This window comes from Ranitomeya imitator, chromosome 2, assembly GCF_032444005.1.
Source record: "Ranitomeya imitator isolate aRanImi1 chromosome 2, aRanImi1.pri, whole genome shotgun sequence".
Taxonomy (NCBI): Eukaryota; Metazoa; Chordata; class Amphibia; order Anura; family Dendrobatidae; genus Ranitomeya; species Ranitomeya imitator.
In genome coordinates this window covers 97,984,353-98,272,710 of record NC_091283.1, presented here as the reverse complement: position 1 = coordinate 98,272,710, position 288,358 = coordinate 97,984,353, and the positions used below count along the sequence as shown (strand labels likewise).

The 288,358-nt window shown below is 44.5% G+C and overlaps 1 protein-coding gene and 1 long non-coding RNA gene across 5 annotated transcripts; one reads left to right on the top strand and one right to left on the bottom strand.

Moving 5' to 3' along the window:
• The first annotated feature begins 126,182 nt into the window (after window positions 1-126,182).
• Window positions 126,183-280,048, top strand: CD99L2 (CD99 molecule like 2). 4 transcript variants are annotated; one of them, XM_069747060.1, is made up of 13 exons: window positions 126,404-126,805; window positions 213,887-213,946; window positions 218,527-218,571; window positions 221,904-221,951; window positions 227,070-227,114; window positions 232,271-232,336; window positions 233,828-233,887; window positions 249,430-249,489; window positions 252,862-252,909; window positions 254,770-254,886; window positions 266,377-266,496; window positions 268,730-268,795; window positions 275,646-280,048. In XM_069747060.1, exons 1-13 carry the CDS (start codon window positions 126,754-126,756, stop codon window positions 275,708-275,710), a joined length of 852 nt encoding a protein of 283 aa, XP_069603161.1. In that variant the 5' UTR covers window positions 126,404-126,753; the 3' UTR covers window positions 275,711-280,048. The 4 variants fall into 4 exon arrangements, with proteins under 4 accessions (XP_069603162.1, XP_069603161.1, XP_069603163.1 ...); XM_069747061.1 differs by lacking the exon at window positions 252,862-252,909 and having other exon boundaries at window positions 126,183-126,805; XM_069747062.1 differs by lacking the exon at window positions 233,828-233,887 and having other exon boundaries at window positions 126,444-126,805.
• On the bottom strand, window positions 189,173-195,368 carry LOC138661987 (uncharacterized). Its single transcript, XR_011317992.1, has 2 exons — window positions 195,096-195,368; window positions 189,173-190,690 (listed from the first exon to the last, which is right to left on the bottom strand). It is a non-coding gene; the product is annotated as an uncharacterized lncRNA (long non-coding RNA).
• Window positions 280,049-288,358: the final 8,310 nt, after the last annotated feature.

The window sequence follows — 288,358 nt, the reverse complement described above, 5'->3', positions numbered from 1 at the left end:
AGAGGTTAGATTATACTCACCCAGGGGCGGTCACGATCCAGTCCCTCCCATCTTCATAGGATGACGTCCTCCTCTTGTAGCAGCTCTGGCGCAGACGTACTGATTTGCCCTGTTGAGGGCAGAGCAAAGTACTGCACTGTGCAGGGAAAGGTCAGAGAGGCCCTGCGCACTGCAGTACTTTGCTCTGCCCTCAACAGGGCAAATCAGTACGTCTGCGCCATAGCAAGATGATAAGAAGGGGACGTGATCATAAGAGAATGGGAGGCCCCGGACCGGACCGCGACGCCCATTGGACCCAGACCGCAGCGGGACCGCCCCAGGGCGAGTATAATCTAACCTTTATTTCTCATCTTTCAGGGATACATCGGGGGCTTATCTACAGCATTACAGAATATTGTTGATAAGCCCCTGATGGCGGTGGGCTTAGCTCACCTTCGATTTTGGGGGTGACAGACTCCCTTTAAAGCTTTGAAAAGTCCCAAAATGTAGGCTGAACTTTGATACTTTGTGTCTTTTGTCGTTCTCACCCCAGTTTCTCCCAGCTCTGCCAAGATAGGTGCAGCAGGGACGAGGGCTTGGCGACCACCACTTGTCAAATTCATGAGGCCTTTACTACGCCACAAATCTTACTCCAGCCAGGATTTGTGTCAGGCCACTCCTGCAGTGCAAAAAAACCCACCAGTACACAGGCAGAGATGCTTACCTGTCCAGGGCCTCCAAACAATTGCACTAGCCAACCACTAACTTTTATTTGTTTGCACAGGTGCACCAAGCGGCCAATTCCTGATTGTAGGCTGGCTGCCTTATCGGTATTATTGCACTTGTGTATTTGCCATCTTTATCCCCTTTCTGCCATCTGACGTACTATTGCGTCCATGTGGGGTGGGCCCTACTTCCCAAGGACGCAATAGTACGTCATGCCCTTTAATGCGACACTGCGACTTAAGTCGCAGTGATCGCATTAAAATTCCGACGCCATCTTACCTGCAGGAAGATGGTGTCGGCATCCTAGGGCCTGTCGCCGCCCCCCCGGCCTCCCGATCGCTGTGATTGGCTGCTCAATTCTGAGCAGCCAATCGCAGCCTTTCTCATTGTTTCAGCCAATCAATTTGGCTGAAACAGTGAGGTCCCAGCCTAGGATCGAGTACCGATGTACTCGATCCTAGGCCAGTGCCTGGCAATGCCAGGCATGGGCCCAAACCCCCCCGGGATTGGCGCGATCGCGATAGATCGATCGCGCCAATCGCAGGGCACAGCGGCGGTGTTACCGCTCTGTGCCCTGCCCCTATCTGCGCACTCTGCAGCCCCGGGCCATGGCTCCGGATCTCCTGCCATGGCTCCGGAGCATTCAACTCTGATTGGCGCGATCGACGATCACATCGATCGCGCCAATCGCAGGACACAGCGACGGTGTTACCGCCGCTGCTGTGTCCTGCCTACCTGCACGCTCTGCAGCCCCGTGTTCCCAGTCTGATTGGCGCGATCGATGTGATCGTCGATCGCGCCAATCACAGGGCACAGCAGCGGTGTGACCGCGCTGTGCCCTGCCGGTGACCTGCCGGTCACCTGCCTGTCACCTGCCTGTCACCTGCCTGTCACCTGCCGGTGACCTGCCTATGATCGGAGCTGTGAGCTCCGATCATAGGCTGGTGCATAGCAACACCAGCGTCACCAGGGCCTTCTTTGATTGGTGGGATCGATGTGATCATCGATCCCACCAATCACAGGTCACAGCAGCGGTGTGACCGTTCTGTGACCTGTCTCACCTGCCCCTGACCTGTGTAACTGCTCTGAAGGAATCCTCACACTTGGTGAGGATTCCTTCAGAGCGGTCACGCTTTGAGATCCCCTCCTGTGCTGAGACTTGTGGTGCCACAGTAGCCTGTGACACCACAATTCTAGCTAAAGAAAGAAGAGAGAAGAAAGAAGAGAGACTACAAACCGTAAGTGTTGATACCCCGATCCCGGCCCGATCTCTATTCATCCCCCCTTCTCCCGTCCCCCCTTCTCCCATCCCCCCTTCTTCCATCCCCCCTTCTCCCATCCCCCCTTCTCCCATCCCCCCTCCTTGCGCCGTATCCGTGCCCAAATTTAGCAGCCGCCGAGCGTTGATTGGTGACGCAGTTCACCTATCAACACTCGTGCTCGCTTTTTTTTCCCCATCCCCGTGCGCTCCCCCAGCCGCCGCGTCTAATCTGTGCCTTCCCTTTTCTTTTTTTTTTTTCTTTCCCCATCTCCGTGCGCTCCTCCAGCCGCTGCGTCTAATCCGTGCCTTTTCTTTTTTTTTTTCCCCCATCCCCTTGCGCTCCCCCAGCTGCCGCGTCTAATCTGTGCCTTCCCTTTTCTTTTTTTTTTCTTTCCCCATCTCCGTGCGCTCCTCCAGCCGCTGCGTCTAATCCGTGCCTTTTCTTTTTTTTTCCCCCCATCCCCTTGCGCTCCCCCAGCCGCCGCATCTAATCTGTGCCTTCCCTTTTCTTTTTTTTTTCCCCCATCCCCTTGCGCTCCCCCAGCCGCCGCATCTAATCTGTGCCTTCCCTTTTCTTTTTTTTTCTTTCCCCATCTCCGTGCGCTCCTCCAGCCGCTGCGTCTAATCCGTGCCTTTTCTTTTTTTTTCCCCCATCCCCTTGCGCTCCCCCAGCCGCCGCATCTAATCTGTGCCTTCCCTTTTCTTTTTTTTTCTTTCCCCATCTCCGTGCGCTCCTCCAGCCGCTGCGTCTAATCCGTGCCTTTTCTTTTTTTTTTCCCCCATCCCCTTGCGCTCCCCCAGCCGCCGCATCTAATCTGTGCCTTCCCTTTTCTTTTTTTTTCTTTCCCCATCTCCGTGCGCTCCTCCAGCCGCTGCGTCTAATCCGTGCCTTTTCTTTTTTTTTTTCCCCCATCCCCTTGCGCTCCCCCAGCCGCCGCGTCTAATCTGTGCCTTCCCTTTTCACATCCCCGTTCGCACACCCAGCAGCCACCGAACTCTGATAAGTGAACCGTGTCACTTAGAGCTCTCGTGCCTGGCGTTTTTTCCACATCCCCGTTCGTACACCCAGCAGGCGCCGAAATTTGACGCGGTTCACTTATCAGAGCTAGGGCCTGCTGTTTTAGACTTTTCCTTTCACAGGTATTTTTTTCTCCCCTTTACTTTTTCTTTCCCTTTAGCTTTTTCTTTTAAGAATAGTTTGCACCAAACACTATCCCCCCACACGTACACATAGTTCCCAATAAATTACACCCAAGCACCATACTCATAAAAAAAATGTCCCGCTCGTCCCGTTCGTCCCAACAGCGCTATTCAGCGGAGGAGGCATATGCTTTCCTTGCCTCCGACACTGATAGCGAGGGAGAGGATCCCACTTTTCATTATTTTTCTGATTCTTCCTCATCCTCTTCCTCCTCCTCATCTTCCTCCTCCGGCCCTGCGGAACCGCCACGCAGACGCCGCAGGACAGAAGAAGTGCCCATCATTCATGAAGATGAAGATGAGGCAGGGCCCACTCCTGAAGATGAACCAGCGCGCCCCTCTTCGGACCCCGTATGGACCTCGCCCCCCGAAAATTACGAGCCACTGATTCCTGATTTTGTGGCAGAATCAGGAATCAGGTTTGACACCACCGGCCTCACAGAAATAGACTTTTTCAAAGTCTTTTTCTCTGAGGATTTTGTTAACCTCATGGTGGAGCAAACTAATTTGTATGCTCGTCAATTTTTGGAGCAAAACACCAGTTCATCATATTCTAACTGGTCTCCTGTAGACGCAGTTGAAATGATGCAGTTTTGGGGCTTGATGCTTCATATGGGGCTCCTGAAGAAGCCAGAAGTTCGGCAATATTGGAGTGTTGATATTTTATTCAACACTCCAGTGTTCCGAATGGTCATGGTCCGAACGCGTTTTGAGGCCATCCATAAATTCCTGCATTATTCCGATAATGCACAGTGTCCCGCACGAGATGACCCCAACTTTGACCGTCTGTTCAAAGTTCGGCCTGTCATCGAACACTTCAACAAAAAGTTCGGTGAAGTGTACGTGCCCAAAAGGGACATCTGCGTGGATGAGTCCTTGGTTCATTTTAAGGGGCGGCTCAGATTCCGTCAATACCTGCCCAGCAAGAGGGCCAGGTACGGAATCAAACTCTACAAGCTGTGTGAGAGTACCTCAGGGTACACCTACAGCTTTAGAGTCTACGAGGGGAAGGACAGCAGGATTGAACCGCCTGAGTGTCCCCCTGTCCTGGGAGTGAGTGGGAAAATAGTGTGGGATTTGGTGCACCCACTGCTGGATAAAGGTTATCACCTCTATACTGATAACTTTTATACCAGCATCCCACTCTACAAATCCCTCTCTGCGCGAGGTACCGCAGCCTGCGGTACTGTCCGCAAAAATCAGAGAGGCCTCCCAAAGACGCTACTTGGGCAGATGCTCAGAAAAGGTGAGAGCAGAGCCCAATGTAGCGACCACCTGCTGGTGGTCAGTACAAGGACAAGAGGGATGTCCTTCTCTTGACCACCATACACGGTGATGGCAGTGCCCTCAGCACTGTACGGGGTACCTCTACACAGGTCTGCAAACCGGACTGTGTACTGGGGTACAACAAAAGCATGGGGGGCGTTGATCTCTCCGATCAGCTCCTCCAACCGTACAGTGCTTTGAGGAAGGCCAAGGTGTGGTACAAAAAGCTGTCCGTGTACATCGTACAAATGGCAATGCTCAACGCTTTCCTGCTGTCACAATGTGCACGCCACAGCGATACGTCGTACCTTCAGTTCCAGGAGGTAGTGGTTAAGGCCCTGTTATTTGGCACGAGGGAAGGAGCGGGCCCCAGTACTTCCGGAACTGAAGGTGCTCGTATCGTACCAGGTCAGCATTTCCCGGGGGAGGTCCCGCAAACTGCAAAAAGAGGTAGGTCGCAAAAAAGGTGCCGAGTGTGTTACAAAAGGGGAATACGCAAGGACACCACTTATCAATGCGACACCTGCCCCGAAAAACCTGGCCTGTGTATGAAGGATTGCTTCAGATTGTACCACACCTCCATGCACTACTAATTTACTTTACAGGAAACAGTAGATTAGTTCCAAAAAGGGGGCACATCTATGTAAGTTCATTGGGGGTCTAGTTTACAAAATGTCACTTGTGGTTTTTTTTTTTACTGTTTGGGCACATCAGGGGCTGTGCAAACGGAACATGATGTCCGCGTACCATTCCATCAAAGTCTGCTTTTCAAAGCGTCACTACTTCCCTTCCGAGCCCCGAAGTGTACCCAAACAGTAGTTTTCTCCCACATGTGGGGTATCAGCGTACTCAGGACAAATTGGACAACAACTTTTGGGGTCCAATTTCTCCTGTTACACTTGGGAAAATTAAAAATTGGGGACTAAATGATCATTTTTGTAGGAAAAAATAGGATATTTTATTTTCACGCCCGGGCGTTATAAATTTAAGTGAAACACTTGGGGGTTCAAAATTCTCACCACACACCTAGATAAGTTCCCAATTAGGTCTAGTTTCCAAAATGGGGTCACTTGTGGGGGATTTCTACTGTTCAGGCACATCAGGGGCTGTGCAAACGGAACATGATGTCCGCGTACCATTCCATCAAAGTCTGCTTTTCAAAGCGTCACTACTTCCCTTCCGAGCCCCGAAGTGTACCCAAACAGTAGTTTTCTCCCACATGTGGGGTATCAGCGTACTCAGGACAAATTGGACAACAACTTTTGGGGTCCAATTTCTCCTGTTACACTTGGGAAAATTAAAAATTGGGGACTAAATGATCATTTTTGTAGGAAAAAATAGGATATTTTATTTTCACGCCCGGGCGTTATAAATTTAAGTGAAACACTTGGGGGTTCAAAATTCTCACCACACACCTAGATAAGTTCCCAATTAGGTCTAGTTTCCAAAATGGGGTCACTTGTGGGGGATTTCTACTGTTCAGGCACATCAGGGGCTCTGCAAACGGAACATGATGTCCGCGTACCATTCCATCAAAGTCTGCTTTTCAAAGCGTCACTACTTCCCTTCCGAACCCCGAAGTGTACCCAAACAGTAGTTTTCTCCCACATGTGGGGTATCAGCGTACTCAGGACAAATTGGACAACAACTTTTGGGGTCCAATTTCTCCTGTTACACTTGGGAAAATTAAAAATTGGGGACTAAATGATCATTTTTGTAGGAAAAAATAGGATATTTTATTTTCACGCCCGGGCGTTATAAATTTAAGTGAAACACTTGGGGGTTCAAAATTCTCACCACACACCTAGATAAGTTCCCAGTTAGGTCTAGTTTCCAAAATAGGGTCACTTGTGGGGGATTTCTACTGTTCAGGCACATCAGGGGCTCTGCAAACGGAACATGATGTCCGCGTACCATTCCATCAAAGTCTGCTTTTCAAAGCGTCACTACTTCCCTTCCGAACCCCGAAGTGTACCCAAACAGTAGTTTTCTCCCACATGTGGGGTATCAGCGTACTCAGGACAAATTGGACAACAACAATTGGACAAAATGGGGTCACTTGTGGGGGTTTTCCACTGTTTAGGCACATCAGGGGCTCGCCAAATGTGACATGGCGTCCGATCTCAATTCCAGCCAATTTTAGATTGAAAATGTCAAACGGTACTCCTTTCCTTCTGAGCCCTGCCATGCGCCCAAACAGTGGTTCCCCCCCACATATGGGGTATTAGCGTACTCAGGACAAATTGGACAACAACTTTTGGGGTCCAATTTCTCCTTTCACCCTTGAGAAAATAAAAAATTGGGGACTAAACGATCATGTTTGTGGAAAAAATAGGATTTTTTATTTTCACGCCCAGGCATTATAAACTTTCGTGAAGCACTTGGGGGATAAAAGTGCTCACGACACATCTAGATAAGTTCCTTAGGGGGTCTAGTTTCCAAAATGGGGTCACTTGTGGGGGTTTTCCACTGTTTAGGCACATCAGGGGCTCGCCAAATGTGACATGGCGTCCGATCTCAATTCCAGCCAATTTTAGATTGAAAATGTCAAACGGTACTCCTTTCCTTCTGAGCCCTGCCATGCGCCCAAACAGTGGTTCCCCCCCACATATGGGGTATCAGCGTACTCAGGACAAATTCGACAACAACTTTTGGGGTCCAATTTCTCCTTTTACCCTTGAGAAAATAAAAAATTGGGGACTAAACGATCATGTTTGTGGAAAAAATAGGATTTTTTATTTTCACGTCCAAGCATTATAAACTTTTGTGAAGCACTTGGGGGATAAAAGTGCTCATGACACATCTAGATAAGTTCCTTAGGGGGTCTAGTTTCCAAAATGGGGTCACTTGTGGGGGGTTTCCACTGTTTAGGCACATCAGGGGCTCGCCAAACGCGACATGGCGTCCGATCTCAATTCCAGCCAATTTTAGATTGAAAATGTCAAACGGCGCTCCTTTCCTTCTGAGCCCTGCCGTGCGCCCAAAAAGTGGTTCCCCCTCACATGTGGGGTATCAGCGTACTCATGACAAATTGGACAACAACTTTTGAGGTCCATTTCATCTTTTTACCCTTGGGAAATTAAAAAAATTATTGCTGAAAGATCATTTTTGTGACTAAAAAGTAAAATGTTAATTTTTTCCTTCCATGTTGCTTCTGCTGCTGTGAAACACCTGAAGGGTTAATCAACTTCTTGAATTTGGTTTTGCGCACCTTGAGGGGTGCAGTTTTTAGAATGGTGTCACTTTTGGGTATTTTCTGCCATATAGACCCCTCAAAATGACTTCAAATGTGAGGTGGTCCCTAAAAAAAATGGTTTTCTAAATTTTGTTGTAAAAATGAGAAATTGCTGGTCAAATTTTAACCCTTATAACTTTGTAGAAAAAAAAAATGTTGTCTCCAAAATTGTGCTGATGTAAAGTAGACATGTGGGAAATGTTATTCATTAACTATATTGTGTCACATATCTCTCTGGCTTAACAGAATAAAAATTCAAAGTTGGAAAATTGCGAAATTTTCAAAATTTTCGCCAAATTTCCGTTTTTTTCACAAATAAACGCAAGTTATATCGAAGAAATTTTACCACTATCATGAAGTACAATATGTTACAAGAAAACAATGTCAGAATCACCGGGATCCGTTGAAGCGTTCCAGAGTTATAACCTCATAAAGGGAGAGTGGTCAGAATTGTAAAAATTGGCCCGGTCCATAACGTGCAAACCACCCTTGGGGGTAAAGGGGTTATTTGGGTCCGCTGCACCTTGGTTAGTGCAATTGTTTGGAGGCCCTGGACAGGTAAGGCTACTTTCACAGTAGCGTCGTACGACGCACGTCGCAATGCGTCGTTTTGGTGAAAAAACATCCTGCAAAGTTGGCTGCAGGATGCGTTTTTTCCCCATAGACTAAAATTAGCGAGGCATTGCCACACATCGCAACCGTCGTGCGACGGTTGCGTCATGTTGTGGCGGACCGTCGGAACAAAAAAACGTTGCATGTAACTTTTTTTTGTGCGTCGTGTCCGCCATTTCCGACCATGCATGTGCGGCCGGAACTCCGCCCCCTCCTCCCTGCAACTCACAATGGGGCAGCGGATGCGTTGTAATAATGCATCCGCTGCCCCCGTTGTGCTGAGTTGTCACAGGTTGCGTCGGTACGTCGGCTAGTGTAAAAGTAGCCTAAGCATCTCTGCCTGTGTACTGGTGTTTTTTTTGTCTAGAATAGTGGAGGTTTTTCCGCTCCTGATTTATAAGGCTTCTTTCACACTTGCGTCATCTGGCACAATGCGTCGGCGCGACGTATCGACGGATGCATCAAAAATAGTGAAAAACGGATGCAACTCATACAGTATTTCGACGGATCCGCTAGACGGTTCCATCGAAAAACTGGATCCGTTGCATCCGTCTTGTCCATTTTTACAATCCGTTTTCCATGCCTAAAAATGGGAGTCTCCCAAATGTGATTGGCTACTGGAAGATAAGGGAAACCAATATATTGACTGTTTTTACACCCCATCTTTGACAGGGTTTAGAGAAAGTGGCAGAGATGGAAGGAGTGCTTGTGAAGATTGCGACCATATGTTCTGATGTTATTTTTGAGACCAATAGGTTGTCAATAATAGTTCGGGAAAAGGAGGCAGCAGCAAGAGAGAGGATTCTTCAACAGGTTTATATAGATTTGGGGCTGTCTGGTGAATTGGCTACTAAATCCTGATTCTGAGCATGCTCAGTGTAAAAAAAAAAAAACGTATTCCAGCGCTGGATTCCATCATACGACGTGTCACAACGGATCTTGCGACCATAGGCTTCCATTATAGCCAATGACGTATGCTGCAGGATCCATCACAACACATTTTTCTGACGCAGACAAAAAACGTTACATTGAACGTTTTTTCCAGACGACGGTCTGCCAAATTCTGACGGATCCAGTTCACGATGGACGAAACGTGTGGCCATACGTCGCGATCCGTCGCTAATACAAGTCTATGGGGAAAAAAAACGTATCCCAAAACAACGCATTGCAACAGAGGCCAGATGATGCAAGTGTGAAAGTAGCCTTAGCCTACACGGGAATGGGAAGAGAGTGGCCAAGTGCCAGAATAGGTGCATCTTCCAGATGTGCCTTTTCTGGGGTGGCTGGGGGCAGGTGTTTTTAGCCAGGGGGGGGCAATAACAATGGACCCTCTCCAGGCTATTAATATCTGCCCTCAGTCACTGGCTTTACTACTCTGGCGGAGAAAATTGCGCGGGAGCCCACGCCAATTTTTTCCGCCATTTAACCCTTTAATTTAATAGCTAGAACGGCCAAATTTTGCATATACACACTACTAACATTAGTAGTGTGGAATATGCAAAAAAATGGGGATATGAGATGGTTTACTGTATGTAAACCATGTCTCATATCATGTCGGGTTCAGGAAGGAGAAAGCAAAAGCCGGTAATTGAATTACCGGCCTTTAAGCTATCTAGCGCTGGATGAAGTAATAATATATATACATATGTGACTACTGATTATATATATATATATATATATACAGTATATATGTTTTTTTTTTTTTTACACATGGATCCCTTGTATAGCCGTATGTCGGTTTTGCAAGCCTGCGAGAAAAACACGCAGTACGGCTGCCATACGGATTACATACGGAGGATGCCATGCGCAAAAAACAGTGACACACCCTGCCTACGGAGGAGCTACGGACCACTATTTTCGGGACTTTTCAGCGTATTACGGCCGTAATATACGGTCCGTATTGTCTTACGCTGAGTGTGACGCCGGCCTAAGGCTGCCGTCACACTAGCAGTATTTGGTCAGTATTTTACATCAGTATTTGTAGCCAAAACCGGGAGTGGAACAATTAGAGGAAAAGTATAATAGAAACATATTCACCACTTCTGCATTTATCACCCACTCCTGGTTTTGGCTACACATACTGATGTAAAATACTGACCAAATACTGATAGTGTGACGGCAGCCTAAGGGTAAGTTCACACAGGACGTTTTTGCTGCGTTTTTTTAATGCTAATTTTCAGCTGCTTTTTACAGTACCAGCAAAGCCTATGAGATTTCAGAAAACTCATGCACACATTGGTTTTTTGTTTGATCAGTATTTTGCACTTTGCTGCGTTTTTTTGACAGAGCATGTCACTTCTTTCAGCATTTTTGCTGCGTTTTTTCACCCATTGACTTGAATGGGTGTTGAAAAAATGCAGCAAAAACGCAGGTATCATTTGCTGCTGAAAATCCAAGGACATTAGCCTGGACAAAAAAAAAAACGCACATAAACCTGTGTTTTGACGCAGCTTCTTTCCTGCCAAGATGATCAGGTTTTGCTGCAGAAAAAAAAAGCAAAAACGCCCTGTGTGAACTTACCCTAATAGGAACACGTCACCACTTCTGTATTTATCACCCACTCCTAGTTTTGTCTTAGGCTACGTTCACATTTGCGTTGTTGTGTGCTGCGTCGGTGACGCAACGCACAACGCATGCAAAACGCAGCAAAATGCTGCGTTTTGTGACGCATGCATTCATTTTTATAGCGCAAAAAAATGCAACAAGCAGCGTCCTCTGCGCCCTGACGCTTGCGCCCAAAAAAACGCATGCGTCACAAAACGCAACACAGCGCATGTCCATGCGCCCCCCATGTTAAATATAGGGGTGCATGGAGCATGCATTGCCGCGGTTGCGCCCGACGCACCGCAAATGTGAACGTAGCCTTAGACCGGCTTCACACTCAGCGTATGAAAATACGGTCCGTATATTACGGCCGTAATACGCTGAAATGTCCCGGAAATAGTGGTCCGTAGCTCCTCCGTAGGCAGGGTGTGTCAGCGTTTTTTGCGCATGGCATCCTCCGTATGGCATCCGTACTGCGTGGTTTTCTCGCAGGCTTGCAAAACCAACATACCGCTATAGAAATGATCCATGTGTCCCAAAAAGAAAAAAAATATATATATACTGTCTATATATGTCAGTAGACACATATATGTATATATATTACTATTTTTTCCAGCGCTATACAGCTTCAAAGCCGGTAATTCAATTACCGGCTTTTTCTTTCTCCTTCCTAAAACCCGACATGATTTGAGACATGGTTTACATACAGTAAACCATGTCTTCTCTCCATTTTTTTTGCAGATTCCACACTACTAATGTCAGTAGAGTGTATCTGCAAAATTTGGCCGTTCTAGCTCTTAAAATAAAGGGTTAAATGGCGGAAAAAATTGGCGTGGGCTCCCGCACAATTTTCTCCGCCAGAGTAGTAAAGCCAGTGACTGAGGGCAGATATTAGTAGCCTGGAGAGGGTCCATGGTTATTGGCCCCCCCCTGGCTAAAAATATCTGCCCCCAGCCACCCCAGAACAGGCACATCTGGAAGATGCGCCTATTCTGGCACTTGGCCACTCTCTTCCCATTCCCGTGTAGCGGTGGGATATGGGGTAATGAAGGGTTAATGCCACCTTGCTATTGTAAGGTGACATTAAGCCTAATTAATAATGGAGAGGCGTCAATTATGACACCTATCCATTATTAATCCAATTGTAGTAAAGGGTTAAATAAAACACAAACACATTATTTAAAATTATTTTAATGAAATAAAAACAATGGTTGTTGGAGTATTTTAATCTACGCCCAATCCAGTCACTGAAGACCCTCGTTCTGTGAAAGAAAAAACATAATAAACCAACAATATACTTACCCTCCGCAGATCTGTAACGTCCAACGATGTAAATCCTTCTGAAGGGGTTAAAACATTTTGCAGCAAGGAGCTTTGCTAATGCAATGCTACTCCTCGCTGCAAAACCCTGGGGAATGAGTCTAAATATAGATCAATGAGCTATATTTAGCTTCATTTGCGGTGAGGCGCCCTCTGCTGGCTGTTCATAGATCGTGGGAACTTTCCTAGAAAGCCTGGGAGCTTACTTTCTAGGTAAGTTCCCACGATCTATGAACAGCCAGCAGAGGGCGCCTCACCGCAAATGAAGCTAAATATAGCTCATTGATCTATATTTAGACTCATTCCCCGGGGTTTTGCAGCGAGGAGTAGCATTGCATTAGCAAAGCTCCTTGCTGCAAAATGTTTTAACCCCTTCAGAAGGATTTACATCGTTGGACGTTACAGATCTGCGGAGGGTAAGTATATTGTTGGTTTATTATGTTTTTTCTTTCACAGAACGAGGGTCTTCAGTGACTGGATTGGGCGTAGATTAAAATACTCCAACAACCATTGTTTTTATTTCATTAAAATAATTTTAAATAATGTGTTTGTGTTTTATTTAACCCTTTACTACAATTGGATTAATAATGGATAGGTGTCATAATTGACGCCTCTCCATTATTAATTAGGCTTAATGTCACCTTACAATAGCAAGGTGGCATTAACCCTTCATTACCCCATATCCCACCGCTACACGGGAATGGGAAGAGAGTGGCCAAGTGCCAGAATAGGCGCATCTTCCAGATGTGCCTGTTCTGGGGTGGCTGGGGGCAGATATTTTTAGCCGGGGGGGGCCAATAACCATGGACCCTCTCCAGGCTATTAATATCTGCCCTCAGTCACTGGCTTTACTACTCTAGCGGAGAAAATTGCGCGGGAGCCCACGCCAATTTTTTCCGCCATTTAACCCTTTATTTTAAGAGCTAGAACGGCCAAATTTTGCAGATACACTCTACTGACATTAGTAGTGTGGAATCTGCAAAAAAAATGGAGAGAAGACATGGTTTACTGTATGTAAACCATGTCTCAAATCATGTCGGGTTTTAGGAAGGAGAAAGAAAAAGCCGGTAATTGAATTACCGGCTTTCAAGCTGTCTAGTGCTGGAATAAATATTAATATATATACATATATGTGTCTCACTGACATATATATATATATATACATATATATATATATATATATATATATATACCTATTCTATGTGTACACATTTATTCTACCTATTCTACTGTAAGCTGTCAGTGTGATTTTACTGTACACTGCACTGAATTGCCGGCTTTTCTCTCTAACAGCGCTGCGTATTTCTCGCAAGTCACACTGCTTGTCCGTGTGTAATCCGTATTTTTCACGCTTCCATAGACTTTCATTGGCGTATTTCTTGCGCAGTACGGTGACAAACGCAGCATGCTGCGATTTTGTATGGCCGTAGAAAGCCGTATAATACTGATCAGTAAAATACGGCAGATAGGAGCAGAGGCATAGAGAATAATTGTGCCGTATTTTTTGCGAGTTTTACGGACGTAGTTTCTGCGCTCTTACGTCCGTAAAACTCGCAAGTGTGAAGCCGGCCTTACAATTACGGAGGTAAAAAAACTCACCAAATACTGCACGTGTGAACATGGCCTGAAGGGTACATGTTGTAGCCATGAAATCACTGATGGACGTCAGTGAGGCCTATAAAGACTTTTTTTTACACGAGATCTCCACAAAAATATGAAAATATCACACAAGCTCATACCAGGAGCGAACACAGACAGAAGGGGCCCCTGTTCACAAGTAGGATATGGGCCCTTTGGAGTCCAATAACGTGTTTGTGCCAGAAGTGGATCGCTGCTTTGGAGGTGTCAGTAGCCCCCTTACCTCCTGGCTCATACATTTCCAGCATGACCCTCCAGAATTCACTTGTTGCCATTGGATGAATCTTTCATGACAGCCAAAAATGATTATTTGTCAGCAGCACACCCTCTAGTAACAGACAGGTGGAAAGATGAGTGATCTCAAAATTAGAGAAAAATACCATACATACAGTTATGGCCGAAAGTTTTGGCACCATCGAAATGGTTTCAGAAAATGAAGTATCTCTCCCAGAAAATTATTGGAGTTACACGTTTTGTTATACACATTTATTTCCTTTGTGTGAATTGGAACAACACAACAAAATCTGAGGGAAAAAAAAGGTAAATTGGACATAATTTCACACAAAACCCTAAAAATGGGCCATACAAAATCGTGGGTAAACAACTTTGTTTCAAGCATGTGATGCTCATTCAAACTCACCTGTGGCAAGTAACAAGTGTAGGCAATATATAAATTGCACCGTAAACCAGATAAAAAGGGGAGAAGTTAATTCAATTTTTTTGTTTCATTGTGGGTCTTGTGTGCCACCCTAAGGGTGGAGAACAGAAATAGAAGAGAACTGAGGACTTGAGAACCAAAATTGTTGAAAATTATCAACAATCTCAAGGTTACAAGTCCATCTCCAGAGATCTTGATGTTCCTTTTTCTTCAGCGTGCAACATAATTGGTAAGCTTACAACCCATGGCGCTGTAGTTAATCTCTCTGGACGTAGATGGCAGAGAAAAATTGATGAAAGGTTGCAACGCAGGATAGTCCAGATGGTGGATAAGCAGTCCAATCAACTTCCAAAGAAATTCAAGCTGTCCTTGCATGCTCAGGGTGCATCAGTGTTAGTGCAAACTATCCATCGACATTACATTGAAATGAAACACTATGGCAGGAGACCCAGGAAGACCTAGTGCTGACACAGAGACATTAAAAAGCTAGACTGCAGTTTGCTAAAATGTACATGAGTAAGCGTAAATCCTACTGGAAAAGCGACTTGTGCACAGATGAGACCAAGATAGAGCTTTATGGTAAATCCCATCATTCTACTGTTTACCAAAAATAGAATGAGACCTACAAAGAAAAGAATACTGTACCTACAGTCAAATATGGTGGAAGATCAAAGATGTTTTGGGGTTGTTTTGCTGTCTCTGGGTGCCTTGACTGTGGGCAAGGAATCGTGAAATCTGAAGATTAGCAAAGGATTTTGGGTTACAATGTAGTGCCCAGTGTCAGTGACCTTGACTGTGGTAAGTGAGGTCTGCAGTTCTTTGGATGTTGTTGTGGGGTCTTTTGTGACCTCTTGGATAAGTTGTCACTGCTCTTGGGGTAACTTTGGTCAGACGGCTATTCCTGGGAAGGTTCACCACTGTTCCATGTTTTCGACACTTGTGGATAATGGCTCTCAATATGGTTTCCTGGAGTAAAAAAGCTTGAGTAATGGCTTTATAACCTTTTCCAGACTGATAGATCTCAATTACTTTGTTTCTCCTTTGTTCCACAATTTCTTTGGACAATGTCTAGCTTTTGAGGATTTATGGTCTACAATCACTTTGTCAGGCAGGTCCTATTTAAGTGATTTCTTGATTGAGAACATGTGTGCAGTAATCAGGCGGCCTGTGTATTTCTAGGGAATTTGAACTTGGCTTCCCAAAGATGTAAACCGCAGTTAATTTATGTTTAAAGGGGGGAGGGGGGGCAATCACTCTTCACACGTGCCCTGTAGGTTTGTATTTCTTTTTACGTTAACCCCTTAATCCCATATGACGTACTGTCCCGTCCAGGTGACCTGGGACTTAATTCCCAGTGACGGGATAGTACGTCATATGTGATCGGCCGCGCTCACGGGCGGAGCGCGGCCGATCGCGGCCGGGTGTCAGCTGCCTATCGCAGCTGACATCCGGCACTATGTGCCAGGAGCGGTCACGGACCGCTCCCGGCACATTAACCCCCGGCGATGATCGCGGTGTGCCGGCGGTGCAGGGAAGCATCGCGCAGGGAGGGGGCTCCCTGCGGGCTTCCCTGACACGATCGGTACACGGTGATGTACTCACCGTGTACCGAGCGTCTTCTCCCTGCAGTCCCCGGATCCAAAATGGCCGCCGGGCTGCATCCGGGTCCTGCAGGGAGCACTTCCGGGTCAGGATCAGGCTGCAGCTGCAGCTCTAATCCTGCCCGGCTGTATGTCAGATCACCGATCTAACAGAGTGCTGTGCACACTGTCAGATCGGTGATCTGTGATGTCCCCCCCTGGGACAAAGTGAAAAAGTAAAAAAAAAAATTTCCACACTTGTAAAAAAAAAAAAAAAATTCCTAAATAAAGCAGAAAAAAAAAAATATTATTCCCATAAATACATTTCTTTATCTAAAAAAAAAACAAAAAAACAATAAAAGTACACATATTTAGTATCGCCGCGTCCGTAACGACCCGACCTATAAAACTGGCCCACTAGTTAACCCCTTCAGTGAACACCGTAAGAAAAAAAAAAAAAACGAGCCAAAAAACAACGCTTTATTATCATAACGCTGAACAAAAAGTGGAATAACACGCAATCAAAAAGACGGATATAAATAACCATGATACCTCTGAAAACGTCATCTTGTCTCGCAAAAAACGAGCCACCATATAGCATTATAACCAAAAAAATAAAAAAGTTATAGTCCTCAGAATAAAGCGATGCCAAAATAATTATTTTTTCTATAAAATAGCTTTTATCGTATAAAAGCGCCAAAACATAAAAAAATGATATAAATGAGGTATCGCTGTAATCGTACTGACCCGAAGAATAAAACTGCTTCATCAATTTTACCAAACGCGGTACGGTATAAACGCCTCCCCCAAAAGAAATTCATGAATAGCTGGTTTTTGGTCATTCTGCCTCACAAAAAATCGGAATAAAAAGCGATCAAAAACTGTCACATGTCCGAAAATGTAACCGATAAAAACGTCAACTCGTCCCGCAAAAAACAAGACCTCACATGACTCTGTGGACCAAAATATGGAAAAATTATGGGTCTCAAAATGTGGAGACGCAAAAACTTTTTTGCTATAAAAAGCGTCTTTTAGTGTGTGACGGCTGCCAATCATAAAAATCTGAAATAAAAAAACGCTATAAAAGTAAATCAAACCCCCCTTCATCACTCCCTTAGTTAGGCTAGGTTCACATTGTGTTAATGGGTTAACGCTAACGGACAGCGTTGCACGGCGAAAATGTCACAATTAACGCCGTGCAACGGGTCCGTTAGCACAACCATTGACAGCAATGTGATTTTCGGGTGTAGCGCATCGCTAGAGCGTGCCATTTTCGGCTCGCGCTAGCAAGGTGCCGTTCTTTTGTGGCGCGCCTCAGACGCTGCTTGCAGCGTCCGCGGCGCGCCCGAGGTCCGATCCCCGATCTTCCAGAGCGGGGACGTTAACGCGACCACTAAACACGACACCTAAAAAGACATTGCGTTAGCGCAATCCGCTAGTGCTAAACGGATTTCCCTAACGCAATGTGAACCTAGCCTTAGGGAAAAATAATAAAATTAAAAAAAATGTATTTATTTCCATTTTCCCATTAGGGTTAGGGCTAGGGTTAGGGTTAGGGCTAGGGTTAGGGCTAGGGTTAGGGCTAGGGTTAGGGTTTGGATTACATTTACGGTTGGGATTAGGGGTGGGATTAGAATTAGGGGTGTGTCAGGGTTAGGTGTGTGGTTAGGGTTACAGTTGGAATTAGGGTTAGGGGTGCGTTTGGATTAGGGTTTCATTTATAATTGGGGGGTTTCCACTGTTTAGGCACATCAGAGGCTCTCCAAACGCGACATGGCGTCCGATCTCAATTCCAGCCAATTCTGCATTGAAAAAGTAAAACAGTGCTCCTTCACTTCCGAGCTCTCCCGTGCGCCCAAACAGGGGTTTACCCCAACATATGGGGTATCATCGTACTCGAGACAAATTGGACAACAACTTTTTGGGTCCAAGTTCTCTTGTTATCCTTGGGAAAATAAAAATTTGGGGGGCTAAAAATCATTTTTGTGGGAAAAAAAAAGGATTTTTTATTTTCACGGCTCTGCGTTGTAAACTGTAGTGAAACACTTGGGGGTTCAAAGTTTCATCTAGATAAGTTCCGTGGGAGGTCTAGTTTCCAATATGAGGTCACTTGTGGGGGGTTTGTACTGTTTGGATACATCAGGGGCTCTGCAAATGCAACTTGACGCCTGCAGACCAATCCATCTAAGTTTGCATTCCAAATGGCGCTCCTTCCCTTCCGAGCTCTGCCATGCGCCCAAACAGTGGTTCCCCCCACATATGGGGTATCCGCGTACTCAGGACAAATTGAACAACAAATTTTGGGGTCCAATTTATTCTGTTACCCTTGTAAAAATACAAAGCTGGGGGCTAAAAAATAATTTTTGCGAAAAAAAAAAAAATTATTTTAACGGCTCTGCGTTATAAACTGTAGTGAAACACTTGGGGGTTCAAAGCTCTCAAAACACATCTAGATAAGTTCCTTAGGGGGTCTAGTTTCCAAAATGGTGTCACTTGTGGGGGGTTTTAATGTTTAGGCACATCAGGGGCTCTCCAAACCAACATGGCGTCCCATCTTAATTCCAGTCAATTTACATTGAAAAGTCAAATGGCGCTCCTTCCCTTCCGAGCTCTGCTATGCACCCAAAAAGTGGTTTACCCCCACATATGGGGTATCGTCGCACTCAGGACAAATTGCACAACAACTTTTGTGGTCTAATTTCTTCTCTTACCCTTGGGAAAATAAAAAATTGGGGGCGAAAAGATCATTTTTGTGAAAAAATAAGATTTTTTATTTTTACGGCTCTGCATTATAAACTTCTGTGAAGCAATTGGTGGGTCAAAGTGGTCACCACACATCTAGATTAGTTCCTTAGGGTGTCTACTTTCCAAAATGGTGTCACTTGTGGGGGGTTTCAATGTTTAGGCACATGAGGGGCTCTCCAAACGCAACATGGCGTCCCATCTCAATTCCTGTCAATTTTGCATTGAAAAGTCAAATGGCGCTCCTTTCCTTCCGAGCTCTGCCATGCGCCCAAACAGTGGTTTACCCCCACATATGGGGTATCAGCGTACTCAGTACAGATTGTACAACAATGTTTGGCATCCATTTTATCCTGTTACCCTTGGTAAAATAAAACAAATTGGAGCTGAAATAAATTTTGTGTGAAAAAAAGTTAAATATTCATTTTTATTTAAACATTCCAAAAATTCCTGTGAAACCCCTGAAGGGTTAATAAACTTCTTGAATGTGGTTTTGAGCACCTTGAGGGGTGCAGTTTTTAGAATGGTGTCACACTTGGGTATTTTCTATCATATAGACCCCTCAAAATGACATCAAATGAGATGTGGTCCCTAAAAAAAAAATGGTGTTGTAAAAATGAGAAATTGCTGGTCAAATTTTAACCCTTATAACTCCCTAACAAAAAAAAATTTTGGTTCCAAAATTGTGCTGATGTAAAGTAGACATGTGGGAAATGTTACTTATTAAGTATTTTGCGTGACATATCTATGTGATTTAAGGGCATAAAAATGTAAAGTTGGAAAATTGCGAAATTTTCTAAATTTTCGCCAAATTTCCGTTTTTTTCACAAATAAACGCAAGTTATATCGAATAAATGTTACCACTAAAATGAAGTACAATATGTCACGAGAAAACAAAGTCAGAATCGCCAAGATCCGTTGAAGCGTTCCAGAGTTATAACCTCATAAAGGGACAGTGGTCAGAATTGTAAAAATTGGCCCGGTCATTAACGTGCAAACCACCCTCGGGGCTTAAGGGGTTAATAATAAAGATCTTCATTTAAAAACTGCATTTTGTGTTTACTTGTGTTATCTTTGTCTAATATTTAAATTTGGTGATCTGAAACATTTAACGGGAACCTGTCAGCAGTTTTGGCCGATATAAGATGCGACCACTGCCTTTCAGGGCTTATCTACAGCATTCTACAATGCTGTAGATAAGCCCCTGGTCCGACCTGAAAGATAAGGAAAATAAGTTTTATTATACTGTCCCCGGCGCTGTGCTTTCCTGCACTGGCTGTGAGCACAGCGGCCGGAAAGCAGAGCGGTGACGTCACCGCTGTGCTTTCCGGCTGGCCGGCGCTCACAGCCAGTGCAGAGAAGCACAGCGCCGGGGACAGACAGCGGAAGGTAAGTATGTAGTGTTTGTTTTTTTTTACTTTTACGCTGGTAACCAGGTTAAACATCGGGTTACTAAGCGCGGCCCTGCGCTTAGTAACCCGATGTTTACCCTGGTTACCAGTGAAGATATCGCTGAATCGGCGTGTGTGACGCCGATTCAGCGATGTCTGCAGGGAGTCCAGCGACGAAATAAAGTTCTGGACTTTCTGCAGAGACATCACAGCAGGATCCTGATCGCTGCTGCGTGTCAAACTGAACGATATCGCTAGCCAGGGCGCTGGAACGTCACGGATCGCTAACGATATCGTTCAGTATGACGGTACCTTTACACTAGTAAAGCATGTTGCGATTATATGATTATATGTCTGTCAGGAGACAACCCCTTTAAGATATTCTAATGTTCACAATTGAATCTAGATCTTCATTCCCTGTGGCCTGTGTGTCTTCTCCCTTTCTATGGCCGACAAGAATTCTCAAAATAATACAAATCATAAAAATTACACCAATCACAGTTCCTTAAGGTACCGTCACACTAAAGGTACCGTCACACTAAGCGACACTGCAGCGATACCAACAATGATGTCGATCGTTGCAGCGTCGCTGGAGAGCTGTCAGACAGACAGCTCTCCAGCGACCAACGATCCCGAAGTCCCCGGGTAACCAGGGTAAACATCGGGTTACTAAGCGCAGGGCCGCGCTTAGTAACCCGATGTTTACCCTGGTTACTGTTGTAAATGTAAAACAACAAACAGTACATACTTACATTCCCGGTGTCTGGTCAGGTCCCTCGCCTTCAGCTTCCAGCACTGACTGAGCGCCGGCCGTAAAGTACAGCGGTGACGTCACCGCTGTGCTGTGCTTTACGGCTGGCCGGCGCTCACCAGTCAGTGCGGGAAGCTGAAGGCGAGGGACCTGACCAGACACCGGGAATGTAAGTATGTAGTGTTTGTTTTTTTACATTTACAACGGTAACCAGGGTAAACATCGGGTTACTAAGCGCGGCCCTGCGCTTAGTAACCCGATGTTTACCCTGGTTACCAGTGACGACATCGCTGAATCTGCGTCACACACGCCGATCCAGCGATGACAGCGGGTGATCAGCGACCAAAAAAAGGTCCTGATTATTCCCAGCGACCAACGATCTCCCAGCAGGGGCCTGATCGTTGGTTGCTGTCACACATAACGATTTAGTTAACTATATCGTTGCTACGTCACAAAAAGCAACGATATCGTTATGTGTGACGGTACCTTTACAGATTTCCACTTTGACATATCACTTCCTGCGCCCCAATCTAGTATCTTGGTGTGCCAATCAAAGCGAAGCCCACTGACACCTATACCAAAAATTGCAGAAGGTTAATGGCAGTCCTTTCACCATTTCCTTAAGGGTATGTGCACACGTCCGGAATGCATGCAGAATTTTTCTGAGATAAACCTGAGGTTTTCCGCAGGAATTCTGCATGCGTTTTTTTTGTGGCTTTTGCGCGTTTTTTGTGTGTTGGTTTTTTTTTTTTTTTTGGTGGATTTTATGCGTTTTTTTCCGGACACTCCAAAACAATGGGAAATCCGCAAAAATAATGAATGTGATGCTTCTTTTTCCGGAATGCGTTTTTTTTTGCGGAAAAAAACGCATCATGCGCACAAAAAATGCGGAATGCATTCTAAATGATAGGATGCATGTTTATGCGTTTTTTATGCGTTTTTATCGCGAAAAAAACGCAAAAATTCCTGAACGTGTGCACATACCCTGAAACTTCTTTTATCCAAAAATTCACTAAAAAGTTAATTGAAAAAAATTGCATTCCATACGGAATAAAGCCTAATGAATTGTGGAATGAAAGGAGAAGTTTTTTTTTTTTTTAAAGTAGTGGAAGCGCCGTGCTTCCCCTTCTGCCATTTTCCCTATAAAAACTACAGTCAGATGAATTTTCTATTAAAGGCCCAAAAACATTTTCTTGGGGACAGCTCCAGCAGGGGGCAGTGGTTATTTATTTCTGACTTATCCATGTAGGGGCTATATATGTCATTATAGGCCAGGAGGAATGCATCCAGAACCACAACTGGTGCCTATTCGGACATCATATGAACCTTTCAGAAAAAGCAGAAATAAATACCATAAAAAGGAAAGAAAAAAAAATGCCTAGGGCACCGTGGGCAATGGAATTCATGATTAACATGTATCTTCTGACTGTTACCACATGAATAAAACAATGTAGTTGACAATGCAACACAAGTACTATGGCTTGAGCCACTGCTGCACCAGGAGGTGTGTTTTTGTCTTCTTACTTCAATGGAATCAACCAACAAACTCAAGTCTAAGGCTATGTGCACACGTTCAGTATTTAGTCAGTATTTTACCTCAGTATTTGTAAGCCAAAACCAGGAGAGGAACAAACAGAGGAAAAGTATAATAGAAACATATGCACCACTTCTGTATTTATCACCCACTCCTGGTTTTGGCTTACAAATACTGAGGTAAAATACTGACCAAATACTGAACGTGTGAATGTGGCCTAAAGGTACCGTCTCACAGTGGCACTTTGGTCGCTACGACGGCACGATCCGTGACGCTCCAGCGTTGCTCCATTATCGCTCCAGTGTCGTAGACTGCGGTCACACTTCGCAATGCACGGCGCTGGAGCGATAATTTCATGATTTGCGATGTAAAATCAGCAGAGGAGGTGGAGAATATCGTGCACACCTTTGTTACACGATGCGATCATGCCGCCACTGCGGGACACTTGACAACGAAAGAAAGTTTCAAACGATCTGCTACGACGTACGATTCTCAGCGGGGTCCCTAATCGCAGGAGCGTGTCAGACACAGCGAGATCGTAAGTATATCGCTGGAACGTCACGAATCGTGCCGTCGTAGCGACCAAAGTGCCACTGTGAGACAGTACCCTAAAGAAAGTCCAGCTGCCTGATAAAAAAAACAAACAAACAGGAATTGGACCAAATAAAATAGTTGAATCCTACTAGGTTCTAAATGTCAAGCAGCAGCTGCAAAAGCAAACAAGATTTTAGCGTGTATAAAAAGAAAGATAAAATCCCAACGTATTGTTACCTCTCTATAAATCACTTGTGAGGCCACATTTAGAATATGGGATCCAGTTTTGGGCTTCACATTTCAAAAGGATATTCAGACGTTAGAGTCAGTTTAAGGCTGTGTGCACATGTTCCGTATTTTTCACGTTTTTTTACGTTTTTTCGCTATAGAAACGCGATAAAACCGCGAAAAAAATGCTCACACTAAGCATCCTATTAATAGAATGCAATTCGCATTTTGTATGCACATGCTGCGTTTTTTTCCGGAGCGGAAACGCATTCTGGAAAAAACGCAGCATGTTCATTAATTTGCGGAATCACTGGGATTCCGCACACATAGGAATTCATTGATCCGCTTACTTCCCGCATGGGGCTATGCCCACCATGCCTGAAGTAAGCGGATCATGTGCGGTTGGTACCCAGTGTGGAGGAGAGGAGACTCTCCTTCACGGACTGGGCACCATATCCTTGTTAAAAAAAAAGAATTAAAATAAAAAATAGTGATATACTCACCTTCCGATGGCCCCTAGAGTCCTCCTGCCTCTCAGTGTTGTACGCCACGTAGCGTCTTCCGTTCCCAAGGATGCTGTGTGCGAAGGACCTGGGATGACGTCGCGGTCACGTGACCGTGATGTCATCCCAGGTCCTTCGCACAAAGCATCTCTGGGAACGGAAGCTGCCGCGTGCACCGCTGAGGAGATCGGGTGACGTCGGAAGGTGAGAATAACCATTTTTTAAAAAAAATTTTTTAGCATTTTTAACATTCGATCTTTTTACTATTAATGCTGCATAGGCAGCATCAATAGTAAAAAGTTGGTTACACTTGTCAAGCACTATGCTTGACAAGTTTGACCAACCTGTCAATCAGTTTTCCAAGTGATACTACTGATCGCTTGGAAGACGCTAGCATTCTGCAAGCTAATTACGCTTGCAAAACGCCAGTGTTTCGCGGGAATATGCATGCAAATTCCCCATGCGATATACACGCGCCAGGAGTTCCAGAATTGCCGCGGAAATTTCCGTGGCAATTCTGCAATGTGTGCACTTAGCCTAAAGATGGGCAACTAGATTATTACAAGGGATGGAAGGCCTCTCATATGAGGAGAGGTTGGGAAAGTTGGGCTTGTTTAGTTTAGAAAAAAGATGGTAAATACAAAGGATTGGCACATGACTTATTCCGCCCACAGCCCTTACAAAGGACAATCATTACGTGTGGAGGAAAGGTGACCAGAAGCTATGCAGGAAAGGGTTCTTAACAGTTAGAGCAGTTAGGAAAGAGTCAGATGGACGTATAACTCGGACTCAAAAAGGTTGAACGTGATGAACCTGTGTCTTTTTTCAACCCACGTAACTACATAAATTGGGGAAAAAAAGATGTAAGCCACTTTTGTAAGCCATATATTTTCACAAATCTGGTACCTTACACCAGGGGTGTCAAACTGCATTCCTTGAGACCGCAAACCATGCGTGTTTTCAAGATTTCCTTAGCATTGCACAAGCTGCTGCAATCATTATGTGTGTAGGTGATTAAATTATCACCTGTGCAGTACAAGGAAATCCTGAAAACATGACCTGGTTGCAGCCCTCGAGGAATGCAGTTTGACACCCCTGCCTTACACAATTAAAATGCAGACATAGCCACCTACTAGTGAACAGCGTATATACTCGTTACTCGAGATTTCCCGAGCACGCTCCGGTGTCCTCCAAGTATTTTTTAGTGCTCGGAGATTTAATTTTCCTTGCAGCAGCTGAATGATTTACATCTGTTAGCCAGCTTGATTACATGTGGGGATTCCCTACCAAACAGGCAACCCCCACATGTACTTATACTGGCTAACAGATGTAAATCATTCAGCTGCGGCGATGAAAACTAAATCTCCGCGTAATTACAAATACTCAGAGGACACCCGAGCATGCTCTGGAAATCTCGAGTAACGAGTATATTCGCTCATCATCACTACCACCTACACTTCCCTAGGTAACTGGCAAGCTGGAATTAAGTCCTTCACTACCTGAAACCACTTCAGAAAACGCACTTTTTTTGGGGGGGAGGGTGCATTTTAAGAAAAATGCAACATGTGAACTAAAGGTACCGTCACACTAAGCGACGCTGCAGCGATACCGACAATGATCCGGATCGCTGCAGCGTCGCTGTTTGGTCGCTGGAGAGCTGTCACACAGACAGCTCTCCAGAGACCAACGATGCCGGTAACCAGGGTAAACATCGGGTTACTAAGCGCAGGGCCACGCATAGTAACCCGATGTTTACCATCGTTAAAGTAAAAAAACAAACACTACATACTTACCTACCGCTGTCTGTCCTCGGCGCTCTGCTTCTCTGGTCTGGCTGTGAGCACAGCGGCCGGAAAGCAGAGCGGTGACGTCACCGCTCTGCTTTCCGGCTGCCCGGCGCTCACAGCCAGAGCAGAGAAGCAGAGCGCTGAGGACAGACAGCGGTAGGTAAGTATGTAGTGTTTGTTTTTTTACTTTAACGATGGTAACCAGGGTAAGCATCGGGTTACTAAGCGCGGCCCTGCGCTTAGTAACCCGATGTTTACCCTGGTTACCAGCGAAGACATCGCTGAATCAGTGTCACACACACCGATTCAGCGATGTCAGCGGGAGAGGCAGCGACGAAACAAAGTTCTGGCCTTTCTTCCCCGACCAGCGACATCACAGCAGGGGCCTGATCGCTGCTGCGTGTCACACTGGACGATATCGCTAGCCAGGACGCTGCAACGTCACGGATCGCTAGCGATATCGTCTAGTGTGACGGTACCTTTACCCTTAGAAGGGATTTGATTTGATCTTGTATTTTCAGACATCAGTTTCTCTTGGACGAGTTCAATCTGTGTTTTTCAGGGATAGAACTTGTACTTATTGTAATCAGACAGTGTGGTCTGTACCACGACACAGAGACATGTCTGATTTTTATCTGAGTCACAGCTCAAACTCCCCAATTCAAGTCTATGGGTCAGTAAAAAAAAATCATGCACGTGCTGTTCCTTTTTTACGGACTGTTTCGTAGGAAAAGCTTGAGAAACCTCCATTAGTTTTTTGGGGGTAAATATTGACAATGACCAAACTCTGATGAAAATCTGATCCCTCACACCAATGGAAATTTGCCAGTTTTTTTTTAATTAAAAATAATTTAAAAAAATACACCATAAGGATACGGCCTTCCTAAACCCTGTCTGATGACAAATGCACTCGTAGCAGGATGTAGCAGACCCCCACTAATAAAGGCAGGGGCAGCACAGGTGCAAACTACTGATCAAAACAGCCACCGCCACCTACCAGATTATGGAGGGGTTGGCTGCCTGGTAGAAGAAATTGCACACCAATAGGGCTTGTGTAAAACGCCGGTCACACAGGTATGTGCGGTGCAAAGTGTCTGGCTTACAGCCTTCTGATGACGCCCATATTATCAGGTGGGCTGCCCAGCACTATATAAATGCACCCCACAGGGACTTACGCCCTAATACAGCAAGCCAACAAAAAGAGGCCAAAATATTAACCAAAACCTCATTTAATGTATTTATCATATGCATTAATTTTTTCACACTTTTTATAATTTTTTCAGGATGCAGCTAGGCCACTTTGCATCACACATACCTGTGTGAGGCCGGTTTCACACGTCAGTGGCTCCGGTACGTGAGGTGACAGTTTCCTCACGTACCGGAGCCACTGACACACGTAGACACATTCAAATCCATGCATCTGCGCTAAACTTTAGCACTGTCTCCTGCACGGTGCGTGTGGTACCCAGTGGGCACACGGGCGGCACACATGTGCCGCACGTGTGCCACAGAAACGCAGGGGCACACGGACACGGATAATTCCGGTACCGATTTTTCCTGTACCGGAATTATCTGGACGTGTGGGACTGCCCTGACTGGCATTCTACACAAGCCCTGTTGGTGTGCAAGTTCTTCTACTATGCAGCCAACCCCTCCATAATCTGTTAGGTATCTGGGTGGATGTTTTTATCAGTAGTTTGCACCTGTGCTGCCCCTGCCTTTATTCTTGGGGGCCTGCTGCATCCTGCTAGTGCATTTGTCATCAGACAGGTTTTGGGAAGGCTGTAGCCTTATGGTATGTGGTTCTTTGAAATTTTCTATGTTAGCCGTTTTTATTTAAAAAAAAATCACAAATGAGGCCTAATGGTGCGTGCATGTCTGAACTGCTCAAACTATGGGCTGGGTTGCACATCCGCACCTGCAGTGCGAACCATTACAATTTGTAGCACCCAGAGCATTGAGATTTCTCAACAAGAATCTGGTTTCCATATTTTGCACTTGACGTGGATGAACTTTTCAAGTCTTCATCTCAAGTCCAGAAGGATAATACAGATGAAGTGGAGAATTGTTTTATTGTTCTCCGCTGTCGAGGTGTATCTGTAGGATTAATCGAGTATACTCTACTTTATAAAGTGTTCTCTGTGTATCTGTAGGATTAATCGAGTATACTCTACTTTATAAAGTGTTTTCTGTGTATCTGTAGGATTAATCGAGTATACTCTACTTTATAAAGTGTTCGCTGTGTATCTGTAGGATTAATCGAGTATACTCTACATTATAAAGTGTTCACTGTGTATCTGTAGGATTGATAGAGTATAGTCTACATTATAAAGTGTTCACTGTGTATCTGTAGGATTTATCGAGTATACTCTACTTTATAAAGTGTTCGCTGTGCATCTGTAGGATTAATCGAGTATAGTCTACATTATAAAGTGTTCACTGTGTATCTGTAGGATTGATAGAGTATACACTACGTTAGGCCTCTTTCACACATCAGTGTTTCCGGTACGTGTACTGACAGTTTTCTCACGTACCGTAGACACTGACACATGTAGACTCATTCAAATGAATGGGTCTATGCACATGTCTCCATGTTTTCACGGACCATGTCCGTGTGCAAAACACGGAGACATGTCCGCTTTTCTCCGGCAGCACGTACCGCAATACGTCCCGCACATGGAGAACAGTGTGCACTCTCCTCCGTGTGCACGTACCGCCCGCAGGAGAGACAGCGTTACAGTAAGCGCTGTCCCCACTGCGTGTGGTGCTGAAGCCGGCAATCATTCCTTCTCCCCAGCAGCGTTCGCTGGAGAGAAGGAATGAAAAATCAAGGTTTTGGTTTTTTTTTTGTTTGTGTTAAAAATAAAGTTTGGGGTCACCTCCCGCCTCCCATCCCCTGTGCGCCCACCCGCTTGCCGAGAAATACTCACCCAGCTCCTGCGATGTATGCTCTCAGCGCCGGCAGCCTGTCCTGTGTGAGCGGTCACGTGGTACCGCTCATTACAGTGATGAATATGCGCATATTAATCGAGTATACATAGCGATCACTAACGTAGAGTATCTGTAGGACTAATCGAGTATACTCTACGTTATAAAGTGTTCGTTGTGTAGCCCACCAATTTCATCCCACGACACAGACATATATGATGAAATATTGCTCCCACACGCTCAGGCTGCTAGCTCAGCACTTTCCCGCTATTTGTAAATTAATTTCCAGACAAGAGAGAAGAGCAGATCTGATTTCGGTCTCATTGCTCTACAATGTACTGCAGAGAGGTGGCAACTTTGAAGGGATGATGAAGAGCTGGAATCTCGTTTTGCTTCACGATGCAGAGAACAAGCGTGGTGACAGCATCCATCTCAGCGGTGCAGTACAAGCTGAGCCTGGTAAAGGGTATTGCTGAGTCAGGCTGCAGTGTAATATATGACATCTCATTTATCTCTCCTTGTAATTCCCTGCCCATCCAGTTCCAATACTCTGGTGATCATGAAAGTCTTGGTTTACACATGCTATAACAGTGGCGTCACATACATCCATGTGACCACTGCAGTCAATCACTGGCCTCAGCCAGTGCGCAACATGCAAATACAGACAGCACACATATCAATCATGGCCAATGTTCTAATGAAGCATGTGGTAAAATCACAGCATAGTCTGTTTTACAGACCTGAATTGTGTATGCAGTAGGAGGCTGCTCTTTCGCTCCTCCACAATACGGACATGACTGAATCCGGCCTTAATCTCAAAAAACACTATTGGGTTTTACAATGAGCCACTATATGTTGTATACATAAAAGTGCACTTTTATTATTTTTTCTATACATTGTGTAATAATGTACATTTGTATGAGCAACCCCCTTTTTTAGCAACAAAGCTTTAGGTAGTTATTAACTGTGCTCACATGATGCCCCTGCCGGATGTTGATTAAAGAAGGATGAAACTCTAAGTAAGGCGACCTGTGACTGTATGTTGTATACATAAAAGTGGAATTTTTTTATTGTTTTATTTTTCTGTCACATACCTATTTTTACCTATATATCTTTAGCACACATTTAAATGTTTACCCCCTCACCCACTTTTTGTTAATAACAAACTCTAGTTAAGTATTAAAAACGTTTTAAGGGGTTTTCAGCGCTAAATGCGGAGGAGCAGCGTCACTCTGAGAGATATCAGGGGTGGTTTTCTATATATTTTTTTTTCTTTCATCTCCTTTGGCCTTATTAGTAGTGCACAACCCCGTCAATGTAAATCATAGAATGTTAGAGTTGGAAGGGACCACCAGGGTCCAGACCTCCTGCTCAATGCAGGATTCACCAAACCATCTCAGACAGACATCTGTCCAGCCTCTGCGTGAAGACTTCCATTGAAGGAGAACTCGCCACCTCTCGTGGCAGCCTGTTCCACTCATTGATCACCCTCACTGTCAAAGTTTTTTCTAACATCTAACCTGTATCTAAAATAACGGATCACATAGAGCAATAGTGATAACGATTTCTGTAATTAAATGGAAATATTACATTTGTTTATCTTTGAGCAAGTCATGGAGAAATGGCGTAGTCATGAGGTTGAATAATTACACGAATCATCAAAAAATGCCTTAAAGGTAACCTTATAGCTGACACATGCTGCCCAATCTATAGGCGTTGTGTATCACACCATGGCTGCTTGACTCCAGCCGTATATATTTAACACATGGTTTAATAGCTACAGGGGACCAAGCTTCATGGGAGAGTAGCCAGACAGGAGGGTACCAGGCGGCTTCTCCCTGCCCTCTACCCTTGAGTGATAGGTCTCTCCCTATACACATATGCATGGAGAGACATGTCACTCCAGGGCAGTCGGGAGAGAGACGCTGTGATGGAACCGGCCTGTCCGACTAGTCTCCCATGCGGCTTGGTTCCTGGCGGCTATAAGGCTGCCGTCACACTAGCCGTATTTGGTCAGTATTTTACATCAGTATTTGTAAGCCAAAACCAGTAGTGGAATAAATAGAGGAAAAGTATAATAGAAACATATGCACCACTTCTGCATTTATCACCCACTCCTGGTTTTGGCTTACAAATACTGATGTAAAATACTGACCAAATACTGCTAGTGTGACGGCAGCCTTAAACCGCAGCATGTCAGAGCCAAACATACCAGGCAGAGATCATACAGCCAGCGTCTGATACATGCTGGTCAAGGATCGAACACCATGTATCAGCTGTCAGATTAGCTTTAAAAAGTAACTAAACCTTTTGTAAACTATCTTCATATTTCATTGCAACTTCCAAAGAAATTCAAGCTGTCCTTGCATGCTCAGGGTGCATCAGTGTTAGTGCAAACTATCCATCGACATTACATTGAAATGAAACACTATGGCAGGAGACCCAGGAAGACCTACTGCTGACACAGAGACATTAAAAAGCTAGACTGCAGTTTGCTAAAATGTACATGAGTAAGCGTAATCCTACTGGAAAAGCGTCTTGTGCACAGATGAGACCAAGATAGAGCTTTATGGTAAATCCCATCATTCTACTGTTTACCAAAAACGAAATGAGACCTACAAAGAAAAGAATACTGTACCTACAGTCAAATATGGTGGAAGGTCAAAGATATTTTGGGGTTGTTTTGCTGCCTCTGGGTGCTTTGACTGTGGGCAAGGAATCATGAAATCTGAAGATTAGCAAAGGATTTTGGGTTGCAATGTAGTGCCCAGTGTCAGTGACCTTGACTGTGGCAAGTGAGGTCTGCAGTTCTTTGGATGTTGTTGTGGGGTCTTTTGTGACCTCTTGGATAAGTTGTCGCTGTGCTCTTGGGGTAATTTTGGTCAGATGGCTATTCCTGGGAAGGTTCACCACTGTTAAATGTTTTCGACATTTGTGGATAATGGCTCTCAATATGGTTTTCTGGAGTCCCAAAGCTTGAGTAATGGCTTTATAACCTTTTCCAGACTGATAGATCTCAATTACTTTGTTTCTCCTTTGTTCCACAATTTCTTTGGACAATGTCTAGCTTTTGAGGATTTATGGTCGACAATCACTTTGTCAGGCAGGTCCTATTTAAGTGATTTCTTGATTGAGAACATGTGTGCAGTAATCAGGCGGCCTGTGTATTTCTAGGGAATTTGATCTTGGCTTCCCAAAGATGTAAACCGCAGTTAATTTATGTTTAAAGGGGGGAGGGGGGGCAATCACTCCACACGGGCCCTGTAGATTTGTATATCTTTTTACGTTAATAATAAAGATCTTCATTTAAAAACTGTATTTTGTGTTATCTTTGTCTAATATTTAAATTTGGTGATCTGAAACATTTAAAGGGAACCTGTCAGCAGTTTTGGCCAATATAAGATGCGACCACTGCCTTTCAGGGCTTATGTACAGCATTCTATAATGCTGTAGATAAGCCCCTGGTCCGACCTGAAAGATAAGAAAAATAAGTTTTATTATACTCGCCCGGTGGGGGCGGTCCGGTCCGACGGGTGTCGCTGCCCGGGTCCGGCACCTCCCATCTTCTTGCGATGCCACCCTCCTGTTGCTTCATCGCTCCCCGGCATTGTGCTCCTGCGCAGGTGTACTTCTCTGCTCTGTTGAGGGCAGAGTAAAGTACTGCAGTGCACAGGGGCCGGGACAGGTCAGAGAGCCCCAGCACCTCTACGATTTTCTGGAATATCACAGACGTGACTGGCACAGGTAGGAGTTCTATCAGTGAAAACCAGGGATAATACTCGTACTTGAAAATTAGACATCTAAATGAGACCGAAGATAGAAAACGTGTCACTGAAATAAATGTGTCACTGTGAAGGAACCCCATTTAAGACAGGCCCAAGTAGCTGGTTTTGCCTCACTGTGGCCTTCATTGACCTGGTACTACAAGCCTGGTCTCACATGTTTGATCTGTTCTTACAAGAGGCGTCTCTGAAGGGCTCTAGCGTTCCACCTTTCTGTATGGACACGACATGAGCTTTATGACTTTGTATTTGGGTGGTGTGTATGTAACTCTCCATACGATGCCACGTGGCTCCAGCATTGTGTCTGGTGTAGATTTGGGTTTTTGCTTTTTATTCCTTTGGCTTTAGTATATTTTCTGTGTGTGGTTTTCTCAGTCTGTAGTAGGACAGGGCCTTTCCTGTACAGAAAGTGACTGAGGGAGATAAGAAAAGTCTACAAGGAACCTCTGTGTAGGCTGGGTATATCTCAGACAGAAACAATGCGCATACCTTGAGTAGTGTGGCTTTATCTTATTATTACTGCTGTCTCAGACACTGTCTAGCAAATTGCCACTGGAGTTCCCTGTGTGATGCTTCACACACCATTGTATCAGAAAGTGGTTTTATATGATATCATTATTTCTAATTAAAGGAGTTTTCTAATGGCAGGCATTTATGGCATATGATTAGGATACCCCTGTAGTGTCCGATCTGTAGGGGCTCCATTGCTAGGATCTGTGGCGGTTACACTAGTAAAACATGTTGCGATTATATGATTATATGTCTGTCAGGAGACAACCCCTAAAACTTCTTCTTTTATCCAAAAATTCACTAAAAAGTTAATTGAAAAAAATTGCATTCCACACGGAATAAAGCCTAATGAATTGTGGAATGAAAGAATTTTTTTTTTTTTTTTTAATAAGTAGTGGAAGCGCCGTGCTTCCCCTTCTGCCATTTTCCATATAAAAACTACAGTCAGATGGATGAATTTTCTATTAAAGGCCCAAAAACATTTTCTTGGGGACAGCTCCAGCAGGGGGCAGTGGTTATTTATTTCTGACTTATCCATGTAGGGGCTATATATGTCATTATAGGCCAGGAGGAATGCATCCAGAACCACAACTGGTGCCTATTCGGACATCATATGAACCTTTCAGAAAAAGCAGAAATAAATACCATAAAACGGAAAGAAAAATAATGCCTAGGGCACCGTGGGCAATGGAATTCATGATTAACATGTATCTTCTGACTGTTACCACATGAATAAAACAATGTAGTTGACAATGCAACACAAGTACTATGGCTGAGCCACTGCTGCACCAGGAGGTGTGTTTTTGTCTTCTTACTTCAATGGAATCAACTAACAAACTCAAGTCTAAAGAAAGTCCAGCTGCCTGATAAAAAAAACAAACAGGAATTGGACCAAATAAAATAGTTGAATCCTACTAGGTTCTCAAAGTCAGGCAGCAGCTGCAAAAGCAAATAAGATTTTAGGGTGTATAAAAAGAAAGAGAAAATCCCAACATATTGTTACCTCTCTATAAATCACTTGTGAGGCCACATTTAGAATATGGGATCCAGTTTTGGGCTTCACATTTCAAAAGGATATTCAGACGTTAGAGTCAGTTTAAGGCTGTGTGCACATGTTCCGTATTTTTCACGTTTTTTTACGTTTTTTCGCTATAGAAACGCGATAAAACCGCGAAAAAAAATGCTCACACTAACCATCCTATTAATAGAATGCAATTCGCATTTTGTATGCACATGCTGCATTTTTTTCCGGAGCGGAAATGCATTCCGGAAAAAACGCAGCATGTTCATTAATTTGCGGAATCGCGGGGATTCCGCACACATAGGAATGCATTGATCCGCTTGCTTCCCGCATGGGGCTATGCCCACCATGCCTGAAGTAAGCAGATCATGTGCAGTTGGTACCCGGGGTGGAGGAGAGGAGACTCTCCTTCACGGACTGCGCACCATATCCTTGTTAAAAAAAAGAATTAAAATCAAAAATAGTGATATACTCACCTTCCGATGGCCCCCGGAGTCCTCCTGCCTCTCAGCGGTGCACGCGGCAGCTTCGGTTCCCAAGGATGCTGTGTGCGAAGGACCTGGGATGACGTCGCGGTCACGTGACCGTGATGTCATCCCAGGTCCTTCGCACAAAGCATCTCTGGGAACGGAAGCTGCCGCGTGCACCGCTGAGGAGATCGGGTGACGTCGGAAGGTGAGAATAACCATTTTTTTTATTTTTTTTAGCATTTTTAACATTAGATCTTTTTACTATTAATGCTGCATAGGCAGCATCAATAGTAAAAAGTTGGTCACACTTGTCAAGCACTACGCTTGACAAGTGTGACCATCCTGTCAATCAGTTTTCCAAGTGATACTACTGATCGCTTGGAAGACGCTAGCATTCTGCAAGCTAATTACGCTTGCAAAACGCTAGTGTTTCGCAGGAATATGCATGCCAATTCCTCATGCGATATACCTGTGGCAGGAGTTGCAGAATTGCCACGGAAATTTCCGTGGCAATTCTGCAATGTGTGCACTTAGCCTAAAGATGGGCAACTAGATTATTACAAGGGATGGAAGGCCTCTCATATGAGGAGAGGTTGGGAAAGTTGGGCTGGTTTAGTTTAGAAAAAAGATGGTAAATACAAAGGATTGGCACATGACTTATTTCTCCCACAGCCCTTACAAAGGACAATCATTACGTGTGGAGGAAAGGTGACCAGAAGCTATGCAGGAAAGGGTTCTTGACAGTTAGAGCAGTTAGGAAAGAGTCAGATGGACGTATAACTCGGACTCGAAAAGGTTGAACGTGATGAACCTCTGTCTTTTTTTCAACCCACGTAACTACATAAATTGGAGAAAAAAAGATGTAAGCCACTTAAGCATCTCAGGATGCCATATATTTTCACCCATCTGGTACCTGGTACCCATCTGGTAGAAAAACATTAGACTCGAACAAAGAAGAACCAGGAAAACATACTCAGAAGGGAGGTAAGAACATTTCTAAAACAATCCACAGCAAGGAGATTGGAACAAAACAAAATCCTCTAAACTGCATGCTCGCAAACGCCAGAAGCCTGACAAACAAGATGGAAGAACTAGAAGCAGAAATATCTACAGGTAACTTTGACATAGTGGGAATAACCGAGACATGGTTAGATGAAAGCTATGACTGGGCAGTTAACTTACAGGGTTACAGTCTGTTTAGAAAGGATCGTAAAAATCGGAGAGGAGGAGGGGTTTGTCTTTATGTAAAGTCTTGTCTAAAGTCCACTTTAAGGGAGGATATTAGCAAAGGGAATGAGGATGTCGAGTCCATATGGGTCGAAATTCATGGAGGGAAAAATGGTAACAAAATTCTCATTGGGGTCTGTTACAAACCCCCAAATATAACAGAAATCATGGAAAGTCTACTTCTAAAGCAGATAGATGAAGCTGCAACCCATAATGAGGTCCTGGTTATGGGAGACTTTAACTACCCGGATATTAACTGGGAAACAGAAACCTGTGAAACCCATAAAGGCAACAGGTTTCTGCTAATAACCAAGAAAAATTATCTTTCACAATTGGTGCAGAATCCAACCAGAGGAGCAGCACTTTTAGACCTAATACTATCTAATAGACCTGACAGAATAACAAATCTGCAGGTGGTCGGGCATCTAGGAAATAGCGACCACAATATTGTACAGTTTCACCTGTCTTTCACTAGGGGGACTTGTCAGGGAGTCACAAAAACACTGAACTTTAGGAAGGCAAAGTTTGACCAGCTTAGAGATGCCCTTAATCTGGTAGACTGGGACAATATCCTCAGAAATAAGAATACAGATAATAAATGGAAAATGTTTAAGAACATCCTAAATAGGCACTGTTAGGCTATGTGCACACTTTGCAGATTCCACTGCGGATTTTTCCGCAGTGGAATTGCAAAATCCGCAGTGAAAACCCATCGCGGTTTTTACTGCGGATTTATCGCGGTTTTTACTGCGTTTTCTTCTGCGGATTTTCAACTGCAGTTTTCTATTGGAGCAGCTGAAAATCCGCAGAAAAGAAGTGACATGCTGCGGAATGTAATCCGCAGCGTTTCCGCGTGGATTTTTCTGCAGCATGTGCACAGCGTTTTTTGTTTCCCATAGGTTTACATTGAAATGTAAACTCATGGGAAACTGCTGCGGATCCGCAGCGGTCAAATCCGCTGCGGATCCGCAGCAAAATCCGCAAAGTGTGAATATAGCCTAAGCGGTTTATACCTTGTGGAAATAAAAGGACTAGAAATAGGAAAAACCCAATGTGGCTAAACAAAGAAGTAAGACAGGTAATTAACAGTAAAAAGAAAGCATTTGCACTACTAAAGCAGGATGGCACCATTGAAGCTCTAAAAAACTATAGGGAGAAAAATACTTTATCTAAAAAACTAACTAAAGCTGCCAAAAAGGAAACAGAGAAGCACATTGCTAAGGAGAGTAAAACTAATCCCAAACTGTTCTTCAACTATATCAATAGTAAAAGAATAAAAACTGAAAATGTAGGCCCCTTAAAAAATAGGAAAGAATGGTTGTAGATGACGAGGAAAAAGCTAACATATTAAACACCTTCTTCTCCACGGTATTCACGGTGGAAAATGAAATGCTAGGTGAAATCCCAAGAAACAATGAAAACCCTATATTAAGGGTCACCAATCTAACCCAAGAAGAGGTGCGAAACCGGCTAAATAAGATTAAAATAGATAAATCTCCGGGTCCGGATGGCATACACCCACGAGTACTAAGAGAACTAAGTAATGTAATAGATAAACCATTATTTCTTATTTTTAGGGACTCTATAGCGACGGGGTCTGTTCCGCAGGACTGGCGCATAGCAAATGTGGTGCCAATATTCAAAAAGGGCTCTAAAAGTGAACCTGGAAATTATAGGCCAGTAAGTCTAACCTCTATTGTTGGTAAAATATTTGAAGGGTTTCTGAGGGATGTTATTCTGGATTATCTCAATGAGAATAACTGTTTAACTCCATATCAGCATGGGTTTATGAGAAATCGCTCCTGTCAAACCAATCTAATCAGTTTTTATGAAGAGGTAAGCTATACGCTGGACCACGGTGAGTCATTGGACGTGGTATATCTCGATTTTTCCAAAGCGTTTGATACCGTGCCGCACAAGAGGTTGGTACACAAAATGAGAATGCTTGGTCTGGGGGAAAATGTGTGTAAATGGGTTAGTAACTGGCTTAGTGATAGAAAGCAGAGGGTGGTTATAAATGGTATAGTCTCTAACTGGGTCACTGTGACCAGTGGGGTACCGCAGGGGTCGGTATTGGGACCTGTTCTCTTCAACATATTCATTAATGATCTGGTAGAAGGTTTACACAGTAAAATATCGATATTTGCAGATGATACAAAACTATGTAAAGCAGTTAATACAAGAGAAGATAGTATTCTGCTACAGATGGATCTGGATAAGTTGGAAACTTGGGCTGAAAGGTGGCAGATGAGGTTTAACAATGATAAATGTAAGGTTATACACATGGGAAGAAGGAATCAATATCACCATTACACACTGAACGGGAAACCACTGGGTAAATCTGACAGGGAGAAGGACTTGGGGATCCTAGTTAATGATAAACTTACCTGGAGCAGCCAGTGCCAGGCAGCAGCTGCCAGGGCAAACAGGATCATGGGGTGCATTAAAAGAGGTCTGGATACACATGATGAGAGCATTATACTGCCTCTGTACAAATCCCTAGTTAGACCGCACATGGAGTACTGTGTCCAGTTTTGGGCACCGGTGCTCAGGAAGGATATAATGGAACTAGAGAGAGTACAAAGGAGGGCAACAAAATTAATAAAGGGGATGGGAGAACTACAATACCCAGATAGATTAGCGAAATTAGGATTATTTAGTCTAGAAAAAAGACCACTGAGGGGCGATCTAATAACCATGTATAAGTATATAAGGGGACAATACAAATATCTCGCTGAGGATCTGTTTATACCAAGGAAGGTGACGGGCACAAGAGGGCATTCTTTGCGTCTGGAGGAGAGAAGGTTTTTCCACCAACATAGAAGAGGATTCTTTACTGTTAGGGCGGTAAGAATCTGGAATTGCTTGCCTGAGGAGGTAGTGATGGCGAACTCAGTCGAGGGGTTCAAGAGAGGCCTGGATGTCTTCCTGGAGCAGAACAATATTGTATCATACAATTATTAGGTTCTGTAGAAGGACGTAGATCTGGGGATTTATTATGATGGAATATAGGCTGAACTGGATGGACAAATGTCTTTTTTCGGCCTTACTAACTATGTTACTATGTTACCTTACACCATTAAGATGCAGACATAGCCACCGACTAGTGATGAGCGAATATACTCGTTACTCAAGATTTCCCGAGCAGGCTCCGGTGTCCTCCGAGTATTTGCTAGTGCTCGGAGATTTAATTTTCCTTGCAGCAGCTGAATGATTTACAGCTATTAGCCAGCTTGATTACATGTGGGGATTCCCTAGCAACCACCAGGCAACCCCCACATGTACTTATGCTGGCTAACAGATGTAATTCATTCAGCTGCGGCGCTGAAAACGAAATCTCCGAGCTATTACAAATACTCGGAGGACACCCGAGCGTGCTTGGGAAATCTCGAGTAACGAGCATATTCGCTCATCACTACCACCTACACTTCCCTAGGTAACTGGCAAGCTGGAATTAAGTCCTTCACTACCTGAAACCACTTCAGAAAATGCACTTTTTTTGGGGGGGGAGGGGGCGTTTTGACAAAAATGCAACATGTGAACATACCCTTAGAAGGGATTTGATTTGATCTTGTATTTTCAGACATCAGTTTCTCTTGGATGAGTTCAATCTGTGTATTTTAGGGATAGAACTTGTACTTATTAAAATCGGACATTGTGGTCTGTACCACGACAGAGAGACATGTCTGATTTTTATCTGAGTCACGGCTCAAACTCCCCAATTCAAGTCTATGGGTCAGTAAAAAAAAAAATTATGCACGTGCTGTTCCTTTTTTACGGACTGTTTCGTAGGAAAAACTTGAGAAACCTCCATTAGTTTTTTGGGGTTAAATATTGACAATGACCAAACTCTGATGAAAATCTGATCCCTAACTACAATGGAAATTCGCCAGTTTTTTAAAAAAAATTAAAAATAATAAAAAGAAAAAAACACCATAAGGATACAACCTTCCTAAACCCTGTCTGATGACAAGTGCACTCGTAGCAGGATGTAGCAGACCCCCACTAATAAAGGCAGGGGCAGAACAGGTGCAAACTACTGATCAAAACAGCCACCGCCACCTACCAGATTATGGAGGGGTTGGCTGCCTGGTAGAAGAAATTGCACACCAATAGGGCTTGTGTAGAACGCCAGTCACACAGGTATGTGCGGTACAAAGTGTCTGGCTTACAGCCTTCTGATGACGCCCATATTATCAGGTGGGCTGCCCAGCACTAAATACATGCACACCACAGGGATTTACGCCCTAATACAGCAAGCCAACAAAAAGAGGCCAAAATATTAACCAAAACCTCATTTAATGTATTTATCATATGCATTAATTTTTTCGCACTTTTTATAATTTTTTCAGGATGCAGCTAGGCCACTTTGCATCACACATACCTGTGTGAGGCTGGTTTCACACGTCAGTGGCTCCGGTACGTGAGGTGACAGTTTCCTCATGTACCGGAGCCACTGACACACGTAGACACATTCAAATCAATGCATCTGCGCTAAACTTTAGCGCTGTTTCCTGCACGGTGCGTGTGGTACCCAGTGGGCACACGGGCGGCACACATGTGCCGCACGTGTGCCACACTGATGTGCCACAGAAACGCAGGGGCACACGGACACGGATAATTCCGGTACCGATTTTTTTCCGGTACCGGAATTATCTGGACGTGTGAGACTGCCCTGACTGGCATTCTACACAAGCCCTGTTGGTGTGCAAGTTCTTCTACTATGCAGCCAACCCCTCCATAATCTGTGAGATATCTGGGTGGATGTTTTTATCAGTAGTTTGCACCTGTGCTGCCCCTGCCTTTATTCTTGGGGGCCTGCTGCATCCTGCTAGTGCATTTGTCATCAGACAGGTTTTGGGAAGGCTGTAGCCTTATGGTATGTGGTTCTTTGAAATTTTCTATGTTAGCTGTTTTTATTTAAAAAAAAATTACAAATGAGTCCTAATGGTGCGTGCATGTCTGAACTGCTCAAACTATGGGCTGGGTTGCACATCAGCACCTGCAGTGCGAACCATTACAATTTGTAGCACCCAGAGCATTGAGATTTCTCAACAAGAATCTGGTTTCCGTATTTTGCACTTGACGTGGATGCGCTTTTCAAGTCTTCATCTCAAGTGCAGAAGGATAATACAGATGAAGTGGAGAATTGTTTTGTTGTTCTCCGCTGTCGAGGTTTATCTGTAGGATTAATCGAGTATACTCTACGTTATAAAGTGTTCTCTGTGTATCTGTAGGATTAATCGAGTATACTCTACGTTATAAAGTGTTCTCTGTGTATCTGTAGGATTAATCGAGTATACTCTACGTTATAAAGTGTTCTCTGTGTATCTGTAGGATTAATCGAGTATACTCTACGTTATAAAGTGTTCTCTGTGTATCTGTAGGATTAATCGAGTATACTCTACGTTATAAAGTGTTCTCTGTGTATCTGTAGGATTAATCGAGTATACTCTACGTTATAAAGTGTTCTCTGTGTATCTGTAGGATTAATCGAGTATACTCTACGTTATAAAGTGTTCTCTGTATATCTGTAGGATTAATCGAGTATACTCTACGTTATAAAGTGTTCTCTGTGTATCTGTAGGATTAATCGAGTATACTCTACGTTATAAAGTGTTCGCTGTGTATCTGTAGGATTAATCGAGTATACTCTACTTTATAAAGTGTTCGCTGTGTATCTGTAGGATTAATCGAGTATACTCTACATTATAAAGTGTTCACTGTGTATCTGTAGGATTGATAGAGTATAGTCTACATTATAAAGTGTTCACTGTGTATCTGTAGGATTTATCGAGTATACTCTACTTTATAAAGTGTTCGCTGTGCATCTGTAGGATTAATCGAGTATAGTCTACATTATAAAGTGTTCACTGTGTATCTGTAGGATTGATAGAGTATACACTACGTTAGGCCTCTTTCACACATCAGTGTTTCCGGTACGTGTACTGACAGTTTTCTCACGTACCGTAGACACTGACACATGTAGACTCATTCAAATGAATGGGTCTATGCACATGTCTCCATGTTTTCACGGACCATGTCCGTGTGCAAAACACGGAGACATGTCCGCTTTTCTCCGGCAGCACGTACCGCAATACGTCCCGCACATGGAGAACAGTGTGCACTCTCCTCCGTGTGCACGTACCGCCCGCAGGAGAGACAGCGTTACAGTAAGCGCTGTCCCCACTGCGTGTGGTGCTGAAGCCGGCAATCATTCCTTCTCCCCAGCAGCGTTCGCTGGAGAGAAGGAATGAAAAATCAAGGTTTTGGGTTTTTTTTTGTTTGTGTTAAAAATAAAGTTTGGGGTCACCTCCCGCCTCCCATCCCCAGTGCGCCCACCCGCTTGCCGAGAAATACTCACCCAGCTCCTGCGATGTATGCTCTCAGCGCCGGCAGCCTGTCCTGTGTGAGCGGTCACGTGGTACCGCTCATTACAGTGATGAATATGCGCATATTAATCGAGTATACATAGCGATCACTAACGTAGAGTATCTGTAGGACTAATCGAGTATACTCTACGTTATAAAGTGTTCGTTGTGTAGCCCACCAATTTCATCCCACGACACAGACATATATGATGAAATATTGCTCCCACACGCTCAGGCTGCTAGCTCAGCACTTTCCCGCTATTTGTAAATTTATTTCCAGACAAGAGAGAAGAGCAGATCTGATTTCGGTCTCATTGCTCTACAATGTACTGCAGAGAGGTGGCAACTTTGAAGGGATGATGAAGAGCTGGAATCTCGTTTTGTTTCACGATGCAGAGAACAAGCGTGGTGACAGCATCCATCTCAGCGGTGCAGTACAAGCTGAGCCTGGTAAAGGGTATTGCTGAGTCAGGCTGCAGTGTAATATATGACATCTCATTTATCTCTCCTTGTAATTCCCTGCCCATCCAGTTCCAATACTCTGGTGATCATGAAAGTCTTGGTTTACACATGCTATAACAGTGGCGTCACATACATCCATGTGACCACTGCAGTCAATCACTGGCCTCAGCCAGTGCGCAACATGCAAATACAGACAGCACACATATCAATCATGGCCAATGTTCTAATGAAGCATGTGGTAAAATCACAGCATAGTCTGTTTTACAGACCTGAATTGTGTATGCAGTAGGAGGCTGCTCTTTCGCCCCTCCACAATACGGACATGACTGAATCCGGCCTTAATCTCAAAAAACACTATTGGGTTTTACAATGAGCCACTATATGTTGTATACATAAAAGTGCACTTTTATTATTTTTTCTATACATTGTGTAATAATGTACATTTGTATGAGCAACCCCCTTTTTTAGCAACAAAGCTTTAGGTAGTTATTAACTGTGCTCACATGATGCCCCTGCCGGATGTTGATTAAAGAAGGATGAAACTCTAAGTAAGGCGACCTGTGACTGTATGTTGTATACATAAAAGTGGAATTTTTTTTATTGTTTTATTTTTCTGTCACATACCTATTTTTACCTATATATCTTTAGCACACATTTAAATGTTTACCCCCTCACCCACTTTTTGTTAATAACAAACTCTAGTTAAGTATTAAAAACGTTTTAAGGGGTTTTCAGCGCTAAATGCGGAGGAGCAGCGTCACTCTGAGAGATATCAGGGGTGGTTTTCTATATATTTTTTTTTCTTTCATCTCCTTTGGCCTTATTAGTAGTGCACAACCCCGTCAATGTAAATCATAGAATGTTAGAGTTGGAAGGGACCACCAGGGTCCAGACCTCCTGCTCAATGCAGGATTCACCAAACCATCTCAGACTGACATCTGTCCAGCCTCTGCGTGAAGACTTCCATTGAAGGAGAACTCGCCACCTCTCGTGGCAGCCTGTTCCACTCATTGATCACCCTCACTGTCAAAGTTTTTTCTAACATCTAACCTGTATCTAAAATAACGGATCACATAGAGCAATAGTGATAACGATTTCTGTAATTAAATGGAAATATTACATTTGTTTATCTTTGAGCAAGTCATGGAGAAATGGCGTAGTCATGAAGTTGAATAATTACACGAATCATCAAAAAATGCCTTAAAGGTAACCTTATAGCTGACACATGCTGCCCAATCTATAGGCGTTGTGTATCACACCATGGCTGCTTGACTCCAGCCGTATATATTTAACACATGGTTTAATAGCTACAGGGGACCAAGCTTCATGGGAGAGTAGCCAGACAGGAGGGTACCAGGCGGCTTCTCCCTGCCCTCTACCCTTGAGTGATAGGTCTCTCCCTATACACATATGCATGGAGAGACATGTCACTCCAGGGCAGTCGGGAGAGAGACGCTGTGATGGAACCGGCCTGTCCGACTAGTCTCCCATGCGGCTTGGTTCCTGGCGGCTATAAGGCTGCCGTCACACTAGCCGTATTTGGTCAGTATTTTACATCAGTATTTGTAAGCCAAAACCAGTAGTGGAATAAATAGAGGAAAAGTATAATAGAAACATATGCACCACTTCTGCATTTATCACCCACTCCTGGTTTTGGCTTACAAATACTGATGTAAAATACTGACCAAATACTGCTAGTGTGACGGCAGCCTTAAACCGCAGCATGTCAGAGCCAAACATACCAGGCAGAGATCATACAGCCAGCGTCTGATACATGCTGGTCAAGGATCGAACACCATGTATCAGCTGTCAGATTAGCTTTAAAAAGTAACTAAACCTTTTGTAAACTATCTTCATATTTCATTGCAATTATAATCACAAGCATGGAGGGTCCTGGTTAACAAATTGCTTAAAAATATCCCCCGCGAGGTGCACAGTTCTGGAGGCGACAGACAGCTCCAGCCTGTAAAAAAGGGGCAAACAATTAAAAAAATATTGGGAGATGCATAATATAAAATGTAAAACGAGAGACTATAGGAAACACTAAATTAAAACAAAAGCAATGCCAATCACATGATATCCAACCCCATGGACCGCCCCACTGCCCAAGATGTAATACAATGATGGTTAAGAGGCAGACAAAATAGAGCGCTATCACTTAGCAAAGAATGTAACCAAAAGACATGTCACTAAATAAGCGCTGCAGTAGCCATTAATTAGACATAAATCAATTAATCAAAGACATGTGAATATTAGAACAATAATTACCTAAGTGGTGCTACCGCAAAAGCCAGAGCCCAAGTGTTTCCTCACCCTGACGTGCGTTTCGCCACCAGCTTCTTCCGGGGGCTATCTACTATACATTTTATCTATCCATCTAATATCTATCTATTAGCTATCTCATATCTAGTATCTATCTATCTCATATCAATGTATGTATCTCTATCTATCTAACTATTATACATCTACCTACTGTATCTACTATACATTTCATCTATACATCTAATAGCTATCTATCTATTATCTATCCATCAGTCTAATCTATCACTGTCTCTATATATTCTCTGGTGCTATATACCATGTATTGTCATATCTTTCTCGATCTTGCTATCTCTGTCTATCTAGTTTTGCAGATTTCCAGGCTAGTACAGCCAGGAATACATTGTAGAATTACCATTTTCCTCACATTTTGCTTGAATTTAGGAGCTTGAATAGAAAAAGTTTTCAAAACATTGTCCTCAATGGCAAGCATTAAGGCCCCTTCACATTTAGCGACGCTGCAGCGATACAGACAACGATCCGAATCGCTGCAGCGTCGCTGTTTGGTCGCTGGAGAGCTGTCACACAGACCGCTCTCCAGCGACCAACGATGCCGGTAACCAGGGTAAACATCGGGTAACTAAGCGCAGGGCCGCGCTTAGTAACCCGATGTTTACCCTGGTTACCATGCTAAAAGTAAAAAAAAACAAACAGTACATACTTACCTACAGCCGTCTGTCCTCCAGCGCTGCGCTCTGCTTCTCTGCTCTCCTCCTGTACTGTCTGGGAGCCGGAAAGCAGAGCGGTGACGTCACCGCTCTGCTTTCCGGCTCACAGCCAGTACAGGAGGAGTGCAGAGCGCAGCGCTGGAGGACAGACAGCTGTAGGTAAGTATGTAGTGTTTGTTTTTTTTTACTTTTAGCATGGTAACCAGGGTAAACATCGGGTTACTAAGCGCGGCCCTGCGCTTAGTTACCCGATGTTTACCCTGGTTACCAGTGAAGACATCGCTGGATCGGTGTCACACACGCCGATCCAGCGATGTCTCCAGGGAGTCCAGCGACAAAATAAAGTTCTGGACTTTATTCAGCGACCAACGATCTCCCAGCAGGGGCCTGATCGTTGGTCGCTGTCACACATAACGATTTCATTAACGATATCGTTGCTACGTCACAAATAGCAACGATATCGTTAACAATATCGTAAAGGTACTGTCACACTAGACGATATCGCTAGCGATCCGTGACGTTGCAGCGTCCTCGCTAGCGATATCGTCCAGTGTGACAGGCAGCAGCGATCAGGCCCCTGCTGGGAGATCGCTGGTCGGGGAAGAAAGTCCAGAACTTTATTTCGTCGCTGGACTCCCCGTAGACATCGCTGAATCGGCGTGTGTGACACCGATTCAGCGATGTCTTTGCTGGTAACCAGGGTAAACATCGGGTAACTAAGCGCAGGGCCGCGCTTAGTAACCCGATGTTTACCCTGGTTACCATCCTAAAAGTAAAAAAACAAACACTACATACTTACCTACAGCCGTCTGTCCTCCAGCGCTGTGCTCTGCTCTCCTCCTGCTCTGGCTGTGAGCGTCGGTCAGCCGGAAAGCAGAGCGGTGACGTCACCGCTCTGCTTTCTGGCTGCCCGGCGCTCACAGCCAGACCAGAGAAGCAGAGCGCCGAGGACAGACAGCGGTAGGTAAGTATGTAGCGTTTGTTTTTTTACTTTTTAGGATGGTAACCAGGGTAAACATCGGGTTACTAAGCGCGGCCCTGCGCTTAGTTACCCGATGTTTACCCTGGTTACCGGGGACCTCGGGATCGTTGGTCGCTGGAGAGCTGTCTGTGTGACAGCTCTCCAGCGACCAAACAGCGACGCTGCAGCGATCCGGATCGTTGTCGGTATCGCTGCAGCGTCGCTATGTGTGACGGTACCTTTATGTGTGAAGGTACCTTTACCTATTCACTATTTGCAGCCTACTTTCCCTTTATATCCTCTGCTATTGAAGAGCCACACATTTCAGTGGGGAAGGTTGATGCATTGTTATGCTATGTAGGCTAACTTACATATAGAAGAAGTGTTCAAGGTGTGAAAAGGGAACAGAGCGGCTGGACAATAGATGCATTCATCTGCAGATTGCTGCCAGACAAAACATGCTTTCCACTCCCAGACAATGAATAGAAGTGTAAATACAAAATACATGGAGGGTTACAGGCTGTACTTGAGAAAAACCAAGCTGTGCTAAATAAGTTAAGACATTGCAATATTCTGTATAAATATCTGTATAAAAATATCAGCCTTTGTTACAAATCAGGCACATAAAATTGTAAATTAAAAGCTCATTCACATTTTCGGATTATGTCACTGTATTTATTCCCTCTCTATTTTCAATTGAAAACTAAATGTTGCCAATACATTTGAATGGTTTTATTCACACTTTTTAGGCATACCATGATTTAATGCACAGTATCAGTACCATTTGTAGTTACTTCATCTTTTGGACTTAAGGCCCCTTCACATTAAGCGACGCTGCAGCGATACCGACAACGATCCGGATCGCTGCAGCATCGCTGTTTGGTCGCTGGAGAGCGGTCACACAGACAGCTCTCCAGCGACCAACGATTCCGAAGTCCCCGGGTAACCAGGGTAAACATCGGGTAACTAAGCGCAGGGCCGCGCTTAGTAACCCGATGTTTACCCTGGTTACCATCCTAAAAGTAAAAAAAAACAAACACTACATACTTACCTACCGCTGTCTGTCCCCGGCGCTGTGCTTCTCTGCACTCCTCCTGTACTGGCTGTGAGCACAGCGGCCGGAAAGCAGAGCGGTGACGTCACCGCTCTGCTTTCCGGCTGACCGACGCTCACAGCCAGTACAGGAGGAGTGCAGAGCACAGCGCCGGGGACAGACAGCGGTAGGTAAGTATGTAGTGTTTGTTTTTTTTACTTTTAGGATGGTAACCAGGGTAAACATCGGGTTACTAAGCGCGGCCCTGCGCTTAGTTACCCGATGTTTACCCTGGTTACCAGTGAAGACATCGCTGGATCGGTGTCACACACGCCGATCCAGCGATGTCCACGGGAGATCCAGCGACAAAATAAAGTTCTGGACTTTGTTCAGCGACCAACGATCTCCCAGCAGGGGCCTGATCGTTGGTCGCTGTCACACATAACGATTTCCTTAACGATATCGTTGCTACGTCACAAAAAGCAACGATATCGTTAACGATATCGTTATGTGTGAAGGTACCTTTACTCAGTGGTCCTCCTCAGCCACCCACACAGACGGACATACACTAGACCTGGTCTTCACCCGTCTCTGGTCTCTATCTAACTTCACCACCTCCCCTCTCGCTCTCTGACCACCATCTGCCCACTTTCTCATCTCTGTCCTTTGCACCGGTCACCGATGTCCAGCAACATGCGCACCCCTGCAGAAACCTTGCACACCTAGACACCCACACACTCTCTGACTCTATCCTACCACTGGCATCCTTATCCTCACTCCATGACACAGACACTGCCACTGCTTTCTACAATGCCACTCTCGCATCAGCTATTGACACGGTTCATGGCAGAGTGCGACGTATCAATAGACAATCCTGGCACAATAACACCACTAAAAAGCTGTGGCAAGTGTCCAGGGTTGCAGAGCGGCAATGGAAGAAAACACATTTGCAAGATGACTTCACTGCATTCAAACAGGCAACACTCGCTTTTAAATCTGCTCTCACCCCGGCTAAGCAGGCCTACTTCACAACCCTCGTATCTTCCCTATCCTACAACCCCAAACAGTTATTCAAAACCTTTAACTCCCTAAACCACACCCACTGCCCCCTCCAACCTCCCTCATCTCTGCTGAGGACTTTGCCACACACTTTAAAAATAAGATTGACCAAACAAGGCAAGTCTTCATTGTTCAACCACCACAACCCCTTTGTATACCAGACCAATATCCAAACCCCATAACCCCCCTATCCAACATCACTGAAGGGGGGCTTAATTGTCTCCTCTCCAAATCACCCCTCACCACCTGTGCGCTCAACTCCATCCCATCCCACCTCCTCCCCAACCTCACCACCACACTTATCCCATCCCTAACCCACCTCTTCAACCTATCACTAACTTCTGGCACCTTCCCTTCTGCTTTCAAACATGCCACAATAACGCCTATCCTTAAAAAGCCACTCCTCGATCCAACAGCTATGTCCAGCTATCGCCCAATATCGCTGCTCCCATTCGCTTCCAAACTCCTGGAGCAGCACGTCCACGCTGAACTTTCCTCCCACCTCTCATCTAACTAAGGGTACCGTCACACAGTGCCATTTCGATCGCTACGACGGTACGATTCGTGACGTTCCAGCGATATCCATACGATATCGCTGTTTCTGACACGAAGCAGCGATCAGGGATCCTGCTGCGAATCGTACGTCGTAGCAGATCGTTTGGAACTTTCTTTCGTCGCTGGATCTCCCGCTGGCATCGCTAGATCGGTGTGTGTGACACCGATCTAGCGATGCGTTCGCTTGTAACCAGGGTAAACATCGGGTTACTAAGCACAGGGCCACGCTTAGTAACCCGATGTTTACCCTGGTTACCAGCGTAAATGTAAAAAAAACAAACAGCACATACTTACATTCCGGTATCCATCAGGTCCCTTGCCGTCTGCTTCCCGCACTCAGTGACTGCCGGCCGTAAAGTGAAAGCAGAGCACAGCGGTGACGTCACCGCTGTGCTGTGCTTTCACTTTACGGCCGGCAGTCAGTGAGTGCGGGAAGCAGACTGCAAGGGACAGACACCGGAATGTAAGTATGTGCTGTTTGTTTTTTTTACGCTGGTAACCAGGGTAAACATCGGGTTACTAAGCGCGGTCCTGTGCTTAGTAACCCGATGTTTACCCTGGTTACCCAGGGACCTAGGCATCGTTGGTCGCTGGAGAGCTGTCTGTGTGACAGCTCCCCAGCGACCACACTACGATTTACCTACGATCACGGCCAGGTCGTATCGCTGGTCGTGATCGTAGGTAAATCGTATAGTGTGACGGTACCCTTACTCTTCGACAATCTGCAATCTGGTTTCCGCCCCATCACTCAACTGAGACAACCCTGACCAAAATTACTAACAACCTGCTTACAGCCAAAGCTAACTGACAATACTCTGTACTCCCCCTTCTAGACCTGTCCTCTGCTTTCAACACAGTTGACCACTGCCTCCTACTACAGATCCTCTCCTCCTTTGGCATCAAAGACCTCGCCCAATCCTGGATCACCTCATACCTTTCCAACCGCACATTCAGCATCTCCCACTCCCACACTACCTCCTCATCCCACCCTCTCTCTGTTGGAGTCCCCCAAGGCTCTGTTCTAGGACTCTTACTCTTCTCAATCTATACACTTGGCCTGGGACAACTCATAAAGTCTCATGGATTCCAGTACCACCTTTATGCTGATGACACTCAGATCTACCGTTCTGGCCCAGATGTCACCACTCTGCTGTCCAGAATCCCGGAGTGTCTATCAGCCATATCCTCCTCCTCCTCCTCTCGCTTCCTCAAACTCAATGTGGACAAATCTGAACTCATCATCTTTCCTCCATCTCATAGATCTTCCTTACCTGACCTATCTATTGCAATTAACGACATCACGCTTTTCCCCGTACCAGAACTTCACTGCCTCAGAGTAAGCCTTGACTCTGCCCTGTTCTTCAAACTGCACATCCAAGCTCTTTCCACCTCCTGTCGCCTCCAGCTCAAAAATATCTCCAGAATCCGTCCTTTCCTCAACCCTCAATCCACTAAAATGCTTGTGCATGCCCTCATCATCTCCCGCCTCGACTACTGCAACATCCTTTTCTGCGGCCTCCCTGCTAACATCCTTGCACCTCTCCAGTCCATCCTTAACTCTGCTGCCCGACTAATTCATCTCTCTCCTCGCTACTCCTCCGCTTCCCCCCTCTGTAAATCTCTTCACTGGCTCCCCTTCCCTCAGCGTATCCAGTTCAAATTACTAATACTGACCTACAAAGCCATCCATAACCTGTCTCCTCCATATATCTCTGAACTAATCTCCCAATATCTTCCCTCACATAATCTCTGGTCCTCCCAAGAACTCCTTCTCTCCTCCACACTTAAGCTTTAGTCACACTAAATGACTTACCAACGACCACGACCAGCGATACGACCTGGCCGTGATCGTTGGTAAGTCGTTGTGTGGTCGCTGGGGAGCTGTCACACAGACAGCTCTCTCCAGCGACCAACAATCAGGGGAACGACTTCGGCATCGTTGAAACTGTCTTCAACGATGCCGAAGTCCCCCTGCAGCACCCGGGCAACCAGGGTAAACATCGGGTTACTAAGTGCAGGGCCACGCTTAGTAACCCGATATTTACCCTGGTTACCATTGTAAAAGTAAAAAAAAAACACTACATACTCACATTCTGATGTCTGTCACATCCCCCGCCGGCGTCCACAGGGTTAAAACTGCTTTCGGCAAGAGCGCTGCTAATGCACGCGCTGCTGCCGAGAGCTTCCCTGCACTGACTGTGTCAGCGCCGGCAGTAACAGCGGTGACGTCCCCGCTGTGCTTTGCTTTACGGCCGGCGTTGACACAGTCAGTGCAGGGAAGCTCTCGGCCAGAGCGCGTGCATTAGCAGTGCTCCTGCCGAAAGCAGTTTTAACCCTGTGGACGTCCGGGGACGTGACAGACATCAGAATGTGAGTATGTACTGTTTTTTTTTTTTTTTTACTTTTACAATGGTAACCAGGGTAGATATCGGGTTACTAAGCGCGGCCCTGCGCTTAGTAACCCGATATTTACCCTGGTTACAAGTGAACACATCGCTGGATCGGCATCACACACACCGATCCAGCGATGACAGCCGGTGATCAGCGACCAAAAAATGGTCCTGATCATTCCCCAATGACCAATGATCTCCCAGCAGGGGCCTGCTCGTTGGTCGCTGTCACACATAACGAGATCGTTAGCGGGATCGTTGCTACTTCACCAAAAGCGTGACGTTGCAACGATATCGTTAACGATATCGTTATGTGTGACTCCAGCTTTATTCGCTCCTCACCCAACCGCCTCCAAGACTTCTCCCAAATATCCCCCATACTCTGGAATTCTTTGCCCCAACACGTCCGACTATCAACTACATTCGGATCCTTCAGACGGAACCTGAAAACCCACCTCTTCAGGTAAGCCTACAGCCTGCACTGACCCCGCTGCCTCCTCACCAACACCGGAGCTCCTGCAACCCTCAACCTATTGTCTCCGTCCCCACCATCCTGTAGAATGTAAGCCCGCAAGGGCAGGGTCCTCACCCCTCTGTATCAGTCTGTCATTGTTAGTTTGCTTACTGTAAGTGATATCTGTAACTTGTATGTAACCCCTTCTCATGTACAGCACCATGAAATCAATGGTGCTATATAAATAAATTAATAATAATAATAATTTGTAGCCCATAGTAGTCAGTCACGTGAATTTAGAAAGCACATTCCTATTTCCATAGTCCGCTTATGAATATTTGTGCATTATTTTTTATCTTCCGTATTACTTCAGCATTACAAAAACAGCAAAAAAATAAAGATTAAACCTTTAAAAACAAACTGAAAAACTATGGAGGAAACCTAAACAATTCAGGAGGATATATATAGAAACAAAAGTGGATGATATACTATAATAACAAAAATGGAGAAAATTGTAAAAAAAATAACCCTTAAAGGGAACTTGTCACGTTGGATAACAGTATTAACCTGAAGATATAGGGTTAATCTGCAGATTAATAGCATTAGGCCGGGACCACACATGCGAGAAATACGGCCGAGTCTAGTATGTTAACAGCTGGCATTGCCGCCGTCACTCAGGAGCGGACCGTGCAGCCGCATAGCAATACATGCAGCTGCACGCTCCAGTCCTGAGTGACGGCGGCAATGCCGGGTATTAACATGCGAGACACGGACGTATTTCTCGCATGTGTGAGCCCGGCCTTAGGCCTCTTTCCCACATCAGTGTCTCCGGTACGTGTAGTGACAGTTTTCTCACGTACCGGAGACACTGACACACGTAGACCCATTCAAATGAATGGGTCTATGCACATGTCTCCATTTTTTCACGGACCGTGTGTCCGTGTGCAAAACATGGAGACATGTCCGATTTTTCTCCGGCAGCACGTACCGCAATATGTTCCACACACGTGCACACGGAGAACAGTGTGCACTCTCCTCCGTGTGCACGTACCACCCGCAGTAGAGACAGCGCTACAGTACGCGCTGTCCCCTGCTTTTGGTGCTGAAGTCGGCATTCATTCCTTCTCCCCAGCAGCGTTCGCTGGAGATAAGGAATGAAAAATCAAGTTTTTTTTAAATTTTTTTAGGTAAAAATAAAGTTTGTGGGTCACCTCCCACCTCCCATCCCCTGCGCTGGAATCCGTTTTTTTACACTGAGCATGCTCAGAATCAGGATTTTGTAGCCATTTGGCCAGACACCCCCAACCCCCAAATCTATATAAACCTGGCCTGGGGCTTCAACCCCAAATGTGCCAGCAAGAAGATAGAAGACAGCAGCCAGCCAGCGTCAAGTCAGCCAGCGTCCAGAGGCCTGCCTGCTATAAAACCTATGCAGCCAGAGGCCTGACTGTGCGGCCAGAAGCCAGCGTCAAGCTAGAGGCCTGCCAGCCAGTGTGAGTACTGCCATTTTTGCATGCGTCTGTGTGCATGTGTGTGTGCGTGTGTGTGTCTGCCTGTGTGCTTTTGTGCATGTGCATCTGTGTGTGTTGGCGTGCGCCTGTGTGCTTTTGTGCGTGTGCATGCATTGTGTGTGTGCCTGTTTGCTTTTGTGTGTGCATGCGTTTGTGTGCTTTTGTGCGTGCGCAAGTGTTTTGCGTGCTCCTGTGTGCTTTCGGGCGCGTGCGTGCGTCTGGGTGAGTGCGCGTGCATGTTTTTTTACTGTGATGTAGTTAATTAAAAGTAGTGTGGTGTGTGCAGCATGTGGTTTCAGTGTGTGTGTGTAATGGTGGTGTGAGTGTTTTTTTTTTGTTTTTGTATTGTTGAAAACATTTACACGTTATGTGCTTGTATTTAAAAGAAAGAGCATTGTAACTCCTAATTGTGATGGTAAAAAAAAAAAAAAAAAAATTATTCAAAATGTCCGCAGCATCATTTCATAAGGTAAACTTTAAAATGGTGTATGTACAAATGTCCACACATGCAATACACAGTTGGTTGAGTGTTTATTTTTTAATATAAAAGGTTATAGCAAATTTTTAACGGTGTATTATTTTTTTTTTAAGTTAGTTTTAGGGATCTTTTCAAATCACATATGTGGTCAATACATTTTCAACTGGTGTGTAGGCATTTCAATTTTACATGAGGGTATTTTTTTTTGGGGGGTGGGGGAAATGGTTTTACAACTGGCACATTATTAAACTAGGTAAACCAGCTCAGACAGGTCTTCCTTGGGTATATTTTTGGGGGGTTGTTTCTCAAAATGTTTGTTGGCCTGCTTGAACATTGCTCAGATCATTTGAGCAGGGTGGTTTTTAAATTCTTTATACTTACAGATCCATCAGGTAACACTCAGGCAGCAGGGACAACCCGGACACCAGGGACCACTGAGCCATCAAGACAGTTTCCTGATGTAAGTATTACAAACCACAAACCTTGGAATATCATTTGTATAGTAGCTTACAAGTGTCTTTATACTTGCATAAAGTATTTTTTTTTTTTTTGCTCTTTTCACAGGATTCACAGCGTGCTCCCGATTCAGATGGTGAGGACGGCGGACTCGATGTGGACCGCCTCAACGAGGAGGAATATGGCTGACCGCAGGCATGCATACCAGTTAGTCACACGTCGGCTCTGGTTGGAAGGCAACTGGGAGGACCTTGATCCAAGGCAGCAGACTCAAGAACGTAAGTAGTCAAATTTCAGTAATTTCTGGAGCAGGTCGGAATGTGTTGTACTTAACCCATTTTTTATGTCATTCTTCTCTTTACAGGTGAAAGGGTTATGAAGCGGTGGCGGTCACTCAGGGATCGCTTCAAGAGGGAGTTTAACAAGGAGATGCAGGCCCCGAGTGGCTCAATAGGATGCAGGCCACAGTACAAGTACAGCCGTGCCCTGTCTTTCCTCCGGGCAACGATGCTGAGAAGAAGGTAAATATTCAACAGCCCATTGAATAATTCACCATGTTTACCTGTCTAACTTTTTTGGTTTCAGGCAGGGCTTTTTCCTATCAATATATTGTTTTTTTTTCTATTTCACAGCACCTTCTGTAGCCAACGGGAGCCTGCATCTACCTTGGACCCCTCTGGAGCGATCTCTCAGGAGTCCGCCACCGTTGGCCACATCGTTAGACCCCACCCCTCTGACCCCTCGTCTGGCCCTTCCGGTACCTCTGCCCCATCCACTTCAACCGCTGCCAGCACTGGAGCATCATTGCAGCCTTCGTTCCCTTTACCCCACCCCTTTGATCCTGCCGCCTCTAGACCACCATTAGGTTTGTGGCAGCAGCGACAGAGGGGTCCGGAAAGGAGCTATGCTCCTGAGTTCTTGCATCTGATTTCATCCCTCCAGAGCTCTTTCAAAATTTTGGGAGAGCAAGTGGCTGCTGGGTTCAACATGGTGCAAACACGCATCAGTGAACACAGCAGTCGCTTGGATAGGATGCATTCAGATGCAAGGGATTCTCCAAGCAACCTGTTTTTCCAATGAATGCTCAGGAGCATGGAAAAGCTGACTCTTGACCAGCAGATGCAGGTAATGCAATGCTGCCATGCTGCTCTTGTGCAGGTCATCACCCAAGCCACTCCATCTCCCACACCTCCCCACAAAGCCACTGTCTCTCCTACCATCCCTTTCCAAGCCACTTGCTGTTTCCCAACCCAGGCCCAATTCCCAACCCAGGCCCAATATCAAACGTCCTCCCCAGCGTTTTCTTCCCTGTAAAACTTTCCTTCCCCGTTTACTTTGCCACCTACACCAACACCACCCCCTGTCCAACCTGACCTTCCTGCTCAGCCTCATGTTCCCCCCCTTCCATTTCACATCAACCCCAACCCAGTAGGCTTTCCCCCACTATCGATGTGGTCCAAACCTCCAGCCCCTCCAGTAGTATCTCCACCCCACATTTTACAAACTTATAAAAATTTTAAATGTTTTTGTCTAAAAATAAACATGTTGACTCTTTTATAAAAAATTCTTTAAAAAAAAGTGTTTACCCCAAAAAGGGGTAAAAAAAAAATTTGGTTTTACACAAAAAGTTTTAAAAAAATGATAATAAAAATATGTTAAATAAAATTTTGTTTTGTTTAAAAACTATTTTATTGTTAAGCAAGTGTTAAACACTGTGGAATGGGCACAAACAATCAAATAATTGACATGCTGCAGAAAATGCAACGCAGTGTTTCAGCGCAGTATTTTCTGCAGCATGTTCACTGCTGATGTGGTTTTCCATTGGTTAAAACATGTTTACATGGCATTAAATATGAACAATGGTAAAAAAATTAAAATAACAAGTAGGCTTACCGCAGTGTCACCATCAGCCGCTCCGCCGGTGAGATGGAATATATGTGTCCTTCCTTCGGATGACATCCCCAACAAGTTCCACCAAAGCATCAGTGTTCCTGCCTCATCCGAACATAATTAAAAAATTTATCCGGGTTCTGCCGCAACTCCATGTAGAGAGTTGAATACACGCCCCGGGTCATCCGCTGTGCGTTTATGGGATGTATCCATAGGCGTTGCCAGCGACGTCGCTGTTGAAGAATCATCCGTCTTGCTGCTGCCTCCTTCTCCCGAACTATTATTTCCAGCCTATTGGTCTCAAAAATAACATCAGTAACTACATTCGCAATCTTCACAAGCACTCCTTCAATCTCTGCCACTTTCTCTAAACCCTGTCAAAGATGGGGCGTAAAAACAGTCAATATATGTTTCCCTATTTTCCAGTAGCCAATCACATTTGGGAGACTCCCATTTTTAGGCATGGAAAACAGATCCGTCAAAAAAAGGATGAAACGGATGATAAAAACGGACAAAGCGGATCTGTCGAAATACTGGATGCGTTGCATCCGTTTTTCACTATTTTTGACGCATCCGTCGATACGTCGCACCGACGCATTGCGACGCATCTGAAAAGACGGAAGTGTGAAAGAGGCCTTAGACAGATGGGTACTCGGCCGATTTTCCTTGGGCATTGCCTTTGATTGACAGGTCTGTGCCTATACTCACACTCAGGCTATGTGTTCACGTTGCAGAATGTTTGCAGAATTTTCCTGATAAAAACCGGACTCCTATTGCAGGAAATCTGCTCGCATTTTTTGCGCGTTTTTCTCGCGTTTTTTTTTCCGGAGCTTCCCAATACAATAATGTAGCTGCAAATCCGCCGAAATTCCGCAAAATGAATGAACATGCTGTGTTTTTTTCACGGAAAAAAACGCAACATGGGCACAACAATGCGGAATTCCATTAACAATAATGGGAAGCGTTTTGTAAGCGTCTTGTAAGCGGTTTTTCCCCGCGAAAAAAACAACGTGTGCACATAGCCTCAGGCAGAGCAGCGAGCGGGAGATGCCGCTAGGCACTCAACTGTCCGACTTGTCTACAGTGTGCCACGTTCCCCAGTGGCTTTTCAAGTATGTTTCCTTTGAAATGCGGCAGTGTTTCAGAGTCCACCATCCCTAGCATTGTTCATACAACCAGTGCCTCGAGTGGGTGATAAATGCATTTAAAATGTATAAATGTAAAGTTTTATAGGGACCACATCACATTTGAAGTGACTTTCAGTGGCTTATGAGACAGATAATACCCAAAAGTTACACCATTTTAAAAGCTGCACCCCTTAAAGTGCTCAAAATCACATTCAATAAGTTTATTATCCCTAAAGATGCTTCACAAGAATTAATGTGGATGGAAAAAATGAAAAATTGACTTTTTCCCACAAAATTTTTACTTTATCTCCAAATTTTTAATTTTCAGAATGGTAACATGAGAAAATGGACCACACAATTTGTTGTGCAATTTCTCCTTAACACTCAGATACCCCATATGTGGTGCAAAACTACTGTTTGGGCGCAAGGCAGAGCTCAGAAGGGAAGGAGCACCATTTGACTTTTGAAACACAAAATTGGCTGGAATTGACAGTGCACGCCACATAAGGTTTGGAGATCCCCTGATGTGCCTAAACTGTGGCATCTCCCCACAAGTGATCCTAATTTGGAAACCACATCCCTCAAGGAATTTATCTAGAGGTGTGGAGAGTACATTGAACACACAGGTGCGTCATAGAATTTTATTAAGTTGAGATTGTGAAAAGTAAAAAAAAACAATTTTTTCCCATAAAAATGTTGCTTTAACCCCAAATTGCTCATTTTCACAAGGGTAACAAGAGAAAATGAAATTAACCATATAATTTGTTGTGCAATTTCTCCTGAGTTTTCACTGGCCCATATGTGGGGGAAAACAACTGTTTGGGCACATGGCAGGGCTCGAAAGGGAAGGAGCTCTATTTGACTTTCCAAGCGCAGATTTGCTGTAATAGACTGCAGGCGCCATGTGGCATTTGAAAAGCCTCTATGGTACCAAAACAGCAGAAACCACCCATATATGATCCATTTTGGAAACTACGCCTCTTGAGGAATTCGTCTAGGGGTGTAGTGAGCATTGTAAACCCACAGAAATGTGTAACACTGGGCTGTGGAAATTAAAAAATATTTTTTTCCATTAAAATGTTGTTTTAACCACAAGTTTTTAATTTTCAAAAGGGCTATTAGGAGGAAATGGACCACATAATTTGTTACGCAATTTATCCTGAGTTTTCCAATATCCTACATGAGGTCAGAAATTGGTCAGTGCAAAGCTCACAAGGGAATGCAGATTTTGCTGGAATGCTTTGCAGGTGTTATCTCACATTGGCAGAGCCCCTGAGGTGCCAAAACAGCAGAACTCTCTATAAGTGACCCCATTTTACAATCTGTACCCTTCAGTGAATATATCTACTCATGCAGTGAGGATATTGACACCACAGGTGTATCACAGAATTTAATACCATTGTGTGGTTAAGAACTAATAATTACATTTTCCAGGACGTCCCCCTGGCAGCACCCTGGAGGACGTCCTCCTCCTCCTTGCAGGGACAGGAAAAACACATGAGAGGTTAAAAGGTCCCACTCTGCCCCCTTTCCTTCAGAAAATACGGTCCTTTCAATAACAGTGGTGCACTTGGAAGGGTCACAAAATAATTTGGCCGACTACCTGAGCAGGAGGAAGGTCTGTTCGACAGAGTGGGAACTAAACCAATAAGTTTTCCAGTTATTGTGCCACCGGTGGGGAACTCCCATAATAGATTTGTTTGCCACAAGAAAAAAATCAAAGGTGCCCAGTAGTGATGAGCGAATATACTCGTTACTCGAGATTTCTCGAGCATGCTCGGGGGTCCTCCGAGTATTTTTTAGTGCTTGGAGATTTAGTTTTTCTTGCCACAGCTGAATGATTTACATCTGTTAGCCAGCATAAGTACATGTGGGGATTCCCTAGCAACCAGGCAACCCCCACATGTACTTATGCTGGCTAACAGATGTAATTCATTCAGCTGCGGCAAGAAAAACTAAATCTCCGAGCACTAAAAAATACTCGGAGGACCCCCGGGCATGCTCGAGAAATCTCGAGTAACGAGTATATTCGCTCATCACTAGTGCTCAGATTCTATTCTCTGAATCCTTCAGACATGCCACAAGCAGTCGACGCCCTAAGCCAGACATGGGACGAACCACTCTCCTATGCTTTTGCCCCGTTGGCACTCATTCCGGTGGTGCTCAGAAAAATCCAGGAAGACCAGACAAGAGTTCTATTGATTGTTCTGTTCTGGCCGAAGAGAAGCTGGTTCCCGTTACTGGGGTCCATGGCTATAGAAAATCCAATCAAACTTCCTCTGTGGAAGGACATCATCCATCAGGGTCTTGTCTTACATCAGAACCTGGAAAGGCTGCACCTTTCAGCATGGATCCTGAAAGGGACATTTTGAAAGCCTGGGGTTTATCGGATGAAGTCCACAATACAAACTAGTAGAAAACCAGTAACTTCGGCGATCTACTACAAGATCTGGAAAAAATTCTGTATGGAGGGTGGCAGGTCCGACGTTGTAGCAGAGATCCCTGATGTCCCTAGAGTCCTGGATTTTCTTCAGGCAGGGTTCAACATGGGTCTTAGGCCTAGTACTCTTAAGGTACAGATTTCGGCCCTCAGCACTTACTTGGACTACCCTTTGGCCTCTCACCCGTGGGTAATTAGATTTGTTAAAGCCATCCAGAGATTGCGCCCCACTAGGCAGCTAACTCCCCCCTGGGACTTAAACCTGGTCTTCAGGGCTCTTTGTAAAGAACCTTATGCCCTTAATGAAAATATAATAATAATAATAATAATAATTTTATTTATATAGCGCCAACATATTCCGCAGCGCTTTACAAATTATAGAGGGGACTTGTACAGACAATAAACATTACAGCATAACAGAAATACAGTTCAAAACAGATACCAGGAGGAGTGAGGGCCCTGCTCGCAAGCTTACAAACTATGAGGAAAAGGGGAGACACGAAAGGTGGATGGTAACAATTGCTTTAGTTATTCGGACCGGCCATAGTGTAAGGCTCAGGTGTTCATGTAAAGCTGCATGAACCAGTTACCTGTTATATGCCTATCTCAGTTCGCACATGGAAAACAGCTTTTCTAGTGGCCATTACGACAGCTAAAAGAGTGGGGGAGATTCAGGCTCTATCTGTTAGAGACCCGTATCTACAGATTCTCGATGACCACATAATTCTAAAACTAGACCCATCTTTTATCCCCAAGTTAGCATCAGTACAAAATCGGAACCAAGAAATAATTTTACCCTCCTTTTGCGAAAATGCCTCAAATGCAAAGGAGCAGTCTTTACACTCCCTGGATGTTAGACAAACAGTAATAGACTATCTAGAGGCCACTAGTACCTGGAGGAGGGACCCTAACCTATTTATCCTATTTGGGGGTAAAAATAGAGGTAAAAAAGCTTCCAAAACATCAATAGCTAGATGGATCACAACTGTAATTTCTAAAGCCTATTCATCAGAAGGGGTAGACTGCCCAGTAGGGATAAAAGCTCATTCTACTAGGGCCATTTCAGCATCATGGGCTGAACGAGCAGGAGCATCCTTAGAACAGATATGCAAGGCCACGACCTGGGTCAAGGTAAATACATTCTGTAAACATTATAAGCTTGACGTGTTAGCAGGTCAGCAGACGTCATTTATGGAGAAAAGTTCTCCAAGCAGTAATCCCACCCTAAATGAGTTTTCTTTGGTATTCTCCAGAGTGCTGTCAAGGGGATGTCCCCTGGAAAATGGGTATTAGACCTACGGGTAATTCGGTTTCCAGGAGTTCATCCTGACAGCACCGTTACTTCTCCCCCCCCCGTGTATACTATTTCATATGCTGTAATATGATTTGGTTAATAAAAATTTTAAATTGCATCTATCCATGGTGTGGTACTTGTCAAAACACTGAAGGAAAGGGGGCAGAGTGGGACCTTTTAACCTCTCGTGTGTTTTTTCTGTCCCTGCAAGGAGGAGGAGGACGTCCTCCAGGGTGCTGTCAGGATGGACTCCTGGAAACCGAATTACCGGTAAGTCTAATACCCATTTTTATCACTAAAATATTGTTTTAACCACTGATTTTCAAAAGAGGAAGTGGGTAACAAATGGATAAAAAAGGCCCCATAATTTGTTACACAATTTCTCCTGAATGTGACAATACCCCTCATAAGGCTGCTCAGTACTGTTTGGCCACACAACAGGGCTCGGGAAGGAAGAAGCGGTATTTGACTTTTGCGGTGCTAGAATAGTATGCATACTCAATTTGCAGAGCCCCTGATGTGCCTAAACAACTCTCCTCAAGTAACCCTTATTAGATGTACACTCCTCTGGGCAGAATAACCATGACAGGTGACACAGCTGAGAACACAGAATCCACCAATCAGTAGATTGTGAGCCCTCGCGGGCAGGGTCCTCTCTCCTCCTGTACCAGTTGTGACTTGTATTGTTCAAGATTATTGTACTTGTTTTATTATGTATACCCCTCCTCACATGTAAAGCGCCATGGAATAAATGGCGCTATAATAATAAATAATAATAATAATAATAGGTGATGTCACAGCTCCCCTGCTCCCCCTCCCTGCACAATTACCTTTGCACATGCTCAATAGATGCCTCAGATACAAGATTTCTGTTTATTTTTTAATAAGGATTGCGGTATACAAAAAAATAATTGACAAATATTAATAAAAAAATACATTTTACACGAAAACCTGATTTTTAACAATAGTCCATTTTCTGATGACACATTCTCTTTTATTTTTAGAGGATAAAATCTCTTTGGGCTGAATCAATATCGGTTTTAGGTGAACTGACCTCTCCAGATCTATTACAGGGAATCCAAGGAAAAAGCAGGAAAATGAGGCACAATGGAAACTACTGCACCGCGGGTAAGGATGGCTCGAAATGTAAGATGTAGGGGAATTTTTATTTTAAATAGGATATTGGTAACATATGCTCCATTATAGATGGCTTACCATGCTAATGAGGCTGGTATGGAGAAGGAACCTCAATTCACACATTGCAACCCAGCGGTACCCTGCGATGCCGGGAACCAGGAGATGTTCGAGAAATCACTTGTGAGCCTGTGTGATTTGTGTTGTCAGCATTGTCCCACGGTCACCCATTATTACTGCTAGATATAAAGAAATGTGCACTCTATTCATTGTATCAGATGGAGATGTAAAATAAACTCATCAAGCCATCAGGAGCAGAATTAGAGCAGAGAATGTCATGAATTCACACTTTATATATCTGATGCTGCAGCTGTAAACCATCTCCTTTTCTATTAGCATGCTGCAGACATTCTTCAGCAGTCATAATGAATTAGCCAAGGGGCAGATAAACAATATATTCCAGTTGTCTAATTGCAATCCTGTCTGCCCATGCTTTATGGATGCAATCTTAGAAATGCATGTTTACAAATTCCTCTTCTAAAATCCTCTTTCTTCATGCCCCTGGTTGGAAAAATATGTGTATTTCACAGAAATGTCCTCTTGTAAATTACCGAGGAGAAAAAAAAAATGAATTGTTTCATCTGTAAACCTGTTAACCGCCAGCAGTGAACGTACATATTCTTGATTTGCCATTTACGTATCAGTATTGACTTAGACTTTACTATTCTTTCTAATGAAGTTTATTGCAGACAGAAACAATGCATCATGGCAGATCTGCACTGTGAGGAAGACACAATGGGGAGATGATGTCAGCATTATGGCTGCATACAATGGGGAGATTTACTAAGCCAATTGTACCAAAAAACGTAGCAAACATGGTCGATTTATTATGTGCCTAAAACAGCCTATACTCATTAGACTAATATCGTCTGAAAACGCCGATATCGATGGGTTCAGACATCAGTCTAACATGTATAGGGGATCTGCATAGTTAAGGATCTGAAGTGCGGCCCTTTTGTTCTCTAGATATAAACCTCTACCAGGGAGCGGCTCTCTCTTTGAAAACGTAGGAAGCCGTGGCAGAGTAAGGCTTCTTTCACACTTCCATCGGTACGGGGCCGTCACGAAGCGTCAGTGTCGGTGCGACGTACCGACGGAAGTGTTTGCTTTCACATTTCCGTCTGCGTTGCCGAGCAGGAAAGATCGTGAGAGCGATATTTCCTGCTGGGCATGCGCAGTGTGAAACACTGGATGCGACGTACGGAAAAACGTTCCCTTGAATGGTTTTCCGAGATGATGGTCCGCCAAAACCCGACGCATCCAGTGGACGACGCATGCAACAACGTATGGCCATATGTCGCAATGCGTCGCTAATGCAAGTCTATGGAGAAAAAACGCATCCTGCGGGCAACTTTTCGGGATGTGTTCTTTCTCCAAAACGACGCATTGCGACGTTGGCCAAACAACGGACATGTGAAAGAAGCCTAAGCAACAAGCAAGAGTGCTGCCGGCCGAACCATCAACTAAACGTTTGTTTGGCCGAAAGCCACCTAAGGTGTATGGTGGGAATATGTGTGAGACCACACAGATTGGCTGAAACTCTGCCTGCCATGATGGCCATAATGTGAAACTGGAGCGTTTGGCCATCAGCCACTGCCGGTGGAGCGGAGTTTCGGCATCGCAGTCAGCCACACCATCTGATCTCATTCTTAGCAGTTGTGGACAAGCAGATTAATTCTGCATGGTTTGCAACGTAATAGCAAGGCACAGTCAGTCTGTTGAGGATTAGCGCCATACTATTATAGCTCTTTGATCAGCAACAGCACCATGGCGGCAATATACAGCTAAGTTACTGAGGCAAATATAAGATCAGAGATAACTCAAAAGCACCTTATGATAGAAAGGTCAAAACCAATAGAGCCATCTATGTTTGACTAAGGAAAGGAATTCTCTGTCAAAATCTCGGGGCATTAATGGGTTACTTCTGCAGATGGGGACCTCAGTAATGGGAACATTGGTCTTCACTCAATACAGATTTTACCTGTTCATTAAGGGGTAACGTTTCTCCTTGTGGAGAGTGACATGTCAAGCATGACATCTCCCCAAGGAGATGCGTTACCCCTTGGGTCCAGGTCAGGCACCTCTCACCCAGCCAAACCAGATCTCACTATTTGCACTGATGAGGGGCAATATCCTGAAACAGTGTCTGCAAATTGAGGTTCTGGTTTTGTCATTTATTCTAACACGTGACGAGGCTTCTTGGTCAATATTGACTTCCAGGATTTCTACTTCCTATAGGTGGCACTAGAGTTCTAGTCCTCTTCCTCTCTGAAGAGACAATTTACACCAGTGAGTTGAGAATTTTGAGAATGAACGATCAGTCCAAGAGGGAAAAAAAGCAGATTTTTCTGATATGTTACACAGTTTCTTATTTTCATGTATTTCATGTTTTCATTTAAGATTTTAAGAAATTGTCAGGAAATCCCAGCACAATATAGTATGCAAGATTATTGCAATGATTAGGGTGATTATTTGTTCAGGCAGTAGACTGACAAATCATACTACAACATCTCAACCTTGTTGGTAATTATGAAGTGTAGAATGCCGCTAGTTAGGTATCAAGATAAAATTCTCCATTATAAACCCCTCTAAAAAAACAAAAAAACTTTTTTATTAAAAATTATTATTTTTTAAATATTTAACTTAAAATTGTGTGAAAATTGCAAGATTTGTATTTTTTACTTTTAATACAAAATTATATGAAAAAATACACCAATTATTTAAAATGATATATTTAACAAAAAAATCTTACTTAAACAATAAGTCGGTTTTATAGCTTCTTTTTAAATGGATTTTAGGTTTATTTAAAAAAATTTACCCAAAAAGGGAAGTTATATAAAATAATCACAGACACAACCATTCAGCACTACAGCTTCGGTGCTCTGCACATATGTGGCCTGCAACGATAACACCCCTAAATTTATTGAGATATCTTGCTTGAAGTTTAATTTAATTTAGAAGCATTTATCACCTTTCCACTGAATAAGTAATAAATACTAGATCTGTCTTCCGGCTGCTAATATTTCCCACTGATTTCCAGTATCCTTCTAGGTGGAGCATGAATGAAGTGGCCATCAAGCATATGACCTGCTGCATTCAAGCCTCACTTAGCCACAGGCTTTTTGGAAAGAATTTGTTTTCAACAGCGTATGACATCTACGTGATTTGAACTCCTCCTAATCGTGTTTTGGGAGTGGAAATGGGAGACTGACATCCTGTATTCTAGGAATCATGAGGAATACAGTAGTTGACCATCTCCTGATCTTACATTTATTATTAAGTGAAGAGATGATAATTGCTTTTTAAAGGAATACCCCATTAATGGCAGCGAAGAGGCCTTCTTGTTGCCTCTCCCAGTGCCCAGATTGAATAGCGGCCTGCGTTTTGTGCCCTGCTTATGGTTCCCGTTATTGTGTACCATATGCCTTATCCATTATAATGTGCCATGTAGTACCCATATAAGTCAACAATAAATTACTCGAACACTGCCCAGTGAATACTGGAGGAATTAAAATTGCACCCTGTACAATGGCTTTTTGGGCACAAGTGAAAGTTGGAGGAATTCAGTCCAGGTTCCCAGGCCATCAGATTACTTTCAGTGAAGATGATGTACCTTGTGGATGACACATCCCGATTTCCACAAGAGCATGGAACTGCACGTTACTGTCAGATCCTGCCAGTGTCGCTGTAAAAAAAAAGTGATGGGAAGCCTGAAAGTAGCAGTGTATCATTATCCATTGTTGCCAATGGACTGCAGGTTGGCTGAAGACAGAGCAGGAGATAAAGGATGTTTGACTGGTGCTTCATAGTTAGGATGAATGCTGCCAGTAAGCTTGTTGGGGGCCAAAACTGGGTCAGTGCGGGCTGTATAAGCACCAGCCCACAGTTGGAGACATCAATGAGAAACTAGCTGCTCAGTGGCTTAGTGAGTACTTGTTCATCCAAGTACGTCCAGTAGGGATAGGAGGATCTATAATAGAGCAGTCTGTTCTTGGGAGAGGTGTTCTGGTTTGTGGAAGATTAGCCATTGTGTGGCCCAGAACCATACTCCTATTACTGAGAGTGCTATTCTAAGAACTTGGTGCTGTAGGTTGGATATCCATGAAAAGTTATAGTGTACCTGCCACGAGGACCAATGGAGATTCCATATTAAGTAACTGGAACAACTCTGTGAGTGGTGTATGAGTGACCCCTAGCAGTGCTATAGGATGATGGAGAGGTAACAGTGACTTGTGTACAACACACCTTGGAGACATCTGACAACCATGTAAAGACGGCTCAGAATTAGTTATGCTAATGTTACTTCTTCCAACATGTCACAATTCTGCGTTGAACCCTTCTTACGCATTGTTTCACTCTGCACAAAGTTTTAACAACCTCAGGAAATGATATCAGCCCAAGAACTGTGCAATAGGAGCTTCATAGTCATGCAGCAGCACATAACATTTCCATGTCGGCTGGGGAGGTGTTTAGGACACCAGCAATGGAGGCTAAAGCAGTAAAAACAAGTTCTCTTAAATCCTCAAACATGGTTTACTATCTGGCAGTCTAATGGATGAATCGGGGTTTGGCAGATGCCCTGGGAACGTCATGTACCTGAATGAATCGGCTCTATTGTGACATTGGGTTGAAGTCAGATAATGGCATGAGGCTGCTTACAAAGTTTGGGTAAGGCTCCATGTTGCTAGTATAGTGATCTTCAATGGGCTGCAGGGTAATAAGAGAGCAGCCCCAACCACGGATCTCCGCGCTGACGATCTGGCCAATTACTTCAAAGAAAAAATTGACCACATTCGACAGGAAATCATCTCCCAATCTCTTCATACCATGCACTGTCCTCCCTCCCCCACTGCATCTAGTTCACTCTCTGACTTTGAACCAGTTACAGAAGAACTAAGCAAGCTCCTTGCATCCTCTCGCCCAACCACTTGCACCAGTGACCCCATTCCGTCACATCTCCTCCAGTCCCTTTCCCCGGCTGTCACCTCTCACCTAACAAAAATATTCAACCTTTCCCTCACTTCCGGTATTTTTCCCTCCTCATTTAAGCATGCCATCATACATCCATTACTTAAAAAACCATCCCTCGACCAAAACTGTGCCGCTAATTATAGACCTGTCTCTAATCTTCCCTTCATCTCTAAACTCCTCGAACGCCTGGTCCACTCCCGTCTTACCCGCTATCTCTCAGATAACTCTCTTCTAGACCCTCTTCAATCTGGCTTCCGCTCTTTACACTCTACTGAAACTGCCCTCACTAAAGTCTCGACCTACTAACAGCTAAATCTAATGGTCACTACTCCATGCTTATTCTCTTGGATCTCTCTGCAGCATTCGATACTGTGGATCATCAGCTCCTCCTCACTATGCTCCGCTCCATCAGCCTCAAGGACACCGTTCTCTCCTGGTTCTCCTCCTATCTCTCTGACCGATCCTTCACTGTATGTTTTGCTGGTTCCTCCTCCTCTCACCTTCCCCTTACTGTTGGGGTTCCTCAAGGATCAGTCCTAGGCCCCCTTCTCTTCTCTTTGTATACTGCCCCTATTGGACAAACAATCAGTAGATTTGGTTTCCAGTACCATCTCTATGCTGATGACACCCAATTATACACTTCTGCTCCTGATATCTCGCTAGCCTTATTAGAAAACACCAGTGATTGTCTTACCGCTGTCTCTAATATCATGTCCTCCCTCTATCTGAAACTAAACCTGTCAAAAACTGAACTCCTCGTGTTCTCTCCTTCTACTAACCTACCTTTGCCTGACATTGCCATCTCCGTGTGCGGTTCCACCATTACTCCAAAGCAACATGCCCGCTGCCTTGGGGTCATCCTTGATTCTGACCTTTCTTTCACCCCCCACATCCGATCACTGGCTCGCTCTTCTTATCTGCATCTCAAAAACATTTCTAGAATTCGCCCTTTTCTTACTTTCAACTCTGCAAAAACTCTTACTCTTTCACTTATTCATTCTCGTCTGGACTATTGTAACTCTCTACTAATCGGCCTCCCTCTTACCAAACTCTCCCCGCTCCAATCTGTCCTGAATGCTGCTGCCAGGATCATATTCCTCACCAATCGGTACACCGATGCCTCTACCTTGTGCCAGTCATTACACTGGTTACCCATCCACTCCAGAATCCAGTACAAAACTACTACCCTCATCCACAAAGCACTCCATGGCTCAGCACCACCCTATATCTCCTCTCTGGTCTCGGTCTACCACCCTACCCGTGCCCTCCGCTCCGCTAATGACCTCAGGTTAGCATCCTCAATAATCAGAACCTCCCACTCCCGTCTCCAAGACTTTACACGTGCTGCGCCGATTCTTTGGAATGCACTACCTAGGTTAATGCGATTAATCCCCAATCCCCACAGTTTTAAGCGTGCCCTAAAAACTCATTTGTTCAGACTGGCCTACCGCCTCAATACATTAATGTAAGGATCCCTGTGTGGCCTATTTAAAAAAAAAAAAAAAAATTGTTCTCATTCACTTTATGCAGTTAATAGCCCTCTGTGTCTGTACTGCTACATACTTAGGCAGTTAACTGGTTCATGCAGCTTTACATGAACACCCGATCCTTACACTATAGCTGGTCCGAATAACTAAAGCAATTGTTACCATCCACCTCTCGTGTCTCCCCTTTTCCTCATAGTTTGTAAGCTTGCGAGCAGGGCCCTCATTCCTCCTGGTATCTGTTTTGAACTGTATTCCTGTTATGCTGTAATGTCTATTGTCTGTGCAAGTCCCCTCTATAATTTGTAAAGCGCTGCGGAATATGTTGGCGCTATATAAATAAAAATTATTATTATTATTATTATTATTATAGTGTGGAGGTTGGACCTGAAATGTCTATGTCTAGACCTGGTCAACCTTTATCTGCGCTTGCCCTTTCTGGCACCATGGGAGTGATTCAGAAACGCTTCAGGTACAGTTTGCATTTAATGTCGTCTTGCTTTTAATACATTTAGGAGGCCGTAATGGCACAGCGTATATAAAAAACGTAGGACTGCCCCAGTATGAGAATGCCTTGGCGTGGTAGCTCAAAGAATTGATCAATTGTTTGCTAAATGTCTCATTTTGAAATCCAGTTAGAAATCAATATGTGCAATTGCGCTTTATGTATTGCGTTCTGACCATAAGCAGCGCTGGTTTCTCCCCTTTGCAGGGTAATAATGCAGAGCAGCCTGAAGAAAAGCCCCAAGAGAGTCCCGTGAGACACTTGACCTGGAGACAGGTCCTTTTTAACCTTTTCAAACTACTTTGGGATGAACTGGAAGATCAAGTGGCCAAAATCGGTGTCTGATCTTACAAATGCGGTTATAGTTGGCCACAAATATTCACAAATACAGTCCAAAATCTTTGCAAAAGTCTTCCAGTAAGAGCAGGGATTGTTATAGCCATAAAAGGGAGCAGAATTTAATATTAGCATAAAAGGAATTGTATAGGTGTGGTAGTACAAATGCCTCACTTAGGCTGGGTTCACACTAGGTTTTAACTCTAAGTCCAAGACTCCAACATGGGATTCAGACAAAACCTCAGACAGAGCCATTATGATTTGAAAAACAGAGGCTAAAATCTGCCACTTTGGACTCCTTTTCACATCTTTTAATGCAGTGTCCATCTTTTCAGAAAGGACACAATATTGTAGTTGACAACGCCTAGGTCATTCAGCTAAATAGACACTGCTGGAAAGAATGACAAAAGGACTTTGGACTTAGTTTGCCTTATTTGTTGAAGTCTGATGTTCTATCTGAATTCCGTTTTTTTGGGATTTAGACAGAACCCGTGACAGAGTTATAGAAGTATAGCAGAAACCTAACGTGAACCCAGCCTTCTATGCACATTTTTCTTGGACCCCCTTTGGAGTCTGTCTACTGTTGAGCATAAAGTGCTGAGATTCTTTCTTTTATTTTCACATGTGGCAAACCACTAATTACTAAGATGTGCCAGTCACAGCAATCTGCCGAAGCCATTATTACTGACACAGTTATACAAACATCTGACACATTGAAGCGTAAGAGAGCGAGAATCCTGTCCTTAAATTATATGATAAGGAATTAGAACAGATCTATCAGCTTGCTTTTTCTCTTGAATTGTAGCTTGTTAAAAAAAAAATCATTAGCATGATAACACAATGTCTTTGTACATAAAAACGATGACACTAAATGAGCTGCTTACTTTCCAAGCAGACTCGCATGAAAAAAACGTAAAGACATGACAAATACATCAATCATGGCTGTTGTTACTTCTGACAGGGGTGACATTGCTTAATGAGCTCTTGGTGTTCCAAGAAAAAAAATATGTACAGTACTCCCAATCCAGAGAGATGCCGGTCATCTATAACCTCTACTGTGTCCCCTTCTCTCTGGTCCAAAATGATAAGTCTGCAGTTGCTCTGTGCGACTACCGACTTATGAATCCATGCGTGAATGAGTGCGTGCGCTGCAGGGATTTGCCGGTTCCTGAGCCAGGACCAGCAGGTACTTATGCGTTATACATACTCCTGGCCAGACTACTGGGCACGGCCTCGCTCCATGCACTTGCATGGAGAGAGGCCGCGCTCACTAGTCAGGCTCTCGCGGGGAGTTTCTATAACTCAGAGTGACTGCAGACTTATCATTTTGGATCTGACAGCAACTAAAAAGGCAGAGAATGTTTATCTAGTGTTTGTTTTTATTAAGTGGAAAGAACTATGAGATATTTGGTTAGTTTTTCACAGTTGTGTAAATTTACTGTTTTTATAATACAGCTTTTCTTTTCTTCATTGATTGTACATAAATAGTACTTGTTCCACAGTGTAAATTTGCTGTAGGTTTTTTTTTTACTATTACGGTACATAGAATTATTATTTTTTTTTTTTTACTGAAGTCTATTTAGTAATTTTTATTAACATTACTTGTTTTATAGTTGTTAATATATTTTAAAATTTTTATTTTCCAGCAAATTATAATTCACTAGATGGTGGCCCGATTCTAACGCATTGGGTATTCTAGAATATGCATGTCCACGTAGTATATAGCACAGCCACGTAGTATATTGCCCAGCCACGTAGTATATTGCCCAGTGATGTAGTATATTGCCCAGCCACGTAGTATATTGCCCAGCCACGTAGTATATTGCCCAGCCACGTAGCATATTGCCCAGTTACGTAGTATATTGCCCAGTCACGTAGTATATTGCCCAGCCACGTAGCATATTGCCCAGCCACGTACTATATTGCCCAGCCACGTACTATATTGCCCAGCCACGTACTATATTGCCCAGCTACGTAGTATATTGCCCAGTCACGTAATATATTGCCCAGCCACGTAGTATATTGCCCAGCCACGTAGTATATTGCACAGCAATGTAGTATACAGCACAGAGCCACGTAGTATACAGCACAGACACGTAGTATATTGGTCAGTCACGTAGTATATTGCCCAGACACGTATGTAACAAATTCTGGACATTCTGTCTGACCATAAGCAAATTGTCTCTTCAGAAAGGAAGAGGACTAGAACTCTAGTGCCACCTATTGGAAGTAGCAAACCTAACAGTCAATGTCGACCCTTTAACGAGCCTTGTCTCATGACTTAGGATAGAAGCCAAACCAGAATCTCAATTTGCAGACACTGTGTTTCGGGGTCCTGCCCCTCATCAGTGCAAAGTGGAGATCTGGTTTGGCTGAGTGAAAGGCGTCTGGCAGTAGCCCGAAACAGTGTCTGCAAATTGAGATTCTAGTTTGGCTGAGCGAAACGATACTTCTTGGATCCCGGTCAGACGCCTCTCAATCAGCCAAACCAGATCTCCACTTTGCACTGATGAGGGGAAGTACCCTGAAACACAGTGACTGCAAATTAAGATTCTGGTTTGGCTATTATCCTAAGTCATGTGACAAGGCTCGTTAAAGGGTTGACATTGACTTTTAGGATTGCTACTTTCAATAGGTGGCACTGGAGTTCTAGTCCTCTTCCTCTCTGAAGAGACAATTTGCACATTTCCCAGAGGAGCATTGCGGCTTTAAGTCTCCCCACCTCGACATGCTTAACATGTCACTCTCCGCAAGGAGAAACAATACTTCTTGGATCTTAATTAGTGGAACAAAGTAATACAGCAATAAAACATTGCATTTCAACTTACATGTTGCAATGTCAAAGAAGAAACAGAATAAACAGCATGTGCAGCAATAAAGGCACCCCTAGTTAATACTTGGCTGCACACCCTTTGGCATTGATGACAGCCTCCAAACGTTTCTTGTAGCCATCTATAAGCTTCTTGCACTTCTCAGCTGGTATTTTCTGTAACTCTTCATTTGCAGTTTGTTCAAGCTCTTTAATGTGTGCAGGGTTCTTTTTCCCAATGACAGATTTTAGCTCATCCCAAAGATTTTTTAACGGAATTAAGGTCAGGACTCATTGCTGGTCATTTAAAAACAGGCCATTTTTTCTTTTTCAACTATTGCTGTGTACTTTTGGATGTGTGCCTTAAGCTATTGTCTTGCTGGAGGACCGATGGTCTTCGACTAAAACCATGTTTTCTTATACTGGAGAGAACATTTCGCTCTAAAATTTCTTGATAATTCTCTGATTTAATGATTCCTGTGATATGGTCAAGGCCTCCAGTACCAGACGCAGCAAAGCAACCCCACAGCATTATGGATCCTCCACCATGCTTAACTGTTGGTAGAGTGTTCTTTTCCTTATAAACTTCATTGTGCCATCTGTAAACAAACTGTTGCTTTGCATTGCCAAAAAGCTTTACTTTTGTTTCAACTGTCCATAGAACATTTCTCCAGAAGGATTGTTGTTTGTCAACATACCCTATAGGCCAAGTGAATAACAAAGATTGCCACTAGTATTGAAAATAAACAAGAGTCTATATGTATTGCCCCTGTGGAGGGCAATGAATCAAGAATTGCAATAATTAATATACTGATAAATACATAACCATAGTGCCCCCAACAAAGTGACTCTGACAGGTGATGCACAATTGAATCTGATGTAGCAGTATCAATATGTCAATTGGTTTATCATAATATTAAATGCATCAACCACTTAGTAACCAATAGAAATGCCTAAATAGGTAAATATAAAGCAGCCATTACCAGAAAATACGTGTTGGTAGCAAAAATTATCCCCTTAACCCTCAAGGGTTGTTTGCATGTTAATGACTGGGCCAATTTTTACAATTCTGACCACTGTCCTTTTATGAGGTTATAACTCTGGAACGCTTCAACGGATCCTGGTGATTCTGACGCTGTTTTCTCGTGACATATTGTTCTTCATGTTAATGGTAAAAATTTCCTTGACATTACTTGAGTTTATTTGTGAAACAAAAATGGAAATTTGGCAAAAATTTTGAAAATTGTGCAATTTTCCAACTTTGAATTTTCATGCCCTTAAATCACAGAGATATGTCACAGAAAATACTTAATCAATAACATTTCCCACATGTCTACTTTACACCAGCACAATATTGGAACCAAAATTTTTTTTTGCTAGGGAGTTATAAGGGTTAATAGTTGACCAGCAATTTCTCATTTTTACAACACCATTTTTTTTTTTAGGGACCACATCACATTTGAAGTCATTTTGAGGGGTCTATATGATAGAAAATACCCAAGTGTGACACCATTCTAAAAACTGCACCCCTCAAGGAGCTCAAAATCACATTCAAGAAGTTTATTAACCCTTCAGGTTTTTCACAGGAATTTTTGGAATGTTTAAACAAAAATGAACATTTTACTTTTTTCACAAAAAAAATTATTTCAGATCCAATATGTTTTATTTTACCAAGGGTAACAGGAGAAATTGGACCACAAAAGTTGTTGTACAATTTGTCCAGAGTACGCAGATACCCCATATGTGGGGGTAAACCACTGTTTGAGCGCATGGGAGAGCTCGGAAGGGAAAGAGCGCTATTTGACTTTTTAATGCAAAATTGACTGGAATTGAGATGGGACGCCATGTTGCGTTTGGAAGCTGATGTGCCTAAACATTGAAACACCCCACAAGTGACACCATTTTGGAAAGTAGACCCCCTATGGATCTTATCTAGATGTGTGGTGAGCACTTTGACCCACCAAGTGCTTCACAGAAGTTTATAATGCAGAGCCGTAAAAATAAACAATCATATTTTTTCACAAAAATGATCTTTTTGCCCCCAATTTTTTATTTTCCCAAGGGTAAGAGAAGAAATTGGACCCCCAAAATTGTTGTGCAATTTGTCCTGAGTACGCTGATACCCTATATGTGGGGGTAAACCACTGTTTGGGCGCATGGCAGAGCTCGGAAGGGAAGGAGTGCCATGTTGCGTTTGAAAAGCCACTGATGTGCCTAAACATTGAAACCCCCCAAAAGTGACACAATTTTGGAAAGTAGACCCCCTAAGGAACGTATCTAGATGTGTTGTGAGAGCTTTGAGCCACCAAGTGTTTCACTACAGTTTATAACGCAGAGCCGTGAAAATAAAAATTATTTTTTTCCCACAAAAATTATTTTTTAGCCCCCAGTTTTGTATTTTCCCAAGGGTAACAGGAGAAATTGGACCCCAAAAGTTGGTGTCCAATTTGTCCTGAGTACGCTGATACCCCACATGTTGGGTAAACCCCTGTTTGTGCGCACCGGAGAGCTCGGAAGGGAAGGAGCACTGTTTTACTTTTTCAACGCAGAATTGGCTCGAATTGAGATCGGACGCCGTGTCGCGTTTGGAGAGCCCCTGATGTGCCTAAAGAGTGGAAACCCCCAATCCTAACTGAAACCATAGCCCCAACCCTAACCCTAGCCTTAACCCTAGCCCTAATGGGAAAATGGAAATAAATACATTTTTTTAATTTTATTATTTTTCCCTAACTAAGGGGGTAATGAAGGGGGATTTGATTTACTATTTATAGTCTTTTTTTTAGCGGATTTTTATGATTGGCAGCCGTCACACACTAAAAGACGCTTTTTATTGCAAAAAATAGTTTTTGCGTCTCCACACTTTGAGAGCTATAATTTTTCCAAATTTTGGTCCACAGAGTCGTGTGTGGTCTTGTTTTTTGTGGGATTTGTCGTTTTTATTGGTAACATTTTCGTGCACGTGACATTTTTTGATCGCTTTTTATTCTGATTTTTGTGAGGCAGAATGACCAAAAACCAGCTATTCATGAAATTCTTTTTTTTTTTTTTTTCGGCGGGGGGGGTCGTTTATACCATTCCTCGTTTGGTAAACTTGATAAAACAGTTTTATTCTTCGGGTCAGTACGATTACAGCGATACCTCATTTATACCATTTTTTTATGTTTTAGCGCTTTTATACGATAAAAACTATTTTATAGAAAAAATTATTATTTTTGCATCGCTTTATTCTGAGGACTATAACTTTTTTATTTTTTCGCTGATGATGTTGTATGGCAGCTTGCTTTTTTGCGGAACAAGATGATGTTTTCAGCGGTACCATGGTTATTTATATCCGTCTTTTTGATCACGTGTTATTCCACTTTTTATTCGGTGGTATGATAATAAAGTGTTTTTTTACCTTGTTTCTTTTACAGCGTTCACTGAAGGGGTTAAGTAGTGGGAGAGTTTTATAGGTGGGGTCGTTACGGACGTGGCGATGCTAAATATTTGTACTTTTATTGTTTTTTATTATTTAGATAAAGAAATGTATATATGGGAACAATATATATATTTTTTTCTTTATTTAGGAATTTTTTTTTTTTTTAACTCATGTGAATATTTTTTTTCACTTTACAACATTGGGGGGGGGTAGGCGCATCATGTTGTTATGGGTTCAGATCGCTGATGTGACACTTTGCAGAGCATTGTGTCAGATCAGCTATCTGACATGCAGGGCTGCAGGCTTACCAGCGCTTGCTCTGAGAAGGCACTGGTAAGCCACCTCCCTGCGGGACCCGGGTGTAGCTCTGCGGCCATTTTGGATCTGAGGCCTGCAGGGAGGAGATGCTCGGTACAAGTTGAGCACATCGCCTTGTACCGAGGGTCTCGGGGAAGCCCACAGGGAGCCCCCTCCCTGCGCGATGCTTCCCTATGCCCCCTGAAAGCTGCGATCATGTTTGATCGCAGTGTTCCGGGGGTTAATGTGCCAGGAGCGGTCCGTGACCGCTCCTGGCACATAGTGCCAGATGTCAGCGTGGCCGTGAGCGTGGCCGATAGCATATGACGTACTATCCCGTCGGTGGTCATACGGACCCACCCCACCTCGATGGGATAGTACGTCATATGGGATTAAGGGGTTAAATCAAAGAGATACGTCACACAAAATATTTAATAAATAACATTTCCCACATGTCTAATTTACATCAGTACAATTTTGGAAACATTTTTTTTGTTAGCAAGCTACAAAAGTTAAAAGTTGATTTCTCATTTTTCCAACAAAATTTACAAAACCATTTTTTTAGGGACGACCTCACATTTGAAGTGACATTGAGGAGCCTATATGACAGAAAGTACACAAAAGTGTCACCATGCTAAAAACTGAACCCCTCAAGGCACGCAAAACCACATTCAAGAAGTTTATTCACCCTTCACGTGCTTCACAGAAACAAAAGCAATGTGGAAAGAAAAAATTTACATTTATTTCGCTAAAAATTTACTTTAGACCCAAACTTTTTATTTTCACAAGGGTAACAGCAGAAAATGGACCTCAAAATTTGTTGTGCAATTTTTCCTGAGTACGCTGATACCTTATTTCTGGGGGAAATCTATTGTTTGGACGAACAAAATGACTCAGAAGGGAAGGAGTGCCATTTAACTTCTTGAATGTAAAATTTGCTGTAATAATTTGCACACGCCATGTCGCGTTTGGAGAGCCCCTGATGTGCCTAAGCATTGGAAACTCCCCCACAAGTGACCCCATTTTGGAGACCACACCCCCCCTCAAGGCTTTTATCCAGTGGTATAGTGAGTATCTTGAACCCACAGATACGACACAGAATTTGATAACATTATGTCGTCATGCTGAATATGTCGTCATTAGTGTTGAGCGCAAGTGCTTGCTACTCCTGTTTGCATTGGGTGCTTGGGTAGGCCCCAAATATCGCGGGTATACAAGTGACATGCTCGCGTACTTGCCCTGCATGTTTCGCAACTGTTCGACACTCGGTGCACACCTGAAAAAAATCCCCAATTCTAATCCCAACCCTAACACACCCGTAACCCTAACAAAGCCATAACCCCGACCCTAACACAACCCAAACATACCCCTAACCCTAAGCCCAACTGCAAAGAATGGGAAAAATATATATTTTATAACTTTTATCTAACAAAGAGGATGACAAAAGGGGGGGGTGATTTACTATTTTTTTTATTTTGATTACTGTGATAGGGTCTATCACAGTGATCAAAAGGAACCAATAGGAAAAATGTCCTATTGTTGTCTGGTACCGGCCGGTCAGTCTTGGCGGGCTCACTGCTCCTGTCATTTTTTTTTTCCCAGGAAAATTATTCCGAGGCGGGGGACTGATCAGGAGGAACCGGGGGGATGGCGGAGGTACCAGGGTGTCTCTCTCCTCTAACATGTATATCGCGTGATCGAACTTTGGAAAATCTGGCCCTGATCATTTTCTGACTCTGGAGGGCGCTACAGCCTTATTCCTGGTCACCGTTTTAAAACGGCAAAGAGGGAATAAGCACCCTTAGTGGCCGCTGTTTTCATGCGTATTGCCGGTCGCTAAGGGAGTAAATCAACACCTTTTTCACAAAATGTACGGTAAACAGCGAATTGGGAAAAATAAAAAAGTGACATATTTGGTATCGCTGCATACCTAATTATCAATGCAATTATCTGATCTAATAAGATACCCACACATTTATCCCATGAAGTAGATAGTGAAATGTGAAAAAATAGCAGGATTGGTTTTTTTGGTCACATCACCTTCCTAAAAAAATGTAATAAAAAGACAAGTCACATGGACTCCAAAATAGTACCAATAAAATCTATAGCTCACCATGCAAAAACTAAACCCTCAAACCAAAAAGCATAAAAGCGATTGCTCTCAGCAATCAGACTGCAGCCAGAATTATTATTTTTTGCAAACATTTTTATATAAATTTTGTGTCTTTAAACTCTATTAACCCATAAAACTAAGTTAGAGGGTCATTTTAGATTAAAAAAAAAGTGAACTGGAAAGTGAGAAGCAAAAAAAATAAAAAAATTAAATGGCTGCATATCCAAGGGCTTACATTTTATGCATATAGTGACATGCAAAAATTTAGGCACCCCAGGTCAAAATTACTGTTATTGTGAACAGTTAAGCAAGTTGAAGATGAAATGATCTCTAAAAGGCTTAAAGTTACAGATGACAGATTTCCTTTGTATTTTAGGCAAAAAAAAAACTGGGAAAACGTATTGACTCGAATATATGCCTGGTATGCATGGCCCCTTCATCCCTATCCTGGTATGCATGGCCCCTTCATCCCTATCCTGGTCTGCATGGTCCCTTCATCCCTATCCTGGTCTGCATGGTCCCTTCATCCCTATCCTGGTCTGCATGGTCCCTTCATCCCTATCCTGGTCTGCATGGCTCCTCATCCCTATCCTGGTATGCATGGACTCAATCAGAAAAACATAAAAAATAAATAAAACCATCCTACTTACCCCATCCCTGCTCTCCCTTGCAGTGTCTTGTTCTGATGCCAGGCGCTGCAGTGGCAGGGCGATAACGTGTGCCCGCTACTAAAGGGAATAAATATTCACCTGGCCACTGCAGGAAGCTGCGACTACTGTGCCCACTATTAAAGGGGCGCAGTGAATATTCATTTCTCTTTAGTAGCGGGCACAGGCTTTAGCTGTAGCAGCTGGCTCCTGCCTCCTGTGACCCGCTGCTGCTCCCCCTCAATTTTCTGGGACCCTCACTCGAGTATAAGTCGAGGGGGGCTTTTTCAGCACATTGTGTATACAGTATATTATATATATATTTTTTCATCTTTTACTTTTTAAAAATTATATAAAGGAAAGTGGGCCGATGCAAACGTTTGGTCACCCTTGGAGATTTGTGTGCTCCGATAACTTTGACCAAGGTTTCAGATCTTAATATGCCTGTTAAGTGGTACATTGTTCTACTGTTCAGAGGCACCTGCACAAAAATGGCCTTCATGTAATAGTCCTCAGAAGAAAACCTCTCCTGTGTCCTCAACATAAAATTCAGGGTCCGAAGTATGCAAAAGAACATCTTAACAAGCCTGATGCATTTTGGAAACAAGTCCCGTGGGCCGATGAGGTTAAAATAGAGCTCTTTGGCCACAGTGATCAAAAGGTATGTGTCACGTGACTGTAGTTTGATATCCTAGGGTCTCCTTCCCTATTCCTAAAGCTAGGGGCACCCTAGTTATCCCAGCTCCCAGGATTACTTCTAATGGTGAAGATGCCAGGGCCATGTAACTTGCTGAGCTATTTGATCAGCCCTTATCTGCAAACCCCACCCAGGGAAGTTGAGAGTAGTTCTATATAAGAATACACAAACCAGACTAACAAGGGAAGATGTACAGGGATAAAACAGAATACCAATCATACAAATATGCACTCACAAACAGAGTAGAACACCAGGAAGTAAAAGGAAGGAACACCCAAACAGGAAAGGATGAGGATATGCACACAGACAAATCACCAAGCGACAGCCTTTCAGTCTTTAGAACACTTCAAACGCCTCCTCAACAAACACCTTCAACTTGATACCAGCCAGTATAAATCTAAGGCTGCGGTCACACTAGCAGTATTTGTTCAGTATTTGTAAGCCAAAACCAGGAGTGGAACAAATAGAGGAGTAGTATAATAGAAACATATGCACCACTTCTGCATTTATCACCCACTCCTGGTTTTGGTTTACAAATATTGATGTAAAATACTGACCAAATATTGCTGGTGTGACGGCAGCCTAAGGCTGGCAATTCTGATTGCCAGAGGCCAGTATATCTAGCAGAGGGGAGTGGCCAACACTGGACAGCTGAGATCATCAAAGCAGGAATGCTTCATAGACTCTCAACTGAACAGGTTTAACCCCTGCACTGCTGGAAGAAACCATCACTGTTTAATATGATGGTGAAGTGCTTCTAACTACAGTAGTATAGGAGTACGTGAAATCAGACACCATGGTGTTCTGGCCCCTCTCTGTTACGGTAGACCTGTGACAGTATGTGTGGGATAAAAAGGGCACAGAATTTCAGGAAAAGAACATCTCGCCAACCACTGAGTATGAGGGTCGATCAACCAATTGTTGCTTTGGGACAGTGTTGCATCCAATGTCACGGGGAACATTTCACAGGTACAGGGAATAATAGATTCAATGAAATTTCAAAAAATTCTTGATGCAAACGTAACACCAGCTGTAAGAAAAGCTGAAGTTGAAAAGAGGATGGCCTCTACAAATAGATGATTCTAAACACATGTCAAAATCCACTATAGATAACCTCACAATGCACAAGCTGAAGGTTTTACAATGGTCCTCACAGTCCCGTGATCTGAACATCATTGAAAATCTGTGGCTAGACCTCAAAATAGTAGTGCATGCAAGACGACCCAGGAATCTTACAGAACTAGGAGAATTTTTCAAGGAAAAATGGATGAAAATCCCTCAAACAAGAGTTGAAAGACTCAAAAAGCATTTACAAGCTGTGATACTTTCAAAAGGCGGTGCTACTAGGTACTAATCATGCAGGGTACCCAAACTTTTGCATCACCCCATTTTCCTTTTTGTAATTTTTAAAATGTAAAAGATGAAAAGTATAATTTTTGCCTAAAATGCAAAGGAAATGCGTCATCTTTAACTTTAGGCCTTTTTAGAGATCATTTCCTCTTCAACTTGCTTAACGGTTCACAATAACAGTAATTTTGACCAGGGGCTCCCAAAGTTTTACATGCCACTGTGTGAACAAAATTATGTAGAATTCTTTTATATCATGTTTTTAATGGAATTGCTGTTTTTATAAGACACTAATGTAGCACAATGAGGAATATGTCAGTTTAATACAAGTGATCTGGTGCTGAATGTAAGATTTCCCACAGCCTCACAATATTGTGTATGTGTTCTGGTTAGAGGGAGCTATTCTGATAGCAGCATTTTATGACAATTATAACAGTGTACTCCACCGACTATGCATCATGCAGCGCTCCTGGTTGCCCTCTGCTGGGCTCGCCTCCACTTGGCAGTGTCTTATTTAATGAAATATTACATCATACACAGCCCCATGGTTTCATGCATCTCATGATATCTTGGGAATCCGTCAGTGTGAGAAATTGTATTGTGCTGCAGATTTGTTGCTGATCAACATTGTCATTACACCGCATAATCCTGTATCAGAAGTAACAACTAGAACACAATAATAAACAGAATATTGGTAACATAGACATTTACTGAGTCAGGCACGAACAAACAATGAATCTCTCGAGGCCTGGGATTTTTGGGGGATACGGAGTCTACATTAATTTAGGTGTCCATTCTACAGTCTGTATTAATTTGGTGGTCTGTGTTCTGTATTATTATAGGGGGTCTTAATTACTGTTAGGGGTCTGTCTGGGATCGGAGTTGTGGTCAATGGGACAGTTCACATAATTTTTTTTAAAGCACCACTCCAGCTTTTTTTATTGCACGGTTGGAGTGGTGCTCTAAATATAGTTCACCTGCCCTGTCTGATACTCACCTGCCACCGCCTTCATTGTTTTTCAGCGTCGCTCACATGGGTCTCCAGGGAAAGTCGGCTGTTCCAGTGTTTCCACTATGTGTGCACCGCTGCCCACAGCTCACCTGCGGAGACGCAGGTGAGACTGCAGCGTGTCTATTTATCTTGCGGAAAACAGTTGCACTCTATCATGTTAAAGCATGTCAATGTGAAATATATGAAATATGAATAACAATACGGCTTTTGAATATTAGAAAAAAATGAATGAGACACTTTGCATAAAATTTGGCCAAATAGTGTCTGCCCGTCAACCAACGTCAAGGTGGTTCCATTAGACTGATGGGTCCCTAACCAGTGTGAATACCTCTCCTAGGCTGATGTCTGAATTCCTGCCCAGTGAAATGTATTGGTCGTAGTGAATCTACACAGTTCTATTAACACATGCGGAATCACTTGCGTTCAAAAGTCAGCAGCACTTTGGACGCAGCGGACGTGTGCTGCGTCCAAAGCGCTGCCTGATACTGAAAGTCTGCAAATAAGCTAACAGGTCAAAAAATCTGCAGCATATGTTCATTTGTTACATATACACTGTGGATTTTCTGACCTTTAGTGTATGATCATATGTTGTATATACGTTGCAGATTTTCTGACCTTTAGTTGGGGCCAGACTGGCCATCTGGCAAATACCAGATGGGCTGGTCCACGTGTGGACTGCATGAATTGCAACTTAGTTAACAGTACTGGCCTGTTAGCAGCTGTGGCGGAGCACAGAGTCGCTGGTTCCATTCTCCATCACTTACTCCAGAAGGCCTCAAGTTGCTTCCAGGCCTGCCCCACACAAGTGTCATCGTGTGGCACCATGATGTCACTGCATCGCACATCTGACATCTACTACAAAACCAGATTGAAGAAGAGACAGCGGCTGCAGTGTAAGCAAAGGCTGGATTAGGCGAGTATTAGTTTTTATTATGTTTTGCTTTTTTGTGGGCTGGGGTGCCAATAATACTGTGTGGTACATCATTATACTCTATAAGGGACTGTGGGGGAACCAGCATATTATATGGAAAGCTGTGGGGGGCCATCATAATATATAGAGTCCTATGTAGTATGTGTGGGGGATGATCATACTATATAGGGACCTATGTATGGGACAATCATACAATGTGAAAAGCTGTGGGGGATCATTATACTATATAGGGGCTTGTAGAGGGCCATCATACTATATGGAAAGCTGTGGGGGACCATAATACTATATAGGGGCCCGTGGGGACCATCGTACTATATGGAAAGCTGTGGGGGACCATAATACCATATAGGGATCTGTGGGGGGGAACCATCATACTATATAGGGGCCAGTGTGGGAAAGATCATACTGTATGGAAAGCTGTGGGAGACCTTCATACTATGTAGGGGTCTCAGGGGGACCAGCATATTATATGGAAAGCTGGGGGCACCATCATACTATATAGGGTCCTATATAGTACGTGTGGGGGACCATCATACTATATAGGGGCCTATGGGTGGGACAATCATACCAAATGAAAAGCTGTGGGGGATCGTTATACTATATAGGGGCCATCATACTATATGGAAAGTTGTAGGGGACCATCACACTATATAGGGGTCTGTGGGGGACCATTATACTATATAGGGGCCTGTGTGTGAAAGATCATACTGTATGGAAAGCTGTGGGTGACCATCATACTATATAGGGTCCTGTTAGAGGACCATCATACTATATAGGGGGTTGGTGGGGTACATCACACTGTCTTGGGGCTGTGGGGGACCATCATATTATATGGGAGCCTGAGAAGGGACTATAATAATATATGGGTAGCTGTGATCTTCATATTATTTTGGGGTTATGGGGCACCATCATTCTTGTGGGGGCCCATCTTACTATATGGTGGACACTGGAGGGACCATCATACCATATTGAAGGCTATAGGGGGACCCTCATACTGTATCTGGGCTGTGGTGGACATACTGTATATACTATGTAGAAGGATGTGGTGAGACCATCATACTGTATTGGGGTTGTGTGGGGGAACTATCATACTATATGGGAGGCTGTAGAGGACCATCATACTATATGGGAGGCTGTAGAGGACCATCATACTATATGGAAGGCTGTGGGGTGACCATCAAATTGTATTGGGGCTGTGGGGGACCAATATACTATATGGCAAGATTTGAGGGAACTATTAAACAGTACTGAGGCTGTGAGCACACATAACTATGTGTGTGGGGGGTCCATCACACAGTATTGGGGTTGTGGGGAGACTATCATATTATATAAGCACTAGATGTTGGCCCGATTCTAACGCATCGGGTATTCTAGAATATGCATGTCCCCGTAGTATATGGACAATGATGATTCCAGAATTCGCGTCAGACTGTGCCCGTCGCTGATTGGTCGAGGCAACCTTTATGACATCATCGTTGCCATGGCAACCATTATGACATCTACGTCGATACTGTGCCCGTCGCTGATTGGTCGAGACGAATTCGCAGCAGACTGTGCCCGTCGCTGATTGGTCGAGGCAACCTTTATGACATCATCGTCGCCATGCTGTGCCCGTCGCTGATTGGTCGAGGCCGCCATATGCATGTCCCCGTAGTATATGGACAATGATAATTCCAGAATTTGCGGCAGACTGTGCCCGTCGCTGATTGGTCGAGGCAACCTTTATGACATCATCGTCGCCATGGCAACCATTATAACATCTACGTCGATACTGTGCCCGTCGCTGAATCAGAGACGCGGGATATCTACGTCCTTTATGACATCATCGTCGCGGCCTCGACCAATCAGAAACGTGGGATTTCTACGTCCTTTATGACATCATCGTCGCTGTGCCCGTTGCTGATTGGTCGAGGCCTGGCGGCCTCGACCAATCAGAGAGGCGGGATTTCCAGGACAGACAGACAGACGGAAAAACCCTTAGGCAATTATATATATAGAAGATTATATAAGCATGTGGGGGGACCATCATACTACATGGGGATTTTGGGGAGCCATTATACTGTATTGGGGCTGTGGAGAACCATCATACTAAGTGGGGAACTGTGTTGGGACTATTTTACTGTGTGAGGCTCATCATACTATAAGGCTGTTGAGGGGACCATCATACTGTATGTAGTGACCATAAAACTGTAGGGGGATGTGGGTTAACCATTATAATGGAACCATCACACTGTGGTGGGAGTTGTGTAGACCATCATGCTATGTAGGGACCATCATACTGTGTGAGGTGACTATCATACAGTGGGGCAGGGGGGGGGGGGCAGGGGTGACCATTCTACTGTGTGGTGTATATGGAGGAAAGTGGGAACATTATTCTGTATTGGGGCATTTTTTGGGGCATCATACTTCATGGCAATAATGGAGAGGGTAATAGTGGGCAATAACACTTTGGGGCTTCAGTAGGGGCAAAATAACTGTAAGTGCTGCAATTCATATGTCTCTCCTAAAGTTGGGAAGTTGTCCCTTCTGTGACTGAGCCTATGTTCGGTGATATGACTTTTTCAAAGTGATCCTGTGATTTTTATACGCACCTCTACTCAGGGGCATTATTTTAGGGAGGCACACTGGGAAATCATTATCATTATAGAGAGAGCATAGAAGGTATTATTATCATTATAAAAATGCACAGTGGGGTTTGTACTATAAGGAGTCAATGGCAATTATTATAAGGAGGCACACGGGGACATTATTGCTATAGGGTGCTGTATAACTGTAAGGAGGCACAGGGGGGTCATTGTTACTATGAGGGACTCCAGGGGTAATATTATTACTCATTTCAAAAGGAGAAGAGGAAAAAATATGCGGCACTCACCCAGCTTGCATGAAATGGATGTCTTTAATGTACCATCAATCCGGTTACAGACATTTCATAGAACAACGGCAGGTAACGGTGAGGGTGCGGGGAGTGGCGGCCTCGACCAATCAGAGACGCGGGATTTCCAGGACAGACAGACAGACAGACAGAAAGACAGACAGACGGAAAAACCCTTAGACAATTATATATATATATATATATATATATAGATATATATATACAGTACAGACCAAAAGTTTGGACACAGCTACTCATTTAAAGATTTTTCTGTATTTTCATGACCATGAAAATTGTACATTCACACTGAAGGCATCAAAACTATGAATTAACACATGTGGAATTATATAGTTAACAAAAAAGAGTGAAACAACTGAAAATATGTCTTATATTGTAGGTTCTTCAAAGTCGCCACCTTTTGCTTTGATGACTGCTTTGCACACCCTTGGCATTCTCTTGATGAGCTTCAAGAGGTAGTCTCCGGGAATGATTTTCACTTCACAGGTGTGCCCTGTCAGGTTTAATAAGTGGGATTTCTTGCCTTATAAATGGGGTTGGGACCATCAGTTGTGTTGTGCAGAAGTCTGGTGGATACATAGCTGATAGTCCTACAGAATAGACTGTTAGAATTTGTATTATGGCAAGAAAAAAGCAGTGGCCATCATTACTTTAAGAAATGAAGGTCAGTCAGTCCGAAAAATTGGGCAAACTTAGAAAGTGTCCGCAATTGCAGTGGCAAAAACCATCAAGCGCTACAAAGAAACTGGCTCACATGAGGACCGCCCCAGGAAAGGAAGACCAAGAGTCACCTCTGCTTCTGAGGATAACTTTATCTGAGTCACCAGCCTCAGAAATCGCAGGTTAACATCAGCTCAGATTAGAGACCAGGTCAATGCCACACAGAGTTTTTGCAGCATACACATCTCTACTGTTAAGAGAAGACTTTGTGCAGCAGGCCTTCATGGTAAAATAGCTGCTAGGAAACCACTGCTAAGGACAGGCAACAAGCAGAGGAGACTTGTTTGGGCTTAAGAACACAAGGAATGGACATTAGACCAGTGGAAATCTGTGCTTTGGTCTGATGAGTCCAAATTTGAGATCTTTGGTTCCAACTACCGTATCTTTGTGCGATGCAGAAAAGGTGAACGGATGGACTCTACATGCCTGGTTCCCACCGTGAACCATGGAGGAGGAGGTGTGATGGTGTGGGGGTGCTTTGCTGGTGACACTGTTGAGGATTTATTCAAAATTGAAGGCATACTGAACCAGCATGGCTACCACAGCATCTTGCAGCGGCATGCTATTTCATCCGGTTCGCGTTTAGTTGGACCATCATTTATTTTTCAACACGACAATGACCCCAAACACACCTCCAGGCTGTGTAAGGGCTATTTGACCAAGAAGGAGAGTGATGGGGTGCTACCCCAGATAACCTGGCCTCCACAGTCACCAGACCTGAACCCGATCGAGATGGTTTGGGGTGAGCTGGACTGCAGAGTGAAGGCAAAAGGGCCAATAAGTGCTAAGCATCTCTGGGAATGCCTTCAAGATTATTGGAAGAATATTCCCGGTGACTACCTCTTGAAGCTCATGAAGAGAATGCCAAGAGTGTGCAAAGCAGTCATCAAAATAAAAAAGTTGGCTACTTTGAAGAACCTAGTGTTAGGTGTCGAGTTCCCGCCGCTGCACAGGGGGAATCTCGAACCAGTTCTGCTGCGGTCTCACATTCTTCTCCAGCCGCAGTGGAGCCTGCTCAGCGGAGACGTCGGTCCCAGCGTCTGGCTCAGGCAGATACTGTGCGCTTGGTTACTTCTGATCTTCCAGACTCAGCCATTGTAACCAGCACTGTTCTGCGGCAAGCAGATGCTCCTGCTTTTCCTCTACTGGGCATGCTCAAGGGATGACCTCTCATTGGAGGTTGGGGGTCAGATGCTCAGGTCCTGAAGCAGTTCCTATTGGACCACTAGGAAGGTCCTGGAGAGCTTCCTCTATAAAAGGTTTTCATGGTCGCACGGCCTTGCGCTAGTATCAACTTAAGTTCATGTGTGTATGAGCTTAGCTACTTTTGTGGTCGCTGTCAGCATGTGCTCAGGCCCTAGAATTCCAGCACCTCTGGAGAGGAGTTTGTGTAGATGAATTTAGGGCTGGCGTATAGCCCCTAGAATTCCTACACCTCCAGAGAGGAGTTTGTGTGTATGAACTCAGGGCTGGCGTATAGCCACTAGAATTCCAGCACCTCCAGACAGGAGTTGTTTGAGTGCTGTTGCTGACTGTGTGACCACTATATGCTACCTGCTCCGTTAGAGAGCTGTGACCCTCTGTGAGATTAACAGGGCACAGCGTTATCTTTTATCCTGGCAACTCTGTGAAGCAACAGAGTTCACTCCTATACAGACCAGGTGACGGAACCCATGTCTGTTCAGGCGTAATACCTCCATATAGTGCCGCCATTAACTAGCAGCAGGTTCCACTCCTGCACGGTGGACCCCAAACTGCGAACGCACCAATATTATCTCCATATTTACTTGGTGCGTTCCGCCAGCCCTAACATTATACTAGCGCCAGGGTCTGGCTAGTAATGTCGGACAAATAGCGACTGCAGCGGATCTGGTGGCTCTCGAGTGTGCAACCTCAGCTGTGGATGTTACCGCAGTAGCTGTTCAGGCTGCTAGCGTGGCTGCAGCAAGTTTGTCCACTGCCACCCCTGTTCCGACCTTATCCCGCCTTCCGCTCTCTGATACTATGGTGATTGCAAGTCATGTAGAAGATTTGTGAGCCAGTGCGCAATACACCTCGAGCTCCTGGCAGCACGCTTTCCCACAGAGCGAGCAAAGGTGGGATCTATAATATAACGCTGGGAGCGTCACTGTCCGAAGCCTTTATAGACTGCGCAAGTGCCGGCGTAGTCTGGGCCTCACAGAGTGACGCTCCCGGGAGATCGCGGTATGCATTAACACTGAACGCACACTGCGATCTCCAACTAAGAAACAGGGACCGCCAGGAGGGTGAGTATCGGCTATATTCACCTGTCCTCCGTTCCACCGCTGCGCGCTGCCATCTTCCCGGTCCTCGGCCTGTGACCTTCAGTTCAGAGGGCGCGATGACGCGCTTAATGTGCGCCGGCGCCGACCTCTGACTGACCAGTCACAGCTACAGGACCGGGAAGATGGCGGCGCGCAGCGGTGGAACGGGGCCAGGTGAATATAACAAGTGCTGGGGGGCCTGAGCTGGCGGCGATACCGGCACCTGACCTCCACAGCGCGTCGGTGTCCCCGCCTGCTCAGGTCCCCCAGCACTCGGCGCCCAGCGACGATAGGTGAGTATGTTTTTTTTTTAATATATATATATATATATATATATACAGTGGGGCAAAAAAGTATTTAGTCAGTCAGCAATAGTGCAAGTTCCACCACTTAAAAAGATGAGAGGCGTCTGTAATTTACATCATAGGTAGACCTCAACTATGGGAGACAAACTGAGAAAAAAAAATCCAGAAAATCACATTGTCTGTTTTTTTTAACAATTTATTTGCATATTATGGTGGAAAATAAGTATTTGGTCAGAAACAAACAATCAAGATTTCTGGTTCTCACAGACCTGTAACTTCTTCTTTAAGAGTCTCCTCTTTCCTCCACTCATTACCTGTAGTAATGGCACCTGTTTAAACTTGTTATCAGTATAAAAAGACACCTGTGCACACCCTCAAACAGTCTGACTCCAAACTCCACTATGGTGAAGACCAAAGAGCTGTCAAAGGACACCAGAAACAAAATTGTAGCCCTGCACCAGGCTGGGAAGACTGAATCTGCAATAGCCAACCTGCTTGGAGTGAAGAAATCAACAGTGGGAGCAATAATTAGAAAATGGAAGACATACAAGACCACTGATAATCTCCCTCGATCTGGGGCTCCACGCAAAATCCCACCCCGTGGGGTCAGAATGATCACAAGAACGGTGAGCAAAAATCCCAGAACCACGCGGGGGGACCTAGTGAATGAACTGCAGAGAGCTGGGACCAATGTAACAAGGCCTACCATAAGTAACACACTATGCCACCATGGACTCAGATCCTGCAGTGCCAGACGTGTCCCACTGCTTAAGCCAGTACATGTCCGGGCCCGTCTGAAGTTTGCTAGAGAGCATTTGGATGATCCAGAGGAGTTTTGGGAGAATGTCCTATGGTCTGATGAAACCAAACTGGAACTGTTTGGTAGAAACACAACTTGTCGTGTTTCGAGGAAAAAGAATACTGAGTTGCATCCATCAAACACCATACCTACTGTAAAGCATGGTGGTGGAAACATCATGCTTTGGGGCTGTTTCTCTGCAAAGGGGCCAGGACGACTGATCTGGGTACATGAAAGAATGAATGGGGCCATGTATCGTGAGATTTTGAGTGCAAACCTCCTTCCATCAGCAAGGGCATTGAAGATGAAACGTGGCTGGGTCTTTCAACATGACAATGATCCAAAGCACACCGCCAGGGCAACGAAGGAGTGGCTTCGTAAGAAGCATTTCAAGGTCCTGGAGTGGCCTAGCCAGTCTCCAGATCTCAACCCTATAGAAAACCTTTGGAGGGAGTTGAAAGTCCGTGTTGCCAAGCGAAAAGCCAAAAACATCACTGCTCTAGAGGAGATCTGCATGGAGGAATGGGCCAACATACCAACAACAGTGTGTGGCAACCTTGTGAAGACTTACAGAAAACGTTTGACCTCTGTCATTGCCAACAAAGGATATATTACAAAGTATTGAGATGAAATTTTGTTTCTGACCAAATACTTATTTTCCACCATAATATGCAAATAAATTGTTAAAAAAACAGACAATGTGATTTTCTGGATTTTTTTTTCTCAGTTTGTCTCCCATAGTTGAGGTCTACCTATGATGTAAATTACAGACGCCTCTCATCTTTTTAAGTGGTGGAACTTGCACTATTGCTGACTGACTAAATACTTTTTTGCCCCACTGTATATTGCAGCAGCATACGGGGGCATATAGAATGGAGCATGTTAAGGGGGCCATCAACCATAATGGAGCAGTGTACGGGGGCATATAGAATGGAGCATGTTAAGGGGGCCATCAACCATAATGGAGCAGTGTACGGGGGCATATAGAATGGAGCATGTTAAGGGGGCCATCAACCATAATGGAGCAGTGTATGGGGGCATATAGAATGGAGCATGTTAAGGGGGCCATCAACCATAATGGAGCAGTGTACGGGGGCATATAGAATGGAGCATGTTAAGGGGGCCATCAACCATAATGGAGCAGTGTACGGGGGCATAGAGTATGGAGCATCTTATGAGGCCATAAACCATAATGGAGCAGTGTACGGGGGCATAGAGTATGGAGCATCTTATGGGGGCCATAAACCTTTATGTAACAGCGTACGGGGCATACACTATGGAGCATCTTATGGGGGCCATAAACCATAATGGAGCAGTGTACGGGGGCATATACAATGGAGCATCTTATGGGGCCATAAACCATAATGGAGCAGTGTACGGGGGCATATACCATGGAGCATCTTATGGGGGCCATAAACCTTTATGGAACAGCGTACGGAGCATACACTATGGAGCATCTTATGGGGGCCATAAACCATAATGGAGCAGTGTACGGGGCATATACTATGGAGCATCTTATGGGGGCCATAAACCATAATGGAGCAGTGTACGGGGGCAGAGTATGGAGCATCTTATGAGGCCATCAACCATAATGGAGCAGTGTACGGGGGCATAGAGTATGGAGCATCTTATGGGGCCATAAACCATAATGGAGCAGTGTACGAGGGCATATAGTATGGAGCATCTTATGGGGGCCATAAACCTTTATGGAACAGCGTACGGGGCATACACTATGGAGCATCTTATGGGGGCCATAAACCATAATGGAGCAGTGTACGAGGGCATATACAATGGATCATCTTATAGGGACTGTTGTGAATTCTGTGGCAGAGCTCCCTCCTGTGGTCACAAGTGGTACTTCGGCTGATTCTCTCTGTGAGCTTCTGTTGGTGGAGGGAAGTGGTACTGCGGCTTCTGAGTTTCCTCCCTCAGGTGATCTGGTGAGGTCGTTAGGTGCTTCTCTACTTAACTCCACCTAATGCTTTGATCCTGGCTTCCTGTCAATGTTCCAGTGTTGGACTTGCTTTTCCCTGGATCATTCCTCTGGCCTGCTGCTCTGCATAGCTAAGTTCTTCTTTGCTATTTCTTTGCTATTTTTTCTGTCCAGCTTGTCTAATTTGTTGCTGGAAGCTCTGGGACGCAAAGGGTGTACCTCCGTGCCATTAGTTCGGTACGGAGGGTCTTTTTGCCCCCTTTGCGTGGTTTTCTTTAGGGTTTTGTGTAGACCGCAAAGTTACCTTTTCTATCCTCGCTCTGTTAAGAAAGTCGGGCCTCACTTTGCTGAATCTATTTCATCTCTACGTTTGTCTTTTCATCTTAACTCACAGTCATTATATGTGGGGGGCTGCCTTTTCCTTTGGGGTATTTCTCTGAGGCAAGGTAGGCTTATTTTCTATCTTCAGGCTAGTAAGTTTCTCAGGCTGTGCCGAGTTGCATAGGCAGAGTTAGGCGCAATCCACGGCTGCCTCTAGTGTTGTTTGGAGAGGATTAGGGATTGCGGTCTGCAGAGTTCCCACGTCTCAGAGCTCGTTCTATGATTTTGGGTTATTGTCAGATCACTGTATGTGCTCTGACCGCTATGTCCATTGTGGTACTGAATTGCCTTTCATAACAGTACAGGAAGCCCAAAGTACTAATGATTCTCAATAGAGGGAAAAAAGAAGTTCTGAGACCATTTTTTTTTCTTTGCACTGTGTTTTGCCTTTTTTTTCCCCTAGACATTTGGGTGGTTCAGTACACAGGTGTAGCGATGGACATTGGTAGTCTGTCTTCATTTGTGGATCAGCTCTCGGCAAGAGTACAAAAGATTCAAGACACTATTGATCAGAAATCTATGTTAGAACCAAGAATTCCTATTCCTGATTTGTTTTTTGGAGATAGAACTAAGTTTCTGAGTTTCAAAAATAATTGTAAATTATTTCTGGCCTTGAAACCTCGCTCCTCTGGTGATCCAGTTCAACAGGTTTTGATTGTTATTTCTTTTTTGCGCGGCGACCCTCAGGACTGGGCATTTTCTCTTGCGCCAGGAGATCCTGCATTGAGTAATATCGATGCGTTTTTCCTGGCGCTCGGATTGCTGTACGATGAACCTAATTCAGTGGATCAGGCAGAGAAAAATTTGCTGGCTCTTTGTCAGGGTCAGGATGAGATAGAGGTATATTGTCAGAAATTTAGAAAGTGGTCCGTGCTCACTCAATGGAATGAATCTGCGCTGGCAGCTATGTTCAGAAAGGGTCTCTCTGAAGCCCTTAAGGATGTCATGGTGGGATTTCCTATGCCTGCTGGTTTGAATGAGTCTTTGAATGGTCTTTGGCCATTCAGATCGGTCGACGCTTGCGTGAGCGTAAATCTGTGCACCATTTGGCGGTATTACCTGAGCTTAAACCTGAGCCTATGCAGTGCGATAGGACTTTGACCAGAGTTGAACGGCAAGAACACAGACGTCTGAATGGGCTGTGTTTCTACTGTGGTGATTCCACTCATGCTATCTCTGATTGTCCTAAGCGCACTAAGCGGTTCGCTAGGTCTGCCACCATTGGTACGGTACAGTCAAAATTTCTTCTGTCCGTTACCTTGATCTGTTCTTTGTCATCGTATTCTGTCATGGCATTTGTGGATTCAGGCGCTGCCCTGAATTTGATGGACTTGGAGTATGCTAAGCGTTGTGGGTTTCTCTTAGAGCCCTTGCAGTGTCCTATTCCATTGAGAGGAATTGATGCCACGCCTTTAGCCAAGAATAAGCCTCAATACTGGACCCAGCTGACCATGTGCATGGCTCCTGCACATCAGGAGGTTATTCGCTTTCTGGTGTTGCATAATCTGCATGATGTGGTCGTGTTGGGGTTGCCATGGCTACAAGCCCATAATCCAGTATTAGATTGGAAATCCATGTCGGTGTCCAGCTGGGGTTGTCAGGGGGTACATGGTGATGTTCCATTTCTGTCAATTTCGTCATCCACCCCTTCTGAGGTTCCAGAGTTCTTGTCTGATTACCGGGATGTATTTGATGAGCCCAAGTCCGATGCTCTACCTCCGCATAGGGATTGTGATTGTGCTATTAATTTGATTCCTGGTAGTAAATTCCCAAAAGGTCGACTGTTTAATTTATCCGTGCCTGAGCACGCCGCTATGCGCAGTTATGTGAAGGAATCCCTGGAAAAGGGGCATATTCACCCGTCGTCGTCACCATTGGGAGCAGGGTTCTTTTTTGTGGCCAAGAAGGATGGTTCGCTGAGACCTTGTATAGATTACCGCCTTCTAAATAAGATCTCGGTTAAATTTCAGTACCCCTTGCCATTGTTATCTGATTTGTTTGCTTGGATTAAGGGGGCTAGTTGGTTCAAAGAGTTTGTATGTTCTCTCCGTGTTTGCGTGGGTTTCCTCCGGGCACTCCGGTTTCCTCCCACATTCCAAAGACATACTGATAGGGATTCTAGATTGTGAGCCCCATTGGGGACAGTGATGATAATGTGTGCAAAATTGTAAAGCGCTGCGGAATATGTTAGCGCTATATAAAAATAAAGATTATTTTATTTATTTATTTATTTCACCAAGATAGATCTCCGTGGTGCGTATAATCTGGTGCGAATCAGGCGAGGAGATGAATGGAAAACTGCATTTAATACGCCCGAGGGTCATTTTGAGTATCTAGTGATGCCATTCGGACTTGCCAATGCTCCATCAGTGTTTCAGTCCTTTTATGCATGACATCTTCCGAGAGTACCTGGATAAATTCCTGATTGTGTACTTGGATGACATTTTGATCTTCTCGGATGATTGGGAGTCTCATGTGAAGCAGGTCAGAACAGTTTTTCAGGTCCTGCATGCTAATTCTTTGTTTGTGAAGGGATCAAAGTGTCTCTTTGGTGTGCAGAAGGTTTCATTTTTGGGGTTCATCTTTTCCCCTTTTACTATCGAGATGGATCCTGTTAAGGTCCAAGCCATCCATGATTGGACTCAGCCGACATCTCTGAAAAGTCTGCAAAAGTTCCTGGGCTTTGCTAATTTTTATCGTCGCTTAATCTGCAATTTTTCTAGTATTGCCAAACCATTGACCGATTTGACCAAGAAAGGTGCTGATTTGGTCAATTGGTCTTCTGCTGCTGTGGAAGCTTTTCAAGAGTTGAAGCGTCGTTTTTCTTCTGCCCCTGTGTTGTGTCAACCAGATGTTTCTCTTCCGTTCCAGGTCGAGGTTGATGCTTCTGAGATTGGAGCAGGGGCTGTTTTGTCGCAGAGAGGTTCTGATTGTTCAGTGATGAAACCATGCGCTTTTTTTTCCAGGAAGTTTTCGCCTGCTGAGCGAAATTATGATGTGGGCAACCGAGAGTTGCTGGCCATGAAGTGGGCATTCGAGGAGTGGCGTCATTGGCTTGAAGGAGCTAAGCATCGCGTGGTGGTATTGACTGATCATAAGAACTTGACTTATCTTGAGTCTGCTAATCGGTTGAATCCTAGACAGGCTCGTTGGTCGCTGTTTTTTGCCCGTTTTGACTTTATGATTTCGTACCTTCCGGGCTCTAAAAATGTGAAGGCGGATGCTCTGTCTAGGAGTTTTGTGCCCGACTCTCCGGGTTTGTCTGAGCCGGCGGGTATCCTCAAGGAAGGAGTAATTGTGTCTGCCATCTCCCCTGATTTGCGGCGGGTGCTGCAAAAATTTCAGGCTAATAAACCTGATCGTTGTCCAGCGGAGAGACTGTTTGTCCCTGATAGGTGGACCAATAAAGTTATCTCTGAGGTTCATTGTTCGGTGTTGGCTGGTCATCCTGGAATTTTTGGTACCAGAGAGTTAGTGGCTAGATCCTTTTGGTGGCCGTCTCTGTCGCGGGATGTGCGTGCTTTTGTGCAGTCCTGTGGGATTTGTGCTCGGGCTAAGCCCTGCTGTTCTCGTGCCAGTGGGTTGCTTTTGCCCTTGCCGGTCCCGAAGAGGCCTTGGACACATATCTCTATGGATTTTATTTCTGATCTTCCCGTTTCTCAAAAGATGTCAGTCATTTGGGTGGTCTGTGATCGCTTTTCTAAGATGGTCCATCTGGTACCCTTGTCTAAATTGCCTTCCTCCTCTGATTTGGTGCCATTGTTCTTCCAGCATGTGGTTCATTTACATGGCATTCCAGAGAATATCGTTTCTGACAGAGGTTCCCAGTTTGTTTCAAGGTTTTGGCGAGCTTTTTGTGGTAGGATGGGCATTGACTTGTCTTTTTCCTCGGCTTTTCCTCGGCTTTCCATCCTCAGACTAATGGCCAGACCGAACGAACCAATCAGACCTTGGAAACATATCTGAGATGCTTTGTTTCTGCCGATCAGGATGACTGGGTGTCCTTTTTGCCTTTGGCTGAGTTCGCCCTTAATAATCGGGCCAGCTCGGCTACCTTGGTTTCGCCATTTTTCTTCAATTCTGCGTTCCATCCTCGTTTCTCTTCAGGACAGGTTGAGTCTTCAGACTGTCCTGGTGTGGATACTGTGGTGGACAGGTTGCAGCAGATTTGGACTCATGTAGTGGACAATTTGACCTTGTCCCAGGAGAAGGCTCAATGTTTCGCTAATCGCAGACGCCGTGTGGGTCCCCGACTTCGTGTTGGGGATCTGGTTTGGTTATCTTCTCGTCATATTCCTATGAAAGTTTCCTCTCCTAAGTTTAAACCTCGTTTCATTGGTCCGTATAGGATTTCTGAGGTTCTTAATCCTGTGTCTTTTCGTCTGACCCTTCCAGATTCTTTTTCCATACATAACGTATTCCATAGGTCATTGTTGCGGAGATACGTGGCACCTATGGTTCCATCTGTTGATCCTCCTGCCCCGGTTTTGGTGGAGGGGGAATTGGAGTATATTGTGGAGAAGATTTTGGATTCTCGTGTTTCTAGACGGAAACTCCAGTATCTGGTTAAATGGAAGGGTTATGCTCAGGAAGATAATTCCTGGGTTTTTGCCTCTGATGTCCATGCTCCCGATCTTGTTCGTGCCTTTCATGTGGCTCATCCTGGTCGGCCTGGGGGCTCTGGTGAGGGTTCGGTGACCCCTCCTCAAGGGGGGGGTACTGTTGTGAATTCTGTGGCAGAGCTCCCTCCTGTGGTCACAAGTGGTACTTCGGCTGATTCTCTCTGTGAGCTTCTGTTGGTGGAGGGAAGTGGTACTGCGGCTTCTGAGTTTGCTCCCTCAGGTGATCTGGTGAGGTCGTTAGGTGCTTCTCTACTTAACTCCACCTAATGCTTTGATCCTGGCTTCCTGTCAATGTTCCAGTGTTGGACTTGCTTTTCCCTGGATCATTCCTCTGGCCTGCTGCTCTGCATAGCTAAATTCTTCTTTGCTATTTTTTCTGTCCAGCTTGTCTAATTTGTTGCTGGAAGCTCTGGGACGCAAAGGGTGTACCTCCGTGCCATTAGTTCGGTACGGAGGGTCTTTTTGCCCCCTTTGCGTGGTTTTCTTTAGGGTTTTGTGTAGACCGCAAAGTTACCTTTTCTATCCTCGCTCTGTTAAGAAAGTCGGGCCTCACTTTGCTGAATCTATTTCATCTCTACGTTTGTCTTTTCATCTTAACTCACAGTCATTATATGTGGGGGGCTGCCTTTTCCTTTGGGATATTTCTCTGAGGCAAGGTAGGCTTATTTTCTATCTTCAGGCTAGTTAGTTTCTCAGGCTGTGCCGAGTTGCATAGGCAGAGTTAGGCGCAATCCACGGCTGCCCCTAGTGTTGTTTGGAGAGGATTAGGGATTGCGGTCTGCAGAGTTCCCACGTCTCAGAGCTCGTTCTATGATTTGGGGTTATTGTCAGATCACTGTATGTGCTCTGACCGCTATGTCCATTGTGGTACTGAATTGCCTTTCATAACAGGGGCCATAAACCATAATGGAGCAGTGTACGCGGGCATATACCATGGAGCATCTTATGGGGGCCATAAAACTTTATGGAGCAGTGTACGGGGGCATATACTATGGAGCATCTTATGGGGGCCATCAACCTTTATGGAGCAGTGTACGGGGCATATACTATGGAGCATTTTATGGGGGCCATAAACCTTTATGGAGCAACGTATGGGGCATATGGATGGGAGCAGCAAATTAAAGAACGGTGGCGCAGGATGGGAGCAGCACATGACAGAACGGGGGCGCAGGATGGGAGCAGAGCATGACAGAATAGGGCAGCACATGACAGAACGGGGGTGCAGGATGGGAGCAGCACATGACAGAATGGGGGCGCAGGATGGGAGCAGCCAGAGGCGTAGCTAGAGCTTTTGCCGCCCGGGGCTGTTCCCGAGTTTGGCGCCCCCCCCCATCCCCCCCCGCCAGCTCAATACACACAAAGGTTACCAAAAATGGTTTTCCTGTTTTGTAGAACTTAAACTGGGCCTAATGGTGTCACCCCCACATGCCACACCTGTGACTTAATACCACCACACCATGACCAGGCCACATAGTGACCGAATAATACTACATACAAGGGACAAATACCACCGCACCATTTCCAGACCACATATTACCACCACATAGTGACTGAATACTACAATACTGATCAGTAATAAAAAAAAAACCACAATACTATCACCATAAGTGCCAGTATTCACAGGAGATCTGTACTTAGTATGCAGTGTCTGTGTAGAGGTAATACAGAGATCACTGGTGACATTATACACAGGACCTCTATATAGTATACAGTGTATAGTGTCAGTGTATAGGTAACACTGACTCACCAGTGACGTCTCTAGGTGAAGTCCTTCATCTTTCATCCAGCACAGACCGCCATCATTCCTTCCAGCCAGGACTCGTTTCTGCAGGAAATAACACAGTTATCTCGAGCTCCGCTTGCAGAACACATTACTTAATTTTTCACAACTTCTACATTACACCACATGAAGAAAAAAAGGTGATATAGTGTCACTCTGCACAGTAACAGGACCGCCCCCCCATTTAAAACAGTATACTCAAAAAATAAAATAAATACATCACTGCAGTAACAATATCCCTTAATTATCCCCTATGGTAATAATATTCCCCACCCTGGCCCCGTTTATCTCATTCCTGGCTCCAGCCATATGTTCTTGCATCCTGCCCTCATGAGTATCCATTCTACCCCATATGATCTCCCCATCCTGCCCCACCAGCCTCCATCGTATCCGTCCTGCCCCATGATCCAATCCTGCCCCGTGTCTCCAATCATGCCCCGTATCTACATTCTGCCCATGCCTCAAGTCCTGCCCCCAGTGTGTCCAGCATATTACCCCCATGTTGTCCAGCAATCTGCCCCAGTGTGTCCAGCATATTACCCCCATGTTGTCCAGCAATCTGCCCCAGTGTGTCCAGCATATTACCCCCAGTGTGTCCAGCAATCTGCCCCAGTATGTCCAGCATATTACCCCCAGTGTGTCCAGCAATCTGCCCTCAGTGTGTCCAGCAATCTGCCCCAGTGTCCAGCCTTTCCCCAGTGTGTCCAGCAGTCTGCCCCAGTGTGTCCAGCATATTACCCCCAGTGTCCAGCATTGCCCCAGTGTGTCCAGTATATTACCCCCAGTGTGTCCAGCAATCTGCCCCAGTGTCCAGCATTGCCCCAGTGTGTCCAGAAGTCTGCCCCAGGGTCTCCAGCATTGCCTCAATGTGTCCAGAAATCTGCCCCAGGGTCTCCAGTATTGCCCCAGTGTGTCCAGCAATCTGCCCCAGGGTCTCCAGTATTGCCCCAGTGTGTCCAGCAATCTGCCCCATGGTCTCCTGTATTGCCCCAGTGTGTCCAGCATTCTGCCCCATGGTCTCCAGTATTGCCCCGGTGTGTCCAGCAATCTGCCCCATGGTCTCCAGTATTGCCCCAGTATGTCCAGAAGTCTGCCCCAGGGTCTCCAGCATTGCCTCAATGTGTCCTGAAATCTGCCCCATGGTCTCCAGTATTCAGTGTGTCCAGCATTCTGCCCCATAGTCTCCTGTACTGCCCCATGGTCTCCAGTATTGCCCCAGTGTGTCCAGCAATCTGCCCCATGGTCTCCTGTATTGCCCCAGTGTGTCCAGCATTCTGCCCCATGGTCTCCAGTATTGCCCCGGTGTGTCCAGCAATCTGCCCCATGGTCTCCAGTATTGCCCCAGTATGTCCAGAAGTCTGCCCCAGGGTCTCCAGCATTGCCTCAATGTGTCCTGAGATCTGCCCCATGGTCTCCAGTATTCAGTGTGTCCAGCATTCTGCCCCATAGTCTCCTGTACTGCCCCAGTGTGTCCAGCATTCTGCCCCATGGTCTCCAGTATTGCCCCAGTGTGTCCAGCATTCTGCCCCATGGTCTCCAGTATTGCCCCAGTGTGTCCAGCATTCTGCCCCATGGTCTCCAGTATTGCCCCAGTGTGTCCAGCATTCTGCCCCATGGTCTCCAGTATTGCCCCAGTGTGTCCAGCAATCTGCCCCATAGTCTCCTGTATTGCCCCAGTGTGTCCAGCAATCTGCCCCATGGTCTCCTGTATTGCCCCAGTGTGTCCAGCAATCTGCCCCATGGTCTCCTGTATTGCCCCAGTGTGTCCAGCAATCTGCCCCATAGTCTCCTGTATTGCCCCAGTGTGTCCAGCAATCTGCCCCATGGTCTCCTGTATTGCCCCAGTGTGTCCAGCATTCTGCCCCATGGTCTCCAGTACTGCCCCAGTGTGTCCAGCAATCTGCCCCATGGTCTCCAGCATTGCCCCAGCCCCAGACAGTCAGACATAAAGAAAAAAAAAAAAAAGTAAAATCCTCACCTCTCCCGTTCCCAGCGCAGGTCCGGTGCAGTCAGCGTCTCTCCGGCTCTGCGACGCTCAGGACAGAGAGGCAGAGCGGCGCGCACAGTAGTGACGTCATCGCGCCCTCTGCTCTGAGATGTCGCAGAGTCAGAGGACGCTGAAGCCGCAGGAACCAGGAGAGGTGAGTATTAGAGCGGGGGGCGGGGGCGGGGGCGGGACCCGGGGGTGGGGGGAGCTGGCCCTGGTCGTGGCGGCGGACGGCGCCGCCCGAAGATTTAAAGGGGCGTCTTTTTTTTTTTTTTATCTTCTTCTCCTGCAGCGCCGGCCGCCCCCAGCATTGTGCCGCCCGGGGCGGACCGCCCCCCCCGCACCCCCCTTCCTACGCCACTGGGAGCAGCACATGACAGAACGGGGGCGCAGGATGGGAGCAGCACATGACAGAACGGGGGCGCAGGATGGCAGCAGCACATGACAGAACGGGGGCGCAGGATGGAAGCAGCACATGACAGAACGGGGGCGCAGGATGGGAGCAACACATGACAGGATGGGGGCGCAGGATGGGCGCAGCAAATGACAGGATGGGGACGCAGGATGGGTGCAGCACATGACAGGATGGGGACGCAGGATGGGTGCAGCACATGACAGGATGGGGACGCAGGATGGGTGCAGCACATGACAGGATGGGACGCAGGATGGGTGCAGCACATGACAGGATGGGGACGCAGGATGGGTGCAGCACATGACAGGATGGGGACGCAGGATGGAGCAGCACATGACAGGATGGGGACGCAGGATGGAGCAGCACATACCAGGATGGAGACCATATACCAATATAAATGCTCGCCACCCGGGCGTAGAACGGGTTCAATAGCTAGTTCATTATATTCAGTCTGTCAAGTAGGGTGCTGGAGTGGGCTACGCCGTTGTGGGAGCGCGACGATCATGTGGTGCAGAGTGCTCCGTTGTTTCTGAGCACTCTGAAACAGGTGTTTTTAGGACCTCGAGTCACCCATGATATGGCGCTCCAACTGCTGGCATTGACCCAGGGCTCATCCATGGTCAGCCATTTTGCCGTCCACTTCCAGACTTTAGCATCTGAGCTGGAGTGGCCGGATAAAGCCCTCATCCCTATATTTTGGAGGGGGCTGGCTGACCATGTGAAGGACGCTTTGGCCACCAGGGAGATTCCCGCCACACTGGAGGAGCTAATAACTGTATCAACTTGCATTGACCTCTGTTTTAGCGAGTGTAGGTTAGAGCGAGCCCAGTGTAGGCAGAGGTTTCGGCTGGCTCCCACCTTCCCCAAACCTTCGGAATCTCCGGTCCGGGCGTCCGAGTCACATGAGGCCATGGAGGTGCCACGAGCGGGATCTAAGTCCCGGACCGCTCATGCACTCAAGGTCTGTCATGTTTGCCGGCAGTCAGGACATCTCGCCTCCAGATGTTCCCAACGGTCGGGAAAACGTCAGTGTCTAGAGGTTGTTGGAGGAGGTACATTAGACGCGGCAACGTTTTCCTCCAAACTGTCCTTCAAGGGGACAATTACCATAGGCCCATCCACTCTTACAGTCAAACTTTGCGTGGATTCTGGGGCAGAGGGAGATTTTTATGTCCCCTGCCTTCACCCAACGCCACGCAATACCCCTGGTGATGCTCGCCAAGCCGCTGACTGTACGAGTGGTGAATGGGTCGACACTGCCCTCACAAATAACACACCAGACCCAGTGGCGTAGGAAGGGGGGTGCGGGGGGGTACGGGCCGCCCCGGGCGGCACAATGCGGGGGGCGGGCATCTAGCCGTGCTGGCACAAGCATCTTTTCAGTCAGTGCAGAGCCAGGCAGTGCAGGCACATAGGGGTTAAGAACGCAGCCAGCGTGACATTGTTTGTGGGCGGAGAGAGCACGTTCTCCTGCTCTGCTCTCCCGCCCGCCCCTCGCTGGCTGCTGAACTTATCAGGACAGGCAGATTCCGGAGGAGCTCCCTGCCGCCCTGAGTGAGTGCGATGTATCTTTGTATTCTGACAGTCCACAGCTGATATACTGTATATTATATACTTCAGCAGCCGCCCAGGCCCCCAGCACGTCCTGTATATGTATATACTGTATCTGTACAGCCTGCATGACAGTATATATAATATATATACAGGACAGGTGCTGGGGGCCTGGGCTGGGCGGCTGTTGAAATATATACACTGCACAGTACCACTCCTCCTGTATATATACACTGCACAGTACCACTCCTTCTGTCCTGTATATATACACTGCACAGTACCACTTCCCTGTATATATACACTGCACAGTATTATTGCCCTGTATATATACACTGCACAGTACCTCTCCCCTGTATATATACCCTGCACAGTACCACTCCTCCTGTATATATACACTGCACAGCACCACTGCCCTGTATATATACACTGCACAGTACCACTCCTCCTGTATATATACACTGCACAGTACCACTCCTCCTGTCCTGTATATATACACTGCACAGTACCATTTCCCTGTATATATACCCTGCACAGTACCACTCCTCCTGTATATATACACTGCACAGCACCACTGCCATGTATATATACACTGCACAGTACCACTGCCCTGTATATATACAGTGCACAGTACCACTCCCCTGTATATATACACTGCACAGCACCACTGCCCTGTATATATACACTGCACTGTACCACTGCCCTGTATATATACACTGCACAGCACCACTGCCCTGTATATATACACTGCACAGTACCACTGCCCTGTATATATACACTGCACAGCACCACTGCCCTGTATATATACACTGCACTGTACCACTGCCCTGTATATATACACTGCACAGTACCACTGCCCTGTATATATACACTGCACAGTACCACTCCTCCTGTATATATACACTGCACAGTACCACTCCTCCTGTATATATACACTGCACAGTACCACTGCCCTGTATATATACACTGCACTGTACCACTCCTCCTGTATATATACACTGCACAGTACCACTGCCCTGTATATATACACTGCACAGTACCACTCCTGTATATATACACTGCACAGTACCACTGCCCTGTATATATACACTGCACTGTACCACTCCTCCTGTATATATACACTGCACAGTACCACTGCCCTGTATATATATACACTGCACTGTACCACTCCCCTGTATATATACACTGCACTGTACCACTGCCCTGTATATATACACTGCACTGTACCACTCCTCCTGTATATATACACTGCACAGGACCACTGCCCTGTATATATATACACTGCACTGTACCACTCCCCTGTATATATATACACTGCACTGTACCACTGCCCTGTATATATACACTGCACTGTACCACTCCTCCTGTATATATACACTGCACAGTACCACTCCTCCTGTATATATACACTGCACAGTACCACTGCCCTGTATATATACACTGCACTATATATACACTATAGCCCCCACCCTGGATCTGCCCCATCCACCTCCCCTATGCCATGGACTATAGCCCCCACAATGGACCTGCCCCATCCACCTCCCCTATGCCATGGACTATAGCCCCCACCCTGGATCTGCCCCATCCACCTCCCCTATGCCATGGACTATAGCCCCCACCCTGGATCTGCCCCATCCACCTCCCCTATGCCATGGACTATAGCCCCCAACCTGAACCTGCCCCATCCACCTCCCCTATGCCATGGACTATAGCCCCCAACCTGGATCTGCCCCATCCACCTCCCCTATGCCATGGACTATAACCCCCACAATGGACCTGCCCCATCCACCTCCCCTATGCCATGGACTATAGCCCCCAACCTGAACCTGCCCCATCCACCTCCCCTATGCCATGGACTATAGCCCCCAACCTGGATCTGCCCCATCCACCTCCCCTATGCCATGGACTATAGCCCCCAACCTGGATCTGCCCCATCCACCTCCCCTATGCCATGGACTATAGCCCCCACAATGGACCTGCCCCATCCACCTCCCCTATGCCATGGACTATAGCCCCCAACCTGAACCTGCCCCATCCACCTCCCCTATGCCATGGACTATAGCCCCCAACCTGGATCTGCCCCATCCACCTTCCCTATGCCATGGACTATAGCCCCCAACCTGGATCTGCCCCATCCACCTCCCCAACAGCTCCTACTCAACATCCCCACAGTCCCTATCCCTATTGCCTCTATACACTTGCTTTGGCAAAACTGATGTGTATTTGGTCCTGCCAATAAAGCTTCTTTGAATCTTGAATCTATATACACTGCACAGTACCTCTCCCCTGTATATATACACTGCACAGTACCTCTCCCCTGTATATATACACTGCACAGTACCACTGCCCTGTATATATACACTGCACAGTACCTCTCCCCTGTATATTTACACTGCACAGTACCACTCCTCCTGTATATATACACTGCACTGTACCACTCCCCTGTATATATACACTGCACTGTACCACTGCCCTGTATATATACACTGCACTGTACCACTGCCCTGTATATATACACTGCACTGTACCACTCCTCCTGTATATATACACTGCACAGTACCACTGCCCTGTATATATACACTGCACAGTACCACTCCTCCTGTATATATACACTGTACAGTACCACTGCCCCTGTATATATACACTGCACAGTACCACTCCTCCTGTATATATACACTGCACTGTACCACTCCCCTGTATATATACACTGTACAGTACCACTGCCCTGTATATATACACTGCACAGTACCACTGCCCTGTATATATACACTGCACAGTACCACTCCTCCTGCATATATACACTGCACAGTACCACTTCCCTGTATATATACACTGCACAGGACCACTGCCCTGTATATATACACTGCACAGTACCACTTCCCTGTATATATACACTGCACAGGACCAGTGCCCTGTATATATACACTGCACAGTACCACTTCCCTGTATATATACACTGTACAGTACCACTGCCCTGTATATATACACTGCACAGTACCACTCCTCCTGCATATATACACTGCACAGTACCACTTCCCTGTATATATACACTGCACAGGACCACTGCCCTGTATATATACACTGCACAGTACCACTTCCCTGTATACAGTTAGGGCCAGAAATATTTGGACAGTGACACAATTTTCGCGAGTTGGGCTCTGCATGCCACCACATTGGATTTGAAATGAAACCTCTACAACAGAATTCAAGTGCAGATTGTAACGTTTAATTTGAAGGGTTGAACAAAAATATCTGATAGAAAATGTAGGAATTGTACACATTTCTTTACAAACACTCCACATTTTAGGAGGTCAAAAGTAATTGGACAAATAAACATAACCCAAACAAAATATTTTTATTTTCAATATTTTGTTGCAAATCCTTTGGAGGCAATCACTGCCTTAAGTCTGGAACCCATGGACATCACCAAACGCTGGGTTTCCTCCTTCTTAATGCTTTGCCAGGCCTTTACAGCCGCAGCCTTCAGGTCTTGCTTGTTTGTGGGTCTTTCCGTCTTAAGTCTGGATTTGAGCAAGTGAAATGCATGCTCAATTGGGTTTAGATCTGGAGATTGACTTGGCCATTGCAGAATGTTCCACTTTTTGGCACTCATGAACTCCTGGGTAGCTTTGGATGTATGCTTGGGGTCATTGTCCATCTGTACTATGAAGCGCCGTCCAATCAACTTTGCAGCATTTGGCTGAATCTGGGCTGAAAGTATATCCCGGTACACTTCAGAATTCATCCGGCTACTCTTGTCTGCTCTTATGTCATCAATAAACACAAGTGACCCAGTGCCATTGAAAGCCATGCATGCCCATGCCATCACGTTGCCTCCACCATGTTTTACAGAGGATGTGGTGTGCCTTGGATCATGTGCCGTTCCCTTTCTTCTCCAAACTTTTTTCTTCCCATCATTCTGGTACAGGTTGATCTTTGTCTCATCTGTCCATAGAATACTTTTCCAGAACTGAGCTGGCTTCTTGAGGTGTTTTTCTGCAAATTTAACTCTGGCCTGTCTATTTTTGGTATTGATGAATGGTTTGCATCTAGATGTGAACCCTTTGTATTTACTGTCATGGAGTCTTCTCTTTACTGTTGACTTAGAGACAGATACACCTACTTCACTGAGAGTGTTCTGGACTTCAGTTGATGTTGTGAACGGGTTCTTCTTCACCAAATTAAGTATGCGGCGATCATCCACCACTCTTGTCATCCGTGGACGCCAGGCCTTTTTGAGTTCCCAAGCTCACCAGTCAATTCCTTTTTTCTCAGAATGTACCCAACTGTTGATTTTGCTACTCCAAGCATGTCTGCTATCTCTCTGATGGATTTTTTCTTTTTTTTCAGCCTCAGGATGTTCTGCTTCACCTCAATTGAGAGTTCCTTTGACCGCATGTTGTCTGCTCACAGCAACAGCTTCCAAATGCAAAACCACACACCTGGAATCCACCCCTGACCTTTTAACTACTTCATTGATTACAGGTTAACGAGGGAGACGCCTTCAGAGTTAATTTCAGCCCTTAGAGTCCATTGTCCAATTACTTTTGGTCCCTTGAAAAAGAGGACGCTATGCATTACAGAGCTATGATTCCTAAACCCTTTCTCCGATTTGGATGTGGAAACTATCATATTGCAGCTGGGAGTGTGCACTTTCAGCCCATATTATGTATATAATTGTATTTCTGAACATGTTTTTGTAAACAGCTAAAATAACAAAACTTGTGTCACTGTCCAAATATTTCTGGCCCTAACTGTATATACACTGCACAGTACCACTGCCCTGTATATATATACACTGCACAGTACCACTGCCCTGTATATATACACTGCACAGTACCACTGCCCTGTATATATACACTGCACAGTACCTCTCCCCTGTATATATATACACTGAACAGTACCACTCCCCTGTATATATACACTGTACAGTACCACTGCCCTGTATATATACACTGCACAGTACCACTGCCCTGTATATATACACTGCACAGTACCACTGCCCTGTATATATACACTGCACAGTACCACTCCTCCTGTATATATACACTGCACAGTACCTCTCTTCCTGTCCTGTATATATACACTGCACAGTACCACTGCCCTGTATATATACACTGCACAGTACCACTGCCCTGTATATATACACTGCACAGTACCTCTCCCCTGTATATATACACTGCACAGTACCACTGCCCTGTATATATACACTGCACAGTACCACTCCTCCTGTATATATACTGCACAGTACCACTCCTCCTGTATATATACACTGCACAGTACCACTGCCCTGTATATATACACTGCACAGTACCACTGCCCTGTATATATACACTGCACAGTACCACTGCCCTGTATATATACACTGCACAGTACCTCTCCTCCTATCCTGTATATATACACTGCACAGTACCACTCCTCCTGTCCTGTATATATACACTGCACAGTACCACTGCCCTGTATATATACACTGCACTGTACCACTGCCCTGTATATATACACTGCACAGTACCACTCCTCCTGTATATATACGCTGCACAGTACCACTGCCCTGTATATATACGCTGCACTGTACCACTGCCCTGTATATATACACTGCACAGTACCACTGCCCTGTATATACAGGTCCTTCTCAAAAAATTAGCATATAGTGTTAAATTTCATTATTTACCATAATGTAATGATTACAATTAAACTTTCATATATTATAGATTCATTATCCACCAACTGAAATTTGTCAGGTCTTTTATTGTTTTAATACTGATGATTTTGGCATACAACTCCTGATAACCCAAAAAACCTGTCTCAATAAATTAGCATATTTCACCCATCCAATCAAATAAAAGTGTTTTTTAATAACAAACAAAAAAACCAACAAATAATAATGTTCAGTTATGCACTCAATACTTGGTCGGGAATCCTTTGGCAGAAATGACTGCTTCAATGCGGTGTGGCATGGAGGCAATCAGCCTGTGACACTGCTGAGATGTTATGGAGGCCCAGGATGCTTCAATAGCGGCCTTAAGCTCAGCCAGAGTGTTGGGTCTTGCGTCTCTCAACTTTCTCTTCACAATATCCCACAGATTCTCTATGGGGTTCAGGTCAGGAGAGTTGGCAGGCCAATTGAGCACAGTAATACCATGGTCAGTAAACCATTTACCAGTGGTTTTGGCACTGTGAGCAGGTGCCAGGTCGTGCTGAAAAATGAAATCTTCATCTCCATAAAGCATTTCAGCCGATGGAAGCATGAAGTGCTCCAAAATCTCCTGATAGCTAGCTGCATTGACCCTGCCCTTGATGAAACACAGTGGACCAACACCAGCAGCTGACATGGCACCCCACACCATCACTGACTGTGGGTACTTGACACTGGACTTCAGACATTTTGGCATTTCCTTCTCCCCAGTCTTCCTCCAGACTCTGGCACCTTGATTTCCGAATGACATGCAAAATTTACTTTCATCAGAAAAAAGTACTTGGGACCACTTAGCAACAGTCCAGTGCTGCTTCTCTGTAGCTCAAAAGTGGCTTTACCTGGGGAATGCGGCACCTGTAGCCCATTTCCTGCACACGCCTGTGCACGGTGGCTCTGGATGTTTCCACACCAGACTCAGTCCACTGCTTCCTCAGGTTCCCCAAGGTCTGGAATCGGTCCTTCTCCACAATCTTCCTCAGGGTCCGGTCTCCTCTTCTCGTTGTACAGCATTTTCTGCCACATTGTTTCCTTCCAACAGACTTACCATTGAGGTGCCTTGATACAGCACTCTGGGAACAGCCTATTTGTTGAGAAATTTCTTTCTGGGTCTTACCCTCTTGCTTGAGGGTGTCAATGATGGCCTTCTTGACATCTGTCAGGTCGCTAGTCTTACCCATGATGGGGGTTTTGAGTAATGAACCAGGCAGGGAGTTTATAAAAGCCGCAGGTATCTTTTGCATGTGTTTAGAGTTAATTAGTTGATTCAGAAGATTAGGGTAATAGGTCGTTTAGAGAACCTTTTCTTGATATGCTAATTTATTGAGACAGGTTTTTTGGGTTATCAGGAGTTGTATGCCAAAATCATCAGTATTAAAACAATAAAAGACCTGACAAATTTCAGTTGGTGGATAATGAATCTATAATACATGAAAGTTTAATTGTAATCATTACATTATGGTAAATAATGAAATTTAACACTATATGCTAATTTTTTGAGAAGGACCTGTATACACTGCACAGTACCACTCCTCCTGTATATATACGCTGCACAGTACCACTGCCCTGTATATATACGCTGCACTGTACCACTGCCCTGTATATATACACTGCACAGTATTGCTCCTCCTGTCCTGTATATATACACGGCACAGTACTGCTCCTCCTGTCCTGTATATATACACGGCACAGTACTGCTCCTCCTGTCCTGTATATATACACTGCACAGTACCATCACTCCCCTGTATATATACAATGCACAGTACCACTCCTCCTATCCTGTATATATACACTGCACAGTACCATCACTCCCCTGTATATATACAATGCACAGCACCACTCCTCCTATCCTGTATGTGGAGACCAGACTGAACCAAAGGATCCATTTTGTCTCCCAGATGAAATCTGCTTCTGCACAGCAAACTTGACATTTCCTTTTATAGAAGTAATCACGCGCGCATTTCTCCTTGATATTGTAGCCTTTCACCCACATACCAGATATTGTAACTTTTCACTAGTATAGATTTGCTTTGTAAGTGATTATGAAATATGAGCGCTTGTGCGCATGTCTGTAAATGCCTAACTTCTTACTATATAAAGAAGGGGCAGCGCCCAGTGAGGCAGGCGTGCTCCGGGGCTACCCCTGTTTATGAACACACAACCTTTGTGCTGCGTGTCATTTACTTGGATTCCTCAATCCAGGAAGCCAGGGACGGAAGAGGACTCAACATTTCTTGGCGCCCGAAACAGGGACCCGAGGCGAGAGTATCTGCTCGAGATTCACCTGCGGATACGGACAACGGAGATCTGGGATAATGGACGGCAAATGAATTGAAAAACCTGGCCAGGTAAGAGACATTATTAGTTCTCTTTTATCTGCCCTGTATTATCCGAAAGATCTCTACGAGCCGTGTCACGCTGGGTTAGTCTAGTAGTGAGTAGATACCTATAAAACTCGGGTTGCCATATTGTATAGATTTATGAGTCCTGTCCCTGGCAGTGTGTGAACAAGTGTGAAGGTTGTGGCATGTTATGAAAGAAGGATAAAAGTACGTAGAACAATAAGCCGAAATTGTTAGGACAAGTCTTATTAGTGAAGTCAGCCTAACTGGGTCATGTGGTTGCGTCCTTTCGGGGAGACCTCCGCCCATGCTTGACTCTCTTTGAGAAACTTGTTCCTTCATTTTTGGATAAGAGTTTGATAGAATGAGCCCAGGACACGAGTCCATGAGCCTGGGACAAGTATGATAACAGAGACGGAAAGTTTGGTGATCTGTTTGGTGTTGCTGATCCTGTTTGCGTGCATTGTAGGAATCAAGTTTATTCTGCACATTAGAAAGAACGGAGCAAATCAGCCCTTCAATATCTTAGCTCCCTAGGAAAGAAGACAACGAGACATCACTCTAGTGAGGTGATTGTCCAAACGTCACCTAGGATAAGTGTAGCTATTATTGAAAAGAAAAATGGGAAATAAACAGACAAAATCAGTCTTAGGACAAGTAGAAGCAAAAGATATCATACAGGAAAGATGTGGAAAGACAGTCAGAAGGCAGATCAGAAGGGTAAGAGAAAAATTGGGAATTTCAGAAGCACTTATGTTTAGCATTGAATGGGAAAGACTGAGTAAAGAACGAGGTGGAATTATCAAAGACAATGGGTGGGAAGAAATCATACACTGTATGATAAAGGTCTCAAAAACAGCTAAAGAGGAGAATTGGAAGTATGATCCAGACACTTCCAAATGGAGTATGGGTACGGGAAAATGTTGTGCCACGACTCATTCAGTTCCTCCTCCTTACCTAGATCCGAATGTTCAACCATTTGTACCTTCTGAAGGAGGACAAACCAAACCAAATTTATATCCTGGGTTAAATGGGGTGGAAGGATGGGTGTGCAAAAATTGTGGCCAGCAGAATCCAGACTGGAGAACTGAATGTTCTGCCTGTGGGGCCCCCAGAGGTCATCAATTGTTAGCTCCTGTTAGGATAGTACCGAAACCCTTCAGAGAAACTGGTGTAGATGGAGCAATGGCAACTAGATATCACCAAACCCGACAATACTTCCCTTGGTCCCCCGCTGAAGGAATGTCTCTTCTACATAATGCACCAGATCCTACCCAGTACCCAGTTAGATTCGCACAGTATATACAGCAAATTATGCAGACTCATGCAGGAGTCTGGGCAGATGGAGAGGAATTATGTAGAATGAAAATGACTCCTGGTCTCTTCCAGGAACTGCTAACACATCTACAGGGACACAGGCCACAGGTGGGACAGGAGCTACAAGAGGGACAAGCGGGACAAGGTGCCTTACAAACGATAGAATCAGGAACACAATTTGTAGACCATTTAATAGTTTTCATGAGGCAGAAACAGAGGCAGAGAGGAACAACGGGAGTGGTGGCTCAGAGACCTGGACAATCGGTAGATGAATATTATCTAGGGGTAGAGAATAATTTTAGAGATGAAGGAATAGATCTAACCGCTCCAGGAATGATGAGGTTAATTACAAAAACCTTTATAGATGGATTGTCTCCAAAAGTAAAGGAAAAACTTAAGGCTGCAACTCCTGATTGGAGAACCTTGGAAGACCCACACATGGCCAGGCAAAAAGCCGTAGGGATAGAGTTGGATCTAAGAGAAAATCATAAGCCTGTCAGAATAGCGCAAGCAAACACAACAGGTGGAAGGGCAAGACATAATTTTCCCTGTCATTACTGCAAGAAACCAGGACATTTCCAGAAAGAATGTAGAAAGAAGCAGGCAGACATAAAATCAGGAAAATTTGTACCAAAGAATAAGCCCTCAGACATCCAACAGACATCCATAGTGGATGGTCCCATACCAGACTCAGATTGACTCAATGTGTTACAAACTTCCCTACCAGCTAGAAGACCTATAATACAGGTGAATGTGGGGGGAAGAGAGATTCCATTTTTAATAGATACAGGTGCAACTTCCTCAATTTTGAATCAAGATTTTCTTCCAAACCCGGAAGATATTTCACAACAAACAACTTTTGCTGAGGGTTATGATGGGGTAATTCAAACACTACCATACACTGTGCCCCTAGAGGTCTCCTTAGGACCTAAATGTTTTGCATCCAGATTTTTGTATGCCAGAGGTGCCCCAACATGTTTGTTGGGAACTGATGTCTTGAAGAAATTAGAAGCTAACATCAATTTTAGGGAAGATGGCACAGTCATGCTGACTATCCCTGATGATGCGGAAACATTAGAACAATATGTCAGAATTCAGGCTTTTGAGGATTATACCGAAGAAAAAGAGTACACCACAGATCTAGACCTCTCAACAGTCCCAGAAACACTGTGGGCACAGGGTGACACTGATGTGGGATTATTGCATATCTCTCCTGTAAAACTATCTGTGCAACCAGGAACTGTTCTCCCACAGCTCAGACAATACCCTGTGAGTGCCCAGCAGGAACTAGCGATTACAAAACAGATAGAGGGATATAGAGAGAAAGGGGTTTTGGTAGAGATACAATCACCTGCTAACACTCCTCTGTATCCAGTCAAGAAGAGAACTCTTGATAAGGGTTCTATGCCCAAATATCGTATGGTACATGATCTAAAGGCCCCTTCACATTTAGCGACGCTGCAGCGATACCGACAACGATCCGGATCGCTGCAGCGTCGCTGTTTGGTCGCTGGAGAGCTGTCACACAGACCGCTCTCCAGCGACCAACGATGCCGGTAACCAGGGTAAACATCGGGTAACTAAGTGCAGGGCCGCGCTTAGTAACCCGATGTTTACCCTGGTTACCATGCTAAAAATAAAAAAAAACAAACACTACATACTTACCTACCGCTGTCTGTCCTCCAGCGCTGCGCTCTGCTTCTCTGCTCTCCTCTTGTACTGTCTGGGAGCCGGAAAGCAGAGCGGTGACGTCACCGCTCTGCTTTCCGGCTCACAGACAGTACAGGAGGAGTGCAGAGCACAGCGCTGGAGGACAGACAGCGGTAGGTAAGTATGTAGTGTTTGTTTTTTTTTTCTTTTAGCATGGTAACCAGGGTAAACATCGGGTTACTAAGCGCGGCCCTGCGCTTAGTTACCCGATGTTTACCCTGGTTACCAGTGAAGACATCGCTGGATCGGTGTCACACACGCCGATCCAGCGATGTCTCCAGGGAGTCCAGCGACGAAATAAAGTTCTGGACTTTCTTCAGTGACCAACGAATCTCCCAGCAGGGGCCTGATCGTTGGTCGCTGTCACACATAACGATTTCATTAACGATATCGTTGCTACGTCACAAATAGCAACGATATCGTTAACAATATCGTTATGTGTGAAGGTACCTTAAGAGAAATAAACAAAGTTCTAGATCCAATCACCCCAGTTGTACCCAATCCTCATACGTTACTATCACAGATACCAGCCAGTTCTCAAGTGTTTACTGTAATAGATCTTTCAAATGCATTTTTCTCGGTTCCTTTACACCAAGACAGTTGGCATTTGTTTGCATTTACATTTAAGGGCAAACAGTTGGCGTGGACACGCCTTCCACAGGGAATGATACACTCCCCTACTCTTTATTCAAATGCCCTACAAACAGTCCTTCAGAGGTTTGAACCCGAACCACAGGTAGTAATTTTGCAGTATGTGGATGACCTACTACTTTGCTGCCCAGATCTAGAAACTGCAGAAAGGTCCACTGTGAGTTTACTATGTTTCCTAGAAAAAGAAGGGTGTAAAGTGAATAGACAAAAGCTACAAGTTTGTCAGACCAAAGTGGTCTTTCTAGGTCATTGCATTTCTCAAGGTAAAAAGCATCTTACACCACAAAGAACTGAAGCAATAAGACAGATGAATGAGCCTAGAAATCATAAACAGCTACGAGCATTTTTAGGAATAGTGTCTCATTGTAGACAATGGATTATACATGCCAGTCAACTAATGCAACCACTGTATGACTGTGTAAAAAGTGAACCTTATTTGTTGACAAAAGAAGGTCAGATTTCGTTCCAACAATTAAAAGATGCCCTTGTTTCAGCTCCAGCGTTAGGGCTACCAGACTACACCAAACCGTTTCAGCTTATGGCTGCAGAAGTTGATTCCCATGCTACAGGAGTTCTTACCCAGAAGCATGCAGGGAAACAAAGACCAATTGCATATCTTTCAGCAAGGTTAGATCCCGTAGCTAGAGCAGCGCCAACCTGTGTACGTGTAGTTGTTGCTGTCTCACTATTGTTGGACAAAGCATCAGAAATTGTCCTAGAGCATCCACTCACAGTTCAAACTACACATGATGTTTATGGGATATTAAACCAGGTCCAACCAAAACACATTTCCATGGCCAGACATTTGCGGCTTCAGTGTTCTTTGCTGCTACCCTCCACTATCACATTTGCAAGGCTTCAGACTCTCAATTTAGCTACACTGCTACCTCTCGAGTCTGAAGGGGGGAATAAGGACACTGATACACACACAAATTTTTTCCCTACAGACACACATGATTGTACAGAGCTCATTTTACAAGAAACGGTAGGCTTACCCAATGTATCCGAAACACCACTTCAAAATCCAGATTTAGAGCTGTTTATAGATGGTAGTAGGTTTGCAGATGACACAGGTAACTTCCATACAGGGTATGCAGTTGTGTCAGGATCTGAAACTCTCAAAGCAGAACCGCTTCCACCGAAACAATCTGCACAAGAAGCAGAACTAACAGCATTGATTGAAGCTCTAAAAATAGCTGAGAATCAGACAGCTAATATATACACTGATTCTAGGTATGCACATGGTATTGTGTTTGATTTTGGAGTAATCTGGAGAGCTAGAGGTTACATGACAGCGTCAGGACAACCTGTAAAACATGCTTCTCTGATCAAACAGATCTTAGAGGCTGCACAAGAAACAAAAGAAGTAGCAGTAATCAAGGTAGCTGCACATGTGAGACTCGACACTAGGGAATCTAGGGGAAATGATAGGGCTGATAAAGCAGCCAAAGCAGCAGCAGTCAAACCCTTACAACAGGTCCATACTGTAAACCTCACAGAAAATACTGAAGATAGACTGAGACAAGCACAGGAAGATGCAGGAGAAGAGGAGAGGGACAGGTGGAAAAAGGAAGGGGCAGAAGAACAAGAGGGAATTTGGAAGAAAAATGGACTAATATGTCTACCTAGAGCCTGGTACCCGATAGTAGTTGGTGGATTACATCACCCTACGCATGTGTCTGCAAATGCAATGACACTACTGGCAAAGCAAGTCTGGTTGGCTCCAGGTTTTGGCAACTACGCAAGAGACTATTGTGCTGCATGCGCTATATGCCTGACACATAATCCCGGACAGACAGCAAAGACCCCTATGAAGCACCACGTCCGACCTCTCTACCCATTTCAACGGTTGCAGATAGACTTTATCCAGCTGCGAAAGAGTAATGGGTATGAGTATGTGTTGGTGTGTGTGGACATGTTCTCGGGGTGGCCAGAGGCCTATCCAGTTCGGAAGGCTTCAGCTAAAAACACTGCTGTAAAGCTAGTTACCGAACTGGTGCCCCGTTATGGTCTCCCTGAAGTGATCGAGTCAGATAGGGGTACTCATTTCACTGGAGAAATATTTCAAAATGTACTGAAAATGTTGGGTGTTGAAAGTCAGTTACACACTCCGTATCATCCTCAAAGTTCTGGTAAGGTGGAACGCATGAATGGAACTTTAAAATTAAAAATACAGAAAGCCATGGCTGAAACAGGAAAGCCTTGGACAGAATGCCTTCCACTGGCCCTTTACTCAATACGCAATACCCCAAGGGGTAAGACTAAACTGTCTCCATATGAAATTTTGTTTGGCAGGACTGCCAATTTAGGATGTTACTTTCCACAGCAACTTGTGTTAAATATTGAATCACTGACTTCCTATGTGCAAAATCTTCAGAAACAATTAACTAAGGTGCATGCACAAGTTTTTGCTTCCCTTCCAGATCCTGATAACACTGAAGGAAGTCACAAGTTGGAACCAGGTGATCAAGTCTATATAAAAAGGCACACCAGAAAGGCTCTTGAACCAAGATTTGACGGACCCTTCCAAGTCCTGTTGACAACACCTACATCAGTCAAGCTTGAAGGAAAGGCATCATGGATACATGCAAGCCATTGCAAAAAAGCAGTATAAAACTCATGATATTGATGTTAATAATGTTAACCACAACGAAGGCATGGGAAAGACTAAATTCTTTAGCCCCTTTGAACAATAGATTCGTACAACATCATAGAAAATTAGTGCACGACTTGTTAAACAATACACAAACCCTGACAGATTGTTGGATCTGTACCCATTCGCCGGTATCAGCCACAAGTATACCTTTTCTAGCAGTTCCCGTATCAGCAGAAGAAATATTCGCTTGGCCTAATTGTTCAGACAACCTGGCCAACAACCAAACTGGTAATACTAGGCTATGGAATATTACAACCGCCCCTCCCTCTGATGCTTTCAAACCTGTAGTATTGGAAAGATACATACATAATAGAAAATGGGAACATTCTGAGTTGTTCCCCCAAGGTGATGATAACAGTTGTACAAGTAAGCCGGGGAACCTGGTTTGTAATGAATCCAATGAGTATGTCAACGGAATGCATGTATGTGGTAATCCCGCAGCCGGGTACTGTAGCCCCTTGGGACAAAAACCCTCTTGGTGTATGCTTCAAAATGTATCTAGTTTTGTGGATTTGGCTCACAGATTGGTATTGCAGCACTCAGCTCTATGGGATCTGCCTGAGGGTACATTTTGGATATGCGGAGAAGGAGCATATAAATGGCTTCCCGTAGGTATAAAGGGTACTTGTACATTAGGACGCCTAACCCCAGCTACTTTCATAACTTCAAATAAACAAGTGAATATGCAAGCCGTGCCCAAGCACACACTGTATAAAAGAGCTGCAGATAACTCACCACGTCCCTCGGGGAGGCCACATATAGTACAAATGGGAATTCCCAACAAAATTGCTAGTACCATTTTTATTTATCCTATGTTAACACAAATGTGGGATAAATTAGTTAGAGCCACGGATTATCTAGATGATCAGATCTGGGATATATTGGATATACTAAACACTAGTGTAGCTGTACAGAATCAGCTTATAATAGTCGTCAACCAACATACCCTGGTATTGGATTACCTAACTGCCTCACAAGGGGGTATGTGTCAAATCATCGGACCCACCTGCTGTCATTATATAGACCCGAATAGTACTATGAGTATGACATTTAAATTAAAGGACGTACAACGACTCAGAGATCAGTATGACAAAGACAATGACCAGAATAAGGATAGCTGGTGGTCAGATACCTTTTCTTTTCTTAACCCAGCCAACTGGTTCAGAGGGATCGGTGGGTGGGTTGCCGGGATTATGCAGAGCATAATACATATAGTTATGATTATTGTAATCATATATGTGTTATTCAAGATTGTACTCAAGGGTATCTCAGTATGCACAAATAAATTTTGTGTAATAGATGCAAGAGTATAAAGTTTATTATTGCCGTACTAATTTTCTTTTATATTTTAGTATACTGCCGCATAAAGAAGAAAATGCACAAGCTTCATGCAAAAATGTATGACAAATAATAAAAGAATATGTCAAAGGGGGGAATTGTGGAGACCAGACTGAACCAAAGGATCCATTTTGTCTCCCAGATGAAATCTGCTTCTGCACAGCAAACTTGACATTTCCTTTTATAGAAGTAATCACGCACGCATTTCTCCTTGATATTGTAGCCTTTCACCCACATACCAGATATTGTAACTTTTCACTAGTATAGATTTGCTTTGTAAGTGATTATGAAATATGAGCGCTTGTGCGCATGTCTGTAAATGCCTAACTTCTTACTGTATAAAGAAGGGGCAGCGCCCAGTGAGGCAGGCGTGCTCCGGGGCTACCCCTGTTTATGAACACACAACCTTTGTGCTGCGTGTCATTTACTTGGATTCCTCAATCCAGGAAGCCAGGGACGGAAGAGGACTCAACACTGTATATATACACTGCACAGTACCATCACTCCCCTGTATATATACAATGCACAGCACCACTCCTCCTATCCTGTATATATACACTGTACAGTACCATCACTCCCCTGTATATATACAATGCACAGCACCACTCCTCCTATCCTGTATATATACACTGCACAGTACCATCACTCCCCTGTATATATACAATGCACAGTACCACTCCTCCTGTCCTGTATATATACACTGCACAGTACCACTCCTCCTGTCCTGTATATATACACTGCACAGTACCGCTCCTCCTGTATATATACACTGCACAGTACCACTGCCCTGTATATATACACTGCACAGTATTGCTCCTCCTGTCCTGTATATATACACGGCACAGTACTGCTCATCCTGTCCTGTATATATACACTGCACAGTACCACTCCTCCTGTCCTGTATATATACACTGCACAGTACCATCACTCCCCTGTATATATACAATGCACAGTACCTCTCCTCCTATCCTGTATATATACACTGTACAGTACCATCACTCCCCTGTATATATACAATGCACAGTACCACTCCTCCTATCCTGTATATATACACTGCACAGTACCATCACTCCCCTGTATATATACAATGCACAGCACCACTCCTCCTGTCCTGTATATATACACTGCACAGTACCACTCCTCCTGTCCTGTATATATACACTGCACAGTACCATCACTCCCCTGTATATATACACTGCACAGTACCATCACTCCCCTGTATATATACAATGCACAGTACCACTCCTCCTGTCCTGTATATATACACTGCACAGTACCATCACTCCCCTGTATATATACACTGCACAGTACCATCACTCCCCTGTATATATACAATGCACAGTACCACTCCTCCTGTCCTGTATATATACACTGCACAGTACCACTCCTCCTGTCCTGTATATATACAATGCACAGTACCACTCCTCCTGTCCTGTATATATACACTGCACAGTACCATCACTCCCCTCTATATATACAATGCACAGCACCACTCCTCCTATCCTGTATATATACACTGCACAGTACCATCACTCCCTTGTATATATACAATGCACAGTACCACTCCTCCTATCCTGTATATATACACTGCACAGTACCATCACTCCCCTGTATATATACACTGCACAGTACCATCACTCCCCTGTATATATACAATGCACAGTACCACTCCTCCTGTCCTGTATATATACACTGCACAGTACCTCTCCTCCTATCCTGTATATATACACTGTAGAATTTATCAAAAAGGAGAAAAGGAGGAGCATACAATCTAGGTATTATTTTATAAACACATATCTTTAAATACAAAAAGATAAAATACAGGAACAATTCCATATAAAGTGCAATCCAGTCAAGCACAGGGGGGAAAACCATCCCCTGCAAATCCCATGCTGCATATAACGGTAGTAATCAGGGGGTAAAAAAAGGACCCCTTATAAACAAGTACTAGGAAGCCTCAACACACATATATCTGAAGCGGTATTATGGCAGATAGTGGCACTAAGCTAAAGGTAATATATGGTGCATAATAAGGTAACAAGCACTGTGGCTAAGCCTATCTACAGGCATTATGACAGCCAGTGACACTTTGCCATAGATAATATATATAGCGCATAGTACACCATGGGTAACAGGTACTGTGGTCAAGCTCACCTACAAGGGATGCAGAGGAAGGGTCCCGCCGGAAAAGAAGAGTGCCCCGACGCGCGTTTCGCGGCTCCAAAGCGCCGCTTTCTCAAGATTACTACCGTTATATGCAGCATGGGATTTGCAGGGGATGGTTCTCCCCCTATGACTATCCTATTGACCTCTTGCCTGGTGCAGAGCCTCCCCGGGGTCGAGTCTATCCCCTGTCTCTCCCGTAGACGGAGGCGATGTCTCAATACATCCAGGATAATCTGGCAAGAGGATTCATTAGGAAGTCAGTGTCACCTGCAGGAGCTGGGTTCTTCTTTGTGCAGAAGAACGGAGAACTACGTCCATGCATTGATTACAGGGGTCTTATCGCCATCACTGTTAAGAACAAATACCCTCTGCCTCTGATATCAGAGCTATTCGATAGGTTGCGGGGAGCAAGGGTATTTACAAAATTTGATCTGCGGGGTGCTTACAACCTGATTCGCATCTGTGAGGGGGACGAATGGAAGACGGCATTTAACACCAGTAACGGGCACTATGAATATCTGGTGATGCCCTTCAGGCTCTGTAATGCTCCTGCCGTTTTCCAAGACTTTGTGAATGATATCTTCTGGGATATGCTCTCCACCTCGGTTCTAGTCTATCTGGATGATATTCTCATCTACTCTCCAGATATAGACTCGCACCGGAGAGATGTTTGCAAAGTCTTCTACCTCCTACGGGCAAACTTCCTCTACGCCAAGTTGGAGAATTGTGTGTTTGAGCAGAGTCCTTGCCTTTCCTTGGCTATATCATCTCCGCACAGGTATTAGCTATGGATCCTGCCAAGCTACAGGCTGTGATAGACTGGCAGGAGCCCCATTCTCTCAAAGCGGTGCAGCGCTTTATGGGGTTCATTAATTACTATCGCCAGTTCATTCCTCACTTCTCAACTTTGGTAGCTCCCTTGGTTGCCCTCACCAAAAAGGGAGCAAATCCCAAATTGTGGTCGGAGGAGGTCTCCAAGGCCTTCCTCTCTATTAAGTCCCACTTTGCTAGCGCTCCCATTCTACATCGCCCTGATGTAGATAAGCCTTTCATAACGGAGGTGGATGCCTCATCTGTCGGTGCTGGAACAGTCATATTCCAAAGGATGCTCAAGGTTGGAAGCATCCTCGCTTCTTTTTCTCTAAGACCTTCACACCGGCGGAGAGGAATTATTCCATCGGGGACAGGGAGTTGCTCGCTATGAAGTTGGCCTTCTCGGAGTGGAGACACCTCCTGGAGGAGGCTCGTTTTCCCTTCCAAGTCTATACCGACCACAAAAATTTGGTTTACTTGCAGACTGCCCAGCGGCTAAATTCTCGCCAGGCTAGATGGTCCTTATTCTTCTCCCGTTTCCACTTCACTCTCTATTATCTGTCCGGGGAGAAGAACATCCGTGCCGACGCTCTCTCTCCCATTCTGTAGTATCATCAGTGGAGGAGGAGCCTTGGTTAATTGTCCCTTCACAGAGCCTGAGGACCGTGGCTCCGGTTTCGCTAGAGTCTGTGCCCCCGGGCAAGACTTTTGTGCCATCAAATTTGCGACCGGAGGTTCTCTCTTGGGCTCACTCATCCAGGGAGGGTGGACACTTTTGGACCAAAAGGACATCTGAGCTTTTGGTGAGGACGTACTGGTGGCCACATATGGCCCATGACGTTGGAGACTATATTCGGGCATGTGTCTCCTGCGCCAAGAATAAGTCTCCTCGACAACGGCCAGCTGGGTTACTTTACCCCCCTGCCAGTGGCAGACAGGCCCTGGGAGATGGTCGGGATGGACTTTATGGTGGGCTTACCCAAGTCCCGTGGCTGCACCATTATTTGGGTAATCACCGACCATTTTTCCAAAATGGTGCACTTGGTGCCTCTTCCACGGCTACCTTCTGCACGGGTCTTGGCAGCGTTATTTATCAAACACATTTTCTGCCTACACGGTACGCCGGACAAAATTGTCAGTGACCGGGGTCCCCAGTTTGCGTCTCGGTTCTGGGAGAGCTTTGTCGTATACTCAGCATCGAGCTGAATCTCTCTTCAGCATACTATCCCGAGACGAATGGGTTGGTAGAGAGGGCCAACCAGACTCTGGTCACATATCTGCAACATTTTGTTTCTGCCAGGCAAGATGACTGTGCATCCTTGCTACCGTGGGCGGAGTTTGCGCTGAACGCTGTAGCCGACTACACTGGGCAGACCCCATTTCTTCTTAACTATGGCCAGCATCCGTGGGTTCCTGTGCCTATGTCTTACGCCGACTCCAGGGTGGCAGACTGGGCTGTGGAGACACGTGACATTTGGAACCGCACACAGGATGCTATCCGGGCCTCAAAGGAGAGAATGAGGGTCTCCACCGATGCACATCGGCGCCCTGCTCCGACCTTTGCTCCTAGCGACTTAGTGTGGTTCTTCGCCCGTAATATCAGGCTGCGAGTTGAGTCCACTAAGTTTGCACCTCGCTACTTGGTTCCCTTCAAGGTCTTGGAGCTGGTTAACCCTGTGGTCTACTGTCTGGCTCTTCCTCCACGCCTAGGTATCACCGACACCTTTCATGTGTCCCTCCTAAAGCCCATTCACATGTCCCGGTTTTCTAAGCCATCTGCCGGGACATCGGGTTCATCTAGGGATGATAGAGGTGAACGCTATCTTGGGGTGTAAGGTGGCACGTGGCAAAAAAATGTATTTGGTGGATTGGAAGGATTATGGCCCAGAGAACATTCGGGCACCACAGCTCATTGCTACCTTCTAACGTAGCGATGTCCAAGGAGGAGGGGTAATGTTAGGTGTCGAGTTCCCGCCGCTGCAGAGGGGGAATCTCGAACTGCCTCCACTGGGTCTCCCATTCTTTTCCAGCCGCAGTGGAGCCTACTCAGCGGAGACGTTGGTCCCAGCGTCTGGCTCAGACAGATACTGTGCACTTGGTTACTGCTGATCTTCCAGACTCAGCCATTGTAACCAGCACTGTTCTGCGGCGAGCAGATGCTCCTGGGACTAAGTCCTGCTTTTCCTCTACTGGGCATGCCCAAAGGACAACCTCTCATTGGAGGTTGGGGGTCACATGCTCTGGTCCTGAAGCAGTTCCTATTGGACCACTAGGAAGTGTAACAACTCTGCTGGCATCACGGCATGGCCTCACATCTCTCACACAATCTTACCCACTGCTCCAGGCCATGATGTGGTTTCTGTTTCATGCCAGCTCCATGTTCTGTGTCTCTGCTCTGTGCATGCTTCATGGCTATGTGTATAGGGGGCCGGCGCCTGAACTCTCTGGTTCCTATAGGAATCAGGTGCATCTGTCTAACCAGTTCCTGACCAATTACCAAGAGGTCTCCTGTATATAATGCAGCTCCACCCTGTGGTCTGTGCCTGTGCAACTTACTCCCTCAGTCAGTTCTTAGCAGTTCTTGTCTGCCACCCAGGGGGCGTTGTACCCTGGTCTGTGTCCTGTGTAGCCACCCAGTGGGACTTAGTACCCTGGTCTCTGTCTTGTGTAGCCACCCAGCGGGGCTTCGTACCCTGGCCTATGACTGCCACTCAGAGGGGCATCATACCCTGGCTTGTGTCTATGTCTCTGTGTCTTGTCTCATTCCTGACTCTGTCTTAGTCTAGTCCTATTCCACTGTCTGTTTATATCTGTCTTGGTTTGCCTTTTCTGCTCTGTTTGCCACTGTCTGTGGCTCTGCTTCTCTTTGCTCAGTTCTACCACAACCTGTGCTTCTGTGTCTCTCAGCTTTTCCCTCAGCTCTGCTCTCTGTAACTTTGCTCTGCACTCTGACCTTGCTTTACACTCTGTGGCTTTGCTCTCAGCTCTGCACTCAGACCTTGCTCCGCACTCTGTGGCTTTGCTCTGTGGCTCCGCTCTTTGCGGTTCTACCTGGCTCCGCTCTTTGCAGTTCTACGTGGCTCCGCCTCCTGCGTTTCTGCACTTGGCTCCGTCTCCAGCGTCTCCGCTATTGGCGTTACCTCCAGCGTCTCCGCTCTTGGCGTTACCTCCAGCGTCTCCGCTCTTGGCTCCGCCTCCAGCGTCTCCTCTCTTGGCTCCGCCTCCAGCGTCTCCTCTCTTGGCTCCGTCTCCGCTCTTGGCTCCGCCTCCAGCGTCTCCGCTCTGCATCCGCTCTTGCGGTCTGTCTCTACTTGTTACTTAGTCCTCCTGTCTGAACAGGTTCCTACCTTTTTCACATACCTGCCTGCAGACCGGTCCCTACCGGTTCTTCCTATGTTCCAGCCGTACCCGCCTGTCAGCCAGAGTGCCAGCCGTGCCCGCTCCGTTCCTTAGTGGGATCAGCAGCCACAGCCAGACATCACCCTGGAGTGGCACCTGGTAGCTTCCTATTGCACAAGTCTGACCTCACCATCAGAGGCTCCAGCGAACACCTAGGAAGCTACTTAGTTACGCCCCTTCCAGGGAAGTTTGGTCTGTGGTCCAGTGAGGCCACACCCCCGTATGCCCGCGCCAACCAGTCTGGGCGCGTGCGTGACAGGAAGGTCCTGGAGAGCTTCCTCTATAAAAGGTTTGCATGGTGGCACGCCCATGCGCTAGTATCAACTTAAGTTCATGTGTGTATGAGCTTAGCTATGTTTGTGGACACTGTCAGCATGTGCTCAGGGTCGGCTGTATAGCCACTAGAATTCCAGCACCTCCGGAAGGGAAGTTTGTGTGTATGAATTCAGGGCTGGCGTATAGCCTCTAGAATTCCGGCACCTTCTGAGAGGAGTTTGTGTGTATGAATTCAGGGCCGGCGTATAGCCTCTAGAATTCCGGCACCTCCGGAGAGGAGTTGTTTGAGTGCTGTTGCTGACTGTGTGACCACTATATGCTACCTGCTCCGTTACAGAGCTGTGACCCTCTGTGAGGTTAACAGGGCACAGCGTTATCTTTTATCCTGGCGACTGTGAAGCAACAGAGTTCGCTCCTATACAAACCGGGTGACAGAACCCGTGTCTGTTCAGGCGTAATACAGTCATATAGTGCCGCCATTTACTAGCAGCAGGTTCCACTCCTGCACGGTGGACCCTGTGCTGCAAACGCACCAATATTATCTCCATATTTACTCGGTGCGTTCCGCCAGCCCTAACATCTAGAATATAAGACATAATTTCAGTTGTTTCACACTTTTTTGTTAAGTATATAATTGCACGTGTTAATTCATAGTTTTGATGCCTTCAGTATGAATGTACAATTTTCACAGTCATGAAAATACAGAAAAATCTTTAAATGAGGTGTGTCCAAAGTTTTGGTCTGTACTGTATGCATGTTTGTGTGTGTATGTATATATATATATGATACAGAACGACAGATAAATATGTGAGTGAGATGTATAATCAGTGCTTTGTGTGTGTAGCTTACTTATATGTACTTTATTAAATTAATTTCTGAAAAAAAAAAAATGATGTGGGGTCCCTTGACATTTTATTGACCAGCAGAGGGATAGCAGACAGCTGGGGGCAGATGTTTACAGCCTGGGAAGGGGGTAATCCCTATGGAGCTTCCCGGGCTATTAATATCAGCTCACAGCTGTATACTTGGGCTTTAAAAAGATTTTCTGACCCTCATTATATGTGCATACATTGCATATACGCTGCAGATTTCCTGAAGTTTAGGGTGTTCAGTGTCGGACTGGGGTACCAAGAGCCCACCAGTAACCAGCTTCAGGGCCCCACTTTTCAGCTACATGCAGATGTGACATTATCCTCCATCACAAATGTATATAATGAGCGGGGTAGATTGTTGCATGAATAAGATGCCGGTATATAGTGTGCCATGTACTGACTGTCCCCGGTGGCACAGGGGCTCACCGAGGATTCTCCTGCTCTCCCGTGGGACAGTCCGAGCCTGGGTTGCTCTCCATGCAGAACATCTGCAGTTCTTTGTGTGGACTCCATCGTGGCTTTGCTTTGCAAAGGGTAAAATCTGCAGCAAATCAGAGCATAAAAATCCGCAGCTAACACCTAGAAATCCGCAGCTAACACCTAGAAATCCGCAGCAAGTCTCGCAAGCCAGTGTTGGATTTGGGAGATGCTCCTTATCTGGAATCTGCAGCGTTATTTCCCCTCCGCCCTGTGGAATTACAGCACGGGAACCCTGGGGCAATAATGCCCGGTTATACAGCGTGCAACTGCAACAAAGGGAGGCCATTACTGAGAGCGGCTCCTGCTGCGGTGCCCTGACACACTGATGTCACGCCGTGACTGTAGGGGAATCCCTGTGCCGCCCTGTCCGTGCTCCCTGCTATTTATAGACGACCCGCGGCCGGTATGTGCGTGTGACCGGCAGGCGCCCTCTGCGGCCGCACTCTGCACGCCTGCCAGGGGAGGGTGGTCTGCGGAGCCCTCACTCGCGGTGCACGCTCGGTATTATTGCGGTGCGGCTGTTTCTCGTCGTTACCGTGATCAGCAGCATCCTGTGAGACTGTAGCGCTGGGCGGGGACTGAGAGCTCCCCCTCCCGCCGCCAGAGAGAATCACACCGCTGCTGACTGTCTGCCCTACGGCCGCGGCTCCGTGCACCCTCTGCATGCTGCGCCCAGATCCCCGGCCTCTCCTCCGCTGACCGTCCTACAGGAGCGCGCTCAGGATGCCACGACTTGGCTTCACCCTGGTGCTGGTGGTGGCTGTGGTGTGGAGGGGTAAGTGGCACTCCGTGTGCGCGCTCATACACGGGCACAATGGCCCTATACAGATGCTGCGGTCCGCACAGCTGCCGGCTTTATCTACAGCTCATCTCCTAGGGCGTGCCAGGGATTCTCCAGCACATCTGCCATAGGTCCTGCCTGCTATAAGTGCTGCCATTCTCCGTCCTGCCTGCTATAGGTCCTGCCATTCTCCGTCCTGCCTGCTATAGGTCCTGCCATTCTCCGTCCTGCCTGCTATAGGTCCTGTGTGCCATAGCTCCTGTGTGCCATAGGTCCTGTCTGCCATAGGTCCTGCCTGCCATAGCTCCTGTGTGCCATAGGTCCTGCCTGCTATAGGTCCTGTGTGCCATAGGTCCTGCCATTCTCCGTCCTGCCTGCTATAGGTCCTGCCATTCTCCAGCACGTCTGAAATAGGTCCTGCCATTCTCCGTCCTGCCTGCTATAGGTCCTGTCTGCTATAAGTGCTGCCATTCTCCGTCCTGCCTGCTATAGGTCCTGTCTGCTATAAGTGCTGCCATTCTCCGTCCTGCCTGCTACAGGTCCTGTCTGCTATAGGTCCTGCCATTCTCCAGCACGTCTGAAATAGGTCCTGCCATTCTCCAGCACGTCTGAAATAGGTCCTGCCATTCTCCGTCCTGCCTGCTACAGGTCCTGTCTGCTATAGGTCCTGCCATTCTCCGTCCTGCCTGCTATAGGTCCTGTCTGCTATAAGTGCTGCCATTCTCCGTCCTGCCTGCTATAGGTCCTGTCTGCTATAAGTGCTGCCATTCTCCGTCCTGCCTGCTATAGGTCCTGTCTGCTATAGGTCCTGCCGTTCTCTGGTACCACTGCTATAGGTCCTGCCATTCTCCAGCACGTCTGAAATAGGTCCTGGCATTCTCCGTCCTGTCTGCTATAGGTCCTGCCATTCTCCAGCACGTCTGAAATAGGTCCTGGCATTCTCCGTCCTGCCAGCTATAGGTCCTGTCTGCTATAGGTCCTGCCATTCTCCGTCCTGCCTGCTACAGGTCCTGTCTGCTATAGGTCCTGCCATTCTCCATCCTGCCTGCTATAGGTCCTGTCTGCTATAAGTGCTGCCATTCACCGTCCTGCCAGCTATAGGTCCTGCCATTCTCCGTCCTGCCTGCTATAGGTCCTGTCTGCCATAAGTGCTGCCATTCTCCGTCCTGCCTGTTATAGGTCCTGTCTGCTATAGGTCCTGCCGTTCTCTGGTACCACTGCTATAGGTCCTGCCATTCTCCAGCACGTCTGAAATAGGTCCTGGCATTCTCCGTCCTGCCAGCTATAGGTCCTGCCATTCTCTGGCACCACTGCTATAGGCTTTGCCTTCTATAGGTCCTGCCGTTCTCCAACACCTCTGCTATAGGTCCTGCCTGCTATAGATGCTGCCATTCTCTGTCCTTCCTGCTGTAGGTCCTGCCATTCTCCGACACCTCTGCTATGGGTTGTGCCTTTTTCCAGATCATGATGTGGGGATGTGGGTTGCACAGATGATCTGGAGGGTATATGGGTGTATGTATTCTATCATGGCTTTGTGTATTCAGGTGCACCATGTATTCTGTTTATAAAAAACAGAACACCCCAGCTTGGCCAATAGGGGTGAACCTGTATGCCCTTGTGTGGCAGATGGGTGCATATATTGTCCTTCATGGCTGGTAGGGCTGTGTGCATTGCCTGACCTGACTGGTAGGGTCAATGGCGTAAGGCTAGGTTCACACTGCGTTGTGTGAACCCGTTAAACGGACTACGTTACACTGCGTCATAGTCCGTTAACGCCGCCATTGCTTGCAATGGCGAACGCATCGCTAGCGCACGCCCACAATGGGCGTGCACTAGCGATGTGCCGTCATTTGAGTGACGGACCTCGAACGCTGCTTGCAGCGTTCGAGGTCCATTCCTCGTTAGCGCAGATCGGGCATCTGCGCTAGCGGGATCGGCAAACGCGATCCCTTTTGGGACCAGCAAACGCGATCCCTTTTGGGACATTGCATTAGCACAGTCCGTTAGCCTATGCGCTAAACGGATTGTCCTAACGCAATGTGAACCTAGCCTAAGGCTTCTTTCACACTTCAGTTGTTTGGCGTCAGTCTGCTCCGACATCGTGACGGATCCGTCAAAATTGTTGAGAAAACGGTTCTAACAGATCCGTTTTTTTGACGGATCTGTTACACGGATGCGTAAAAAAAACGGATCCGTTAGAACCGTTGTGACCGTTTTTACATCCGTTGGAACCGTTTTTTGACGGATCCGTTTTTTTAAAAACCGAGGATCTCAATGTGATTGGCTAACACAAAGTACTGGGAAATGTGACTGGCTACTGGAAACTACTGGCAAACTATATATACAGTGTATTTACACCACATCTTTGAAAGGTTGTAGAGAAAGTGGCAGAGATGGAAGGAGTACTGGCAAATATTGTGAAGATATGTGCGGATTTCACTTTTGAGGCTAATCGGTTGGCAGTCATCGTTCGGGCAGGGTCTGTCTTGCTGGCTGGCACTGTGTTCTCTCTCTGCTTCTTCTCTGCTTGATGGCACATTGAGGAATGAAGCCCAGCTGTCCTGTTTATATAGTTTTGGGGTTGTCTGGGGAAAAGTATCAACTTTTTGGAGCATGCTCAATTGAAAAAACGGATTGGGGCGACGGATCCATCGCCTATAGGTGGCCATTCTAGGAAATGGCGGACGTGACGGATCCGTCGCGAACCGCCATTTCGGCGCAGACAAAAAAATGTAACGATGTCCATCAGTGTCTAGACGACGTCCGCCAAATTTTGACGGATCCGTCACATGGCTGATGGAACGGACGACCATCCGCCACAATCCGTCGCTAATGCAAGTCTATGGGAAAATAGCGGATCCGCCCCAAAAAAAGGCGGATCCGGTATTTGACGAAAACGGCGGATTCAAACTGACGCCAAAAGACTGAAGTGTGAAAGAGGCCTAACTTGAATGCAACATCTCCAGCAGTGAACCTTAACCCCTTCATGACCCAGCCTATTTTGACCTTAAAGACCTTGCCGTTTTTTGCAATTCTGACCAGTGTCCCTTTATGAGGTAATAACTCAGGAACGCTTCAACGGATCCTAGCGGTTCTGAGATTGTTTTTTCATGACATATTGGGCTTCATGTTAGTGGTAAATTTAGGTCAATAAATTATGCGTTTATTTGTGATAAAAACGGAAATTTGGCGAAAATGTTGAAAATTTCGCAATTTTCACATTTTGAATTTTTATTCTGTTAAACCAGAGAGTTATGTGACACAAAACAGTTAATAAATAACATTTCCCACATGTATACTTTACATCAGCACAATTTTGGAAACAAAATTTTTTTTTGCTAGGAAGTTATAAGGGTTAAAATTTGACCAGCGATTTCTCATTTTTACAACGGAATTTACAAAACCATTTTTTTTAGGGACCACCTCACATTTGAAGTCAGTTTACAGGGTCTATATGGCTGAAAATACCCAAAAGTGACACCATTCTAAAAACTGCACCCCTCAAGGTGCACAAAACCACATTCAAGAAGTTTATTAACCCTTCAGGTGCTTCACAGCAGCAGAAGCAACATGGAAGGAAAAAATGAACATTTAACTTTTTAGTCACAAAAATTATCTTTTAGCAACAATTTTTTTGATTTCACAATGGTAAAAGGAGAAACTGAACCACGAAAGTTGTTGTCCAATTTGTCCTGAGTACGCTGATACCTCATATGTGGGGGTAAACCACTGTTTGGGCGCACGGCAGGGCTTGGAAGGGAAGGAGCGCCATTTGACTTTTTGAATGAAAAATTGGCTCCACTCTTTAGCGGACACCATGTCACGTTTGGAGAGCCCCCGTGTGCCTAAAAATTGGAGCTCCCCCACAAGTGACCCCATTTTGGAAACTAGACACCCCAACGAAACTTATCTAGATGCATAGTGAGCACTTTGAACCCCCAGGTGCTTCACAAATTGATCCGTAAAAATGAAAAAGTACTTTTTTTTCACAAAAAAATTCTTTTAGCCTCATTTTTTTCATTTTCACATGGGCAACAGGATAAAATGGATCCTAAAATTTGTTGGGCAATTTCTCCTGAGTACACCGATACCTCACATGTGGGGGTAAACCACTGTTTGGGCACATGGTAAGGCTCGGAAGGGAAGGAGCGCCATTTGACTTTTTGAATGAAAAATTATCTCCATCGTTAGCGGACACCATGTCGCGTTTGGAGAGCCTCTGTGTGCCTAAATATTGGAGCTCCCCCACAAGTGACCCCATTTTGGAAACTAGACCCCCCAAGGAACTTATCTAGATGCCTAGTGAGCACTTTAAACCCTCAGGTGCTTCACAAATTGATCTGTAAAAATGAAAAAGTACTTTTTTTTCACAAAAAATATCTTTTCGCCTCAATTTTTTCATTTTTACATGGGCAATAGGATAAAATGGATCCTACAATTTGTTGGGCAATTTCTCCCGAGTATGCCGATACTTTATATGTGGGGGTAAACCACTGTTTGGGCACACGGCAGGGCTCGGAAGGGAAGGCGCGCCATTTGACTTTTTGAATGGAAAATTAGCTCCAATTGTTAGCGGACACCATGTCGCGTTTGGAGAGCCCCTGTGTGCCTAAACATTGGAGCTCCCCCACAAGTGACCCCATTTTGGACACTAGACCCCCCAAGGAACTTATCTAGATGCATATTGAGCACTTTAAACCCCCAGCTGCTTCACAGAAGTTTATAACGCAGAGCCAAGAAAATAAAAAATAACTTTTCTTTCCTCAAAAATGATTTTTAGCCTGGAATTTCCTATTTTGGCAAGGGTATTAGGAGAAATTGGACCCCAAATGTTATTGTCCAGTTTGTCCTGAGTACGCTGATACCCCATATGTGGGGGTAAACCACTGTTTGGGCGCACGGCAGGGCTCGGAAGGGAAGGCACGCCATTTGGCTTTTTAAATGGAAAATTAGCTCCAATCATTAGCGGACACCATGTCTCGTTTGGAGAGCCCTTGTGTGCCTAAACATTGGAGATCCCCCACAAATGACCCCATTTTGGAAACTAGACCCCCAAAGGAACTAATCTAGATGTGTGGTGAGGACTTTGAACCCCCAAGTGCTTCACAGAAGTTTATAACGCAGAGCCATGAAAATAAAATAAAAAATTATTTTATCAAAAATGATCTTTTAGCCTGCAATTTTTTATTTTCCCAAGGGTAACAGGAGAAATTTGACCCCAAAAGTTGTTGTCCAGTTTCTCCTGAGTACGGTGATACCCCATATGTGGGGGTAAACTACTGTTTGGGCACATGCTGGGGCTCGGAAGTGAAGTAGTGACGTTTTGAAATGCAGACTTTAATGGAATGCTCTGCGGGCGTCACGTTGCGTTTGCAGAGCCCTTGATGTGGCTAAACAGTAGAAACCCCCAACAAGTGACCCCATTTTGGAAACTAGACCCCGAAAGGAACTTATCTAGATGTGTGGTGAGCACTTTGAACCCCCAAGTGCTTCACAGAAGTTTATAACGCAGAGCCGTGAAAATAATAAATACGTTTTCTTTCCTCAAAAATAATTATTTAGCCCAGAATTTTTTATTTTCCCAAGGGTTACAGGAGAAATTGGACCCCAATATTTGTTGTCCAGTTTCTCCTGAGTACGCTGATACCCCATGTGTGGGGGTAAACCACTGTTTGGGCACACGTCGGGGCTCAGAAGTGAAGTAGTGACTTTTGAAATGCAGACTTTGATGGAATGGTCTGCGGGTGTCACGTTGCGTTTGCAGAGCCCCTGGTGTGCCTAAACAATAGAAACCCCCCCGCAAGTGACCCATTTTAGAAACTAGACCCCCCAAGGAACTTATCTAGATATGTGTTGAGCACTTTGAACCCCCAAGTGCTTCACAGACGTTTACAACGCAGAGCCGTGAAAATAAAAAATCATTTTTCTTTCCTCAAAAATGATGTTTTAGCAAGCATTTTTTTATTTTCACAAGGGTAACAGGAGAAATTGGACCCCAGTAATTGTTGCGCAGTTTGTCCTGAGTATGCTGGTACCCCATATGTGGGGGTAAACCACTGTTTGGGCACACGTCGGGGCTCGGAAGTGAGGGAGCACCATTTGACAAGATTGGCTGGAATCAATGGTGGCGCCATGTTGCGTTTGGAGACCCCTGATGTGCCTAAACAGTGGAAACCCCTCAATTCTACCTCCAACACTAACCCCAAAACACCCCTAACCCTAATCCCAACTGTAGCCATAACCCTAATCACAACCCTAACCACAACCCTAACCCCAACACACCCCTAACCCTAACCACAACCCTAATTCCAACCCTAACCCTAAGGCTATGTGCCCACATTGCGGATTCGTGAGATATTTTCGCACCATTTTTGAAAAATCCGCTGGTAAAAGGCACTACGTTTTACCTGCGGATTTACCGTGGATTTCCAGTGTTTTTTGTGCGGATTTCACCTGCGGATTCCTATTGAGGAACAGGTGTAAAACGCCGCGGAATCCGCACAAAGAATTGACATGCTGCGGAAAATACAACGCAGCGTTTCCGCGCGGTATTTTCCGCACCATGGGCACAGCGGATTTGGTTTTCCATAGGTATACTTGGTACTGTAAACCTGATGGAACACTGCTGCGGATCCGCAGCCAAATCCGCACCGTGTGCACATAGCCTAATTCTAAAGGTATGTGCACACGCTGCGGAAAACGCTGCGGATCCGCAGCAGCTTCCCATGAGTTTACAGTTCAATGTAAACCTATGGAAAACAAAAATCGCTGTACACATGCTGCAGAAAAACTGCACGGAAACGCAGCGGTTTACATTCCGCAGCATGTCGCTTCTTTCTGCGGATTCCGCAGCGGTTTTACAACTGCTACAATAGAAAATCGCAGTTGTAAAACCGCAGTGAAATGCGCAGAAAAACCGCGGTAAATCTGCCATAAATCTGCAGCGGTTTAGCACTGCGGATTTATCAAATCCGCAGCAGAAAAATCCGCAGAGGACCAGAATACGTGTGCACATACCGAAACCCTAACCCTACCCCTAACCCTACCCCTAACCCTACCCCTACCCCTAACCCTAACCCTAATTCTTACCCCAACCTTAGTGGAAGAAAAAAAAAAAATCTTTATTTTATTATTGTCCCTACCTTCGGGGGTGACAAAGGGGGGGAGGTCATTCAGTATTTTTTTTATTTTGATCACTGCGATAGGTTTTATCGCAGTGATCAAAATGCACTTGAAACGAATCTGCCAGCCGGCAGATTCGGCGGGCGCACTGCGCATGCGCCCGCCATTTTGGAAGATGGCGGCGCCCAGGAAAGAAGACCACGGACCACGGGAGGCTCGGTAAGTATGATGGGGTGGGGGGGGAGCACGGGGGGGGGGGGGGGTGGATCGGAGCATGGGGGGGTAAATCGGAGCACGGGGGGGTGGATCGAAGCACGGGGGGGTGCATTGGAGCATGGGGGGGTGGATCGGACTGCAGGGGGGTGGATCGGAGTGCAGGGGGGGTGGTTGGAGCACGGGGGGGTGATTGGAGCACGGGGGTGAGCGGACAAGAGCACGGGGGGAGCGGATAGGAGGACGGAGGGGAGCGGAGCAGCGTAAAGGACAGATCGGAGGGCTGGGGGGGCGATCGGTGGGGTGGGGAGGGGGCACATTAGTGTTTCCAGCCATGGCCGATGATATTGCAGCATCGGCCATGGCTGGATTGTAATATTTCACCAGTTATAATAGGTGAAATATTACAAATCGCTCTGATTGGCAGTTTCACTTTCAACAGCCAATCAGAGCGATCGTAGCCACGGGGGGGTGAAGCCACCCCCCCTGGGCTAAACTACCACTCCCCCTGTCCCTGCAGATCGGGTGAAATGGGAGTTAACCCTTTCACCGGATCTGCAGGGACGCGATCTTTCTGTGACACAGCATATGCGTCACAGGTCGGATTGGCACCGACTTTCATGACGCATACGCTGTGTCACAGGTCGGGAAGGGGTTAATTATCACAGGATATATATATATATATATATATATATATATATATATATATATATATATATATATATATATATATATATATATATAATATATATACCCGCTGTAGTTGCACCTAGGTAAGGATGTGTAGGTTGCCTGGTATGGGTGATTATGTTGCCCTCCATGGCTGATAAGCCTGCATATGGTTTTCAATTGTATATTCATTTGGTTTTTGTTGATTGGAGGTAAAAACTTTCCTGGGAATCAAAACTATTTCAAAATCCAAAAGTGAAAAACTTCTAGGAAATTTAATGATACAGTCTTGTCCTATAGAGTAGTGGTGTAACTGGAGTCCCAAGTGCCCCGGTGAAAAATCTGGACTCTGGTCCCCACCTCCATGTCTGTGAGATGTAAATTCTATGAAGACAAGTGTGTAATAGTGTTTCCATCAAGGCACATTCCTGTAATAATTCTCCTATCTTGGCCCATTTCTGTAATTATTGCCTGTGTTCTGGCCCCATCCTGTAATAATGTATCTCATCCTAGGCCCCTTCCCATTATGTCCCTTATCCTGGGCTCCTTACTGTAATAATGTCCCCCATCCTATAATTTCTGCCATCCTGCGCTCCTTCCTGGTATAATGACTCCCATCCCGGGTCCCTTCCTTGTATAATGTCCATTCTGTTTGCCAAAACATAAAAAAAAAAAACTTTATTTTTGCCTTCCTCCGCTCCTCTTCTGTAGCATCCTTAGACACATGTCTAGCTGCAGTAGGCCCACCTTCTTTCGTGATCTTTCCGCCCCTACTATAGATATGTGTATATGTTATCTACCCGCAGTGCCAGGATATCCTGTTTTATCTGTCACTTATACCTTTGTTTTATTAAAAAGGTATGTTTTGCTTTGTTTGTTTCTTTTTTACGTTGCCCTAAGTCTTTATCACCAGAGCTACCGCTGATGGCTGCTCTTAGCCCTTTAAATTTCAATGAGTTATGGCAGCTACTAAACCACGCTACCCTTTGTGGCCTGCTGAAAGCCTCTGTTGCTGCCATGTTGGTAAAAGCCCAGAATGTCACTTTCTAGTTTATTTTGTTCTTGCGCTTCCTAAAAAAATGCAATAAAAAAGTGATCAATATGTTATCTATACCTCAAAATGGTATTTTTTAAAAACTCCCGTTCAGCGCACAGGAAAAAAAAGTCCTCATACAGCATCATTCATTGTAAATTAAAGGGAACCTGACCCCCCAAAATCGAAGATGAGCTAAGCGCATCGGCATCAGGGCCCGTACCATGACCACCGCCGAACCTGCCACACCAGTCTGGGATGGGAGTCATATTGCCGGACCACCGAACACCCCCTGCAACCCCCCACTCCACCAGCGCTGCCTATTATCTCCCCCCACCCCTTCCCAGTAAGGCTACTTTCACACTAGCGTCGGAATCTCCCCGTCGCAATGCGTCGGGCAGAGATTCCGACGCTAGCGTTTAACGCATTGCACAATGGAGGCAGCGGATGCATTTCTCCGGCGCATCCGCTGCCCCATTGTAAGGTGCGGGGAGGTGGGGGCGGAGTTCCGGCCGCGCATGCGCGGTCGGAAAAAGCGGTCCATCAGGAGCAAAAAACTTTACATGTAGCGTTTTTTGCTCCCGACGGTCCGCAGAAACACAACACATCCGTCGCACGACGGATGCGACGTGTGGCAATCCGTCGCAATGCGTTGTCAATACAAGTCTATGGGGAAAAAACGCATCCTGCAAGCACTTTTGCAGGATGCGTTTTTTCTGCAAAACGACGCATTGCGGCGGATTGCAGTTAACGCTAGTGTGAAAGTAGCCTAAGCTGAATTTGGACTGTAAAACAGACCCTCATTTGACACATTAGCTTCCATCTCCCCCTATTTTCCTTCTGAAAATTTGGGGTGCATCTTATGGTCTGGTGCGTATTGTAGTCCGAAATATATTTTTAATTTCACACTAAACCCCCAAAAATGGGCCAGACAAAATTGTTGGCAATTTAATATTTGGCTGCACACCGTTTGGACTAAATAAGTGCAATCAGTCGCTTCCTATAACCATCAATAACCTTCTTGCACCTCTCATCTGTAATTTTGGACCACTCTTCTTTTGCAAACTGCTCCAGGTCTCTCATATTTGAAGGCTCCTTCTCCCAACAGCAATTTTAAGTTCTCTCCACAGGTGTTCAATAGGATTTAGATCCGAGCTGATTGCTACCACTACAGATGTCTCCAGTGCTTTGTTTCCATCCATTTCTGCATGCGTCTTGGAGTATGTTTGGGGTAATTATCCTGTTGAAAGACACATGACCAATGACACAATCCCAGCTTCCTGACACTACACTACTACATTGCGACCCAAAATCCGTTGGTAAAATTACACTCGCTGTCCTTGTTCCATCGCAGGTCCCATTCCGCTGTCTCTGCTTCCTGACGCACCACACGATGTCCAACCCTAGCTACAGTGATCAGTCAAGTCTTATGAGTGACAAGAAGCAGAGACCAGCGGGGACCTGATGAGCGATCAAACGGGACCTGCAGGGCATCAAGTAGGGAGGGTATCACTTAAATGTTTCAGACTATTCTAAAATACTAAATTAACTGAAAATGTGAATATTTAGAAATCTCCTTTAACATTCACACCCAATGGCTCAGTCATGTTGGTAAAGCGAAGATTTTTGTAGCCAGAGAAATTCTCGCACGGTGGCTCAGTGGTTAGCACTGCAGTCTTGCAGCACTGGGGTCCTGGGTATAAATCCCACCAAGGACAACATCTGCAAGGAGTTTGTACGTTCTCTCTGTGTTTGTGGGGGTTTCCTCCAGGTTCTCCGGTTTCCTCCCACATTCCAAAGACATGCTGATTGGGGCTCACAATCTATATTCTTCCCTAAGGGGACAGCGATGATGATGTGTGCAAAACTGTTAAGCGCCGCTGAATATGTTAGCGCTATATAAAGTTAAAGATTAATAATGATAATAAAAATAATATTAATTATATCACTTCTGTAAGAAGTTCCTTCTCAGCTCTCCCTCACTAAGTAGCACTGATGTACAATGTGTTAATTATGACATGCGCCATGAACCGGTGCCATACTTGTGAAACAGCTCTGTCAAGTAAAAGGAGGAACCATCGCTATGATGCCACAGAAGTGCCATTTACTCACAAATAAGGTGCCCCTAGCAGTACCCATGTCTGTGGACCTCTGTGTGTAGGGTGATGGTCCTCGATGGTTTGTATTCTATGAGTTTATCGTAAGCAGAGTTTAATATTCTCTTTTTCCATTATTAATGTGGATGGGGCAGTGATGTGGATGCCACCTCCACACTGTTCCTAAATCCGTTCAATGTGTCCAGATGGCATTGTAATACCTGCTGAGTGTGCCACTATCATGCTAAGTGCATTGGCAGCTGGGTACGTCTGTGTGGTGCTGGGCTTGGAGTAAAAAGGCTTTCTGAAAAGAGAATTCAGATACCTTGGAATGCGTGCATACTGTTTTAGGTCTTAATCGGTCAGCCAAATGTTTAATTTGCTTTTCCTGTCTAGGGTAGTCTAATGGTCAGTTTTGTGTAGGTGGGGGGTGACAACAGGCACTTGTCTAGTCTCTCCTACAGACCAGACTAATGCATCTATCAGGCTCAACCTGACCAGTCACATCTGCAATCTGTGAACATGACTGGCGTGAACATTTCTACGGACATCTGTAGTCTGCCTTCGTCTTTATTGAACCCCTTTCTGCCACGTACTATTCCGTCCATGTGACCTGGGCCTGTCTTGCCATGGACGGAATAGTACGTCATGACCTTTAATGCGACACTGTGACCGAATTCCTGCAGAGCGGTCACACAGCTAGATCTCCTGGTGTGCTGGGTCTTGTGGTGCCACAGAAGCCTGTGACACCACAGTTCCTGCTGAAGAAAGAAGAGGACAAGACAGAAGAAAGAATAGAGACTACAACCGTAATTGTTTTGATCCCTGCCCGATCTCTCTTCATCCACCCCTCTTTGCGCCACCTCCGTGCGCACATTTAGCATATGCCGAGCATTGATTGGTGACGCAGTTCACCAATCAACACTCATGAACATTTTTCTTTCTCATCTCCCTTTGCGCCACCTCCGTGCGCACATCCAGCAGCTGCCGAACTTTGATAAGTGACACAGTTCACTTATCAGAGCTCATGCCTGCTGTTTTACACTTTTCTTTTCACAATCATATTTTTTTTTTTCTCCCTGGTTGGGCTTTTTTTCCTCTTAGCTTTTTCTTTTCCGACAAAAGTTTACACCAAACACTATCCCCCTCCCACACACACACAAACAGTGAAAAATAAAGTACTTGACACAAGCACCATATTCAAAAATAAAAAATTAAAAAAAAGTCGTCACTTCGTCCCATTTGGTGGAGGAGGCATATGCTTTCCTTGCCTCCGACACTGATAGTGAGGGAGAGGATTCCACATTTCTTTACTTTTCTCATTCTTCATCCCCATCCTCTTCCTCCTCGGGTCCTTCGGAACCACCACGCAGATGTCCCAGGGCAGAAGATGAGGCAGCGCCCACTATTCCAGAAGATGAAGATGAACCAGTGCACCCCATTGCGGACCCCGTATGGACTTCGCCCCCCGAAAACTACGAGCCACTGATTCCTGATTTTGTGGCAGAATCAGGAATCAAGTTCGACACCACCGGCCTCACAGAAATAGACTTTTTCAAAGTCTTTTTCTCTGAGGATTTTGTTAACCTCATGGTGGGCCAAACTAATGTATATACTCACCAATTTTGGCACAAATCCTCAGTTCATAATTTTCTAACTGATCTCCTGTAGACGCAGTTGAAATTATGCAGTTTTGAGGCCTGGTCCTTCACATGGGGATCCTGAAGAAGCCAGAACTTCGGGAATATTCAAGTGTTGATATTTTATACAACACTCCAGTGTTCCGAATGGTCATGTACAGACGCGTTTTGACTCCATCCACAAAATTCCTGCATTATACCGATAGTACAAAGTGTCCCCGACGAGATGACCCCAACTTTGACTGTCTGTTCAAAGTTCGGCCGGTCATCAAACACTTCAACAAAAGGTTTACTGAAGTGTACGTGCCCCAAAGGGACATCTGCGTGGATGAGTCCTAAGTTCATTTTAAGGGAAGGCTCAGATTCTGTCAGTACCTGTCCAGCAAGAAGGCCAGGTATGGAATCAAACTATAAGCTGTGTGAGAGTACCTCAGGGTACACCCACAGGTTTAGAATTTACAAAATTAAGGACACCAGGATTGAACCCGCTGAATGTCCCCCTGTCCTGGGAGTAAGTGTGGAAAATTGTGTGGGATTTGGTGCATCCACTGCTGGATAAAGGTTATCATCTCTACACCGATAACTTTTATACCAGCATCCCACTCTTCAAATCCCTCTCTGCGCGAGGTACTGCAGCCTGCGGTACTGTCGGCAAAAATCAGAGAGGCCCCCCGAAAATGATACTTGGGCAGATGCTGAGAAGGGGTGACAGCAGAGCCCAATGTAGTGACCACCTGGTCAAGGACAAGAGGGATGTCCTTCTCTTGACCACCATACATGGTGAGGCAGCGCCCTCGGCACTGTATAAGGTACCTCTACACAGGCCTGCAAACTGGACTGTGTACTGGGGTACAACAAAAACATGGGGGGCGTTGATCTCTGATCAATTCCTCCAACCGTACAGTGCTTTGAGAAAGGCCAATGTGTGACACAAAAAGCTGGCCGTGCACATCGTACAAATGGCAATGCTCAATGCTTTCCTGCTATCACGATGTGCAGGCCACACCGATACGTCGTACCTTCAGTTCCAGGAGGTAGTGGTTAAGGCCCTGATATTTGGCACTCAGGAAGGAGCGGGCCCCAGTACTTCCGGAACTGATGGTGCTTGTATCGTACCAGGTCAGAATTTCCCGGGGGTGGTTCCGCAAACTAGAAAAAAAAATTACAAAAGGGAAATACGAGGACACCATTTATCAATGCGACACCTGCCCCCAAAAACCTGGCCTGTGTATGAAAGATTGCTTCAAACTCTACCACACCTCCATGCACTACTAATTTGCTTAAATTTACATATCCGAATTCCGGAAACAGTAGATTAGTTCCAAAAAGGGGCACATCTGGATAAGTTCATTGGGGGTCTAGTTTACAAAAAAAGGGGCACTTGTGCGCCCAAACAGTAATTTTTTTCACACATATGGGGTTTTGGCGTACTCAGGACAAATTGGGCAACAACGTTTGGGGTCCAATTTCTCCTGTTACCCTTGGGGGAAATATAAAATTGGGGACTAAAAAATCATGTTTGTGGAAATAATGTGATTTTTTTTTTTTTTCTTTTTTCTCACGCCTGGGCATTATAAAGTTTAATGAAACACTTGGGGGTTCAAAGTGTTCACCACACAACTAGATAAGTTCCTTGGGGGGGTCTAGTTTCCAAAATGGTGTCACTTGTGGGGGTTTCTACTGTTTAGGCACATCAGGGGCTCTCCAAACGTGACATGGCATCCGATCTCAATTGCAGCCAATTTTGGTTTGAAAAAGTCAAACGGCGCTCCTTCCCTTCCAAGCTCTGCCGTGCACCCAAACAGTGGTATTCCCCTAGATATGGGGTATCGGTGTAATCGGGAGAAATTGTACAACAACTTAATTTGTCCATTTTCTCATTTAACCTTGTGAAAATAAAAAAAAATTGTTGCTAAAAGATCATTTTTGTGACTAAAAAGTGAAATGTTCATTTTTTTTCCTTCCACGTTGCTTCTGCTCCTTTGAAGTACCTGAAGGGTTAATAAACTTCTTGAATGTAGTATTGATCAGCTTGAGGGGTACAGTTTTTAAAACGGTGTCACTTTTCGGTATTTTCTGCCATATAGACCTCTCAAATTGATTTCAAATGTGAGGTGGTGCCTAAAAAAGAAAAAAAAAATGGGTTTGTAAATTTTATTGTAAAAATGAGAAATCGCTTCTTGTCTTCCTGCTGCGGCTCTAGCGCAGGCGCACTTTGTCTGCCCTGTTGAGGGCAGAGCAAAGTACTGCAGTGCGCAGGCGCCGGGAAAGGTCAAAGAGGCCCGGCGCCAGCGCACTGCAGTACTTTGCTCTGCGCTCAACAGAGCAGACAAAGTGCGCCTGCGCCGGAGCCGCGGCAGAAAGACAAGAAGAGGACACCATTGTATGAAGCTAGGAGGCGCCGGACCGCGACGCCCATCGGACCCGGACCACAGCAGGACCGCCCCTGGGTGAGTATAATATAACCTGTTTTTCTTACCTTTCAGGTTACATCGGGGGCTTATCTACAGCATTACAGAACATTGTAGATTAGCCCCTGATGCTGGTGGCCTTAGCTCATCTACGATTTTTGGGGGTGACAGGTTGCCTTTAACTGATCAATATTTCTGCATTGATGACAATTTATTTTCTTAACCTAAGACACATTTCGGAGGGTTTCTGCTTTCAAAAGAATAATATATACAACCAATGGATAAATTTAAAGGGACACTGTCACCTGAATTTGGAGGGAACAATCTTCAGCCATGGAGGCGGGGTTTTGGGGTTTTTGATTCACCCTTTCCTTACCCGCTGGCTGCATGCTGGCTGCAATATTGGATTGAAGTTCATTCTCTGTCCTCCGTAGTACATGCCTGCACAAGGTGCAATCTTGCCTTGTGCAGGCGTGTACTATGGAGGACAGAGAATGAACTTCAATACAGTATTGCAGCCAGCATGCAGCCAGCGGGTAAGGAAAGGGTGAATGAAACACCCAAAAACCCCGCCTCCATGGCTGAAGATTGTTCCCTCCAAATTCAGGTGACAGTGTCCCTTTACCCCCTTTACCCCCAAGGGTGGTTTGCACGTTAATGACGGGCCAATTTTTACAATTCTGACCACTGTCCATTTATGAGGTTATAACTCTGGAACGCTTCTACGGATCCCGGTGATTCTGACACTGTTTTCTCGTGACATATTGTACTTCATGATAGTGGTAAAATTTCTTTGATATTTCCTGCGTTTATTTGTGAAAAAATCGGAAATTTGACGAAAATTTTGAAAATTTCTCAATTTTCCAACTTTGAATTTTTATGCAATTAAATCACAGAGATATGTCACACAAAATACTTAATAAGTAACATTTCCCACATGTCTACTTTACATCAGCACAATTTTGGAACCAAAATTTTTTTTTTTTTAGGGAGTTATAAGGGTTAAAAGTTGACCAGCAATTTCTAATTTTTACAACACCATTTTTTTTTTAGGGACCACATGTCATTTGAAGTCATTTTGAGGGGTTTATATGATAGAAAATACCCAAGTGTGACACCATTCTAAAAACTGCACATCTCAAGGTGCTCAAAACCATATTCATGAAGTTTATTAACCCTTCAGGTGTTTAACAGGAATTTTTGGAATGTTTAAATAAAAATGAACATTTAACTTTTTTTTTTCACAAAAAAATTAACTTTAGCTCCAATTTGTTTTATTTTACCAAGGGTAACAGGAGAAATTGGACCCCAAAAGTTGTTGTACAATTTGTCCTGAGTACGCTGATACCCCATATGTGGGGGTAAACCACTGTTTGGGCGCATGGGAGAGCTCGGAAGGGAAGGAGCGCCGTTTGACTTTTCAATGCAAAATTGACAGGAATTGAGATGGGACGCCATGTTGCGTTTGGAGAGCCACTGATGTGCCTAAACACTGAAACCCCCCACAAGTGACACCATTTTGGAAAGTAGACCCCCTAAGGAACTCATCTAGATGTGTTGTGAGAGCTTTGAACCTCCAAGTGTTTCACTACAGTTTATAATTCAGAGCCGTGAAAATAAACAATATTTTTTTCCACAAAAATTATTTTTTAACCCCCAGTTTTGTATTTTCCCAAGGGTAACAGGAGAAATTGGACCCCAAAAGTTGTTGTCCAATTTGTACTGAGTACGCTGATACCCCATATGTTGGGGTAAACCCCTGTTTGGGCGCACGGGAGAGGGGGACATCAGTAACTATACCACCCATCAGAGTCGATGAGTCATGCTGGCTTCTATGAGACTCTGTGACTCTGAGCAGTGTAGTTACTGATGTCACCGCTGCTCAGAGCCCCCGGGTCTGGAGGGAGCCAGCAACTTTGACTCTCTACTGCAATCTATGGAGTGATGTTCTGACAATGCCGCTTCATAAGTTACTGGCTGTGAATTTACGGTACTTTGTGTCACACCTCCCGGGTAATACTGCTGTTGGAAACACAGCACACAGCAGCAAGGGAGCTGAGCAAAATGCCGGGTTACTAACTAGGTACAAACAGGACCTGAACCATGTGACAGAGTGGGAGGAGATCAGGGGCAGAGCCAGACGCCGGGGAACAGAGAAAAGGATAAACACGAGTAGTCAAACGAGCTAAGATCAGAGCCAGGAGATCACGAAGTACCAAAGGGGTGAGACGGGATTGTCAGAAGTGAAGCTAGAGGTCAGAAATCCAGAAGAACAAACAAACAGAGTAATGCATGGAGAGCAAGGAAAACAATTGCAATCCTGGCACACACTCGGGAGGGGGGGGGTGCTAGGGGATGGGAGGGGGGCACACAGACTAGAACAGAAAGTATAGCTGACAGCGAATCCTAGTCTGGAGTGAGTATAAATACCCCTCCTAGAACGAAAGGGGGGCCAGCAAAATTAACCCTGAGAGATCAGGACATTAACCATTTCCTAACCATGACACTTTGCTGATGAAATGTATTGTTTCCTTTTGAGATGTGTGCATAAAAATCAGACTGCACATGCATGGTCTGTGAGCCATCCAATTATTTATTTTTCTTGCACCTATGGACTTGCACTGGCGAGTACAATCAGATTCTCGCATCCGCTCGCAGCTTGCTGCAATTTATTTTTCTCAGTCCAATTGGATTGAGGAAAAACTTGCAGATGATCACTGCCTCGCATTGCACTCTTCCAGTTTATACTCTCGTGTGAGCAAGCCCTTAGGCCGCGTTTACATTAGTGTTTCTGTGCGCAGCGTATGATCTGCATACATCTGCTTGCGTCATGCGTACATATCTTTAACATTGTGTACGCAGGGGCATGTTTTTGCATGCGTTCGGATGGTACGCATGTGTCATTTCACGGTGTGGTGTCCGGCGAACTGAACATGTTGCATTTTTTTGAGGTGCCAAATATTGCACAATTGTCCGCTTGAGGATGATTGCTTCAAAAAACGTATTACTGTCTATGGGAACTCATTAGTATGCAAGGACAGGATTAAAACTTGAGATCTACTTAGGAAGACAGTAAGCTTTGAGATCTGTTTACACAGGGGAGCAGAAACGCAGAGGCTGCCTTTGTTCAAAGGAAGAAGCATCCTGGATTAAAAGGATTTTTCTGAGTGGTCCAGACCTTGTGTCTCCATTGTCCCGATATTAACCGCTTTCTGGCACTGGACGTACCTGCACCTTACTTCCCATGGACGGATTAGTATGTCATGCGCAATCAGCCGCGCTCACAGGGGGAGTGCAGCCGATCGCGGCCGGGTGTCAGTGTATTATCACAGCTGACACCCGGGACTAAGTGCCAGGAGTGGTCACAGACCGCTCCCGGCACTTTAACCCCTGGAGCACTACGATAAAACAAGATCGCAGTGTTCCGGTGGCATAGAGAAGAATCACACAGGGAGGGAGCTGCTTCCCTGAGACCCTCAGAACAACGTGATGTGATCGCGTTGTTCTGAGGTTCTTCCTGCCTGTAGACCCCCAGATCCAAGATGGTCGCTGGGTCCTGCAGGAAGATGGCTTGTCAGTGCCTGCTGAGAGCAGGACCTGAGAAGCCTCCTTCAGTGCCTGTCAGATCGCTGATTTGACATAGTGCTGTGCAAAGTGTTAGATCAGCGATCTGGCTTTATACAGTGATGTCCCACCCTGGGACAATGTAAAAAAAAATTATACTGTGTAAAAAATATTGTTACAATAAATACATTTCTTTTATGTAAATAATAAAAAAACAAAAGTACACATATTTTAGTATTGCTGCGTCCGTAACGACCCGACCTATAAAACTGTCCCAGTAGTTAACCCCTTCAGTGAACACCGTAAAAATAAATAAATAAAAACTAGGCAAAAATCAATGCTTTATAATCATACCGCCGAGCAAAAAGTGGAATAACACACGATCAAAAAGACGGATATAAATAAACATGGTACCGCTGAAAACATCATCTTGTCCCGCAAAAAATCGAGCGGCCGTGCAGCTTCATCAGCGAAATAATAAGTTATAGCCCTCAGAATAAAGCGATGCAAAAATAATTTTTTATATAAGAGTTTTTATTGTATAAAAGCGCCAAAACATTAAAAAATATAAATGAGGTATCGCTGTAATCGTACTAATCCGAAGAATAAGGCTGTGTGCACACGCTGCGGATTTTACTGCGGATCCGCAGCGGATTTGGCCGCTGCGGATCCGCAGCAGTTTTCCCAAAGTTTACAGTACAATGTAAACCTATGGGAAAAAAAACCCACTGTGCACATGCTGCGGAAAAAACCGCGCGGAAACGCTGCAGATTATTTTCCGCAGCATGTCAATTGTTTGTGCGGATTCTGCAGCGGGTTTCAACCAGCACCAATAGGAAAGTGCTGGTGAAAACCCGCAGAAGAATCCGCAGAAGAAACCGCAAGAAAATCCGCAGTGAAAACCGCAGTGGTTTTGCACTGTGTATTTTCCAAATCCGCTGCGGAAAAATCCGTAGGAAAATCCGCAGTGTGGGCACATACCCTTAAACTGCTTTATCAATTTTACCACACGCGGGACAGTATAAACGCCCCACTTCATGAATTGCTGAGTTTTTGTTCATTCTGCCTCCCAAAAATCGCAATAAGAAGCGATTAAAAAATGTCATGTGCCCAAAAAATGGTACCAATAAAAACGTCAACTCGTCCCGCAAAAAAAAAGACGTCACATGACTCTATGGGCCAAAATATGGAAAAATTATTGCCCTCAAAACGTGATGCAAAAACAATTTTTTGCAATAAAAAGCGTCTTTTAGTGTGTGACAGCTGCCAAACATAAAAACCTGATATAAATAGTAAATCAAACCCCCCTTTATTACCCCCATAGTTAGGGAAAAATAATAAAATTAACAAAGGTATTTATTTCCATTTTCCCATTAGGGTTGGGGTTAGGGTTTGTATTACGTTTATGGTTGGGGGTTAGGGTTGAGATTAGGGTTAGGGGTGTGTCAGGCTTAGGGTTGGGATTAGTGTTAGGGGTGTGTTGGGGCTAGGGGTGTGGTTAGGGTTGGGACTAGGGTTCGAGGCGTGTTAGGGTTGGAGTTAGAATTGGGGGTTTCCACTGTTAAGGCACATCAGGGGCTCTCAATACGCGACATCACGTTGATCTCAATTCCAGCCAATTCTGCGTTGAAAAAATAAAACGGCGCTCCTTCCCTTCTGAGCTCTGCCGTGCGCCGAAACAGTGGTTTACCCCCACATATGGGGTATCAGCGTACTCAGGACAAATTGGACAACAACTTTTGCGGTACAAATTCTCCTGTTACCCTTGGTAAAATAAAACAAATTAGGTCTGAAGTTAATTTTTTGTGAAAAAAAAAAAAAAGTTCAATGTTAATTTTTTTAAAAAAAAAAACATTCCAAAAATTCCTGTGAAGCACCTGAAGGGTTAATAAACTTCTTGAATGTGATTTTGAGCACCTTGAGGGGTGCAGTTTTTAGAATTGTCACTTTTTGGTATTTTCTATCATATAGATCTCTCAAAGTGACTTCAAATGTGATGTGGTCCCTAAAGAATAAATAAAAAAAAATGGTGTTGTAAAAATGAAAAATCGCTGGTCAGCTTTTAACCCTTATGACTTCCTAACAAAAAAAAATTTGATTCCAAAATTGTGCTGATGTAAAGTAGACATGTGGGAAATGTTACTTACTAAGTATTTTGTGTGACATGGAAGTTCAAAGTTGGAAAATTGTGACATGTTCAACATTTTTTTGCCAAATTCCTTTTTTTTTTTTTTTTTTTACAAATAAACGCAAGTCATATCAAAGAAATTTTACCACTAACGTGAAGTACAATATGTCACGAGAAAACATTGTCAGAATCACAACTGGTGTTTTCCCCTCAAGCTTTAAACATGCCTCAATCACACCTATCTTCAAAAAGCCCTCTCTTGACCCATCCTCTGTATCTAGCTATCGCCCTATATCACTTCTCCCCTATGCCTCAAAACTACTGGAACAACACGTCCATCTTGAACTTTCCTCCCATCTATCTTCCTGCTCCCTTTTCGACCGCTTACAATCAGGCTTCCAGTCACACCACTCCACTGAAACTGCCCTAACTAAGGTCACCAATGACCTATTAACCGCCAAGTGCAAGCGACACTACTCTGTCCTCCTCCTCCTGGACCTGTCCTCTGCCTTTGACACAGTGGACCATTCCCTATTACTACAGACCCTCTCATCCCTTGGCATCACAGACTTGGCCCTATCCTGGATCTCGTCATACCTAACTGGCCGAATATTCAGCGTCTCCCATTCACACACCACCTCCTCACCTCGCCCCCTATCTGTCGGAGTCCCGCAAGGTTCAGTTCTAGGGCTCCTGCTCTTCTCCATTTACACTTTTGGCCTGGGACAGCTCATAGAATCTCACGGTTTTCAGTATCATCTCTATGCTGATGACACACAGATCTACATCTCTGGACCAGATATCACCACCCTACTAACCAGAATCCCTCTGTGTCTATCCGCTATTTCATCCTTTTTCTCCGCTAGATTTCTAAAACTTAAAATGGACAAAACAGAATTCATTGTCTTTCCCTCATCTCACGTGAATCCCTCCCCCCCCCCAACGAACCTATCCATTACAGTAAACGGGTGCCCACTCTCCCCAGTCCCACAAGCTCGCTGTCTCGGGGTATTCCTTGACACTGATCTCTCCTTCAAACCACATATCCAAGCCCTTTCCACTTCCTGCCGTCTTCAACTCAAAAATATTTCACGGATCCGTACATTCCTAAACCAAGAATCTGCAAAAACCCTTGTCCATGCCCTCATCATCTCCCGCCTCGACTACTGTGTAACCTCCTCCTGCTCTGTGGCCTCCCCTCTAACACTCTCGCACCCATCCAATCTATTCTAAACTCTGCTGCCCGACTAATCCACCTGTCCCCCTGCTATTCCCCAGCCTCTCCCCTCTGTCAGTCCCTTCACTGGCTGCCCATTACCCAGAGACTCCAGTACAAAAGCCTAACCATGACATAAAAAGCCATCCACAATCTTTCTCCTCCATACATCTGTGACCTCGTCTCCCGGTACTTTCCTGCACGCAACCTCCGATCCTCACAAGATCTCCTTCTCTACTCCCCTCTTATTTCCTCCTCCCACAATCGTATACAAGATTTCTCTCGCGCATCACCCCTACTCTGGAACCCTCTACCACAACACATCAGACTCTCGCCTACCATCGAAACCTTCAAAAGGAACCTGAAGGCCCACCAATTCCGACAAGCCTACAACCTGCACTAACCACCGATCGACCAAACCACTGCACGACCATCTCTATCCTCACCTACTGTATCCTCACTCATCCCTTGTAGATTGTGAGCCCTCGCAGGCAGGGTCCTCTCTCCTCTTGTACCAGTTGTGACTTGTATTGTTAAAGATTATTCTACCTGTTTTTATTATGTATACCCCTCCTCACATGTAAAGTGCCATGGAATAAATGGCGCTATAATAATTAATAATAATCACCAGGATCTATGGAAGCGTTCCATAGTTATTACCTCATAAAGGGACAGTGGTCAGAATTGTAAAAATTGGCCCGGTCATTAACATGCAAACCACCCTTGGGGGTTAAGGGGTTAATGGTGTTTTGTATCTGATATTTATGGGATATACCTCCTCTTCAAGGAAGCTTACAGCCTGTAAAGACCACACGGCCACCTCAGCACTATTGGAGCTACTGCAACCCTCGACCTACTGTCTCCTTCCCCATAATCCTGTAGAATGTAAGCTCGCAAGGGCAGGGTCCTCTTCCCTCTGTACCAGTCTGTCATTGTTAGTTTGTTTACTGTAAGTGATATTTGTATTTTGATGTAACCCCTTCTCATGTACAGCACCATGGAATTAATGGTGCTATATAAATAAATAATAATAATATAGATTTTCGGTGTCATAGCAAAGGGACGAACAGAATGCATTCACTCGGATCACCACGGAGCCACTAGAACCCCTCTAACATCATAACGGTCCAAAAGATAATGCAAACCAGGCAGTGTTTGATCTCTGTGTAACGGTAAAATCACAATAATATAACGTCAATATCTTCACTTTACACTTTCCCTGATGACGCTGTAGCTTACAGTGATGCACGTGAGGTGTCTGGTCTACATGAGCCATGGGTGACATGTTTTCTGTTGCATAGCATACATTGGTTAGCATAGGGCACCTTATCTAGCATTAGGCATTTTTAGCTATTACAGCTTAAGAATAGTCTATGAGCGGTTTTCATGTGGCTATAATAACCTTATAAGCATCTCTATATACTTGCTGTAGGCTTTTTTGTCTATTGTTGGTTACAGCCATTTATGGTTACTATTAATTATTACATTGGTTTCTATATTGCACATTATAGAATATTTCAATCTTTATGTAACTCATCTCCAGTATGCCTTGTTCTCACTGGTGTGGGATATAGCATACCATTTCTTTATTCCTTAGGATTATTTGTGTATTATATGATGTCCTCTATATCATTTATGCATGGCTTATACTAATTCTATGTACCATTGCTATTAATAATTATAAAAGATGATGTATTATTATGCTGTTATATCTACCTTATTTATGTCACCTTGGCACATGTTTGCACCTGACTATGTGCTGCTCAGGTTGTTTCATTAATATTTTTATGCTTGTACATCAATAAAATCTGTTTTTATTTTAGGTGTGTGCATCGCTAGTGTATATATGTTTTTTTTCTTCTCCCTCCTGCCAAAGTCTTTTTTTTTTAACCTATGTTGTTGCTTAGTTCTATTCCTCCCATTATTTAATGTAATTTTTGTTTTTCTGCCCAGATGTAGAATCTTGCATTTCTTCCTGTTAAATACCATTCTATTAGGGTACCGTCACACAGTGGCATTTTGATCGCTACGACGGCACGATCCGTGACGCTCCAGCATCGTAACAATATCGCTCCAGCGTCGTAGACTGCTGTCACACTTTGCAATGTACGACGCTGGAGCTATAATTTCATGACGTATGTGCGATGTAGAAGCCGTTGGTTACTATGCGCACATCGTATACAATATCGTGCGCACCTTTGTTCCACCATGCGATCATGCCGCCACAGCGGGACACTAGACGACGAAAGAAAGTTTCAAACGATCTGCTACGACGTACGATTCTCAGTGGGGTCCCTGTTCGCAGGAGCGTGTCAGACACTGCGAGATCGTAACTATATCGCTGGAACGTCACGAATCGTGCCGTCGTAGCAATCAAAATGCCACTGTGTGACGGTACCCTTAGGTACCCTTAGGTACCCTTAGGGTACCGTCACACAGTGGCATTTTGATCGCTACGATGGCACGATCCGTGACGCTCCAGCATCGTAACAATATCGCTCCAGCGTCGTAGACTGCTGTCACACTTTGCAATGTACGACGCTGGAGCGATAATTTCATGACGTATGTGTGATGTAGAAGCCGTTGGTTACTATGCGCACATCGTATACAATATCGTGCGCACCTTTGTTACACCATGTGATCATGCCGCCACAGCGGGACACTAGACGACGAAAGAAAGTTTCAAACGATCTGCTACGACATACGATTCTCAGCGGGGTTCCTGATCGCAGGAGTGTGTCAGACACAGCGAGATCGCTGGAACGTCACGGATATATCGCTGGAACGTCACAAATCGTGCCGTCGTAGCGATCAAAATGCCACTGTGTGACGGTACCCTTAGTCGCTACTCATTGTTCAAGCTTATCCACTTGTAGATCCTTCTGAATCCTTTGTTGTCTTCTCTAGTGTTGCTATCCCTCCCAGCTTTGCATCATCTGCATTTGTTTGGTTTATCTTCACTTCCCTTATCTAGATCATTTAGAGAAATGTTCAACAACACTGGGGCCAGGACAGAGCCTTGTGGAACCCCACTTGAAACACTCTTCCAATTGGATGTGCAACCATTTATTATCACTCATTGAGTACGATCACTGAGCCAGTTATGAATCCACCTAACTGTAGCCTTGTCAATCATCTTTTTGATCATTTTTTCAATTAAGTTTAGTATGAGCTAGTTTAGCAAATGCTTTGCTGAAGTCGAGAGATACTATAACTACCGCATGTCCATGATCCACTCAGTCAGTGTTTCAATCATAGAAGCAAATTAGCCCCTTAGCGACCGCCGATACGCCTTTTAACGGCGGCCGCTAAGGGTACTTAAACCACAGCGCCGTTAATTAACGGCGCTGTGGAAAAAGTAAATAGCGCCCCCCAGAGTCGGATTTTCTCCGGGGTCTCGGCTGCCGGGGGTAGCCGAGACCCCAGAGAACATGATTCGGGGTTTTTTTTTACCGACCCCGCTTTTGCGATCGCCGGTAATTAACCGTTTACCGGCAATCGCAAAAAAAACAAAAAAAAAAACGCGTTTTCTTTTTAATTTCTCTGTCCTCCGATGTGATCGCACATCAGAGGACAGAGAAAAGGGGTCCCCGATCGCCGGGGGTAGCCGAGACCCCAAAGAGCATGATCGGGGTCGGTTTTACTGACCCCTGTTTTGCGATCGCCGGTAATTAACTGTTTACCGGCGACCGCAAAAAAAAAAGCAAAGTGTAATTCTCTGTCCTCTGATGTGATCGCACATCAGAGGACAGAGAAATAGGGGGATTCGGGGACCCTATTATACTTACCGGTGTCCCTGGGTCCTCCTGCTGCTCCTCCTGGCCGCCGGCATCTTCTGGGCAAAAGAAAATGGCGGGCGCATGCGCAGTGCACCCGCCATCTGTCTCCATCTGCCGGTTGGCAGGAGAAGAGCAGTTGGGGCTAAAATTAAGGTTAGGGCTAGGGTTAGGGTTAGGGCTAGGGTTAGGGCTAGGGTTAGGTCTAGGGCTAAATTTAGGGTTAGGGTTGGGGCTAAATTTAGGGTTAGGGCTAAATTTAGAGTTAGGGTTGGGGCTAAATTTAGGGTTAGGGTTGGGGCTAAATTTAGGGTTAGGCTTCTTTCACACTTACGTCGGTACGGGGCCGTCGCAATGCATCGGCCCGACATACCGACGCACGTTGTGAAAATTGTGCACAACGTGGGCAGCGGATGTAGTTTTTCAACGCATCCGCTGCCCAATCTATGTCCTGGGGAGGAGGGGGCAGAGTTACGGCCACGCATGCGCGGTCAGAAATGGCGGATGCGACATACAAAAAACGTTACATTGAACGTTTTTTTGTGCTGACGGTCCGCCAAAACACTGATCCAGTGCACGACGGATGCGACGTGTGGCCATCCGTCACGATCCGTCAGCAATACAAGTCTATGGGCAAAAAACGCATCCTGCGGGCACATTTGCAGGATCCGTTTCTTGTCCAAAACGACGGATTGCGACGGATGCCAAACGACGCAAGTGTGAAAGCAGCCTTAGGGCTAGGGTTAGGGTTGGGGCTAAAGTTAGGGCTAGGGTTGGGGCTAAGGTTAGGGTTAGAGTTAGGGTTAGGGTTTGGATTAGGGTTGGTATTAGGGTTAGGGTTGGCATTAGGGTTACGCTTGGGATTAGGGTTAAGGTTAGGGTTGTGATTGGGGGTGTATTGGGATTAGGGTTAGGTTTGAGGTTAGGGTTGAGATTAGGATTAGGGGTGTGTTGGATTTAGGGTTTTGATTAGGGTTATGGTTAGGGTTGACATTAGTGTTGTTTTGGGGTAAGGGTTGTGATTATCATTAGGGTTAGTGATTAGGATTATGGATCAGGTTGGGATTAGGGTTAGGGGTGTGTTGGGGTTAGGGTTGGAGCTAGAATTGGGGGGTTTCCACTGTTTAGGTACATCAGGGGGTCTCCAAACACGACAGCCAATTTTGCGCTCAAAAAGTCAAATGGTGCTCCCTCCCTTCTGAGCTCTGCCGTGCGCCCAAACAGTGGGTTACCCCCACATATGGGGCATCAGCGTACTCGGGATAAATTGGACAACAACTTCTGGGGTCCAATTTCTCCTGTTACCCTTGTGAAAATAAAAACTTGGGGGCTAAAAAATCTTTTTTGTGGAAAAAAAAATATTTTTTATTATCACGACTTTGCATTCTAAACTTCTGTGAAGCACTTGGGCATTCAAAGCTCTCACCACACATCTAGATAAGTTCCATGGGGGGTCTAGTTTCCAAAATGGGGTCACTTGTGGGGGGTTACTACTGTTTAGGTACATCAGGGGCTCTGCAATCACAACATAACTTCCACAGACCATTCTATCAAAGTCTGCATTCCAAAACGGCGCTCCTTCCCTTCCGAGCTCTGCCGTGCGCCCAAACAGTGGTTTACCCCCACATATGGGGTACCAGCATACTCAGGACAAATTGGACAACAAAGTTTGGCGTCCAATTTCTCTTGTTACCCTTGTGAAAATAAAAACTTGGGGGCTAAAAAATCTTTTTTGTGGAAAAAAAAAATATTTTTTATTTTCACGACTCGGCATTCTAAACTTCTGTGAAGCACTTGGGCATTCAAAGTTCTCACCACACATCTAGATAAGTTCTTTAAGGGGTCTAGTTTCCAAAATGGTGTCACTTGTGGGGGGTTTCCACTGTTTAGGCACATCAGGGGCTCTCCAAACGCGACATGGCATCCAATCTCAATTCCAGGCAATTTTACATTGAAAAAGTAAAATGACACTCCTTCTCTTCCAAGCTCTGCGGTGCGCCCAAACAGTGGTTTACCCCCACATATTGGGTATCGACGTATTCAGGAGAAATCGCACAACAACTTTTGTGGTATAATTTCTCCTGTTACCCTTGTGAAAATAAGAATTTGTGGGCGAAAAGATCATTTTTGTGTAAACAAAAGCGATTTTTTTATTTTCACGGCTCTACGTTATAAACTTCCGTGAAGCACTTGGGGGTTCAAAGTGCTCACCACACATCTAGATAAGTTCCTTAAGGGGTCTAGTTTCCAAAATGGTGTCACTTGTGGGGAGTTTCCACTGTTTAGGTACATCAGGGGCTCTGCAAACGCGACATGGCGTCCGATCTCAATTCCAGCCAATTCTGCATTGAAAAAGTAAAATGGCGCTCCTTCACTTCCAAGTTCTGTGGTGCGCCCAAAAAGTGGTTTACCCCCACATATGGGGTATTGGCGTATTCAGGAGAAATTGCATAACAAAATTTATGGTTACATTTCTGTTTTTACACATGTGAAAATAAAAAAAATGTTTCTGAATTAAGATGTTTGCAAAGAAAAGTTAAATGTTCATTTTTTCCTTCCACATTGTTTCAGTTCCTGTGAAGCACGTAAAGGGTTAATAAACTTCTTGAATGTGGTTTTGAGAACCTTGAGGGGTGTAGTTTTTAGAATGGTGTCAAACTTCGTTATTTTCTATCATATAGACCCCTCAAAATGACTTCAAATGTGATGTGGTCCCTAAAAAAAAAATGGTGTTGTAAAAATGAGAAATTGCTGGTCAACTTTTAACCCTTATAACTCCCTAACAAAAAAAAATTTTGTTTCCAAAATTGTGCTGATGTAAAGTAGACATGTGGGAAATGTTATTTATTAACTATTTTTCATGACATATCTCTCTGATTTAAGGGCATAAAAATACAAAGTTTGAACATTGCAAAATTTTAAAAATTTTCGCCATATTTCCGTTTTTTTCATAAATAATCGCAAGTAATATCGAAGAAATGTTACCACTAACATGAAGTACAATATGTCACGAAAAAACAGTCTCAGAATCCGCAGGATCCGTTGAAGCGTTCCAGAGTTATAACCTCATAAAGTGACAGTGGTCAGAATTGTAAAAATTGGCTCGGTCATTAAGTACCAAATTGGCTCTGTCACTAAGGGGTTAGATTAGTCTGGCATAACTTGTTTGCTACAAACCCATGCTGTCTCTGATTAATTACCATATTCTTATCCAAGTACTTCCATACATGCTGTTTAATAATTTTTTCCAAGACCTTTCCTGGTATAGAAGTAAGGCTCATTGGACTGTAATTTCCTAGCTCCATCTTCTTTCCTTTTTTTTGAAGATAGGGATAACATTTGTCCTCCAATCTTCTGGAACTTTCCCTGTTCTCCAAGATTCTTCAAAGATTCTTGTCAGTGGTTCTGCAATTTCTCGACCAGGAGATTTAAATTCATGTAAATTAGCTAAGGCTATGTTCACATTAGCGTTGTGCGCCGCTGCGTCGGCGACGCAACGCACAACGCACGCAAAAAACGCACCAAAACGCACACAAAAATACTGCGTTTTGCGACGCATGCGTCGTTTTTTGCCTAAATTTGGATGCAAGAAAAATGCAACTTGTTGCGTTTTCTTGGTCCGACGCTTGCGGCAAAAAAGACGCATGCGTCGCACAACGCAACAAACAAAAACGCATGCGTCCCCCATGTTAAATATAGGGGCGCATGACGCATGCGTCGCCGCTGCGTCGCCCGACGCAAACCCGACGCAAACTAGCATAACGCTAATGTGAACGTAGCCTAAGTGTTTCCTCACCATCTCCGTTTATAGATAGTGTGGATTATTTTATTCTGTCAATAACAGTGAAGATCAGTTTGTTACAATTGCTTTCTTAGAGAACATAGATGCAAAATAGGAATTTAAAAATTCATCCTTCTCAATGTCATTTTTGACCACTTTACCCTTTTCATTCTGTAAAAATCCTATAGCAACTGTCATGTAGAACATCCAGCCACCGGACCTTTCATACCCTCTTTCTGAGTCCATTAAAATCTGCCTTTCTGACGACAGACCTTAAAGTCTTAGTCCATATATAATTTCCTTCACACGTCACAAATACTTGCTACTCTGTGTTGATATCTAATATATAATTGCCTAGAATACTACTTCCTGCAATTTGTGCCAACTTCCGTGGCTTTGTCCGGAGCTAATGTCCGGAGCTAATGTCCGGAGCTAATGTCCGGAGCTAATGTCCGGAGATAAGTGACGTCAACAGTGTCCAGTGTCTGATTGGTTGCCGCCTGCTGCGAGCGACCAATCAGAAACGTGCCGTACTGTGACACACTCCGCCCGCCATTTTGGTGTGATTTTTTAATTTTTACCTCACAGCAAGTTTCTACTGCGTGGAGGCGGGCCCAGTGACATTGCTCTTCAAGCTCCTGCCGAATTTCGTCAAAAAAATGATAATACCATTTACCAAAACTATATATATTTAGTTGTGAAGTGGTTCAGTGACATTTTCACACCAATTTTGAACTTTTGTTTGGTGTTTTCTCCATATACTGCCTATTATTCACTGACTGTTATACTGAGAGACTGCCGTTTATTAACCTCTTCTTTGCCACATTGGGTATATTGCTCTATTATTTGCCACATAAGGACATTGTCCATTATTGCCCAGCAATTTCTCTGCAATATAAACTGCCTATTTATTAATATCTGCATTCCTGCAAAGAACTATTGCCTATTATTAACTGGCTATTTTCCTACTACCTGACACTGCCTCTTATTAACCTGTTGTTTGCCACCACCACGCTTAAAGCTGTTTAGCTTAGCCAACATGAGCTCTAAAGGTACCTTCACACATAACGATATCGTTAACGATATCGTTGCTATTTGTGACGTAGCAACGATATCGTTAATGAAATCGTTATGTGTGACAGCGACCAACGATCAGGCCCCTGCTGGGAGATCGTTGGTCGCTGAAGAAAGTCCAGAACTTTATTTCGTCGCTGGACTCCTGCTGACATCGCTGGATCGGCGTGTGTGACACCGATCCAGCGATGTCTTCACTGGTAACCAGGGTAAACATCGGGTAACTAAGCGCAGGGCCGCGCTTAGTAACCCGATGTTTACCCTGGTTACCAGCGTAAAAGTAAAAAAAAACAAACACTACATACTTACCTACCGCTGTCTGTCCTCCAGCGCTGTGCTCTGCTCTCCTCCTGTACTGTCTGTGAGCCGGAAAGCAGAGCGGTGACGTCACCGCTCTGCTTTCCGGCTCCCAGACAGTACAGGAGGAGAGCAGAGAAGCAGAGCGCAGCGCTGGAGGACAGACGGCTGTAGGTAAGTATCTAGTGTTTGTTTTTTTTTACTTTTAGCATGGTAACCAGGGTAAACATCGGGTTACTAAGCGCGGCCCTGCGCTTAGTTACCCGATGTTTACCCTGGTTACCGGCATCGTTGGTCGCTGGAGAGCTGTCTGTGTGACAGCTCTCCAGCGACCAAACAGCGACGCTGCAGCGATCCGGATCGTTGTCGGTATCGCTGCAGCGTCGCTTAATGTGAAGGGGCCTTAATAGTAAGGATACTAATGACACAGAGCTAACAAGAATTGTCAAGAGCTGGTGAGTGCAGCCATTTTTTGTTCCATCTTACTATTATTTATTAATTGTATTATTCTTACATTTGAATAAATAAAGTATATATGGATTCTAGACTCCCGATTCTTTAGAATCGGGCTGCCATCTAGTATTACATAAAATCCCAATAAAATGCATTTACGTGTGTGGGTGTAAAGTGAAAAAAATGTGGAAAGGTGCACTGGGTATGGATACTTTTTCAAAGCACTGAAAGGTACGGTAAGTTGCACAGTTTCTTGTTCTTAAAAGCACTTTGTAATTTTACCCATTTCCGAACTTGAAACAAACAAGCGATTTTTCAATAGATTTTTAATGATGCAGCAGGGAAACACTGCACATTTTATGAAGCAGCTTTTTAGTTGCCGCACTCCTGGCGCTCACTGCATGCACGTGCCCAACACTAATTGGAAGCCCAGTCTTACGGTTTCAAGAAAGATAGTTCCCCCTGCGGCCAATTTAACATGAACATATCAAGGTATAGCTGACAAGTATCCATTTACTGTCTGTGGCTGATGGCGCTCGGGGTTGTGGCAGATAACATGTGAGCAGTGGGGGTGACAGACACAACTACAAGGGGCTTGTGACATTTTATTATTGTTTCCACTTATGGTGAAATCTGTTGCATCAACATTTGCTTTGTTCTCTGCAAACAAGATAGCTAATCCTGCAGTGGCTGAATAGCATTGGGATTATGTAGTAACCGTATCACACAGTTTATCTGCGGCTGTGGTTTCAGATCTGGGTTTGGAATTATGTTATTAAGAGGAGATCTTTATAATCTGGAGCCTTCATTGCATTTCCGTGCATTTATTATATTACCTTTCCATTGTGGATGATACTTTGTTGACTGACCCACATGTATCAAAAGTGATTTTATTTATTTCTGTCCTTAAGTTTAAAGCTCAGCTAACTTAGTGACACATGTAATAAATGTATGATCCTGGCATTTTTATTGGCTAAAGTGGAAACACTTGGTATGTGAGATCTGGCTTTGTATTTCTGACATTTTTGCGAGTTTTCCAAAGTTGGAATCTTATAAATTAGCTAGAATCCTGACCAAGTAATAAACCATATCCACATATATAAATTGGCACAGATGGTTATTACATGTCATACAGCTTGTATATGATAAATGTGCATTGCGTTTACCAGCAGAAATCTACCAGTCTAAATGCACCTTATGGGAACAGAGCGATCGTACCCTATATTTGCAAGCATTGTGACATTTGCACATCCTGTTTACGTGGTGGAAAATGTGATGCTGATGATAACACTATATGTTGGCATAAAAATAATCAATCAGCTGGCTCAGGAATAAGTTCAGTCATAGCCATGCTTTTTGTCATTTTGAGCTTCATTATGTAAATCTCCCAACTGAAGGTGTAAACGCTGTGTGCACACAGTTTTTAACTATTTTATGGCTTTATGAGGAGATTTTGCTGTGTGCTATACATAAATTTTCTCAGATGTGTACTAGTAAATAACTAAAATGTTATAATTGCGAAAGTGAATATCTGTTTAAATGTGCACATTTTTAATAATCCAACTACCGTAATCTTTGTGAAATCTCTGAAATGCACAGTGTTAAATGTCTGCAGAAATGAGTTGGTCTAAAACTATTCTTTAGATACGATTGCCTATGACACTGTGGACCCAGTGGACGGAAGGTAGGAGAATTTTGCACTGGTAAAAAAAAAAAAAAAAAAAATATAGACAACTTCACACAACTTGGAGCACTGGTAGAAGCTACAATATTTAATTACCTGAGCTTTGGTTTGACCTGTCCATTAAAAAATAAATCTCAGCATGGTAAAAATGCACAAATATTGAATACTTGCACACTGTTCTTCTCCTGTGCTCAGTTCTGGTCTCCGCTGTATAAGAAAGACATAGCTGAACTGGAGCGGGTGCAGAGAAGAGCGACCAAGGTTATTAGAGGACTGGGGGGTCTGCAATACCAAGATAGGTTATTACACTTGGGGCTATTTAGTTTGGAAAAACGAAGACTAAGGGGTGATCTTATTTTAATGTATAAATATATGAGGGGACAGTACAAAGACCTTTCTGATGATCTTTTTAATCATAGACCTGAAACAGGGACAAGGGGGCATCCTCTACGTCTGGAGGAAAGAAGGTTTAAGCATAATAACAGACGCGGATTCTTTACTGTAAAAGCAGTGAGACTATGGAACTCTCTGCTGTATGATGTTGTAATGAGTGATTCATTACTTAAATTTAAGAGGGGACTGGATACCTTTCTTGAAAAGTATAATGTTACAGGGTACATACACTAGATTCCTTGATAGAGAGTTGATCCAGGGAACTAGTCCGATTGCCGTATGCGGAGTCGGGAAGGAATTTTTTTTCCCCAAAGTGGAGCTTACTCTTTGCCACATGGGGTTTTTTTTTTGCCTTCCTCTGGATCAACATGTTAGGGCAAGTTAGGTTAGGCTATGGGTTGAACTAGATGGACTTAGTCTTCCTTCAACCTTAATAACTATGTTACTATGTATGTTACATATCTCCTCCCTGCCTGGAGTGATTCTGTCCATGTCAAAGCTGTGACCGCTGCAGTCAAACAGTGGCTGATGATCATCCAGTGGCGTAGGAAGAGGGGTGCGGGCATAAGAGAGGGGGGGCGCCCCGGGCGGCACAATGCGGGGGGCGGATATCAGTGCGGCTGCGCACACTCATTCTCTGCTCCTTCCTCCCTGCATAGTGAGGACTGGAGCAGAGCGCTGGCAGTGCGCGCGGCCGTGCAGAGTTGCTGGCTGCAGTGTAGCAGGGGCACACAGTCACACACGCTGTGACTCACCCCCGCACCTGCAGTCAGCAACAGAAGCTCCGATCCCTCCCCTCCAGCAGCGTCACAGCTCTCACACTGTGAAGAGCCATGGAGGGGCGGGGCTAAATGTCGGGGGCGGAGCCACGGACAAGCAGGAAGAAGAGGCAGAAGGAAATATAAAAATCAGAGCGGGAGACAGAAAAGATGTGAGAGACAGAAAACACAACAGAGAGGCAAGACACAGGTGAGAAGTATGTATGTATGTATGTGTATATATATATATATATATATATATATATATATATATATATTACATCATTGTCTAAGGGTCACACTTCCGTCTTTCTGTCTGTCCTTCTGTCTTTCTTTCACGGATATTCATTGGTCGCAGCCTCTGTCTGTCGTCGCTGATTGGTCTCGGCAGCTGCCTGTCATGGCTGCCGTGACCAATCAGCGACGGGCACAGTCCGATTAGTCCCTCCGCTGCAGTCAGTGCCCGGCGCCCGCTCCTTCCTCCCCACAATCAGCGCCCGCTCCATAATCCCCTTCAGTCACCACTCACACAGGGTTAATAGCAGCAGTAACGGGCCGCGGTGTAACGCACTCCGTTACCGCTGCTATTAACCCTGTGTGTCCCCAACTATTTACTATTGATGCTGTTAAAAATAATAAAAAAACAAAAAACCTGCTATACTCACCCTCCATCGCCTTTCCCGCTCCTCGCCACGCTCCAGTGCCCGCTCCATGCAAGCGGCAGCTTCCGGTGCCAAGGATGGTATGTGAGAAGGACCTGCCATGACGTCACGGTCATGTGACCGCAACGTCATCACAGGTCCTGCGCTCATACCAAACCTGGGACCAGAAGCTGCCTCGTGCAGTACAGGGCCAGAACTTCATCGGAGGCTGAGTATATGTTTATTTTTTATTTTAAGTCTGTATACTACGTGACTCTGTGCTGTATACTCCGTCACTGGGCAATATACTATGTGGCTGGGCAATATACTATGTGGCTGGGCAATATACTACGTGGCTGGGCAATATACTACGTGGCTGGGCAATATAATACGTGGCTGGGCAATATACTACGTGGCTGGGCAATATACTACGTGGCTGGGCAATATGCTACGTGGGCTGTGCAATATACTACATGGCTGTGTTATATACTACGTGGCTGTGTTATATGCTATGTGGGCTGTGCAATATACTACGTGGCTGTGTTATATACTACGTGGCTGTGCTATACGCTGTGTGGGCTGTGTTATATACTGCGTGGGCTGTGTTATACACTACGTGGCTGTGCTATATGCTACGTGGGCTGTTATGTGCTACGTGGGCTGTGTTATATGCTATGTGGCTATGCTATATTTCTCTGCTGTATCTGCATCATGAATCGTGCTATGTGTTAAAGGGGGGGCCCACTGAGACTCTTTTGCCCGTGGCCCTCTAAAACCGCGGCCAGCGCTGCAGCTGTTTAACGCTATTGATGTGCGGGCCCGCGCCCGCACGTCAATAGTTAACAACAGCCACCAGCCATTTGGAGGCTGGCAGCTGAAGTCGGCCGCAGCGCACATGTCGCCGGCTTCTGACGTCATTGTCGCATGGAGCGCTGGTCAGGTGAGGAGACTCTGTTTGTTTGTTTTTTTTTTGATAAGCTAACGGTGGACACACTGGGGCAATGCTGGAGACACTGGGGCAATGCTGGAGACACTGGGGCAATGCTGGAGACACTGGGGCAGATTGCTGGACACACTGTCTGGGGGCAATGCTGGAGGACACACTGGGGCAATGCTGGACACACTGAGGCAGATTGCTGGACACACTGTCTGGGGGCAATGCTGAAGACACTGGGGCAGATTGCTGGACACACTGGGGGCAATGCTGGAGGACACACTGGGGCAGATGATTGCTGGAGACACTGGGGCAATGCTGACATCATTGTCAGTCGCCGGCGAGTGCACACTTCAGCTGCGTGGAGAGAGCAGGAGCGCGGTCAGGTAAGCAGAATTTGTTTTTTTTTTTGCAGTCCCGATCATGCGTGTTGTCCTATTTTTGGTAACCTTTGTGTGTATTGAGCCGAGGGGGGGGGGGGGGGGGGGATGGGCGCCAAACTCGGGAGCAGCCCCGGGCGGCAAAAGCTCTAGCTACGCCCCTGTGATCATCTTCAGCATTTCAGTATTCCATCTGTGTGACAGTCTGCTCTGATCGAATAGTTAAGACAGGACGTTGCACCATCAACATCACTGAAACCGTACTGGTCCAAGATGCAAGTATAAAGCTTTTTTTATTTTCTTATGTACTGCCAAGCTATTAAAAAAGGAGTTAGAAAGTAGTGTACAAGGGCCTTACAGGGAAACTGCACAAAATGACTGTTCATATCCAGCACCGACGCTTGGTGCACCCATGGTGTAGTCTTTCTCTGTCTCCTGTAAAGCTGGATCTATCAATCAAGGAAGAGTGGGGCTGAGATACAGTATATGGAGAACAAGTAGGTGGCCCGCGCACTGAACTATAGCGCTTGTGTTTGATTTAATAAAGGCTTTTTACACAAAGCTTTCTACTCCAGCCCTGCCATAGCTGTATGTAGGACATGTTGTCATACGTACTGGAACATTTTAAGATATCTGTAAGATAATGTAATGAAAACCACTGAGCACACCCAGTGCAGGCCTACAGTCATGGCCAAAAGTATTGACACCCCTGCAATTCTGACAGATAATACTCAGTTTCTTCCTGAAAATGATTGCAAACACAAATTCTTTGGTATTATTATCTTCATTTAATTTGTCTTAAATGAAAAAACACAAAAGAGAATGCAGCAAAAAGCAAAACATTGATCATTTTACGCAAAACTCCAAAAATGGGCCAGACAAAAGTATTGGCACCCTCAGCCTAATACTTGGTTGCACATCCTTTAGCCAAACTAACTGCGACCAACCGCTTCCGGTAACCATCAATGAGTTTTTTACAATGCTCTGCTGGAATTTTAGACCATTCTTCTTTGGCAAACTGCTCCAGGTCCCTGATATTTGAAGGGTGCCTTCTCCAAACTGCCATTTTTAGATCTCTCCACAGGTGTTCTATGGGATTCAGGTCTGGACTCATTGCTGGCCACCTTAGAAGTCTCCAGTGCTTTCTCTCAAACCATTTTCTAGTGCTTTTTGAAGTATGTTTTGGGTCATTGTCCTGTTGGAAGACCCATGACCTCTGAGGGAGACCCAGCTTTATCACACTGGACCCTACATTATGCTGCAAAATGTGTTGGTAGTCTTCAGACTTCATAATGCCATGCACACGGTCAAGCAGTCCAGTGCCAGAGGCAGCAAAGCAACCCCAAAACATCAGGGAACCTCCACCATGTTTGACTGTAGGGACTGTGTTCTTTTCTTTGAATGCCTCTTTTTTTTCTGCTGTAAACTCTATGTTGATGCCTTTGCCCAAAAAGCTCTACTTTTGTCTCATCTGACCAGAGAACATTCTTCCAAAACGTTTTAGGCTTTTTTTGGTAAGTTTTGGCAAACTCCAGCCTGGCTTTTTTATGTCTCGGGTAAGAAATGGGGTCTTCCTGGGTCTCCTACCATACAGTCCCTTTTCATTCAGACGCCGACGGATAGTACGGGTTGACACTATTGTACCCTCGGACTGCAGGGCAGCTTGAACTTGTTTAGATGTTAGTCGAGGTTCTTTATCCAACATCCGCACAATCTTGCGTTGAAATCTCTTGTCAATTTTTCTTTGCCGTCCACATCTAGGGAGGTTAGCCACAGTGCCATGGGCTTTAAACTTCTTGATGACACTGCGCACGGTAGACACAGGAACATTCAGGTCTTTGGAGATGGACTTGTAGCCTTAAGATTGCTCATGCTTCCTCACAATTTGGTTTCTCAAGTCCTCAGACAGTTCTTTGGTCTTCTATCTTTTCTCCATGCTCAATGTGGTACACACAAGGACACAGGACAGAGGTTGAGTCAACTTTAATCCATGTCTACTGGTTGCAAGTGTGATTTGGTTATTGCCAACACCTGTTAGGTGCCACAGGTAAGTTACAGGTGCTGTTAATTACACAAATTAGAGAAGCATCACATGATTTTTCGAACAGTGCCAATACTTTTGTCCACCCCCTTTTTTATGTTTGGTGCGGGATTATATCCAATTTGGCTTTAGGACAATTCTTTTTGTGTTTTTTTATTTTAAGACAAATTAAATGAAGATAATAATACCAAATAATTTGTGTTTGCAATCATTTTCAGGAAGAAAATGAGTATTATCTGACAGAATTGCAGGGGTGTCAATACTTTTGGCCATGACTGTAAGTGACTTTGGCCAACCGTACAGCCAGCTTGTGTTTGAGGATAGACAACACATCCACCACCTATAAGCCGGAACTGGACAACTCCAAGAAATCAACTAGTGAAAGCTTCTATAAAATTGGCGCTACTCTGTTTTGAAACATTTTGATGCCCATGTTTTTTTTTTTTTTCCCCATTTCCAATTTACAAAAAAACCCCACAAAAACATACGATTGGTAAATATACACAGCCATGGCTAGCAACATAGGCACCTTACTGGCCATGTTGGGCAATGTGCAGACCAATCCCAGCCACGGAAAACAACTTATGCACCACTTGCCATGCCAGAACAGTGCACTCCCCAAGGGAGTACATGTTTATCACTGCAGGTCAGGCTAAGGTTTATTTCAGAATACATGATGCTTCCGAATATCCAAAGAGCACATGCATGAGCTGTAGCCATCACCCTTCCGTCAGATGGAAGTATGAAGACGGCCACCGATCTGCTTACTTATTTCAAAAAACTGACCGTCACATCCAAACATAGATCAAGTGTGAACAGGTGCTGAACCTAGAGTCACCAACTCGTACAGAAGTCAAATAAACAAAGCAGCACACTATCGCTAAAACATGCAAACATGAAACATGAAAGTTGAACTGCATTACTGCACTAGAAATATGAAAAAATGAGAGCGTTTAGCGCATAAATTGGCCAACTTATGTGTACCTGGTAGCCAAATTAGGGCATCTCTCGTATACCAGGTCCTAGACTTGCCTTTCCTCGCTGAGAATAAACGTCTTCATCTGAATGGGTACCTATGAAACCTCTTCTTAGACTAAATTTCTCTCTCTCTGTGGAGGGGTAATGGACCTGCTGCAAATAAAACACCTGTGACTAAGAGGTGGAGTGCTCGGTCAGAAGGCTAGTGAATACAAATTTAAAAAAACTGATCGTCACATCCAAACATAGATCAAGTGCCTTTTAGTCACGGTTGTTTTAATCGCAGCAGGTCCAATACCCCTCCACAGAGAGAGAGAAATTTAGTCTAAGAAGAGGTTTCATAGGTACCCATTCAGATGAAGACGTTTATTCTCAGCGAGGAAAGGAAAGTCTAGGACCTGGTATACGAGAGATGCCCTAATGTGGCTACCAGGTACACATAAGTTGGCCAATTTATGCGCTAAACTCTCTCATTTTTTCATATTTCTAGTGCAGTAATGCAGTTCAACTTTCATGTTTGCATGTTTTAGCGCTACAGTGTGCTGCCTTGTTTGTTTGACTGTGTACGAGTTGGTGACTCTAGGTTCAGCACCTGTTCACACTTGATCTATGTTTGGATGTGACGGTCAGTTTTTTAAAATTTGTATTCACTAGCCTTCTGACCGAGCACTGCGCCTCTTAGTCACAGGTGTTTTAATTACAGCAGGTCCATTACCCCTCCACAGAGAGAGAGAAATTTTGTCTAAGAAGAGGTTTCACAGGTTCCCATTCAGATGAAGACGTTTATTCTCAGCGAGGAAAGGAAAGTCTAGGACCTGGTATACGAGAGATGCCCTAATGTGGCTACCAGGTACACATAAGTTGGCCAATTTATGCGATAAACGCTCTAATTTTTTCATATTTCTAGTGCAGTAATGTTTTAGCGCTACAGTGTGCTGCCTTGTTTATTTGACCGATCTGCTTACTGACATTGCAGGAATGGCGCTAGTCTGGGAGCGTATTGTCTGATTTTTATCCGTGGAACTTTAACATTTAAGAAGTGTTGTGAACAACTCCTTTACATTTAAGAAGCAAGAGAACCATAAAAAAAAAACTTGTGTGTATAGTCCTATGCCATCAATATGGCCGCCTGTAAAGCTTGTGACATCATGGTGTACCGTGGTCATATGACTGTTACACTCCCATTGAGACGAGCTTTAGGAATGAATAAAACAAATGGCACCAAGTAATAGCAGCTGAGCGGGCTGACGCTTGTGCGCTTGTATTCTTTCTCTAACACTGTTATCTTCGGCTGGCAGCATGTGGGAGTAAATTTCTGTTTAACAGAGGAAAAATAAGTAATTTTAGCTGTCATCCTTAGGCAAAATGTTATTCAGTGCGAGACCAAGCATCCGTTTAATAGATTCTCCTGCTGCCATGATAACCAGTCTTGCCCATTTTGGGGAATACATCATGTCGCTTGTAATAGTTGATCGCAGAGTAGATTTTTTTTTTTTTTTTCAAGTAGTTTTAGCTTAATCCTAAACTATTGCTTAGGTTTGTAAATACTGTGGGGACATGAGACCTAGAAAACCCTTCTCTTCCAGAAAAGAAGACTAAACCACATAATTTTAGGTTTTTGTCACGCTCATCGTTGCCTATGCCAGTGGCGGATATTTATCCCCAATTTACGGTTTCAAAGTCGTCTGTGTATTTCAGTAAGTTTGGTTCTTTCAGGTTTAGAATTAAAGGTTTGTGTTTCACCAGAGGAACAAACCCTTTCTTGATCGTGGCCGTATCTCACATTGCACCTTTGCCCCGCGTGGACTAAAATGGCACTTTCTTAGAATTTATTTTTTTTCTAGTGCGTAACCCCTTTAATTGCATTATATTCAAGGTAGTCACAAACATAATAAAAAGTGTAATTTGTAGGGAAGCTACCAACACGAGATGACCTACTATTTATTTTATTTTTTTCTGTTTGTGTGGTTAGTTTTTGTTTTCCCCATATCACAATTTTTATAAAAAATGAAATGTTGAAATTTTCACATGGGTTCCCAGACACCACAGGACATTCCATACAAATATATCCCAATAATAATCCAATAAAGACTACAGACTCTTTTGGTGAGTAACGGCCGAGGTGTTTATTAATGGGTTACCTAATAATCAACCGTTCAAATAAATTGTCTTAAAACTAATAAAATCACCTATCCACAAACTTAAAATTCACAGTGTCCACCCAGCTAGGCGACCACCCAACTAAAAAACACTGTGACTACCAAAAATATCCAAGGGAGGGCAGGCAGGCGAGCTGCTTCCATCTGCTTCACCGGCTGACACTGACACCTCTGACGGGAATCTCAGGCTTATATCCTCTTCTGATTCCCGCTTAAACACCTTCTGCCAATCAAATCTGTTGCCAAAAACTGCTTAATCAGCTGATTGGCTGAATGAGAATCCAGGAAGTGAGTACAATTAACCCTCATTGCTGGAAGGAGGGGGGGAGGGGAACGGCCCGTACCAACACATTAATCTGAGGTAAATTATAGGGGGAAGATAAAGCCGCAACAAACTTAAATCTACCAAACACTACACTTATTAAACGAATGCCTCAAAAAAAGGAGAGAAATATGGTGCATAGGGTGCCGCAATCCCATGCAGGCCCCACGCTAATTGCTTTAAAGGGGGACCTATACAATGGTCCTGTTGCTATTGTTGGGTTATTCTTCCTATGATTTCGGGGAAAAGCCGTGCATACATTAGCACTAATATCTAATGAGCGTGTACAAAAGAAAAATGCAAAAAAACCCAACATAAAAAAAAAAATTACACAAAAATCAGATTTAACCCCTTAACAACCACCAATACGCCTTTTTAAACGGAGACAGTTAAGGGTACTCATTCCTCAGCACCGCTTTCTAACAGCGCTGAAAAATTAGGTTATAGTGCCCCCCAGCATCTGAAAATCATGAGTTTTTGCCGATTTTTACAGTCCCCAGTGTTGCGATTGCCGTTATTCATGGGATAACGGCATTGCAAAAAAAAAGGTCAGATTTCCCATTTATTTCTCTCCTCTATGATCTAGCACATCAGAGGAGAGAGTCCTCCGTGCCAAAACTCCAGTACCTTCGGCACCTCCTGCATCCCCCCGGTCCTGTCCCCTGGCCGCATCTTCTGGGAAGAAAATGGCGGGTGCATGCAAAGTGCGCATGCCGAGATCTGCTGGCTGGCACCCGGCAACAAAAGGAGATTTTTCCTAATGGTTCACTTTGATCACTGTGGTAGACCCGATCACAGAGATAAAAAAAAAAAAAAAAAATAGTAAATCAAGTCCACCCTTTATCACCCCCTTAGTTAGGTAAAAATAATTAAAACATTTTTTTCTGTTAGAGCTGAGGTTAGGGTTGGGGCTGAGTTTAGGGGTGGGGCTAGGGGTGGGGCTTGGTGTAGGGTTAGGTTTGGGGCTGGGTTTAGGGTTGGTTGAGGCTAGGTTTAGGGTTGTTTGGGATTAGGGGTGGGTTGGGGTTAGGGTCAGGGGTAGGGCTGGGTTAGGATTGGAGTTAGAATAGGGGGGTTCCACTGTTTAGGTGCATCAGGGGGTCTCCAAATGTGACATGGCGCCCACCATTGATTCCAGCCAATTTTGCGTTCTCAAAGTCAAATTGTGCTTCCTCCCTTCTGAGCCATGCCATGCGCCCAAACAGTGGCTTTCCCCCACATACAGGGTATCGGCGTGCTCAGGAGAAATTGCACAACAAATTTTGTGGTCCATTTTCTCCTGATAACCTTGTAAAAATAAAAGTTTGGTTCCAAAGTAAATTTTTTGTGAAAAAAGTAAAATGTTCATTTCTTCCTTCCACATTGCTTTAGTTCTCATGAAGCTCCTGAAGGGTTAATAAGCATCTTGAATTTGGTTTTGTGCACCTTGAGGGGTGCTGATTTTGCGAATGGTGTCACTTTTTGGGTATTTTCAGACATATACGTCCCCTCAAACTCACTTCAAATGTGATATCGTCACTAAAAAATGGTTTTGTAAATTGTGTTGGAAAAATTAGAAATCACTGGTCAACTTTTAACCCTTATAACTTCCTAATTAAAAATTTTTTCCCAAAATTGTGCTTATCTAAAGTAGACATGTGAGAAATATTATTTATTAACTATTTTCTGTGATATGACTCTGATGTAAGGGCACAAAAATTTAAAGTTTGAAAATTGCTAAATTTTCTAAATTTTTCCCAAATCACCATTTTTTTCATAAATTCCGTATATATATATATATATATATATATATATATACAGTGCCTACAAGTAGTATTCAACCCCCTGCAGATGCAAATAAGTTAGAGCCTTCAAACTTCAAACAAGAGCAGGATTTATTAACAGATGCATAAATCTTACAAACCAAAAAGTTTTGTTGCTCAGTTAAATTTTATAAATTTTAAACATAAAAGTGTGGGTCAATTATTATTCAACCCCTAGGTTTAATATTTTGTGGAATAACCTTTGTTTGCAATTACAGCTAATAATCATCTATATATATAATTGTCTAAGGGTTTTTCCGTCTGTCTGTCCTGGAAATCCCGCGTCTCTGATTGGTCGAGGCCGCCAGGCCTCGACCAATCAGCGACGGGCACAGCATCGACGTAGAAATCCCGCGTCTCTGATTGGTCGAGGCCGCCAGGCCTCGACCAATCAGCGACGGGCACAGCGAAGATGTCATAAAGGACGTAGACATCCCGCGTCTGATTGGTCGAGGCCTGGCGGCCTCGACCAATCAGCAACGGGCACAGCGACGATGATGTCATAATGGTTGCCATGGCGACAATGATGTCATAAAGGTTGCCTCGAACCAATCAGCGACGGGCACAGTCTGCCGCGAATTCTGGAATCATCATTGTCCATATACTACGGGGACATGCATATTTTAGAATACCCGATGCGTTAGAATCGGGCCACAATCTAGTCTTTTATAAGACTTGATCAGGCCGGCACAGGTCTCTGGAGTTATCTTGGCCCACTCCTCCATGCAGATCTTCTCCAAGTTATCTAGGTTCTTTGGGTGTCTCATGTGGACTTTAATCTTGAGCTCCTTCCACAAGTTTTCAATTGGTTTAAGGTCAGGAGACTGACTAGGCCACTGCAACACCTTGATTTTTTGCCTCTTGAACCAGGCCTTGGTTTTCTTGGCTGTGTGCTTTGGGTCGTTGTCTTGTTGGAAGATGAAATGACGACCCATCTTAAGATCCTTGATGGAGGAGCGGAGGTTCTTGGCCAAAATCTCCAGGTAGGCCGGTGTTGTGAATTTTGTTGTCGAACTCCCTCCTGTGGTCATGAATGGTACTTCGGCGAGTTCTGTCCATGGACTCCCTCTGGTGGCTGTGAGTGAAGCTGCTGCTACTGAGGTTCCTTACACAGGTGACGTGGTTTATCCTTTGGTTGGCTGCTCTATTTAACTCCACTCAGATCGTTACTCCATGATAGCTGTCAATGTTCCTGCATTGGTTCAGTTCGCTCTTGGATCTTTCTGGTGACCTGTCTTCTCCAGCAGAAGCTAAGTTCCTGATAGTTATTATTTGTTCATTGTTTCCTTGTCCAGCTGGTTATCATGATTTTGTCTTGCTAGCTGGAAGCTGTGGGATACAGAGTGGCACCTCAGCACCGTGAGTCGGTGCGGAGGTCTTTTTGCACACTCTGCGTGGTCTTTTGTAGTTTTTTGTGCTGACCGCAAAGATACCTTTCCTATCCTCTGTCTGTTTAGTAAGTCTGGCCTCCCTTTGCTGAAACCTGTTTCATTTCTGCGTTTGTGACTTTCATCTTTACTCACAGTCAATATATGTGGGGGGCTGCCTTTTCCTTTGGGGAATTTCTCTGAGGCAAGCTAGGCTTTATTTTCTATCTCTAGGGCTAGCTAGCTCTTAGGCTGTGAAGAGGCGTCTAGGGAGAGTCAGGAACGCTCCACAGCTATTTCTAGTTGTTGTGATAGGATTAGGGCCTGCGGTCAGCAGAGCTCCCACATCCCAGAGCTTGTCCTGCGTGAGTTTAACTATCAGGTCGTGCCGGGTGCTCCTAACCACCAGGTCCATAACAGGCTGGGCTATCCATCTTCCCATGGATGCGGACCAGATGGCCAGGCCCCTTGGCTGAGACACAGCCCCACAGCATGATGCTGCCTGTTGTGAATTCCGCTCTTGGGCTCCCTCCGTTGGTTGTAAGTGGCACTTTTGTGAGTTCTGCTCTTGGGCTCCCTCTTGTGGTTTCAAGTGGTATGGCTGCTCCTTGGAGTTAGCTGTCATCAGCTGCCTCCACTTATCGTCTCTTCTGCTCGGCTATTTAGGCCTGGCTGTTCCTTCAGCCAGTGCCACTTGTAAATGGTTCCTGGTTGGATTCACATCTCTTTGGATTTCCCTGTTATCCTGGCCAGTTCAGCAAAGCTAAGTTCTTGCTTGCTCTTTTCTGTTCACAGTTTGTGGACTTATCCGTTCAGTGTTTTCTATGTTTGTCCAGCGTTATCAGTATGAATTAATTCTGTCTTGCTGGAAGCTCTGGGAAGCAGATTTACCCTCCACACCTTTAGTCAGGTGTGGAGATTTTTTTTTGTAAACTCTGCGTGGATTTTTGTAGTGTTTTATACTGACCGCACAGTATTCCATCCTGTCCTATCTATCAAGCTAGACTGGCCTCCTGTGCTCATCCTGGTTTCATTCTGTGTATGTCTTTTCCCTCTCCACCCAGTCATTATTTGTGGGGGGCTAATCTATCCTTTGGGGATTTTCTCTGAGGCAAGATAGTTTTCCTGCTTCTATCTTTAGGGGTAGTTAGCTCTTAGGCTGTGACGAGATGCCTAGGGAGAGTTAGGAGCATTCCACGGCTACTTCTAGTGTTGTGTTGAGCTTAGGGACTGCGGTCAGTACAGTTACCACTTCCTTCTGAGCTCGTTCCATGTTGCTCCTAGACCACCGCATCATAACAGTACAAGTGGCCAAAGATGAATTCAATGCATCTCAAAAGAAGGAAAATAAAGTTCTGAACGATTTTTTTTTCTGTGCTCTGGTTTGTCTTTTTTTGTTCCTCTTGATATCTGGGTGGTTCAGGATATATGCTTTGGCATGGATGTTCAGGGTTTGTTTTCTCGTGTGGATCAACTTGCTGCAAGAGTACAGAGTATCCAGGACTATGTTGTCCAGACTCCGGCTTTAGAGCCTAGAATTCCTACTCCTGATTTGTTTTTTGGGGACAGATCCAAGTTTTTGAACTTTAAAAATAACTGTAGATTGTTTTTTGCTTTGAAACCCCGTTCTTCTGGTGATCCCATTCAGCAAGTAAAAATCATCATATCCTCGCTGCGTGGTGACCCTCAAGACTGGGCCTTTTCTCTTGTAACAGGGGATCCGGCATTATTGAATGTAGACGCATTTTTTCAAGCGCTCAGATTATTGTATGACGAACCTAATTCTGTGGATCATGCAGAAAAAACCCTGTTGACCTTGTGTCAAGGTCAGGAAGCGGCAGAGTTATGCTGCCAGAAATTTAGAAAATGGTCTGTGCTCACTAAATGGAATGAAGAGGCTCTGGCTGCTATTTTCAGAAAAGGTCTTTCTGAAACCCTTAAAGATGTTATGGTGGGCTTTCCTACGCCTGCCGGTTTGAGCGAATCTATGTCTCTAGCCATTCAGATCGATCGGCGTCTGCGCGAGCGCAAAGCTGTGCACCATATGGCAGTATCCTCTGAGCAGAGTCCAGAACCTATGCAATGTGATAGGATTTTGACTAGAACAGAACGGCAGGAATTCAGACGTCAGAATAGACTGTGTTTTTACTGTGGTGATTCTGCTCATGTTATCTCTGATTGTCCTAAGCGTACTAAGAGAGTCGCTAGGTCTGTTACCATTAGTACTATACAGCCTAAATTTCTCTTATCTGTGACCCTGATTTGCTCATTGTCGTCCTTTTCTGTCATGGCATTTGTGGATTCAGGCGCTGCCCTGAACTTAATGGACTTAGAATTCGCCAGGCGCTGTGTTTTTTCCTTGCAGCCTTTGCAGAGCCCTATTCCTTTGAGGGGTATTGATGCTACACCTTTGGCCAAGGATAAACCTCAGTACTGGACACAGATGACTATGTACATGGCTCCAGCACATCAGGAAGATTGCCGTTTTCTGGTGTTGCATAACCTGCATGATGTTGTTGTACTGGGTTTTCCATGGTTACAGGAACATAATCCGGTGCTGGATTGGAAAACTATGTCGGTGACTAGTTGGGGTTGTCAAGGGGTACATAGTGACGTTCCTTTGATGTCAATTTCCTCTTCCCCCTCTTCTGAGGTCCCTGAGTTTTTGTCGGATTTCCAGCAGGGTGGATTTGATTTAAATCTAACTGATTTAAATCACGATTTAAATCACTAGTCAGTAAGGCTTGATTTAAATCAGTGATTTAAATCAAAGTTTCTACCTAACTGAATTTGACTCCGCAGAGGTCCCAGCCTCTTCTTCACGGCAAAAATGTTACAACATGAACAGAGTTGAGAAAAAGACCTTAATCCTATTGCTCTACAAACCTATGAATACAGAATCAACCCCTTCAGTGCCAAGTCCAAGAAGTTAGACAATATGTTTCTGATTGTTTGGAGTGGAATAGATCTGCACAACACAAGAAGAATGTGAATCTAAGTGTGAGGAGGAGGAAGGGCAAGCAGACAAGAAAATGAAAGTGAAACTTTGAGCACAATACTGCAGCATAGCCACAGACAGACAAGTCTGGATCTGTTTGTGTGTACGATCTGAGGTTTATTACATTCTTTCCTTATAATGACAGCAGGCCGTAATAGAGACCCAGTTTGGGAATATTTTAATGAAGCTCCTTCGCCTATCGGTAAGGCAGGCATGCGTGCAAAATGCAAACGATGCAACAAAGAGATGCAAGGCCTGGTGGCGCGAATGAGGCAACATCATGAGAAGTGCGGTGATGAAGACTGGGTCTCTTTTACGGCCTGCTGCCATTATAAGGAAAGAATGTAATAAACCTCAGATCGTACACACAAACAGATCCAGACTTGTCTGTCTGTGGCTGTGTTGCAGTATTGTGCTCAAAGTTTCACTTTCATTTTCTTGTCTGCTTGCCCTTCCTCCTCCTCACACTTAGATTCACATTCTTCTTGTGTTGTGCAGATCTATTCCACTCCAAACAATCAGAAACATATTGTCTAACTTCTTGGACTTGGCACTGAAGGGGTTGATTCTGTATTCATAGGTTTGTAGAACAATAGGATTAAGGTCTTTTTCTCAACTCTGTTCATGTTGTAACATTTTTGCCGTGAAGAAGAGGCTGGGACCTCTGCGGAGTCAAATTCAGTTTTGAGAACTGCGTAAGTAAAGCGAGCGTCTGTGATAATATAGGAGAGAAACTGCCCACTAATCCTACAGAAACCTCTGGAAGAGCATGGCATTGTGAATGTTACACATATACAGCCTTTATTCTACTGAGTTAAACAACTCAGCTTTATCTCATGATGGAAGAACCTTTGGATGGTAAAATATTTTCCTCAAAAAGCAGTTTATTGAAAAAAATCCGATTTAAATCAAAAAAATCCGATTTAAATAAAAAAAAATCCGATTTTTTTTTATTTAAAAAAAAAACAAAACATTGATTTTTATCCACCCTGATTTCCAGGATGTATTTGATGAGCCCAAGTCCAGTTTCCTTCCTCCACATAGGGACTGTGATTGTGCTACTAACTTGATTCCAGGTTGTAAGTTCCCTAAGGGCCGACTTTTCAATCGGTCTGTGCCAGAGCATGCCGCCATGCGGAGCTATGTTAAGGAATCTTTGGAGAAGGGGCATATTCGGCCGTCTTCGTCACCATTGGGAGCGGGTTTCTTTTTTGTTGCTAAGAAGGATGGCTCCTTGAGACCCTGTATTGATTATCGTCTTCTTAATAAGAAAACGGTCAAATTCCAATACCCCTTGCCTTTGCTTACTGATTTGTTTGCTCAGATTAAGGGGGCTAGTTGGTTTACTAAGATTGACCTATGAGGGGCATATAATCTTGTTCGTATTAAACAGGGTGACGAACGGAAAACTGCATTTAATACGCCCGAAGGCCATTTTGAATATCTTGTGATGCCATTTGGACTCTCTAATGCTCCATCTGTGTTTCAGTCTTTCATGCATGATATTTTCCGCAATTATCTTGATAAATTCATGGTCGTATATTTGGATGATATTTTGATTTTTTCCGATGATTGGGAGTCTCATGTGAAGCAGGTCAGGATGGTGTTCCAGATCCTTCGTGATAATGCTTTATTTGTGAAGGGGTCTAAGTGCCTATTCGGAGTTCAGAAGGTCTCTTTTTTGGGTTTTATTTTTTCTCCCTCGTCTATAGAAATGGATCCTGTTAAGGTCCAAGCTATTCATGACTGGATCCAACCCACATCTGTGAAGGGCCTTCAAAAATTTTTGGGCTTTGCTAATTTCTATCGCCGTTTCATTGCCAACTTTTCCAGTGTGGTTAAGCCCCTTACTGATTTGACGAAGAAAGGCGCTGATGTGACGAATTGGTCCTCTGAGGCTGTTGAGGCCTTTCAGGAGCTTAAACGCCGATTTTACTTCTGCCCCTGTGTTGCGTCAGCCGGATGTTTCTCTTCCTTTTCAGGTTGAGGTCGACGCTTCTGAGATTGGGGCAGGGGCCGTTTTGTCTCAGAGGGAGTCTGATGATTCTTTGATGAAACCATGTGCTTTTTTTCCCAGAAAGTTTTCGCCTGCGGAACGCAATTATGATGTCGGCAATCGGGAGTTGTTGGCTATGAAGTGGGCGTTTGAGGAGTGGCTACATTGGCTTGAGGGAGCTAAACACCGCGTTGTGGTCCTGACCGATCATAAGAATCTGATTTACCTCGAGTCGGCCAAGCGGCTGAATCCTAGACAGGCTCGATGGTCCCTGTTTTTCTCCCGTTTTGATTTTGTGGTCTCGTATCTTCCGGGATCTAAGAATGTTAAGGCTGATGCCCTCTCTAGGAGTTTTTCGCCTGATTCTCCTGGAGTCCTTGAGCCGGTTGGCATTCTTAAGGAGGGGGTGATTCTTTCTGCTATCTCCCCTGATTTGCGGCGGGTGCTTCAGGAATTTCAGGCTGATAGGCCTGACCGCTGTCCTGTGGGGAAGCTGTTTGTTCCTGATAGATGGACGAGTAAGGTGATTTCTGAGGTTCATTGTTCAGTGTTGGCTGGTCATCCTGGGATTTTTGGTACCAGAGATTTGGTTGCTAGGTCCTTTTGGTGGCCTTCTTTGTCGCGCGATGTCCGTGCTTTTGTGCAGTCCTGTGGGACTTGCGCCCGAGCCAAGCCTTGCTGTTCCCGCGCTAGTCGGTTGCTTTTGCCTTTGCCGGTCCCTGAGAGGCCCTGGATGCATATTTCCATGGATTTTATTTTGGATCTTCCTGTTTCCCAGAAGATGTCTGTTATCTGGGTTGTTTGTGACCGTTTCTCTAAAATGGTCCATCTGGTACCTTTGCCTAAGTTGCCTTCCTCCTCAGATCTGGTTCCATTATTTTTTCAGCATGTGGTTTGTTTGCATGGCATTCCGGAGAATATTGTCTCTGACAGAGGTTCTCAGTTTGTCTCTAGATTTTGGCGGGCCTTTTGTGCTAGGATGGGCATTGATTTGTCTTTTTCTTCGGCGTTTCATCCTCAGACTAATGGCCAAACTGAGCAAACTAATCAGACCTTGGAGACCTATTTGAGATGCTTTGCGTCTGCTGATCAGGATGATTGGGTGTCTTTCTTGCCGTTGGCCGAGTTTGCCCTTAATAATCGGGCTAGTTCGGCTACTTTGGTTTCACCTTTCTTTTGTAATTTTGGTTTTCATCCTCGTTTTTCTTCAGGGCAGGTTGAGCCTTCTGATTGTCCTGGTGTGGATTCTGTGGTGGACAGGCTGCAGCAGATTTGGACTCATGTGTTGGACAATTTGACGTTGTCTCAGGAAAGGGCTAAACGTTTTGCTAACCGCCGTCGGTGTGTTGGTCCCCGGCTTCGTGTGGGGGATTTGGTTTGGTTGTCTTATCGTCATGTTTCTATGAAGGTTTCTTCTCCTAAGTTTAAGCCTCGGTTTATTTGTCCTTATAAAATTTCTGAAATTATTAATCCGGTGTCTTTTCATTTGGCTCTTCCAGCCTCTTTTGCCATTCATAATGTTTTCCATAGATCTTTGTTGCGGAGATATGTGGTGCCCGTTGTTCCCTCGGTTGACCCTCCTGCCCCGGTGTTGGTTGAGGGAGAGTTGGAATATGAGGTTGAGAAGATTTTGGATTCTCGTTTTTCGAGGCGGAGGCTTCAGTATCTTGTCAAGTGGAAGGGTTATGGCCAGGAGGATAATTCTTGGGTTGTTGCCTCCGATGTCCATGCCACCGATTTGGTTCGTGCTTTTCATTTGTGTCGTCCTGATCGGCCTGGGGGCTCTGGTGAGGGTTCAGTGACCCCTCCTCAAGGGGGGGTACTGTTGTGAATTCCGCTCTTGGGCTCCCTCTTGTGGTTTCAAGTGGTATGACTGCTCCTTGGAGTTAGCTGTCATCAGCTGCCTCCACTTATCGTCTCTTCTGTTTGGCTATTTAGGCCTGGCTGTTCCTTCAGCCAGTGCCACTTGTAAATGGTTCCTGGTTGGATTCACATCTCTTTGGATTTCCCTGTTATCCTGACCAGTTCAGCAAAGCTAAGTTCTTGCTTGCTCTTTTCTGTTCACAGTTTGTGGACTTATCCGTTCAGTGTTTTCTATGTTTGTCTAGCGTTATCAGTATGAATTAATTCTGTCTTGCTGGAAGCTTTGGGAAGCAGATTTACCCTCCACACCTTTAGTCAGGTGTGGAGATTTTTTTTTTTGTAAACTCTGCGTGGATTTTTGTAGTGTTTTATACTGACCGCACAGTATTCCATCCTGTCCTATCTATCAAGCTAGACTGGCCTCCTGTGCTCATCCTGGTTTCATTCTGTGTATGTCTTTTCCCTCTCCACTCAGTCATTATTTGTGGGGGGCTAATCTATCCTTTGGGGATTTTCTCTGAGACAAGATAGTTTTCCTGCTTCTATCTTTAGGGGTAGTTAGCTCTTAGGCTGTGACGAGATGCCTAGGGAGAGTTAGGTGCATTCCACGGCTACTTCTAGTGTTGTGTTGAGCTTAGGGACTGTGGTCAGTACAGTTACCACTTCCTTCTGAGCTCGTTCCATGTTGCTCCTAGACCACCGCATCATAACAGCTGCCACCACCAAGCGACTGTAGGGATGGTATTCTTGGGGTCGTATACAGTGCCATCCAGTCTCCAAACGTCACGTGTGTGGTTGGCACCAAAGATCTCGATCTTGGTCTCATCAGACCAGAGAACCTTGAACCAGTCAGTCTCAGAGTCCTCCAAGTGATCATGAGCAAACTGTAGACGAGCCTTGACATGACGCTTTGAAAGTAAAGGAACCTTACGGGCTCGTCTGGAATGGAGACCATTGCGGTGGAGTCTGTTACTTATGGTATTGACTGAAACCAATGTCACCACTGCCATGAGATCTTCCCGGAGCTCCTTCCTTGTTGTCCTTGGGTTAGCCTTGACTCTTCGGACAAGCCTGGCCTCGGCAAGGGAGGAAACTTTCAAAGGCTGTCCAGGCCGTGGAAGGCTAACAGTAGTTCCATAAGCCTTCCACTTCCGGATGATGCTTCCAACAGTGGAGACAGGTAGGCCCAACTTCTTGGAAAGGGTTTTGTACCCCTTGCCAGCCTTGTGACCCTCCACGATCTTGTCTCTGATGGCCTTGGAATGCTCCTTTGTCTTTCCCATGTTGACCATGTATGAGTGCTGTTCACAAGTTTGGGGAGGGTCTTAAATTGTCAGAAAAGGCTGGAAAAAGAGATAATTAATCCAAACATGTGAAGCTCATTGTTCTTTGTGCCTGAACTACTTCTTAATACTTTAGGGGAACCAAACAGAATTCTGGTGGGTTGAGGGGTTGAATAATAAATGACCCTCTGAAAAGACTTTTCACAATTTAAAAACAAACAAAGAAATAACATTCTTTTTTGCTGCAGTGCATTTCCCACTTCCAGGCTGATCTACAGTCCAAATGTCACAATGCCAAGTTAATTCCAAATGTGTAAACCTGCTAAATCTGCAGGGGGTTGAATACTACTTGAAGGCACTGTGTGTGTGTGTATGTGTATGTATATATATGTATGTATATATATATATATATATATATATATATATAATATAAAGAAATTTTACCACTAACATGAAGTACAATATGTAACAAAAAACAGTCTCAGAATTAGTGGTATCTGTTGAAGCGTTCCAGAGCTATATCCCCATAAAATTGACAGTGGTCAGAATTGTAAAAGTTGGCTGTCAGTAAGGGGTTAAACAATTGGTCATTTTAGGATGGCATATTCCCTCTAAAGTACCCAAGGAAGGCAAGGAAAATACAATGACATTTAGTCATGTTTTATTTAAACTCAACCTGACACTCTTCACAATACAATGTCTTGTTTTCAATTTAAATAAATTTACCGGTACTACGGTATTAATTACTGTAATCCTCCACAGAAAAAAATCTGTCAATAAATATGAACTTTTGAATTGTACTAGTAAAATAGTGAGCCCACCCTGCATACACAAAGCCCCCCTAATGCTATGTTGATGAAAAAATACAAATGTTATGGCTCTCCAGTGCAGGTGCACAAACGTGACTTTACAATCAGGAGTTTTATTATGCAAGATGGCTAAAACCATAAAAAATGTATAATTTTTTCGTTACCGCAATAATCGTATAGGACTGTTGCATAAAGTCTCCTCAGGTGTCTTGTGTGATGGAAAAGACGCTTTAAAGGGATTTAATAAAAAAGACACAGTGTGTGTGTATGTGTGTGTGTGTGTATATATTTATATATATATATATATATATATATATAATCATCGTGATTACTCGCTAATCCCACCCCCTGCACAGAAGCTCTACCTCCCGCCACATCACCACGCATAATCCAGCCCCCCACCACATCACCACACATAATCCTGCCCCCCCACCACATTACCACACATAATCCCACCCCACCACATCACCACACACAATCCCGCCCCCACCATCCCGCCCCCCACCACATCACCACACATAATCCTGCCCCCCCACCACATCACCACACATAATCCCACCCCACCACATCACCACACACAATCCCGCCCCCCACCACATCACCACACATAATCCCGCCCCCCACCACATCACCACACATAATCCCCCCCAACACATCACCACACATAATCCCGCCCCCCACCACATCACCACACATAATCCCCCCAACACATCACCACACATAATCCCGCCCCCCACCACATCACCACACATAATCCCGCCAACACATCACCACACATAATCCCACCCCCCACCACATCACCACACATAATCCCGCCCCCCCACCACATCACCACACACAATCCCGCCCCACCACATCACCACACATAATCCCGCCCCCCCACCACATCACCACACATAATCCCACCCCACCACATCACCACACACAATCCCGCCCCCCACCACATCACCACACACAATCCCGCCCCACCACATCACCACACACAATCCCGCCCCCCACCACATCACCACACACAATCCTGCCCCCCACCACATCACCACACATAATCCCCCCAACACATCACCATGCACAATCCCGCCCCCACCCCATTACCACAGATAATCCCGCCCCCCACCACATCACCACACATAATCTCATCCCCCACCACATTACCATACAATCCCGCCCCCCCACCACATTACCACACATAATCCTGCCCCCCACCACGTTACCACACATAATCCCCCCCCACAATTCACCACACATAATCCCGTCCCCACACATTAAATTGTACCTGGTAGAAGTCAAGGAAAGATCTTTGAAAATGATGAAAATGACTATAAATTTAATTGTGTTTACAGAGAAATTTTAACTTAATTTATGTTTCGTTATGAAATTTGTTTAGATGCTGGATGAATAAAAAACGCACATCTTACTGAATCCAGTTTGTTTTTTATTTTACACTGTGAATAAAATGTATTAGTATTATTCAGATTTTTAATGATTATTATTGTTATTAACTTCATTTTAAGTTAATTTACCACCTGCGTAAGCGCTATTGAATGTTGTCATTATTTACTTTAGTTTAATCACCAGCAGTGCTAATTAGATAGCAATGAGCGTGCCGAGCGTTAGCTGGCTGGAAACAGCTAGTGTGTGTATGTATGTATGTATGTATGTGTGTGTGTGTGTGTGTGTGTGTGTGTGTGTGTGTATGTATATATATATATATATATATATATATATATATATAATGGATCACACCCCTGATTAAACTGTGTGATTGTGCCAGATGAGAGATTATCTGCTGCGTGGCCTTAGCTTTATTGTATAGGACAGGTTTAAGCAATGATTAATACAATTATGTATACAAGATTAATATCTTAGGTTGCCATTATGCCATCATTATTATTATTTTTTATGTAGCACCATTAATGCCATGGTGCTGTACAGGGTTATAGATATCGTTAACAGTAAACAAATTTACAATGACAGACTGGTACAGAGGGGAGAGGACCCTGTCCTTGCGGACTTGCATTCTATGGGATAATGGGGAAGAGACAGGAAGTCGGTGTGGAGGCAGCTCGGGTGGTTGGTGAGGCGGCAGCTCTGGCGGCGGCATCTTGGGTGGTTGGTGGGATGACGGCAGCTCGGGTGGTTGGTGAGGCGGCAGCTGAGAGATGAGGGGAGTTGGAGGTGGCGGGCAGAGGAGAGAGTTAAATGTGCTGAACAGTTGTTTTGGGTTGTAGGATAGTGAAGATACAAGGTTAGTGAAATAGGTCTGTTTAGCAAAAGGGAGGGCTAGTTTGAAGGCAAGTGTAGCTTGTTTGAAAGCGGTGAAGTCATCTGGCAGGTGTGTTTTTTTTCCAATGCCGCTCTGCGACTCTGGATGCTTGTCGGAGTTTTTTGGTGAGGTTGTTATGCCAGGGTTGCCTATTGATTTGTCGCACTTTGCCATGCATGAGAGGGGTGACTGAGTCTATGGCTGATGTGAGGGTGGAGTTATAGAAAGCGATGGCTCAGTCCGTGTCATGGCGTGAAGATATGGAGGACAGGGGTAGAAGAGAATGTCTAGGTGTGCAAGGTTTCTGCGAGGATGTGATAGTGGCTGGACATGGGGGGCGGGTGAGGAGGACAAGGATGAGAAGGTGAGTAGATGGTGGTCAGATAGGGGGAAGGGAGAGGTTGTGAGATTAGATAAGGAACAGAGGCAGGTGAAGATGAGGTCTAGTGTATGTCCGTCTGTGTGGAGGACCAATGAGTAAGTCCAAAGGATGACGCAAGGGCCAGGAGCTTGGAGGCTGCTGGCTGGCGGGTGTCAGTAGGGATATTAACACTAGAACTACTGATGGAGTCATTTTGACTCCTTTCGTTTTTTATTTCTCTTCTGTGACTACATTTTTCAGAATTCCGGCTTGAAACTCGGTGACTTTTCCTCAAATATGATGTGAAAAAAGATTTTGTGAGAATAAATAATTTTGGTAAAAAATTTGCAGGTTTTTTTCAAAATTTACCAAGAACTACTGAAGGGAGTCATTTTGACTCCCTACTATATTCTGAGGTCCTTTTGTCACTAAATGTTGCTATAAAGTTTTGTGCATAATTTTTTCACTCTGTCTTATTTACCCTGATGTTCATATAGATGTAGTTCAATTTACATGTCAACTTTTCACATTTTCATAGTCCTTTGAGCGCATGGTGTTTATTTTTTGATTCATATATATTGACACATATAAAGAACTGTACGCTTGCAGAAGCATGCAGGAACAATAATTTACAGTTTACTCTATCTGATGAGGAGCTAGATGCAACCGTCACTCGATTAGCAGTATTTGGTGTAATGACTGGGGAATACCGTTTTGCAAAGCGACAATGTCTAGGGACCGCTTTGTTGAAATTATGAGGTTTCTCAGATTTGATGAGAAATCTACTCGATCGGAGAGACTGCAAACGGACAAGTTTGCTCTATTTTCTACTGTGTGGGACAGGTTTATTGAAAATTGTATTGCGTGTTACAAACCTGGCCCATACATAACGGTGGATGAGCAACTTTTCCCAAGCAAAACTTGGTGTCCATTCACGCAGTACATGCCTTCCAAACCAGATAACTATGGCCACAAATATTGGCTAGCTGTTGATAAGGAGAGCAAATATCTGGCAAATGGCTTCCCTTATCTAGGCAAAGATGACACACGCCGTGCTGAGGACCGTTTAGCTGACCATGTGGTAATGAAGTTATTGGACCCGTTTTTGAAAAAAGGTCGCAATGTTACAACCGATAATTATTTTACTTCATTAAAATTAGCTAAACAGCTAAAAAGCAAAGGAACAACCATCGTGGGAACACTGAATAAGATAAGGCGAGAAGTGCCTAAAGAAATAAAATCCATGAAAGAGGAATTGTACAACACTAAAGTGTTTAGAAATGAAGACAATTTTACACTTACAGTATATCAAGGAAAGCCCAACAAAAATGTTGTCATTTTGAGTTCCGTCCATCCAGATGTTGTTGTTGCGTCTGATTCCGCTAAAAAAACTCCAGAAACGGTAAAGTTTTACAATAAAACAAAATATGGAGTAGATGTAGTGGATCAGATGGCACGAAAATATACCACACGAACATCCACAAGGAGATGGCCTGTTCATGCATTTGAAAATGCCTTAGACTTTGCGGGTATAAATGCATGTATAATATTCAAGGAGATTACCCACCAAAAAATGTCACGCAAGGCATTTTTGCAAACGCTTGTGAGAGAGTTGAGTGGTCCTTATGTCACAGATAGGGAAAAGGGTTCCACGTCCCAAGTTTCTACATGTTCAGAAGTGATGGTTCAAACAAAATTTTGCCAGATCAAAGAAAAGTGCAAGAAAAATAGATCTGTTGGCAATTGTAAGACTTGTGGTAAGTCTTTGTGTGGGCAATGTACTGCCATAAATCAAAGGCAATGCCTAAAATACGAAACACCAAATGTTTAGAAGGTGAATTCTGCGCCATATTTTCATTTTTATGCTCCTCCGCCTACATTTTCTCTGCTTTTTGTTCTTCAGTTGTTGTTTATATGTGTGCACTTGAATTAAGAAAAATGTTTGAAAAACGTCTATTATAATTATTGTTATTTTCTGTAGAAAAATAAGAAAAGCAGAAAAAAAACAATCAAAAGCATTACTGTTGGATCTCACAATAATAATACATTACAAAAAATATAATTATTAATAAATAACCAAAAATGAAACTCTAAAAATAAACGAAAACAAGCAAGGAGTCAAAATGACTCCTTTCAGTAGTTCTAGGCGGGGTCACGAGTCCAGTAGTCCTAGTGTTAAAGTCACCCATTATGATGGTGGGGATGTCAGCAGAGAGAAAGTGAAGAGGCCAGGTGGAGAATTGGTGAAGGTAGTGGCTGAGCCCGGTGGTCGGTATATGACAGCCATTTAGAGATTAGAGGGAGAGTAGATCCGGACAGAGTGAACCTCGAAAGAAGGGAGGATAAGGGAGCGTGGGGGTTGGATAGGGTTGAAGTAACAGTTTTTGGAAAGAAGGAAACCCACTCCCCCGCCATGTCTGTTGCCAGAGCGAGGAGTGTGGGTAAAGTGGAGGCCACCATAACTCAGTGCAGCACACATCATGGCCAATATAATGTGTTTTTTTTTCCTTATATATGCTGCAATTTAACCTCCTGGAATACAGACTGTCAGTTGCAAAGATCAGCCCAAATTAGTAGATCACTTTTCTTTGTTCTGAGACCTTGTACAAGGTTAGGGCTAGACGTCCAATGTTCATGCCTGTTTTGGGGCTTGTGCGTTGATCTTCCACCCAAACTGGGCTTGTGCTGATGGGGATTATCAGTTCAGCAAAACAACCTTCTGAGTATTGCCAAGTATGTAATTCCTCAGACTAGACTGCTGTCTTCTTCTTTTTTTTCTTTCTACTGACTAGTTTTGATGCTGATATGGACGGCGGTCAGCATGGACACACTGACCTGTCTGCACTCATGTATGCTCTGTTATTAGCACACTTTACTATAATAACTAGAATGATTATTTTTTTTCTCAGCTTGCACAACAGTAGTTCTTTTCTGTGACTTCTAGTTTCAATAGCTAAGCCTTCTCCCAGGGATATACAGTGGGGAAAATAAGTATTTGATACACTGCCAATGTTTTCCCACCTACAAAGAATGGAGAGGTCTGTAATTTTTATCGTAGGTACACTTTAAGGCTGCGGTCACACTACCAGTATTTGGTCAGTATTTTACATCAGTATTTGTAAGCCAAAACCAGGAGTGGAACAATTAGAGGAAAAGTATAATAGAAACATATGCACCACTTCTGTATTATCACCCACTCCTGGTTTTGGCTGAGGAATACTGATGTAAAATACTGACCAAATACTGCTAGTGTGACGGCAGCCTTACTGTGAGAGTCTGAATCTAAAAAAAAAAAAAATCACATTGTATGATTTTTACATAATTAATTTTGTATTTTATTGCATGAAATAAAAATGTGAGCACCTACCGAAGAGCAAGAACTCTGGCTCTCACGGACCTGCTAGCTTGTCTTTAAAGGGAACCCCCTGCAGACTGTGAGCCCTCGCGGGCAGGGTCCTCCCTCCTTATGTACTCGTGTGCCTTGTTATCTGCTCATGTTTAATGTATTTGTCTATATTTGCCCCGTATTCACATGTAAAGTGCCATGGAATAAATGGCGCTATAAAAATGTATAATAATAATAATAATAATAAAAGGGAAGGTGCTACCAGTTTTCTTGTATTTTGTTTTTTTGTGAAATTAAGCTTAAAATAGTAATTAAAATGTATTAATGCAATGTTTGCACTGTTTGCAAACATTTCTATATGAAAAATATTATATATTTTTCTACAAATATACATATTTACCACTAGGGGGAGCATTTTCCGTTTTAGACCTCAAGCAGCTATAGTAAGATTTACCAGCAGGAAAATTGGGGCAGTAACTGCTGACATCAACATTTCCCTCCCCTTTTGGGTGGTCTAATATCCCTGGGGCAGAATGAAGAGCAGCATCACAGGGCAGCGCCATTTTGTTTGTGACTGCCCTGTGACCTGCTATCTCCAGCAGTTACTGCATCAGGGGCACAGCTTTTTACAGAGGAGCAGAACACAGTGGACTCAGCAGCATTTTTTGTGAATAACATTCTTGCCATCCCCCTTCCCCCACCTTAATCCCTGTCCTGTCAGCTGCCCTTCCTGCTCTCTCTCTCTCCAGGTGTCACCTCCCTCTCTGCAGACTGTGAGTGCAGCTTACCAGAGATCACAGGGACTGTGTGTGAGGGGGAGGCAGAGACACAGCAGGAGAAGCACACAGGGCAGCCTGTGAGGAGCAGAGGATGTGTGCCCACTGTGCCCAGGACGTGCCTGCTTGGAGTACAGAGGAGCAGTGAGTGCTTCTTCTGTCCTGCGATAGAGAGTAAGTGGAGCTCGGCACATAGCACTGGGCTATAATAAAATGGTGGCTAGTCACACCTACAGCAGTGAGTTGTGCAGCCCACAGAGGCATGCCCAGCTCACTGCTAATGCTGCTGCAATGTTACAGATAGGGTCAGCGCCGGTCTATTATCTCCTATGGGGTGCCGTAATCTGACACCGATAGTGCCCTGCTACTGCTGCAAAACCAAGATGTCAGCCCCCAGTGCATTCTTTAAACTCATATAACACATGAAATCTCTTTCACATGCATTTCAAACTTGCTTATAGCAGCATGTTATGCTACATTACAGTGATTTATTAATGACCTACAAACGCGGTACCTTCCCTTTTAAGAAGCTTTCCTGCTCTACACTCATTACCTGTATTAGTTGCACCTGTTTAAGCTTGTTACCTGTATAAAAGACACTTGTCCACACACTCAATCACATTCCAACTTCTCCACCATGGCCAAGACCAAAGAGGTGTCTATGGTGCATATATAATATTCATTATAATAACCTATATGCCAAGCCATCACCAAAAAATGCTCAGTGCAAAGAATGAGGGAGTGTCAAAAAGTGCAAGGATGTATAGGACAAGGTTCAGTGCAAAACCATGAAACTCATACCAAGAAACAAAGCTCCAAAAGAACCAAAATACTTAAAAATATAATAACTTTATTATTATACAACAAATTGTAATCATGCATGTTTGAAAACAGGGACAGGACAATGGTAAACCGAAAGATGCAACCACGGTAGTAATACAGGTTAGCAAGCTGCAAGAAACCCAGGCCAAGTTAATAGGACAAAACAGGTCATAAAGTGCAAATGCATAGTGCTATAATGTGTATCATAGTGTAAAACACTTATTGTGCACAGAAATAACACAAGGGCTAACAGCCATCAAGGCAACAAAGTACTAGACCTGGAGTCGTTGGTGTAAAGTGTAGTGTAAAGCCAAAGGGTTTACCTGTATAACCGTGGAGACACCCACCTCAACGCGCGTTTCGGCAACAGTGCCTTCTTCCTGTTTTGAAATATGCATGATTTCAGTTTGTTGTGTAATAATAAAGTTTATATATTTTTAATAATGATGAGTAAATATACTCGTTACTCGAGATTTCTCGAGCATGCTCGCGGGTCCTCCGAGTATTTTATTTTTAGTGCTCGGAGATTTAGTTTTTCTTGCCACAGCTGAATGATTTACATCTGTTAGCATAAGTACATGTGGGGGTTGCCTAGTTGCTAGGGATGTAAATGCAACGAGCAGATGTAAATCATTCAGCTGCGGCAAGAAAAACTAAATCTCCGAGCACTAAAAAATACTCGGAGGACCCCCGAGCGTGCTTGAGAAATTTCGAGTAACGAGTATATTCGCTCATCACTAATTTTTAAGTATTTTGGTTCTTTTGGTGCTTTGTTTCTTGGTATGCTTTTCATAATATCCATTATGTAAATTAGTGGGCAGGTCAGTGAGGGATCAATGACCTGTCAGTAGCCATTCAGATATCATTAACTCACAAATGAAAATAAAGATTAAACAACAACCACAAGACGGATTTCATCAACCAAGGTATCATTTTAATCAGTGTACCTGACACTGTCTGTAGGTTACTGAGCACAGTCCTGCTGACAGGTACCCTTTAATAATATTTTGATTGTTCTAAAGAGCGATTCCAGTGCTCCTTCTTGAGGAGCACACAGTTTCCATGCAGCTGGCCTGAACTATGAACATCTAATATTGGTATGTGAAGCCTCTGCCAGCTAAAAGTGCAGTTCAGCGATCCCGGCCAGCCTCTGGACAGTGCTTAAAGCCCAGTCTAATGTCTTCAGCTTCGTCCCTTGGCAGTGAGCGGTACACCTTAACATTTTGAATACCAAGGGAATGGGCAGACTGTAAAGTTGCTTGTTTTTTAAGCACTAACCAACCATACCTATCTGTGAAGATGGGAATAATCCATTTCAAGACACATTTTAAGATCTGTGCATTAGGCGACCTACGGTAAGTCACAGGCAAGGCTTGTTCTCCAGGGAGGGACATGTGCTGTTTACGAACTCCTGGGCTTTACAAATGCACGTCTAAAAGGGTTCCCTAAGACAGACCACCCCTTATATGCAGAATCAGCGGTTGCAGATGTCTCCTGTCTATTGAGTCTTGCTGCATTGACGCTGCACTGATTTTTACGTGCACACATCACTCATTGGTAAAGCGTCACTCTAAACCTCTAATTCACGCCGTGCACATTGCCAGATAGATTTCAGGGACACTCGGCATTATTCATGATGAACACCATAATGCTGTATCATATATACAAGTGTTGTCTTATGGCCGCTGTTTACTGCCTGCTCCACCCAGCAACGCCTTGTGGTATCTCAGCCTGCAATCATTAATACTTTACCGTCATACGACATCGCTCTGCGCTGCTCTGCCCTTCACTGTGACAAAGGAAAACAAGCTACCGTGTCTCTATGGTATAAATTAAAAAGCCATTATACTCTGTAATCTCCCTAGACATGCTGGTAAAATGCACCATGCTTCCCCTTCCCAACATTTTACTCCCGATTCTTCAGTAATATACTAGTTCTGTACTATAGTACTAATTTTGAATGCATAAATTGTTAAAGGGATTGTCTTCGGTTCATAAATGGGGAAACATTGCAAAGTGCTCGTTAGAACAAGCAAGTTGGCAATTTATTGCTTATTAAAAATTCATTATTTTCTCAAGAACAGAGGGATTTTTAACATCATAGCTCATTGCCTTGGTTACCGGACACCCTGCAGGTCCAGTCTGGCGGTTACTAGACAAGAAGCGTGTTTGGAGAGCTGGATCTAGCCTCCATCAGTATCCTGGCACTCTTCTCTCATGCTGCAGATGCAAAGCCACCTCTGCTAGCAGCCGTGGAGAATGCGTCAAGTGTATCACCATGTCGCTGGCCAGAATCCATCTTCAGGAATGCAACGTTCTCCCACCAATCAAGCCAGGGACTGGGAGCACTATGCTCCTGATGCATCATCTGGAGAATATTCTTTTGAAGAGCCGACACATCTGCTTTAGTAAATCTTCTATTTTCCTTTCCTGTAAAACACAAATTAGTGCAATATTGCTGAAAGTCTAAATTATCCTGTTTTTTTTCTGCCTGGAAAAGTCTGAACAATTTTACAGCAAAACTTTCACACTCTTACAAGGTTGAACCAGTGCTAACCATAACTTTTTTATTTATTTTATTTTTTTAGGATTTATATCTCTGCATATAAAGAACATGCCTACAACTGAACATTTGTTCTCCATTTTCCTTTTGATTGTGAAACAAACAACAAATAGGACAGATTAACTGAAAACTTCAGTGTAAATAAATGTTCACCCCTCTAAAGTCGGTACTATGTAGAGCCTCTCTTTGCTGCAATACCCTTTGGATAAGTTTCTGAGCTTTCTACATCTTGCCACTGGGATTTTTGCCCACTCCTCAAGGCAAAACTTCTCAACTTCCTTCCAGTTAGATGGTTTCCTCTGGTGAACAACAATTTTCAATTCTGACCACCAATTCTCAATTGAATCAAGGTATGGGCTTTGACTAGACGACTCAAAAACATTTAGACCTTTCCCCTTAAAGCACTCAAGTGTTGCTTTAGCAGTATGCTTTGGGTCACTGTCTTGTTGGAAGGTGAACCTACGTCCCAGTCTCAAATCACCAACAAATTGAAACAGATTTTGCACCATCAATTTTTCCCTTGACTGAGGCCATTTTTCCCACTTGCTGCCGAAAAAATCTCCACAGCATGATGCTGCCTGTTGTGAATTCTGTGACCGAACTCCCTCCTGTGTTCATGAATGGTACTTCAGCGAATTCTGTCCATGGACTCCCTCTGGTGGCTGTGAGTGGAGCTGCTGCTTCTGAGGTTCCTTCCACAGGTGACATAGTTTATTCTTTGGCTGGCTGCTCTATTTAACTCCACTCAGATTTTTACTCCATGCCAGCTGTCAATGTTCTTGTACTGGTTCAGTTGCTCTTGGATCTTTCTGGTGACCTGTCTACTCCAGCAGAAGCTAAGTCCCTGCTTGTTAATTATTTGTTCATTGTTTCCTTGTCCAGCTTGCTATTATGATTTTGCCTTGCTAGCTGGAAGCTCTGGGATGCAGAGTGGCACCTCCGCACCGTAAGTCGGTGCGGAGGTCTTTTTGCACACTCTGCGTGGTCTTTTTGTAGTTTTTGTGCTGACCGCAAAGATACCTTTCCTATCCTCAGTCTGTTTAGTAAGTCTGGCCTCCCTTTGCTGAAACCTGTTTCATTTCTGTGTTTGTGACTTTCATCTTAACTCACAGTCAATATATGTGGGGGCTGCCTTTTCCTTTGGGGAATTTCTCTGAGGCAAGGTAGGCTTTATTTTCTATCTTTAGGGCTAGTTAGCTCTTAGGCTGTGAAGAGGTGTCTAGGCAGTGTTAGGTACGCTCCATGGCTATTTCTAGTTGTGTGATAGGATTAGGGGTTGCGGTCAGCAGAGCTCCCACTTCCCAGAGCTTGTCCTGGGTGAGTTTAACCATCAGGTCGTTCCGGGTGCTCCTAACCACCAGGTCCATAACAGCTGCCCCCACCACGTTTCACTGTGGGGATGGTATTATGAGCTTTGTTTGGCGCTAGACAGCATTTACCTTAGTGGCCAAAATGTTCAATTTTGGTCTCATTTGACCACAGAACCTTCCTCCATACATTTGAGTCTCACACATGTCTTTTGACAAACTCAAAACGAGCCTTACAATTTTTGTGTGTAAGTAAAGGCTTGTTTTTTTCTGCCTGCTTTTCCATAAAGGCCAACTCTATGCAGTGTGTGGCTTGTTGTGGTCTTATGGACACATACATTTTTTTGCCAGGGGCTGTCTGAATCGTGTATTTCAGAGATTTACACGGAAATGCCAATGTAAGCGCTCAGCATAGAGCACAGGATAAATGTGAGCCAAGCCCTACTGTGATCTTTGTGAGCTCATCCTGCCGATATCAACTAGTTTGGCCAACACTAGTTTGTGTATGTAGGCCTTTGGATAGAAGTTAGAGACCACGATTTTTCCATGTTAAATAGATAGCTTTGAGATCTTTGCTCATTTAAATCTCTAATCTTTGTGTTCGCCTCGCCAACTGCTACATTTTGCTGAAGATCGTCTGGAGATCCATCTACTCAAGAAACTGTTGACTATGGAATTCATATGTTTGATTATGTTTCTGCAACAGAAACGCACTAAAAAATGCATAAGGCTTTTTTTTATTTTTGCGTTCGCCTCACTAACAGTGCCAAGATAGTCTGGAGATCAATTTACGCAAGCGCCTGTTGACTCTGAATTTTATGTTTTAATGTGTTTCCTCATCAGAAACACACGAAAAATGCATAAGGCATGTTTTTTTTTTTTGTTTTTTTTTTTAACCTGTGTCTAATGCAAGTCTATGGGGAGAATTTGCACATAAAACTCGGCGTGCCTGCAGGAGAAATTGGCATGTTGCAGACTTCAAAAACGTACCGCAGGTCAGTTTATGCACCATAAAAAAATAAGCACAGTGGGTAAGAGATTTCTACAAATCCCATCCACTTTGCAGAAACTGCATGATAATGTGTTTTTTTTTTTTTGCACAGCGAATCGGCACTCAGACTATCCTCATGGAGTCTATTTCTAACCGTTTGTGCAGACACATGCACATTTGTGGCCTGCTGGAGGTCATTTTGCAGGGCTCTGGCAGTGCTTCTCCTGTTCCTCCTTGCACAAAGGCTGAGGTAGCGGTCCTGCTGCTGGGTTGTTGCCCTCTTACGGCCCCCTCCACATCTGGTGTACTGGCCTGTCTCCTGGTAGCACCTTCAGCCTCTGGATACTACGCTGACAGATACGGCAAACCTTCTTGCCACAGCTCGCATTGATGTGCCATCCTGGATGAGCTGCACTACCTGAGCCACTTGTGTGGGTTGTAGAGTCCGTCTCATGCTACCACGAGTGCGAAACCACAACCAATATTCAAAAGCGAACAAAACATCAGCCAGAAAGCATTGGTACTGAGATGTGGTCCCCACCTGCAGAACCACTCCTTTATTGTGTCTTAATAATTGCCAATAATTTCCATCTGTTTTCTATTCCACTTGCACAACTGCATGTGAAATTGATTGTCAAACAGTGTTGCTTTCTAAGTGGACAGTTTGATTTCACAGAAGTTTGATTTACTTGAAGTTATATTCTGTTGTTTAAGTGTTCCCTTTAATTTTTTGTGCAGTGTACTTACCAAAACAAACTTTATACATTTTTTACTATAGTCCTACAAACACAAGTTCTTTTGTTCTGTAAATGTCAGGAATTCCCGGCAAATTTCTTTTTTTCAGTAGCTTATTGTGTAATTGGAAAACCCGGCCATGTGCATAAGGCTACATGCCCACGATCAGGAATAGCAGTGTTTTGGACACAGCGTTTTTTGGCTGTGTCCAAAATGCTGCATTCTACATTACAAGCACAGTGGATGGGATTTATAGTAATCCCATGCCCACTGTGCTTCTGTTTAATGCTGCATAAACTCGCTCGACGGGCAGGTTTACGAGCCGCAGCATGTGAATTTTTGCTGCGGAATTTCAGCAATAGAATGTCATTACATGCGTTTAATCTGCATGTACCTAAAATACAACTTCAGTAAATTAGAATGCAGCGTTTTGGACTCGGCAAAAATACGCTGCATCCAAAACTCTGTTACTGATCGTGGGCACGTAGCCTAAAGCCCCACAGCAAAATAAGTCTAGAAACCAGATGGCTAACATGCCTAGAAATTGGCAGCTGACCCTGGACTTTCTAGTAATTACTTTTAGACCCTTCTCTCACTCAGATATCCTTGTTTCCTGTACGTATTCTATCCTTAATTTTCACATACCTAATAGTCAGTTCAAATTCTCGTACAAGTCTGAGGGCCCGTGCAAATTTTGGACAGTGTGTGGATGCCATCTGTAGGATAAACTTTTTTTATTTATTAACTTCTAAACATGAAAATCGCTGATGGTAAAAACAGACACCCCAACCAAAAACCAAACATTTGACATTTGTTTCATTTTTTTTGCTTACGTGAAAAGGGTCTCAATGAGGCCTAAGTGTATGTGAGTGTGATACGGTTTTGATGTTGAAAAATCTGCCGCAAATTCTTGTCTCTTGGCAGGAAAAATGCTGCATAAAAAAATTCGGCATACTAAGGTGGATTTCCCATTCATTAGAATGGGTGAGAACTCTGAAACAATGAACACGCTGTGGATTTGAAACTCAAATCGGCAAAGGAACATGTGCATGAGATTACAGAAATCGTTCACTTTGTGACAGTAAAATGCTTAAAGGGCCACTGTCATCCCCCTGCAGCCGTTATAAACTAAAAGAGCCACCTTGTGCAGCAGTAATGCTGCATTCTAACAAGGTGGCTCTTTTAGTTTTGTGTTCAGGTATTATTAAAATAAAGCGTTTTGAAACTCTGCAGAAATACCTGTCTTTGTCCACGGAGGCGGGTCTGAAGCCTCCTCTGTGAAGTGCCCAACAGCCGTCACTCACATCTTCTGGGGCGATGGTCGCCGCCCCCTGCGCGCTGTTTTCTTTTGAAATCCGGCGCCGGCGCTGTGTAATTACTTGTGGGGCAGGCGCAGTAAGCTCTGGCTGTCTGACGTCACAGCCAGGCTTGCAGACTGCGCCTGTGCTGGCAGTGCGGCCACCCACCTCGGGACTCCCTGCCCCGCACTGTGTTATGCATTATGCACAGTGCGGGGCTAGGATTCCTGGGCATGCGCACTGCATGTCTCAGACTCTCACCCAGGTCCCCCGCCCCCCTCCTTCCAGCCTCTGGCTATTCAGCTGAGCTCATCCTGCCGCCTCCTCCTTCTGCTCATCGCAGGGAAAGAAACAACCTAGGAATCTTTCCTGCTAGCTGGTGTGTGTTGTCTAGCTGTGTTCTGTAGGTCTATGGATTGGATATGTTACTAAATAGGGGGTGATCTTTACCCAGCGATAAGTAAAGTTATATACTGATCTGGCCATACATTATACTGCACTATGGCTATATATTGGATGTTGGGGGAGCATTATACCGCACTGCGGATCAATATACGGAACTGTTGGGGGAGCATTATACCGCACTGCTGATCAATAAACGGAGATGTTGGGGGAGCATTATACCGCACTGCTGATCAATAAACGGAGATGTTGGGGGAGCATTATACCGCACTATGGCTATATATTGGATGTTGGGGGAGCATTATACCGCACTATGGCTATATATTGGATGTTGGGGGAGCATTATACTGCACTATGGCTATATATTGGATGTTGGGGGAGCATTATACCGCACTATGGCTATATATTGGATGTTGGGGGAGCATTATACCGCACTGCTGATCAATAAACGGAGATGTTGGGGGAGCATTATACCGCACTGCTGATCAATAAACGGACCTGTTGGGGGAGCATTATACCGCACTGCGGATCAATATACGGACCTGTTGGGGGAGCATTACACCGCACTATGGATATATATTGGATGTTGGGGGAGCATTATACCGCACTATGGATATATATTGGATGTTGGGGGAGCATTATACCGCACTATGGATATATATTGGATGTTGGGGGAGCATTATACCGCACTATGGCTATATATTGGATGTTGGGGGAGCATTATACCGCACTATGGCTATATATTGGATGTTGGGGGAGCATTATACCGCACTATGGCTATATATTGGATGTTGGGGGAGCATTATACCGCACTATGGATATATATTGGATGTTGGGGGAGCATTATACCGCACTATGGATATATATTGGATGTTGGGGGAGCATTATACCGCACTGCGGATCAATATACGGACCTGTTGGGGGAGCATTATACCGCACTGCTGATCAATAAACGGAGATGTTGGGGGAGCATTATACCGCACTGCTGATCAATAAACGGAGATGTTGGGGGAGCATTATACCGCACTGCTGATCAATAAACGGACCTGTTGGGGGAGCATTATACCGCACTGCGGATCAATATACGGACCTGTTGGGGGAGCATTACACCGCACTATGGATATATATTGGATGTTGGGGGAGCATTATACCGCACTATGGATATATATTGGATGTTGGGGGAGCATTATACCGCACTATGGATATATATTGGATGTTGGGGGAGCATTATACCGCACTATGGATATATATTGGATGTTGGGGGAGCATTACACCGCACTATGGATATATATTGGATGTTGGGGGAGCATTATACCGCACTATGGATATATATTGGATGTTGGGGGAGCATTATACCGCACTATGGATATATATTGGATGTTGGGGGAGCATTATACCGCACTATGGATATATATTGGATGTTGGGGGAGCATTATACCGCACTGCGGATCAATATACGGACCTGTTGGGGGAGCATTATACCGCACTGCTGATCAATATACGGACCTGTTGGGGGAGCATTATACCGCACTGCTGATCAATAAACGTAGATGTTGGGGGAGCATTATACCGCACTGCGGATCAATATACAGACCTGTCGGGGGAGCATTATACCGCACTGCGGATCAATATACGGACCTGTTGGGGGAGCATTAGACCGCACTGCAGATTTATATACGGACCTGTTGGGGGAGCATTACACCGCACTGCTGATCAATAAACGTAGATGTTGGGGGAGCATTATACCGCACTGCGGATGAATATACAGACCTGTTGGGGGAGCATTATACCCCACTGCGGAACAATATACGGACCTGTTGGGGGAGCATTATACTGCACTGCTGATCAATAAACGGACCTGTTGGTGGAGCATTATACCGCACTGCTGATGAATATACGGACCTGTTGGGGGAGCATTATACCGCACTGCTGATGAATATACGGACCTGTTGGGGGAGCATTATACCGCACTGCTGATCAATATACGGACCTGTTGGGGGAGCATTACACCGCACTGCTGATCAATATACGGACCTGTTGGGGGAGCATTATACCGCACTGCTGATCCACAGTGCGGTATAATGCTCCCCCAACAGGTCCGTTTATTGATCAGCAGTGCGGTATAATGCTCCCCCAACATCTCCGTTTATTGATCAGCAGTGCGGTATAATGCTCCCCCAACATCTCCGTTTATTGATCAGCAGTGCGGTATAATGCTCCCCCAACAGCTCCGTTTATTGATCAGCAGTGCGGTATAATGCTCCCCCAACAGTTCCGTATATTGATCCGCAGTGCGGTATAATGCTCCCCCAACATCCAATATATATCCATAGTGCGGTATAATGCTCCCCCAACATCCAATATATATCCATAGTGCGGTATAATGCTCCCCCAACATCCAATATATAGCCATAGTGCGGTATAATGCTCCCCCAACATCCAATATATAGCCATAGTGCGGTATAATGCTCCCCCAACATCCAATATATAGCCATAGTGCGGTGTAATGCTCCCACAACAGGTCCGTATATTGATCCGCAGTGCGGTATAATGCTCCCCCAACATCTCCGTTTATTGATCAGCAGTGCGGTATAATGCTCCCCCAACATCTCCATTTATTGATCAGCAGTGCGGTATAATGCTCCCCCAACATCTCCGTTTATTGATCAGCAGTGCGGTATAATGCTCCCCCAACATCTCCGTTTATTGATCAGCAGTGCGGTATAATGCTCCCCCAACATCTCCGTTTATTGATCAGCAGTGCGGTATAATGCTCCCCCAACAGTTCCGTATATTGATCCGCAGTGCGGTATAATGCTCCCCCAACATCCAATATATAGCCATAGTGCAGTATAATGTATGGCCAGATCAGTATATAACTTTACTTATCGCTGGGTAAAGATCACCCCTTATTTAGTAACATATCCAATCCATAGACCTACAGAACACAGCTAGACAACACACACCAGCTAGCAGGAAAGATTCCTAGGTTGTTTCTTTCCCTGCGATGAGCAGAAGGAGGAGGCGGCAGGATGAGCTCAGCTGAATAGCCAGAGGCTGGAAGGAGGGGGGCGGGGGACCTGGGTGAGAGTCTGAGACATGCAGTGCGCATGCCCAGGAATCCTAGCCCCGCACTGTGCATAATGCATAACACAGTGCGGGGCAGGGAGTCCCGAGGTGGGTGGCCGCACTGCCAGCACAGGCGCAGTCTGCAAGCCTGGCTGTGACATCAGACAGCCAGAGCTTACTGCGCCTGCCCCACAAGTATTTACACAGCGCCGGCGCCGGATTTCAAAAGAAAACAGCGTGCAGGGGGCGGCGACCATCGCCCCAGAAGATGTGAGTGACGGCTGTTGGGCACTTCACAGAGGAGGCTTCAGACCCGCCTCCGTGGACAAAGACAGGTATTTCTGCAGAGTTTCAAAACGCTTTATTTTAATAATACCTGAACACAAAACTAAAAGAGCCACCTTGTTAGAATGCAGCATTACTGCTGCACAAGGTGGCTCTTTTAGTTTATAACGGCTGCAGGGGGTGACAGTGGCCCTTTAATTTTTTCGGAATAAAAAAAAAACACGCAGGGAAAAATGCAATATGTGTAGATCGACGGCAAGGCAAAGTGCTCATAAAATTCTGTGGGTGTGGATCGCCCCGTCAGGGCAGCGGGGTACTCTGTACCGGGTCCTTCAGTTCACAGGGGGATGTCACGGTGGCTGACCCGGTCCGTGGCCCTGGGACGTCAGTGTAAAAGGGAAAGGTCTTTAAAAGGATAAAGTTTATGTTCGTGACGCCACCTGTGGTATTCGGTCAGGGTGAGCGACACTGCTTAGGGGTTCGCTGGGGTGATGCTATGGCAGCTAGATGGTATACCTTCCCACAGGTGAAGTATGTCCCCAGAGCTTCCCGGTGTGTAGATGGTGGATGGTGAGAGGCGCAGAGAAGAACGAGGACACAAGGTTGCAGTCTCTTTACCTTTACTGAAGACTTCATCATCCACAGTCCAGGGCACCAGACTACAGGGCAGGCAGAGTCCGGCCGGTTTGGAGGCAAGTCCAGAGTTCCCTTGTCCAGGTGGAAATCAGTAGCCTTCCTGTAGCGCTGCAGTGTTGTAGTCCCTTACTGCTAAGCTTCTCATAAGGTCCTCACAACTGTTGTAGATGTTATGTCTCTCTCTCTCCCCCGGATAGGATAGGACAAACCCGTATGACTGGTGGCTTGAGGTGGTTTATAGGGACTTCATCATGCCCCAGCCTCTAAGGGGTGCCACCGTGCCTCCTGGGTGTAGGGCGGACAGGTAACATGAAATTAGCTGTCCTGACGGTCTCTGGAGCAAGGCATAAAGAACATTACTCCCTCGGTGTTCCAGCTACCGGGCTTCTGCGCCTCAGAAGGAGGTAGCCTGTGTAGGTCTGGTCCACTTCTGATAACCACTCCTTTGCTACGACTTATTTTGCACGCTCGCTGCAATCCAATTCTGCCTTCGATGTCTTTTCCCTAGGAGCTGCAGCTCTGAGGGCATTCACAGCTCCGTGTCCTTCTCCCTCGATCTCTGACAGGATCCCACCCCTGCCAGGGACCAACTACCTGAGCGAAGCTCAGCCAGCTACTCACTAAATTTCCCTACAGGTCACCAGTTTTACCAATGTGGGGAGTGACCTAATAAATAGACCTAATAAATAGGAGCAAGAGCTCCCCCTGGTGGCCTGGAGTGTGAAATATGTTGCATGTTTGTGATACCTGGATGCAGTTATCCTTCTTTGCCTCCAAACGTAGCATCACTCTCCCCGAGAGGAAAGCAATACCACTGTGACGACCAAGACCCTGGGGCGCCGCAGATGCATAGAAAGGCTCTTTCTGGACTGGCACACAGTGTTATTTTCTAGTGTTTTAACTATATGAAGAAAAAAAAACTTTTTTTTTTTTTTTTTTTTTCCAGATCCTATAGCAAATTGCCTGTTCAGAAACGACGAGGACTTGAACACTTAGCCTTGCAATATGGCTTAGGCTAAAAGCGAAATCAGAATCTCAATGTGCAGAAACAGTATTTCGGGATGTTGCCCTCTAGTCAATGCAAAGTATGAGATCTGATTTGACTAGGTGAGAGGCTTCTTAGTGGGATATAAGCTGTAACGTTTCTCCTTATGGAGAGTGCCTGGACTAGGCATGCCAGTGTGAGGAGTCTTAATAAGCCATCAGTGATCCCCTGGGAAATTAAATATTGCTTCTAAAGGTACCGTCACACTGAACGATATCGCTAGCGATCCGTGACGTTGCAGCGTCCTGGCTAGCGATATCGTTCAGTTTGACACGCAGCAGCGATCTGGATCCTGCTGTGCCATCGTTGGTCGGTGCAGAAAGTCCAGAACTTTATTTCGTCGCTGGACTCCCTGCAGACATCGCTGAATCGGCGTGCGTGACGCCGATTCAGCGATGTCTTCACTGGTAACCAGGGTAAACATCGGGTTACTAAGCGCAGGGCCGCCCTTAGTAACCCGATGTTTACCCTGGTTACCAGCGTAAAAGTAAAAAAAAACAAACACTACATACATACCTTCCGCTGTCTGTCCTCCGGTGCTGTGCTTCTCTACACTGTGAGTGCTGGCCAGCCGGAAAGCAGAGCACAGCAGTGACGTCACCGCTCTGCTTTGCGGCTGGCGCTCACAGTCAGTGCAGGAAAGCACAGGGCCGGGGGACAGACAGCGGAAGGTAAGTATGTAGTGTTTGTTTGTTTTTTTAACTTTTACGCTGGTAACCAGGGTAAACATCGGGTTACTAAGCGCGGCCCTGCGCTTAGTAACCCGATGTTTACCCTGGTTACCAGGGGACCGGCATCGTTGGTCGCTGGAGAGCTGTCTGTGTGACAGCTCTCCAGGGACCAAACAGCGACGCTGCAGCGATCCGGATCGTTGTCTGGATCGCTGCAGCGTCGCTAAATGTGACGGTACCTTTAAGTGAGGAAGAGAACTTGAATTCACTTGCCACCTACTGAATGTAACAATCCTAAAGGTTAATATCATCAAACCAGAATCTCAATTTGCAGACAGTGTTTCTTGGTGTTTCCCCTCCTCACAGAGGAGCATTGCATGGCTTATAAACCTCCTCACACTGCATGCCAGTCCAGGCATGTCAGTATCCATAATTATTGTCTTCACAGAGAATTCGTAGTTAAAATTCCGCGCTGCCGCTGGGATGAATTTCAGGAGAATGTGGTCAATTCACAGTGGTTTTATTGAAGGCGTTTCAGGGGTCTCATTCCCCCTTCATCAGGAAATGCCACCTATCCATAATTAGAAACGTTACCCTTTAGATCCAGATCCTGTAGCAAAGTTTATAGGAAATACAATGCTATAGCCAGAGAAGGCTCGTTTTGTAGAGAATACAACAAACCAAAACCCTTTTGGAGCACCTTTGATAACGTATACCAGTATGAATAATGATGGATTCCAGAACTACAGTTCCCATCATTGTCTACTGTTGAGCAGTTGGTGGTTGTAGTAGTTGGGTAGATGCAGTTTGCATGTCTGTGTGAATGACCGTAAAGTGTTAGAGGAGAAAATGGATGTTAGGCTTTCTGTTTGGCACTGCTGCAAGCAGAGATAAGACAATGAAAATCTCTGTCTGTCACAGTCCATTACGGTAAAGTGTAGAACATGGAACCCCACAGAAAATGTGAAGAGCTCTGCCAGGAGAAGGGTGTGGGCAGACGGTGCATGGACGGCAGGGCACGCACTCTAAGTACCCGATCGCCTGCTTGTTCTGTTACAGATGTCATCACTTTCTGCTTTCCCTAATTAATATCCACAAATGTTATTTGTCCAAAGCTGAATTGTGGGCTTAGCTGGACCGATTTCTTCCAAATTAGAGAGATATAATTCTTGGGTATGATTACTTTTTGCTATAAAGCTTTTATATGCAGATGGCTATACAGAAAATACTAAAGATATTTTGATAATATTCTTATTAAAGTATGTACACCCTTGCAAACATTTTTTATTACTATCATGCATCTACAAGGAAAAGTGATGGAGCTATACAAAGAGTATGAAACCTTTTTTGCAGCTTCTCTACAGATCCATGTTTTTAAAGCTGGTTACAGACTCCAAACACACCCTGCTTGATGCCTTCAGAGTGAATTTACAATTTTCATAGTCATGAGAATACAGAAAAATCTTTAAATGAGAAGGTGCGTCCAAACTATTGCTCTGTACTGTACATGCTGCTATGTGATAGCGCCATTTCGAGTGAACGAACCAGGGGGCGCATCGTCCTATTCTCGCCCATCAGCCCTTCGCAACGTGCTTGCAAACTGCTGATGGGTTTGTCATGGAATCTTGCTGAAGGCCCCCCGAGCCTGCCATGGCTCCTGTGCGGAGACCACCCTGTGGCTGGAGTTCATAAGAGACCGTGATTTTTACTATATACTGCAACACTGTGATATTGCAGTAAATGGTATAAGAAAACATTGGATAAACGCAGGATAAAATCCCCAATTGGGATTAAAATAGAAGGTAAACAATTTTTTTATTTGGACTTTATTAAAATGAAGACTTGAAAAATCAACTTGTCAGTAAAAGTCTAGTCTAAAAACTGCAATTTTTCAGTCCCCGCAAATCTACAAAGCAATGCAATAAGCAGCAATCAAAACTTCATATCTGCTCCAAAACAGTACCCATAAAAAATGTCAGATCGCCACTAGTGATGAGCGAGCGTGTTTGGATAAGGTGTTATCTGGGTTGCTTGTGCGCTAAAGGCCCCTTCACATTAAGCGACGCTGCAGCGATACCGACAACGATCCGGATCGCTGCAGCGTCACTGTTTGGTCGCTGGAGAGCTGTCACACAGACAGCTCTCCAGCGACCAACGATCCCGAAGTCCTCGGGTAACCAGGGTAAACATCGGGTTACTAAGCGCAGGGCCGCGCTTAGTAACCCGATGTTTACCCTGGTTACCAGCGTAAAAGTAAAAAAAACAAACACTACATACTTACCTACCGCTGTCTGTCCCCGGCGCTCAGCTTCTCTGCACTCCTCCTGCACTGGCTGTGAGCACAGCGGCTGGAAAGCAGAGCGGTGACGTCACCGCTCTGCTTTCCGGCTGACCGACGCTCACAGCCAGTACAGGAGGAGTGCAGAGCACAGCGCCAGGGACAGACAGCGGTAGGTAAGTATGTAGTGTTTTTTTTTTTTTTTACTTTTACGCTGGTAACCAGGGTAAACATCGGGTTACTAAGCGCGGCCCTGCGCTTAGTTACCCGATGTTTACCCTGGTTACCAGCGATGTCCACGGGAGATCCAGCGACGAAACAAAGTTCTGGACTTTGTTCAGCGACCAACGATCTCCCAGCAGGGGCCTGATCGTTGGTCGCTGTCACACATAACGATTTCCTTAACGATATCATTGCTACATCACAAAGAGCAAAGATATCGTTAACGATATCGTTATGTGTGAAAGTACCTTAAGAGATACTCTTCGAAATGCTCGAATACTATGTTTGTATCCCCGTGGCTACGTGTCTCGCGGCTGTTCGACATCTCCAATACATGCAGTGATTGCCTTAACCGAGCACATTCGCTCATCACTAATCACAACCTAAAGAAACAAACTCTCACATTGCTAACATTTTCATTTTACAGTCAATGAAGCCGTCTCTTAAAATGGCGAAACAAGCTATTATTTTTTTTATGGCTTTTGAAATATTTTTTTTTTCTTCCTTTAATAATTAAAAAAACAAACAACAAAAGTATACAAGTATTATAATTTCGTACTGCCGTGTGGTCTGCCACCGTTTGTCCAGGGCCCGAGTGGTGATGCCTGCCCTGACTCACACTGATCTGTCAATGGAATTGTAAATATATAATTTTTTTTTTTTTTCTGCTAACTCAAAAGCTCTGCAAAAACCAAATGCCCTGCAGCAGTCCCAAGCTGTGGATAGCATCCACATGTATGGCAATGGCAGAAAATGCCCACTTACCAATCAGTGGCGTGCGCAAGCTGGCACTATGTATTGGGCACTAAAATTGCATAGTTGCAATTTTCACTCTGTAACATCTGCTGAACACTTATTTATGAGAAAATCGCTTCATTACTGACTTAAGCACTTCTAACGCTTGCCGTACATTCTCTGCGGACAGCATTGTTGTCTTCAGATATGCCCCCCATTTTCCATTTAATAAACACTTGATTAAAAGGAAAAAAGAACTGTATAAGTTCTGTGATTATGCATCCTGGTCTCTTTAAATGCTTCCAATTCTTCCTTCTTTTTGGGATAGTTACAGATTGTGCAGTGAGAATTTCATTTAGCAAAATCTCCCATGCTTGGACATTTCTGTCTTGTAGAATTTCCAGCCTTTGGACCTTTCCTACCCTCTTTCCGAGTCCATTAAAATTTGCCTTTTTAAAGTCTGAGTCCTCACTGGTCTTCCTCCTCTTGTAATCCAAAATTCTATGATAGCATGGTCGTTGCCTTCTAAATTCCCTTTAATTCCTCAACCATTTCCTCCCTGTTGATAAGAATTACAGTAGGTCCAAGATTGCAGATATTCTTGTTGCCTCTTCAACCTTTTGAAAGATGGTTGTCAGTGAGAGAAGATAAGAATTTTCTGGACCATCATTTTTGCCAACAAATATTGGGATAGTTAAAATCTCCCATGTTCACTATGTCGTATGTTTTTGAGAATAGAGGCATCTGTTGAAAAGAGTTAATTCGTATCTTCAGACTGTCCAGGTGGCCTATGTTAAACACCTACAATAGAGTCCTTCCTGCTCGTCTTTCATTGTATTCTTATCCAAACTATTTCTGCAGATCTACCATTCTCCGAAATGTTGATCTCTGTGGAGAGATTCGTTTTCCTAACATACAATGCAACAACACCTCCTCCCCTCTTTTAAAGCTTGTTTTTTATAAACAAGTTGTAGCCTTCAAGGTTTGTATTCCAATCATGTGCATCATCCCGCTCAGTGATGCCTATTACATCATATCTCTCTTCCCCTGTTAGCAGCTCCAGGTCTCCTTATATGTTTACCATGCTCTGTGCATTTCTGTAGACACATTTTAGTTTGTAGTCAGTTTCTCTTGCGCCTCGGTTTTCATTCAGTTTGTTGTTTTTGTTCTTTATTTCCACTTCTAATAGCAGGATTCTCAAAAGAATTCATTATCTGCATGTTTTTTCCTGGCTGTATATTTCCCATCCCATATTGCTCTAGTTTACAGCTCTCCTGATAAGTGTAGCAAGGCGTCTTCCAAATATGTATTTTCCTGTTTTCATAAGATGCAAGCCATGTCTAGGAAGGAGTCCATCATACAGGTAATTCACTCCATGGTCAAGAAATCCAAAGCGTTGCTCACAGCACCATTGACCTAGCCAGTTGTTCACCTGTAGAATCCTGTTGAATCTCCTTGGTCCATGTCCATCCACCAGGAGGATGGATGAGAAGATGACCTGCTCTCCCAGTTCCTTCACTTTCCGGCCTTTTCTGCTGTGTCATTTTTTCCTACTTATATTAGTAGACGTGGGTCTGTAGCACTAAAGAGCCTTGATTGTTGTGAATTCTGTGGCAGAGCTCCCTCCTGTGGTCACAAGTGGTACTTCGGCTGATTCTCTCTGGGAGCTTCCGTTTGTGGAGGAAACTGGTACTGCTGCTTCTGAGTTTCCTCCCTCAGGTGATCTGGTGAGGTCGTTAGGTGCTTCTCTACTTAACCCCACCTAATGCTTTGATTCATGCTTCCTGTCTATGTTCCAGTGTTGGACTTGTGTTTCTCTGGATCATTCCTGTGGCCTGCTGCTCTGCATAGCTAAGTGCTTCTTTGCTATTTGTTGCTATTTTTTCTGTCCAGCTTGTCTATTTGTTTTGCTGGAAGCTCTGGGACGCAAAGGGTGTACCTCCGTGCCGTTAGTTCGGTACGGAGGGTCTTTTTGCCCCTTTGCGTGGTTTTCTTTAGGGTTTTGTGTAGACCGCAAAGTTATCTTTCCTATCCTCGTTCTGTCTAGAATATCGGGCCTCACTTTGCTGAATCTATTTCATCCCTACGTTTGTCTTTTCATCTTACTCACAGTCATTACATGTGGGGGGCTGCCTTTTCCTTTGGGGTATTTCTCTGAGGCAAGGTAGGCTTATTTTTTCTATCTTCAGGCTAGTTAGTTTCTCAGGCTGTGCCGAGTTGCATAGGTAGCGTTAGGCGCAATCCACGGCTGCCTCTAGTTGTGTTTGGAGAGGATCAGGGATTGCGGTCTGCAGAGTTCCCACGTCTCAGAGCTCGTTATATTATTTTGGGTTATTGTCAGATCACTGTATGTGCTCTGACCTCCATGTCCATTGTGATACGGAATTGCCTTTCACAACACTTGATACCCTATCAGACACATCTTTGATTTGAGCACCTGGAAGACAGCACACTTCTCTTGAGGTAATGTCTGGTCGGCAGATAGCCACATTTGTTCCTCTCAGTAGGGAATCCCCCACGACCAGCACTCTCCTTTTCTTCTTCACCACAGTTCTTCTTTTTATCCCTTCAAGAGGCTTCTGATTTCTTACTGGAGTGTTCTTTCTGGGCAAAGCACTTTTTTGATGTACATTTTCATAGTTGTCCTGCGTAAGAGCTTGGTAACTGTTCTTCACCGGTATAGGTGCTGACTGCCTCCTCATACTCCTGTTTCTTTGGGTCACGTGCTTCCACTTTTCTTCTGCACGTGCTATGAAAGGTGCTTCTTTTCAAACATTCTGGATCATTATTTCTACTCTTTCATTAGCTTCTGCAGGAACGCTGAAAAGTTCTTCTCTTTCAACATTCTGAAGAGATTCTTCTGCTCTGTCAAGCAATTCCTCATCTTTGAGCTTCAGTGTAACTATTCTCTCCTGAAGGCTTTGCACCTTTTCCTCTAACAGTCACAAGCTTGCATTTCTGGCAAGATTGTAAACACATATTGCAGCAGTAGTGTGCAACCAAATGTGGGATCTTTCCTTGTTCGGGAGAAATCGCATAATGAATTGTGGGTAGCATTTTCTTTTAAGGTACCGTCACACTTAGCGACGCTGCAGCGATACCGACGACGATCCGGATCGCTGCAGCATCGCTGTTTGGTCGCTGGAGAGCTGTCACACAGACCGCTCTCCAGCGACCAACGATGCCGGTAACCAGGGTAAACATCGGGTAACTAAGCGCAGGGCCGCGCTTAGTAACCCGATGTTTACCCTGGTTACCATCCTAAAAGTAAAAAAAACAAACAGTACATACTTACCTACAGCCGTCTGTCCTCCAGCGCTGTGCTCTGCACTCCTCCTGTACTGTCTGTGTGAGCACAGCGGCCGGAAAGCAGAGCGGTGACGTCACCGCTCTGCTTTCCGGCTGACCGACGCTCACAGCCAGAGCAGGAGGAGTGCAGAGCACAGCGCTGGAGGACAGACGGCTGTAGGTAAGTATGTAGTGTTTGTTTTTTTTTACTTTTAGGATGGTAACCAGGGTAAACATCGGGTTACTAAGCGCGGCCCTGCGCTTAGTTACCCGATGTTTACCCTGGTTACCAGTGAAGACATCGCTGAATCGGTGTCACACACGCCGATTCAGCAATGTCTGCGGGGAGTCCAGCGACCAAATAAAGTTCTGGACTTTCTTCCCCGACCAGCGACAGCACAGCAGGGGCCTGATCGCTGCTGCCTGTCACACTGGACGATATCGCTAGCGAGGACGCTGCAACGTCACGGATCGCTAGCGATATCGTCTAGTGTGACGGTACCTTTATTATTCTTTGTGAAAATGAAAAATTTAGTGCTAAATCAACATTTTAGTAGAAGCTAACTTCATTATTATTTTTTTAAAATTTTCACTGCCAATGTTATATTACTTTGTAAAACCCATGCGGGTTCAAAATGCTCTCTACACCCCTATATGAATTCATTGAGGGTAGGTTTCAAAACTGGGGTTATTAATTATACCGTATATACTCGAGTATAAGCAGAGATTTTCAGCCCATTTTTTTTTTAGGCTGAAAGTGCCCCTCTCGGCTTATACTCAAGTCATTGTCCCAGTGGGGTCAGCGGGGGAGGGGGAGCGTTGGCTGTGACATACTCACCTGCTCCTGGCGAGGTCCCTGCATCTCTGATGGTCTCCAGGCGCTGACAGCTTCTTCCAGCGTTGAGCGGTCACATGGTACCGCTCATTACAGTAATGAATATGGACGCAACTCCACTCCCATAGGGGTGGAGCCGCATATTCATTACTTTAATTAGCGGTACAGGTGACCGCTCAACGCTGGAAGAAGCTGTCAGTGCCTGGAGAAGACCATCAGGGAAGCTTCCAGGGACTGCGCCGGGAGCAGGTGAGTATAATGGGGAGAGTGAGCAGCATTGCACGATATTCACCTCTCCTCGTTCCACCGCTGGGCTCAGTCTTCCACGTCCTCTGCTGTGGCGCTCCGGTCAGAGGGCACGATGACGTGGTTAGTGCGTGCCCTCTGCCTGAATGTCAGTGCAGAGGACGCAGAAGACACAGTGGCACCCGGCGGTGGAATGAAGACAGGTTAATATTGCAAGTGCCAGGGGCCTGAGCGACGAGAGGTGAGAGTGCCATTTTTTTTTTAACCGCAGCAACAGCATATCGGGCAAATATCTCTATGCAGCATTTTATGGGGCCATAACCAGCATTTGTGCAGCATTATATGGGGCTCCTGATTCAATATGGATATTCAAAAACACTTAAACTACTGATGTCTCAATTAATTTTACTTTTATTCATATCTATTTTTACTTTTACATTTACCGGTAGCTGCTGCATTTTCCACCCCAGGCTTATACCCGAGCCCGAGTCATTAAGTTTTGCCAGTTTTTTGTGGCAAAGTTAGGGGTCTCGGCTTATACTCTAGTATGTACTGTAAGTGAAAGATTATATATATATATAATATTGTGGTGCGGTGACCCACGTTACAGCCAGGGGGCACTGTGTGCACTTCAAGATGCGCTTGGAGGCATAATTGTGATGAGACAAAGTCCGGCAGGACTGTAAATGGCCGGTGTGTGTGTTGCAGAGGAAGACACTCTGCGCTGTCAGTCTGAAGTTTGGTTGGTGTTCTGGGACCTGTAGTCCCACAAGTAATTGTGTAGTTCTAATGGGAGATTGGCAGGGCTAGTTATGAGAGATGGGAGGGTCAGACTAGCCACACACACCCACACTCCCACCCAGGGGAGGGGTTACAGGTATGTAATGTGACCAAGGTGTGGGTCACATGTTCCTGTGTGGTTCCTGTGCATGGATCCGTTTGGTCCATGTGCAAGGTCCTGGACGGTCGGTGTTGGAGTCTCCTGGCATTGGAGAAGTCCTGCAAGCACTGAGACCGTGGACCTGATGAACGGTCAGTGTTGGATTCTCCTGGCATTGGAGAAGTCTTGGAAGCACTGAGACCGTGAGTCCTGCATTAGCCTATGTGTTGGATTGTCCTGAAGTGGGCTGGAGTCCTGGAAGCACTGCTAAGGCTATGGACTGAATGCTCGAGGGTGTTGGATTGTCCTGGGACGGGCTGGAGTCCTGCAAGCACCTGGTAAGAGTATGAGTCCTGGAATGGTCAGAGTGTTGGATTGTCCGCGGATGGACTGGAGTCCTGTAAGCACTTGGTAAGATCATGGACTGATAGCCTGTGTGTTGGGAGTGCCTGTGTTTGGACTTGCTGGAAACGCATGGAAAGGCTGCATCTAAAGAGCCTGAGATGGTTTCTGTGTTGGGGAAGCAACAGTTCCTACTGTGGGTCTGGACTATCCGAGGTGCCCTGGTCACAAGGACGGTGATCCCAGTGAGGCAGTTTCCCTGTAAACCAGCACTGGCAGGAGTCAGTGTGTGGAGCCGGAGCTCCTGTAAGGTAACTCCAGGTAACAAGGGGTTACGGGCAGACACGGATCTACCATTGGAACAGACTATCAGTGGTTAATGTGTTCCGTTGATATAAATGATGAACTGTTTGTGTTATGGTTTATGATGTTTAATAAACCGGAACAGACTGTTTTTGTGGAAAAAACGTGCCTGTATGTGTTATTTCCGTGCAAAGCGAGTGTCCCCCAAGACCTGAAGTAAGGGAAACGCTACTATATATATATATCTATAATTGTCTAAGGGTTTTTCTGTCTGTCTGTCCTGGAAATCCCGCCAGGCCTCGACCAATTAGCGACGGGCACAGCATGGCGACGATGATGTCATAAAGGTTGCCTCGACCTATCAGCGACAGGCACAGTCTGCCGCGAATTCGCCTCGACCAATCAGCGACGGGCACAGTATCGACGTAGAAGTCATAATGGTTGCCATGGCAACAATGATGTCATAAAGGTTGCCTCGACCAATCAGCGCCGGGCACAGTCTGCCGCGAATTCTGGAATGATCATTGTCCATGTACTACGGGGACATGCATATTCTAGAATACCCGATGCGTTAGAATCGGGCCACAATCTAGTATATATATATATATATAAGACCACAGCAGCACATGTACATGAATCGGCCATGTGAAAACACAGACAAATATACATTTCACAAAAATATTTTTTCATAAAAATTTTCTAAAAAAAATTTTTTTTCATAAAACTTACAGTAAAATGGAGATTCTTTATGCGCTAAGAATCTCCATTTTACTGTAAGTTTTATGAAAAAATATTTTTGTGAAATGTATATTTGTCTGTGTTTTCACATGGCCGATTCATGTACATGTGCTGCTTTTTTATCTCTGTGTTGCAGTTTGCACGTGTTCACATTGGAAGTGCTGATTTGTTTTTGTTTTTTTTGTTTTTTTTTCTTATATATATATATATATATATATATATATATATATATATATATTTATCTAATATATATATATATATATTCACATTTCTTTTCTTTTACTGTTTTAGCACATGGGGGTGCTTTGAAATGGTACACGCAAACTCTTGCAGCCAAATTTGTGCTCTGAAAGTCAAAAAGCAATTCTTCACATCCAAGCCCAAACACTGGTATTTAACCAGAAACTGGTTATTGCCGTGTTCACGAGAAATTGCGTATTTGCAGTGTCCAATTTCTCCTACTACCTCTTGTGAAAATGAAAAGTGTAGAGCAAAATCAACAGTTTTTTTTTTACTTTACTTTTTTTCCTGTGAGGCAGACGAAGGGTTAATAAACTTAATACAGTTTTTAATGATTTTAAGGGTGCAGTTATTAAAATGTTATCACTTTTGGGATGTTCCATTATAATATGAAAACTTGTAGTAAATATTTTTGAGTTTTTGAACATCTTACAAAAAATATTAAAGGTGTTTTGGAAAGTGATACTGGCCTAAAATACACAATGTAAATGTTAGTCATACTACAAAATGGTTAATAAATATTTGTTTTAAAGGGGTTGTCAACTTTCATGAAAATGGGCCCCAAGCTCAGCAGATACGCATCCTCCGTGAGGTCAGCCCTGACTCCCTGTTGCTTCCCCAGTCTCGGTGATTTGGCTGTACCTATGACCTCACACCAGAGGCAGAGAAGAGGGCTCCTCTGCAAGAACAATATATGGGCCTTTTGATGTCTAATCGCTCATCTTAATGCTCCTGCTTTGGATGTAGAAGTAGGCCCCCTTACCTCTTGGGTCCCTGTGCGGCTGCACAAAGTTCACCACTGATATGTCTCCCCCAGACTCTCACCAACAGTGCCTGTCACTAAACTCAGCAGCGTGTGCGGTCATTAGCTAAGGCAGTGAGTGGTGACAAGCCCTGTTGGCATAACGTCACCGCTGCAGCCAAAACTCCAACATCCGATCAGTGGCAGGAATCTGACGCTGGACCCCCAGAGTGCGAGTACCTGCGGAGTTTGTCATGTCCTTGAAGGGGTTGTCCACTTTCAGGAAAGTGGGCCCCAAACTGTTATTCTACAGAGATTAAAAACTATTTTTGTTTTTAACTTTTTTTCAGCAAATTTCACATATTGTCCTAAACACCACATTCATGAAAATTCACCACTAACATATAGTACAATGTGTCACAAAAAAAATCATCATGTAGGAATGTTCCAGAGTTCTCACCACGTAAAGGTCAGATTTGAAAATGGGGTTGTGTCAGGAAGCGGAAAACGGTTATGGGATGCCAAAGCGAAAGTGAAGAACGAATGACTTTCGATGGAAATAAATCCGATAATTCTCCCTAATCTCAGATCTGATTGTGTAAATGAACATTTATTACAGGGATCTCTCCCACTACAAATGATGTTTGTTTCCTGGCACTCGCTTCTGCCATGTTCTGGCATCCCCTAGCAATACATTACTCATGTGGGTACATGTATGAAGTCTGCCATCATCTATAATTCATATTAATGGTGGTTAAGAAGCGGCTGCTTTATTTTATACTCAAGCTGCATTGAGAACAAGGATTCCTTGAATGTGCGACTGCCGAGTCTGGACTGAGGGGGTTTCATCAGGAGGCATTCAGCGTGGGCGTCTGCTGTGGTTGTGCACATTTATTACAGGACTGGATAGCGCTAATAATCCTATTAATATCTGCTAAGTATGAGACTAATACACCAGGAGCTTTGAGTGTTAGAATATGACGGGCTTTCTGTCTGTGAGAGATATTCTCTCTCCTGGCTTCCATATTAGCACCCTGATTTGTCATGTGTATGAGGGTTGCCGTCTCCCATTTACTGCACATTTCCAGTGCTGATTTACTCCATCTGCTCTCCTGCCATCCAGTGAACGGAGCAGCTCCATTTCCTTCTCCAAGCAGCAACTATCTGGAAAAAAACCCTAAAGACTGTAAAAAAAAAAAAAAAAAAAAACAACAACTTTTCTCCATATCTTTCTCTGAGAAGTCCCTGTATGCTCGGGCCACTTGGTGACCTGTCACGAGATGATGAGATCGAGCTGTTCATTGCATCTAATGATTTGCAGTGATGTCGTGTTACAACCGTGACGCAAAGTTGAAAATGGCGGTTTTGATGCCTTTTGTTTTCTAAAATATTCAACGTCTCACAGTCCCAGGGTAATCAATTATTATATTTCTGAAATCTTATACTGACGATTCCCCCCATGGTCTTCCTGCGTTTTTGCCATCATGTCAATTCTTTCAGCATTTTTTGCCCTTTACACTCCTTCAAATCAAGAGAAACACTCAAAGATGTTACGAAGAAAAAAAATGGGTGTATTTCTCACAGCATTTTTTCTTCACCACTCTCGTTTTTGGTGTAAAAGAATAATGCTGTAAAAATGCAACATGTGAACATAGCCCTAAAGCGACTTTGTAGCTTTTGTATAATTTCCTCTAGTCGTTTGGTAAACGGTAATGCTTTTAGAGCTAGGCGTTTTTTGTGTTTTGCTAATATATACATTTATTACTGTCTTTTAGCTCACGGCCAAGGTGACTTCAGTCTGGAAGATGCTTTCGATGATATCCCAACTCAAAAGCGTAAGTAAGCAAGTATAGTATTCAGAATGGAGTCCACATATGTGAATGTTACACAGTCAGCAGTCCTCCATCTTGGGCCGCATTCAGAGCTCTGTATGTCAGGTTCTATTCATTATAGTCTATGGGGAAGATCACATGTCTGTGTTTTAATATACAGTGCCTACAAGTAGTATTCAACCCCCTGCAGATTTAGCACGTTTACACATTTGGAATTAACTTGGCATTGTGACATTTGGACTGTAGATCAGCCTGGAAGTGTGAAATGCACTGCAGCAAAAAAGAATGTTATTTATTTATTTATTTTTTAAATTGTGAAAAGTCTTTTCAGATGGTCATTTATTATTCAACCCCTCAACCCACCAGAATTCTGTTTGGTTCCCTTAAAGTATTAAGAAGTAGTTCAGGCACAAAGAACAATGAGCTTCACATGTTTGGATTAATTATCTCTTTTTCCAGCCTTTTCTGACTATTTAAGACCCTCCCCAAACTTGTGAACAGCACTCATACATGGTCAACATGGGAAAGACAAAGGAGCATTCCAAGGCCATCAGAGACAAGATCGTGGAGGGTCACAAGGCTGGCAAGGGGTACAAAACCCTTTCCAAGGAGTTGGGCCTACCTGTCTCCACTGTTGGGAGCATCATCCGGAAGTGGAAGGCTTATGGAACTACTGTTAGCCTTCCACGGCCTGGACAGCCTTTGAAAGTTTCCACCCGTGCCGAGGCCAGGCTTGTCCGAAGAGTCAAGGCTAACCCAAGGACAACAAGGAAGGAGCTCCGGGAAGATCTCATGGCAGTGGGGACATTGGTTACAGTCAACACCATAAGTAACGTACTCCATCGCAATGGTCTCCGTTCCAGACGAGCCCATAAGGTTCCTTTACTTTCAAAGCGTTATGTCAAGGCTGGTCCACAGTTTGCTCATGATCACTTGGAGGACTCTGAGACTGACTGGTTCAAGGTTCTCTGGTCTGATGAGACCAAGATCAAGATCTTTGGTGCCAACCACACATGTGACGTTTGGAGACTGGATGGCACTGCATACGACCCCAAGAATACCATCCCTACAGTCAAGCATGGTGGTGGCAGCATCATGCTGTGGGGCTGTTTCTCAGCCAAGGGGCCTGGCCATCTGGTCCGCATCCATGGGAAGATGGATAGCACGGCCTACCTGGAGATTTTGGCCAAGAACCTCCGCTCCTCCATCAAGGATCTTAAGATGGGTCGTCATTTCATCTTCCAACAAGACAACGACCCAAAGCACACAGCCAAGAAAACCAAGGCCTGGTTCAAGAGGCAAAAAATCAAGGTGTTGCAGTGGCCTAGTCTGTCTCCTGACCTTAACCCAATTGAAAACTTGTGGAAGGAGCTCAAGATTAAAGTCCACATGAGACACCCAAAGAACCTAGATAACTTGGAGAAGATCTGCATGGAGGAGTGGGCCAAGATAACTCCAGAGACCTGTGCCGGCCTGATCAGGTCTTATAAAAGACGATTATTAGCTGTAATTGCAAACAAAGGTTATTCCACAAAATATTAAACCTAGGGGTTGAATAATAATTGACCCACACTTTTATGTTTAAAATTTATAAAAATTTAACTGAGCAACAAAACTTTTTGGTTTGTAAGATTTATGCATCTGTTAATAAATCCTGCTCTTGTTTGAAGTTTGAAGGCTCTAACTTATTTGCATCTTATTAAGCCTGCTAAATCTGCAGGGGGTTGAATACTACTTGTAGGCATTGTGTGTATATATATATATATATATTTATATATATATATATATATATATATATATATATATATATATATATATATAAATATATATTTTTTTTTTTGTCACCGGAGTGCCCACTCAAAAAACGTAGACTTGCATGAGCCTGTGAATATCTTGCACCGCAAGCTGATGATATCATGGTTGCATGCATGCACTCTCCATCGTCCACATGCTGTTTGATAGAAGTTTAGGAAACCTCCATCAGCGTATGTGCACACGTCAGGATTTTTTCCTGACAAAATCCTGAGAATTCTGCCAGAAATCCGCGTGCTTTTTTTCGCGCGGAATTTGTGCGTTTTTTGCGCTGATTTTTTGCGTTTTTTTTTTTTTTTTTTTCTGAATGACCTTTTTGATAGGAAATCCGCAAAAAATCCGGAAAAAGATAGAGCATGTCCGGATTTTTTGCGGGATGCGTTTTTTTTTGCGGAAAAAAACGCTAACATCTGCACAAAAAATGCGGAATGCATTCTAAAAGGATGCATAATGTTAGCGTTTTTTTTACCGGATTTATAGCGTTTTTATGGCGAAGTTCCGCAAAAAAAACGCTAAAAATCCTGACGTGTGCACATACCCTCAGTGGTGGTTTTTTTTTTTTTTTTTTTTGTTTGGGTGGGGTGAGGGCGATTGCATAGATGGAAAAACTGATACCCTGGCCCAAATAATGCTGAAAATGTGATCTAAGACAATGATGAAAGCTGGTGTGTTTTTTTACTTCATTGTACAGAGAACCATACAGTGAAGATACATTAATAGTGTCATTGTCATAATTTAGAATGGATTTGCTGACACTAAATTAGTGTCTGCACTTAACTAAATGGAGCGTGCCGTAATATCTGATTCTGTGATTGAAGAAAGAATTAGCCTCAGCCAAGAAATGAGACCAAGTACAGATGAAAGCTGATCTCTGCTAAAGATCCATGTCTGCAAATTGTGTGTTTGTGCGCAGCACCTTGTGTCGTCCACATAGCGGACATGTGCAGGAACCGCCTGCGAGGCGAGGGTCACACAACCGATTTTCTCAGGCGAGAAAACCAGTCCGAATATGCTAATCGCTCTCTAATCAGAGTTGTGTGATCAGATTTTCTCTGCATATGAGTGAAATGGACATGTACAGTGGGGCAAAAAAATATTTAGTCAGTCAGCAATAGTGCAAGTTCCACCACTTAAAAAGATGAGAGGCGTCTGTAATTTACATCATAGGTAGACCTCAACTATGGGAGACAAACTGAGAAAAAAAATCCAGAAAATCACATTGTCTGTTTTTTTAACATTTTATTTGCATATTATGGTGGAAAATAAGTATTTGGTCAGAAACAAAATTTCATCTCAATACTTTGTAATATATCCTTTGTTGGCAATGACAGAGGTCAAACGTTTTCTGTAAGTCTTCACAAGGTTGCCACACACTGTTTTTGGTATGTTGGCCCATTCCTCCATGCAGATCTCCTCTAGAGCAGTGATGTTTTTGGCTTTTCGCTTGGCAACACGGACTTTCAACTCCCTCCAAAGGTTTTCTATAGGGTTGAGATCTGGAGACTGGCTAGGCCACTCCAGGACCTTGAAATGCTTCTTACAAAGCCACTCCTTCGTTGCCCTGGCGGTGTGCTTTGGATCATTGTCATGTTGAAAGACCCAGCCACGTTTCATCTTCAATGCCCTTGCTGATGGAAGGAGGTTTGCACTCAAAATCTCACGATACATGGCCCCATTCATTCTTTCATGTACCCTGATCAGTCGTCCTGGCCCCTTTGCAGAGAAACAGCCCCAAAGCATGATGTTTCCACCACCATGCTTTACAGTAGGTATGGTGTTTGATGGATGCAACTCAGTATTCTTTTTCCTCCAAACACGACAAGTTGTGTTTCTACCAAACAGTTCCAGTTTGGTTTCATCAGACCATAGGACATTCTCCCAAAACTCCTCTGGATCATCCAAATGCTCTCTAGCAAACTTCAGACGGGCCCAGACATGTACTGGCTTAAGCAGTGGGACACGTCTGGCACTGCAGGATCTGAGTCCATGGTGGCGTAGTGTGTTACTTATGGTAGGCCTTGTTACATTGGTCCCAGCTTTCTGCAGTTCATTCACTAGGTCCCCCCGCGTGGTTCTGGGATTTTTGCTCACCGTTCTTGTGATCATTCTGACCCCACGGGGTGGGATTTTGCGTGGAGCCCCAGATCGAGGGAGATTATCAGTGGTCTTGTATGTCTTCCATTTTCTAATTATTGCTCCCACTGTTGATTTCTTCACTCCAAGCTGGTTGGCTATTGCAGATTCAGTCTTCCCAGCCTGGTGCAGGGCTACAATTTTGTTTCTGGTGTCCTTTGACAGCTCTTTGGTCTTCACCATAGTGGAGTTTGGAGTCAGACTGTTTGAGGGTGTGCACAGGTGTCTTTTTATACTGATAACAAGTTTAAACAGGTGCCATTACTACAGGTAATGAGTGGAGGAAAGAGGAGACTCTTAAAGAAGAAGTTACAGGTCTGTGAGAGCCAGAAATCTTGATTGTTTGTTTCTGACCAAATACTTATTTTCCACCATAATATGCAAATAAAATGTTAAAAAAACAGACAATGTGATTTTCTGGATTTTTTTTTCTCAGTTTGTCTCCCATAGTTGAGGTCTACCTATGATGTAAATTACAGACGCCTCTCATCTTTTTAAGTGGTGGAACTTGCACTATTGCTGACTGACTAAATACTTTTTTGCCCCACTGTATGTATGGATGTAAGTACATGTCAAGCAGCCATTCTATGGACATAGCAAATATTTGAACTCCTTTTTTATTTTTTTCCCCCCTACAGCTAAGCCGGCACCAAAACCACCCAAAGTTCCAACACACAACACAGGTAAGAACATTTTTCCCGATCGGTCACTTGGATGCATTGTGTCTTCAGTGAGTGCAGTTCCTGAGCAGTAAAGGCTCATTCTCACTGTGCAGATTTGGTGACTTCTATTCTTCTGATGGTATCCACGGTCACTCCCTCTGTTTCCTGGCACTTACTTCTGCCATGTCCTGGCCTTACTTAGCAGTACACTACTGGGTACATATATGAAGGGTGGCATCATCTATAATCCATATTAATGGTGATAAGAAGCCGACGTTTTATCTTACATTGAGAAAATTAGATTTCTTGATTGTGCGGCGGCCGCTGACTCTGTACATTGGGGGGGTTTCATCAGGCTGCATTCGATGTCTGGGTGTCTGCTGTGGTTGTTCATATTTACTGGAAGCTTGGATAATGGTAATAATTCTAGACTAATATACAAGAAGCTTTGAGTGTTAGAACATGGCGGCTGAAGGACTGTGACCTGCATCCCCGGGTGTAGGCATGATCATAGTCTACAATGTCCAGACCCCCAAACACATTGGACAATGTTGCTTCAACCCGCTGATATTGACGACCTAACGTGTATGGGGGCACCAGATGACTGCTTTTCAGCGGAGTTGTTCATAACACTTGTCCGATTGTGGACTCCCAATCATATTGTTCTGCCAGATCTAATCTGCCGGTTGACATGTCAGCTGGTAAGTTGCTCATAGAGAACCCAGAATCTTTACGCTCCTGTGAAAGGGAGAGATGGCTAAAATGACTGTCGACCGATCGATCGTCCTAAGCATCAGTCCTCCAGCAGCCATCTAGTACGTATGGCGGCTCTAGTCTTCCTTATTTGCACCCTCCTAAAGAATCCTCATAACATGAGCGGCCTTCTACCCATCAGCATGTTTTACTGTATTCTTCCTTCTGCAAGCAGCAATTAACAGATTTAAAAAAATAAATAAAAGCGGACTGTGAAAAAATTTTTTTCTCTGTCTGCAGTTGAGAAAACCCTTAAAGGGGTTGTCTGAGTTTTTCGTGAAAGGCTGCAGTCACTCTATAAGCTGAGTAGGGAAGATTAGAGGCTTTCCTTGTGTGATATCACTGGTAATATGTCAGGGTAAAAAAGCCGCTCTCCTGGACAGGTTGTTAGCGGCACAACTCCGACGAGCGTGATAGTGTGTCCAAGGTAAGGCTGCGGCTGCCACACTGTTATCCATTGGGCGGAGGTATGGCGTGAGGAATGCATTGTTGGGATTCGCAAGTCTGCAGTCACGTAGGATTCTCCAGGTGGTGACTGCAGTGGTTGTGTGACCACATGTAGGAGATATGCATAGTCCTGGCCACATTCTGACTAGACGTGCTAATTTTCAATCCATACAATTGAATTGAGAGCGTACGCGCACGTCTAGTCAGAATGTGTCCGGGAGCATGCATATCTCATCTCTGCGGTCACATAACTTCAGTCTCGCAGCTGGCCCCGGAGAACCCTCACAGCATACGCTGCACGTGATGTGATGATTCTCATGTCTGCAGACTTTGTGAATAACCCGGAAAACCTCTTTAAGACTAGAGTCACACAGTGACATGTCGCTTGAAATTGAGTTGATCAAATCTAATTATTTCCTACAATGTTGTATTGCGACTACGACAACAGAGTTGCAAATGTTCCCAAATTAAATGGACGATCTATCGGTGGTCACAAATAAGTCTCGTGCCATAGAGTTCAATGCCGGTCACATGCAACTGCTACTTACATGTGATTTATCTGCATTGCCGCAGCTCTAAGGCCAGTTTCACACTAGCGTTCAGCAGGGCTGCGGACTTCCTCTGTGAAGCCTCGCCCACTGCTGCGCCTCTTCCTTCAGCTCCGCCTATGTTTGCATGCGTCCTGCATACCCTATCTTTAACATTGGGTACACTGGCCATACGGATGCCTCCGTATGCGTCGTCTTGATGCTGCACCAACCTGCTTCAAACGCAACATGTTAGGATTTTTTTGCGGTCAGCGCAGCTTCAAAATGACGCATGCGGAGGCATCCATATACATTCGCATGGCCTGCTTACCCAATGTTAAAGATAGGGGACGCATGCAGCCGTAGGCGGAGCTGAAGGAAGAGGCACGGCAGTGGGCGGGGCTTCACGGAGGAATTCTGCAGCCCTGCCAAACGCTAGTGTGAAACTAGCCTAAAGTAGTTATGTGACAGCAAGCTGCAGAGATGATGCACAAATAGTGTTGGGTTGCATGAATTGGGTAAGAATTGCTGTCTTCTGACACGTCACTGTATAGTTTCTGCCTAATGCCGAAGTCACACTACCGTAGAATATGGCCGAGTGCTATGCGAGAAAACATCGCATAGCGTTCGGCCCAGTGTTAATCTATGGGGCAGCTCACATCAGCCTCATTTTCTCAGCTGTATTTGGCATGCGTGTAAAATCGCAGCGTGCTGCTATTGTCCCCGAGACTCGCCAATGCAAGCCTAATCGTGCAAGAAAAAAATCGTATGTATATATATATGTAAAATCACAGCAGGAGCTGACCGGATAGAAGAGATGGTTTACATACAGTAAATACACATAGGTAGATATACAGATGTCAGTGACCAATACAATTAGTACAGTGTGTGTAGCTTACTGTACATGCATTTAATAAAATATAATTTTTCTGAAAAAAAAATGGTGTGGGCTCCTGCGTAATTTTCATAACCAGCAGAGGGAAAGCCGACGGCTGAGGGGGGGGGAAGCCATGTTTATAGCCTGGGAAGGGGGTAATACCCAGGCTTTTAATATCCACTCACAACGGTATACTTGGCCTTTACTAGCTATTAAAATGGGAAATCTTAAAAAAAAAAAAAAAAAATGACGTAGGGCCCCCCTATAATTAATAACCAGCAAATGCTATGCAGACAGCTGCATGCCCATATTAATAGCCTAGGAAGGGGCCATGGATACTTCCACCCTCTTCCCTCTCCCCCAGGCTAAAAACATCAACTCTCAGCCGCCCGAGAAAAGGCGCATCTATAAGTAAAGGGTCTGCAGCTATGCGTGCCAGCACATTACGCCGGCATCAGGCTCTTCATGTACAGTTTTTTTTACCACTCCACTATACTATTGTCTGGATTCCTTGGACTTGTAAAACGAGTGATTAGAGGATCACTTTATTTTAGGGATTTTCTTATAATGCAATTCCTGTGTACATAATGGGGTGAAAAATGCGTTACTTTTAAGTATTTATTGTAAGTAAAGATACTTTGTAGCATTGTACAATTGTCTAGTCCTTTGATAAATTGTTTCACTTGTAGAACTAGGTGCTTGTATTTTCCTAATATGCATTTGATACTGTATTTTATCTTCTGGATAAGATGACTTCAGTCTGGATGATTTTTTTGACGACATCACGACTAAGAAGCGTAAGTAAAAAAAATATACATGTGACTACACATTTGAGTAGTAAAATGTGAAAATGTTACACATGTAGCCTCAAAATTGTGCTAAGAACCATATGGAGAAAAGGATCACTGATATCCGGTACAAACTAATACTGTGGCATATAAAAGTTTGGGCACCCCTGGTCAAAATTACTGTTATTGTGAACAGTTAAGCAAGTTGAAAATAAAATAGTCTCTTAAGGCCGGTTTCATACGTCAGTGTCTCCGGTACGTGAGGTGACAGTTTCCTCACGTACCGGAGCCACTGACACACGTAGACACATAAAAATCACTGCATCTGTTCAGATGTCAGTGATTTTTTGCGGACCGTGTCTCCGTGTGCCAAACACGGAGACATGTCAGTGTTCGTGGGAGCGCACGTATTACACGGACCCATTAAAGTCAATGGGTCCGTGTAAAACACATACCGCACACGGACGTTGTCCGTGTGCAGTCCGTGTGCCGTGCAGGAGACAGCGCTACATTAAGCGCTGTCCCTCCCACTGGTGCTGAATCCGCGATTCATATCTTCCCTGCAGCAGCGTTTGCTGCAGAGAAAATATGAATAATAGTGTTTAAAATAAAGATCTATGTGTCCCCCGCCCCCCCCACCCCCTGTGCGCCCCCCCCCGCTGTTCTGAAAATACTCACCCGCCTCCCTCGTTGGCTGTCGCTGCTTCCTGGTCTGGCCGCATCTTCTCCTGTATGCGGTCACGTTGGGCCGCTCATTTACAGTAATGAATATGCGGCTCCACCTCCCATAGGGGTGGAGCCACATATTCATTACTGTAATCGGCGGCCCCACGTGACCGCATACAGGAGAAGCTGTGGCCAGGAGAGGAAGCAGCGCCGGCGAGGGAGCGAGCCGGGTGAGTATTTTCTGAACAGCGGGGGGGCGGAGCGCACAGGGGGTGGGAGGACGGGGGGCACATAGATCTTTATTTTAAACACAATTATTCATATCTTCCCTGCAGCAAACGCTGCTGCAGGGAAGATATGAATCGCGGATTCAGCACGATGCAGGGGACAGCGCAAAACTTTAGCGCTGTCTCCTGCACGGTGCGTGTGGTACCCAGTGGGCACACGGGCGGCACACGTGTGCCACACTGATGTGCCATGTGAGCACACGGACACACGGACAACTCCAGTACCGTTTTTATACGGTACTGGAATTATCTGGACGTGTGAAACCGGCCTAAGCTAAAGTTAAACATGACACATTTCCCTTATATTTTATTCATATATATGTGCTTTTCACAAAATTAGAATATCATCAAAAAGTTACCTTTATTCATTTCAGTTCTTCAATACAAAAAGTGAAACTCCTATATTATATGGAGTCATTACAAGCAGAGTGATCCATTTTGAGTGTTTATTTTTGTTAGTGTGTGTATATATATATATATATATATATATATATATATATATATATATATATATATATATATATATATATATATATATATATATATATATATTGCTCAAAAAATAGGGGGAACACTAAGATTCCACATCCTAGATATCACTGAAAGAAATATTCCAGCTGGTTGTAATACTTTATTCATTATATAATGGAATGTGTTGAGAACAGTAAAACTTAAAGATGATCAATGTAAATCACAACTAATATCCCACGGAGGTCTGGAGTTGGAATGATGCTCAAAGTGGAAATCAAATTGCAGGCTGCTCTAACTTCAGTGGAAATACCTCAAGACAAAGAAATGATGCTCAGTAGTGTGTATGACCTCCCTACAATGCCAGGGCATGCTCCTGATCAGGCAGTGGATGGTCTCCTGAGGGATCTCCTCCCAGACCTGGACTAAAGCATCCGCCAACTCCTGGGCAGTCTGTGGTGCAACGTGACATTGGTGAATGGAGCAAGACACGTTGTCCCAGAAGTATTCAATCAGAGTCAGGTCTGGGGAACGGGCAGGCCAGTTGATAGCTTCAATGCCTTCATCTTGCAGCAACTCTGAACACACTCCAGCCACATGAGGTCTGGCATTGTCCTGCATTAGGAGGAGCCCAGGGCCAACCGCACCAGCATATGGTCTTACAAGGGGTCTGAGGATCTCATCGCGGTACCTAATGGAAGTCAGGCTACCTCTGGTGACCACATGGAGGGCTGTGCGGCCTCCAAAGAAATGCCACCCCACACCATTATTGACCCACTGCCAAACTGGTCATGCTGAAAGATGTTGCAGGCAGCAGATAGCTCTCCACGGCATCTCCAGACTCTGCCACATGTGCTCAGTGTGAACCTGCTTTCATCTGTGAAGAGCACAGGGCCCAGTGGCGAATTTGCCAATCCTGGTGTTCTGTTTGCAAATGCCAAGCGTCCTGCACGGTGTTGGGCTGTGAGCAGAACCTCCATCTGTGGACTTCGGGCACTCACACCATCCTCATGGAATCGGTTTCTAACCGTTTGTGCAGACGCATGCACATTTGTGGCCTGCTGGAGGTCATTTTGCAGGGCTCTTGCAGTGCTTCTTCTGTTACTCCTTGCACAAAGGCTGAGGTAAGGGTCCTGCTGCTGGGTTGTTGCCCTCCTAGGGTCCCCTCCACGTCTGCTGGTGTACTGGCCTGTCTCCTCACTACCTGAGCCACTTGTGTGGGTTGTAGAGTCTGTCTCATGCTACCACAAGTGTGAATGCACAACCAACATTCAAAAGTGATCAAAACATCAGCCAGAAAGCATTGGTAGTGAGATGTGGTCTGTGGTCCCCACCTGCAGAACCATTCCTTTATTGAGTGTGTCCTGATAATTGCCAATAATTTCCATATGTTGTCTATTATTCCATTTGCACAACTGCATGTGAAATCGATTGTCAAACAGTGTTGCTTCCTAAGTGGACAGTTTGATTTCACAGAAGTTTGATTTACTTGGAGTTATGTTCTTTTGTTTAACTGTTCCCTTTATTTTTTTGAGCAGTGTGTGTATATATACACGAGCAATGCATGCATACATACATACATATATACATACTGACAAATGTATTAGCGAGGTTCACAGTGAAGGCTCAAATAGAAGTATACACCAGTTGGACAAGCAAGTACTATATAAACACAGGTGATAGAAGAAAACTCACTAGCATTATGTAATGTATTGGGGACAAAGGATACAAAAATATCAGCCAGTCTCGAGATATGAGAATATGAAGTATCTCAGCGCAGTCCAAGGTATAATAGAGGGCACAAAAATTATTCACGTATAGTATATAGAGTAGATCACGTGTGTTAAGTAGAGTTCAGTGAATTTCTTCGGGTCCCCGCTGATTTGGCAAGCTATAGCGCTTACTAGTGATGAGCGAGTGTACTCGTTGCTCGGGTTTTCTGAGCACGCACAGGTGGTCTCCAAGTATTTATGACTGCTCGGAGATTAAGTTTTCATCCTGAGCAGCATGATTTACAGCTATTAGCCAGCTTGATTACATGTGGGGATTACCTAGCAACCAGGCAACCCCCACATGTACTCAAACCTGGCTAATGGCTGTAAATCATTCAGCTGCCGTGATGAAAACTAAATCTCCGAACACTAACAAATACTCGGAGGGCACCCCAGCGTGCTCAGGGAAAACCCGAGCAACGAGTACACTCGCTCATCACTAGCGCTTACCGAATAAGCTGCAGAGTGAACCCGGATACATGGAGCGCGCCGGCTGATCGGCGCCGCAGCTGCATGTGTCGTGGCTGTGTCACAGCACATCCATAGACAGCCCAACACACAGGCTCTCCATGCATGTGCTATGGCAGTGACACAGCCACGACACATGCAGCTGCGGCGCCGATCAGCCGGCGTGCTTCATGTATCTGGGCTCCCTCTGCAGCTTTTTCGGTAAGCTCTATAGCAGGGGTGTCAAACTGCATTCCTCGAGGGCCTCAAACCATGCGTGTTTTCAGGATTTCCTTAGCATTGCACAAGGTACTGGAATCATTCTCTGCAGGTGATTAAATTATCACCTGTGCAATGCAAGGAAATCCTGAAAACATGACCTGTTTGCAGCCCTCGAGGAATGCAGTTTGACACCCCTGCTCTACGGCTTGCCGAATAAGCGAGGACCCGAAGAAATTTGCTCAACTCTAGTGTTAAGAACTTCCCATATACATGGAACATGACTATGAGCAATGTAAAATGACCAGGGGTTCCTTACCCATAATGATGGGTATATACCTCTCAACCTTAACTCACGTTTCTGGGGCTTGATTGTGCTAAGGAAGGGTCACAGAGCATTGATAGTATAGAGAGCGGGGACACTTACAGCTGCCTGCAGGGCCCTGATGACTGGAAGCAAACTGCTATAGGGAGAATATAACTTAATTTTCTCCTTGTAGCCGCTGCTCTAGTAAACCAGCCAGACATGATTTAGCACCATTAACTGCTGCTGACACTATATCTGCAGGCAAATGGCGTTTCTGCAGTGACAGGTTCCTTTTAAATGCAAATGCTTTAAAGACAAAGCATTCATCTAGATTCCTGGCTGCATGTGATCACATCAGGTTCTCGTTTTCCTTTATTTTAGAGGAGTCATGGAGGTGGTCAGTTGATCCCTTTGGGACGCAGTTTGCTTACACACAAGAGGAGCTCTATGAACTCATTGCAGTAATAGGGCATCTCTATAGACAAAACGTGTGTAAATGGGTGCTCCTCGCTCCCCCTGTACCAGCATTTGTAATTCCTCTGAAATTTACATTATTAAACTGAGTCTGTGGGCATAAAATGACTATTCAAACCAAGCACAGGCGCTCGGTGCACCCTTGAAGTGGACAATTAGTTTGCTGCTTTTTTGTGTTCACTTATTTTGCATCTATATCATCCTCCTTTTCCTTTTATATTCTCTGGGTTTACATGGACCAGCAAAGGGTAGAGACGGATGCAAAATAAGTACCGTAGGTTGAAAGGAGCACTGCAGTTAAGAACAGCGTGCCTGTGCTTGGTTTGCACAGTTATTTTGCGCTGACAGACTCCCAACATTTTAAGCTAAATTATGACCATGGTAGAAATAAGTGAACTACAGCAGAGTATAGATAATATAAATGAAATGGAGAAATATGGTGAAAACACAAGCAGCCAAGTAATTGCTTCTTGTTCTTATCCTGTAGCTAAGCCTGCACCAAAGCCACCGAAAGTTCCAACACGTAACACAGGTAAGAATATTTCTATTTTGCACTTGGATGCAGTTTATATTTGTCTGGATTTTCCTGGCAATAAGGACTCGTTGCACACATTCTGCAAATTAACCTACCTGTTATGGGGACGATTACAGTAACAACAAAGTGATAATGTGGATCATTCCAAAACGGAAATTGTCCTGAGCTGCGGCTTTCTACATCTATAGCTTGTCATTTCTTAGTATTGATTGATTATACCTTTTGCCACGTGTAGGGTAATATCTCCATCAGAATCCACTGATTGTTTTTTCCCTGTCACATGAGAATACAACCTATAAAGGGAACCTATTAACTTGCAGATATGGGGTTAACCTGCACATTAATAGCGTTACTAACCTTCCCAGACTGAGAGCCCCATTGCCAGGAGGAAATAGTTTATTGGTCCCGGCAGCCTCCGGCTTTCAGTCATAGAGGTGCGGGCAGCACAGGTTCAGCCACCGCTCAGTACATCGTGTCCCGGCGCCCCCCAGCCAGCTGGCAGAAGGAGTATAATTAATTCCCTCCTGGCAGCGGGGCTCTCATTCCAGGCACTGGGCAGCTTCAGACCGCTATTAGCCTGCAGACTAACAACATATCTGTGGGTTAATAGCGTTCATTTACATGGCAGGTTCCCTTTAAGGTATGTTAACACAATAATATGTCTTTTTACTTTGATCGAAAACGTCTGGTTTTCAAGCAAAAGAGGCTTCAGGATTTGCTCATTTTCTCTGGTTTTCTATTGGGAAGTGTTGTGTGTCTTCCTTGCAGAAAACAACAGAAGAATGGACAATTTACTTCTTATATCCTCATAGCGTCTTTGAAAGCTTTAAGCGTTTAAAGGGACTCTGTCAGCACAGACGGAAGTCCTGCCGCAGGGGGCACCATGGCGGGGCCAATCCTTTATATACATCTTCCCATCTCCTTGTTTTCCTCTATCTCCACTCCCTCTTCATTGATTGACAGCTCTGGCTTAGTAGAGCTAGAGAAGGAAGGAATTAAAGGGAACCTGTCAGCAGATTTTGCTGCTATAAGATGCGGCCACTGCCTTTGAGGGCTTACCTACAGCATTCTATAATGCTGACCTGCGCTGGGCCTCTCTGACCTTTCCCAGCGCTGCAGTACTTTACTCTGCCCTCAACAGGTCAGAGAAGTACGCCTGCGCCGGTGTGCCTCTGCCGGGGAGCGATGAAGAAGCAGGAGGGCGGCGTCACAAGAAGATGGGAGGCCCTGGACCTGCGACACCCATCGGACCAGACCATCCCCACACCTTTCCCCTCGCGGAATGCTGTAGATAAGCCCTGGAAGGCAGCGGTCGCATCTTATAGCGGCAAAGCGAGGTGACAGGTTCCCTTTAAATGGAAAATAAGCAGGTCGGAAGGTGTATATAAATGGTTGGCCGTGATGCACCGAGCGCCTGTGCTTGGTGTGTCCAGTCATTCTGTGCTGACAGTCCCTTATAAAAGACATTTCAAAAGCCTGAACATATGAGCAGCAGGTCGTTTTCCATGCAAATTAAGAAGACCGTTGTTTTGATAGGTTTGTTAGTGCTTTTTCCTCCTTTTATTTTGAGCGGTGAAAGACGCAGTGTGAGCATACCCTTACAGTCAAGGGCAATAGCCAAGTATAGGGAATGAGGCACCTGATGATACTCAGTTCTTTACTATTGGAGAAGAGCATATATGTCTGCCTGTGCCGGCATCTGTAACTTATGCGCTTCCAGCTGCTGGGAAATCTGATTTTTTTTTTTTTTTTTTTAAATATTTTCACTGGAGAAAGGAAATGCTAATGGCCGTCATTACATAAGTCTATTTGTGTTTCCTCTTCTTTAATATTATTACTAACCTAGAAGAGCATTCTGTTAAATAACAGTCCATAATAGGATATTATCAAAATCCTTCCCACTTATGTGATTGATCTGAATGTATTGGACACTGGACAAACCCTTTAATCCTCCACACTGTCAGGAGGCCATAGACTGTTCTAAGGATTATGGTGTTTGGGGTTTTTTTTTAGACCGTATTCCAATAGTTTTAATATTTTTAAATGGGTGACAGCCCATTGTGCAGCCAGCGACTACAACACCCAGGATGCAGCCCATCGGTTTACCTTCCTTTGGCACCGAGAAAGGAGCTACTGGGTCACACGATACTGATCTGATCCTCCTGACGTTTCATCCGCGTTCTGCAGCTCTCTGCAGCCAGCCCCATTACTTAGAGGAGAGCTGCATCTCTGATCTAATATTCTACAGCATAGGAAATGCTCTGATGAGTCTGCAGATTTACAGCAGAGGCTGCGGATGCTTTTGGATTTCATCCATATCTGCTTTTGTACACTATTTTTTTTTATTATTGCATGATAAATAATACAAAAGATTATTTTAGAAGGCAGAGCGAGGAAGAATAGAATAATCTAAGCCTACTTAAAGGGGTTGTCCGGCCTTATGGTACAAGTCTGTAATCGCACTGTGACTGCAGACTTGTGAATCATCACATCACACGCACTGTGTGTTATGAAGATTTTCTGCTGTTGGCTGTCATGTGACCAAAGTATACAATTTGCATCTTTCCATCCACATTCTGACTAGACTCGTCCGGCCCCACTCAGTACACTTGCATTGAGTGAGGTTACGTCCAACTAGTCGGCATGTTACTGCTTATATGCAAATTACATTCTTGCGGTCATGCTTCTGGTGCTGCCACCGGAGAATCCTAACCATGCACAGTGGGTGCCATGTGAGGATTCTCAAGTCTGCAGTCACATAGTGACTGCAGACTGGTATCGTAAGGCCAGACAACCCCTTTAACACAGATACGCATTGCCCACATAGGGAGTCCCATAAATGGCAGTGTGTTGAGACAGTAGAGGCAATTACCGTTAAGTTGAAAAAATATCATTATAACAGGTATATCTATATACCCTTTGTTCCAAATGCTATTTTACCCTTATTTTTGAAAATGGCTGATGCAAATGAGTCAGTATAATGTTAAATTTTAACAGCTGCTCTCTTAATCCAATTAATTTGTCTGAAGAAACCTTCCTCATTATGCCTTTATCTGCACAAACCTGTCTTTGCTCTGTATCAGCCACAAATCTCTTCACAGTACACTAATCATGCTTACGTTTTCGTGAAATATCAAATGTTTTCACACCTTGACCAAGGTGATACTTTTTGGCAGCAGACAGACCCTTTTTCTTGCCCATGTTGCTTGAAACCTGTCACCTGCTGTTATAAATGTGGTACGTCCTTCTTAAGTAGTTTTTCTTTAATTGGGCTCACTTGGCAAAGTAATTATCACAGGGGTTTGAGATTGATTTCAGTGATCCATAGAGCACTGGGACACAATGCTATCCATGAGTTTATTAACCCCTTTCTGCCAGCTGATGGAATAGTACATCAGCTGGCTGTATCCCTCGCTTTGAGGTGGGCTCCAGCGGTGAGCCCACCTCAAAGATGCGACATGTCAGCTCTTTTCAACAGCTGACATGTGCCCGCAATGGGCGCGAGCGGAATCGTGATCCGCCCGCGCCCATTAACTAGTTAAATGCCGCTGTCAAACTCCTGACAGCGGCATTTAACAAGCGCTGCTGGCCATGCCCCGCTGACCCCCTTCATGTGATCGCGGTCATCGGTACGTTGCCATCACAACCAGAGGTCTCCTGAAAACCTCTATGGTTGTTGATGGCAGATTGCCATGAGCGCCACCCTGTGGTCGGCGCTCATAGCAATGCTGTAATTCCGCTACATAGAGGTGATCTGTGCATCACCTCTATGTAGGATCGAGCTATGCCAGCTTCTAGCCTCTGATGGAGGCTATTGAAGCATGCCAAACCGAAAAAAAAAGTTTAAAAATATGAAAAAAATATATATAAAAGTTCAAATCACCCCCCTTTTGCCCCAATCAAAATAAAACAAAAAGAAAACAAAACCTACACATACCGTATTTGGTATCGCCGCATTCAGAATCGCCCGATCGGTCAATTAAAAAAAAAAAAAAAAGGATTAACCTGATTGCTAAATGACGTAGCGAGAAAAAAATCAAAACACCAAAATTAAGTTTTTTTGGTCTCCGCGACATTGCATTAAAATGCAATAATGGGCGATCAAAAGAACGTATCTGCACAAAAGTGGTATCATTTAAAACGTCAGCTCGGCACGCAAAAAATAAACTCTCACCCAACCCGAGATCACGAAAAATGGAGACTCTACCGGTATTGGAAAATTATGCAATTCTTTCTTTATTTTTTTTTGGGGGGGGGGGAATTTTTTGGAATTTTTTTTTTTCTTACCACTTGGATAAAAGAGAGCCTAGACATGTTTGGTTTCTATGAACCCGTAATGACCTGGAGATAATGGCAGGTCAGTTTTAGCATTTCGTGAACCTAGGAAAAAAGCCAAACAAAAAAACAAATGTGGGATTGCACTTTTTTTTACAATTTCATCGCACTTGGAATTTTTTTTCCCGTTTTCTATTACACAACATGGTAAAACCCATCCCGCAAAAAATAAGCCCTCACATGGCCATATTGACAGAAAAAATAAAAAAAGTTACGGCTCTGGAAAGAAGGGGAGCGAAAAACAAAAATGAAAAACGAAAAAAGCTCCAGGGGTTAAAGGAAACATTTCATCTTTGTCACTGTAACACAATTTCCATAATAATTTGGAATGTGGTGTACAGTATATTATATCAGTAGGTGTGGCCTCTGATGAATGAAATATGAGTATGTCCACAAGTTATATTGGGCGCATATATAAAGAGATTTAACCATGCTGCATTGGTCATGAATGATGATACCTTCCAACACTCTGCTCCCATTTCCACACATTATTGAGGTTTGGATGATGTATATAATAGTCAGAGCCGGGATCTTGGGGTAGAGGCTCCACACGGCGTGGCCAGAATGTAAACTGGCCGGCAGCTGAGAGTGAAGATGATCTGTCGTGGATCTGTTTCCATGTTCTGCAGAGTAAGCCCAAGAAAAATGTCACACTAAGCGCAAGTATCATTACAAGGAAACCTACATGTAACACGACATGGGAGCTAGTACATTTCCAACAGTACTGATGTAGGGTTGATCTGGCGATGTGTGATCCATGAACACATTTAATGGACCGCAATAACTGATAAATCTGATCTTTTCATTTTCTTATGCAGATGATATCGACTTTGATGCCACAAAACCTCCCAAAGTTGTCCCTAAACGTCCAACAAAGAAGCCAGGTAACTCTAAAAGCTGTATGATGTGCGCAAGTGCTTATATGTTAAAGGGGTTCTCCATTAGGTTCCCACCCAGAGGGATGCCTTCCCGATTAGAGGAAACCGAAAAACATACTTACCATCAACATCCACCCCCTGCTCCAGCGCTGCCATCTTGTTGGTTTCAGCCTGCCTGGAGGCATTGAATATGGGGAACACAATTTTTTAAGAGTTAGGTCAGACAACTGTTCTTAATTAATTTTTGGATGCTGAATCCAGAAATAAACTCAGTTTTTCTCTATCACGTCAAGTTTTTGAACTATAGGATTTTTGTCTTCTCGAAACTACGTAAACTACTGTACCTAAAAAGTGTTGTTTTTTTTTAAATAGTACAAATATGAACAAAAAATGAAATATATAAGAAATAGGCATGACAAAGTTGTGACTACTCTTACAAGTTGCCACGTAGCTCTATATGAGTCGAATTGTAATCAGATAACAAGTCTTATTACAGATATCAGTGCAATTGTGCTTCTCTGGCAGGTAAGTTGTGTAGGAAAAACTTGACGTGGTAGAAAAAAACTGACTACATTTTTGGAATCAGCATGCCAATTTTAGTATAAATCAGCTCAAAAACCTAACTCAACAGAAATTTTTTTTCAAATTGTTCCCCTGTGATATCTAACCAGTAGTCATCTGGCCCTGATGTCAGTCAGTGGCTCCAGCAGTTTTGTCACCAGTAGTTGTGATATCATCGCTTCTCGTCTGGTGGAGACCATTGGAGCGGCAGCTTTGGAGCAAGCTGTTGGGGAGGGTTGTAAATGTTTATGTCCCCCCCTTTTTATGGAGAGGATTTCCCATTTGTACCCTTAATAACAAAGCTGAAATTCCTTTTAAGGTGGCCATACACAGTAGGTGAATGTCAGCCGAAACGTCCCACCATGTGGCGCTCATCTGACCACTGAAAGAAGGATTATGCATGTTGGATTTTAACTTTAATCATATGCTTGCACAGGAAATAAGGCATGCCCAGAGTTATGGCCGTGAATTAATTGCCTATCCTATTTGCAAACCCATGCATGCCTGGCCGAGCATATATTTGGGGTGGGGTCATAGCTGACTTTTCAATTATTTAATGAAGCTGCCTGCTTTGTAAGGTGTATGATCTACATTAGCAGCATGAAAAAGTTTGGGATTTTTTTTTTTTGATAACCCATTCCTTTTAAGAACAAGAAAACAAAGGTTAGGCATACAAATAGTGCACAGACGAGTTATCCAAGAAGTACACAGTAGTGCAGCAGTGCAGATTGATGAGACAAGGAGGGAAGTGGTTTCTGAAGAGATTAAGATATTCATTCCTCCTGTGTTTAGAGATGACAAGGTAATAGGAAAGCGCAGAAGAGGGTTAAAAGCCACAATTTGTACTGTCTTTCCTTAAAAAAAAATATTTTTTTGTAAGAATCAAGTGAACATGTCAAGTCTAATGTATAATATTTTATAATATGTCATTTCTAGATGTATTTATCACAACTAAGAAGCCACGTGTATCAACCGTTAAGCCACGAAAACAACCAGGTAGTAGAACTTTTTATTTTTTTTTTGATGACTTTGGCTGCAACACAAGATTGCGTTGTCACTATTGCATCGCAGCATAATGTGAGTGAATAGGTCCTATTTCTACCCACAAGGGACTGCGATAAAAAAGTGTAAAAGTTGGAAGTAGCAGCTGCAAACAGCGTGACTTTTGGCCTTGTAATCTGTGTTGTGGCCAAAGTCACCATGTAGTCCCAGCCTTAAAGGAAAGGAATCTTCTGTTTAAAAAAAACAAAACAAAAAATAATCCTGTAACAGATAACACAGGTATGTAAATTTTTGGTTTATGAGAATTTAGGTTTTCTTATGCCCTGATTTAAAGGAAACCTGCAGCAGATTTTGCCGCTATAAGATGCGGCCACTGACTTTCAGGGCTTATCTACAACATTCTATAATGTTGTAGATAAGCCCCCGGTCCGACCTGTAAGTGAAGAAAATTAAGTAACATTATACTCACCTGGGGGGTGGTCCGGTCCGATGGGTGTCGCAGGTCCGTGTCCGGCGCCTCACATCTTCTTGCAACGCTGCCCTCCTTCATCGCTCCCTGGTATCACGCTTCTGCACAGTTGTACTTCTCTGCCCTGTTGAGGGCAGAGTAAAGTACTGTAGTGCGCAGGCGCTGGGAAAGGTCAGAGAGGTCCGGACCTGCGACACCCATCGGACCGGAACCTCCCCCCTCCCCCCCTGGGTGAGTATAATATTATTTTTCTTCACTTGCAGGTTGGACCGGGGGCTTATCTACAGCATTATAGAATGCTGTAGATAAGCCCTGAAAGGCAGTGGCCGCATCTTATAGCGGCAAAATCTGCTGACAGTTTCCCTTTAAAAAAAAAAAAAAAAACTTCTATTTTTAAGGCTTAAAGGGAACCTGTCACCCCGAAAATCGCAGGTGAGGTAAGCCCACCGGCATCAGGGGCTTATCTACAGCATTCTGTAATGCTGTAGATAAGCCCCCGATGTTACCTGAAAAAGGAGAAAAAGACGTTATATTATACTCACCCAGGGGCGGTCCCGCTGCTGGTCAGGTCAGATGGGCGTCTCTGGTCCGCTGTGGTGCCTCCCATCTTCATTCCATGATGTCCTCTTCTGATCTTCAGCCACGGCTCCGGCGCAGGCGTACTTTGCTCTGCCCTGTTGAGGGCAGACAAAGTACTGCAGTGCGCAGGCGCCGGGCCTCTGACCTTTCCGGCGCCTGCGCACTGCAGTACTATCCTCTGCCCTCAAGAGGGCAGAGCAAAGTACGCCTGCGCCGGACCCGTGGCTGAAGATCAGAAGAGGATGTCATGGAAAGAAGATGGGAGGCGCCACAGCGGACCGGAGACGCCCATCTGACCTGACCAGCAGCGGGACCGCCCCTGGGTGAGTATAATATAACGTCTTTTTTCTCCTTTTTTAGGTAACATCGGGGGCTTATCTACAGCATTACAGAATGCTGTAGATAAGCCCCTGATGCCGGTGGGCTTACCTCACCCGCGATTTTCGGGGTGACAGGTTCCCTTTAACATAGAGAAAGAAGGAATAATTGTGCTCACTGTCCTTAAAGGGAACCTGTCACCCCCAAAGTCGACGATGAGCTAAGCCCACTAGCATCAGGGGCTTATCTACAGCATTGTGGAATGCTCTAGATAAGTCCCCGATGTATCCTGAAAGATAAGAAAAAGAGGTTATATTATACTCACCTGGGTGGGCGGTCTGATCCGATGGGTGTCGCGGTCCGGTGCGGCGTCTCCCATCTTCTTACGATGACGTCCTCTTCTTGTCTTCACGCCGCAGCTCCGGCGCAGGCGTACTTTGTCTGCCCTGTTGAGGGCGCAGGCGCTGGGCCTTTCTGACCTTTCCCGGCGCCTGCATACTGCAGTACTTTGCTCTGCCGTCAACAGGGCAGACAAAGTACGCCTGCGTTGGAGCCGCAGCGTGAAGACAAGAAGAGGATGTCATCGTGTGAAGATGGGAGGCCCCGGACCGAACCGCGACACCCATCGGACCCGGACCGCAGCGGGACCTCCCCTGGGTGAGTATAATGTAACCTCTTTTTCTCATCTTTCAGGATACATCGGGGGCTTATCTACAGCATTCCAGAATGCTGTAGATAAGCCCCTGATGCTAGTGGGCTTAGCTCATCGTCTATTTTGGGGGTGAGAGGTTCCCTTTAAAAACATCTTCTTTGTTTGATAAACTTAAAACATAGGGTTGCAGGGGTGAAAGGAAAGCTTTCAAGACTGTTCCTGATGTCGTGTTGAGTCCGTTTTTTTCCTACCTGTCCACTGCCCAGAAGGGAGAGTTCATTGATGGTGCCAGCATTCCTCCTTTTTTTCATACTTCTATTTTTAACCATAACATATGGATTTTGCACAAAACACATGTGAAATTACATACAGACAATATGAACAAGAAAAATCTTTATTGTAGCCACAAACATTTGCAATATTATGTTTAAAAATTTATTGAACATTCATTCTGCAACTTTATTGGAAATTAATTCTTCTCCTTTTCCTTTTCTATTATAAGCTTCTTTTGATACCTTTTCTCTTATAGAAGGCCTGCGGATCTTCTCTGTGAAGCATCCAGCAGCAGTCCCCCATTCTTTTCACATTCCATCTATCTTGGTGTCGTTGTTCCTTCTTCTTGATATCCTAATCAAATCTTTCTTCTTGCTGTTCGCTAACAGCACCAAGGTTTTCAGGAAAGTGGGCCAAATGGGAATGTATAAAATGTAACTTCAAATTCATTAGGCAACCAAAGGCCTTGAAATGTTTCAACATGTTCTCCATGATGGACTTACATTTTGGATCTTTGTTGTTACCTAGAAATTTCTTCACAACTTCTTTAAAAGAATCACAAGCCTTTTTCTCAACTGCTTTCATTTTTGTTTTGAACACGTTGTGCTTCATGAGTTTTTGCATATCCGGACCGACAAAAATGTTTTCCCTCAGTATTGCTTCGGACAGTCCCTGAAACATGGTACACTGGTACTTCTCTCCTTCTTTCAGTAGAGCTTTCACAAACTTGCTTCTTCAGTCCAAGCGTAAAGGGGTTGTACACTAATATGACAACACCTTCTTGTTAAATGTTTGGCTCTGCTAAAATAAAAAAAAAAAGCTTATACTTGCCTCCCGTGCTGGCGCCGTTCCAATTGTGTCGGCTCTCTGGGCTCTAGTGCGGTTGTATGAGACGTGGTGCCCGGCACCCAATCAGCGCTGGTGTCACTGTCCCTCCCCACTTTCTGTCGAATTAAGCATGAAGAGGAAGTCGGAGTGCAGCGGCAGCCCGGACTTCTACTTCATATTCAATTCGTATGAAGGCGAGGGCGGCGCTGACTGGATGCCGGGCAACACGTGTCATTCAACTGCACCATAGCCCCGGTACTCTGAGTGCCAACACCGCTAGAACGGTGAGGTACGTATAAGCTTTTTTTTCTTTTATTGGGGCCAAACATTTAGATCAATAACGAGTTGTCCTAGTAGTTGACAACCCTTTTAATGTGGAGTGGTGACAGGAGATCTTTATTGGGATCAACTAAACTTTCTGCAACTATGCTTTTGAGTCCAGGTTGCAAAGATGTTCTCATTGGCCAAATTTTTCTGCTCCAGCGATGAGTCCTGTCCCGGCATTTAACACCCTACAGACAATAAAGCATACTTGCTGCCATTGTGCAGTAGCACAGCTTTCAGAATTTTTGGGGGTGAATCAGTAAAGAATCTCTACTCGCTTACATTGTAATCGATGTTAAATTTTTCCATGAGCCCAGGAAAATCATTGCAATACACTACAGTACCATCTTGAGAAAAGTATAGAAGGAATTTCTTTGCTTCTGTGCTATGAAAAATAGGTACCAGGAGCTAGCAGGTTCTTTTCCTTTAGTCTAGCGTAGCGCCTTCAGGTTGTGCAGAATGTTTAGGAAAGCCCAAGTCCCTGACTAAATTCTTTAATTCAAGCTGTGGAAAAAGCTGTGGCTCATTGGGGACTAGCTTGAAAGTCTTCGTCAGAGTCCTGCTCTTCATGCTCTGAACCAGGTGTATCTTAAAGTTTCTCCTGAGGTGAATGGACAGGTATTCCTGGACCATGAGGCACAAGGCAAATCCCTGACGGGAGGGCCGGGTATATACAGTTAGATCCATATATATATTTGGACAGAGACAACATTGTTCTAATTTTGGTTCTAGACATTACCACAATGAATTTTAAACAAAACAATTCAGATGCAGTTCAAGTTCAGACTTTCAGCTTTCATTTGAAGGGATCCACATTAAAATTGGATGAAGGGTTTAGGAGTTTCAGATCCTTAACATGTGCCACCCTGTTTTTATAGGGACCAAAAGTAATTGGACATTATGTAATAATGAGAAATAATAAAGTATTGAACAAACGAAGAAAGAGCGGTGCAAAAAGCTATGGCAAGCCATGATACGAGCTCAGTAATTAGAAAGCAATCCTGCCACTTAGTGGAACATAATATCAGCTGGTTCAACTGATAGCCTATAAAAACGTGTCTCATTACCAAGGTGCCACACAAGAAACATCTCATGATGGGTAAAACCAGTGAGCTGTCTCAAGACCTTCACTACCTTATTGTTGCATAACATAGCAATAATAGATGGCATTGGTTAGAGAAGAAATTCTAAAGTACTGAAGGTTCTACTGAGCACTGTTGGGGCCAAAACCTGGAAGTGGAAAGAACATAATTTCCCCATAAACAGGCCATGACCAGTTGCTCCCCGCAAACTTTGACTGAGGAGTGAAAAGAATTATCAGAAGCATGTTCAAGCATGTTTAAAAATTTTTTCAACAACATTTTGATAAGCCTATGAAATAGGGAGAATATAGTTTGGTCGATGAGACCAAAATTGAACTCTTTAGAGGCCGAAAGGCACTGCACATCATCCCCCAAACACCATACCAACAGTGAAGTTTTAAGGTGGGAATATCTAGAAGTGGGGCTGTTTTTCAGCATATGGCACTGGCAAATTCATATGGTTTAAAGTAGGATGAATGGACAGAATTACCCAGACATTCTTGAAAAAAAATCTGCAATCTACCAGAATAACGAAGATGAAAGGAGGGTGGACATTTCAGCAAGACACTGATCCCAAACACATCCAGTTTCAGAGGAAGAAAATATAGCTGATAGAATGGCTGCTAGGAATGTGTGAACCATAAACTAAGGCATAATCGACATCGACAAAGCTGAATTGGACAGGACTTGATTTACTCGGAATTAACAAGCTAAGATGCAATTGATCCGGATGTTTCCAGTCAAATGAAAGTCGGGTCTACAATTCTGGCAATGATGGAAGAAACAGTGTCCTCTCTTATTTTCAACCTAAGATTCGTCGGCATGGTCTTGAAGCACAATGCAGTCAGTAATAGTTATCTAGATACAACTACAAGGAGAGTAAATTCATTTCACAGTTTTACAAGTCTACTTGCCAACAACAGATGCCGAAGAGGGGGACATTTAACTATTCTATAATCAAGTTCAAGAAGAAATCGACAAGACGCCAAAACAAGACTTACTCATTATCATGGCAGACTGGAATCCTAAAGTGAGCCACCGCAAACATAGATTCGTTGTTGGAAACTTTGGACTTTGTGAACGAAATAAGGCTGGAGAAAGATTCATTGACTTTTGTACAACAAATAAACGGTCCATGAAAACCTTATTCCAAAATCACAAACGAAGACTCTACACATGGACATCAGCAAATCGGGCATATGGGAATTGGACTGGCTACATATGCGATTGCCAAAGATGCATGTTGATAATTGCCGTGAAAACAAGGCCAAGAGCGGACTGGAACTGATCATGAACTTATGACAACAAAGATTAGAGTCAAGCTGCGCAAACTGACTAGACAACAGGTCATTTTTTGGAACAGTCTGCGCAACCGATTTATATCACTGGACACAGATGAAAGAAAGCCTGAGGAATTCAGGACACATATAAAGACAATTATTGCTGAAGAAGCCAGAAAGACCGAGGCAGAACAGATCCCCGCAGCAATGGTTAACAGAAGAGACCCTAAATATCATTGACGAAAGACAAAGAGCAAAAGGTAACAAGCAGGATGCAGCTAACATCAGGAAAAGACTAAAGAGAGCCATTCGAGCAGATGAAGAACTTTATTACCAAAAGATATCTACAGAGATAGAAAGCGAACATCTGAAGGGCAAGACAAGGAAGGTATACCAAAAGCTCAAAGATGCAACAAAAATTTCAACCAAGAGTTCGAATGTTGAATGACGCCAATGGGAACAAACTAAATGAGCCAGAACAGATCTTGGAAAGAATACACGAAGCACCTCTACAAGAACGACTCTGATACGGGGAGAATTGAGATTGGAAATTATAGCAAACCAAACATCTTCTAAGGCTAAGTCGTGGCTGCGAGAAACCTTCTGTCAAGAAACAAAGCACCTGGATGTGACAATATCCCAATAGAGCTAAAAATGTCTTCTGAAGCGGCAGTTAATCACATGCCTTTAACAGATATGTACAACTGGTAAATTGCCCTATTCCGAAGAAGTGAGTAGCTAGTGACTGCGGAAACTATTGGACTATTGCATTCATACCTCATGCCAGCAAAATAATACTGAAGATCCTACAGAGACTGCTCCAGCCTTATTTTGACAGAGCTGCCAGAGCTACAATCAGGATTCAGAAAAGGCAAAGGATCAAGAGATGTACAGGGCTGCTCACAAAATTAGAATAAATTAAATTTTTGATGATATTTCAGTTCCCCAATACAAAAAGTGAAACTCCTACATTATATAGAGTCATTACAAAGTCATCTATTTCTAGTGTTTATTTCTGTTAATGTTGATGATTATGGTTCACAGCCAATGAAAACCCAAAAGTCATTATCTCAGTAAATTAGAATACTTTAGAAAACCAGCTTGAAAAATGATTTTGAAATCCGAAATGTTGGCCTATGAAATGTATGTTCAGTAAATCCACTCAATACTTGGTCAGGGCTCCTTTTGCATCAATTACTACAGCAATTCGGCGTGGCATGGAGGCGATCTGCCTGTGGCACTGCTGAGGGGTTATGAGTTGTTGTTATTATTTATTATTAGTGCCATCAGTTCGATGGTGCTTTTTCATGTGAGGTGGGAGTATACATAATAAAAACAAGTACAGTAATCTTAAATGATACAAGCACGACTGGTACAGGAGGAGAGAGGACCCCGCCCGCGAGGGCTCACAATCTACAAGGGATGGGTGAGGATACAGTAGGCGAGGGTAGAGGCCAGTATATAGCTGGGGGACAGGAGGATTAGTCGGGCAGCAGAGTTTAGAATAGATTGGAGGGGTGCGAGAGTGTTAGAGGGGAGACCACAGAGCAGGATGTTGCAGTAGTCAAGGTGGGAGATGGAGGGCATGAACTAGGGTTTTTACAGATTCTTGGTTGAGGAATGTACAGATCTGGAAATTATTTGAGTTGAAGTCGGCAGGAAGTGGAAAGGGCTTGGATATGTGGTTTGAAGGAGAGATCAGTGTCAAGGATTACCGCAAGGCAGCAAACTAGTGGGACTACTTTAATGGATTGGTCTGTTGGAAGAGTCGAGTGAGATGGGGGAAAGACTTGCCTACTTTTGACACATCATATCTAGAGAGCAATCACTGGAGAAGGACATCATGTTCATTGGGAGGACTAGAAGGAACAAGGAGAAGAGGAAGACCAGCAAGCCAGGGGTTTGATACAATCAAGATAACAGTGGCAAAGACCTTGGTGGACCTACCTAGGCTTGCACAAGCTTGATCTTCCTACATGGCGTTCGTTTAAGCATCATGTCACCCTGGCTCGAGATTGAGCTGAAAGCTGTTAATAATAGAATGGCCCAGTTGATCACCTGAGCTGAATCCAATAGTAAATTTATGGAAGGACCCAGAGCTCAGAGTTCAAATATGGAGCCCACAGAACTTTCAGGATTTGAAGAGTGTGTGGAAGAATGGGTCAAAATCACACCTGAGCAATGCATACTACTAGTTTTTCCGTACAGGAGGCTTGTTGAAGCAGTCATCACCCACAGTGGCTTTTATACTAAGTAATAATTACCTTTCAGCAAGCGTGTTCAATACTTTTTCCCCTGGGTCATTTCTCATTATTTCATATAACTTAATTTATGGTCATCTATGGTTTGATTTCTTTGCCTTTGAGGTTTGGGGTGGTTGTCACCAACATCTGGTGACAATTTAAAGGGAACCTGTCACCCCGTTTTTTCAGATTGAGATATAAATACTGTTAAATAGGGCCTGCGTTGTGCGTTACTATAGTGTATGTAGTGTACCCTGATTCCCCACCTACGCTGCGCAATACATTACCAAAGTCGCCGTTTTCGCCTGTCAATCAGGCTGGTCAGGTCGGGTGGGCGTGTTCACAGCGCTGTTTCTTCCTCAGCTTTACGTTGGTGGCGTAGTGGTGTGCGCATGTTGAGGTGACTAATCCACTGTGGGCACGTGAACAAGGAGCGCGCAATCTGCAATATCACCCCCTGTCATCGGTGGGGGCGGCCATCTTCCTGGGGCCGCGCGTGCGCAGATGGAGTGCTCTGCTGCACGGGGCTTCGGGAAAATTGCCGCGGGATGCCGCGCGTGCGCACAAGAGATCGCGGCGGCCATTTTCCCAAAGCCGAGATGCAAACTAACGCACAGCGCAGGCCCCATTTAACAGTATGTATATCTCAATCTGAAAAAACGGGGTGACAGGTTCCCTTTAATGTTAATGTTAGAAACCTATTTACTTAGAAAATTGATGTCAGCGTGATTGTGCAGCTGTCTGTGACCCGCAGCGGTGACCTGCGGAAAAAAAGCAGGCGCAGGCTGATGAGACTACTGCTCCCATCGGGCTATGTCTGATGGGAGAGTAAAAAATAAATAAATAAATTATATACATATTCGCATAAAAATTACTATTTTTTTTTTTTTAATAAAATAATAGACCAATCTGTACTCACCTTTCCGCCGTAGTCCAGGTAATCCAGATTGTCCCACGGCAATCTCACGTGTAGAACAGTCACATCAGGAGATGTGACCGCTCTACCTGGCTGCCGGCGATACACTGACAGGAGGTAATCCCTCCCGCAGTATATCACTGCGCTGCCGTGAGAGATCTGGTCATACGGCACCGCTGTTTGAGAACATTCCCATGCAGCAGTAATGCCATAAGGGAGATCACCGGAGTTCATCAGCTCACTCTCGCTCTCACTGCAGCTCAGTAATACACTGAGGGAGGGATTACCTCCTGTCAGTGTATCGCCGGCTGTCTTTGACATTATGGATTACCTTCTCGGCGGATGGGTGAGGAATATTTGTGGTTTATTATTTTATTTTTGTTGCAGGATACGAGGGTGTCGGTGGATTAGGCGTTCAGTAAGTATGGTTTAGTTAAGATTAGTAAAGGAGTCTGTGTGATTTATTTCAAATAAAGGACTTTATTCTGGCTGTGTCTTTATTTACCATGTAACTATAGGATTAGTAATGAGAGGTGTCTTATAGACACCTCTCCATTGCTAAGCCATGGGCTTGATGTAATCTGACAATATAAAGGTGACATCAACCCCACAAATATGAACCCCACTTGCCATAGCTACAAGGTAAGTGGGAAGAGCGAGGCTAAGTGCCAGATTTGGCGCATCTTATAGATGCACCTTTTCTGGGGCGGCTGAGAGCTGATGTTTATAGCCTGGGGGGGAATATCCATGGCCCCTTCCTAGGCTATTAATATCAGCCTGCAGCTGTCTGCATAGCCTTTGCTGGTTATTAATTATAGGGGTTAGAAAAAAATGTATCTGGTTTTAACCAAAACCGTGCTGTACCTGTCCATGTGTTGTCTAGTATTGTAACTCAACTGCACTGAAATAATGGGTCTGATCTGCATTAACATAGTAACATAGTTAGTAAGGCCGAAAAAAGACATTTGTCCATCCAGTTCAGCCTATATTCCATCATAATAAATACCCAGATCTACGTCCTTCTACAGAACCTAATAATTGTATGATACAATATTGTTCTGCTCCAGGAAGACATCAAGGCCTCTCTTGAACCCCTCGACTGAGTTCGCCATCACCACCTCCTCAGGCAAGCAATTCCAGATTCTCACTGCCCTAACAGTAAAGAATCCTCTTCTATGTTGGTGGAAAAACCTTCTCTCCTCCAGACGCAAAGAATGCCCCCTTGTGCCCGTCACCTTCCTTGGTATAAACAGATCCTCAGCGAGATATTTGTATTGTCCCCTTATATACTTATACATGGTTATTAGATCGCCCCTCATTCGTCTTTTTTCTAGACTAAATAATCCTAATTTCGCTAATCTATCTGGGTATTGTAGTTCTCCCATCCCCTTTATTAATTTTGTTGCCCTCCTTTGTACTCTCTCTAGTTCCATTATATCCTTCCTGAGCACCGGTGCCCAAAACTGGACACAGTACTCCATGTGCGGTCTAACTAGGGATTTGTACAGAGGCAGTATAATGCTCTCATCATGTGTATCCAGACCTCTTTTAATGCACCCCATGATCCTGTTTGCCTTGGCAGCTGCTGCCTGGCACTGGCTGCTCCAGCTAAGTTTATCATTAACTAGGATCCCCAAGTCCTTCTCCCTGTCAGATTTACCCAGTGGTTTCCCGTTCAGTGTGTAATGGTGATATTGATTCCCTCTTCCCATGTGTATAACCTTACATTTATCATTGTTAAACCTCATCTGCCACCTTTCAGCCCAAGTTTCCAACTTATCCAGATCCATCTGTAGCAGAATACTATCTTCTCTTGTATTAACTGCTTTACATAGTTTTGTATCATCTGCAAATATCGATATTTTACTGTGTAAACCTTCTACCAGATCATTAATGAATATGTTGAAGAGAACAGGTCCCAATACTGACCCCTGCGGTACCCCACTGGTCACAGCGACCCAGTTAGAGACTATACCATTTATAACCACCCTCTGCTTTCTATCACTAAGCCAGTTACTAACCCATTTACACACATTTTCCCCCAGACCAAGCATTCTCATTTTGTGTACCAACCTCTTGTGCGGCACGGTATCAAACGCTTTGGAAAAATCGAGATATACCACGTCCAATGACTCACCGTGGTCCAGCCTATAGCTTACCTCTTCATAAAAACTGATTAGATTGGTTTGACAGGAGCGATTTCTCATAAACCCATGCTGATATGGAGTTAAACAGTTATTCTCATTGAGATAATCCAGAATAACATCCCTCAGAAACCCTTCAAATATTTTACCAACAATAGAGGTTAGACTTACTGGCCTATAATTTCCAGGTTCACTTTTAGAGCCCTTTTTGAATATTGGCACCACATTTGCTATGCGCCAGTCCTGCGGAACAGACCCTGTCGCTATAGAGTCACTAAAAATAAGAAATAATGGTTTATCTATTACATTACTTAGTTCTCTTAGTACTCGTGGGTGTATGCCATCCGGACCCGGAGATTTATCTATTTTAATCTTATTTAGCCGGTTTCGCACCTCTTCTTGGGTTAGATTGGTGACCCTTAATATAGGGTTTTCATTGTTTCTTGGGATTTCACCTAGCATTTCATTTTCCACCGTGAATACCGTGGAGAAGAAGGTGTTTAATATGTTAGCTTTTTCCTCGTCATCTACAACCATTCTTTCCTCACTATTTTTTAAGGGGCCTACATTTTCAGTTTTTATTCTTTTACTATTGATATAGTTGAAGAACAGTTTGGGATTAGTTTTACTCTCCTTAGCAATGTGCTTCTCTGTTTCCTTTTTGGCAGCTTTAATTAGTTTTTTAGATAAAGTATTTTTCTCCCTATAGTTTTTTAGAGCTTCAAAGGTGCCATCCTGCTTTAGTAGTGCAAATGCTTTCTTTTTACTGTTAATTGCCTGTCTTACTTCTTTGTTTAGCCACATTGGGTTTTTCCTATTTCTAGTCCTTTTATTCCCACAAGGTATAAACCGCTTACACTGCCTATTTAGGATGTTCTTAAACATTTCCCATTTATTATCTGTATTCTCATTTCTGAGGATATTGTCCCAGTCTACCAGATTAAGGGCATCTCTAAGCTGTTCAAACTTTGCCTTCCTAAAGTTCAATGTTTTTGTGACTCCCTGACAAGTCCCCCTAGTGAAAGACAGGTGAAACTGCACAATATTGTGGTCGCTATTTCCTAAATGCCCAACCACCTGCAGATTTGTTATTCTGTCAGGTCTATTAGATAGTATTAGGTCTAAAAGTGCTGCTCCTCTGGTTGGATTCTGCACCAATTGTGAAAGATAATTTTTCTTGGTTATTAGCAGAAACCTGTTGCCTTTATGGGTTTCACAGGTTTCTGTTTCCCAGTTAATATCCGGGTAGTTAAAGTCCCCCATAACCAGGACCTCATTATGGGTTGCAGCTTCATCTATCTGCTTTAGAAGTAGACTTTCCATGCTTTCTGTTATATTTGGGGGTTTGTAACAGACCCCAATGAGAATTTTGTTACCATTTTTCCCTCCATGAATTTCAACCCATATGGACTCGACATCCTCATTCCCTTCGCTAATATCCTCCCTTAAAGTGGACTTTAGACAAGACTTTACATAGAGACAAACCCCTCCTCCTCTCCGATTTTTACGATCCTTTCTAAACAGACTGTAACCCTGTAAGTTAACTGCCCAGTCATAGCTTTCATCTAACCATGTCTCGGTTATTCCCACTATGTCAAAGTTACCTGTAGATATTTCTGCTTCTAGTTCTTCCATCTTGTTTGTCAGGCTTCTGGCGTTTGCGAGCATGCAGTTTAGAGGATTTTGTTTTGTTCCAATCTCCTCACTGTGGATTGTTTTAGAAATGTTCTTACCTCCCTTCTGAGTATGTTTTCCTGGGTCGTCTTTGTTCGAGTCTAATGTTTTTCTTCCCGTCCCCTCTTCTTCTAGTTTAACGCCCTCCTGATGAGTGTAGCGAGTCTTCTGGCGAATGTGTGTTTCCCAGGTTTGTTGAGGTGTAGTCCGTCTCTGGCGAGGAGTCCATCATACCAGTAATTCACACCGTGGTCCAGGAATCCAAATCCTTGTTGTCTGCACCATCGTCTTAGCCAGTTGTTTGCATCAAGGATCCTGTTCCATCTCCTGGTGCCATGCCCGTCTACTGGAAGGATAGAAGAAAAAACTACCTGTGCATCCAGTTCCTTTACTTTCTTCCCCAACTCTTCAAAGTCCTTGCAGATTGTCGGTAGGTCTTTCCTTGCCGTGTCATTGGTGCCAACATGTATCAGAAGAAATGGGTGGACGTCCTTGGAGCTGAAGAGCTTTGGTATCCTATCGGTCACATCCTTGATCATCGCACCTGGAAGGCAGCATACTTCTCTTGCAGTTATGTCCGGTCTGCAGATGGCTGCTTCGGTGCCTCTCAGTAGTGAGTCTCCCACCACCACCACTCTTCGTGTGCCACAACACAACATATACAGATATGTCGCTGTTTTTTAAAGAAATCAAATCCTGTACGATCCCAAAGATACACACATACCTAAAGTCACCCATGTCAATAAAAGAGGCTCACAAACCATTATTTATTGAAAAAAAAAAAATCTGCAACATCTATCAAAATATGTATCCAACATGGCCGATACAATCAGTCAGAATTTATCATTTGCTGAAAAGATCCAAACCTGCTCAACCGGCAAAAAAGAACAAACGTACATAACCGTCATTAGTTAAAATGAACGGTTTTATGGTTGAAATGTGACTTTTCAGCTGACTTTCATCCAATGTCTTAGAAAAGATGGAAACCGTTAATCCTAAGAATAAAGGGGATTGATTCAGCTCTACATCCTCGTCTACGTTTTTCCTGCAGAGTAGCGCTCCCGAGCATCCAGCTGTGTCAAGTTCTGTAGCACAGCTACATTCACTTGAAAAAAAAATGTGTAAAAAAATAATAAAAAAACAATCAGTGTTGCAGAATGGGTGGGCACCTGAGAATTTTTATCATAAAATAATGGCATACGATTACTGTACAATCACTAGCTGGCATTATTAATTAACCAATGCCTATATCTGGGTTTTACATGAGCACTGCCTAGGAGTACAAAGTATTATTACTGTGATTGGGGAAAACTGTAAATCTCAACACTGAGTGATGAGTGACATTAACAGTCTTGTTTACGCTTTTTATGCCTTTGTATTTTCTTATATATGATTGATGCTTGTGTTTGCATTAATGAGACCCCCTCATGCCTGTTGGATAGATTACCAGCCCTGCCCAAATTGCTGGGTTATTCCCATTTCTGCCTTTCAAGTCTCAAGTTGCCAAAACAGCATAGGTCAGTTTGCTACCCGTTTTCCATATCCCATTAATTTCTAAAGGAATTAGGGGCTTGTCCACACGCACTTTTCTGTGCATTTTTTCCCACAGTGTTTTATAGTACCAGCAAAGTGAATGAGCGTTCTGAAATATCATGCACACGCTGCTTTTTTTTCTTTTGTTGCCGATTTGAGCCATCAGAGCTTGTTTTTTTTTTTTTACCTCCAAAATCTTAAGTAAGTCAATTCTTTCAGTGTTTTTTATCCATTCAAATAATTGGGTAAAAACAAGTAACAACAAGTAAAAACTCACACAGCATTTTTATGGTGCTATAATACGAACCGGACCATAAGAGGCACTCCAAATTTTCAGTAGGGAAATTGTGAAAAAAGGTAATGCGTCATGTGGGGGTCCGTCTTGCAGTCCGAATTCAGCTTACTATGGGGGGGGGGGGATTGTCAGCGCTGGTGGAGCAGGGTCACAGGAGGTGTTTGGTGGTCCGGTGATCATCTGACTCCCATCCCAGGCTCATGTGGGAGGTTTGGTGGTGCGGGGGCTCTGCCAACATTTTATGAAAGCCCGAAACCCGCGCACATCCATTGCTCTAAGCGGTGGCCTCCAGGAAAATGGCCGCCAGAGGCGACACGTGCAGATTGAAATCTCGGCAAGAGAACTCGTTTCCGAGACCTCTAACTGCACACACACCACCTCTAGAGGCCACCTCATTGCAGCAGTGGAAGTGCGGGGGCTCCGGGCATTTATAAAATGGCGGATCACCCGCACCACCAAGCACCGCCGAACCAGCCTGGGATGGGAGTCAGATCATCGCCCTGCAGCTTCGGACCACCGAACACCCCTTCTTCCAAGCCCTCATAGTAAGTACCACCACCCTCCTAGTAAATACATTTGGACTATAAAACACACCCCCCATTTTCCCCAAAAAATTTTGGGGAAAAAAGTGCGTCTTGTAGTCCAAAAAATACAGTATTTTATGCAGTTTTTCCATACTGGAAACATGAAACATGTGCACACACCCTGACATACAGAGCAATTGGACTCATCAGTTTTGGTGGCTGAGTTGCAATTATTCCTGTTTTGGAAAGACAGAGATGGGAGTAGCTGCCTTTAGGATCTATGCATGCCTTTGTTTTGCCTCCAGAGATTGCCTTTCCTGTTTTTTTAAGATGATTTTGTGCTGTTGCAATATGATTTAAATTTTTATCTGAGTTTTTTTTTTTTTTGGCTAAATTTTAAAGGCCCTCATGATTTCTCCTTGGAAGACGCCTTAGATCCCAAAAATGACCCAAATAAAGGAGGTAAGTTATGGGCTGGTACAAGACCATTATGACCAAATTATGTTATAGGTCAGTTCCATCATGTCTAATAACCCTGATGATCTACTAGAGGGGGTTGTCCAAGATGACTGGCAGCAGTACCAATAAAATATGTGACATATACTTGCCCTAATACTCCACAGAACTCCAGCGCCATGCCACCCATGGGGTCGTCTATTTACATTGGCTCTAGTGGTGAAGTCCAATACAGCTCATGTGACCGCTGCAGCCTGTCACTGGCCTCAGCGGTATACCCCACTGAGGCCAGTGATTGGTTGCAGTGGTCGTATGAGCTAACTGATGTCTGCAGGTAAGATAAACACAAGACTAGCTGGGGACTTTTGGGGCAAAGGGTGAGTAAAGGGATATTTATTTTAGAAGTATTGCTGCCTGTTCCTAAGGGGTTTTTCACTTCCAATGACTATTCTTGTAGGGAGGTTGGTTTTCTCTTGGGATTACCTCTACATGTTACCAGTTGTTTTATTCATGGAAACCATCTTCAGGGTGAATGTTTTATAGGTGAAATGAAGTGATGCTTATGTGATATTATTTTATAATAGTCTGCCCAATAATACCGTAAAGAGAAGGATTTGTCCATGTTTGATAACAATAATATTTTAGATAAATCAACACCAGATTCGGGTTATTTTGCCTCCCCTGAGAGAATCACTTTGGGAGTCCAACTATTGGTACTGTTGGAAAGTATGGTGATTAAATCTTCTCTTTTATGGATTTTTAAAGATGCACTTAGTATTAAGTCAGCTTCCTTTTTGTGTGTCTTCAAAAAGATTTTGTTTTCCATAAGTAACATTTATCATTCATCCAAAGATTAGGTGTATAGCATGGTGACTGGAGGTCCATGCCCGGGACATTCACCATTTCTGAAAAACAAGCCCTAGCCATTGTGAGGCCTGCTCTTTTCTCCGTCCATGGGGCCGACTGGACAGCCACATGACCTCCGTTGACAATAAGCATTCCTGTGTGACCGGAGTGGTAGAGGGCATGCTGTCCAGTCAGCAGCAGACCTGACACTTTGCTTTGGGGTACAAACGATGTTTTGATCACTCTTTATACAGGTATTTATATTCTGAAACATTGCAGCATTTCAGTGTAGCTTTGGTTGACTAATCGGATGAGGTCCCTGGTCACCCGGCTCAGGTTCTGTGTACATAGTGAAAGACCTGTCAGTCACGGTTAGTAAAGTGGGGAGAAAAGTACATTTCCTATGAAACGCTGCAGATGGCTGGCGACCGGTGTCTAATTCATACTGCCCCAACTTCATGCTGAAAGCGCTGATGTAGCTGCCTTGCTCATGCACTCAAAGAAGCGGATTTGAACTGCAGCTGTACCAAGAGTCCGTCTCCAATGTGAGCGTCTCTCCTCCCCATTGCGCAGATAGTAAGGGTATGTGCACATGTATCCTGCAGGACTGCGGATTTTTCCGCAGCGGATTTTGGAAAACCGCAGCTCAAAACCGCTGCGGTTTCTACTGCGGATTCCGCTGCTCTTTTACACCTGCAGTTTTCTATTGGAGCAGGAGTAAAACCGCTGCAGATTCCGCAGAAAGAATTGACATGCTGCAAATTGTGAACAGCTGCGTTTCCGCGCGTTTTTTTCCGCAGCATGTTCACTGAGGTTTTCGTTTCCCATAGGTTTACATTGTACTGTAAAGGCTACTTTCACACTAGCGTCGGAATTCGGCCCGTCGCATTGCGTCGGGCCGAGATTCCGACGCTAGTGTTGTTAGCACCGCAGAAGGGGTGCAGCGGATGCATTCTCCGGCGCATCCGCTGCCCCATTGTGAGATGCAGGGAGGTGGGGGCGGAGTTCCGGCCGCGCATGTGCGGTCGGAAAAAGCGGTCCGTCTGGAGCAAAAAAACGTTACATTTAACGTTTTTTGCTCCCGGCGGTCCGCCACAACACGGCGCAACCGTCGCACGACGGTTGCGACGTGTGTCAATACGTCGCAATGCGTCGGTAATGTTACTCTAGGGGGCAAAAACGCATCCTGCAAACAACTTTGCAGGATGCGTTTTTTCCCCTAAACGACGCATTGCGACGTATTAAAAAAAACGCCAGTGTGAAAGTACAAACTCATGGGAAACTGCTGCGGACCCGCAGCAAAATCCGCAACGTGTGCACAGAGCCTAAGATTGTTTTGTAAATTAGTGTGTGAGCTTGGGGGAGGAGGTCGGAGGAGCCCACATTGGAATATGGATTCTTGGTACAGCTGCAGTTTAAATACGTTTATTTAAGTGCATTAACAAGTTAAAACAGCATTTTCACATGGAGTTTGGGATAAGAAGCAGCAAAATGAGCTAATGGAGTATATTACAAAGGTTCATAAATTTGCAAAGAATGATCAAAAATTAAAAGTTTAGTTACTCTTTAAGGACATTTATTGGATACTAGTTTATACTAAAGGTACCGTCACATTTAGCGACGCTGCAGCGATATAGACAACGATGCCGATCGCTGCAGCGTCGTTGTGTGGTTGCTGGAGAGCTGTCACACAGACAGCTCTCCAGCGACCAACGATGCCGAAGTCCCCGAGTAACCAGGGTAAACATCGGGTTACTAAGCGCAGGGCCGTGCTTAGTAACCCAATGTTTACCCTGGTTACCATTGTAAAAGTAAAAAAAAACAAACACTGCATACTTACATTCCGGTGTCTGTCCCCCGGCGTCAGCTTCCCTGCACTGTGTCAGCGCCGGCCGGCCGTAAAGCAGAGCACAGCGATGACGTCACTGCTGTGCTCTGCTTTACGGCCGGCCGGCGCTGACAGTCAGTGCGGGAAGCTGACGCCGGGGGACGTGACAGACACCGGAATGTGAGTATGTACTGTTTGTTTTTTTAAAAACTTTTACAATGGTAACCAGGGTAAACATCGGGTTACTAAGCGCGGCCCTGCGCTTAGTAACCCGATATTTACCCTGGTTACCAGTGAACACATTGCTGGATCGACGTCACACACGCCGATCCAGCGATGACAGCGGGTGATCAGCGACCAAAAAAAAGGTCCTGATCATTTCCAGCGACCAACGATCTCCCAGCAGGGGCCTGATCGTTGGTCGCTGTCACGCATAACGATTTCGTTAACGATATCGTTGCTACGTCACAAAAAGCAACGATATCGTTAACAAAATCGTTATGTGTGAAGGTACCTAAGTCACTAGGTTGAAAACCAGACATTTTTAAAAGCAAAGACAATGCAAGAAATTAACACAGAGCAACAAATTAAAGTTGTATATTCTGCTCCTGCATCAAATGTATTCTATATGAAGGTGAGGATTCGTGCTTTGTGTTGTGCTCATTCCTGTGAAGCATATACAATTGACATTTCCATGACCATAGGCTCCACTATCAGAGATAAAGATAAACCCAAGGGTGGTGGAAACAAAGGTGAGACTTCCTTCTTTGACTCCAGTCACTTCTTGTTCTGTAATCTCCATTTTATCGGCTCTCTGCTCCTATACTAACAAACTCTGAGCTTGGCTGGGTTGTATGTTGAGCACATTGCAGGTGATTTATGGCTGTTTGCTTTTCTGCATTAATGCATGTGTCATAGGAAAGCAGGGCAGATCCTGCTAAGAAGGATGTTTGTTATGATCATTTGGCGTACAGAAAAATTACCTATTCCCCCCATTAATGAGTCTATGCAGCTCAGTCTATTATTTTTTCAGAGGCAGCGACATTAGAGAAAATTTTAGGAATGTCAAACCTTCTAAACCTTGTTTTTTCAACTGTTAACCTAAATCTCCTGTCCATGCTAACTTATTTAAAGGGGTTGTGCAGGTATATGCTCTTAGCCACGGGCACCCAGCCAGTAGCGTTCATTAGTAATCCTTAATTATCACGTACCATGCTCATTAGGTGAAATTGCATCAATTCTGGTGGTCAGTCATTTCTAACTGTTCACACTCCATGACGATCATGAAGCTGCTCGGGGCGTATTATGGGGCTCAGAAGTTGAGCACTCACCATACAGGGCTGGTGCCAGCTGTGTTATACAGCCAGCACCTGCCTCTCCTGGACTTCAAGGGAGACAGTGCTTTTGTTTTTCTCAGTATACTGCAATACTCAAATATTGTAGTATATAGTACAACTGATCAATGATCGCAAGTTGAAATCCCTTTGGGGAATGGGGAACTAAAAAAAAAAAAAAAAAAGTGAAAAATGGAATTGGCGTTTAAAAATATTTTCCATCGAAAAATTAGATGAAAAATAAGCATATTTTGCCTCCTGTCTGCTCAGTCTAAAATAAACAATTACGGTATTTAACCATGCGGTAAATTCCATGAAGGAAAAAAATCTGAATGCCTTTTCTTTTTTAAAGATGCAATACACAAAAAAAAGTGTATACCAACCACTATGGCACTATAGCTTAACACTTAAAAGCCATCTCACATCTTCATTGCTGGAGAAATAAAAAGTCATGAGTATCAAAAGAGCGACACAAACCATTTTTTAAGACGCTAAAATAGTAAAAATGTGGAGTATGAGTTTTGATATCTCTCTAATCATACTGCCTTGCAGAATTTAGTTGCCAAGTCATTTTTATTACATATTGAACGCTGTAAAAATAAAATCCAACAAAAGTAAAATTGCAGGAGTTTTTTTTTACTTTCTTTTGTTTTTTTTACCAAACCTCTCCCTTTTTTTTATTTTTTTACTTTATTCTCCTGCTTTTCGGTATAGTATTTGATTAAGTGAATTATGTCATTCAAAACTACAGCCTGGGTCAAAAATACAAACCCTCATACAGCTATGTAGACGGCAAAATAAAAAAGTATTGACTCTTAGAAAAGGGGGAAAAATAAGAAAATGCAAAAAAAACACAAGAAAGGGCTGCATTGTTGTGGGTTTAAAGTGGAGTGGTTTACAATACTTGAGAAAACAGTAACCGTGTTGAGTTGAGAAAAGCCGACCATATGTCCTTGCAATCTAAAGAAGAAAACTAGTGGTAATACATTCCAAACTAATACAGGGGTCTTCTGCCTGAGCTGGGGGTTACTGGAGTTATTTCAATTTCTCCTGATGATTGATACGGGTGGTCATGAAATGTTGGTGTGTGGCTTTTCCTATTAAAACTCTTTTTCTTGCTATAAAGAGTTATATTCATTGTGTAATCACAAGGCTTTTGTGGCTAGAAATGGCCTAACTCACGAGAGTGTTCCTGGAAATCATTATACTGGCCGGCTTTTGAATACTGAAGCCGAAAACACGAAGGTCCTTGACCAATAACACTATTTTCCATTGCAGACTTTTCGGACTCTGATTTAGACGATATAATGAATGGAGGCTACAAGCCAGACAAAGGAAGAGGTAGAGACAAAGGAGACGGGAGACACCAAGAAGATAATAGAGACCAAGGAGAAGGTACAGTTCTGCTATTCTGTATTTGCAAATAATATTACTTGTCCTTACAGGATGGGTATCTTGCCTACAAAAAGCACTCCCGACCACCACCTCTCCAGCCAAATCCCTATGGGAAATAAACATTGGACCATAACTTAAGGTGTTGTGTTTTCTGTTATCGAACTCCCTCCTGTGGTCATGAATGGTACTTCGGCGAGTTCTGTCCATGGACTCCCTCTGGTGGCTGTGAGTGGAGCTGCTGCTTCTGAGGTTCCTTCCACAGGTGATTTAAGGTACCTTCACACTAAACGATATCGCTAGCGATCCGTGACGTTGCAGCGTCCTCGCTAGCGATATTGTTCAGTGTGACAGGCAGCAGCGATCAGAATCCTGCTGTGATGTCGTTGGTCGGGGCTAGACGGCCAGAACTTTCTTTGGTCGCTGGCTCTCCCGCTGACATCGCTGAATCGGCGTGTGTGACACCGATTCAGCGATGTCTTCGCTGGTAACCAGGGTAAACATCGGGTTACTAAGCGCAGGGCCGCGCTTAGTAACCCGATGTTTACCCTGGATACCATCCTAAAAGTAAAAAAAACAAACACTACATACTTACCTACCGCTGTCTGTCCCCGGCGCTGTGCTTTCCTGCACTCACTGTGAGCACAGCGTCCGGAAAACAGAGCGGTGACGTCACCGCTCTGCTTTCCGGCCGCTGTGCTCACAGCCAGTACAGAGAAGCAGAGTGCCGGGGACAGACAGCGGAAGGTAAGTATGTAGCGTTTGTTTTTTTTTACGTTTAGGATGGTAACCAGGGTAAACATCGGCTTACTAAGCGCGGCCCTGCGCTTAGTAACCCGATGTTTACCCTGGTTACCGGCATCGTTGGTCGCTGGAGAGCGGTCTGTGTGACAGCTCTCCAGCGACCAAACAGCGACGCTGCAGCGATCCGGATCGTTGTCTGGATCGCTGCAGCGTCGTTTAATGTGAAGGTACCTTATGTTTAGCTGGGACCAAGGCCTTTCTGGCAGGAACCCCTGCTGGGAACCCAAATGGTTTAACTGCTTCAAAGAAAACTCCCCCCACTCGGACGGGAGCCGTAATTTCATAAGGAGTTACAGAGCTATTGTACTTCCTAGCCATATAATGGATACATTTTTCTCAGAAATGTGATGATTGCCTGCCAGAGTCTTGAACAGTTCTAGCACCCTGGGGTGTGGAGATACGTAGAACGGTTAGTAGAAGCCAGGTAGCGAAGCCATGTTTGGTCTTCAAGCGTAACAGGGGCCCGACCTGACCGTTGGCACCTAAATTGCTTGCCGTATGATCTTCCGTTGACAAGTTATGATCCATCATAGGTTTTGGAGTTTCAGTTACTAGACCCAAGGCAGGGAGACTATTACTAACCTGGGGGCGGGAAAGGGAGGTACCAACCAAGGGGTTAATTGCTCATGCAAGGCTGTGGCCCTGCGTTCTCTTCTAAGAGAGGTCACCTCCATTGTATCATGTTAGAAGAAACCGGAAACCGCTGGCACCCCACACTTCCCATGTGGCTGCGCAGCACCAAAGTCTACCATACAACTGGTAACTGACTATTGTATCATCTGCTTACACTGATTTGTACTGGCCTGTTTTCAGAGAATATGAATAGCACCAAAACTTTTTTTTGCACTCATGGTTAGTGGTTGGATGAAGCCATTTACTGTCAAACTACTGTGTTTTCTCTGTTTAAATCATAATGACAACCCTAAACATCCAAATGACCCTGATCAAAAGTTCACATACCCCATTTTTTAATATTGTGTATTGCCCCCTCTAACATCAATGACAGCTTGAAGTCTTTTGTGGTAGTTGTGGATGAGGTTCTTTATTTTCTCAGATGGTAAAGCTGCCTACTCTTCTTGGCAAAAAGCCTCCAGTTCCTGTAAATTACTGGGCTGTCTATCATGAACTGCGTGCTTGAGATCTCCTCAGGGTGACCTAATAATATTGAGGTCAGGAGACTGTGATGGCCACTAGAGAACCAAATTTGCCTCGAGTATTTGTTGATAGCGTGATGCATTCATCTTTCCTTTGACCAAGTTTCCTGTGCCTGTGTAGCTCACCCCCCCAAAACATCAGCGATCCCCCTCCGTGCTTTACAGTAGGAATGGTGTTCCTTTCATCATAGGCCCTGTTGACCTCTCTCCAAATATAACTTTTATGGTTGTGGTCAAAAAGTTCAATTTTGGTCTCGTCACTCCAAATTACCTTGTTCCAGAAGTTTTGAGGCTTGTCTCAGTGCAGTTTTGCGTATTGTAGGCGAGATACTTTATGGCATTTGCACAGTAATGGCTTTTTTCTGGCGACTCGACCATGCAGCCCATTTTTCTTCAAGTGCCTCTTTATTGTGCATGTTGAAACAGCCACACCGCTAGTTTTCAGTAAGTCCTGTATTTCAGCTGATGTTATTTGTGGGTTTTTCTTTGCATACCAAACAATTTTTCTTGTGGACGACATTTTTGCTGGTCTAACTGACCGTTGTTTTGTTTTTACAGAGCCCCTGATTTTCCATTTGTTAATCACAGTTTGAATGCTGCTGACTGGCAATATCAATTCCTTGGATATCTTTTTGTATCCCTTTCCTGTTTTATACTGTTCAACTACCTTTTCCAGTAGATCCATTGACAGTTCTTTGCTTTCCCTATGACTCACAATCCAGAAACGTCAGTGGCTGGATGATAGATGCAAGAGTCTGTCCGGATCCCAGAAACTCACTCAGCTTTTATGCACACACACTGATTACAAGCAAACAGGTCACAGGTGAGGATGTTACCTTTAGTAGCCAGCTAAACCCATTAGTGTGAACTTCTGTGCATGTTATCAGGCCAAAATCACCAGGCTATGTGAACTTTTGATCAGGGTCATTTGGATGTTTTGCTGTTATCATTCACATTTTCTGAAAAAAGGCCAAGAAAGCAAAAAATCTTCCGGGGTATGAAAACTGTTGAGAATATATATACAGGTCCTTCTCAAAAAATTAGCATATAGTGTTAAATTTCATTATTTACCATAATGTAATGATTACAATTAAACGTTCATATATTATAGATTCATTATCCACCAACTGAAATTTGTCAGGTCTTTTATTGTTTTAATACTGATGATTTTGGCATACAACTCCTGATAACCCAAAAAACCTGTCTCAATAAATTAGCATATTTCACCCATCCAATCAAATAAAAGTGTTTTTTAATAACAAACAAAAAAACCAACAAATAATAATGTTCAGTTATGCACTCAATACTTGGTCGGGAATCCTTTGGCAGAAATGACTGCTTCAATGCGGCGTGGCATGGAGGCAATCAGCCTGTGACACTGCTGAGATGTTATGGAGGCCCAGGATGCTTCAATAGCGGCCTTAAGCTCATCCAGAGTGTTGGGTCTTGCGTCTCTCAACTTTCTCTTCACAATATCCCACAGATTCTCTATGGGGTTCAGGTCAGGAGAGTTGGCAGGCCAATTGAGCACAGTAATACCATGGTCAGTAAACCATTTACCAGTGGTTTTGGCACTGTGAGCAGGTGCCAGGTCGTGCTGAAAAATGAAATCTTCATCTCCATAAAGCATTTCAGCCGATGGAAGCATGAAGTGCTCCAAAATCTCCTGATAGCTAGCTGCATTGACCCTGCCCTTGATGAAACACAGTGGACCAACACCAGCAGCTGACATGGCACCCCACACCATCACTGACTGTGGGTACTTGACACTGGACTTCAGGCATTTTGGCATTTCCTTCTCCCCAGTCTTCCTCCAGACTCTGGCACCTTGATTTCCGAATGACATGCAAAATTTGCTTTCATCAGAAAAAAGTACTTGGGACCACTTAGCAACAGTCCAGTGCTGCTTCTCTGTAGCCCAGGTCAGGCGCCTCTGCCGCTGTTTATGGTTCAAAAGTGGCTTTACCTGGGGAATGCGGCACCTGTAGCCCATTTCCTGCACACGCCTGTGCACGGTGGCTCTGGATGTTTCCACACCAGACTCAGTCCACTGCTTCCTCAGGTTCCCCAAGGTCTGGAATCGGTCCTTCTCCACAATCTTCCTCAGGGTCCGGTCTCCTCTTCTCGTTGTACAGCGTTTTCTGCCACATTGTTTCCTTCCAACAGACTTACCATTGAGGTGCCTTGATACAGCACTCTGGGAACAGCCTATTTGTTGAGAAATTTCTTTCTGGGTCTTACCCTCTTGCTTGAGGGTGTCAATGATGGCCTTCTTGACATCTGTCAGGTCGCTAGTCTTACCTATGATGGGGGTTTTGAGTAATGAACCAGGCAGGGAGTTTATAAAAGCCTCAGGTATCTTTTGCATGTGTTTAGAGTTAATTAGTTGATTCAGAAGATTAGGGTAATAGGTCGTTTAGAGAACCTTTTCTTGATATGCTAATTTATTGAGACAGGTTTTTTGGGTTATCAGGAGTTGTATGCCAAAATCATCAGTATTAAAACAATAAAAGACCTGACAAATTTCAGTTGGTGGATAATGAATCTATAATATATGAAAGTTTAATTGTAATCATTACATTATGGTAAATAATGAAATTTAACACTATATGCTAATTTTTTGAGAAGGACCTGTATATATATAGTACAGACCAAACGTTTGGACACACCTTCTCATTTAAAGATTTTTCTGTATTTTTATTACTATGAAAATTGTAAATTCACACTGAAGGCATCAAAACTATGAATTAACACATGTGGAAACAAAAAAGTGTGAAACTGAAAATATGTCTTATATTCTAGGTTCTTCAAAGTAGCCACCTTTTGCTTTGATGACTGCTTTGCACACTCTTGGCATTCTCTTGATGAGCTTCAAGAGGTAGTCACCGGAAAGCACTGCCAGAGCCCTACAAAATGACCTCCAGCAGGCCACAAATTTGCATGTGTCTGCACAAACGGTTAGAAACCGACTCCATGAGAATGGTCTGTGTGCCCGAAGTCCATAGATGGGGTCGTGCTCACAGCCCAACACCGTGCAAGATGCTTGGCATTTGCCACAGAACACCAGGATTGACATTCGCCACTGGCGCCCTGTGATCTTCACAGATGAAAGCAGGTTCACACTTAGCACATGTGACAGAGTCTAGAGGCCCCGTGGAAAGCGATCTGTTGCCTGCAACCTCCTTGAGCATGACCGGTTTGGCAATGGGTCAGTAATGGTGTGGGGTGGCATTTCTTTAGAGGGCCGCACGGCCCTCCATATGCTCACCACAGGTAGCCTGACTGCCATTAGATACCGAGATGAGATCCTCAGACCCCTTGTGAAACCATATGCTGGTGCGGTTGGCCCTGGGTTCCTCCAAATGCAGGACAATGCCAGACCTCATGTGGCTGGAATGTATCAGCAGTTCCTGCAAGATGAAGGCATTGAAGCTATGGACTGGCCCGCCCGTTCCCCAGACATGAATCCAATTGAATACATTTGGGACATCATGTCTTGCACCATCCATCAATGTCACGTTGCACCACCGACTGTCCAGGAGTTGGCGGATGCTTTAGTCCAGGTGTGGGAAGAGATCCCTCAGAAGACCATCCACCGCCTCATCAGGAGCATGCCCAGGCGTTGTAGGGAGGTCATAAAGGCATGTGGAGGCCAAACACACTGAGTATCATTTCCTTGTCTTGAGGCATTTCCACTGAAGTTGGATCAGCCTGTAACTTCATTTTCCCCTTTAAGTTTGAGCATCATTCCAACTCCAGACCTCCATGGGATATTAATTTTGATTTACGTTGATCATTTTTATGTTTTATTGTTCTCAACACATTCCACTATGTAATGAATAAAGATTTACAACTGGAATATTTTATTCAGTGATATCTAGGATGTGGGATTTTAGTGTTCCCTTTATTTTTTTGAGCAGTGTATGCAGAATTGGCTAAGTAGACAGATGTTTCCAGTAGAGCTGTAAGACACTTGTATCAGTGGTTTTTTTCTTTTGCATGTGACTAAGCATGAACGATCATTGTAGAGCAGAGCTGAGATCTTTTGGCTGCAGCTTGGCTACAGTGTCTAAGGCAGTCAGAAACACAACTTGTCTCATCGTTGGTTCACACTACTGTGTGTCCTCCATCTGTAGCTTTGCATTCTCCGATTGGCTGCTGTGGATATCACAGGTCTTCCAGGATGATTTGTAATCATGGGTAGAATTTTTATAATTGACCAATTAGTGGGTCACCAGTGAGGGAAAAAAATATAGTAATAGGGTCATTCATCTTAGTACAGTCTATTATAGGCAAAGTAAGGGGGAGTCCGGAGAGTCACTTGCACAAACTTTGCATAAATCAGCAATACAAACAAGTATAAAGGTACCGTCACATTTAGCGACGCTGCAGCGATATAGACAACGATCCCGATCGCTGTTTAGGTCGTTGTGTGGTCGCTGGAGAGCTGTCACACAGACAGCTCTCCAACGAGCAACGATGCCGAAGTCCCCGGGTAACCAGGGTAAACATCGGGTTACTAAGCGCAGGGCCGCTCTTAGTAACCCGATGTTTACCCTGGTTACCATTGTAAAAGTAAAAAACAAACAAACAGTACATACTTACATTCCGGTGTCTGTCACGTCCTCCGGCGTCAGCTTCCCGCACTGTCAGCGCCGGCCGTAAAGCAGAGCACAGCGGTGACATCACCGCTGTGCTCTGCTTTACGGCCGGCGCTGACACAGTCGGTGCGGGAAGCTGACGCCGGGGGACGTGACAGACACCGGAATGTGAGTATGTAGTGTTTTTTTTTTTTTTTTTTTACTTTTACAATGGCAACCAGGGTAAACATCGGGTTACTAAGCGCGGCCCTGCGCTTAGTAACCCGATATTTACCCTGGTTACCAGTGAACACATCGCTGGATCGGCGTCACACACGCCGATCCAGCGATGACAGCGGGTGATCAGCGACCAAAAAAAAGGTCCTGATCACTCCCAGCGACCAACGATCTCCCAGCAGGGGCCTGATCGTTGGTCGCTGTCACGCATAACGATTTCGTTAACGATATCGTTGCTACGTCACAAAAAGCAACGATATCGTTAATGAAATCGTTATGTGTGAAGGTACCTTAAGAAACTGTGCTGTTTATGGAAGATGACATAGCTGCTAGTTTCTACCCACTAGTTCAGATACAGCTGAAATATAAGGTGAAAGCCTTAAAAAACAAACAAAAAAAGAAACTAGTGCAAATGTAGGATACAAGTCACATAAAGCCAGAAATAGTGATTTCTTACTTTCAACTAAATGGGCTTTTTTTCTTTTTAAACTGAAATTGAATTTGCAGTATATCATCAACCACTGTGTAAATATCATCTCCTGCTGTGGACACATCTATTGTAGTCTCCATTTAGCCAATGAAACCTAAACAGGACAACCCCTCCTTGAAAAAAGTCTAATTTTCTCCTTCAGTCAGTTAATATTGTGCTCCAGGGGAAATGTAGAACAGTAAAGGTACCTTCACACATAACGATATTGTTAACGATATCGTTGCTATTTGTGACGTAGCAACGATATCGTTAATGAAATCGTTATGTGTGACAGCGACCAACGATCAGGCCCCTGCTGGGAGATCGTTGGTCGCTGAATAAAGTCCAGAACTTTATTTCGTCGCTGGACTCCCTGGAGACATCGCTGGATCGGCGTGTGTGACACCGATCCAGCGATGTCTTCACTGGTAACCAGGGTAAACATCGGGTAACTAAGCGCAGGGCCGCGCTTAGTAACCCGATGTTTACCCTGGTTACCATGCTAAAAGTAAAAAAAAACAAACAGTACATACTTACCTACAGCCGTCTGTCCTCCAGCGCTGTGCTCTGCACTCCTCCTGTACTGGCTGTGAGCCGGAAAGCAGAGCGGTGACGTCACCGCTCTGCTTTCCGGCTCCCAGACAGTACAGGAGGAGAGCAGAGAAGCAGAGCGCAGCGCTGGAGGACAGACGGCTGTAGGTAAGTATGTACTGTTTGTTTTTTTTTACTTTTAGCATGGTAACCAGGGTAAACATCGGGTTACTAAGCGCGGCCCTGCGCTTAGTTACCCGATGTTTACCCTGGTTACCAGCATCGTTGGTCGCTGGAGAGCGGTCTGTGTGACAGCTCTCCAGCGACCAAACAGCGACGCTGCAGCGATCCGGATCGTTGTCGGTATCGCTGCAGCGTCGCTAAATGTGAAGGGGCCTTAAGGCATCCATTTACGTGAGCAGGCAGCCATGTAATACATGATCACATTGAATTCTCCAGAGTGGGGGCGCTCTCTCCAGTTGCTTTGTGTTCTGGCTAATAGAGGAGATATAAAGCAGGGGATCCCCTCTATTAGGTCCGTACTCCATGATGAGTCATAAGAATTGCCTCTTTGGGGCAATTCTTTTTTACCAGGGTTCATGTAAAATCTGTTTGTGTCATCAGAAATATTGTTTAATTAGACAATTCCTACAGATTCCAAAATAAATGAACTGGAGTATAAGTTAAGGTACATTTACACTAAACGACTTACCAATGGTCACGACCAGCGATACGACCGGGCCGTGATCGTTGGTAAGTCGTTGTGTGGTCGCTGGGGAGCTGTCACACAGACAGCTCTCTCCAGCGACCAACGATCAGGGGAACGACTTCGGCATCGTTGAAACTGTCTTCAACGATGCCGAAGTTCCCCTGCAGCACCCAGGTAACCAGGGTAGACATCGGGTTACTAAGTGCAGGGCCGCGCTTAGTAACCAGATATTTACCCTGGTTACCATTGTAAAAGTAAAAAAAAAAAAAAACACTACATACTCACATTCTGATGTCTGTCACATACCCCGCCGGCGTCCACAGGGTTAAAACTGCTTTTGGCAGGAGCGCTGCTAATGCACGCGCTGCTGCCGAGAGTTTCCCTGCACTGACTGTGTCAGTGCCGGCCGTAAAGCAGAGCACAGTGACGTCACTGCTGTGCTCTGCTTTACGGCCGGCGCTGACACAGTGGACGCCGGGGGACGTGACGGACATCAGAATGTGAGTATGTAGTGTTTTTTTTTTTTTTTTTTACTTTTACAATGGTAACCAGGGTAAATATCGGGTTACTAAGCGCGGCCCTGCGCTCAGTAACCCGATATTTACCCTGGTTACCAGTGAACACATCGCTGGATCGGCGTGACACACGCCGATCCAGCGATGACAGCGGGTGATCAGCGACCAAAAAAATGGTCCTGATTATTCCCCAACGACCAACGATCTCCCAGCAGGGGCCTGATCGTTGGTCGCTGTCACACATAACGAGATTGTTAGCGGGATCGTTGCTACGTCACCAAAAGCGTGACGTTGCAACGATATTGTTAATGATATCGTTATGTGTGACGGTACCTTTAGTGTACATGCAACTGTAGGAGCATGTTCACACTGGCAATTAAACAAACAAAACCTAAAGATAGAAACCAAATGAACATATACCCTGTTCTCAGCAAGTAAAAAGCAATAGTGCATATAAATAACAGTGTAAAAAGCATTATCCTTTAGTACTAAAACCTTACCATGAGTCAAAAATTACATCAATGTGAATAAGGGCCGAGCAGGATAAGGGCCCAAACTATGTGGACACCCAGCAATGGGAAGCTATATAAACGTAGTGTCCAGCTCAAATAAAATGAGGTCACACCCTCTTGTGCAAGAACCTAAAGCAAAACTGAAAGAAATGAACTGTAGTATAAGCAGGCAATGGTGTGGCCTCCCTTTTAGCGATGGGTGAACCAGGACAGGACACCTATTGTTGTGTTTTGGTGTGGGCACTTCTGGCCCTATCACTGCCAAGACAATTTCCATGGCTATCTTTAAATAATTAAAAAAATGGTGGGGACCACTTTTGCTAGCCAGCAATGGTAAAGGAGACAGCTGGGTACTGGTATTCTCCGGGTGGGAAGGTCCATGGATCTTTGGCCCTCCCGAGCTTAAAAATAGCAGCCAGCAGCCACCCCAGAAAAGGTGAATACATTATATGCGTTCATTCTTGTGCTTTGCCAGGCTCTTTTTGCTTGCCCTGGTACATTAGCAAACCGGGTAATATTTTGGGGTTGATGTCAGCTGTGAAATCTCCGCTGACATCAAGCCCAGAGGTTAGTAATGGAGCGGCGTCTGCTATTACGAACCCGGTAATTGCTTAGTTAAAAAAAACACAGACACAGGAAAAAAATACTTTGTTTGAATAAAGATTCTACTACACGCCTTCATTTACCAGTTTATGAATTTAAAAATAAATCCAGGAAGTTCCGACGGTAATTCTCACGCTCGTTCCTGCCGATGACCACGAGTAACACTATTGAGCCTTGTTCTGAGAACTTTCTGTATGAGCCTCAGTAGGGTTCGCAGGCAGGACTGTGAGAAACTTTGTGCCTGCCGCTGAACGGGCATGAACTATGAAGAGATTCCATAGGATTAAATGGACGTCGTGGGACATTACACTCTTGGATTACCGTCGGAACTTCCTGGATTTAGTACATCGTGCCTTGGAATCTAAGACAGAAACAAAATTAACATATCCCCTGCTATAAGCAAGTAAAAAACAATAGTGCATATACTTGGTAAACACTGAAAAGAAAAAAGTGTTAAGTTATCCACCAACACCAAGGTGTACCCAGTCAGGACGGTCCTAACCTCTGGTATTAAGACTATACCATGTGTAAAAAAATACCTCAATGTGAATAAGGACCGAGCAGGAACGTGGCCAACAGTGGCACCCAGAAATGGGAAGCTATATAAATGTAATGCCCAGTTCAAAGAAAGGGAGTAGGGATGGGCTGATCTGTGGATGTTTGAGTCCATCGGGTTCTGCTTAATTATAAACCCCAATCAAGTGAATGTGGCGCCCAAACAGCTGGCAGTTCCCACTTGGTCCTCTGTGTGAAAGCATGGAAAACAGCGCGTTTGACCGGTGGTAACCTTACTGAAGTCACTGCCGATGACAGCCACTGGGTATCGCAGACAGCTACGGGTTCCCACACTGTCACGCAGAGGGCAGAGTGTGAACCAGCCTCTGTTACTAGCGGTGATCAGGTTACCGCCAGTCAGACGGCGGCTGGTGACTACTATCCTTGCGCCTAGTCTCGCTAGCGAGAACAGATGACGGTGATGAGAGTAGTCACCAGCCAGCACCTATGCATAGAGAAAGTAGATTACTTTAAGGGATCATTTGACTAATAAATTGGTGAACAAGGGCTAGTGTGGGAGAGTCTTTATTCAAATAGTGTTTTTTTTCTGTGTGTATAGGGTTTTAGGAGTATACAGTATGTTTTTTTTAAAAGGCTGAGTGACCACTAAAAAGCCCCTCTTTTGGCTTCTGTAAGTTGTAATCTTTCTTATTGTACAGCAATATATCCTTTGTTTTTACAGCACATCATGGCTAAGTAGCAATATTGGTTGTCACTTCTCCCAAAAATAAATTACACGGCAGTATTAAACTATGGTTGCTTTTTGGGGGAAATGCTACTTGGCTTGATCTTTACATTATTGTCTTAACATTTTCTCTTTATAGGAAATTTAGCAGAAACTGGAACCATTGCAGGGATTGCAAGCGCTCTGGTGATGGCATTAGTCGGGGCTGTATCCAGCTATATCTCCTATCAACAGAAGAAATTTTGCTTCAGTATTCAACGTATGTGTTTTTTTTCGTCTATTATGGGGAGTAAGTGGGGGGGAGTAAGTGGGTTATAAAGGAGTCACTTGGAATAGTACATTCATCTCCAAATATCTGTATTGGTAAGGCAAGGCTAGACCTATAGCCAGAGCAACTGGTATGGAGGTACATTATGTAAAAAATAAAGGTACAATCTAGTGGGTTTTGACTATGTGTAGTACCGTATAAGCCGAGATTTTCAGCCCATTTTTTTAGGCTGAAAGTGCCCCTCGGCTTATACTCGAGTCATTGTCTCAGGGGTTCGGAGGGGTAGCGGCAGGAGCCAGTGGCTGTCACATCATACTCACTCCCTCCTGGCGCGGTCTCTGCACTTCCCTGCTTTTCTAGTCTCCGGCAGCTCTTCCTGTGTTCAGCGGTCACGTGGTACCGCTCATTAAAGTAATGAACATGCACGCAACTCCACTCCCATAGGTGTGGAGCGCATATTTCATTACTTTAATGAGCGGTACCATGTGACCGCTCAGCACTGGAAAGAGCTGCCGGCCCCGGGACAACGGGGAAGCAGGGAAGTGCAGAGACTGCGCCAGGAGGGGGAGTATGATGGGGAAGTGTGAACCGTGCGATAGTCACCTGTCTCCGTTCCACCACCGGGCTATGTCTCCCGCGTCCTCTGGCTGTGACATTCAGATCAGAGGGTGCGATGACGTGTTTAGTGCGCGCTCTCTGCCTGAACAGTCACTGCAGAGACCTGGAAGATACAGCGGTGGTGGAACGGGGACAGGTGAATATTGCAAGTGCCGGGGGCCTGAGCCAGTGGCTACTCTGGCACCTGGCCCCCATAGCGTGACTGTGTCCCCACCTACTCAGGACACTGGCACCTGGCCCCCAGCGACGAGAGGTGAGTGTGTGTCTTTTTTTTAATCGCAGCAGCATATGGGTTATATTATGGGGACATCAACTTTTGTGGAACATTATATGGGGCATGTTATTCTATGGAGCATCTTATAGGGCCATCAATCTTTATGGAGCATTATATGGGGCATGTTCTTCTGTAAAGCATCTTATGGGGCCATCATTAACCTTTGTGCAGTATTATATGGGGCATATTTTTGTATGGCGCATCTTATGGGGCCCATCATGAACTGTTTGGAGCATTATATGGGGCTCCTGGGGGATGAGTGCCAGAGGTGCCAACTATTTACGTGCACTGGTGTGGTCGGTGAATTAGACAACACTAGCACATGATGACTGTTTGTTTTTTTCACCTAGATTTAGGGTCTATTATTTGTATAATCTGCCATTTATTCAGTGAATGGCCTGAATCCCAAGAGATGGTTCGATGCATGCAGTTTTTTTTTTTTTTTATTCCCAGCTACCTAAAGCCATGGGTCATTTATAACAGCATCCATCCACAGGACTTAAATCGCTTGGTGAATGCTAGGCTCAATTATTGTATAAAATACATATTCATATATCGTCAAAGAGCTTGTAAAGTCAAACATTAGTGAATTTGCTGCTGATTTAATTTATAGCCTCTCATTTACTTCCTCACCAGAGACTTGGTTTTGTAACGTTATCTCAATTCCGTCATCTGCTGTAATCCTTTATAGTTTGCACCGCTCCTCGCGGCCCCCGTATCCATGAAGCCTTTCATACCGGTGTCTCCACCGCAGCTCAACTTCAATGTATTCCTGCTGCAAAAAACATCAAATGAGCCGTGCAGAAGAAACACTTTTTTTATTGCCTCCAGGACAAAGAAAATGATATGTGAAGCTGGCAAGGCCTGCTGTATTAATGTGGCTCAGAATGGGAGCTAATGGCTCTTGTAGATAACTGTATAGAGTGAGGTAGGTTGGTGATGAGTGAACGTTCTCAGATAAGATGTTATCCAAGAAAGCTCGGGTGCTAACAGTGTCTTTAGCGTGCTCAAAATGTATGGTAATCCCTGCATGTGTTGAGGCTGTCTAACAGATATGAGACATACAGCCGCGGGGACTCGAACATATTATTCGATCACGCCGAAGTGACTCGGCACCCGAGCATGGTCAGATAGCACCCTATCCAAGCACGTTCTCTCATCACTAGTGTACGCCTACTAGACATGTCTGAAGGAATACAACCCTTCCTGGGCCTTCCTAGATACCCACATGATGGATTTCTTATACCCGTAATGGCTATGGACAGTGGTCCTGATTTATGCAGACAGCTGCTGGATCAGACCCAGAATAATTATCCACTACTTATTCCACAGAAGGACTAAATGCTGAGTATGTCAAAGGAGAAAACATGGAGGCTGTGATGGTAGAAGAACCTCAAGGTGAGATGCCAGTGACTATATTGCGCTGCCACTAAATGGATTGGCATTTAGCACTCACACCCTGCATAGTAGACCAGCTGTAACCAGCCCAATTTTCCTTCTCACAGCACGACCATCATGATGGGGTTGTGGTCACCTGCGTCCCCTGCCTCTCCTTGTCTATGGGACTGATGGAGAAATAGGAGTCTAGCCGTGTTTGCCCCAGCGCCACAGATACTAAATGAAGTGGCAAAGCACACGGTCAAATGCTACTCCATTCAATCACTTTTTTACTATGGCTCTGCACTTACAATAGGGTCTCAAACCCATGTTCCTTCTAAGTGTGCGAGGGTCTTGATGGTCAAATGTTTATCATCTATGTGGGGCCATTATGTTCCTCTTAAAAGGCAGAATGCCATTAAAGCAAAATGTTCCAGGCTTTCATCTGCCCAAACTCTGCATTAATACAGTAGACTGTTTCCATGCATGTAAGGAACAAAATTTACTATACTCAGAGTGACTATGGGACAGTTAGATTCTCTGTAAGGTTGTCATGACTCACCAGATCAAAAGTGGCTTTTATTTTTGCTGCCAGAGTATTTTTTTTTTGTATTTTTTTATTTAAATCTGCCATATGGATCCAGAGAGATGGGCCTTTTTCTTTAGTGCTAATATTTTTGGCATTTACAAAGTGGGCGTGGCTCACTGGATCCTCTGGGGCGTGTATTTAGGCTGCTCTGCGTTGTTACCTTGTAATCAATTCCCCCTTGGTGAAGACCATAACAATTATCACTTACTACAAAGGCCCATATCTCTGGAACTGTATAGTGGATTAAAAAAAAAAAATCAATAAAATGAGGGAATAAAATAAGAGCAAAAACTTGTCGCTTTTGACTTGCTAACCGTTTCTCTTCAAAGTGAATATTTATTTTTGGAAACCGTGTTTATTTGCTTATTTTGTAGTAAGAAAAAAATAGTGATTGAAAATAAAGTATACCAAGACCTACTTTTTGGCATCTAGTTGTCCCATAAGGGTCTATGAACAAATTAAGCATGTGCTGAGAGCATTTTTTTTGCTCACTTAGAAATTCTAATATTTGGATAAATGTGAGATACAAAATTCTCGCCAGCTGAGGATCCACTGATCATTTTAGTACACAAGGAGTCTGTATCGGAACCATTATACTACATGTAATATTCTGACTTTGGAAGAGTGGACAAACATGGTAGGGGAATTGTACTGCTGTTTAAAGTAGTGGCCAGCAAATGGGTCAATACTAGATTTAGAAATGCCAATATTCAGCTGTCCTAGCCGGGTAAACATACTTTTAGATGGCAATATGCTCTAATACATTTCTAATGAACCTTCCCGATAGTTTGAAAAGTGTCCAGAAAAAGTAGACGGGCTAAAATGAGTCAAAAAAATAAATGGTCATCTAGTGTAACGGGGTCTAACAAGCTGGGGTACCTCTTTCAGTACCACCCCGTGTTTCAGGAGGTCCACGCTGCTTTTGCTGGATTCTGAATGAAGGACGCTGGCTGGAATTCCTTGGTTACGTGAGAGCATATAAAAGCTGACTGCTACCCCACGTATTTCCAGTCTAAAAGAACACACTTTATTTTCAGCACACAGAATATATAACACAGATACAAAGGACAGGCCAATAGGAAAACAGGTGGCCAGACATACATTACAATAGCCGCAGGGGGCCGGAGCCTGCCGCTATTTACTGTGGGAATTACAAAGGTGGGGGAAGGTCAGAAAGAATATCTTGTCTAGGGGCGCAGCCTGTGGACTGATGCATTTCACATGGAAACTATTATACATACATATACTGCATAACATTCTTGGTGCTGGGGGGTTCTGTAACAAATACTTTGACTGTTGGGTAGCAAAATATTATTGTAGAGTATGCCACCGTTAGACTGGTTACATGAGCAGTTCCCTAAAAGCCGTGATACACATTTGATTAAAGTCAGCAGAACTTTCCCATAGCAGCGAGATTGGCTGACAATCAAATCTATATATAGAGTTGGGGGGGAATAAGGATCATTCACTTTAAATTGAAATGACTCTTGTTCTCCTGGAGATAAGCTGCCGTCCGAAGCTTCTGGCAGTGGCTTTCTCCTCATAGAAAACACATGAACACTTTTTTAAGCATTCATATGTATGGAAGAGTTGGTACCCAGCTACCACACAGTTATCGCATTATCTGTTAGGAAAACCCAGTGGCTGTGCCCGCATCTATGTTAGGCTGGTTTCACACTTGCGTTTCAAAACGCATGCGTTTAAAAAAAAAAACGCATGTAAACGCTGCGTTTTTTTGACTCATGCGTTTTTGCATGTGGTGAAAAAAACACAGCGTTTTGACGCGTTTACATGCGTTTTTTCATGCGTTTGCGTTTTTTAAACGCATGCAGATAAATGTGTGACAGCTGCCAATCATCAAAATAAAGTAAAAAACCTACTATAAAACAGAAAGAGCTAGGGTTAGGGATCCTAACCCTAAAGGGATCCTAACCCGAACCCTACCCCTAACCCTACCCCTACCCTTAAAGGGATTAGGGGTAGGGCTAGGGTTAGGATCCCTTTATCAATTTTATGGTGTGGGGTGGTTTATCAGTGTTTTTTTTTTTTTTTAAACGCATGCGTTTTTAACGCACGCAAACGCATGTGGTTAAAAACGCATGCGTTTACATAGACAGCAATGCATTTTTTTGCTGCAAAAAAACGCATGCGTTTTTTGCTGCAAAAAAAACGCCGCTAAAGAAAGTCTTAGTTACTCACCGGTTAACGGTGTTTTTCGGAGTCCAAGACAGCACTACGGAGAGAGGGGATCCGCCCTTCAGGAACAGGAAACCTACAGATACATAAGGGCGGCACCTCTCCCCACGCATCAGTTGGTTTACAGAGCACAAGAGGACCACCAAGGTTAATAGCATACACAATAAACAATAATACAATATTAACTATTCACTACCCGTGAATTATATATAAATAAAGGAAGAGGTGTACACCCAGAACTTAAGAAGACGGGAGGGTATGTACAGGTGCTGTCATGGACTCCGAAAAACACCGTTAACCGGTGAGTAACTAAGACTTTATTCGGTCGTCCATGACAGCACTACGGAGAGAATTACAGAGAGTAACTAAATAGGGAGGGACTACAGCTTGCAGCACCCTTACACCAAAAGAGAGGTCAGAGGAGGCACCCAGGTTCAATCTATAATGGTTATAGAAAGTGTTTGGAGAAGACCAAGTAGCAGCCTTACAAATCTGGTCGATCGACACCTCCAATCTTTCCGCCCACGAAGCCACCATAGCTCTAGTGGAATGCGCTTTAAGACCTTCAGGCGCCGGCTTGCCCTTTGAGATATAGGCCAGCGTGATAGCCTCCCTGATCCATCTAGCTAGAGTAGACTTCGATGCTCTATGCCCTTTCCTACTACCCTGATAGGACACGAATAGGGCATTATCTAACTTCCAGGGATCAGTTACCGCTAGATACTCCAGAATACATCTTCTTACATCTAAAGTGTGTAATTTCCTTTCCTTATCGTTAGTAGGATTGGGGAGGAAAGATGGAAGAACTATTTCCTGTGTTCTGTGGAATCTGGACACTACTTTAGGGAGATATGCTGGATCAGGGGATAGTATCACTCTATCATCCCTAAGCTGCATGTAAGGGGGAACCCTGGATAATGCTTGTATGTCACCTATCCTACGTGCCGATGTTAGGGCTACCAGGAAGGCTACTTTAAGGGATAGATTTTTAATAGAGGCTGAAGTAATTGGCTCAAATGGGGCCTCTGTCATGGCTGAGAGGACTAGGTTCAGGTCCCAAGGGGTGACTCTGAAGAAGTTCTGAGGGATAGAGGAGAATTCTAGCCGCAGACCCGTAGCTATCAACCCCAAAATCCAATCACTACTGGAGATCTTGGACCAGGCCGGGTAGAAGGCAGATAGTCTACCTCCCACCGGGGCGACTAGTCATTGGGCTGGTTTTTTGACTTCACGGGGTGGCTCCTGACGTCCTCCACCAAACATGAACCCAGTACCTCTCTTCTTTTTCTCGTCCCATCTGCTCTGATCTCTGGCCGGTCTCCTCCGAAAGAATCTTTTCCCTGCGAAGGGCCGCCTGTAAGAAGTAGTTGGTAGATTAGGAAACTTTTTCTTATCTCCGGCTTTCTCTAGCAGCTCATCTAGGACTGGCCCAAACAGGTATTCCCCTTCGCATGGGATAGAGCACAGACTAGATCTGGACTGAAGGTCACCCGGCCAACATTTCAGCCATAGGGCCCTGCGCGCTGCGTTCGATAGTCCTGCCGCTCTAGCCGCCATTCTCGCGGAATCCGCAGAAGCATCTGCGAGAAAGGCAGCAGCATTTTGAATTGTTGGCAGTAATTTCAACATGGAATCTCTGGAAACACCTTCTTCCAATTTAGACCCCAGCTGATCTAGCCAGACCATCATCATCTGGCTGCGCATGTCGCAGCTACCGCAGGTCTCAAGGCACCAGCCGACATTTCCCATGTCCCTTTAAGGAACGAGTCAGCCTTTTTATCTAGAGGATCCTTTAGGGAAGCCATGTCGTCAAAGGGGATAGAAGATTTCTTAGATGCCTTAGACACCGCCGCGTCTAATTTTGGTGCCTTATCCCATGTGTTCACCATGGGGTCCTCAAAGGGGTATCTTCGTTTAAAGGCCGGTGGAAAAGAGCCTTTTTTCTCCGGCTTTTTCCATTCCTTTTTAATGAGGTTTTGGACCTTGTCATTGAGTGGAAAAGACCTACGTTTTTTAGGGTCTAGACCGCCAAACTTTAAGTCCTGTGCTGAAAGTTCTGGCCTTTCATCCGCCACCCCCATAGTGGATCTAACTGATTTAATCAGTTTGTCCATTTGGTCCAACGGAAAACAGAACCGGTTAGACTCTTCATCCGAAGAGGACGCTGAGGAGACAGAGGCGTCTGAATCATTCTCCCTACTTGGGCCAACAGACGAATCCGAATTTGAGGCGCTAGGCTCCCTTCTCCTTTTGGAAGGCTCCCCCCGGGACAGGGATTTCAGGGAATCCTTCACCTCCTTCCTGATAATCTCCCTAAGATTTGATGTGAAATCGGGAGACTCCTCCGCCACCTATGGGAGCGGAAAAAAGGCTATGTAATTCCTCCGGTCCTACCGCTATATAGTATCCTATTCATCTATTTCCTACCGTCTGCCGCACACACGACTGACAAAGTCTTTTAGGGTAGGCGTCTGGCAAAGGGCAAGCGCATAGCGCGCACTCCTTGTTTTTTGATTTACCAGCGCTTTTTTTCCCCTATGGAAATAAACATAGGAAAAGACTGCATCAGGGTACATTCACGAAGATCTCTTACCCAGGCAGTAGCGGTAGGTACCGGATTACTGGGGGGTCGGTCCAGATCCTTCTGTCTTGATCTGCGACTGGCCTGAACACTGCGCCCGCGGGTCTTCTGCTGGGTATTTGCCTCCAAGGATCTGTCCTCTTGCTCCAGCAGATCACCGGCAGCTTCTGGCACATCCATAGCTGCAGATGCCATTAGCAGCTCTGCAGCAATCTAACCAGCCATATATAGCCCTCCCCCATCCGGAACATGTGCAGGTGTGCATGGCCAGCTTTAATCAATCCCCCCCCCCTGTGCCGGACCCTGCTCCACCCTCCCCCGCCCCTGGACGCTCCCTCCCCATCGGTCCCACCGCATGCAGGACTGCGGCATTCCCAGCTGAAGCCGGCCGGCGTCTAACTTCCGGTCCCGACTCCGCCCCCCTCTTGCGTCACTTCCGGCAACGCTAGAGCGCTCAGGGACGCGCCCGGAAGCCGGGGACGGCGTCGCCGGATCCCCCAGCCGCACGCCGCCATACCATCACCGCACATGGCCCCAGCACAGCGGCGATCGCGGCGGAAGCCGGCGCCCGACCCCCGGATCTGCCGCGATCCCAAAGGAGCGCAGAGGGGCGCTCCGGGAAGCCCGCGCCGCATGGATAGGCCTCAGAGGTAGGGAGGACAGGGGCACGGGAAAGCGAATGGACCGGGAGGGTGGGGGAGACATACTCACCTTTGCTGGCCGCAGAGACAGACCTCCTCTGGACGCTGCTCCCCACTGCACCGCTCACTGTCGTGGAGCCCTACCCGGGCCCACCGTGGCGCTTCCAGGGACCCGCACTGCCCGAGGTAGGAGACCCCCTCGCTACCTGGGTCGGACAGCCGGCCTGGGTGCTTGATAGGTGACTGAAGACAAATCTGTAGGGAATCCTGTCCTCCAGGAACAGGAAACCAACTGATGCGTGGGGAGAGGTGCCGCCCTTATGTATCTGTAGGTTTCCTGTTCCTGAAGGGCGGATCCCTTCTCTCCGTAGTGCTGTCATGGACGACCGAATAAAATACTACATGTTGCATTTCTGCAACACAACGCATGCAGAAAAAAACGCATGCGTTGCAAAAACGCGTCAAAACGCATACAAAAAACGCATGCGTTTTTAATGTTAAATATAGGGGAAAAAACGCATGCGTTGCAAAAACGCGCCAAAAAGCATACAAAAAAACGCATGCGTTTTTAATGTTAAATATAGGAAAAAAACGCATGCTTTTTTTAATGTTTTTTACCGAAAAAACGCAAAAAAAAAAACGCAAATGTGAAACCACCCTTAAGTCGCTTTAGGAAAACACCAGTGGCTTTGCGGTCGTTCTTGCTCCGCCATCAACATCTCTTACTCCATACTCTGAGGTTCAGTGAAACACAACTTTCCACAGAACTGCAAATTGCTGATGTGATTGTTGCACCTGATGATATGATGATGAATACGTGTTGCATGTTATCTCATGAACTAACAATTACTGTTTCTTTTTCAGTGAAATATTCTGCTCTGGAACATCAGTCGGCTGCTCCGCCAACAGGAGATCCATCAAAAGTGTGAACACCGTAGCCTTAGCAGGATTCCCACACCAGTTATATTACCAGCTGCACCTATGGGAACCTTTGTGAAAAAAGCCGAGTAGGAAAAAGTATACTTTCCCATAACTGCCAATGACGATGGTCTTCATTTAGGAAATGGCAGAATCTGGTATCTGTGGGAAATGCAGTCTGGTTTCCTTGCCTCCCTCTACCCCTTAATTTTCTCTGGGGGACTGTACATTTGTTTCCTATTTATTGGACTTCATCGCTCATCTTAAGATTAGGATTTGTGTCCAAGGTATTGAATAATTCCTTTTTAATAGTTTACATTTTAGCTTTTTAGGTTATATTTATTTAATGAGTTGCTACTATGCAAAACAAAGAAAGGCTATGTGCGCCTTCATTACTTTTTTATAGCACCAATGCATTATGAAGCTGTAGAGAATTACCAAGTGTCCATATCTACGGTAAAGAGACAACAACCTTACTCTATGTAGTCCGATCCTGCAGTAATTTAGGTTGGGTACTTTTTGAATGAAGTGTATGACCTGTGAGATCTGACTACACAAAGCATCTCTGTTGTCTGTTGCCGTGGAGTTGCAAGCAAAACAATTGGAAAATTAAACTATTTGCACACTTGATTCATTTTTTTCTTATTTTGGGTGCATTGGAGCAATAAACTAGTTTAGAAGGAGTTAATAGCCATTGAAACGTCACTAGTGATGAGCGAGTGTTCTCGTTGCTCGGGGTTTTCCTGAGCACGCTCGGGTGATCTCCGAGTATTTGTTAGTGCTTGGAGATTTAGTTTGTCACCTCAGCTACATGATTTACGGCTGCTGGACAGCCTGAATACATGTGGGGGTTGCTAGGGAATCCCCACATGTATTCAGACTGTCTAGCAGCCGTAAATCATGCAGCTGCGTGGACAAAAACTAAATCTCTGAACACTAACAAATACTTGGAGACCACCCAAGCGTGCTCAGGAAAACTCGAGCAACGAGTATACTCCCTCGTCACTAAAGGTCACCTTTAATTAATATTTGCTATATTGCAAGCAAATTTTTATCATAGCTTTACTTTTAATTATGACTGGAAATGTAAGCATTGCTCACTATCACAATAATAGCAGATGCCCATTTACACTTTAGCATCCATGTAAATAATCAATACCTGACTTGAGTGTGTAGAATGGGGCAGGGTCAGCAGAGTCATTTCATTACAGTTAAACAGTAGGGACTCCAGTAACACTATACTATAGATGAGGCTGTAAGCAACTTCCCTGTAAGCATTTACCATTAACTCACACTCTTTGTAGCTGCCATGAAACACACACTTTGTGCTACACAGTCTATGAAGATAATGGTCCTCAGAGAATTTCACAATAATAAAAATCTTGTACATACCTATTTTTTTTTCTTAACTTTCATTTCATTAATCCTCTGTGTGCTAAGGACACTTGATGCAATGATATCCCACTGCGAGAACAAGATGTGTGCCCCTATCCATCATCTCTTACTCCTGCTCCATAGTGAGAAACATAGTAATTGTATGTAAAGACAGTCCTTGCTTAAAAATAAGACAAATGCAGCTGATTGTTTCCAGATATGAAATATGTTTACATTTACGGACGATGCCGCCAACATTTATTAAAGCTGAAGTTTTATTTTAATTACTACAAAAAAAGGAAACCCGAAATAGCATTTGCTCGGGCAATGTGTTTTTACTGCACTAATTTGCATATGTATTGTGTTAGACTTGTATTAGCATTTTTAATACTGCGCCAGTTTTCTTATTTCCGGTATTTCCTAGAACAACTGTTTATCTGAATGAGAGTTGATAAATCCCCTAAAAAATAATTGTTTGGGACCCCCATACACATTAGACTGGTGACCGGTCAATATCAGCAGGTTTCGCCGACATTAGCCTACTCCCCGATACAGAGTTTAGGTGAGTGATTCCATGACTTTCGTTTTAGTGATTGTTTTTGGTCTTTAACACCCAAATCTGACGTATAAAAAATGTTTTAATTTAGAAGTAGAGTTATACTTCTTCAAATAAGTGTTGCTGCTATCTATGGAGGCTTCACACCATGTGTAATGTGACAGGCAAGTCCAACGGGAATAACACAGATTATTGTGGAACACAATTCTAATAATAAAGGAATGAGTGATCATAGGTTCCCCTAAAGGTGGGTGTCCCACAATTAAATGTCACATATCTCTATTAGATCAGGCCCGCTGTGACACTGGTTTAGACTCTGCCATATCATCTTGTTAGGGCACCGATCACCGTTCCTTTGATTCCCTATCAAAAATCTGGGTGTTCTGAAGGGGAAATACCAGGTAGGTAGCAGCAATACCGGGGTCTGCGGGATCTGATAGAGGAAATGACTATATTATCATAGGTTAATGCCTTCAGGTTCATAACTTGGTAGAAGCTCTAGTGTAACAAGTTGTGTCCAGCCCGGTCGCAGGCAACTGACTGTTGTTTCTGAATGATAAAACTTTGTTACAAGAGACAATCGTGGCATTGGACATCTTGATCATAGGTGAGATCAGTAACTGCTGGGGGACAATTAAGAAAACTGCTGTAAAGTGATAATCTAACAACCAGAGACCTTCATTTTCCAACGTGTCTGGTTCACATTGACACCACTATGGTTTTGTTTGCACCAAATGTTATACTAAAGCCCCTCTATGCCTCGTGATGGAAAAATGCTCAATCCTATGAAGGCTTCTTGGGGCAAAGGTACCATGTAGCGTCGCTTCTTCATAGACATTCACCAGTGTTTCTTTAGGAGTAAGCGGTTAGTCTCACATTGGCTTAATGAAAGTATATAGTGGTGGAGTTAGAAGGCTTAGCAATCATTTATCAGACCGGTGTAATATCTGCTAATGGGCAGAGGCACAGTCACGGATTTTGTGTTTTATCTTCTTATGAGAGTCTATCGTCTTTGTCCAGGTAATTGTAATAGTAGTCCTGCCTAGAATGTGTTTGTTCCGTGAGGAAGATCTCCGAATATTTCATCCTGACCTGTGATACTCTATACAAAAATAAATATTGATGAGGAAGCCATGGTGAATACAGACAACATGGCTATGGTGACTCCTGTGCATCTTATTCCGCCCCTAGGTGATTGCTGGTTAAAGGGGTTGTCCAATGAAAACAAGTTGTCACCATTGGGACCCACACCGATCAACAAAATGGGAAATTTTCATCCCGGCTGGGGAACCTTTTATTCCAGTTACAAAATAAAGCAGCAGGTGGGACCCCCAACAGCTTCTTCATTAACGCTCTATAGGGCTGCCGGAAAAAGTCGAGCACAGTGTTCTGCTGCCCCATAGAGAATGGAGCAGCGGTCTAGCATATTCACTGCTGAATAGTGATGAGCGAATATATTCGTTACTCGAGATTCCTGAGCACGCTCAGGGGTCCTCAGAGTATTTTTTATTGCTCGGAAATGTAGTTTTTATTGCCACAGCTGAATGATTTACATCTGTTAGCCAGCATAAGTACATGTGGGGGTTGCCTGGTCGCTAGGGAATCCCCACATGTACTTATGCTGGCTAACAGATGTAAATCACTGAGCTGCGGCAATAAAAACTAAATCTCTGAATACTAAAAAATACTCGGAGGAGCCCCGATCATGCTCGAGAAATCTCAAGTAACGAGTATATTCGCTCATCACTACTGCTGAACCATTCTAACAAGGATAAAAAGTGCCTGTTCTACCTTTTGGTGAGGGTCCCGGGGGTTGGACCACCAACAATCAGCATGCCATCACCTATCATCGTGTTTTCAATGGACAACCACTTAGCAAAGGATATTGTGTTACGTTCAGACATGGTGGATGACTTGGTTGCAGGAATTTCTTCAACAAATTATTTCATTCAGTGGGGTTGTTTCTGCAGCCTAACTATGGATTTCTGAAAAACTATTTAGATGAATGGGGCAGGCACAGACATTTCTGAAAAAAAAAGTGTGCGACTCTATTAGAAGATTGACTCCCACTACCTCTCCTTATTCTCGTCTACTTGCATTCAGGCCTCGTGGTGACACGGAGCAGTCTTAGGCATTACTTCCTAGCGTGACTGATAAATGCTGCAATATGCAACTAATTTTGTAGTCTGTATGTGCAAATTTGATCCTCTTAACAAGAACATTCTGACTGTTAAGGAAATTATATAGACGTGCAGCCGAGAATCAATATTCTGCTTCACTAACTCAGGAGCAAGGTCACCAAATACAATTAATGCGAGTTTGTAAAACAGCTTCTGTTCAGGATATTAAGCACCTATGTAGACAAAGGAAATGAAGTGTTTGGAAATGTGATGCTCACCAAATAAAACAGTAACACAGAGTACGGCTGGACAGTTTTTATTTGTGATGCACATAATCGACGGTACGGTATTTTATATTTCCTTATTTCACCTATGGATAAAACATTTGGACACCAAAATTAGCATGCTTAACTCACATCATGGTCGTACTTCATGGCTAAATCCAATATTGGAGCAACCGAGGGGTTTGGAGTGTCATATTACAGCAGGGGTCCCCAACATGTGGCTCGCGGTCCCATGAATTGTGGCTCGCGACTGTCTGCCAGCTTGGTGCATTAGCTCCAGGTCTAGCCGACAGGTATAAAGAGTACATCTCAAAATGGTGAATTTTTGAGTAGCCCAGCACAGAAGAGCAGATCTGGATGCACATATACTGGTACCTGTTAGAGGAGGTTCTTGAACCTGGATGCGACAGTGTGTTGGGAGTCCTTGATAGGAGAATACCGAATTGGAGCGTTGTGGGAACCCCTGGATCTCACTGTACTGCTTTGGAGTGATTTCTGTAGAAAAGCTTTGGTTATCATTATACCCATAATGGGGGCTTTGGTTGACCCTGCGTTGAGGGGGGACAGGAGCAGGATGTTGCTCTTGAACCCCTCTCAGAGCTGAATGTGGCTCTCTAAGTCAAAAAGGTTGGGGACCGCTGTATTACAGTTATCTAAAAGGGGACAGGTTAAATCATTAATGAAATTAACGGAATTAGGATGGCCCAAGTATCTGTAGCTTAAAGTGAACCTATCAGCAGAGATTGACTGTTCAGTCCAAATACACAAGTCTGTGCACCCTTGGTGTGGCCATACAGGTCGGAGGGGTGCAGATTTATAATTAATGAAAAAAATAGTCTGAGTATTTGGGGCAGAGGATGAAGAATCACCAATAGCTGTGAGAAATATTCTAAGATTGTCCCCAAATCTAGCTACAAACGTCATGTAATATTCTGATATAAACATGAAGTTTTATAAGAACAACTGTGCAAAAAAACACACCTATCTTTTATGACAAACCATCTTTATGATGTAAATTAAAGGGGTTGTCCACTACTAGGGTAACACCTTCTTAATCTAAATGTTTTGCCTCGATAAAAGTGCCTAGAGTTGCCTCCCGTGGCGGTGCTGTTCCAGCGGTGTCTGCACGCACGGTTTCGGGGCTCACTTTTCATAAATCTGATACACTTTGCCAACTGTAAAGTTTGATGGTGGTAAGAATTGGATTAAGATGTGTCATATGGAAAGCCACCGCGTGTCACAAATTACACGAGCTGTGGCATCACTCCCTTGTTCTGCCCATTTGAATGTGTCTACGTGTGTCAGTGTCTCCGGTATGTGAGAAAACTGTCAGTACACATATCGGAGACACTGACGTGTGAAAGGGGCCTTAGAGACAATCTGTCACTAGAATCACCCCTGCTAAGCTGTCCATATGGGCATGTAGGTCATAGAAAGCTGAATAAAATGATACCTTTTCTTATATGTAAATAAGCTGCTAGGATCTATGGGCCGGACACAAACTCTGGAGGCAGACTCTCAGGGGAGATCTAATGTAAATGAGAGGCAGTGTTACCGAAGTGATGTGTAATGGCCGCTTTCCTAATCACGCTGCAGAACTGTGGGTGATTATAACTGACAGAGGAACCTGCACACGTATTTAGGGCTGTCCTGAGTGCTACAGCTTACATATTACAGGCAGACAGTGTTGCAGTACAGCAGAGCTGTGGCAAATATGTTTAGAAGACAAAGTTCAGTTCTCCAGTCCGGTGTTAGTTACATGACTCACTCTGGTAACTCCCTCGATCATTTACATGACATCTGCAGTCAGATTCTTATGCATAGCAGTGTCTGGCCAATAGTCCTGAACAGCTGATTTAGGTATAACAAAAATATGGCTACCTCTGGAATAAGACATTGGATCTTGGATATCAAGGTATCATTTTATTAAGTGTCGTATGACCTGCACGCCCATATAGACGGCTGACAGATTTCATTTACTACTTTAACAGTACTGCATATATATATATATTTATATGAATACGTATATACTACACTGTTATCCACAAGTAGTGTAGTGCAGGAAAATACTAGCTATGGTCATATTATATAGAGTCATTACAGAGTGATCTATTTCAAGTGTTTATTTCTATTAACCCCTTCCCGATATGCGCCGTACATATACTGGTCTGTGGGAGGTGTGTTCCCACAAAGAGCAGTATATCTATGGCGGCACGATCGTGCGGCCTCACACTGAGCAACCGCGGTGATCGCGTGCCGGTGACAGCTGATGACAATGCTAAATTTGGAGATAAAAAAAATGTATATGGGAAAAATGTTTTGTTTTTTCACAGCTTAACATTCTAAACTTCTGTGAAGCACCTGGGGGTTCAAGGTGCTCAATACACATCTAGATAAGTTCCCCAGAAGGTCTAGTTTCTAAAATGGTGTCACTTGTGGGGGGGTTCCACTGTTTAGGCACATCAAGGGCTCTCTAAACGCAACATGACAACCGCTAATTATTCCAGCAAATTTTACATTCAAAAACTGAAACAGCGCGCCTTCACTTCCGAGTGCCCAAACAGTAGATTTCCCCCACATATGGGATATTCGCATGCTCAAGAGAAAATGGACCATACATTTTGTTGTGCAATTTCTCCTGTTACCCTTGCGAAAGTAAAAAAAAAAAAAAAAAAAAAAAAAAAAATATAGGTAAATGTTTATTTTTTCCTTGCACATTTAAAAAATTCCTGTGAAACACCTGAAGGGTTAATAAACTTCTTGAATGTGGTTTTGAGCACCTTGAGGGGTGCAGTTTAGAATGGTGTCATTTTGAGGTATTTTCTGTCATATAGGCCCCTCAAAAGTGACTTCAAATGTGATGTGGTCCCTAAAAAAATGGTTTTGCTGTAAAAATGAGAAATCACTGGTCAACTTTTCACCCTTAACTTCCTAACAAATTTTTTTTTCCAAAATTGTACTGATGTAAAGTAGATATGTGAGAAATCTTATTTATTAACTATTCTATGCGATATGACTGATTTATGGACATAAAAATTAAGTTTGAAAATTGCAACATTTTCACCAAATTTCCATTTTATTTAACAAATACACGCAAGTCATATCAAAGAAATTTTACCACTATCATAAAGTACAATATGTCACGAAAACAGTCTCAGAATCACTGGGATCCGTTAAAGCATTCTAGCATTATGACCTCATAAAATGACAGTGGTCAGAATTGTAAACATTGGCCTGGTCAGGAAGGTGAACACAGGCTTCAGGGTGAAGGGGTTAATGTTGATGATCATGGCTTACACCCACTGAAAACCCAAAAGTCATTATCTCAGTAAATTAGAATACTTTATAACACCAGCTTGAAAAATGATTTTAAAATCTGAAATGTTGGCCTACTGAAATGTATGTTCAGTAAATGCACTCAATACTTGGTCGGGGCTCTTTTTGTATCAATTGCTGCATCAATGCGGTGTGGCATGGAGGCGATCAGCCTGTGGCACTGCTGAGGTGTTATGGAAGCCCAGGTTGCTTTGATAGCAGCCTTCAGCTTGTCTGCATTGTTGGGTCTGGAGTCTCTCATCTTCCTCTTGACAATACTCCATAGATTCTCTATGGGGTTAAGGTCAGACGAGTTTGCTGCCAATCAAGCACAGTGATACTGCTGGTTTTAAACCAGGTATTGGTAATTTTGGCAGTGTGGACAGGGGCCAAGTCCTGCTGGTGAATGAAATTTCCATCTCCAAAAAGCTTGTCGGCAGAGGGAAGCATGAAGTGCTCTAAAACGTCCTGGTAGAGGGCTGCGCTGCGTTTGGTCTTGATAACACAGTGGACCTACACCAGCAGATGACATGGCTCCTAAACCATCACTGATTGTGGAAACTTCACATTAGACCTCAAGCAGCTTGGATTGTGGCATCTCCACTCTTCATCCAGACTCTGGGACCTTGATTTCCAAATGAAATGCAAAATTTACTTTCATTTGACAACAACACCTTGGACCACTGAGCAACAGTCCAGTTCTTTTTCTCCTTGGCCCAGGTAAGATGCTTCTGGCGTTGTCTATTGGTCATGAATGGCTTGACACAAGGAATGCGACACTTGTAGCCCATGTCCTGGATACATCTGTGTGTGGTGGCTCGTGAGGCAATGACTCCAGCAGCAGTCCACTCCTTGTGAATCTCTGCCAAATTTTTGAATGGCCTTTTCTTTACAATCCTTTCAAGGCTGCGGTTATCCCAGTTGCTTGTGCACCTTTTTCTATCACACTTTTTCCTTCTACTCAACATTACATTACTATACTTGGATACAGCACTCTGTGAACAGCCAGCTTCTTTAGCAATGACCTTTTGAGGCTCACCCTCCTTGTGGAGTGTGTCAGTGACTGCCTTCTGGACATCTGTCAAGTCAGCAGTCTTCCCCATGATTGTGGAGCTACTGAAACAGACTAAGGGACCTTTGTAAATGCTTCGGAAGCCTTTTCAGATTTTGTTAATTATTCTAATTTACTGAGATAATGACTTGGGTTTTCATCGGCTGTAAGACATAACAGAAATGAACACTTGAAATAGATGACTCTGTAATGACTCTATATGAGTTTCACTTCTTGTATTGAAGAACTGAAATAAATTAACTTTTTGATGATATTCTAATTTTGTGATAAGCACCTGTACATTGTCTCATGATTGTATGTATACATTAACCAAGTTGTCATGGACAACCCCTTTTTTCTAGGCCCATAGTAGAAAAAAAAACAGGAAAGGAGTTGCTAACAGAGGTAACCACCTGTCTGTTCTACCCTCCGCTCGTTCAGAGTGGTCACCGACAGCAAAGGTCAAGTCAGCAAAACAACTCTTCTTCCAGGCTACTCTGTCGACGGGTCGTCACTGCAGACAACATACTCATCGATAGCTTGCTCTCCGCAATTAGGCAGCAGGGAACCTTCTGTCAATCAACAAGACATCAGCAGTCATGCCCCATCAACAGAGCAAAGCAGCAGAGAAGCCAATGAATTGCTGGCAGGAGCGGTCTGTGTCCACTCTGTGAAGGCAGAGATGTGTGCCAGGCACAACAGGCAGAGATGTGGTTAGCATTACTTGTCTGTTAGTTCTTAAACCCATAGTTTAAAAAAAAACCCCTATGAATGTAAAAATCTCTGGTTCTTTCTCCCTTACCTTCAGTATTTAAGATTCAGCCAACAGTCCCGCTCCATCTTAGAATCTTCATGAGCTGTTGTAAGAAGTCTTGTCTACAAATAAGTCATATAACATTCTGCCAGGTTCCTCAAGAAAACGACACCTATAAGAAAAATGTCTACCACCCCAGGCAGTTTTTCATTTCACCCTTCATAATATCATTAGTGCCTGATGCATCAATTGATCAGACAAGTCTGCATTACATAAGTTGTGACATTTATGGGGGGTTGGGGAGATCACAGATCCATCTTCAGTAACAATGGCAATTAAAAATTGAAATCTGGAGCAGAAAAAAAAAAAAACACAAGCACTAATGTGTCTCCCAACTTACATATGGGCAAGCAACAGGAGATACAATAGCTTGTATTTTCTCCCTTAGGGAAGAGGAAACTTCTGAGATAATTTTATGCATTAGATAATTACCCTAAGATGACTGTTTGCATCAAAGCTCTGATCAGCTATTTTTTTTTCATTCTTGGTTGCACCAATTTGTCCTCAAACTCCAGAAATCAAATAAAAGATGACTGAAGGAAATTCTGAGTAAAAAAAAAACCCATCTGTGTTTAAATACAGTGCTGGTCCATGACCCCGCCGATGTCTGACGGCAAAATTAGAATAATTACAAACATAAAGAGAATGCTGCAATCATTAGTCAGCCGGATAAAAGTGGAACAAAAGAGGTTTCTGTAGCCAAGAGGGAATAAACCTGCATTCATTTATCTATCTAGTTTGTAAAAGCGATATAGATCATTGCTGTAGTGTCACTCATCTGCTCCTGATTCAGCGCACGTACCCAATTAACAGAAGCCGCCAACCACACATGCCGCTATCAGAGTCTCAGCTCCCACAAAGCACAACGTTCGCTGACCTTCTGGGCAGGGTATTAATATGACCCAGTGTGGCCTCATGGACATAGTCATCGTACCCGATGTCCCTCGTAATCCTCCACTGAGATTGGTGCTCTGATCCTCCTCCTTTCAGATGGCATCCCCTGTACCATGGGGAGTTCAGGGTAAGTCTAAGCCAGGGGTGCACAACATTTTTTTGGTCCAAGGGCCACGACATTGCCATATGGAACCAATCGCAAAGGCTACAAAAATTTTTAAAAGCGAACATGTCACCAGGTTTGTCCCATATGAAGTAAGCCCTGATATACAGCAAACTAATATGCTGCATATATTCCTCCAATCTGGGCTGCAACATAAGAAAAAGACCTTTTATAATACTCGCCTATGGGGCAGTCGGGTCCGATGGGTGTCACTGTCTTGGTTCGGTGCCTTTCTTTTTGCGATGCCATCCTCCTCCTTGCTTAGTGTAGATGATGTGTATTACGTGATCCACAGTGTCCCCGACATCGCGCTCCTACGCAGGCGTACTTCTTTCTGCCCTGTGGAGGGCGGAGAAAAGTGCTGCAGTGCGCATGAGCAGGAAAAGGCAAAAAGCCCATGCACACTGCAGTACTTGGCAGAGAGGTATGCTTGCATAGAAGTGAGATGCCTGGAATACTGTATGGATGACTTAAGACGTGTCATCCACACCAAGCAAGAATGAGGACAGTAGCGCAAGAAGAGAAGAGGCACCAGATCAAGATGGCAACACCCATTGGACCCAATCGCCCCATAGGTATTATAAAAGGTTATATGCATGTATAGAGCATATTAGTATGCTGTGTATCAGGGCTGACTGGTACTGGCCTTACCTCATATGGGACAAACGTGGTGACAGATTCTCTTTAACCCCTTCATGACCCAGCCTATTTTGACCTTAAAGACCTTGCCGTTTTTTGCAATTCTGACCAGTGTCCCTTTATGAGGTAATAACTCAGGAACGCTTCAACGGATCCTAGCGGTTCTGAGATTGTTTTTTCGTGACATATTGGGCTTCATGTTAGTGGTAAATTTAGGTCAATAAATTCTGCGTTTATTTGTGATAAAAATGGAAATTTGGCGAAAATTTTGAAAATTTCGCAATTTTCACATTTTGAATTTTTATTCTGTTAAACCAGAGAGATATGTGACACAAAATAGTTAATAAATAACATTTCCCACATGTTTACTTTACATCAGCACAATTTTGGAAACAAAATTTTTTTTTGTTAGGAAGTTATAAGGGTTAAAATTTGACCAGCGATTTGTCAATTTTACAACGAAATTTACAAAACCATTTTTTTTAGGGACCACCTCACATTTGAAGTCAGTTTGAGGGGTCTATATGGCTGAAAATACCCAAAAGTGACACCATTCTAAAAACTGCACCCCTCAAGGTACTCAAAACCACATTCAAGAAGTTTATTAACCCTTCAGGTGCTTCACAGCAGCAGAAGCAACATGGAAGGAAAAAATGAACATTTAACTTTTTAGTCACAAAAATTATCTTTTAGCAACAATTTTTTTATTTTCCCAATGGTAAAAGGAGAAACTGAACCACGAAAGTTGTTGTCCAATTTGTCCTGAGTACGCTGATACCTCATATGTGGGGGTAAACCACTGTTTGGGCGCACGGCAGGGCTTGGAAGGGAAGGAGTGCCATTTGACTTTTTGAATCAAAAATTGGCTCCACTCTTTAGCGGACACCATGTCACGTTTGGAGAGCCCCCGTGTGCCTAAAAATTGGAGCTCCCCCACAAGTGACCCCATTTTGGAAACTAGACGCCCCAAGGAACTTATCTAGATGCATAGTGAGCACTTTGAACCCCCAGGTGCTTCACAAATTAATCCGTAAAAATGAAAAAGTACTTTTTTTTCACAAAAAAATTATTTTAGCCTCAATTTTTTCATTTTCACATGGGCAACAGGATAAAATGGATCCTAAAATGTGTTGGGCAATTTCTCCTGAGTACACCAATACCTCACATGTGGGGGTAAACCACTGTTTGGGCACATGGTAAGGCTCGGAAGGGAAGGAGCGCCATTTGACTTTTTGAATGAAAAATTATTTCCATCGTTAGCGGACACCATGTCGCGTTTGGAGAGCTCCTGTGTGCCTAAACATTGGCGCTCCCCCACAAGTGACCCCATTTTGGAAACTAGACCCCCCAAGGAACTTATTTAGATGCCTAGTGAGCACTTTAAACCCTCAGGTGCTTCACAAATTGATCTGTAAAAATGAAAAAGTACTTTTTTTTCACAAAAAAATT

What these genes read in the sequence shown, in the direction of transcription:
- CD99L2 (XM_069747060.1), top strand. Translation starts at nt 126,754, where the DNA reads ATGCCACGACTTGGCTTCACCCTGGTGCTGGTGGTGGCTGTGGTGTGG. An exon ending in AGTTCCAACACGTAACACAG is followed by an intron (nt 227,115 to 232,270) that starts GTAAGAATATTT and finishes TTTCTTATGCAG; the next exon opens with ATGATATCGACTTTGATGCC. An exon ending in GATGGTAGAAGAACCTCAAG is followed by an intron (nt 268,796 to 275,645) that starts GTGAGATGCCAG and finishes TTTCTTTTTCAG; the next exon opens with TGAAATATTCTGCTCTGGAA.